Here is a 285,821-nt window from a genome sequence, read left to right as displayed (position 1 = left end):
AGAAATTTATGGCTGAAAGAGTGCTGAGCTGCTGTTTCACGGCTACTCTGTAATATGATCGTGAACCCACCATATGGATCAAAACAGGAAAAAGAAAGAGATTGGGAAACTCTGACTAAGGTAAGGTAAGGTAAGGTAATTTATTTTACGTCAAGAACACGGGGAGTGGTTGCCCAAGTCTCCCGAGCCAGAGGCTCATGATAAAAGTGTTTGACATACCATGTTAAAAAAAAGATTTAAAAACTATATATTAAAAAATACAAAATTATCGTACTATTAATATCTTAAAAAATATGCGTTAAAAATACAATATTAAAAAACAATAAAGAGACAACATGTCTATAAAGGAATCATTTAAGACAAGAACTGCATTGGCAGCCACCAAAGTTTGTTGTATTAAGATGATTAATAAAAGCTGGAACGTTTGCTGCATTTTTTGCTGCCGGCGGTAACTGATTCCAAATTCTAGAGATGATATAAGAATACGAGCCGTGGAAGAATCTACTATTGTAAGGGCGTTGTTCTACGTTTAGCCCGCTGCTTCTAAGATTGTATGGCGTGACCCGGGGCTTGAATAAGTTGGTGATATAACGTGGGCCATTTTCTTTAAAACACTTAAAAAATATTATCAGAGATTGTTCAAAACGTCTATGTTCTAGCGTTCTCATGCCCAGCAGTTTGAGTAATGACTCATAATTAGAAGTTTTCCCCGTGTTCATTACTGTTCGTAGACCGTAGTAGTTAGCGTCTTCCACTTTTTTGTTGAGCGTTTTACCTATACCAATCAGTAAAGAATTACAATACTCAAAATGCGGTATTATAAAGCTCCTGTATAAAAGTAATAAAGTATCTATGGGTACTAAGCGCTTGAGGCGACGAAGTGCGGCAATCTTAGCGTATACTCTTTTCAGCATTACATTTGTGTGTTCTTTGAAAGATAACTTTTTGTCCAGACATACTCCAAGGATCTTTAAATGTTCTTTGATATCGATTAAGGTGCCATCAAACTCCAAATCGTAATTGTATGTTGAATTCCCAAGAATCATTGATTGTGTCTTGTCCCCGTTGGCTTGAAGATAGTTGTAGTTAAGCCAGGTAGATAGTTTTTCCATGTCTTGATTTAAGACGTGTTGAAGCACAAGAGGACTTTCGTCCGCCGTATATTCGGTTGTATCATCCGCGTAGAGGTGGAGGGAAGAGACGGAAACAGATTCGTTCATGTCGTTCATAAAGATGTTAAACAGTAAGGGGCTAAGGAGACTTCCCTGCAGGACGCCGCACTGTAAAAGTGACCAGCTAGAGCACGTATTATTGCATATTACCCTTTGTTTACGGTCATGCAAAAATGATCTTAAAAGTTGTAGGGCTGGTTCTTGCAAGCCATACGCTTTTAACTTTGCTAGCAGCAGATTGTGGCAAATGCAGTCGAAGGCCTTGGAGAGATCGATAGCAACTACACCCACTTCTTTTTTTTCATCAAGTGCGCGTCTCCAATCATCTGTTAATTTGATCAACGCTGTAGCACAGGAGTGTCCCTTAAGAAAACCCGACATGTTGGGCGAGAAAATTGGTGCAAAGGAGGCGTACATCTGGTCGAACAGCACTTTCTCAAATAGTTTGGAGATTGCAGAGATAACGCTGACTGGTCGGTAATTGTTTTTATCGGTCACATCGCCCTTCTTATGGATGGGGGTGACATTACTCATTTTCCATTCTTTGGGCAGAGTACTCGTGCGAATACAGTAATTAAACAAAGACGTTAACGGAGTAGCCACGGCTATAGCGGAAAGTTTAACAATCTTTGGAGAGAAACCGTCGGGGCCAGTGGATTTCTTGGCATTCATTTTTAATACGTAGTTGGTTACGGTTTCCTTGTTGATTTCCTTAAAAGCAAAGTCAAGGTTGTATGATTTGCTTTTAATTGCTGCTATGCTAGGATGGTCGCCGAAATTCTCTTCCGTTAAGCTCAAGGCTGACTCCTGTATTCTTGGATTTACAAAGAAGTCGTTAAATACGTTGCTGGGATTAGATACGAGTTTCCCATCATCCAGAAGATGGATGTTAGCTGTGCCATCAGTGTTAGATTTGTTGTTCGGAAGAAGAGGTTTCATCTTTTTCCAGAATAAACCCACAGATGATGTTCCTGAGGCTGCATCGGCGCAGAAATTTTTGACTGCTCTTCTCTTTAGATCTGTAACTCTGTTCCGTTGTTCTTTGTACTTACACCAGTTTGAGTCTGTTGGCGCGCGACGGAATTTCTTGTAGAGTCGGTTTCGTATGCGAATCTGCTTTTGAATGTCTGGGCTGATCCACGGCAATTGGTTATTACGAAGCTGTATTCGTTTTACAAGTGCTTGCTCGTCTAGGACTTGTTTATATAGGCCAGACCAATGTGCCCATATATCATCGATGTTGTCATAAATATAAGCGCTGTCCCAGGGGACGTTTCTGAGATCAGAAAGAAATGTGTTCGAGTCCAAATACTTCAGGGATCTGAATTCTATTGTTCTTGCCTTAGGTCTCGGTAGCTTTTGTTTCCTCACAACAAAGATCAGGTCGTGATCGCTAATCCCGACTAAAATTCATCATTTTTAAAACACCCCCTCCCCCTTCATTCTCCCCTTTCAAAAACTTCAAGCAAACTGCAATTTTTCATTGTTGTTGAAAAATTGTACTGGGCCAGGGGTTGGGTTGGTGTCCTAATTCAGATGGGCCTGAGGATCAGTGGAAGAGATTGTTCTCTGATAATGTGAGAAATACACTTACATGTACCCCTGATTGGTTTTACATTCTAGACAACACCCTGCCATTTAGATCATTAGAATCAAAAATAGATTGGCACAGGAGCAATTAGGGGGAGGGGAAAAGCATACTACAACATGGCAATCCTGCCAGTGCATAGATAATGTACACCTGGGGGTATGTACATTGTATGCTTTCTTGCTTTCAGAAAAAACTACAAAACTTCAATTTCTTATAGTTGAAGGGTTGCAGATAAACTTTAAGGCAGGTTGTCAAGAACGAATTCCATGGATGGGTCAATAAATCTTTGACCCAGAGATGGTGAAACTACTTTTTGGGGGGTAGGGTGGGGTGGAGGGTATAATTCTGCTTTTATCTCTGATAGGGGTACTGAACAACAAGTACAGTGTAAAAGTAAATGGGCAGGTTGGACTCTAAAGAGGGAAGGGGCCCACTGAGGAAATACAGTAATTTTTCAGGAGAGTGAGAACAATTTTGAATGTAGATGACTTGTTCTACATGTGCATGTACATTTCAAAATATTTCTGCAGTCCAATTGCAAAGAAAATTTTTTCAAAAAATTTCCTTTCTAGCTAGTGAAGGGATTTTTTTCAACTTAAGAAGTGTCGCTCCAAAAAGCTTACTTTTTGGTCTTCGCCTGTAGCAAGCAAACATTAGGTTTTTCCTTTCACCGAAGTTTCAACGTTTGAAGTGCCTCCTATCCTGAAGAAATTTATCTCGAAAGAAGCGACTTCATAGGCCGCTATTTCAAAACTGTACTTGGCAGCCAGGCCGTGTTTATGTGATGTCATTCCATTTGACTTGAAATTGGTGGAAAGGAGAAACACCTGCAACTATCCACTTCACTATCTTCAATGCTATCATTTCTGAGTCTGGAGCATGTTTGGCTCAAAATAATATGGCTCAAGAGCAGCCATAACCTAGAGTGGTAGTTAAAAGGCTTGTTGGAAGCCATTTGGACAAAATCTCTTGAACAGAATGATGCAATGGAAATGCAGCCTGGCTGCTGAGAACTGTTCAAAATGGGGGCAACAATGTCAAATTTTGGGCTTCCTTGGAGAGGAATTTCATAAGGAAAACCTGCACTTTAGAAGCTGAAACTTCGGTGAGTGGCTAGACTTAGTGCAAGGTTTTTATTAGCGTTGACCAAAAATATACGTTTATTTACATTTCTTGGAGTGACTGTCTCCTTTAACCATTTCAAAACAAACAACAAGATATTTCATTTTGTACAATGAGTATATATTGACATGCTGAACAAAAACTCTCCGGTTGCAGGCATAGTGTCTTGATAAATTAATTGCTAGGAAAGTGAATTTAATTTGGCAAATTGATAATTGAGTAACTGCTAAATTGAAGACTCCTTATCAAAACATTTTAAGGACTGATTGATTTTGGGTGATGTAGCAGCCCTCATAAGGTCTCACATGAATGGCTTGCTACTCTTTGAGAGAACAATAGAACAAACAACAGAAACAATGCCCCTAGCCCTAAAACAATAACAGCTGCTAACAATGAACAGAATTACAAGCTCATGAGAGCTGCTACACTTCTGTTGATTTTAGCAGTGGTTGTAACAGTTGACAACTAGAATAAAATTATTGAGCAACTAATATTATTACTCTCTGAAAAGCTGTTTTACAAACTCTATGGCTTGTCTGTAATTTTTTTGAAGAATTCTTTGTTTATGTTTATTCACATTCTTCTCTGAGGTGTTATCCACTTTCAGCAAGTTTATTTAGAATGCATGATATTGTTTGCAATGTCTGTTAGATTTCAGTTGACCTCTGTTTGGCTATGCATGTCTGTGGTATTTGTAGTTACTGTACAGTGGCCCATAGGTACAAGTATGACTTCACCATTAAGTTTATATATTAACACTTATCCCTTCAGCATGAGTTTCAAGACAATACATTTTGCAAGTTACCCAAATCTGCAAAATACTTGGAAAATATGGCGACTGGCAATGAAAAAGTTTGAAATATTTTGCTTTGTTCAATCTGTTAATCACCAGTAAAGTGCAATGTGCAAATGTTAAAATGAATTGTTGATGAAGTAAAAAAAAATAATAATGGTAACTGCACTTTGGTGTTCAAAAGTCCTACAGGGCAGGGGTACGAGTGTTTTCAAGTTGCAAAATGTCAGTTGTGTATCACCTCAATCAAAGAGATTTAGTTTCGATTTCTACTGAATTCCAATTACTTTCACAGTAAGGCTTAATCAAAACGAATTATTGATCAGTAGAAAATGAAAACGGTGATTCCACTTTGCTATTCAGTGGTTTTATCGTTGGTTTTTTGTGGAGTTCAAAAACAACTTGCAAGTGTTCAAAAAGATTTAATTTTCATTTCTGCCAAACTCTCATTACTTTGACTATGCAGATTTATTACAATGCATTATTGATGAATTTAGAAATCAAAATTGGGATTTCTCTGTGTGATTCAGATATTTTATTTCCTTTTTAAAACTGAACTCACATAACTTTGTTTGAACTTTTGCTGAAGTGATAAGCACAAAATAAATGTCGAAAATCTGTTCTATTTATGAATCCCTTTGAAATTAGGCTGTGAATTCTTGGTTGTTTTATGGTCCACAACTCAGAAAATCCACGAAAATAATTACACTCCATTTGGGTTGTGTTTTAAGTGAAGTCTCTTGACAAAACAACATGGGTCATTGTAAAGTTAGTGATATGAGGGTACAAGGAAATCGCTGCTGAAACGCAATGTATGTTATAAAGCTCTCAGAACCACAAAGACGCACAACTTGGGGATATAGCTGTCCCTACATTTCGATACAATATAATCTCGAAATCATATTTACAGATTCTCTTGAAATATGGCAAAATTCTTTGTTATGAATTTACACTTAAAGAGAAAAAAATTAAAAAGGCACTTAATTTTCTTGAGGATTTAGCCGTCCCAAAACTTGGATACAATTTAATGTGTATTTCATGTTTAAAGATTTTCTTGAAATACTTGAAACTTCTTAAAGTTATTTGAAAATTTACAATTACAAAGGAAGTTAAAAACATGCATTTAATTTCCTTGAGGATGTAGCCGTCTCCAAAGTTGGATACTATTTTAATCTTTAATTCATATTTTACAAAATTAATTGTCTTGAAGTATTGCAAAATTCTTAAAATTATTTGGAAATTTCCTATCACAATTTAAAGTTGCATTAAATTATCGTTGTTTTTGTAATCCCGTTTATAGTGCGTCTTTGTGTTTAATACCTCATTTCATTGCTGTATTTGTGAGACACCAAATGTGCTTAGTTGCTCAGTTTGGAAAATGGCTTTTCCGGATTATTATTTTTTTCGGGACCAACGCTTTTGACGTCAACATCGGGCAAAAAAATCAGTTGTCGCGTTTCGCCCGTTTTTAAAAAATTAGCATTTTCTTTGACATGCTGAAATTTTATCGCCGATTTTCAAGGAGCTACAGTGAGTTACAAGTTCATATCTTGCAAATTCGAGGGGATTTTCAATCGTCCGTACTTCTATTAAATTAGGAAAGCCTAATTGGAGTTTACGATGTTACGCATTTTTACGCCTGTGAATTGTCTAGATTTCTGTAACCAAATTATCGCGTGACATGCAAAGACTTATGTCACGCTTACGTTAAGACGTTCTTTGACAGTTACGCAAAGTGTGAATAGGGAAGGGCCAACTTATTTTAAGGTCGACTTCTTGAGCAACTGAGTACAGTTTGCAACTCGCAAATACTACAGCGAAAACGCGATAGAAGTGCAATGAGAGTTTTATGGCAGACATTTTTTTAGGTAGTGGTTTTCTTAAAGGGAGAACTTGGTTTGTGGTCCTCTTATTCAGTGTAATCTCTTACGCAACTTATCTCTTGATGTTTTCTATGGCGGCGTGACAAGTGCGTTGTATGAAACATTGGGTCGTTATCATACCGTGTAACGGACTGAATTTATGCGAAACAGTTTCTACAGCGGTTGGAGAAAGTTGGAACTTAGTTCTACTTTCTGTAACTGTTGAAGCGACTTGTTTTGCAAACGTTGTGTCCGTTGCGCGTTGTGTTACACGGCTCGATGTTTCATTAACTTGTCACGCCGTTTTCGAGAAGATTGCGGGACAAGTTGCGTGACAGATTACACTGGAAATCGGGACTTAGTCATGGACACAAGTGTTTACCCGGTTAGTTATGATGGACTGCTGGTAAAAACGACAACACACAAAACTGTCTCTTTGTCTCTATTTACGTTTTTATTGTGTAAAAACAAAAATTAAAAAAATCTAGCCGATCTTGTCCCTGCTTGTCGGGTTGTTTCCACTCTTCTCTGAAGTGTTTCTTCTGTTCCTCATTAATATTCCAACTTTAAAATCCTGGTTTGTTTATCCGCTCCGCCATCTTTGATGACGACACTTGACCACTTTAATGATATGGCCGCTTGCTCTCAAGTGGAGATGGCATAGTGAGGGGGGTGAGAGTTTATTCCCCATGCCTCCTCGGTTTCACTCAACTACGTCATAATACCACACCATTTGAATTGGAATTTTTATTAGCTTTGAGAGCCGTGAGCAATGCGCGAAAGGAGCAATGCCAAAATAGTAAAATTTAAGATGCGTGTTCCAAGCATTGTATCTAGAAATTTCTGTTGGAGGAACAAGGAAAACAGGAGCGCTAAAGCACAAGTCATGTTTAGTAATTTCCATGGATGCCAAGAAAAGAATCGAACGCAAAAAATCATTGATCTGACTTGCCGACCAAACCTCCTGCCGACTGTCCTCTTACAAACTTCACCAAAAGAACACAAGTCACTTGAAACTCTACGTCCAAGCTGATACAAGTTTAGGAATTTTCAAAGTTAAAGCGATGAAAGATTAGTAATTCGTTTTCATGTTTAAGCGTATTTTGCTAAAGTAAATAAATACTAATGCGAAAGCAAACGGGCGATTTTCGTCCGTTCACATCACCTAGAATTGCATTAACTTTGTTTCGATATTTAATTTCAGTTGTTTAAAATCGATCGAGTCTAAGTTGTACAAACAAAAAATCCAAATATTTTTCGAAAGAATCGTAGTTTAAATATTCATAGTAAATCTTATTAAATATTCACAGTTAAAAAAAGGCAAACACGGTGGAATTTTGAAATTTATTTCTGCTTTTGTTATTGTTAATCTTGGCTTTGAATAACATTAAACAACGAAGGATCCTCGGAAACTTAGGGCATTTAGTCGGAAGAGTCGACGTAAACCGAGCGGCAAAATCGACTCGACGAAAGACTTTACCGCTCGGTTTACTTCGTCTCGTCACGACTAACTGCCACTGCATCCCCGAGGATGACAACGAAGTTGAGCAAGTATTAGACAAAAAAACGATGAGAAACGTTTCCTAGGTTTAGTTTGTTTAAGACGTAAAGATGAACAATTGGCCTACGAAATTAAAAAAACAAACCTCTATGCTTGGTTTTAGAAGATGAATTTATAGTACTGTTTTGGAATGCAATATTGATAATTAGCTTACAGTTATGTACTTAGAGTTTTCGCGGTAAGTCTCAGGTTTTGGAAATCAAAATGAGCAATTAGCCTAAGTTTAGTGAAAAAAAAATTAAATTAAATACTAACTTAAGATTAAGTAAGTTAAAGAAGACAAGATAAACAATAGGCGTACAAAATTCATATCGAACTACTGTATGGATATGTTTGGTTACAAAGAACGTTTACGAGGTTAGTTAAATGTTTTGGAAGTCAAAATGAACAATTGACCTACGCTTTGAACTTTGATCACGGAAAACGTAACTATATGTTTAGTAGCTAAGATAAAAGGTTTCCAAAAAGAAGCCTCCTTCATAGGCGTTACATGTATTCGTATCTTCACGCAACACTACGGGAAGAAGTGTTGCGTGACAACTCAAGTAACGCCGGCGCAGGAGTTCTTTTGGGTTAACTAATTCGTGGAGTTAATCAGAAAAAAAAGCCAAAGTTGTAATTCCAGATAATTTTAATTTATATTTTAAGCCGTTAATGTTCTTAATTTTTCTTTGAACCGTGGACTGATAGTGTTTATAAATTCTGTTCTTAAGATAATTGTGACTAATTTATTTCTATTTGATACCTAATTTGTTTTTATCTTCAGAATTTAAACGAAAAGAAAATTATTATTTTTAATTATGAAAAGCCCCAAACGAGAATCAGCTCTTTCAGAAGAATCCCAGATAACTATCAGCTCAATCTAGTGTCGCTTGTGAAATTCCAGTCAAGCCAGATCAGTGACCTTTATTGTTCAAAACTAACCCCAACATCCTGGAAATGTCTAACCGTGACCTGCACTAAAGCACTACTCTTTTACGTCCTCAACAACAACAAAATTTCTAGAAACACTGATTGAAGACAAACATCTTTCAAGCCAATTGGAATAAAGGTGTGGTTTTCTGACATAGTCAAGTAAAGCCAAAAAGACATGAAAAGCAAACCCTCACCTTCCCCCATGATGCCTTCTCCACTTGAGAGCAAATGACCACACCATCAAAGTGTCCAAGTGTCTCCATCAAAAATGAGTGGAACAGATAAACTCACCAGGATTTCTCAGTTGGAATATTGCAGAGGAACATCAGAAACACCGTCCTCAGAGCAAGAGTTTCCACAACCCTGCAGGGACATCGATCAGCTAGATTTAAACCTGACCATTTGTGTTGTGTGCGGGTGTATGGGCCATCTCAGCTCCTGAAAATAATCTAAAATATACTAAGTTCAGTGGAAAATATCAAATCCACAAAGAAAAAAACTAACAAGCTCATTAGCACAGTAAAAAAAAAACTATTCGCTTGAGTTAAAAGAAAAAATTATACCCTAACTAACTAGTTCGGCTATTGAATAGATTCTTAAGTGGTAATAATACTTAGACATACTCAATCTGCCTTTTCTTTGGAGAAAAGTAGGATTAAAAAGCCTGATTCCCTTAGTGGTTTTGAACTACTGAAAACTACTGCATTGAAACCCTAACGAAAATAACTATAAGGGTTAATTTTCTCTCTATTATACATGTACTATGATGCCAATATTATGGCTGACTAGATCTGAAGGGATTGTTCTACACCTCTGTTCTTCTGACTATCCCATGTTTGGCCTATCTTTAACATGTTAGTGTCAATGCTAATGTGAAGACCTTATGACACCAAAATTTGTAGTGTTTTCTTAGCTGAGTTAATTAGTAATTGTTTACTTCTGTGCTTATGAGCTTGCTGTAGCACCTTTAAACAAAGGAAGCAAAGAAATTATTTTAGAAAAAAATCGTTTTTTAAAAACTGATCGAGTAAGAAATAACAATTTTATATGACAATAAATGCATGTTAGTTATATAAATTTGTGAAATCCTACAGATTGGTATTGCATTGATTTCATAATTTCTTAATCCTACAATTGAATATACTTTAAATGCATTATTTTGGAAAAGCATAGCTCAGAATTTTTTGTAGTAATGATCGAGTAGTAAATAACAATTTTGTATAACACTTAGTAAATCGAATAAATTTGTGAAAAGCAGCAGATTGGTATTGCATTCAATTAATAATTTCTTGATCAGCCAATCAAATTCACTTGCATTACCACAAAAGGGTAGTTTTAGGAAGCTTCCTTTGTTCAAAGGTGATAAAAAAAAACAATACTATAGTTTCAAGCACCATCATGCTATTGATTTGAACAAAAAAACTCAGTGACAAAAATGGAAATGTTGCTCACCCAAAGAAAATAATTGTGATCAGTGAGAACCGCATTAGCCAATGATTTTAGAGCATGATGCACGTCGAAACTACAAAAAAAAAAAAAAAAACAAGTAAAATATTTTCTTGAATACAAGTTTCCTATTGAGCAGCCACTTTCCAAAAACAAGCTTATTTGGATTACAAAAATGTATTTTATTTTTGAAAGTAAATACAGGAAAAAATTTTCTCAAGAAAAGCAAATAGCTTAGCATTCTGGCAACGGTATTTTAAGTACAACATACCTGTATATTTTTTTCAAAATCAGACATAAAAATGAAGAGAACCTTAAAAGGTTTCTTATGTTGATGTTGGCAAAAGATATTGTTTTTCAACTCCAAACTCAATTTAAGATTTCTGAGGAAAACCAGTGGAAGTGAACAGATTTCACCATAAAGCTGCTCAATAGGAATCTTGTGAGAAAGAGAAACTAGGTTTTCATGAGCAAATAAGTGGCTTCTGTAAAATCAAATTTACTGTAATGATTATATCCTGCTGTCTGATTTCTTTAGTGGTACACCAAAATGCCTGTACTTATATCAAAAAAGTGTAACTTCAATTTTGTTTTAGGTACTGAAATAAATTGTCGTTAGAACTCAATAGGAATATTTTTAGCTTTGCATTTAAGAGCATCCTAGAATTTAAAAATGAGCATTTTTAATGAGCACTCAAAATGTCTGTACACTTGTGAAAAAGAAATGAAATGGTAAATAAGCTTTGACTGTATTTTCTAGTTACAGAGGCTTTGGACAAACAATTAAGAATAACAATCAGCGATAATAATTTTGAATGACGTTTTTGATGATTCATTGATCATTTTCAAATTCGTAAAACTAAAAGTCAGATTGAGTGTTCAGTTTAGGTTTCTTTTCTCGGATAAAGAGCATTTGATAAATTATTTCTAATTGAGATATATTTTAGTTTATTTCTGCATGGGTTTTTGAAATTTCATGGTCTGTTTCTGAATTTGACAATAATAATTGCAAAAGTTTGCTTTTTAAGGCAATTTTGAACAAAATGTGGGCTCTTTTTTGTTTTATGTCTGTTCACATGAAAATACAACAAGAATTACCAAACTTTTAATTCACTGAAACAAATTTTACCATAATTGAGTTAGTGATGATCACTATTGTCATAATTCCCGGCTCTGATATAATGAATTGTGTGGAGAATGTGACAAGCAAGCCACTTATTTACAAATGAATGACACCCACACAACACACTGGTCAGTTCAATACTCTGTTTACATGGGTACTAGTTACATGTGCATCAAAGTGGTATTGGAATACAATGTTAAAGATCTTCAAATTGCAAAGTCTAGATACATTCTAAGACTGGTAAATTGCTATTTTAGTTAGCTGCATATCCTGGGCTTTTTATCTTAACTATTAATTGAGTTATTGAGTGATTTTTTGACTGATTGATTGATTGATTGATTGATTGATTGACTGATTGGTTGATTGATTGGTTGGTTGATTGATTAATTGATTGATTGATTCAGTGATTGATTGTTTGATTGATTGATTGATTGACTGATTGATTGACTGACTGACTGAATCGGGAATTTCCCTTTACCTATGATTAAAAAAGAGATCTTTGAAAAAGACAGAAATTAAATAAAGCTTCTTCCCAATTTGCTCATTAACTAAAATAACAGCTGCAAAGGAGACTGTGAAACCACATGTGCACATATAACTAGGAAATAAACAGAGAGCAATAAATTGGTATTACAAATGTTTACCTTGAGTAATCAAAGAATTTTTCATCCCAGTTGGCCCACAGCAATGTGTCACCAATTTTGTTAAATTGGAATTTGGTAATGTTGGTTTTTCAGGAGTGAGGGAAACCGGAGTACCCAGAGAAAAACCCTCAGGGCAAGGTGCACTGTGCCATCCCTGCTGCCAGTAATATCTCATACACCTTAATATATCTATAATTCAACTTACGAAAGTTTATCATTCAAGGCTTGCTTTAATCTACTGTCCTTGATCCCCAGTTGTCCGTCCTCAGTCCTATCCTAGCTCCTTGATCCTCTGTTCTGAGTCCTCAGTCCTCTGTCCTGGGTCCTCTGTCCTGGGTCCTCTGTCCTAGGTCCTCTGTCCTGGGTCCTCTGTCCTGGGTCCTCTGTCCTGGGTCCTCTGTCCTGGGTCCTCTGTCCTGGGTCCTCTGTCCTGGGTCCTCTGTCCTGGGTCCTCTGTCCTGGGTCCTCTGTCCTGGGTCCTCTGTCCTGGGTCCTCTGTCCTGGGTCCTTTGTCCTGATTTTCTCTGTCCTGGGTCCTCTGTCCTGGGTCCTCTGTCCTGGGTCCTGGGTCCTGGGTCCTGGGTCCACGTTACCTGATCTTGTGCTGTATGCCTCTAACAATTTGCCTGCAAATCCAATATGTAACTAGTAAGTATTTTGTACATGAAGTTTGCTAAACTTGCATAAAAACAAGGTGCAAATAATTCTTTTCTCCTAAAATTTTGCTTCAGAGTCTTAAGAATTTCACAACCTCCTAAAGGATTTCCCAAACATTTGTACCCCACCAAAACAAACTAATTCCTTGTGCAATCAATCAGTGTTTTTGCAGAAGAATGTTAGCCATGAGCCTGGCAGTGATGTTCATTGTTGGGATGAATGATTCTGAACCAGACATTAACTCTGAAGTCAGAGGCAAGAAATTCTGAATCATTCTAAGGAATAATATCGACCCAGGAATAAATAAGCTTGAATGAGAAACTTAAAATTCTCTGAACTGGAGGACATCTCAATGAAAGAAGACTCTTCTCTGCTCATTACTCTCCTTATTATCACAACATAAAATTTAAATAGTTTGCATATACATTACAATCTGAAATTTTTAAGTACCTGAAATTTTTATCACCTGAAAGGAAAATTTTTGTTTCTTTTACGAGAACATACATGTAATGCAGATCAATTCCATAAATTTTCCAGTCTGATTCAAGTTTTGTAGGTGAAAATTTAACTATGCTATGTTCTAGCAAAGCGTCCCAAAATTAAACGTCCAACATTTTTTAAAGTAATGTACCTTTGGCAATTATTAAAACAAAATTAATGCTTATCAAAAACATATCACTGTCAAGCCTGCAAATAACAGTCAGTCATCGGACAATTGTCCAGTAAATTTGAGGTTTTGACAGGTAAAAGCTTAGCCTGGTCAGACACTGACCGGGCATTTCTGCTACAGTGAAAGCTAGTAGTAATCGTAGATTAAAGAGTGCCTTCAAGTTTTGGTAGGTTTGGTACGTTAAAAAAGCAAAAATCCTAGGAACAGCATTTTGTGCCTGAGCTGTTAGGTAGACATGAAATTGGCCTCCATTCAGCAGGGGGGAAAACAAATGGATTGATCGAGAAGCACATACACACGAGACGTTTTGTTCTCATTTATACGTGTATTATGACCAGTCAGTAAAAAAACACTGACTGCAGTCGGTAGGTCGCATTTAGTCCACAGTCTGCATTTTATACCCAATCCCTAATGCTTAGTCTGCATTTTGTACCAAATTCTGTAGTCCACAAGACTTTCCACAGTCTGCAGTCTGCAGTCCATATTTCTACTGACCGTGTAATGGTACATTTCACTGACCCCTAGTCCATGGACTACTTGGACTACCCAATTGGACCACCCTAAATGGACCACGCTGAAATTTGTGGCAAACATAAATTTAACGATGCTAGAACCCGAACAAAAGATGCAATCGATCGAAAAACACAATTATGGAACACTTGCGATGTAACAGATTTAACGATCATGGCCGTGAAGTTTGGAAGGTGGTTAATTCTAACCCGGGATTAAAATTTAACCAAAGTATAATTTTTCTTGTGTACAAATGTTTTTGACTGCTTATGTTCTGTGTATTTTGAGATTATTCAAACTCAAAACAGAAGGCCAAACAATAAAAACATAAAATTTCACCGCAAAGTTACAGAACTCAAATCAAAATTCTCACCAATCCTAGGTTAGCTCAATCGGGCTTTGAACAACCCAACCCTGAGCTTCCCTTTTAGCCTTGGCTAAATCTAGATATTATTATTTTCTACATAGTTATCTACATCTTTCACAGGTCTCTCATGCCTGATTAGGATAGAAGTTCTAATGGCTCTTTAGTTTTAGATTTTAGAACTTGATGATCTATACTTTGTATTATTCTGCCAAATCTGTGGGCAGCTGGTCCACAGTCTGTTTCATGTGTTCTAATATGCAGGACTGTCAATAAGGGCCGTAACCTGTAACACCTGTTACAGCTGAGTATGTTTGATGGACCCTTGATGTTATGGGTGAACTGGCCTGTAGCTGATACAGTCGAAGCTCTCTTAACAGACACTCTCGTAAGCGGACAGCTCTACTTACAGCCGCCTTGTTTGAAACCCTGTTTTAACTCCCATACAAACTCTGTATTTTTACATTTTCGTAAGCGGACATTTCCGTAAGCGGCCACGGACACTTTCAGAGATTACGACTTAGACTTTTTAACACCAATTAGTGTGTAAAACACTAGAACAACTGACACTTAAATAAAGTTTACTACTACTACTACTACTTTGTTTTTAAGTTCCCGTAAGCAGAAACCCCAAAGAAAATCCTATTAACAACCTCTGTATCTTGTTTGCATCAATCAACTTCACATTGTCGTTTGTCACAATGATTTTACAGTAATTACAGTACCATATTTCAGTGTTTGTTTTGGCGTTATCCACCCCCGGTTACATTTCAAAACACCACTTACCTGCATAGGCTCCCGTAAGCGGCCATCTATCCCCTACATCTCTAGTGGCCACTTAAGAGAACCATTCTCATAGCGGCCAGCATCCCGAGGGTGTCCGCTTATGAGAGCTTTGACTGTACAATTCATCTATACAGTAACAAGTTTGCTATGGGTGTCAAGATCAAGGCTACAGGTGATTTAAAACTTAATGACAGCCCTGAATATGAGGCCCACATAAAGGCTAGCTCGTTCAACATAATATTAATTGTCTTGCTTGTTTGGCAAGATTTTACTCAAAAAGAAAAGTTTTGTCTACAGTTTCTCTTGATGTCCATAGTGGGGGTCTGAGAAGCTAGGGTCTGTCTTTGGGTTACCCATTTGAGATGCAAAATATGCAGTCTAAGTGCTATGTTTTGGACGTAATTGAAGTAAAATGCTTAACTTGTGTCTGACTTGTATTATTTTGATGTTTCTGTGTTCCTGGAAATTGTCCCTGGGTTTTATTTCCACTGAAGAGTATTTTTAGTGGGAGAAAAACCCAAGAAAACATAACTGACTTTAAAGCACACAAACATCAAAATAGCACGACAGGCAAAAGGTAAGTCAATTGTAATCAAATTCTTTACGAAATATAGCATTTAAAGGGTAAGCTTAATTCGTGCATTTTATATGACACGTAAGCTTACTTCAAAGAGATTGGCCTTTGCATACAGAGCCTGAGCCACCTGCGCAGAAAACACCTTTTCTCATCCAGCAATAAGAATTAGATATAAATTCCTCGTACTGACCTTGTTTTAAAGCTTGAAGAACTCTCCTAAGCCAACAAAATTTGCTTTAAACACTGCCACAAACACCTACTTTCCAGCATCTTACGCGCTATCGCGCGCCATTATTTTGAAGATTACTTAGTAACCTGGCCTCTTTGGGCTGCGAGCACCTCCTCGATCCCATCAAGAAGAACAATTTTACTTGAGTCCGAAGATCTGGCAAAAACAAACCAACAAACCAAGGAAAGAAAATCCAAGTGGTTGCAAATAACGTGTCTTTATTCGCACAACTGTATGTCGCAATGCAGAGTAGAGAACGTGATCTGGATGGGTTTTTCTCTCACGAAGTTCAGGCCTTTCCACCCTCCCTTTCTGATCTTGGAACTCATTATACCTTCCTGGTACGAAGTGAGAGCTACTTAAGAGGCTGTCAGCGTAAGAACGGATAAGGTAAGTAATATGTTTACTCTGCGCTCTACAACCTATAGTTTACGCGGTAATTATATTCTATCTCTTCCTGATCCAAAAACAACAACTTACGGCCTGCATTCCTTTTCATTTTTAGGTACTAAATTGTGGAACTTTCTTTCGTACTCACTTGGAACCGCTACTTTTGCAGACTTTAAGCGAAAAATACTACAATATGACTCTTTTCAGTAGCATTACAACTTGTCTCTAGTTTTATTATTATTATTATTATTATTATTATTATTATTATTATTATTATTATTATTATGTACATAGTTTAGCTCTTTCATTATTTCAGCATATTTATTGTATAAGTATTGGATTTTGTTTTATTTATGTTCTCGAAGATGTTAGCTAATTTTAGCTACCTAAAATTCGACAGTAAATAAAGTATCTGTATTTATTTTTTTCTCAAGCATCTGAACGGGCCGGAATCCTAAATCCTCGAATTTGACTGGCTAATCATAACCACGTGACCGGTCCAGCTTTTTACGATACAGCCCACGGGCCGGATTTTTTTCCCGCTGCCTAAATTTCGCTCCTAAAAGTCAGCGGTAATCGTCAATCTTTTGCCTTTTTTACACATCCATCGACGATTAGTCAACGCAAGTTTATCTCTGTTCACTTTAAAATGGCAAGGAAAGTCACTGTAACTAAATTCAATTGAATGTTTTGAAGTTGTGAGAGTTTGCTTGGTTGTTTGTAGCTTGGCGCTGTAACGGCGCGTAATCCTGTGTTTCTTTCGCCGTAAAATTTGCGTCAATTTCAGTCAAGTTTACCTCTCTGATCGTTGCTGTATTTAGGAGAATTTCTGTGGAATACACTTAACAAATTTCCTCGCTTTCTGCTATTCAATTTACGGTAGAAAAGTCTGATTTCAAGTGATTTTAATAGCAACGACTGACAGTAGTTGTTTTGGTGGTAAAACATGACGAGACGCACGGGGCTTCTACTGTAAGTACCGCACAGAAATGGTAGGAAATTTTGCTAGCATTCCTTACATACTCTCACTAGGGGTCTTCGTCTTGCGGCCAGGGAAGGCGTCATAATCTGTGACATGCCGATGATATTAAACAAAAAATAAACCAGAAAGGGGCGATGGAATATGAGACAAGCTTAAAAATGAAGTCACGATATTAATAGTGCTTTAAAAGTAAATAGTGCGTTCGAGTCATTCCCGATGCGTTCAAATGATGGCGGACTCCACCGACGCCAATAATCTGGAACAAAACAAAGTCATTATATATTGGATCACGTCTACACACACGTGAAGAAAGACTTGGGCAGGAAAAAAAAACGTGAACGGACAAACCGGGAAATGCCGATAAATCAAGTAATCCCGCAATGATGAACGAATTACACAACATGAACCTCCCTCTGCTTCTCCAATCCCCCTGAACCAAGTTCAGATCTACGAACTGAACTTAAAGATACCAAAGTGCCTACGAATGGATGTTGAGCGCGGCGAGCAGACGTAAATTAATGTCTTCTTTACCCAATGAAAGCCATCACAATAAACTCTGAGCTTGCATCGAGATGTCTGTCCGGGCGTAAAGAAGCGTTTGATTAATCAATCTAAAACAGATCCTAAGCCCAAAGTTAAGGAATGAAAACCAAGATGATCTGGAATACATCACGGCCAACCCATGTGCCAGCAACATAAATTAAAAACACCGGGAGGAGATACTTACAGTAGAAGTCATTTGCCTCCCCTCATGGGGTAAGAGATTCTCGCCCGTATCAACTTTCTTCTCTCTCGTAAGTTCTCGCGCGTTTACAGATGCGCCACACTCGCGTTTTAGGCGCGGGAATCCCAACCAATGCTTACCTAACTTTAAAGATGCTACTTTTAGCCCTCCCCCAAATCTACACACGTGTATCTCACTTGTAAAACACTATCGATTTGCACAGTGTTTGGATTGAACATTCTCGCCCATACCAACTTTCTTTTCTCTCGTAAGTTCTCGCGCGTTTAGAGAGGCGCCACACTCGCGTTTCAGGTGCAGGGTTCTCAACCAATGCTTACATAACTTTTTAAAGATGCTACTTTTAGCCCTCCCCCAAATCTAAACACGTGTATTTTACTTGTGGAAGTCTATCGATTTAGACAGTGCTTGGGTGAGAGATTCTCGCCCCTATCAACTCTCTTTTTTCTCGTAAGTTCTCGCGCGTTTAGAGATGCTCCACACCCGCGTTTTAGGTGCCGGTATCCCAACCAATGGTTACCTAACTTTTTAAAGATGCTACTTTTAACTTTCTTCCAAATCTGCAACGTTTAATTCACTTGTGGAAGTCTATCGATTTGAACAGTGCTTGGGTGAGAAATTCTCGCCCCTATCAACCTTCTTTTTTCTTGTAAGTTCTCGAGCGTTTAGAGATGCGCCACACCCGCGTTTTAGGTGCCGGTATCCCAACCAATGGTTACCTAACTTTTTAAAGATGCTACTTTTAACTTTCTTCCAAATCTGCAACGTTTAATTCACTTGTGGAAGTCTATCGATTTGAACAGTGCTTGGGTGAGAAATTCTCGCCCCTATCAACCTTCTTTTTTCTTGTAAGTTCTCGAGCGTTTAGAGATGCGCCACACTCGCGTTTTAGGTGCCGGGATCCCAACCAATGCTTACCTAACTTTTTAAACATGCTTTTTTTAGCCCTCCCCCAAATCTACACACGTGTATTTCACTTGTAAAACACTATCGATTTGCACAGTGTTTGGTTTGGACATTCTCGCCCACACCAACTTTCTTTTCTCTCGTAAGTTCTCACGCGTTTAGAGAGGCGCCACACTCGCGGTTGAGGTGCAGGGATCCTAACCAATGCTTACATAACTTTTTAAAGATGCTACTTTTAACCCTCTTTCAAATCTACACACGTGTATTTCACTTGTGGAAGTCTATCGATTTGGACAGTGCTTGGGTGAGAGATTCTCCACCATATCAACTTTCTTTTCCCTCGTAAGTACTATCGCGTATAGAGATGCGCCACACTCGCGTTTTAGGTGCCGGGATCCCAACCAATGATTACCTAACTTTTCAAAGATGCTATTTTGAACTTTCTTCCAAATCTGCAACGTTTAATTCACTTGTGGAAGTCTATCGATTTGAACAGTGCTTGGGTGAGAGATTCTCGCCCCTATCAACTTTCTTTTCTCTTGAAAGTTCTAGTGCGTTTCGAGATGCGCCACACTCGCGTTTTAGGTGCAGGGCTCCCAACCAATGCTTACACGGGTACTTCATTTGTAAAACGCTATCGATTTGCACAGTGATTGGATTGGACATTCTCGTCCATACCAACTTTCTTTTCTCTCGTAAGATCTCGCGCGTTTCGAGAAGCGCCATACTCGCGTTTTAGGTGCTGGGATCCCAACCAATGCTTACCTAACTTTTCAAAGATGCTACCTTTAGGCCTCCGCCAAATCTACACACGTGTATTTCACTTGTGGAAGTCTATCGATTTGGACAGTGCTTGGGTGAGAGATTCTCGGCCCTATCAACTTTCTTTTCTTTCGTAAGTTTTCGCGCGTTTAGAGAAGCGCCACACTCGCGTCTTAGGTGCAGGGATCCTAAACTTTGCTTAACTCTCTTTTTAAAGATGCTAGTTTTAGCCCTCTTCCAAATTTCCAACGCGTATTTCACTTGTGGAAGTCTATCGATTTAAACAGTGCTTGGGTGGATATTTTTAACCATGCAATTTACTTTTCCCTTGTCTTTTCTCGCGCGTTTAGCTCTGCGGCACACTCGAATTTTTTCTGTCGGGATCTTAAACTATGCTCACTGGGCTTTCTAAAGATGCTAGTTTTTGCCCTCTCTTAAATTTACACCTGTGTATTTTTTACTTGTGGGAGTCTTTCGATTTGGACAGAGTCTGGGTAAGAGATTCTCGCCCATATCAAATTTCTTTTCTCTCGTATGTTCTCGGGCGTGTAGAGATGCGCCACACTCCCGTTTTTGGTGTGGGGATCCCAAAGTATGCTTACGGGGCTCTTTAAATATGCTAGATTTGGCCCTCCCCAAATCTACACACGTGTATTTCACTTGTGGAAGTCTGTCGCTTTGGAAAATGCTTGGGATGTATTTTTTTCTGTCGCGTGTTTTCGCGCGTTTAGAGATGCGCCACACTCGCGATGTTGGTGTCGTGATCTCAAACTATGCTTACTGGACTTTTTAAAGGGTCGATTTCCAGGAACTTGGGCGATTTTTCCGAGTCCCAGGAACTCTAAACTAATTCGAGAAGACTTTAGTTTTCAGTTAAATGGACAGAGGAAAAATTTTTGAACGCTTGGTAATAAGCAGTCTGACCGAAATATAGGCTCTTAGTGACTAGAACGTCGCCCAGACCGGGCTACGCGCAGCGTGATTTTGACCAACTTTGGGTCGATTTCCAGGAAGTTGGGCAACATTGCCGAGTCCCAAGGACTCTAAACTAATTGGAGAAGACTTTGGTTTTCAGTGAAAGGGACAGAGGAAAAATTTTTGAACGCTTGGTTATGAGCAGTCTTGCCGAAATATAGCCACTTAGTGACTGGAAAGTCGCTGAGAGCGGGCTACGCGCAGCGTAATTTTGATCAACTTTGGGTGGATTTCCAGGAGCTTGGGCAATATTTCCGTGTCCCAGGGACTCTAAACTAAATCGAGAAGACTTTGGTTTTCAGTGAAAGGGACAGAGGAAAAATTTTTGAACGCTTGGTTATGTCCAGTCTGGCCGAAATATAGCTCCTCTTTAACTCACTTAGTCACTAAAAAATCTTCTCGAATCGCCCAAGTTCCTGGAAATGGACCCAAAATTGGTAAAACTCACTCACGCGTAGCCCAGTCGCGGCGACTTTCTAATCACTAAGTGGCTATATTTGGGCAAGACTGCTCATAACCAAGCGTTCCAAAATTTTCCCTCTGTCCAATTCACTGAAAACCAAAGTCTTCTCGAATTAGTTTAGAGTCTCTGGGCAAAAGTTCCTGGAAATCGACTTAAAGTTGGTCAAAATCACGCTGCGCGTAACCCGCTCTCGGCGACTTTCTAGTCAGTAAGTGGCTATATTTCGGCCAGACTGCTAATAACCAAGCGTTCAAAAATTTTTCCTCTGTCCATTTCACTGAAAACCAAAGTCTTCTCGAATTAGTTTAGAGTCCCTGGGACTCGGAAATATCGCCCAAGTTCCTGGAAATCGACCCAAAGTTGGTCAAAATAACGCGGCGCTGCTGCATCCATCCCAGATTTAATACTCATATTCTCAAGGAAACTGTTTGGAGACTTTGGCGCTTTTGTCCACTTTGTCACGATCCAACTCAAAGAAGCCACTAGACTACAAGCTCAACGACGAGGGAGAAGAAAAAGAGAGAGAAAGACTGGTACCGAGGTTGCAGGCGACAGCGTGAGGTGTGAGGCGTGACGTCATATAGTCCAAAATAACTTGGAAACCCAACGTTCGCACGCAGGGAGACTTCTCAGATGCAATGGTGTTGCGAAGAATGTCGCATTATATCGACCACAAAAAAAGTTTATTTACCCCCTGAAGGTGTAAAATATGGAAACACTGTTGTCTTGACAGCCAGGATTGACGTGTAATACACCGACTTGAAAGGTTTCCTTCAAATTGTTTGGGTTAGTGTGATGTCAAAGACAGTCCATACATGATACATCGTACGATTGTTTAACCAGGCATCCCTACTCAATTAAGTGCTCATCCTTTCGTTTTCCGTTTAATACCAGTTTTTTTGTTATGGTTTTAGGTCTCGTTTTTCGTCCCCTTTAAAACTCAGTTTTTTCGCATCAGAACGTACGTGGTAACCTATGAGGGAATGCACGAGGAAATGCAAAGCCGGGGGAACCCCCCGGAACTGAACCAATTGGGACGCACCCAACAACCAACAAGAATCGTAAAGGTATGCCTCGGGAACCGTTTGGGAAACGTGCGAGGAAATGCATTAGGGAACGCAAGGTAGAACAGACAAGCAAAAGCATGGAGGAACCTAAAGCGAATCTAATGGATAACGTAGAAGGGAACCCACCTGGAACCTAGGCGGAACATACAAGATTGAGTTGACCGGAACGAACGGGGATATTGGAATGTAAGGTAAACGCATGGAAACGAACGGGAAATGTGGCAGACGGGATCCACAATGGTGCATAGGGCAAGTAACAGTACGCCGCCAACCGATAGACGATCGTAACCTAGTGGGGCAATGCACGAGCATGTGTACAGCGGAGCGTACTGTGGGAACGTACTAGAAAGTATATAAGGTGCGTACAGAACAAAAACATAAAGAGGAATGTACACATTTTATTTTCTAATCACTTCCAACAGAAGCATAAAACCATACCCTTCTGCCTTCATATATTTTTACATTTTTTTTTCATATGGATGTGTAAATAACCCGCTTTTAAGTACGACTTAATTTAACTATTAATTTTAGGTAAACCAAGTTGAATTCAAGATTGCTAGTTAAATACATTCGACGACCTACCTACAGTATTATCTCGGATATCCGAACTCCTGAAACACCAGACTCAATGTTTTATTAACCTAAATAAACCATTGCCTTAGTAACTAATTTCATGTTCCAAGGGTCCTGAATTACGTTAAACTAAACTTTATAGGAAAAAAAAACATTTGAAGTAAGACATCATCAGACTTACGTCACACATCCTTCCACTAAGCTATTCGTCAGTCAAACCAAGAGAGATTTTCTCCGCCAATATTGTTGTTAACCCAAACTCAAAGACCAGATATTTCAGTACACCAGATAAACCTTTTTATTCTACTGCTACTTGCGGCAAGGAAAACCGCTCCACACCTTCAAGTTTCTCTGAAAACAACAGCAATGCACCTATCTAGACTATGGACAAGAAATTATAATCTTTTAACTACTCAACGACCATGACACTACAAAGCAGAAATTCATGGTACAATATCTTTTCCGGTTTAGTCATTAACTTGATATAATCGTTGACAACAGTCATGAGATATTTGTCATTTCCATTCATTCGTAACATACCTAGGTATTCTCCAGCAGAAAGACTATTGGCAGATACAACGTGAGAACATTTTACTACTGTATTTAGATCATTTACGCGAGTTTCAATGGAACACGTTTGACACGATCAAGTGAATCAATAGTGAAGTGGAACAACACATGAAGTGTCTACTTGAGATAACAATGTCTTTGTAAATCACCACCAAACTAAACGGGCAATTAAATATCACTTGAGATTAAAAAAATTGAATTGTCTTTAAATCTCGCTAAAATATTTACATAACCGTTGACAAAAAAAGTAAACATTCTTTCATTTTTTTCATTTTTCTCATTTCTATTAAATCTTTTCAATGTAATTACTGGGAAACAGTCCTTCGCGGCCACGTAGCTTCCCCGTCCACCATCCTGAAGGATCTGGGAACGAAAGAAATAGAGATCATACCAAAGTCAGAATGGGCAAATACCCTCACAGGACTTACAATAAAATCTACCTTTATGATAGTGAGAACCTGTAAATTGCCATTGAAATTTAAACTGAAATGATATGAAATGTCTGGGTAGGTTATACAACCGCTTCAGTCCTAGGGTACCAATCCTTTCCAAGATAATTTTTGAAATGCTATGCAACCAATTAAGATTGAGTACAACTAAAAGCAATCGTGATTACCGTAAGCGCGTTCTTCCACGCTTGGTGTCGGTTGCATATTTACAATCTGAAGTCTGATTTGCTCACTGCATTATTGCGTTTGTTATGCTTTGTCAGCTGCTATCAATTCGGTTCAACCATCAAAACACTATTCTACCTCTTAAAAGCTGACACAAACAACGAACACAATGATATCTCTGGAACAATGTCTTAAGGATGCCCTACAGGAGGGCCCACTGTTCTGAGGTTTTCTTACCTTCTTTAATGATTTCAATAATTTCATCCGGTTGGAAACTCAGCTCATCCACATCAGTTGCGTCATAAGGGTAAATCGTCTTGCACCTGGGTAGGGACGGGGTGGGTTTTGGTTTTAACCTGGGTTTGCCCGGAGCTGGAGGACGTCTAGACATGGACTTTTTCTTGGAGTTTATCCTTTCAATGCTAAGTAAAAAGCAGAAAATTTTCAGTTGTTCAATACTTCTGCTTTAGAAATTACTCCAGGGTGCAATTGTAGTGTTCGAGAAATCGTTGTGTAAACACCAGAAGAGTTACCGACTCAACTGTGGAACGGACACTCACGATTACTCACGAGGGACCTTAAGATTGGACTACGGGTACAAGATTAGGTATGAGTACGATTTTCGCGTTCTTCACGAAGCTTATAGGATGAGATGGGTATGTGACGTGATAATGTGGAGCCTGTAAACTAGAATTGAAAAGTCGTTCTTGTACTCGATCTCGTACTTGTCCTCAAATCTTAAGTCCCCTATTGAGCCTGCAGTTTCCATCACTTGAGCACTTAAAGCTTAGTCAATTTTTCGTCCGAGAATGACTTGCGTAAACAAGTGCACAATACGCCTTACTCCAATTGAAATGAAAATGCGCAAATGAATAGTAGTTTTATCACTTCGTTTTCTTTTAACTGCTTTGAAATAATCATCAGAAAAACTTTAGATTTTAAGGTACCAGCTTGCACAAACAAGGACTGTTTTGCAGTCTAGTGATTGAATACTCTCAAGGAGGGTTGAAGAATGTTTATGGCTAGCCTCAGGATTAACGCGATCGACAGTAAGAGAATGGGACTGAGATTAGTTAAGACCTTTCTAAAAATGTTGTTCCTCAGGATCAGTAAGTCAGTGATAACTATTGTCGTCTGTCCTGTTATGACAATGAATTTCGTCATAACATTGTCAAAGTGGCCGTGGATCCACAAGGCGAGTGGATCCGCAAACTACTTTCACAATGGTATGACCAAATTCGTTGCAGGGCTCGAAATTGCGACTCACTGGTCGCCAATGCGACCAAAAATTGAGTGCTGGCGACTAAGTTTTCAGAACTGGTCGCCAGCTGGCGACTCGCGTTTTGTCCGATAACTAAAGAAAATCACGGCACAACTTTTGTTTTTAAATCTTTATATTAGGAAATCAATCGGATATGGTAGCTAGTATACAACTCACCTTTCCGTCCCCAGTAAGATAATGTCTGAATATTACAAGGAAATCGAAAAAATTGAATGTATTTCGACACGTCGATACTGCGTTCACGGCATGCCATATTGTTTTAGCGGCTTCTTCCGTAACTGGGATCGCAGGCGCACTTCACCATGTGCTTTTCATTTGCCGCGAAAATGGCGGCAGATACCAATCAGTTGAAGGAACTACGTCAGTTTTTACGTGCGGGGAATGAAGATTCAAGCATGGCGTTGTTTGTCGGCAGCGAAAGGCATCGAGGGAAGCAAGTCGAAAATAAAGAACGGCATTTCGAAGAAGTAGCAAAGGGAAAATACGCAAGGACTCCTGTTTGTCTCACAATGAAAACCACGGACTTGAAACGTTTTATGTTTCGCCTCATTTAAAATGACTATGGAGACAACCGTCTCCTTCGGACCAGAGACATATCACCTGAGAACAACAGTAGCTCTATAACTTAGTGTTACTCGTGTTGTTTTTAATTGTTTTCGCTCTTCAATTGTGACTTTTCTTGCATGCGAAGTGACGTATAAAATCGTGTTCTTGTGTAAGTTATATATAAAATAAGTTGGCGACCAAAATTTACGATCTGGCGACCAAAATTTTTCCGTTAGTCGCCAGCTGGCTCCCGAACGAAAAAGTTAATTTCGAGCCCTGTGTTGTCGATACCACGACAGACGCATGAAAAACTGACCTCACCTTTTTTTTACAATGACAAATTGTTAAATTGATCGCTCTCGCTCGTTGCGTCAAAATCGCATAAATTGTAAATTCATGTGTCTGTCCGCTCATTGACAATGAAAACTAACCAATGAGCGCGCGAGAATTTCTGCAGGTACCGTAAAATATATTACCGTGTGAAGGAGACTTCACTATGAAGCTTTTTATGTTTCATGTAACTGCTAAAAATCTGCTACATCGACACAGGTTAACTCACTTGGACAGTAAAGCAAACGTAGACGACACAAATACACAAACACGGTGGTCCACAAGGTTACAAATTGAAAACAAAAAAGAAAAAACTCTCTGCCGAGTCCGGCGCCAAGCAATGGTTTAAACGTATCTTTCTCCAAGTCAGAATGATATTATGTTTAGACATTCCGTTAAAAAAAAAAAAAACACTTTGTATATGACAACAAATCCAGGATTATGTTAATTGTTTTAAACCATGGAAGAAAAAAGGAAAGGTTTGATTCATTGTTTAGGCCATTTTATATGTGTAGGATTTTTGAGGGCATTGTAAGTTTTATATCAGGCAAGGTATGTAGGTAGCTTATGACTAAAGAGGAATGGGAATAAATGTTTTTACGCTTGAAGCTTTCAACTCAAAACTCAAGATGGCAAAAAATAGATGTAATCAATTCCTATACGCCACGACATGGGGTGTGAAGCTAACGACTGGAAAAATCGTCGCGCGAACAGGGGGAGCAAGATGCACATCTCGCCTCCAGTTTTCGCGCACCATTTTTTCCTCGTGATTGCCTTTTCGACGAACTAGGGAGATTGGAGAGAGAAGTCGTATTCAACTTACAAAGAAAAATCAGCTGCAACAATCACAGACCATTAGAATGGGAAACCATTAGAACATTATGGTGGTTATTGGGTTGGTTTACTCACAACGAAGTAAATGAATTTAAGATCTTAATTTACATGTCATCACTTGCTGAAGGTATTTTGTAATTACGATTTAAGTTATATATTTATTTTTTTAAATGACTTATCTGCAACCAAATTCGACGACTCATTTACAAACCACAGTTTATAAAGTGTTCTTCATTTCAGCGATTAGTCAGTGCAAAAACATTACTTTAACACTATGTGTGAATCATCTATTTTATGAGTGCTCTTTCACAAACCTAATATGCAATGAGTTTGCATCCTTTTGGTCTCCGGTTTCTGGCAAAAGAGTCGACCGCACGCTACAAGATGTGTTATTACGTAAATTAGACGCAGAAATAGAAATACTGAAATACTTTATTACACTTGTTAAACTACATATTTGGATAACTTTAAGATTACGGAATTAGACAAAGTAAATATTAGAAAGTTCTGAGAAATGTATAGCTATGAAAAACAACACAGAACTTAGATGTCCTCCAAACTCTGTAGTTACTTCCCAGAACCTCGTACTGAGGTCTATTGTTTTAGGCTGAATTTGAATATATCGAAATTGATGTTAATAATGTCACGTGTGATTAAGAATATGTATTTTTTTGTTTTTGACCCCCAAAAGGTGATAATAAAAGTGGAAAAGTGAAAAAAAAACTTATCTTAACGTTAGGTATAAACATGTTAGCAAAAGACACATGACGACACGGATGTACAAAAGCTCTGCAGCACACCACACAACACTACATACAAAATAAAGTAAACATGGAACCGCTTACAAAACAGTTAATGTTGAATATAATTATTATTTCCGTAGAATCACCTATCCTGGTCGTTACTATCTACTTAACAAATAGATTCCATGTTGCTGTGCGTCTGTTCAGTAATAGATCACAGATGATGTGATCTATTTCTCACCGAAATGTGGTAAGAACAAAAAAGTAGCACACAAGGCAATAGCCGAGTGTGTCACTGATGATCTTACCACATTTTGACATCGTGATCTATTACTGAACAGACACACGGTGACATGGAATCTATTTGTTTTATATAATGAAGAAACCAAACAATCGTTTCCGACATCATCTTTGTGTCTGTCCTCCAATGGATCATAATAACAACCAATCAAAATGCGAGAATAATTCGACATATAATATATAAATCCCAGAATAAATTCGTTTTGCAAGAATACCGGGTATTAAGTTTCTGCCAACCAACTGTGGCAATGTTCAATTTATCGACTCTAGAGCACTTTTTGATTGACAGGTGTTGGTTTTACAACTACGTTCTAAAACTTGATAAACCGGTTCCGAAACTCGATCAACGTCCTCTAACCACAACGAAAACTTATTGTTATGTATGGTGTTATGCAATCTGTCATTGGCCATATTGTGATTTGTCATATAAACAGTCCGCAGTTATCTATACAGAAATGTGTAAAACGTTCTCTCGCTCGGCGTGGCTCAGGATGGAGGGGGACCCTCCGTCTAAAGACAACTTTTTTCTCCATGAAAAGCAAACCCTCGTTTGTTATTGTCACAGATTACCAAGCATTATAAATGTCATTAGCATTTCATCAAGCTAAAAGGAGATAATCCTGTTCACCGTGGATTGATTTGCGTTCGAAAGAAAATAGTGAAGACGCATCAAACACTCGAAACAGTGTTTACCACATTTCCAAACACCTCGAATGTCACCAAAAATACTAGGCAACGCGTCGTATTTTCAAATTTCTTCTCGGCATTTGGAATGTGATGAAACACTGCATCAAGTGTTTGATATACGACATCTTGGGTAAAAGACAACATATTTTCCAACTCTCTGGTTAACTGCATGTCAACATTAGTTTTCGTTTACAAATTCACAGTTTCAAGTTGAAAATCAAAATTTATTTTTTGTTTTATTTGAGACAACAGGCCATATTAGTATTCTCGGTATTGGACTGGAACTAGCTTGAAATGGAGGTTCAGGCGGGAGAATATCATTAAAAAGCGATTAGAGTCATTTGCATTTGAAAAGGCTCCCCGCATTAGCCTCCATTGCACGCTAGTTCCAGTCCAATACCGAGAATACGAATATGGCCTATTTGGGAATTAATTTTACTTTTCAATCTGTTTTTGAAACGTTTAGTTTTTTACCTTTAGGGATTTTGAGCAGAGAGGTTCATAAATTTAAAGCTTATTTGCTCCGAGCAGTAAGTGGTAATTAGAAGTTTAGCGTTTCGTTTTACTTGCAAATTTCTCCGTTACTTCAAGATTTCAGAAATGTTAAAGGAAAGGTTAGCTCACCTATCGTCTTGGTTAGTTGAATTGTTAGATCCGTTTTCAGCATCATGCCACTGCCTCAAGTTGACGTAATCATACTGATCATCACCATCATCGAACTCGCTATCAGAGCTGCTGTCATAGCCATCATACCCGTTCTGCTGCGGAGCCCCATGGTTACCGTCATAGCCATCATACCCATTCTGGTGAGGAGTCGAACTGTAGCTCTGGGGGCTGCCTCCTTGCTCATGCTCTCCTTGGTGATGTGTAGCACTGTATGAAACATTTGGTTGGATTGCTGCAACACTATACGACGTACCATTCTGTTGCGATGGTGCTGTGCTATATGACATGCAGTGCTGCGGAATTGCTCCCGCAATAGTACTGTACGGTGTTCCATTCCATTGACTTGCGGCCGTACTGTGTGGCATACGATTCTGTCGAGTACTGTAGGGTGTTCTATTCTGCTTAGTCGTTGCAGTGCTGTATGGCGTTCCATTCTGTTGCGTACCTGCAGCATCGTATTGTGTTCCATTCCATTGACTTGCGGCAGTGCTGTAGGGAATTCCATTCTGCTGACTCGTGGCAGTGCCGTACGGTATTACATTCCGTTGCGATCCTGCAGCATTGTGTGTAGTTCCATTCTGTTGCGTTTTAGTAGCACTGTACAGCATTCCATCCGGCGAACTTGCAGCAGGACCGTATGGTGTTCCAGTATGCTGACTTGGGACAGCACCGTATGGGGCCCCATTCTGTTGCGTTGTGGAAACTCTGTATGGAGTTCCATTCTGTTGAGCTCCCGCTGCGCTGTATGGTATGCCATTCTGTTGATTTCCCGCCGCGCTGTATGGTATGCCATTCTGTTGGTTTCCCGCTGCGCTGTATGGTATGCCATTCTGTTGATTTCCCGCTGCACTGTATGGTATTCCATTCTGTTGAGTTGTCGCAGCACTGTATGAAACTCCATTTTGTTGGAATCCCGCAGCACTGTGTGGAACTGGAGGGTTGAGGTACAAGGGAGCCATTTGCTCGTATCCCTGCTGAGCTGTGGTACGCTGATCATTACCTGCACTGTATGTTGTTCTCTGCTGTACAACACCCTGAGCATTGTACTTTACTGCTCCAGGAGCATGCGGATTTGACATTGTTACATACTCTGGACTCTGCGGGGCTGGAGCGTATGCATTTTGTCTGTTTGAGCCACTGGTTTTACTGTAATCCACTGGGTTCATCTGCTCATATCCATTCTGTAAAGCTCTAGCCTGCCGACGGTTTGTAGTGCTGTACCCGGCACCGTGCAAAGCATTCCTGGCTCGGTAATCTCCTGAATATGCTGTGTCATGAGCTGTGGTATTCCCTGAGTGGGGAGGTTTGTCTGATCTGTACGAACTCTGTTGAGGGGCTTGGTTCAGATGATATCCCGCCCTACTGTACCCACTTTGATCGGGCGGTCTTGCTGAATACTGACTTCTTTTAGCTGTTTCTGTCCACTGCATTCTCTGCTGCTCGGTTGTAGAACTGTAAACACTTTCGCTCTGTGATGCCATAGTCACAGAGCGAGGGCGTTGCACTGTTCGGTGTCCACTCCGTCCTGCAGTTCCCCTGGCATAAGGATCTTGCTGTGATTCACCTCCTTGATGCAATCTTTCATCGTGTTTCTCACTGAATGGAAAGACATGAATTACCTCTCGTTGAGAGGTAATGTTGGCAGAACGCGGGCGCTGCCTGGCTTGTCTGGCGGCATTCACGTGGTCGTCTTCAAAACTTACCCTCCTCTTACCATCCTCAGACGTTCGTCTCAAAGTCGTTGCGTTGTACGGCGCATTCTGCCCACCGTAAGTTTTCCTATACTGTCCATAGACTGCAGTATCCCACTGCTCAGGATTTTTCCCATATTGACGGGAGCCGTCGCCAAACTGCAGGGAGGATGCCGCATGGTGGATATGTGGTGGAGAGTCCACATGGCGTCCACTGGGAGTGGGATAAGTCGCTCGAGTTCCTCCTCGTAAAGTAGTGACGGGTGGGTTCATGCGGTTAAATCTGTTTATGGTTTAAAGGTCGTGAATTCAATAAAGGCGTTGAGAAGATCACAATTACCTAACTGCTTCTATTTCAGCGCAGCGTAAGTTGTTAACTTGGCTTTAACTGTGATGCATTTGGATAAATTTTAAAATTGAGGTAGTTTATTTTCCTGTAAATTTTAAAAGCAACTTTTGAGTCAGGTTGGGTAATAGACGGCACTTGACAGTTAAACCTGAAAATTATCGGTTTGGTATCTAAACGTGTTATTTCGTTGGTCAATCTCTTACAGTATAATTATGTGTTACACCGGTTATTGTTTTATATTGCAGAATCCGACGGGAGGAAATTTAATTCTGACAAGGAATTTATCACTCAATTTATCAACAACACACCCAAAACATCACAGACAAAAAGCACCAAAAGCACAGCACACTACCTACAGTGTAACACCACACAACACAACACGGCAATAAAATCGCCTATTCCCCTTTGAGTTTTATAATTACTTTGCCTGTCTGGTATCTTTCTATGATTACAGAATAATAGTTCGTGTACACTAATGTGATCTTACATGCAATATTGTTCTGCCTATGTTGTAGCACGCGGTACTGAAAGGTCTTTGGAGGGCTTTTTTCAAGAACACTCAGCTATCGACTTTTCTCGCAGTTTCTTCCAGAAATCGTATATGTACCGGCAATAACAAAAACCGCGCAACTAGGATATAAGAGCTCCATATTAGTGACATGGTACCCCATCAATGTCACACTGAGTTACTTTGTAACAAGTTGGATGAACGTGTATCATTTTGGCGAAATCGTCATCTAAGACAACACTGAACACTCGAACAGTTTCCAACTCTTTTTGTCCAATGAACAACTAAGACGAGTTCCCACGGGTACACTGAAAACAGTCATGGAATAGCGTAATTTAAACTTCACGATGCTAAACAATTCTCGAGACGAAAACCGCGGGCTAACAATTGCATGTAACATCACCCTAACTTGCTGCTAAAAAACAAAACGTAACACAAACTCACCCACACACTCCTGACTCTGGAGTTCGCATGAATTCCTGTTGTCTGACATCAATGTTAGCAGGACCTCGGGCCAGGTGTTGTGCTCCAGATCTCGGCAATGAAGGTTGTTTGTGCGTTTGGGCATACCTATTGAGACTCGACCCTTTTCGGCCACGCACTTGGCCGGGAGCTTGTTGCTGCGAGGGGTACCCAGGGCCTGCACGACGGGGTTTACTTGGGCCAGAACTGGCTGCGACTTGACGACCAGGTCCTGACGAAACAAGGGAAATATGGCATAGTATCAGTACTTATGGAAATGCGGTTTTCCTTGGGCTTCAATACTCGTATCTCTTAAAGCTGGGTTCTGGTAACATTTTAACTTGTTATATTGTGGACATTAAATGGCTTCCTCGCGGTGCTGGAAGAAACATAGTATGTATAAACGCGATCTGTCTCGCAGACTTACTTGTGTCCTTGGGAAGTCCTCGTGCAATGGAGACATTGAGTGTTTTGCCAGCAGGCTTGAGTGCAGGGAAGTCGGAATCACCAGGAGAGAAGGTCAGAGTACGTGTCCCTCCTCCACCCCACCCTTCCTTCTTCACCGCCACTGTGATACTGAAAGGTTCAACAGAAACGACAGGCTGTCAAGGAAATGCGCTTTTTGCCAGCAATGGTTAGAGCGCTTAGTAGACATAAACCTTGTTCTCCAACATACACAGTAAAAAGAAAACAATACATATTTGCAGACTATTTCTTTTTACAGTTCTCCACACGTCCGATAGCTCGGGCTTGTACATTTAAACCTTTTAAAGCCATAACACAGTGAACGTTTAGAAACGATTTGGTGGGGTATGAAGTGATTGCTACTAGAGATCTTGGGTGCCATGCACCGAAGAGACAGAGAAGGACCAGGAAATAACACAGGTTGTAACGGGCCTAATCACGGTTTTCGACGCCATCGTGACAGGTAGACAAAGCGGTCAGAAATTAGAGTTTGTATGGGAATCCAATGGCAAAAAACTTTTTCAAAAATTGAATTTTACACAATATGAGAATAACATACTAGGTGGAAGATTGTATTCAGCTTGGCTAAAAGACGCTCAACTAATTTTTCTAACTTTCGCTTTCCTAACATTTGATTGTAAATTTGGCTGGGTAGACACGGTTCGCGGGAAACAGCTGTGGCCTGTTTCAAAAAGTATTACGTGCAACAGTTGGCGGTTGACTGGATAGAGGAATATTACTTGCATTTTGGGTTATAATACCGTTAAAGGGACATCTTGCGCATAAACCTTTGAATTTATCATACCTGCTGACGATATCCACTTTCAGCTGACGACTCAGAGAGTCGTGATATTTTGATGACAGAAGAGTAAGAAACTCTGTCTTGAATACGGTTTCTAGAACACTGTCATACTCGCCAGGAATATGAAGCACTATAAAGTCATCTTGAAGAGGGCTGGAAAAATAAATTACATTATAAACATTCATGTTAACACAAAAATATCTTGCTCTTTCCTGAGATGTATTTTAAGAACTACATATACACAGGCAGGGAAGCGCGGTGACCTCATAATTAGTGCGCTCGTCTCCGGGTCAAGCGGTCCGGGTTCAAGCCCTGGCCGGGGACATTGTGTTGTGTTCTTGGGCAAGTGCCAGTGCCTCTCACCACTCAGGTCTATAAATGGGTCTGGACGAATTCAATGCTGGGGGTAACCCTACGATGGACTAGCATCCCAACCAGGGGAGGGCGGGGGAAAATAGGAATACTCCTAGTCAATTCATGCTACGGAAACCGGGATAAGCTCTGGCCTGATGGGCCACTTGGCTCGTATCCAGACTTAATCTACCTTTACAGGTGGCAGGTAAACGCGGGGTGTTAATACAATGCCAAGTATTGTACTTACTCTTAGTTTTTTTGTCCCAATGCGAAACTTACAGTTATTAGAGAACCTCAACAATGTTGGCAATGTTAAAGGTAAAAAGGTAGAAAACGTTTTTAGGCGACATAGCTATATTTCAATTGCTGTGATTTACAAGCAGCTTGAAGTAGCTGAAAACTTTAACTGGTCGCCAGCTCTAACTCGAAACCTTGAAAACTGTCAAAAAGGTCACATTCCTGCTTCCCATTAAAGTTGGTCAACGTTATTTTCCAGACAACAACATTGAACTCACTAACTGATGTAGACATGTCAACTTGTACGTCAAACCTGTGCTGATGTTGCAGTCCAACACAAGGCGGGGGGAGGGAGAGGTATCACTGCGAAAAATCTCTTAAATCACACTAACCTGAGTGATACCGATCCTATACTCTTCATTTCTAGTTTACGCTTCACCACTTCGTACACTTTACCCTTCTCTGGTCCTTTCTTCACCTAAAAGTGAGAAATTACAACACAGATTATTTATCACAACATTACTGTAAACTTCAGTCTCTACTTTCAGCGCTGAAAAAAAGAAACGAATTTTGAAGAGTTTTGACCAAAGTGGAATTTACTGGTGAAATTTAAACAAGGATTCCAAGTATAGGGGCCATCTGATTACATTAATCAAGTTTTGCTTTTAATTTTTTGGGATTTAGCGCGGAAGATCATGAGAATTTTAAGCCTAATGCTTAGTTGTAAGAATAACATTTCTTGCCAGAGAGAGCATTGTACCTCAGGATTCCCAGGATACCAATAACTAACGTACGCGTAAGATAAAGATAGATGAGCAACTGACGTTTAACAATGCTGAAAATATTATAAGTTGTTTCTTTTTTTGACCACACTTGCCTTTTCTCTTCCAATGAGGTAAATGTGTTTGCTTGATAACAGAAGGTCCCGCTTCATTGCCTGTAAAAAGGGTCAATTCTGATTCATTACACACAGAATGCATGCACACGTTTGTACACTACGTGTGTCAATATGATGGAAGAGTTAAGTCAAGAATAAAGTCCAAACTACCAAGAATCTCATCAAAACAACATCCCACCTTGAATCTTCTGTCATATTTGTTCACTGTGACAGCAAATTCGATCCTTTCTCGCTTTTCTAAAAGAAGATTAAAAGGGTGAAGCATAAATAAAATAAATATTAATGTTGCACTAAAATAAATGAGTCCATACCGACTAAACTTCTCAATGCTGGGTTCCCATCATAACCAATGTAGTCACCAACAAAGTTACGGTTAATGCTGCCTCTTCGTCTCTCTTTCTTGTTGAAAAGGATGTCTGATGCTGAAAGAAGCACACACATAGAACAATTAAAACAATTTAGTGCCTTTTGCACTTCAGTAAAACCTCATTTGAACAGTATAATTAAATCAAAATTACTCAGAAGCTAATTTCCAATTTATATTTTGATTAGTTGCTTTGATGCCACAGTATACTAGGAGGCTTAGCCTGCGTGTAGGTCCTGTAAATGGCAAGTGATTCTAAATCACAAACTAAGGTACTCAGAACACTTGCCAAATACTGATGAGTGTTTGCCTCATAGTGAGACAGGTTTTCCCTCATAACGGAAAACGAAAAAGTAAAAGCTCCTCAACAACCAATTCTGTCACACAGACTCGATCGAAACGCTACCACTGGAATTTTTAGCTACCAAACTACTTATCTTTTGCAACTTAAAGGAAGCCACACTCCCTACAGGTACTCACCACTCACTGTCAATGTACATTCAAATTATGGCTTGTGTACATGTAGTATCCTGAGAAGTGGACATCAGCCAGCACCTCTATGCTTGACTTACCTTGTTGTTTGAGTTCAGCAAAGTACTGTCTTGATTTGTACATTCTGTAGGCTTTCTGGATTTTTCTGGCATAGCCATCAAACTTTCTTTCCCTTAGTTCCTCAAGCAAGAAGAGCTGAAATTCAAGAAAGTAATCAAATTAAGAATCAAGATGCAGCCATGGTAAATAGTAGTTCCTTAAGGTGGAAAGTGTAATTGGCAAAAGGAACGCCACAACACTTTATCTTGATGCAAGTTGCTTATCTTCTCTTCTGCCAATTTACGTTTTGTGTTACAACGCTTTTTCCTCGACCTTGAACAAAGTGCTTGGCTGGCATTTTCCTTCTGCCTTTTCTTCTTGGCTTTGGTCATCAAACCCAAAAGACTGAATTAGAAACTTACTTTAGGTATAAACTGTAGGTTTTACTGTAGGTTAAACAAGTTCAGGCTGTGTTTTTAGAATGTCCCCTAAAGAGTAAGAATGTCCCTAATGTCCTCTACAGTCTCTTACTGATTCTGGCGCTTTGATGAACACTTTGCTCTTTCCCATCTGCCACTGATCTGATTCCATATTGACAGCTTTCATCAGGTGTTCCACTCCTCTTCGCACATCTCCGCTCCATCTTGGCCAAGTCTCCTTGGTGAGGATAGCATATCTAAAGAGCAGATCAATTCTCGTGGTTGAACTGTGTTACCAAATGAACCTTACATATGTCAGTTACACAGTGACAGAGTCAGTCAATGCACTTAACAGGTATTTATTTATATATAGATCCTGTTGAAAACTACGACATTGAAAGGGGAATGAGGGAGGATTGGAATACCACATAAAATCGATAATAATGATGAACTCCAAATTTGATATACGATATGTTGAAATTTCCTTGACTACCTCTGTCACCGAATGTTTATCAACTTCAAGTTCATAAATAGGTAACCATATACATTGATGTTACTTGTCACATGTCATCATTGCAGCTTTTCACAAGGATTCCAGAGTTTCAGTGCTTTGTCTTGGGTCTATGCTTATTTGCAACCAATTTTTCAGGTATTTGTAACTGCACACTTACCTATCAAGAAATTTCTGAAAGGGTCTTCTGTAGGCAAAACCTGCTCTTCTAACACGGATGTTTTCCTTGAGACCAAGATATTCCACTTGATGCCGTACTCTGTCTGCCTCCCAATCATGAGCCTTCTTGCTCTCATTTGGTTTGATACAACGGATGTAATGTGGAGTACACTTCATCAGTTTATCCACCAGTAGGTTGGCTTGAGTCTAAAATAATACAAAAGAAACATGTATTATTGACAGCCATTGTGATGGGGGTGTGGCAAGACTCATGCTGCAACATGTAATAACTAGCAAGCACTGTGAGTTACTTGTTAGCATAATACATGTATGTCACGTGGTATTCATTTAAGGGTCAAAAGTAATCTAAAAATTTGCTCTACTACAGTCTGTAATTTGCTTAACAAGCTTCTGTGACCAACACAACAAACCAGATGTGAAACTGACACATGCATTTTCTTCAGCTCGGTTCTGGTTACTTGTATTCACCTTGTATTGAGCAGTCACTGATTCATCATGTTGGTTACATTTGTTGTGATTGGTCGTTGTGATTACTTTGGTTTCCCCTTAAGTGTAATCAACTGAAAACTGCTCAGAGCTCCTCCTGAAGTAAAAAGGTAAGGCCTGTCTCAGGCTTAGCTGGGAGTATGCAGGGACACTTTCCCTCCAGGGCTGCTAATCCATGGCAGCTCCTAAGCATAGCTCTAGAGTCTATGAACAAACTAGCACTTGCAAGTCCTATCTCTTTTTTGATATTTTCCACTGAGGGATGATTCACAGGTAATACATGTATGAACATGATAACATCTTTACCTTGATTTTATTGCTAGCTGTCGTGGGTCTTCCTCTCTTGTCTGTACTTACATCTTCAGGGAAAAGATTCCTTATGAAAGGACTAGAAAGAAAACCCTATTGTTAGAAAGTTCAGATCAAGATCAGTTTAACACCAGCCTTCAAAGCTAATGGCCATTTATCAGCCTTAAAACAAAAGCAGTAGCCCTTTTCTCACAGACAGATTTGCATATCAGGAGATCAAAGGGAACAAAAGCCCGTTCAAATCACAAATCACATTTGATCAGAGTAAGTGAGAGTTTAAAGTGATGTTCCCTTTTCAATTCCCTTAGTTAGGAGTTCAGCTAAAATTTTAGAGTAGAGATTAAATGCATAAGATTATCAGTTGCCAGTTGTAAGGACTCATCAGAGTCTTCACTGACTTCAGAGACATACAACACAAGGTATAAATTATTTTATTTATCTGACTGGGTGATATGTACATAGAATTGAAAAAACCTGATACACTAAATTTTGAACTCACTTTTCACTTGTTTGCATAAGCTCAATAAGATCCTTAAAAAGAACATCACGATTTCTTTCACAGAATCCAACAACATCATAAGTTACCTGAAACAAATCCAGAAAAGCTCTGTTTGAATCATGTATGTTGCCACAAATTGTAATAAATGACAAAAACAATTACCTTTCCTGCATAGTGGTGAATGATGAACCCACCACTGACTCCCTGAAAGTGTTGATGTGTCCCCACGGCATTGTTCAGTTTCTACAAAGTCCAAAAAATGTATACATGTTGAACATACTGCCAAATAATACATCCTAAGAAAGTGTGTGATGCTTGCTATATACGTCAGTTATGATAATATTCTGCATTACAGCTCAGTATAATCTATAATGTTGCATGTCCAAAGCTTATTAGATAATGAGTAATGAATTGATTTATAACTGGTCTAAGTGTCTGAATTGTATACATGAAATTGCACAATCCTGTTTAAATAAATACTACACCTCAAGAAGAGTAGCATCAGCACCCTCACTAACAGCATGCATTGTGGCACATACATCATCAAGGACACACATGATACCTGGAGGTTTCTGTCAATACAAACAACCCATTGCACAATATTAGCCTTAATCCACTCACAGCAATGTCGCAGAACAAGTTGTCTAGCATTAAATAAATTCAGTGTCTGCAGCATCATCAGTACCAACACTTTGATAATTGTATCATGGGGTAGTGATTCCTCCTTTGCTGACCATGCCCAGAATTTTTTTATAAAATTTAAGTGCAGGCTGGAGTCATTGTGTCATGTTCTTAGACAGCTCCAACTCTGTGCTACCTTGGCCTGAAAGCTCATTTACACTTTTGTCTTAAGTACATCACACAAACCATTTATGCTGTGTCTAGATCTCTACATCCAGGTCCAGCATCGTTTGATGAGAAAGTGCTTGTGATCTTACCTTGCTTTCAATAACATCACAAACGATTTTGTTGTTGAAATAATCAATTGGGCTCCAATTAATTCCTTCTTCCACATACTCCTCCTAAAAGGAATAAAATGAAATGGTTCAAATAACTTGTTAACGTACATAGCTGAAAAACTGAAAGTCAGACAGCAAATAGTGAAGCTAATGAGATGAAGTAATATCAGTTTTAAAACAATAACAATAGTAATAATAATAATGATAATGATGATAACGATAATGATAATAATAATAATAATAATTAATTACTTTTATTATATGGCGTGCTCCGCAAACAGGCAAGATGAATCAAATCCTGCGCTGTGATTGGCTACCCAAGCAGGCAAGATGGAGCTATCTTGCCCGCTCAGGATCTACCTGCTGTGTCCCGCAAGAAAAATTTCCCCCAAAAGCCATATAATAAATCCTTTATTGACCAAGTTTGTTTGGTCAAGATGGCTGGATATTGGCCTAGTTCTTTTTTTGCGAGTTTATGGACCTTGACTCCGTCTCAGTCCATAAACTTGCAAAAAAAAGAACTTGGCCAATATCCAGCCATCTTCACCTCACACTTGGTCAATAACCCATATATATTGCGCCTTTTAACATGCAATGATCAAAAGGCACATTACTGTACATCATAAATTCAGAAAAAATTATATTAAATTTTAAAAGCCACTAGCATTATAAAATGAACTAAGAAAATATAAACCCAGCTCTGATTGGCTTAACAAATAGTTAGGACATTACATCATGCAAGATTTGCCAGCAACAGGTTAAAAAGAGTGCACAATACAACCTGTTGATCTTACCTGCTCTGCTTTCAACGTCAGCTCAATGAAGATTTGCTGGAGTTTTTCATTCACAAAGTTGATACAGAATTGTTCAAATCCATTTTTCTGAAAGGTTGGGAACATTTGCATGCAGCTTCAACAAAAGAACTTACAAAAGAAACAGAGGCAATGCATATGCATTTTAGTTTACAATTTCTGGATACCACCGATGAATGGACATCTCTCATTATGGTACATAAAATACTTTGTATCGGGGGACTCAAGCCATCATGGAACTCCTGTATAAACTGACAGTTGTTCATAATAATAGGATGTTGCTATAGGGAAGACCCACTACAAAATTCTCAAAAGGAATCACTTCCTTATATGGACACAACTCATATTTAATACAAGGGACCCCTCCCATGAGGTGAAATCTTCCAAAAAGGAGAGGAAGGCCTGCTCTAATGACACATAAAAGGACACTCCTTGAAGGGGAACTCTCTCAAAAGGTAGAAACTGTGGTTACAACCAACTGATGTACAAGAATCCTATTACAGCTGCATAAAATGGGAAACATATCTGTAATTACAAGGATTATTAGAAATTTACCTGGAAGATTTCAAAGCCATAAATATCAAGGACACCAATTGTGAGTTCATCAACATCCTTCTGCATGGCTTTGTTTACAGACTGCAGAGAGAATGATCATGTTTTGAAATTAAACAAGAACAGAAGGAAAGTTTCAACTGGTATACATGTATCTGGTCAAATATTACATATTAATTTATTGTATTCTTAAGAATGTAAAATTTGAAGAGAATGCAAGCAAACAAACAACTGCTGTAGGCTTTTCAAAACTAAACATTGCAAGCAATCCTTCAAATATTTCATACTAACACTGGAATAAAATTGAACATGGAACATAAAAAAAATTGTATTAGTTACCTGAACTAGATAATCAAACAATCTTGAGTATAGAGCTTTGGCTAAGGCATCCCTAGTGTAACATGCCTGAAAGATAAAGAACCAGAATTGGACTCACTTTAATTTTAATTCACACAGGAAGTAATGTATGTATCCCAGTGTATATAAAAAAAACATTTTAGCCATCATGATAAACAACTGTGTAGTTTCTTGTGTTACTATTTAACAAGCAAAAAAAGTTGTTAATGTTGAGAATGTTGAGGAGTCTGCTTCTTTTTTTTTATAGAAAACTGATGATCAGTACAGAGTACAAAATATGACTCAGGCTAAAAACAAAACTTCCACTAAAAGCAAACCAAAGTCACCTGAAGAAAACCAATTGCTGTTATTTTGAAAATCAAACCTGCCTACTCTGTCAGTTTTAAAAAGATAACTTGAAAGTATGGTAAATACATTATATTTAGGAATGTAAAAGAATGACCATGCTCAAAGAGTTGGGAAAGCAACCAAGGGTTTTTCACATGTATAATCACGAGACTTTGGTGAGTCCAGTAGTTTGTAATTTGCCTGGTCCTTTGTGTGGTAACAAAACATCTTAAGATTTTCACATACCTGTTCCACATTGAGTTGCATGTTGATGGTTTCTGTCTTGCCACCCCACTTGCTGTCCATAACTCGGCTAAACCAATAATAGTGAAAACTTAGTGAGACAGACAGGGTAAATTGCTTAAATACTGACCCCAGTTCTCACAAAACCTACAAAACTACTACAAACTACATGTTCTATTGTCTTATAATGTACACGAAATGATCTATCTACACATTTTACTATATCGTTTAGACAGCAGGGAGGGCCAATTACTGACCAAAATCAGCCACTTGGAAAGCTTAATTGCCAGTCCAATGTTTTCTAAGTATTAGACTGGGTTATGTTTTTGTAGTTCTTACATGTATTCAATCATAGTGTCATGACTAACCAATTTGTAAACTGGCAACCCGGCATTTTTAACCTAGTGGTTATTTCCGGTTGCCAGAACCCTAATTTTAAGCAATATTTTATATATTTCTGTATTCATTAATGAAAAAAGGGTAATAAAGAGGATGTTGTTGTTGTTGTTGTTGTTGCATGTACACATGTAATAACTTTACCCTGCAGGAGGGGAGAACAACGGTAATTGGTCTTGTCTTTACAGACCTGACTGTACCCCATCCGTTCTGTCAAGTCCCTGGGTAAGACTTAGATAGTGTTCTATTGGGATAAACCGTTTCTGGTTGACTGGGTTGGTTGAAATTGTTCTACTGGGGAAAAACCGTTTTCAGTTGGTCTTGTTGATCAACTTTTTCTTGAAACTGGCCTCAAACTAGGTTGAAACGTTTGAAAGAGCATTTGCTTGATTATGTGGCATGATTGAAGCTCACATAAGGACTCTTCCCAGGAGTTACCGCATTTCAACCAAAAATGGTTGGGAAGGTGTTCTATTGAGAAATGTCAACCATATCAACCTAAACCGGTTACAGTTGAAACGGTTGATCCCAATAGAGCACATCCTTAGTATTCTCCAAATACAGACTCTGCACTTTGTTAAATGAGATATACACTTATTTCTAAGTAGTTACAGACTGTAATTTTGTGAATGGGCCTCTCCAAAACAGATGGTTGCCATTAATTCCTGAAGAACAAATTCTAAGTCTATGCTTATCATTATAGCCATAATTTGTGTGGAGATGCAGTTCTCAACACATTTATGCTGCGGTGCTTTGCTTCGCAGTGTTATTTAAAAATGATGTCATACATGTCAGATTGTACATCAAATTAACAGCTTCACATTACTCTTCAACACATCAGTTTAACTTACGTGGCTGTATATTATGAATGGCATTATTTCATACCTGATCAGTTTCTCTTTTAATAGCATATCATTCACGCCCATCAAGTATGCTGGATATGCCAAAACTGTTGAAAACAACGGGAAAAAACATGCTCAAATACTTTCATAAACACAGTAAGGCATTAATACCGTTATCTACATGCATATAAGATAAATAGATAGACTTTATTTGACCAGGGTAATAAATAACTAATCTATAACTAAAATAATGTAAAATAGCTGCTTTCAATTAATGCTGTGCCTTGCACCTCAGATAAGTCATATTAAAACAATGCCAGTACTCATTAAGTACTATATAATGGACTGTTGCATGCATACATTCATCATCACTTGGTACTGCATAGTTTCCCTGCTCATCAAAGGAAATATTGCCCAAATGAAGGACCCCAGCAACAATCTGCACCACGCTGCCTTGGTCTTCATCAGATATTCCTATTACATCCATTGCTTTCTGAAAACAACAGAGGAAGAGATTTTCCTAACAGGTCTATAACAATCTTGACTTAAATACATTGTACAGTAATGTGCTCAATACACATTGTACAGTAATGTACTTAATATATACTGTGCAGTAATATACTTTAATTTACATTGTACAGTAATTTACATTAGAAAACAGTCCTAAGAAAATATGTGCGCTGACTAGTTAAAATTTGTGTTTCTATAACTCGATAGAAACACAAAACTAGCACAAGCTGTTGACGTAATGATGGCGCCAGCAAAGAGAATTTACACTTTGATAATCAAAGTTAACAAGTTGTTTCATTTTTTTTCGTTGCAATGTTTTCTAAAAGAAACAGAAAACATGTTCTCTGCGTTTCTATCAAGTTATAGAAACACTCGTGGAAGTTTGGAACTCGAACATCATTTCTCGTTCTCCCAAACTTCCACTCGTGTTTCTATAACTCAATAGAAACATGGTACATCTTTTCTATTTCTTAATTGTACAGTTTATTACTTTTCTGCTCTATTTGCCTAATCTGTGTAGAACAGAGCGGGATTCATTTGAAGGCTTCCTGTTAAAATACATTTCACGCCAGGACAGAACAGATTTTCTCTTCTGCTGAATCCTTATTGGTCAATTCAAATTTCAGGCACACTGGTATACAAGGAAAGGCACAATTATTGTACTTTTTGGCTAAATATTTGAAGGGGTGAGTGCAAAACCATGCTAAGTGACGATTTGGGTGAAAAAAAATTTTTGCAAAAGGGCTTGAATTTTTGCACGTGGTCTTCAATGTAATAGAAAAACGTGGCCCTGTATTTTTGTCGCTGGTTTTTGCTTCGTTTTCGAGTTATAACGTATGCAAAAATACTTGGCTTTTCCTAGCCATGTCTTTAGGAGTTTATTTGTTGAACAGCAAACAGGCAGACTGTTTATAGTGTATGAAGTCAAAATCAAATCTCACAGCATATATAGAGCAGAAATCTGGGAACAGATTGTTTACATCGGTTGTGACGTGAGCACAACACATGAATCGATCGAATGTCAAACGAAATTCATCAAACAAAAAAGAGATGTGCCGCATTAGAGCTCTGTCAACTAATATCTTAAGCACTGTTTTAAAGTACCTTGTATGCCTGCCTGGTGGTTGAGAGGCATCATAAAGTCTCGATAAACCCGTAAGCCATCAGCACGTTTTAAAGAATCAAAATGTGTTCTGAAACTTCAAAGGCAGCTGATATACTGTAATCGTGTTATCGGCGTTTGAAGTCAGATCGAGCCAGGCAGCAAAGTCCAAGAGCAGTTCTTGCCCAAGAAAAATACCCTCGGGTGAGTCGTGGCCCATTTGCCAAGCATTGCTAGCGTCAAAGTTTGGAAAGCGAGAACTGGTTTTAGACTTATAAAATTTGTCTTGTATCGACCGCCATGTTTTCCCACGCACGAGGTGTAAAGACCCTTCCCGGCATGCATTGCGATCACGTTCTGCGGACGTTTCTCGAACTGGTAACTAGATTGTTTAAACATAAGAATGGCCAACAACTAGCGATCAATTGTAACATAGATCTGTGATCCAGGTTGCGTTGATTTTATTTCAAATCGGCATGATTTGTAGTGTTTTGAGCTTCTGGGATCAGTGGACATGCAGATGTATGGAGACCCGTACGTTGTGGAGAAGGGCTAATCTGTTAATCTGTCAGCCCTATTTATAGCGCGTTTTCACGTGAAATCAACATCATTGAGCTTATAAGTTGTGTGAAATTACCATTTTGCTGTTTTCTATGTGAAACTAGCATCCTTGCCATCAAGCGTTAACGTGAAATCAACATTTTAACCTATTTAGACCTGAAATCAACATCATTGAGCTTATGCGCTGCGTGAAATTGACATTTCGCTGGTTTCTAAGTGAAACCAACATCCTTGCCATCATGCGTTAACGTGAAATCAACATTTTAACCTATTTAGACCTGAAATCAACATCACTGAGCGTATGCACTGCGTGACATTGACATTTTGCTGGTTTCTAAGTGAAACCAACATCCTTGCCATCACGCATTAACGTGAAATCAACATTTTAACCTGTTTAGACCTGAAATCAACATCATTGAGCTTATGCGCTGCGTGAAATTGACATTTTGTTGGTTTCTAAGTGAAATCGACCTCCTTGCCGTCACGCGTTAACGTCAAATCAACCTTTTAACCCATTTAGACCTGAAATCAACATCATTGAGCTTATGCATTACGTGAAATTGACATTTTGCTCGTTTCTAAGAGAAATCAACCTCCTTGCTGTCACGCGTTAACGTGAAATCAACATTTAAACCTTTTTTGACCTAAAATCAACATTTTTGAGCTTATACGTTGCGTGAAATTGACATTTTGCTGCTTTCTAAGTGAAATCAAAGTCCTTGCGGACGCGGCGGGCCGATCCTTTGTTACGATAAACCGAGGTGAGACTTCGACTTATAACAAAGGCTTGGCTTGGCTATTATAACAAAGGATCGGCTCTGTTTATCATAACAAAGGCCCGGCTTCGTTTATTTGAAGACCTCGGCGGGAAAAGGGCGCTAGGTGTTTTAATCAAAAGTGAACTTTGTCGAAAACGCTCCAAATTTCGCATGCAGTTTTGTTTAGGTATGTTTAACAATGTCCCATAGTTTTTCCGCTAAGCTTCGCTTCGTTTTCGAGATATTGCGTATGCAGAAAAACCACTCGATTTTCCTAGCAGCGTCTTTATAAACGAAGCAAAAACCAGCGACAAAAATACAGGACCACGTTTTTCTATTACATTGAAGACCACATGCAAAAATTCAAGCCCTTTCACAAATATTTTTTTTTTCACCCAAATCGTCACTTAGCATGGTTTTGCACTCACCCCTTCATTTAATAATATTTTATCAGGAAAAAGTACCAACATTGGCTAAACTACTGAGTACTCACCCTTGTTTCCTCATACTCCTTTACATCATTAGTGCCGTCCACTGAGTATGTACCACTTTGATTCAGATAGTAGTAATAGCTGGGTTCTGTTAGACCTAGCTGACCTATTGATCCCAAAAAATACATTTTATTAGCGTATTCATACATGAAACTGCAGTATCTCATTTTGAAAATAAGCAAAACAGGCTCATGAAGTTGTCTGAAGCAAGACATTGTTAAGCTGCAGTTAATTTCAACTCAGAACCCAGTTTCTTGTTGCACTGTGTTTAAGAAATTGTTTCATTGAAATAATGGGTAATGCTCAATTGTTTCTACCAAAACAGGTGTATCTAGTCAAGAATTTAGTGGTAATTATTACTTTCACCTTTTTGCAAATGGCAAGAGAAATGATTTTGAATTTCCGAAGAGCGCCCTGAGATAATTATGTATCTACCAGTCAATTAATCTGTTCTAGGACAAGTATGTGCACATGAAAGTAAACTGTGTTCCAAGCCTCCAGGCAGGTGAAGTCTGCATCAAGTGATAGTGTTTCTGCATCATGCTCCTGGAGCAATTCTGGGTTTCTATAGCAAGAGGTGACTAAATGTATTGCTGCTGCCCCCCTGGATGGGATGCTGGTCTATTCAAAATGACTCTGGTAGGGCTCAAACTATTGACAGAACTAGTCCAGAGTCCAACAAACTAACCATGTTGGCCACTGAGCCTTCCTAACTCAGTAAGTACCAAAGGATAACTCTGGGCTTCCTGTGTCATTTGGAACTAGAAGAAACTAACTTCTCCTCATGGATGGGTTATTAGTCCATTGTAGTCCATTACATTTTTGTCAGGTTGCTCTCAACTATTGAGCAACACCCATTTACACATCAACTTTTAATTAGTAGAGAAAGACACTGCTAGAATAGGATAATGTGGTTCCCCTAAGAACAAACCTTATAAATACTATACATCATTTATCTCATTAGAGGGAGTTGTAGAGTTTAAAAAAAAAATTGAATTTGAGAGTTGACAAGAGTTGAGGCACAAGTTAGAGTTTTCTTAATGATCAATTGAAAGGCCGCATGCAAGAACGTCCCCTAGATTTTTTGGCCATTTTGAAAGTGTTCAAAAATAGCTGAATTTTGGCATGTAGGCTTCGTTGTACCTCAGAAACATTGCTCTGGATTTTTTTTGGCTGGGGCGCTCTTCGTTCTCGAGAAACAACGTATGCAAAAAGCTCAGTTTTCCAAACGGCATCGTTTGGAGATCTTTTGTTGAACAAAAAACAAAAGAAACCTTATTATTTTGTTGAACAGCAAACAGGCAGACTGTTTATAGTGTATTCCACTGAATCTTAGCTGTCTTAAAGTCAAAGGAAAATAGTATATAGAGCGGAAATCTGGGAACAGATTGTTTACATCGGTTATTGTGACGTAAACACAACACGTGAATCGATCGAGCGGCAAACGAAATACCATCGAACGAAAAAGAGATGTGCCGCATTAGAACTCTGTCAACTAGTATCTTAAGCATAGTGTTAAAGTACCTTGTGTGCCTGCCTGGTGGTTGAGAGGCATCATAAAGCCTCGATAAACCCGTAAGTCATCAGCACGTTTTAAAGAATCAAAATGTGTTGTGAAACTTCGAAGGTAGCTGATATACCATAATCGTGTTATCGGCGTTCGAAGTCAGATCGAGCCAGGCAGCAAAGTCCAAGAGCAGTTCTTGCCCAAGAAAAATACCCTCTCGTGAGTTGTGGCCCATTTGCCAAGTGTTGCTAGTGTCAAAGTTTGGAAAGCGAGAACTGGTTTTTGACTTATAAAATTTCTCTTGTAGCAACCGCCATGTTTTCCCACGCGCAAGGTGTAAAGAGCCTTCCCGGCATGCATTGCGATCACGTTCTGCTCGCGTTTCTCGAACTGGTAACTAGATTGTTTCGGCTTTTTTCATTTAAAGGTAATAATGGCCAACAAGTAGCGATTGATTGTAACATAGATCTGTGATCCAGGTTGCGTTGATTTTATTTCATATCGGCATGATTTGTAGTGTTTTGAACTTCTGGGATCAGCGGACATGCAGATGTATGGAGACCCGTACGTTGCGCAGACGGGTTAATTTGTTAATCTGTTAGGCGGTGCGTGACATAAAGTTACGATCAATGTATTTATCTCGCGATTTTTAGCCATTTAAGACGTTGCTGTATTTGGAAAAGTGCTTACTTGATGTTTATTTGTTCAGTGCAGATAATCATTGTCCCAGATGTTAACACTATTTTCCGGCCGCCATATTTTACCTATTTAAACCTGAAATCAACATTTTTGAACTTATACGTTACGTGAAATTAACATTTGCTGTTTTCCAAGTGAAATCAACATCCTTTCCCTCACGCGTTACGTGAAATCAACATTTTTACCTGTTTAGACCTGAAATTAACAATTTTTAGCTTATAAGTTGCGTGAAATTAACATTTTGCTGTTTTCTAAGTGAAATCAACATCCTTGCCGTCACGCGTTAACGTGAAATCAGCATTTTTACCTATTTAGACCTGAGATCGACAATTTTTAGCTTGCAAGTTGCGTGAAATTAACATTTTGCTGTTTTCTAAGTGAAATCAACATCCTTGCCGTCACGCGTTAATGTGAAATCAGCATTTTTACCTATTTAAACCTGAAATCAACATTTTTGAGCTTATACGCTGCGTGAAATTAACATTTTGCTGTTTTCTAAGTGAAATCAACATCCTTTCCGTCACGCGTTAACGTAAAATCAGCATTTTTACCTATTTAGACCTGAGATCAACATTTTTGAGCTTATACGCTCCGTGAAATTAACATTTTGCTGTTTTCTAAGTGAAATCAACATCCTTGCCGTCACGCGTTAACGTGAAATCAGCATTTTTACCTATTTAGACCTGAAATCAACATTTTTGAGCTTATACGCTGCGTGAAATTAACATTTTGCTGTTTTCTAAGTGAAATCAACATCCTTGCTGTCACGTGTTAACGTGAAATCAGCATTTTTAAGTAAAATCAAAGTCCTTGCCGTCGCGGCGGGCCGATCCTTTGTTATAATAAACCGAGGCGAGACTTCGACTTATAACAAAGGCTTGGCTTGGCTATTATAACAAAGGATCGGCTCTGTTTATCATAACAAAGGCCTGGCTTCGTTTATTTGAAGGACTTGGCGGGAAAGGGGCGTCAGGTATTTTAATGAAAGGTGAACTTTGTCGAAAACGCTCCAAATTTCGCATGTTAAGCAATGTCCCGTAGTTTTCGCGCTAAAGTTCACTTCGTTCTCGAGATATTGCGTATGCAATAAACCACTCGGTTTTTCCAACCTGTGTGCCTTTTTTGCATACATTATTTCTCGAGAACGAAAAGCAACCCAGCGAAAAAAACTTCAGAGCAATGTTTCTCAGGTGAAACGAAGCCCACATGCCAAAATTCAGCTAGTTTTAAGCACTTTCAAAAATGGCCGAAAAATCTAGGGGACGTTCTTGCACGCGGCCTTTCAATTGATTAACATCACTATGCAGTGAAACAGGCCAAGTGGACGAGACTGTTGACGTCATCTCCCTTGTTCTGATGTCTAAATGTATGATCAAAATGTTCTCTGCATGTTCAAATTGAGGGGTATCGACTGAGCTTTGCGAGCATTTGACCAGAGCGTTTATTTTTGCATGCATGAGCAATGATCAAATTTGTCTTGCGAGCAGTGAGCACCTTAGAAAATACAGATGGCGAGCAGCAACACTTTGTGAATTTTCTACTTGCCGGAATCTCCATTTTATTGAAAGAAAACATTGTTTTGCACTAGGAGGTTCAACCAATCCCAGCAGCTTACAGCCAATAAGGCCTTGTTTGATGCCAAATTATGGACATAGCTTCACATGTGTCAGTGGGTGGACACTCAAGGAGATCTAAAGCTTTCTAACTTGATGTTGTGGACACACAACAAGAAGAAGCAAAAAGCTTCCAGACTCCAAAATCCGAGCATGCGAGCAGTTGCAAAAATTTTGCAAGCACAAGCAAGCAAGGACTCATTTAATTTTTGCAAGCAATTCGAGCAAATGCCAAATTTTGTGAGCAATTTTAAATTGAATAGGACCATTCAATACCCCTAAATTGTTTGCCAGTGATCATCATTCAACAAGAGCAATACATGTAGCTGGGAACATTAATCTCAACTCTTCCTGACTCTCATTCTTTGTTCTTTGAACAAACCTTTGTCTTCTTGTGATGCACCAGTGAGAAGTTGGTAGAAAATATGAAAGTTCCTTTCTGATGGATTTTGACTCACAACTCTGGACTAATAGAACAAGAAATCAATTCATTAAATTATTCAATATTAATATTCTTTTTGCATGTGAAGTTTGAAGTTGCGTGATCTCAAGCATCCAATGTAGTAGATGAAAAAGAGCTCATCAAAACAAACAACAGGCAGCCTGTAACAAGAATAATAACAAAAAACCCAAAACCCACTATTACCTTTTCTAACAAAAAGTTTGAAATCTTGCCACCATCAGGCTGTCCACCCTTGGTAAACTGAATCTCGACATACTTGCCCTAAAAAAGCAAGGCAAAAGCAAGATTGGAATGAATAACACGCATAAAAAAAATGACAGACCTGGGAGAGAAGGGCATAGGGGTTTTTGAAAATGTTAGTCTTGAAGGATCAGAGTGCCAAAAAGGTCTAGTCCACCCATTTTTGGTGACAAAAGGGCCTTCCTTCCACCCCTTGTGCAAGATAAGACCAGTCTTCATTTCCCCTTCTCCCTGTTCAGCACAACTGGATCCACCACAATAATACGAGATGTAGTTTTTCATCATGATCTGTCCTACATCTAGTATTTTTACAGCATAATGGCTTACTAGAAATAGGACTTGGAGATAAGTCTCATCTCTAAGACCTACATGTATACTGCTTTACAACAATGAAACCATTTTCTTTAAAACAGTGATTGTTCTATAACTGGCTACTGTCCGTAATGGTTATCAGGGTCATGTTTGACAAGCTAGACTTACAAATCGACTGGAGTTGTTGTTTCTGACAGTCTTGGCATTGCCAAAAGCTTCTAAAAGAGGATTGGATTCTAGAATGACATCTTTGATTTTCTATGGAAAATAAAAGAGAAAGGAAACAAAATTACATTCTTCTAATTGCTGTTCAAAAGAATCAATATTGAATGCCATGTATTTCAATTCTCAAGACCTGACTACTTCAATCTGTTACATTTAAAGGTAATGAGAAATCACTGTTTAATCACAATATCTGGAATATATATGTATAATTGCAAACCTGTACACTTGGGCCTCCTCCAGATACTTTAGCTAAGTAGTTCATAATGAACTTGGCACAAACAGTCTTCCCAGCTCCACTCTCTCCACTACAAAAACAAACAAATTGCTTATTTCAATTCAGGAGAAAAGAAAATACTAAGCCAGAGTATATGTAAGCTCATGCTGTATTTGGAATCAGTCTTTTAAAATGGACATGGATAGATCTAGATAGAACATTGGATGGACAGTAAGTGGCTAACCAAACAAAATGATTGCATTTGCAAGCAAAGAGTTAGTCAAAGTATTTATTACATAACTGCAGTAAATGTGATCATGAAGTACATACTAGTTATTTTTAAAGAGTTGACTTGAATGAATATTAGAACCTTGGAGTTATCTCTTTACAGGAACATAAAAAACAAAGGAAAAGACCAGCTCTACAGGTGATTACAGTCACTTATGAGAGCTTTTAAACAGGATCTCAGTGATAGGTTAAACAGGCTTTTACAATGGTGGTCATAGCAAAAACTGGTCACTTGCAAGACCAGTCACAAAGAGAGCTTTGACTGTATTTCATTTACAATACAGTTGTCACAACTTTGTACCTGATAATAACACATTGATTTTCCTGATCAATCAACATGTTTCTGTACATGTTGTCTGTAAGGGCATAAATGTGTGGAGGATTCTCATAGGATGCCTGAAAAGCAGAGTGACATTTTAACAAAATTTAGTGAACACAGTTTCTAGCACAGTGATTGGCTCAGGTTTCTACAGGACGCAGCAACTATCTTCTGTTTGAGAACTTCTAGTTTAAGCCTGGTTTCTAACATGACATAAGCACAAGCACATGCACAAGCACAAGGTTGTGAGGACACACAAAACCTAAGCATAAGCACAGGCACAAGCAGAAATTGCTCTCCTTGTGCTTGCACTTATGCCAAATGAGAATGTGCTACTGTAAGCATAAACATAAGCACAAGCATAAGTCCGCCATCCTTTTTAAAATGCTGTTTCGAGGAGGTATACACGGAACCAAAAATAAGCCACTATCCATTCTCCCCATGCATCTAGTGGACATACTCACTACCATTATGCTTATACTTGTGCTTATATCATGGTGAAAACCAGGCTTTAATTAGTGTCTTCAGGACAAGATGTTTTTACTCACAGCTCCCTGATACTGGTCAATCTCTTTGTCTGTAAAGTATGGCATTTGTTTGAATGGGTTGACAGAGATCAACACTGGACCAATGTAGGTCTGATCAAATGGTTAAGGGTATAAAACAATCAAATATAAACTCTTTCTAAAGTTAACCATAAACTACAGGTAACATATGCAAGTGGAAGGAGTAGACTCTGAACTGTATTTGGTTACATAATGAAATATATGCTTCAGGGAAGGGGGGACAGGGGGTGCAAGGGCCAGTTTTGGCAAGTTATCTGGAGTTTGTTAAAGTACATGTACATGTACTTGAGAATATTATGAAGAGTTTATGATTCTTATTCTCCAACCATGAAATAGCAGGGTTCAACATATTACAAAAGTCATCATGCCAGGATAGCGCAATAAGGCTACCGACAAAAAATATTACCCCATTGGCCAATACCTAGAAACAGTAAGTCACTAAGTAAAGTGGCACTTGTTACCTCAACTGAATAATACAATCAGAAATTGTTCTAAGTGCACTCTTTTACCACTAATATTAATGCCACATGCATGTATAATAATGTCATATTTCATTCCAGTGGTAAGTCACAGAAATAGTCCCAAAGGAATTTGTCAATCAAAGTGGCATGTTCAAATCAGAATGCACCCTGAGCTGTAGGCAAGCCTAGCCAACCTTGATACAGTTGACTGCTCAACCAAACCATATAACACTATAACTGAACACTAAAATTATTGTGGGAAGTTAAAAATAAACCTGATAGACCTTTAACAAAATTTGTCACAACCAAAATGAATGAATATCAGTTGTACTTGTATATTCATGTAAATTCCTTGCAAAGGAATTTTGCTTCAAATGTTATTCAAGGTAAACAATCATCAATTTAACAACAAACAGTATATTTTTTATTATTTCATACTTGTGACTTTTGCATCAGTGTGGATGCATCTAAGCCCCCTTTTAAGACTGTACAATTTAAGCTCATATATATGTTTATCGAGCTTCTACTTAAACCCGTTATGTATAAATCCTTCGGCAGAATCAGATATTTTCGCCAGTTCAATAAATTCTAGAAACTTGTTCAATGCACAAAGGTGGCTACGATTGAACGAGTAAGCTAATGGATTGTACATCGTGTGTCTTCAGGAAGATTCCCAAATCTTGAAAACGACGCCCCACTGAGTGAGGCAAAAATTGTGACCAAACTTTAATGGACGGAAATAATTTTACGGAGGATTAAGCTGATGTTTAATACAAAATAAATAAATAAATTCAATTGGAAATATGAGAAATGGCTCGTTTTGGGCGTTAGAGGAAACTAAAATTATGCAGCTGATATGTGGTTTTCGTTTGCTTTGGTTGACGAGACAGGCAAGCTGCAGCCTCACAAGCGCTTGACAACGAAAACCACCATATTTACTCTCATTTTCTGTAATTCACTCACGGTAAAATTTATGTAGGAGGTTCTAAGTTCCCATCAGCAAAAGATAAAGAGTAACCTTCCACTTATATTAGACTTATAAATATCTAACTTGTCTGCTTAGTGTACAGTGGAATTAAGAACTTAGTAAGGTAACTAAGCTTACATCAAAGGGTGAAGTAGTTGTGCATAACGCATTCTTCACTCAAGATGATGTGTAGTGAAAGGATACGAAAATAAGGTCGTCCATATAACGTTTCTTTAGGTTCTCCACGATCGCCGCTTCTTGGATCTTCGGCAGAAGAACCATATCTTCCACCCCACTCGCTTTAACATTGCCCTTACTCTGCCAATGGTAGTTCGAAGGCTGGAAAATACAAAATTCCGTGGTGTCGCTGTTACAAAACTTAATCCACACATGGTCAAACATTCTAGAACAACAAAACTCACCATTTTTTCGGCTTATTTTCAAGGAAGTTTTTCACTTAAGATCAAGACAACAAGGAAGCAAGATACATTCTCAGCAAAGAGGAGAAGTATTTACGAAAGAACCGGAACCTCCTCTAGTTCGGAAGTGATGTTTTCATTTGGCACGCATGATCATAATTATTCACCATATACGGACGGAGCAGGTTTCGAATACTAACACCCCTTGTGATTGGACGATCTTAACTGGGTAGCCAATCAGAGCAGTGTTTCTTCTGACGAGCTAAAAATAGCATTGACTAGGACATCTCCATAGTCTATGGTGTCTTCTTTTTTGCGGTGAATTTAATGTACAGAATTTCTTATAAACTTTAAGCGTTGGATATAAATCTTATTTAATTGCGACCACATCGAAAACTTAAAAAATGAAATCGTTTTGTCATTTTTACGAGTTTGGAAAATCGCCAGGAAAAACACGATTGTGGCTATATTTTCATTTTAGAATTTCGGACTAAAATATTTATAGAAGGCGAAAACACATGAGGGTTTGAATAGTTTACATTGACAACTCACAATCAATGGAAAATTACAATATTTTAAAATTCATAGATACTTGGGGCATGATATCATTTAATAACAGCTGCGGAATAATATCAACTATTCTAACGTGATGAGCGTGGGTTTTTAGTTTTTGAACACGTACACTTTTTTAATGCTTCAAATTAATGCATCAATAATTTCATTGAAAATATTACACACTTGTAAACTAGTTTCCACCAAAAATGTTAAATTTTCCTCTTTGGAGAGATCAGATTTCGGACAACTGCTGTCAGAAGCTATCTACGTATTATTTGAAAAGTTTTATTGTTCTCATGTTACAACTATACCCATCAAAACAGCTGAATTTTTTTTTTATTGAACACTTATAAGCTGTGGTCCTAAAATAGTCTCCAGGAATTAATTTTGTAGAATTGAGTCTGAAAAGGGTGATTTATTTTAAAAGAAATATATTTTATTTCTGACATCTTTTAATAAGAACAGACTGTGAACTCCAAGATAGGTAAGGGGACACCCTTTTTTTCATTGGTTTTATAACATACATCTCAATAAATCCAACCCAGTCTTGTCCACAATTCTTTTTAATCTTCTATTTCACAAACCTCCCTCATCCAGCTGAGATCACTGGGTAAAACTGTTTGAAACTGTCTCCCAGGAAACTTGTTTTATTAAAAAGCATTTCAGTTTTCTGTTGCCTCTGGACAGAATGTCTTGAATATAAATAACACTCATCAAAAGAGCCTTGGGGTAAACCAATGCCAGCTCTATTATGTTGATTTATGGTCACATTAGCAAGTTAAAAACATAGGCACGCATGGCGTGCAAATTAAAACAGGAAATAAAACTCAAAATTTACCAGTCCAGCTAGTTTAACAATATTACTGAAATTTCTGTTCCAGAAATTAATCTGTGCCTACAATTAGAGTATTTACAGCCTCACTAGTTTTGTTCTTTTTCAGCTCAATAAACATATGATAAGAAATGTTCAACAGGAGAACTGGAAGTGAGTACAGGAAGGTGATGGCCAGGGGAAGTTAGTCCAAGGGAATGGTGGGGAAGAACCAAAATTCTACACTTCCTTCAATCAAGGTTTTTTGGGATGATTCCTGCCTGGTGACAATTTTTCAGTTTCCCATCAAATGCCTTTATATTAATATCCAGTCAGTCAATAGGAAAATTTACAGACATGTGTCAAGAGAACTAATTAAAGTAAATATGCATATCTTCTGCAACTGCCCCACAAAGAAAGATGATTAAAAAATTAAGACAATGCTTTTCTGGCCAAAGCAAAAATGACACCACCAAATTTAAAGCTCTATGCAGCCAAACCTCTCGACAATGGCCACCTTGAGGACAGAGGAAAGTGGACATTGTAGAGAGATGGTCATCATGGGAAGGTAGGATTTTACATGACACCTGTGTTTTTGAGGGTGGAACATTGCTTCTCTTAAAAAATGCTTATTTTAGCATACAAACTGTATGTTACACAAATATCAAAATAAATCAGTAAATCAGAAACTAAACAAAGACCAACAAAGTGTGGTACAGATAAAGTTTGGTGAACTTTTACAATAAAAAATGAGGTTTTGTATACACCATTCATCAGTTATTGATTTACTGGCCATTGTCATGAGGTTATCTTTCCAGTCAGTACACATTTTAGTGGCCTTTCCCATTGTGGAGAGGTTAAAATAAGGGAGAATGTATGGACTGTCCACTGGGACCCCAAAAAGTGGCTGTTGTAGAGAGGTGGCCGTTAGTGGAGGTCTGACTCTATTCTTAAATACAAAGGTTGGCTGATGGTTCAACTTATGCATAGGCAACTATTCAAAAACATTTTATTGCACAGTTATTACCTAAGTATACAGGGTCATTGTTCAATTATAGACCTAAAAAATACATTTTATTTGACCTTCTGAAAGTTAAATATATTTCTCTTAAAGCATCCAGTAATTGGTAGCAAGCCCTGATGAAATGTTCGCTGTACAAAGCTATAATATACAAGTGCTACATTACTTAAATCAAATGCCAACATATATTGTTGAATTGATTACCATTCTATGAGAAATCCTATCGTTCTGTCTGTTTGTACAAACACATTGTATACAGAAAAACTATAGTCAGTCAGTTTTCTCTTGTTTCCTTATGTCACCCAGAAAGCTAATACATGAAAACCAAAAAAGACAAGCCAAGAAGTTGCCTAGAGTAATACTCATTCCTAACCTGATAAATGATTGCTGAAATAATAAAATAATTTGGACCATCTGAAGAGGAGTAAGGAATTGGTGCAAGTCAAAAAGTTGCAGGATGGAGACAGAGGGAGATAAAAGCACAGTCTGTGAGAACACCTCTCAAGTTTCCTAGCCTTTAGCCCCTCCCCCTCCCCTGCAATTCCTGGTCTGACTACTAGTCTCATTCCTCTTCACATGATCCAATCACAGAAATGAAGAAAGGAAACAACTACATTGACAACTTGCTGAGGCAGAGAGGGAGACAACAGTGATTTTTCACTCTGTGCAGACAAAGATGATTTTCATTTATCACTGCTGTTCATCTGATGACTCCTCATATTCACTACTGTCTTCCTCCTCAATAGTACTGCATTCTTGAATTTCAGCTGCTCCACTGGCCAAGGGCAGACTATTTGTAGAGACAGGTGGAATATCAGTGGGATCTGGTCCTTGAGACTTCCCTGACAAGAGTTGTTCTACAGAGATAATATTGAACAAATGGACTGTGTTCAGTAGGTGAAATGTCTGTTATTTAGATTTGATAAAACAAGAACCGAAAGCTGTTATTTAGAATGGTAATTTCTACATATTTATAAGTTAACTGTGGCAACTTGCAATTGAACAGGAGCTAATAAACAAATACAAACAACCTGTGTTGGCATTAATGGGGGAACACTGCCCTATGTTTGGTTAGCCCATGCGACTTCTGGTGATAGCGTGACAAACAACCTCACTTATCTCCCCAGCACTACGAGCTGAATGACAAACAGCACGTGCTGGATCAGACAAGAGTATCAGTTAGTGAGCAATATTTAAAGGCGATTAAAAAAAAACAACAATCTTGAGGGAAGTCGCTGTGTAGACTTAACCGCACCACACAGGAGTGACCCTTTGTTACTTATGCTGGAGTACATGACCAACTTCATCTCCAAAGGGAGGGAGGGAGGGAGGGAAACTTTAACGATAGATTTACCAGTGTTTCAGCCAGAAAATTTTACTTGAGGGCCAAAGTGGCCACTGAAGATCTTTTTTAGGGGCCATTTTTTTAGGAAAGGGGCCAGTAAATTGAAAGCTACAGAACAAAAAAATGCATCAGGGTACCAAAGAAAATAAAGCAATTTATTAGGATCTACGATAAAATTTAATAGTAAGTGCTTTTTGAAGTGTTTGTACTCAATAAAGTTTCTTTTGAATCAGATACTAGTATGAAGGATCCGTGCATTACAAGAGAAGAATCCTAACGCATACATTACGTAGTCAATGATCAAGGGTTTGCAATGCATCATAGGGCGATTTCAAACACGGTCAAGCATTTGGAAGTTTAAAGGACGGATCGACTTCTTCTCTTATGCTGAATGTTTTAGAAGCAAAGATCTTTCAATATGATATTCTAGAAGGGCATAATGTGTGACAAAATAACCGTTATTGATCGTCAACACAGAGAAATGTAGTCGCCATTATGCCGTATTATGGCAACTAAACCAGAAATTTTGGTTGCCAAGGATGAAATGCTTGTTGCATTGGCGACCATATTGATCACAATTTCAAGCCCTGGGATGGCTTTTAAAATATTATGCCTGTGTTAAGCCTGCGGTCTTGTAAAAGGAAAGGGCCAAATTGGCCCTTTTATCGTTTTTCTGGGGTCCATCTCTGATTGTAACGCGGGATTCCCGCAATGGCGTGTTCTGGCGGAAACACTGGATTTACATTAAGTAATCACTGCACTGGTTAGTCAAACACAAAATGGACTCTGAACAGTTGTTTGAGCTGTTACATATAGACATTCTTTACCAACAGAAAAAGTTGTACCACTGGATAGCATACCCTAGCACATGTAACATCTTAAACAGGAATAGTACTTTAATGCTTTGCACCAATGCTATGGATCGTTATATCACTCGGAAGGTAACAAAGATATGTTTTAGGTTTAGCTACAATGAAGCTTACACTTTGCTGACCTTTGGAATACAACATACTGCTCAGTAGCTCTATAGAAAGCGATGCCGCCATGAGCAGCTCATTGAGAAGGTAAGTCACGCTCCTTTGACTATATTTCACTGGCGTGAAACTAATATCTTATTTGAAAGCACTGCAGTTTATTATTAACGCCAGACTATAAAATGCTACAAGCAACACAAATTTACCTTTTCCAATTAGATGGACATCACCATAATATTCCTGACACTGCATAGTTTCTTCATAAAAATCAGAAGAACCTCCATACAATATGAACTGGTCTCCTACCAGTGTTGCTGTGTGTACCCCCCTGGCAGATGGTTTGTCCCCAGATGATAATGGCTGGAGCCACTCATTTGTGTCTACAAATTCACAGTGATAGAAACAGTTATTGCTAAAGGGCAGAATACACCAAAGGACTTGCTAAAGGGCGGAATACACCAAAGGACTTTGATAATAATAAATTACTGTATAATGTCTCTAATAAAAAAATTGTAAAAGAAAACAGTAAATGAATAAATATAATTTATTTACAAACTCTAACAATGGTAATGACATTTAGGAGAGGTATCTTGTTATGCATTATTTGTTTTTAATAGAAAAGTTGACTAAAAGTACATGGTGCAGACATTTAACTGGAAAGAGTAATTTCCCACATTTGTCAATGGAACCAAAACTACATGTACTTTCACAAACAGTTGTTGGTCTCTCCACCGTCATATTTTGGTTGGTTTCAATTATTTAAGTCAGAAGAAAGACTCATTTGTGTTACATTGTGTTGCATGCTTGTTTTAAAATAAAGATATTTGCAAAGAATACTAGTCGGCCTTCTCCTAGAAATGTTCCCCAAATTGTGTGCACTGTGGGGAGCAAGACAACTAATACCCAGAAGAAACAAATCTGCTAATTTGGCTTTATATTTTCATAGGTCTATAAACAACAGTCGCTGCTTAATCACCTGTGTCGAATATATGAAGATCATCAAAATGTGCATTGTCCAGGCTTCTCCCTCCAAACACTACCACTCTGTTGCCCACAGCAGTGCAAGTGTGAAATGAACGAGGCTCTGGTTGTCGTCCTGTGGCTTGGGTTGAAATCCACTCCATAGTTTCTGAGAATGAGTAGTAAATTGTTATTCTGCTTCAAGGTTGCCAAAAGTAAATGGTTACTGGCAAAAAACACCATCTACTTCATCACTGTAGCCAGCTACTTTACTGGGCTATTGGTCTAATTCATTAATAAAATGGCAAACTACTCTGATTTCTCAATCTGTAATTCTGTATAATTCAGAACTTTGTGACAAACCTGTGTTTAGAAACTCTAATACTTTAAATAAATAAATTACAATATTTATGGAAGAATCCACATCAGCCTTAGCTGGTTTTTATGCGGGTCCTCTATCCTGTTTTTTCGTAGAGAGGAAAACCAGAGAACCCAGAGAAAAACCCTCGAAACAAGGTGAGAACCAACAGCAAACTTGACCCACATAATTATGGCACCAGGCTGGAATTGCACCCAGGCCACATTGGTGGGAACCGAGGGTTCTCACCACTACACCATGCCTGCTACCCACATACTATCCATGTCTATTGGTTCTACTGGGCATTAAAATGTAAATGGCTTCACTTACAGTGATATTAATCAACACAAAATAAACAAAAACTCACCCATATCCAAAATGTATAGGTCATTTTTCCTGCCAACACTGTCTCTGCCTCCAAAGATAACAAGTTTTGATCCAACAACAGACATTCCATGAGCTGCTCTAGGTGTTGGACATCCAGTAAATGAAGGAGTCAGTTTTTCCCACGTGCAGTTCTCTGGAAAGGTATTTACAACAACACACAGTCAAGCCAGACTTAATAGTTACATTTATGCCAGTTTTGTGAGTGACAGGTGAATGAGTTCTTTTAACCCCTTTTAGTTTAAAATATCCACCCCTTAGAATTAAGATCTACCAATAGCTGGGGTTTCATTGAGGACTGTAAACTAACTCAGTCCCCTTTGTGCCATGTGGCATATAGGACCACACAAAGGATTACAGAAATCACTACATTAAGAACTCCACACCAAGCAATTTGACCAGCTATGAGAACCATTTTGTCCACCTGGTTTGACAATCTTGAGAAAATTGTTTGAAAGGTTTGCCTTACTGCAGAAAATAGTCAATGAAACCCCTGCAACATTGATTGAAACTACAGTGCTGCTCAAAAGTAAGTTACCACCTCTCGTCTTGTTTCCCCGAGATGAGACTCTCATCTCGCACTCTTGTCTCGTGGGCCGAGAATCTTGTCTGGCGAGACGAGAGTGTGAAAGGGTGGTAACTTACTTTTGAGAGGGTGGTAACTTACTTTTGAGCAGTACAGTAATACATCCATGTAGTTACACTTGATATGAAACTTTCTAATTGCTGGTGTCCCTGATAAGGGTCCTTCTGTTGTGCTCTTAGGCAAAGGCTTTTTATTCTGACCTTTTCACACAATGGGAATTGCTGGGAAAAACTGACAAACTGCTGAAACTTAACAGTGGGACTAGCATCCCATTAGGGGGAGCACAAATAATTAACCTTAGTCATTTTGTTACAAAGAACCGAGTTAATTGATGAGCCATCTTGTTTCTCCAATCCTCAAGATTGGGAACCTTTTGGTTTGAAGGTGACCCTTGGCACATTTTAAAGCTTATGTAATGAGTTAATGTAATGACTGTCTTCTCTGCACTGGAGGGTAAGTGCTGATGTGTAATGTACCTGTGTCAAAACTGAAGAGATCATTAAACCATCCAAACTGTGCTTGATCTGGCTCAGAAGTGTCTGTCTCAGTATCTTCCACAGGACCAAAGCCACCAAAGAAGAGAATCTTGGTTCCCATAGCAACACATGTAAGCTTGTCACGTGGAGATGGAGGAGTACCTTCATATGCAACATTTTGCCATTGCTTTGTTTCTGATGCAGTGAAAGAATATTACCCAAGTTATTTAAACAGGGGTGGAATTTATTTGTTTCAGTGTTTCTTTTTCACAGACAAAACCTTAAAAAGCAATGGTGCTCATTTGAGGACTATTGAAATTTTCAATGTCATACCAGTGTCAAAGGCATAAAGATCATTAAGCCATCCATAGTCTCTGCTTAGTCCTCCAAAAACATACAGTTTACTTCCAACTCCAGCCATAGTAGCAGAAGATCTTGATGATGGTACTTGACCTCCAGTTACAATCTTGTTCAATGTGTGAGAATCTAGACAAAATAAACAGAAATGTCATGAAATGTTTGTTCACTTCATTCATGCAACGATGCGGGGTCAATATGGGGAAGGCCTACAAGACAAGTTGGAAGGGGCCTTGATGTGTCTATTGAGTTTCCTTCTGCTCCTGTCTAAAAGAACTAAATGTAAGAAGAAAAATGTACATACATACAGAGATCAGAATACACCCTCTAATGTAGCTCACGTACAGTACAAGTAGGAAAGGCATTTGTATTCAGGGCTTAAAAGGTGTCTTAACTTTCCTACCTAAGCTTAACTCCTCACCCACACCACATGCATTGAATGCTTGACACATTACCACAACTAAGCCGCTTGGCTGCCGAGTAGAAAGAAAATAATGCAGCAAGAAGCACATACCAGCCCACTGCACAAGTATCCATAAAGCAACAAAACTATCAGAAAATGCACTTTCATGAATTCACACTTAGAGTGTAACTTGTTTACCATTGAACCTGACTTTATCAATCTGTATGCTGTCATAACATTCATGGTTCAAGTTGTCATTATGCACAACAAAAAGATTCTCACTCACATAAAGGTCCTAAACGTTCTGAATTTTGCAGAGGGCCCAAAAGAGGGCCAATGATAGTTCATTGTGTTTTGTCTGTTTGCCTCAAAACAAGGCACCAAGGGAGTGCAATGCATTCTGGTTGCTACACTGTGTATTCTGGTCGCCACCCAATACAATCTGGTTGTCGTGAAATGCATTCTGACAAATCTCGATTTTGCATAGGTTTCTTATATATTCTGATTATAACTGCTGCTCGCTCACTGTGCTTGAGCAATAAAAATCAGATATAGCAATTAAGAGGGGTCATTAAGCGATCTTCCATTGTGACTATCGATTTTCATTGATTAATAGAACCAATCAATAAAATCTTTTGATTTTTATCGGGTTTTTTTCAATTATGTCGATTGGCAATCCATGATCGAATTTCATCGATTGGGCATGCCGGGATCAGTGATCCAAGATCACTCGGATCATGGTGCATCAAAGGAATCGACGAATCCACTCTGGTCACGGAGTCATCGGTTCCTTCGATGCACCATAATCTGAATGATCTTGGATCACTGATCCGATCCAGATCATCCCAAAGGAACGCACCCAACATTTTCAATCCTCAACAGAGCTTTGATATGACAACATTTCGTGGCGCTTCCAGAAAAAAATAAACTTATGATAACCCTTATTATCATTGCATAGGCTTATTCTTATTTCTGCTTATTTGCAATTGATCTTGTCGATGTCTGCTCAGTCGATAAATAATCGGTCATATAATTACAGTAAGCTGAAATCGCGATCGCAAATCATTTATAACATGATTACGAACTTCGATGTCGTAAATGCTTACCAGCATCGAAAACAAGAATCTCGTTGGATTCTGCTGCTTCGCCGATATCAGAAAGCCAACGAACTCCGCCAAACACGTATAGTTTGTTCGCCATGGCGGCGGCACAATGTCCATCTCGAGATGGCAATTTGGCGTCCATTTCTAGCTTTTTCCACGCGATATTTATATCATTTAGTAGCTTTGTTCCATAGTGAATCGGTACCGAGGATTCGTTTCCCATTTTCGGCTTAATGGAAGCAAAAAATGAAGGAAAATTGTCTCCTGATGTTCAAAACCGTTGACTGTCCTGGAGCGGCGCGCGAACTTAGATTTTGGCGCGAAGCGTTCAATCGATATTTACATCTACTTGAATGACCAATCAGAACGTGCAAAGGCAAGTCGATAATTTCCATCATGGCTGACACTGCGGGGAAATTTGCTGAGGAAAAAATGCCTTTCAATTTCTTCAAAAAAGTTCCGAAAATTGTAAGAATTTTAAGCAACCTTTTCCAGTGGTATTGTTTAACATTTCGAAAAGAGCGAAAAAAAGATTTTTCGCGGAGATGACCACATATTTCTCTTTACGGTCTTTACGTTAAAATGACTTGTCAACTTTCAGGAACTTCATGCTCATATAAACGGATCTATAAGCGCCGAGACGATCGAGAAGCTCATCAAGAGAAAGTCTGACAAAGTAAAAGAAAACTGCTTAGTGTCTAAATGGCAAACAACAATTCAGAAAGGAGACAAGAGAGATTTAGACGAGTAAGTGTCTTTTGAAAATAAATGGACGGTGCTTACAACACAAAGGTGTTGCATACAAAGTTATTTTCGCCAGATTATAACCATGTGGAAAAAGTAAATATTAGCAGCGGCTATTGGGATCCACAAAGAAAGCTGGGAGTAGCCATGCATTTTTCCGAGATAGTTAGCTTTGAATCTCGTTCCAAAATGCTGAGGTCAGCTTTTTTTCTGAAAAAGAAGAAAAATGTATTTCTTCACAGATTTCCCTAGAATTCGCTTTTATTAAGATCTCTAAACTACATGGTAAATGGTAACATAAAAACTGCATCTCTGGCTGCTCTCCCCTGGTTTTGCCAAAATACAATCTAATAGCTTTTCCTGACAACCAGAAACTAATCACATGTTGAATAAATAGGCTTGCCACTTCCATGGCAGAACATCAAATCAGGGTTCCAGATAAGTTTTCAAGATGTGGTGCCAATGAGGAATGCCAACGGTCATTTTCCAATGCTCCCACCAAATCATCAGAAATTTTCTATTAATTTGTCAGGTCATGTTGCTGAACTTGTCGGGTTTTTGACCAGAGACCCCTTACTTATCTGGAACTCTGCCAATAAGGGGTAACCACATGCCTTCAAGGGTGAAGTGAATTGCTTTCATCTTTTATGGTGCCTGTTACATTTTTTCCAGTCACCTACCCAGTAAGTCAAACATTTGCATCTCTCACACTTGTATTGCAGTTAGATTTCAGTATAATTACCAGTTTTTCAGCTAGAAGCGTTTTAGGGTTATTGGTTAGCAATATGCCATTATTCTGATGTTCCTGGTTTCGCAAGTAAATTAAGCTTGATTTGGCCATGGTAAGAAAATGATTCTTTCATTTTAGTTGCACACTTGGTAGCATAGTTGACTGCATTGATTTCAACCACGGCGTGTAAACTATGCTTTGCATGATGCACAGAAAGCGTGCACAACAACAAAAGTAGGCACCCTCCCTAAAAACTTCTTGCAGATGTTGTTTAAATCTCTCAGTTCATTCATTCCTTCCATCCATGTACATGTATCCTTCCTTCCATCCATCCATATTCCAGTCAATCAATCAATCAATCCATCCATCAATCGGTCAGTCAGTCAGTTGGTCAGTCAATTAATCAATAAGTCAATCAATCAATCAATCAATCAATCAATCAATCAATCAACCAATCAAACAATCAATCAATCAGTCATTAAATCAAGGACTATCCCTTCAATAATAACAGTCATCCATAAAGTATAGTGTGAAAAATGTACACACACCACATACACTTTGTACAACATACAAGCTGTGTAATCTGTGACACTTTCTCTTTCTTGTGTACAGGTGTTTGACCATGTTTGGTATTATTTACCAGCTTGTAGATGACACTGATGCAGTGTTCTTGGTAAGGTTATAACCGTTATTCAGTTAACACTCTATATACTCTTTATAATAAAAGCAATATATCATCCATCTCCTGTCAGTGGAGTGCAAACAATATGCAAATTAATTCTTTCTAACACATGAAAACAGTTCAAAGTCAGGATTCTAGAGAAAGGAATCATTGGACCCTAAATCTCTTATGTGACATATTTGTGTAATTTTCGTGTTACGGGACACTTATCAAATGTATTTGACAACTGTATTGATTATATCTTCAAGGTTACAAAAAGTGTCATTGAAGACTTTGAACAAGATAATGTAAAATATTTAGAGCTCAGAAGTACTCCAAGGGCTAATCCAGAAACAGGTATAGGAATAAAATTGAATATAAGATCTCAATATTATAAGCTAGCCTTGTCTGAGTGTGTGGGAGGACCAGATGAGAAAGTATTTGGGTCAAGGTCATAGCCTATGACACCAAGTGCAGCAAGGACCATGCAAAATTGATGCCTGGGCAACATATATGACTGGGTTAAATATTTTCCCACCTGGCCCAACCCAACAAAGGTGATGAGTATTTTATCATACCACCTTTATTGAGCTTGGGATTTTGTTAGAAATAAAGTTATGAAAATGTCACATCAACCAGATGGCTTAAACTGCAGACCGGCTCATGTCAACTCATCCAACCATACACAGTGTTGTTCTTGAGAGGTTTCCCTTGGCAGGGCTCAGTATATGGCAGTATGATAGTAAAGTCGCCTTTATTTAAACTGGGTTGCCCTTTCAGCACTAGGCTGCTATCAGCATGGGCCCTGACTACTATAATTAAAGTGTCTATCATAATTATATAACAAAGTAAGAAAGTCTAATAAGGTAAATGTAACATACAGTAAGTGTTAGTAAAATACATCTCAGGATTATCAATGATATAATATAGGTTATTTATGAAATTAGTATAAATCTATGTCTAGCATTTGAAGTGTCACTGAAAAAGATTTAGATAAAGTTTTTTAACTCCCTGTAGATTTATACTAAAACAAGTACATTACATGTGTATCTACTCTCCATTTTCTTTGCATAACAGCTGACTTGGGCTCCACCCTCATCGACTATTCTGTGACAGAAATCTTTTGCTCATAATCTAATTGGTAAATAGAAAATACCCATGCATGAGCAAGTTTGAGAGAACTAAAAAGTTGGCAAAATGTGCAGATCACTAATAAAATTATTATGAATTCTCGCCAGTGTTCTCAACAGCTTCATTTGCCTCCTTGCATTCTGGTTATGTTGACAAATTTCCATTTGTTTGAAAAATTCTCAATTTGGATGCAATTGACATCTGCTAGAATAAACTGTTATCCAGTGTGCAGTTTTTTTTGCCCTGGAAGTCCAGGAAAATAATAATTCTTTAAATAGAGCTTATTGATATAATTATTGATTAGTTACGTTTACTGCTTGAGTGGGTACATAAACAGATTAATCTATAGTTACTTAGAATTTGAGGTTGGCTTGGAAAGTAGTAAATTCACCACTTGGTTTCATTTTTACTGGTAGCTCCCAGAACAATTAAAATTTACTATCTAAATTGTTTTTAAAAAATTGCATCCAACTGATGTGGATAACTTAGTAAGTTGTACAATCTTTTTCTCCTACAGGGATGACAAAGCAGTTGTATGTAGATGCAGTGTTAGCAGCTATTGAGGAGGCTAAAAAGACAGCCCCTAATATAATTGTGAGGTAGCAGCAACTAACATGGATCTATGCATTTTATAGCAAAAATTTGCAAGGTGCCAAAATCACTATCTTTTCTGAGAGGCTGATCTTCTCTTAACTTATAAGAGAAATCAAAACTCTAAGGTGTTTTAAGAAAATTGAGACTGAGAGAGTTACAAAATTTGGTTCACATTCTGCAAGATCCATGATTTTTGAAGGATCATAGGAACCCCTAGCCCAGGGGGGGACTCCCATATAAAAAGGACAGGGGTGCTTGTCCGAAATTTTGAAAAAAAAAAAACCTAAGCCAGTTACAGAGATTCTGTTTTGTGGGCATGGCTTGAAATGTTTTTCTCTCCTAAGAGGTACCAATTCTAAAACAACACATTATCTTGTGTCTTATTTTTTGAGCTCAATACCCTAAAAGGTAACGCAAAAGTTGCCGCTGTGGACCTTTTGACGCTGAACACCCTAAGAGGTACCAAAAGCGTGTTTTTTAACCCCTAAAAGGTACAACAATCACCCCTGTCCATTTTATATGTCCCCCTCCTGGACCCCTAGGTGTCTGGTTTCTTAGCTGACACACCACACTCTAGATTACAATGGGCTGTTGATGGTCATGATTCCAGACAAATTTGTGGAAATTAACAGAGTATTCTTACTTATTCAACTAAAACATTTACTTGGCCTTGCTTAAAGGGTACCCAAGAACAACAACAATCAACCTTTAGCACCTTTAATGTAATGACTTGCAAGCTTAACTAAACCAGAAGGTGACTTTCAATCCCTTCCTTCTTTATCATTTGCTCTTCTACTTACTGATTCTCCCACCTTGCTCAATCAGTCTCGATTCCCTGACTTTAGGGTTTGCCCCTAAAGAAATTTGTAAGATGTCACTGACTGTATTGTATCTGTCAGGTGCCCATATTTTTGATAGAATGTCTTGATCAATTTTGCTGTTACTGTTTATCTGCTTCCCTGGAAGGTTTATACTTGCTATAAATCGCAAGCTTGGCCCAGATGATGCCCTGGATACTGTGCACCTGGCGATTCAATACAAAGAAAAGGCCAAAGGGATTGTAGTGGGTCTTGACTTGAGTGGTGATCCTTCAGTAAGTGACCAATCACTGTCAACAGCACAGTGTTCCAGCTGATAATGATCTACCATGTTCTAATAAGTACATGTACATAATAGCCATGCATTTGAGCATGCATGAAACCTGCTTCATTATCTCACAGAAGAGAGATAAAACTCTAAAAGTAGTGGACACAGAGAAAGATCCAAAGTTTCACCAGAATGGTAATTTTGATTTCCTGAAATCCTGTCACAAAATTAAATTCAATGAAATGTAATCCTGTACTCCTTCCTCTGAATACTTGAGACTGTTCTATTGAGCTCTGTTGAATCTTGTTATCCAATTTGAAAGGGAAAGGGAACTTTCAATATTCAGCCTGGACAGTGGTCTTTGTACAATGCAATACAAATGTAAAAAGAATTCCATGAAGGTTAAGAAATATCGATATGTTTGACAGGGTCTGGGAATTCAAACACATTCAGCTTCTATCTTTCAATTAAAGTTGAAGTGTCCGCTACTGGATTCTTTAAACTAATAAATTTCTCAAATGTGATATGTTTGTCTTGTTACTTACTGTATTGTTTTGCTAGTAGTTAGTTGAAAACACTTGTGACAAGGGTTGTAGAGATCTGGGTATTAATAGTGTTTAATTGGTAACCTGTTGCTTTAATTTAACCAGACATCTCTTGTAAGAGGTGGAAAATGCCAAGCACACAAGAAAACACATCCCTGATTTCCTGAGCCAGGCAAAAATATTAATCTGGTTACTTACCTTTTCAATCATTGCTTGCCCTATAGAATTGAGTTCAACAATTCATGGCCAAGATTTAGAGCACTGATTCTTGATGATACCCACAATGTTTCAATTTTCAGACACAAGATTCCAACAATTTTGTAGCAGCACTTAAGCTTGCACGAGAAAATGGCCTTAAGCTTGCTTTACACATTGCAGAGGCAAGTACAGTATGAGTCAACCATGCATGAGATGAGCAATAAGTAATATATCAAACACAAGAAAGAGTGTTACATCGGGATATTCAAACATCAAGAAGAGAGCTGAAAATACAATGTGCAGCAGAGTATTTTTGACAAAATTCGAGGTGTTTGGATAGCTGATGAAACACTGTCTTGATTGTTTGATATATCTTTTCAAAAACTAAGGAGTAAACAGAGAAGTAAAATCATCAAAGTCTATACTTAATTAGACAGGGTATCCAAGCCTCCTTCAAGTTTGTGATTTTCTTTGTTTTAACGTGATGAATTATTAACGAGTTTGAGAACTACATATATTGTATGAAATCATAGTTTTTGCATCAACAATTTCAAAAAATTACAGTAATTGAGGAATTCAACTGTCTTGTAAATACACCAGTTGCCTCATGTGGAAACACTGCCCCAGCAGCCTGAGGTTTCATCTGTCCCATTGCGTCATGCTAGAAAAAGCTGTGTGTCAGCTATGGAGGGTTAGTTTCCAAACCCACCTGAAACTGACAGACATGTTCTCCTGACCTGACCAAAATCCAGTCAGTCTTAAGGTCATTCCCCAGTATTGCATTGCGCATCCCTACTGCACATAATTTCACGCGAGATTAGCACGTGCGCATTAAAAAATGGCAGCTTTTTCTTTGCAGCTGGACCTCGCCATAGAGGTAAATCATCATTTTCTCAAAAACGAGTACGGTGACCTATCGTTTTTTTCTGTGGTGTTGAATTGAGTAATAAATTTTTTAATGTAAAATAAATATGGGCCAATTCTCAGTGTTGAGCAAGAAACAATCGTCGGAAACGTGAATTCAGCAAGCAATCGTGACTATAATCATGGTGCTATTGTAAGGATTTATATGGTATAAACAAGGTGCTGTTGCTCCCAGACGAACATGGGGACCCCTCATTTTTATTTCCAAATTTAAGTTCCTACAATATAAATGGTCAATAGGCAAAGTTTGACAAAAATCTCAGTGCAGGCTCTATTTCAGTGGAATGACCTTAAATGATTACCTTGAGCAATCAAGAAATCAAAAAAATTTTGGTGAATCCTTACAGATATCACGGATACAACTTATTTTACACTTATATTGTTGTGATATTTGCAAAATATAGCATGAAAACTGTAACCTTTTTAACAGCTTCCTCATAATTACCTGAAAGGTTCCTGACTTGAAGGAAGCAAGAGTCTTGCTGAACTTAATCCCAGATAGAATTGGTCATGGAACGTGCATCCATCCTGAGAATGGTGGTGCAGAAGATCTTGTGAATATAGTGGAGGAACACTCTATTCCTATAGGTGAGTTTGAAATACAAAGCATTAAAAATTAAATGAATATATTTGATGATTATTACCTTGCATTGTAGGCATGCAATGTGTGCAGAGGACATAATAACAGTCACCCTTTGCATGTATTGCAGGCTATAACTACATTATGCTCTGTTTGTATATAAGGAAGCAATATTTTTATGTACCCAATATTTGTACCTGATTGTACCTTTTTGGCGTGCTTTGGTACCATGTCTGGCAAGTTTGGTCAAGCTATGGTTCATATTTCGGCAAAATGTAGTTGAACCAAAATGCCTAATGGCGAGGCCATACAAGCCTGTTTATGTCACCAAAGTGTACCAAAAAAGTTATGATTACCTTGCCAAGTAACCTGACATCTCAGGATATAAGGACAGTGGACAGGACTTCTGATTGGCTAATTGTGAATTTGGGTGTGCCAAAAATATGTACATAATGCCAGTTGGACAAAGGTTAACAATGCTGCCACAAAATATCCAAATCTTGTTCTTTTCAATAACATGGCAAAGGCTTTCTCCCTACAAGGCATGTAATACGTGTGTAAATATTATTGTAGGCATTTTTTTCCATCATTGTAACTTTGCAGTTGATTCACTCACACTCTGATGTTTGATTTACAGAACTGTGTCTAACATCCAATGTTAAGACCAAGACTGTTCCATCATACGCTGATCATCATATGAGTTACTGGTACAATAAACAGCACCCTTGTATTGTGTGTGTAAGTACCACTATACATCTAAAATTGCCACTAGTCTATAATAGAGCAATTCTACACAGTCATATTTTGTACATAAAACTGTTGAGATAAATTATATACAATCATGTGCACACTTTAGAAAGTTGAAACAACAGAATAAGTTGGAGTGTGCATTGTTCTTTGCATGAGCTAGTAAAGATTCTCATTTTTAACCTCTAGGAATTAAGATTTGTGAAATCATTCTATTATGCACCTTAAAAGGCCATAGATTAGTAACTTCTTGATCTAACACAAGAAAATATCACATGGAAGTGATATTGGTGAAATGATTCATTTTAACTTTTACATTGACATCTAATACCAGCAACCTTTCAAACTAAACTTTGTGTTATCAGTGAAGTTAATGTGCAACACTTTACATTATTTTTTTCAATATTAAACTTGCAGTAGTATGTGATGCATCATAACTTTAGCTTGGCAGAAATACCTTACTTTGATTTAAATATCCTTTCAACAGACTGATGATAAAGGTGTTTTTTCTACAACACTGTCAGAGGAGTACTCTGTGATGGCCAGAACATTTAACCTGACTGAAGAACAAGTCTGGAACTTGTCATTTATGAGCATTGATCATATATTTGAGGGAGAAGCCTTAAAAAATTATCTAAAAGAACTGTGGAAAAAAGAGAAAGGAAAAGTTATGTTTTTAGATAATTGAACAAATATACAAAATGTGGAATGTTCATTTGATCCTTACTATTAAATTTTGAATCTCTTTCTTGAGGTCCACTCTTCAATCTGAAGCTACATTTCCAAGACATTTCAGTCTGACTTCTGAAATGGCTGATAGTAACTGCAGTTGTAGACTGTTAACTCTGAGAGCAGAAAGAAATAAAATTATCACCCTGGGTTTCAGCCTGATGCTATGTATAGAACAAAATATTTATCACATGCAGCCAAAGTTCGCAACAGTATCTTGGGCCTGTGGGTTCGGGGAGGGGGGGAGCAAGGGAATGGTGACTCCCATATAAATGCTTGTCGGAAAAATTATTTGAATTATTTGAATTAAACCCTCAAAGGACCAGTCTGAGTGTGGATCATTAGCTTTATTTGACCCCTAAAAGATACCACCTAAAATGGTACAGGCTCAGTTAACAGCTGCTGTTCAGGAAGGGAGCCCGGGCTAGTAGACTGGACTCAAGAGACTGGCAGGAATTGAGCCTTGATAGTGGAAATAAAATGATATATATGATATATAGTTAGAGAAGTCCTTAGTCTGCAGTCTGCATTTTACCCCCGGTCTGCAGTCCGCAGTCCACAATCTTCATTTTACACTGACCGAATTTGCAAGGCAGACCAGTAGATGTACACAAGGCAAGAGTTAGTGGTGCATGGTACAAGTTCTTTAAAGTGCCACTGAAACGAAATTTTTGTATGTGAGATTTTTGCTTAGTAATAAAGTTTCAACCTTACTTGGAAACACTGCAAACTTTTTTTTCGCATGCGGTAAGCGAAAACTGCTTTTTCAGCCGTTCGAAGTTGGCTGGTTAAGCCCAAAATTGGCGGCCATTTTGGCGCGGCCAAAACAGCCTAGTGACGTCACTGGTTGTATTACTCTCATGCTGCGCTGAAAATTTAGAGTGATTATGGGAGAAGAGATTACTGTTCGAAGCCCCCCCAAAAACATCTTAAGGACACCTCAGAGCTGTAAAGCAGATAATCACAGTAGCCTTAGACATGAAGAGGTCGAGAGTCGATCCTGGGGCTTTCCAGTCTATTTAATTGGATATTTGCAGGATATTTTATGTAAGCAAGCAAACGAGTGGGAGTTCTTAGATCGCACAATGATCGGGACTCTTGGTGAAATGCCAGCACTCAATTAAACAATATCTACACTCATAAAGTAAAAAAGACATGAAAACAAGAGAAAGCGGCTTTTGAAAATATTATCCGGACTGCTGCGGCACGAATCGCAGCAACAACGCTTCGAGTTTTCGAGTTGCTTCGCTTCGTGGAAACCGGACGCTTTGTGAGTTTCACGGCGGACGAGATTGTGCCACAGTGACCTTTAGTCCAGTTGTATCTGCTACATCCTACAAGTTATCACAACAGCAACGATTTAAGAAACCCTCTCCTTTTATATGAGGGAGCGAATTTAAGCTATAAAGGTAAACTAAGCTGCCATGACCCTACAGGTATGTTTTCAGGAAACGAGAGAAAGCGTGACAATGTCGGCGGCGAAAGGTCATATATGCAAATTAGTTCAAATTCTGTTTAATGAACCTTCGAAAGGAGTGTAAACTAGTGACGTTTTAACGAATTGTTTTGAACTTGGATATTATTAAATGAAGATCATAGACATAAGTATGTGCTAAAGAACTCAAAGTAATCCATCGGCCGTGAAATATTGCAATTGGGAGATACGTGTAAAAGAGAAGCGAAATTCCCGCTTTGTTTACACTGATACGTATGCGGCGATAAAGCAAACCCTGCTGCGGATCACAATTTTCAAAGATACATTTTGTCTACCACAAGAACTCTCACTTATTAGTATCATAAAAAGGTGCCCTCAGTGTGCAAAGAAGTACTCGACTCAAAGATGGTGGACCGTTAATAATTTCGTGATTGTGCGGATGGCTGATGCGCTTACGGCTTTTAATGCAGTAAAGTTGCCGAGATATATTCGAACCTTGTTAATAGACCTTAGATAAACGTGAGAATCCAAATTTCAGAACCAGGCTGAAAACGGACGACGAAATATCGTGTTTAGGCTTCAGGACGTGATATAAAAGTTGCCACACTCGTCTTCGAAATCTCCAATCGAGTACTCAAGATGTTCGAAAAGTATACTGAGCTGTTATAATCTGTAGCATTTATTCTGGTGAATCTACACTCTCTAGCGCCCTCCAACGTTTATGATGTGTATTTCCTGTCGAGGCTGGACAGAAATTACAAGGTAGAAAACTAGTAGGTATCGACAATATGAAGAATAAACTTGAATAACTCAAATGAAAACAAGAGAGAATCTATAGCGCTTCTTGCGTGAATACAACCAGTGACGTCACAAGGTCCTTAAACTCGGTTCCAGAGCCCGTACACAGTTTTGTTCCAAAAAGTCGATTTCAACATCTAAAAAAAGCACTTTTCGTTAGGATATGGCAGAAATAAAGTTCACCATTACTTTAAGCACGTTTGAAACTATAGATTGGGATAAAAAAAGAGACTACGAAAATTTCGTTTCAGTGGCACTTTAAAACCGGAAAAAGGCAGTACTTAATGCTGAAATGTTGGTTACTTGGTCTGACATATTAGACATATTACAGCCCCCAAATTTAGTTTATCTTTCTAGTTCAAGGCACTATGCAGTATTCATTTTGATTTTCATAAATTTAAGCTTAATTTTGTCTGCGTCTGTACCATGTGTCCGCATGTGTTGAAAGCAGTCACGCAAACTGTTTCAAAAGGCTGAGAGAAACGTTACACGAGAGCATTATTATTATTTTAAAAAATAGTCTGCAAGCACGAAATGAACTTCTTGTGGTATATATCAAAACTAGCCCTTTTGTTGGAACTACTTAGATGGAGATAACATTCGAAAAACCACAAACATGTCAAAGAAAGGAAGATTGCGACTCCTGTGAAAAATATTTACATCCAACATTGGTATTTTTAAGCTAAAGTCACAACAGGCGTGTTTGAATATCACAGTTTACCTGGTCGTAATTGTAATACAGTTTAATACATCGCTAGTCAAAATGCATTCCACCCATTTTCAACGAGGATTCCCGAGACTGGACAAGACTGTACTTCTAAGTTTATAGTCAGCTGTGGCGTCTCGATGCAACCTGATGCGTGACTAGCCAAAATTTACTCTCCATGTAAGCGGCATGATGTGTCTAACAATCGCGCTGACCATCATGGATTGCTTGCGCGCGTGCCCTTGTTGCTACTCAAAATGGCGTACGCAGAAACGTCGCGACTGAAACAAAACAAAAAGTCTAAATCCGCTTCTCCAAGCGATCCTCTCGAGAAGACGCTCAGCAATCTTACCCTTGAGACGAGAGGCTCCTCTGAGGAAAGTAAATCGTTAATTCAGAGGGAGCGCAGTCCGGTAGCTGGTAATCGATATTCAAGATACTCGGGTATACCGGGTATCAAGCCAAGAACCAGCGCAGTTCAGAAATCACCGAAGTTGAATCCAAGACGTGGGCGACCATCGCAGCAGCAGGCTGCAGAGCAGCAGAAGCCACAAAGAGCTGTAGTTCCGAAATCGAAGGGTATGTTGGCACCTAAAGGTTATACCATGCGTCCAATCATCCCCGCTTCTAAACCAGAGTTACTGCCAGTAGCTAGAGCTATGAACGGCGATGATTTTGCACCGAGAGTCAAGAAGCTGTTTGATCCCGAACGCGAGGCGGCGATAGATGCCATTCAGAGTGGAGTGTATATAGGTTGGAGGTGTTCCGAGTTTCAACATGATTGTATTCGTGTCTGTAAAAGTTCGAAGTGTTTCTGTGGTCATGTATTGAGTGATCATGCGAGTTACACTGGAAAAAGCGTGATGGTCCCTTGTGGTGTGACACGCTGCGAGTGTAAAGCTTTCGCCTTCATCCCGTCCCGTCCCGAAGAAGCAGGTGAATTTTGGTTCCAACGCCGCCCGGGATATGATCCGAGCATCTGGCGAGCCAAGTGTAAGTGTAAACATACCCATGAAGAGCATCAACCTACCGGACTCCGGACATGCCGGGTCCGAGGCTGCGGATGCTCCAAATTTTTCTCGAATTTTCTGTGTTGTGCATGCGACAGACACTGGGAAGAACATGAAACCTCATTTGAAACGACCACCATGAGGAAGGACGCAGGTTTACCCTATGGTGAAGCCTACCTCCCGTTTCACGAGTTTCCGGAACTGCGTGACGTGGTCTTGACCGGAAGGGAGGATGACGATAGCCAGTACCAAGCCCTTACTTCCGGTCCTTATGCAATACCAGATAGTTCACCAACAGACTTGGCATTGAGACTAAGAGGAACCAATCCACAAGACACACCATTCAGGTGGTAACGCACACCAGCTTAACGGAAATGAACAACATTCGAGTGGTAACGCACCGGGGGGGGGGGGGGTGAATTCCCATATATTGGCTAGATAGGTATGTGCCGCGTGATAGGGTATGGTTTTTGAGGTTCCCGATCTTTAATAGGATATCATTTTTTCCCCTGTTGGCATTGTGCTCCTAGTGTGATCCATAGATAGGATACCTGAATGTACCAGCAGAAATTCCAGTGCATAAATGCCCAGCTAAACGAAAAATAAATTATACGTTTGATGCTTAACTTCAATGTTACAGAAACGAAATAAGGTTGAATCGCTCAAGCCATTCTTACTTTTTTCTCCTTGGACAGGGTGTCATTTTTCGGGTTTGTGCCTTACATAGGCTCTAAATTTGCGTTTCCTTTGATTAGGACAACGAAACAAAGATTGCGTGACAAAGGCGGGAGCGGATGGGGAAGGAGCTATGCCTTTTATAGGGCTGTCCCTTGTTAAAAACCATTCGCGGCACACATCTACCCGAAATTTACGGGAGTATCTACTGGTAACGCACATCATGCAATTGGAAACACACAAAGAGGGCCTTTTCTCAACTGTGAAGTTTGAAGTAATACTTAGAAATTGGAAGTTCTGGATCAACACAGCACTTAGTCTGAGCGTTCAAACCAGCCATGTACCACAACTTCTCATCAAAATTTTCAATAATTAATATCCAGATAGTCCATCAAAACACAACAGCCAATCAACAGTAACACCAAATTTGCTCGCGAAATTATGTTACGTTTGGGGTCACGTGGTACGGACCAGTCCTGGTAAGTCGAGAGATGAAGATCTGAAGCAACGCCTTCGCACCTTCTCTTCCGTGCTGGATAGAGAGGAAAATGAAGCAGAAAAAAAGCAAGGAACCTGAAGAGAACTGTCTAAATTAACTTTTTATTTTCTCTAATCATTTTACGAAATCTTGTTTTCTTCTTTTTCCCTTATTTACAAAAAACGCAAAATACCTCACTTCTACATTTTAGCTTACTTTTTCTTGAAACGTGTTCACAAGGTTAGATTCTGAGAACTCTCTTAGATAATGACCGGGTGACAAAGTTGTTTCAATGGATTGGAAAAGTGTTCTTAAATAGTGTCAATTCAATAATTCAATAGAGGAAGACATTTAATTTATACAGAAACACCCAAAGCACAAAGACTATGAACACTTTCTTTGGCTGCAGAGAAAGCACGCAGACAATAAATGTTCTCCTGTGTGAAATATCTCCTTTTTACGGTATACTTAGATGACCTACCATGGCTTAAGTTTAACGAAGTTGTGTAAATCTTTCTGTAAATAAGGACATTTTAAACTCCTGACCGTGACAAGTAATCTTTCACCTAAAGCAACTACCGTGTTGCGAAGAAATGCTCACGGTAGGCGTCGAATGACGACCCAACTTAACGGCTGCGAGGTAGACTGGGTATAAGGAAAACACTCAATATAAATAGCGAGGGTGTGAAATTACAGATGACCTTTCCACCTCATTGGGTAATGAAAAAACTGCTTTAGGAAATTTTACGCCTGTTTTGCACCTTTACTAATTTCTAGTTGTCTGCCTTCAGCGCCTTCCCCGTTTTCACAACAAGTCACGCGGTTGAAAGAAGACTCTTTCTCACTCACCCCTATGACCCTTTGTCGGGGTTACCACACTAAAAAATATTTTCTCAAGGAAATCGAATTGAAGGGAACTTCTTTGGGGTCACGTGCAAAAATCAAAACTTCGTTTTAAGCTTAAGAGCTTCATTATTTGAACTGACATTAAAGCATGTGCACTAGTTTGCATATGACTTCTTCCTCCTTTTCTCTCTAAGCACTTCATAATTTCTTCCTACAGGGGAACCGATCTTGCTTTGAATTAGAATTCGCTCGTCTAGATTAACCCTATACTAGCCATTTTTCCGGTCTTTGGATTAATTCAAAGTTCTAGACAAACAGTACTTTCAACTTTCTCCCACAGTCTGTTCAAATGTAGTTTCTTCCATTGTAGTAATCGATTGTTCTTCGCCATCAGCGATGATAGTCGTCGTTTGGGACGTGACGATCTGTGTGACGACATTTGATTGTTCTACGCCTTCCAGAGGAACTTCAACTGTCCCGGCATCTTGTTCGGCTGGAGCTGATTCGGGGTTTAATTCAATCGATTTCTCTTCGGGGCTTGTTTCGACTGGACTTCCTTCTGAAACCGATTCGACAACTTCAGCAGGTTTCTCGTCAGGGATAATCTCGACAACTTCAGAATGCTTCTCGTTGGTCGGAATAGTGGGTTCGTCAGCGGTTCCTGGCTGAGATGCCGGTTTCTCGTCCTCCTTCGTCTCCTTTTCTTTCGTTGGTTGTTCCGCCTTTTTCTTGGGAGCAGCTTTCGCAGACGGTTTCCCGGTTGGAGTCCCAGCGTTCGGTTTCCCGCTAGGCTTTGCCGATTTTGGGCCAGTCACCGTGGATTTGGCACCGGTAGCATTCTTAGCAGCCGAAGATGGCCTCGTGGTTTCTTTCTTAGTGGTGGTCGTAGTAGTTTTCTTATCACCGCTCTTCACTTGAGTCACCGTTCTGGTGGTAGCAGTCTTCACAGGAGCGACACCACTCTTAGTTGAAGAGGTCGTCTTTTTCACGGTCGTTGTTGTAGTGGTTGGTTTTGGTTTCGCACTTTGCGGTCGTGAAGTAGGTTGCTTAGCGGCACCGTCTGTTTTGTCGCCAGGCTTTGCACTCTGAGGTCGGCTTGGTTTTGCAGCAGCGGGTTTCGTTGCAGGTGCGCTTGTTTTCAAAGGCGTTGGTTTGGCAGAAGTTGGTCTGGAAGTTGTCGTCTTTGGCGCACTTTTCGGTGGACCAGCATCCTTCACGTCTTTACCTGGGACCTTAGCGCTACCTGGTTTCGAGGTAGAAGCAGGAGGTTTCTTTGTAACCGCACTAGCAGGTCGAGCCGTGCCCGTAGTACTGGTAGCCGCTGATTTCATCGGGGGGCGAGCTGTCGCAGCACTCTTGGGCCTCTCTGGTTTCTTTTCCTGGTCTGCCTTCGCCGCTGTGGTTTTAGCTGCGGGCTTCTTAACACCAGGAACCGTTGAAGTTGTCGTCTTCGTGGCTGGGGCTTTAGCAGCAAAAGAAGCCTTGGTAGCTGGAGGTTTGATGTCTCTTTTCGTCGCTAAAGTGGAGGGCGCCTTCGTAGATGATGACGTGCTTGCAGGTCCTGTTGGTTTCTTCGTTGCAGTTGGTTTTGCCGCCGGGGCTGCTTTAGGGGGAGACTTCGTCGTTGCGGTAGCTGAATGAGGTTTTGTTTTTGTACCTTTTTGAGCGTGTTTCTCCGTTTTAAGAGCCTCGCCTTTCGAAGGCTTTACTGTTTCTGCAGGCTTGGCTTCTGTCTCCGCAGGCTTAACTTCTGTCTCTACTGACTTAACTTCTTCCTCCACAAACTTCACCTCTGTCTCTTCAGGCTTGGCCTGTTCTTCAACAAGCTTAGGTTCAACCTCCGCAGGCTTGGCTTCTTCCTCAACAAGCTTGGCTTCATGCTCTACAGGCTTGGCCTCTTCCTCAACAAGTTTGGCTTCATCCTCTACAGGCTTGGCCTCGTCTTCAACTGGTTTGGCTTCATCCTCTACAGGCTTAGCCTCTTCTTCAACAAGTTTGGCTTCATCTTCTACAGGCTTGGCCTCTTTCTCAACAGGTTTGGCTTCATCCTCTACAGGCTTGGCTTCTTCCTCTCTAGTCTTGGCTTCTTCCTCTAAGGGCTCGGCTTCATCCTCTACAGGCTTGCCCTCTTCTTCAACAAGTTTGGCTTCATCTTCTACAGGCTTGGCCTCTTCCTCAACAGGTTTGGCTTCATCCTCTACGGGCTTGGCGTCTTCCTCTTTAGTCTTAGCTTCTTCCCGTAAGGGCTCGGCTTCATCCTGTACAGGCTTGAACTCTTCTTCCACGGACTTAGCTTCCTCCTTCCCCTCGTCCACCTCCACTGAAACGCTCTCGACTATTGTAACAATTTCTTCCGAGCTTTGTTCCTGCGTGGTTGTCTCGTCACACACACGAGAAGCTTCATTACTTTCTCCTTCCAAGTCGACCAGAGGTTCCTCACTGGGAATGGGCTCTTCGACTTTGGCAGCTTCTTGCCCAAGTTTTGGAGAATCCAACTCAGATTCCAAAGCAGGATCTACCGCAATGGACGGGACTTCTTGTAAGTTGTCATTCAGGACAGTTTCGTCGCGTTTTACTTCTTCTGCCGTGTGGATTTCTTCAAAGGAGTTCGTAACATCTCCTTCTGCAACTTCAGGCAACTGTGCTTCAGGCATTGTGTGTTCTTCAGCCGTCGTGTGCGGAGACTCGATCAAACTGTCTTCCATCCGAGCTTCTGTAGACTCACCCAATTCTTTGTCCGGTATCAAGTCCTCCAGAATAACCGGAGGTGAAGACTCGACCGTAATTTCTTCTGTCTTTGTTTCCGCCGATTGTGAGTCCGCTAGTAAGTCTCCCAGGTCAATCCGAGGTGTAGATGCAACCTCAGTTTCGTCTGGCTCAGATGAAATTTGTTCAAACCCGTCGGTGGTCTTCGGCTGCTCCTCGACTTTTTCCGGTGTACTAGTATCGATCGAAATCAGTTCGTCCTGGTCTGGTGCTGTAGCAAAAGGATCAAACGACGAGATATCTATAAGATTCTCCCCATGAGGCGCAGCTTGGTAATTTTCGGTCCCATTCATCGGACCACTTTGCGAATCCTCAGTCCAATTAGAACCATTTACGTGATGCATAGAGGGAAAATCGTCGCTGGGCCCGGATCCGTCAACATCGTCCGAAACGATAGGTTGTGAAAGGTCTTTTTGCAAAGTTACGTTCCCTAGCAAGTCTTCGCTTGGGGCCGCGGACTTTCCCACTAACAATTCTTCAGTTTCTCTGGACTGGGTTTGCTTCAAGTCCGAATCATTGTTATTAGCATTGGAAGCTTCCTGTTGATCTTCGTTCACTCCTCCGTCAAATGCAAGAGATGAAGCGATGTCCGCCATGGTACAAGTGTCGCTCAAACGCCTTGAAATTTTCTTGCCTTTCACCGAAATATCTGGAGATGAGGTTCTCCTACTCGAGCCAAATATTCCCTTGTCAAAGCGACTTTTAAGCTGGTGGAAAGTCTTGCTAGTGAAGCTGGCGGGTCTTGTAGCTAAATTCTGTGACACGGAAGACTCGATTTTACGAATCGCGTCTGTGATGTCCTTCTCGTCGCTCTCAACCAGGGACAGCTTTTTCTTTGGCGTGGATTGAGCTGCCGATAGCTGGCTCAAGCTTCCTTGTGAGGAATAAACTGGCGAGTCTAGAGACGGAAAAAATTAAATATTAATACACCCTGACAAAAAAGCGATTGCCATCAAATATGTACCTTTCTCAAAGGCCGCGTCGCACAATAGTAATAGTGAAAAGCTGACAAGGGAAATTCTTGCGGCTCGCGCGATGGGTGCATTACGGGAATTATTTACCTCTGATAATTCCAATTTGCTCTTTCTTTTTGACCTTTTCGAACAGACTGTTTCTGTTGCCGCTGCCTGCCGATATAGAGTTTCGTGGACTGGCAAGAGCTTGAGAACTTGGCACACTTGGATTGTCAAGACCTGCAAAAAACAAACCGAATCTTAATAATCGCTGTTGTCGGTCAACATAGTGCTAACGATCTGATGGCAACAATTACAGAGCTGTTTTGTGAAACAAGTGAAACTACCGCAAAGTAACACACAACTCCCGGATTTTATTAAAAACCGCATGCTATCACTTTTACCTCGCCGTTCTATTCTCTGACACACAAAGGAACAAATGCGACCGTAAACAAAATATCACGCGGAGTTTTAACTGAACCACGCAATGATGTTTAAATTTAGAGCAATTAAAGTCTTCTTGCGTCTAATTTCCTTGGGAGATCAAATCGTGAAAATACCAAAACAAACTGGTCAGCTGTAAGGACTATAGAGGAAAACACATACAATGCCAAAACAAAACGAAAACGAGAAAAGTTATAAAATTCAATTATTATAATAAGCGCAGGCAAACCTCCAATTCAGGGCGTTTCTTGATTTCAAATTAGGTATACTATACTAACGATATTGGCCTAGACATAACATATAGTCACTGGTGGTAATTAACAACTTTTGTACTAGGGAACCGGCTGAAACTACGTTTTACAACTAGAACACATCAAAAAAAACCTTATATTATACTGGATTCAGCTGACAAATGTTGGCATTTAACCAAGAAAATAGTGTCCTTCACTCAGTGGCAAAAGAGTAGTTTGATAACTTGCAATTACTCAAATTACCACCTCTCATTAAAATTGTAAATAGGGCATCTGAAATAACTTTGAATTAAAACGTTTTTTCTAAACAACACCAAGAATAATTATTCCTGAACTAAGTCACCAGCCCACACAGTACAGTGAAGGTGTAAGGAAAATCTCTGTCAGTTACCACAAATACAGCAAAGACAATGAGAATAATAATAATGAGCCTTAGGCTACTGTTTTAATGATGGCTTTTGGCTAAAATTGAACTCAGTGTAAATAGGTCTTAAGCAAGATCACATCCCAAGCTGAAAAATTCACCCCTAAGTCTTAATTGCACAAACTTTTCTCACAGCTCTTGCACCCTCATGAGGCCCTATTTTTGGGATGGGATATTCAGGTAAAAAAATGTACCTGGATACATCACATTTCAGGGGCACCCAACGGATCGTTTCGGTAAATTTTCTGTTCAGAAGGCGTTTAATCCCCTCTGATTTTCTGAAGAGAATTGTCACCTCGAACTTTCGTGATATGAGAAATTTAATGTCTGTTGTTTTCAAATTATAAAAAATGTTGCTTTGGGTACCGAAAAAAGGTCAGCTATCATTTTCGGAAAGGCGATAAGACCTAAGGTTTTCGGGGAATGGACAAAAAAGCCCTAATAAATTCAAGAATACTCAAGTTCCCCTAGAATAACCGAACAGATAAAAAAATTTTTTAGCGCAACCTAAAATTAACACACAGAGCTTTAAAAGTATTCCAGATAGCCTAAAACAGCGTTTAAAAGCATTTGAGAGAAAACGGTCGTTGGGTGCCCCTTATATTTGGGAGAAAGATTAATGAGACGTGGGATACTTGGAGCAGATAACCCAGGATATCTAGTAAAAATCTTTTTAGCTTTTGAAAGATTAAATTATCCCGATACAGGATACTAAGGCCAAAAATTTACAGGATCTGAAATACTCAGGCCCCCCTACCAATGAGGCCTCCTCTGTGTGATTTCATGTGTGTGTGTATATATATATATATATATATATATATTTTTTTTTTTTTTTTTTTTTTTTTTTTTTTTTCATGTTAGCAGGTTTGGGAATTTGTTAATGAGACAATTTATAATTTGCATTTTCAAAGCAAGACTTGGTGGTGAAATTAGCTAGTCTGAACATGGCATGTATAAGGCCTATTATTTTTTATATCTTCACCCTTAAAGAAAAAAAGAATGAAACTTAGTTGAGTCTAAACACTTTACAAAACAAGATAGAAAATTCCATTTATATCATATCTAGTATGGCCATCCAACATGATGGTAACAGTGGCCTTACTACAGCATCAGTTTTGCCAAGAGCTTGCCAACTCCGTTCTTTAAGAAAACCCAGCACTTCTACACATGAATATCCAGTGTTCAACCTCATTTAAGGCCTGATATTATCAATGCTGTAACATGCATTTGCTAAGCTTACTTTTAACTTCTGTCTTTGCCCCTGTAATAGAAATTAACTATGCTATAACTGCATATAACTTCAGGACAAAAAAAGTGATTGGTTGTTGGGAAAAACATTTTCCAAACGTTTTTCAAACCTCCACAGCACCTGTGAGACTAATTTACGATTGGGTCACTTGTGGTTTTTTTAAAATAACTTGGATGAATTTTCAGTATTATTTTGAATGCTGTTTTTGTTTCAATTGTAATAATTATTTGGAGCTGGGATTGACAACAAATTGTTTCCACACTCCCCTTGAGAATATCTATGGGAAAATTAAACTTAGAGACATTTCAATTATTAGCTGAAAACTATGTCCCATCTGGGTGTGGTTATTTGCCCAGTCTCAATAAACATTGACTGCAGCCTCTTATAGACTTATTCAACAGCCTTAAGATTACCCTTAAATATATTCTGCATGTGTAAAATCAGACACTATTTTTCTCTGGCTGAAAATACTTAATAAACTGCAATATAAAATTAATTATATACCAAAAACCTTTCAGACTTAAAATGACATTATGATGAAAACATTTTCATTTGAGGTCAATTTGGTGCCAAGTTAATGTTAAACAATCTTACAGAAATCAGTCGAGAAATCTGAAAAATATATCACGCAAAGTTAATAACACATTTCAAATTATGGTTGACAGGCTTGATATTGTAATTACAAATTACATTGCAAAACAAATACGACAGGGTATATTGTTTACCACAGAAGAGGGCAATAGTTATAGTACGCATTCCAATGCAAGTTACAGTATTTCAAACTGAAAATGTATTAGGAGCATAAATAACTTAGCAGTTATTTTTTAATGAGGTTCTTTCTCCATCGCGTGTTGAGGTGTGATTATGCGATGTACTTTAGTATCTACATGCACATGGGTTTGTTTTATTCTCGGCTGGTGGTGCGACATATTACAAAACTACGCTCAAAGAATTCAGAAGAGCACAATTATGAGATCGTACTTCCTTCATACAGTAAAACAGCATTCACTACAGCTAACAGAACGTCTGAAAGGAAGTCTGCGTGAAAATTTGCACGCGCTGATGAATAGAAAATTACGGCATTGGCGATTTCACGCCTTCCACTTTCACTTTATTATTTTGTCTCGTGCGTCGAAGCGCGATTCGAACTTCTTCCACGCGCTAAGAATGGAAGCGTAAGAGAAGCATCTACAATCATCGTGACCAGATTCAGAGCCAGTTGATTTCAGACTGAGATTATGCTTTTAAAACGGACAAGTCATTCGTGTCCGTGAACGTTACATGACTCGAGCGATATTGCGATCACAGCAGGATGACTCTTACAAATGGCGATTGGCATGTTTTTAGATTAGCATTCAAGGATAACAAGCAAAACCTCAAGTTTATGTAGTTCGAAAGAATTATAAAATCAATCAACGTTCCTCTATACGAGGTCCAACCCAACCACAGAGAAACTTAACTATCTGACTTAATCTTTCACAACATTTCAGCTTCGTTTACCTCAGCGAAAATCCCTGACATGAAAAACATCTGAGACGGAGAGCGCCGATTAATAAAGCGTAAAGAAAACAAAAAAAAATCTTGACTAATAATGTTTTACCTTCAAGGATGATGTACTGAGAAAGACTGGTCAGGAACCATGCGGCAGAAAGATGAAGAAACCGAGAGTCAGACGACTCCAACCGATATACAACCTCGCAAATAAAACAGAACTTCTCTTATTACGATCGATCTACTCGAAACAATCTTGGGCGAGTCAAAGAAGAAATATTGATAGCCCAAGGGCGTGTTGTGGATTTCGACCAATCAAAACATCAGAATGACAAAAGCTGTCAAAATAATGTCCAGATCAGCTGTATGCAAATTACAATATTTTCATCGGAAGCTTGCCAGCCAAGTTTTAGAGCTTAAAAAAACATATTTAACTTCCAACTTTTTCTCCTTCGCTAGCAGACATCGTGGAAGTTCTACTGTTGCATTTTTCTTCCAAACGCGTCGCTGTGGGTCTGGAAAGATATATTCCCACGCTGTTTCGATCTTTGATGGAAAGAACTAAAAGAAGGTAAGTTAGGCTACATAACTTCGTCACCTGTCATTCTGTTTATAAAAGTTGCTGAGGTAAAGAGAACTGCAAATTCTAATTTTTTTCTTCTGTGACGCTGTGCATTATATTTTAATCCATGTTCAATATCGATAAAAAATGAGTCAGCCAAATCATGCAAGTACAATGTACTGTGCCTGGCACTATACAAATTGTATTGATTTTCTGAACGATCGGATTGATCACACAAAAGTCGAGATATTGTCGCACCCGTTTCTGTTCACTTCAAGCGAGCAAAAAAGAAAAAAAAAACGTTAAAATCCATTTGGAAATTCACTGTGATGAGCAGCATCGGAACAATTTTCTGCTTCATAATATAAGCTTTAGATGAAGAGCAGGTTATTGATTGCACTTGTGTTAAGTAATGATTCCTAACTAATTAGAGATGTTCGTATAGTAAGCGTTAAAGTATAAAATTAAAACGAAAAAATGTGGCTCCCACAACGTATTTATTTCATGGCGATTCTCGCCCACCCCCTTCATTCACAGCCTGTGAGCAGAGTTCCGAGGTGGAAACTCTGTTTATGGGGTAATCCAACCATATATACGTGCAATTTTTTTGTGAGAAAAATGATTTTTTTTTTGTTCAGTCGAGTTCAAGACCTATATTGAATTTTCAACGGAGAGTCACTTGCTCTCAAGGAAAGATTGACCTAATTATAATCAGTGGCAATATTTGCGAAAAATAAATTCAAGATTAATAAATATTATGATTTTATTTGGCTCAGGTACCTTGTTTAGAGGGTACATGGGTCATGAGGTAATGCTCCAATGTGTCCCATCCTCCACCAATACGTACCAACATGTGATCATTCAGCATCTACAGTGGATATACAGATATTAAAAAGTAACAATATCTATAGATCAAAGCATGATAAAAAAAACTGTGTGCCCTGTGTTCTGCAGACCATATGGCGCAAATGGGAGCTGGGAAACTAGAGAGAAAATAAGTACATAGTATGCATCAAAATTTCTTTCCCATCTCCACTCCACCTGCTATTCCTCCTTATCTGATGAACCTTAAATAGCAGCCCATTTATAAAAAAAAAAACTAAAACTGGTAAAATAGGGTACACTACACACATGTTAAATAATGTAATATCCAAGAGACTGATTAAAGTGCTTTAAGACCCTTAAACGTTTTTTTTCTAGAATTTAACAGTTCCAGTCTCCATAATGATCATCTTGGTGCACAGGCAGGGATGAATACCTCTTACTCTGGTAAATATACCAGTCCATATTTACCACATAGATGGGTAATGAAAATAAGACTAAGATGTTGTATTGAACAGTAGCTATATTTTTATTCTAATTTCTATGCCTTCTAAAGGTAAGCAGAGAGATGGGAACTCATTTTATAAAGACCAAAGTTCTACTCTCAAAATGAGTAAAACAGCAAAATATAGAGAACCTTTTGTTAAAAAAAACCATTAGTAAAACTGCTATAAACTCCCCCCCCCCCCCCTGCCGCTACCAAAAAAGCCCCCTGTTCCCTCTGATATCAAGCTGTCTTAGCACATTATGGTCAGAGAATTTTAAAATTTTCATTTTGATGACTTATTCTGTCTTTCTCCTCAGACTGAAATTGTATATGGCACTACTCAATATCTCCCCAACCCTTCACCTTTCAAACTGCCCCCAGGGTTCATCACAGGACATTTATAGCTGGTATCAATGCTTACCCTAACAAACATGACTCGACCAAGAATTATGTATTTCCCTTCTTTTAGACGATGAACAATCTTTATGTTGTAGTCTTGAGCAATCTTGCACACCTACATCAATAATTGAGACAAAAAAGGAGTTTAGGAGAAAGCATGGATAACCTAAAGGACAAACAAAATTTTTTGAGTGGTGGAGAAAGACTCAGTGGAACTTAATAAGGAAATAACCAAAAGCCCCCCAAGGAGGGTAACATAGTAACCAATAGATCTTTTGTAAAAACACAAGCTATGGATTCTGTTAATTATTCCCCCTCCCTCAAGTTACCTCCATATCTCACCCCACCCCTATAAGTGGAGATCATCTCTATATATTGAAATAATCTGCCAATAATTTAGGCAACTCTCCTGGTAATTTTAAATGCCCTATTTAATTTCAAAACGTTTTTGGATCTCGATTTAACACTTGGGTGGTACAAATAATATTGACGTTTTGGTTATTATGTTCAAACATAGATGCTCTCGACAATATATTGGATTCAACTGTTATCATGCAAATAAAATTATTTTCTTAATTAGAAAGCTATCATTTGACAGTCGCATTTTTAAGAAATACAAGAAATTGTTTCAGGGACATGTTATAATGTACATAAAGGTTAAAATCATTTTTATGGGGATCAATAAAAGGTTTCGCCTTTGCGAGATCCATTTCTCAAAATCAGCGTTGATTTTTTTTTCTTTTGGTATTGAATTGATTTTCTCTAGAAGGGAAATAAAGTGCATTGCAGAAATGGTTAAGTTAATTTCAGAGCCATTAACTTTGCCAAAAGAACTTTTAACCTTGATATGACGCTACTATTCGTTTACCGTTTTGTAAAAAGCCTCCCGGCTGTTTACAGGCGACAGATGTTCCTAATTGGCCAAAAAGTGCACGATGCTAAAATTAGTTTTATTTTAGTATCAATATAAAACCTATTACTGGCATAAAGCTGAACAATTTTTACAGCTTACAACTAATTATTTCCGTAATCCAATTTATTCCGAGAAATGTGGAGTTTTCGCCTGCCAAAATGCCACATTTAAGACGAGACGTGAGGCGAAAGGTGATATGTTGTTGTTACCCGTTATCAATCCATCGGCATAAGTTGAGTAATATTTGCATAATTCGTGGACAGATGAATGAATATGTAGTATTGATAAAACTGTGCTCCTAAATTTTTATTTAAGTTCTTGCCTCAAAAAATATTTTTCTTCAATATTGTGACACCAATTGGTAGTATGTATATATGAAATTTAACCCTCCTAACTAAATAAACTGTGCTGAATATTCTGCAAACACTTTCTTGAAGTTTCATCCATGGCATCGTTAATTAGAAGTACTTCAAATTTTGTTAACATGAAATTTAACGAAAAATAGGCGTAACAACTTACCTGTTTATCTAATTCGGATTTTGGTTCCGTGCTCTCCAGTAGAGAAGGCAGTTCTTTTGTCTTTGGCCGAGTCTTTGGAGAACTTTTTTGATCTTTTGGTTTCGGTGGAGTTTGTTTTCTTGTCACGGCTGTGGTTTTCTTTATTTCCTCGGGTTCTTCCACAGAAAATTCCGTAAGGCGGGAAGCCGAATTTTCCCCTTCTTCTTGATCAAACACGGAGTCAACTCCAGAATCTGAGTCCAGTGAGCTAGGGCTTTGAATTTCTGGCTGATCTGTTTGCTGAACTTCAAGGTTGTCAATTTCAGTCATGTTGTTTATTTTCTCCACGTCCAACACTTGCCCTTGTCCGTTAGTTAATTCCATATCACTGTGTGCCTCGTCCTCTTCGATTTCTTTCTCCATTTGAATTAACTGCGGCAGCTCATCAAGATCAAACTTTGATGTCTTTCTAACAATCTCCATTAGGCAAATGATTACACCTCTGCAGCCCTCTCTGTAATCATCAACCTCCACCACATCGTTCGATTCGAACAGTATGGCTTCGGGAATACCGTGACTTCGACACCATGTGAGAAACTGTTGCACATTTTCCCGGGAGCGAAATAGTTTGATCTCTCTACCACACTTACTCATGGTGTGATAGCGAAATTTCCTCCCAGGCACGGGAACGTTTTGCTCCCGAGAGTACAACTCCGCTTTCTCTTGTATGTAGTTCGCAAGTCGACAGAGTAACGATCCATCTTCTAAAGCGTAGAAGAAAAACTCCGGAGAGATAACCACGTCGGGAAATAACTTGGCTAACCACTCGCTTTCGTCCTCCATCATGGCGTAAAGGAGCTCGTTCTCTTTTTCCCATCGCTTTACACTTTGTATGCTGTTAGTTTTGAGCCTTCGAAAGTTGGCCCTGTTTCGAGGAGTTACAGTGACCGCGACTTCTTGCGTCGCTGAAATCATCGTTGGTAATGTCTGATTTCCGGTAACCCTCTTGAAAATTTGTTCAAATCACCATAATACCTTGTTCTTTAGATCTACGGCGATCCTTGCTCTGTTGCGTCGTTACTCCATCATCGTAGTTTTAAACCTGTTCGATGGAACTGATCTTTCAAGACGACCACTCAGCGATGTTCATTTCGATTGTTGCATGTGAAATAGCAATTCCGATTTGCCTGTTAAATAATTCCCACAGACGAGAATATTAAATATTGTTTATGACAGCTAGGGTGACACGATGTTTTCTTTTCTGCTCAATTTCATGCACCGCAAACCCTGTTAATTCTCTCGAGAAAATTGCCAACAGGAAATATCAGGACAAAAATTCCAGCTAATAAACACTCCAAAAGCACAACCAATCTATTTATAGTCGTGCGATAGCTTGGCGTATATTGACTCAACACAATTAGCTACAATTTATTCAGTTGTTTTGTGGGGATAAAAGGTTTGGAATAATATCCTAATTTGAATAGCGTTAAAGTCGTTCGTTCCAAAGAATAGCCGACGACAAAAACATCAATCGATTCTATTGTTTCGTCGAAAACAAAAGTCGATCTCAGACGAAATTAGAACTTATCTGTTTCCAGAGGAAAGCCAGTCCAGTTTCTACTTCTGTTCGTCAGCGCTAAGAGACCACTACCGTTTATAAAAATGTCAGGTATTCACGTCAAAACAAGACTTATTAAAGATGCATAGATGAGTGCTGATTTTGTTGTCTGAGAGATCGTTTGGCCTTGGACGTCTTACAACAGGAACCGTTCTATCTTGTAGCATTCAAAAAAGACACGATCATTCGCGACCCAGCAACCGGAAACAGCGGGTATTCCTTTTCGTAGACCGGAAATGGAACAAGCGGAAATGACGGTTGTATTGCAGAATCGTGTGATTTGGTCACACAGTGTACAGTTCTTTAACCCAGTGTACAGTTCTTTATTTTCCTTGACATGTGAAATGACGGGTTAATTGTATTACGGCGTTACTTCTTTTATTTTTCAAGAGGGTAAATAAGACTTTTCAGTGTGTTAACTGATAAATGGGATTAATCTGTCATCAGAAGTGATCGATTCTTCGACTTATGCCTTCCTTTTCAGTTTGGGGATTTTCGCTCTGGAGCTGTCTGGAGCCATCTTATAGAGTTCTTATGGCGCCATCGTCTGCCACTGGTGCCTCGTGACTATCAGATTGAAATCACGCCAAGAGTTACACTGTCATGTTAGGGCCAGGCGAATCTCATCTTCTTTCCCATTTGTTGACAATTACATCATTACAAGTTTCTTTTTTTGTTATGATGATATCTAAGTATATGACATCACTCTGATCATACGAAATGAGATTCAAATGCTATATTCTAAAAAACGAAAACAGCGGACAAAAGTGAAAATTTCTACGGCTCGAAACCTCACGGATTTCGATCTTCATTTTCAACCAAGAGAAAATGAGGCCAAATTAAAAAAAATCGCTTTCAAAAGGCAATGATGGTAGGAAATTTTGATAAATGTGTGGGCATGAGTAAAGGTGTGGAAAGGAAAAAAGGTAAAACGATACCGACTTGGATTAGACAAAGAGGCAGCCTTGCGGTTGGAATATTCAGGCAAAGGAAATATGAAGCCAGGAAATACAAGGAAGAGACTTCATGACGTCACTAGTCGGACTGGAGATCGAGAGTGCGCGCCCGTGTGGTTGATATTGTACTACAGTTTTCGAAGCTTTTTTCCTTGTACGTCACTGTCGGCTTGAGGGACAACATCACGGTAGCTGAAACTGTCACGATTTGACTAGCCAACGACAATGCTATTTGGACTAAGTTTTGTATTTTGGCCCTCTAAACCCGAATCTTTTTGACTAACAAGGGATGCGTGACAAATAGAACCCACTAGGCTGTGTCCTGTGAGGTCTCATTTAGCATTAACAAAACACCAGATATTGTTCCAGTCACACTACTGAATTAATATCAGTGACGCCTTTGCTGTCGTTAATAAGTACTTGAAACAACCGACAAGAATACTCTGGCGTTTTATTAAATGTGGCAGGGTAGGTGTTTAAAACATGTTGAAACGTACTTAAGTACACAATTTATAATTAGGCAATTATTCCAAAGCTAAGCCCCCCTTCCCCCCACCCTAACTCTGGCTTGAATAAGGTTACCTCAGAGTCGTACAAATTGACCAAAGTTAATATCGTGTATTACATAGGTGTACCCGTATCCACACATCCCCTCCCCTCCCCCCCTTCCCCCCTTGCTCCCAAGGATAAACACCGTTCTCTCCGTTTCGGTTACATTCGGGCTGAATTTAACGGAGGCTTAAGAACCAAAATCATGACACACCAAAAAAGTGAACTTCAAAAGGAGCACGGCGCAATAACCCGCACATAATGTTTACCAAAGCACCTCGCTGTGTACACACATGCTAGGTCGGCTAATTAGCGGTCAAACAAAGACTTTGTCACCCCATGTAGGGTGTTGTCCATAAACACTTACTCTGTTCCCATGAGAAAAATTAGAGAGACAGAACGAAAAATTCAATGAAAAGTTAGAAAACTTAAACTGTCTGGGTTTTGAACATGGTCCAGGTTTATAACCACAATTGAAAGTATCAAGGAAACCTGATGATTCGAGTTTGGGACTGAAGTGGTCAGTGAAAAAATCCTATGGTGTTGTACTCCGGATCAAGTGGTTCAAAATCAAGCCCGGGCTCGGGTCATTGTGTTGTGTTCTTAGGCAAGACACTTTACCCTCACAGCGCCTCTCTCCACCAAGGGGTACAAAGAGCTGGCGGCAATTTGCTGAAGAAACTTGACGAAATGTTGTGGGGTATTAAACGTACGATAGACGGCTTGCATCCATCTAGGGGATTAGGGATAGTGCTAGTCGCTTAACGATAAGTTCCGGCAGCGTGGGCCTGGAGCCTAGGTGCGACTTATGTTTAGCTAACTAAGATATCTGAAAGAAATAAGTTCCGATCGTCTTCTTTCTGAAAGATCCAGAAACCAACAAGGAAATGAAAGGAAAAATATACTTCAAGAAATTAATTGTACAAAAATATGATTTATTCACTCTTTCACGCGCGGATAAAGTATACGAAATCTACAAAGATTTGAAAAGAGCATGAAAAAGATGATGCGCTATTTTGCTAAATATCTTTGCACACTTTCTATCTACTGTTTAATTCAAACAAGTTTCCCTATGGTGTTCTACGATTGCTCTATAGCGAGTAACGGTTAATCAGCTATTGTCGTCAAACTGTCGGTGTTTTAGTTATATTAAAAATGATGATCTACTATGTTGTCATAATTGTCATGCTACCCAAGTCACTATAGAAAAGAATTTCATTTTAAGTACATTATTTTGTCTCCGATCGCACGCTTCTATTTACATCTGTCTAGGTTACTGAATGCGAATATCTTCATAACGGGAAAAAGAACGTCTTAGTCTTAGCCATATCTGCAAATAAAACAGGGAATTTATTAGAACAGAAGAACTAAGTGCTGTGTACTGTAAATGAGAATAACCATGAAAAAGGCTTTCTCTCCAAAATTTGTGACTATTATTTTAGGAAGGAACGCTACTTTGCATAAACGACTACAGTTGTGGTTAGAATGTATCCACCGCACTCCCAACCTTTGAATATCACCACACCTGTTTATCAATGCTTCGAAATACTTTTGTGTCTTTTTTCCCTACGAAACACAGGTAAATGAACAATGCCACGTTACCAACTGGCTGTTGACCTCTTTCCGATGGCTTATAGCTCAGCTGTGTTGGAGATGACCATGCAATTCCCCGGTGTATGGCGATTGACAAGACTGAAGGGAATAACCTAACACTGTTTCTGATAAAAAAAAATCATGCCATATTCCAAGCTGGTTCTACCTTACCTATCAGAAATAAATAACTTCTTGCGCTGTGCCCGGACTCTTGTCTTTTTGTTCTCGTTCCTTGTCCTCCTCGTCTTTAGGAAGCAGGCGCGCATGGCGTTGAGTACGGGGTGATGACAAATGAGGCAAGTTGTGTTTGAGCCTGCTGTGCTGATGGTCAGCTTTAATCTGCTGAGGCGGTGACGTGTCGCCTCGTACGGGCCTAAATCGACCACTTTTGACAGCACTGAAGAGTTTGTAAACAACATTTATATTACAACAAGTGTCGTTTGCTATATCACATTCCCACAAAAGAAAAGAGAGCTAGGCTACAGGTTTAGAGTCTTCATTGGCGTTAAACGAAACAAGGCCAAGAAACATATCATCCTGGTTACATCAACCTTGATCATGATTATATTTTAATAGCTTACCTATCGCTGTCCGTTCCGGGTTCAGCCTGTTGAAAAATATATCCGCGAACGTGAACAAGATGTGGTCAAATCAAGGGACATTTAAAGTGACCCTACCAGAAGATATGCGACAAGCTAAACTTGAGAGCCCAGTCCTGTTAAAATTACTGTCGTTCGTTTCCTAGCAACATCAGAACTAAGAAAACACTAGTTTATCAGAGGAATTACTGGAATTTGGATATGGACCAAACACGTAAGCGTATTCAGTGAAGTGCATCTGTATATTAGAAAGCATAAACCTTTGCAATACCCACTGTGTGGAACAAACACCAAGGCGATTATGGCTGGACCCCTACACGAAAGGATTAATCTGCAAAAATTCCGAGCTCTATTTTACATACGGTCTACTTCATTTGCACTTCCTTTGTTCCTAGGGTCAGGGGCATTTTGGACATTTCCGTTTCACAGTGATCTATTCTTTTTCTGGATCAATCCCAAGGAACGCTGCAACCATGGCAGACCGCCTCACACTTACAAGGAGCAGCCAGTGATATATCTTGTTTTAAATGACTTTGTAAGTCGCTGGTAGCTTAGTTAGCTCTTAGTTAACCAGTTTGAATCTCTTACATTGATTCAACAACAGGACTTGGATCATTAGAATAATTTCAACAACAGGACATAAATCTCACCTCTTGTCCAGGCAGAGGTGAGGGTGTAGGAGTTTGTGTAGGCGAAGAGGATGCCGAGTCTGAAGCCAGATCACCTGAAGGAATATTGACATCATAATTACAACTACTGGAGATAAGACACAGTGCTACCCCTGCCATGGCGTAATGATGACTAGCGATTATTGATCAGCAGCCAGACTGACCCTCTTTTCTTACATCTTAACCTGCTTAATCTGAGTCAAGCAAGAATTTTCTTCTTTTCCTTTTTCCTGGTCATGGCTGGTTTGTTGGCTGCGATTCAATCACTGTGCTTTTACCCAGAGCCACATAACTCAAACTTAATATCAGTTTCCTAAACAATTACGTATAATGACAATCAGCAAAGATTCGTAGACCCACCCCCCCCCCCCCACCCCCACCCACAAATTCTTATACCTGTAGATCCAGTCTGTTCCATATGCTCCTTACTGCTGCTTTTGGGCAGAAACGACCAGCCTCCTCCCCCACTGGAACGTCGCTTGTGTTTAGTCTTTGGACTCGCTCCAACCACGGGACTAACCGCACCCGGAAGCTGTCTTGACGGAAATACCATCCCAGGTCTCTCAGTTCTCATGGAGCTCGCTCGGTTTATGTTGTCGGGTTTTAGTTTGGTGTCAAAACCGCTGAAAGTCTCGGCCCTCTTGGGTCCTCCCCCGGGCAAAGCCAGGGACGAGGAACTTCCTTGAGTATCACTCTGGGCCTCTTCTGACGAGGGCTCCTCGCTGGACAGTGTGGATTGCACCTGCTGTATAGCGGCTACTAAGGACTCCCTGAAGTGAAACAACGACAAGGAAGTCGCAAATGAGTATTTTTCTGCGAACTCTAGACAATTGTGACTTAACAACTCAGCTTTTCTCTTTCTTGTTACTTAAGATGAGTACCGGCAGGATGAAACGACTCAATCTCGTTCCCAGAGCCCACGTGTCTTTTGGTCAGCGCCAAGACATGGAGCTCTGGAAAAATCAATTTCCAGACTCCAAGATTTTAGGAGTTCCGGTTTCACGGCGCATGCGTGCCTTGGTTTAAAACATGGCAATCTCGTTCCCAGAGCCCACGTGTCTTTTGGTCAGGCGCTGACCAAAAGACACATGGGCTCTGGGAACGAGATTCGAAACGACTTGGTTGGTGTGGCAGTATTGCAGTGACATAATACTTTGACTAAAACTATAGTCTAGATGCTTGAGACCACAGAGAGAGCTGATCAAATGATCGCTTGTAGGTAGAAAAAGTATTTTTTTTTTAAATGTGTTACTTAAAATATGTTAGCTGATCAACATACTTAGCCTTTGCCAGTTCTTTGCTGTGTTCAACATCCAGTTTGGACTGAAATGAAACACGAACAAAACTGGTAAGTACACAAATAACTGACTAAAAAACGCAATGATGAAAAAAAGAACAGTCCACTTAAACGTGACGTTACTTTAAAAACTAACCTTTTCCAGGACTTCAATTTGACAGACGAGTTCCTTTAAAGAAGAAAAACAAAATTGAACATTAGTAACCGCGTTGAATAAACCATGGAACTAGATTCGAGACCCAAGTGCGTACAAGGAGCACGCATCTGCGTGATAACGCGTGAGTGAATGCGTGTGCGTGCGTGTCTTCAAGTGTGGAGTGCTCATACCTGCATCTCAGCCAAGTGCTTTCCTCTATCCGCGCATTCAACCTCTTTGTTTTGAATTTGCTCTGTAACAAAAGATAAAATTTCTTGTCATGGCTAAGGCCTCAAAATTAGACCTCAGTAGAGATCGTAAAAGAATAAAGTTAAAGTTCCGCATCCCCAAATAACTGACCAAAAAACTGACCGATCAATATATTGATGTCAAGATGGATGGATATTGGTCGAAGTCCTTCTTTCCGTGTTATGCCCTGAGACGCAGTCGAGTTCAATTATTACCGCACACAAATAACAACACCAACCTCCCGTTTGGTCAATAAGGGATTTGTTATCTGGCAGAGAGTACAATATTTCTCTGTCGTCCTGCCGGCCTAGGTTCCCACTCATAACGTAGGATCTGGTTCATCTTGCTCGCTGATAAAAGGCAAACTGCAGACGTTAAGTTTTGGTCGCCTGCCTCCAGGCGTTTGTAAACTTAAGTAAGAATATCTGTATTGCCGTGAATTGGAGATTTTTCCTGTTTTTTGATTAATCGATTTAAGGATTACAGGAAATGAAAAAAATAGACGTTTTTTTTTTTTTTGTGGCCGGCCGCAAAGGCAAATGCTTACCAGTAAGGACGTTGGCTCTACGGATAATAATCTTCCTTCTCTCCCCCGCAGCTGTGGTGAAAAGACTATCATCCAGGTCTACGGAAAAAAAAAACACTTGGAGTGAATATGACATTTCCTACTCATTTTACATAAATACTTTAATGAACCTGAAAACGATTTTGCACGCAAGGGCTAACTGCATGTGGCCAACAACACAATACTGACTCAAACAATGAAGAAGGACTGCATGAAAAGACAGAAGATAATTTTAATGGAGGCTGAATATCAAACGCACTGAATCAATGTCGTAACAGCCCTTCTTGCAAACATCATTTATTATATATTACAAGCAGTATCGTTGCACTGCGACTGACAGAAGTATTGTCAACCAACAAACCAAGACTACACGAGAAAGAGAGCGGGGTGGCCATGTTTTTTCCTCGCGTTCTTAGCTTGTCGCTGTACATTTCCAAAGAAGACAACTTACTTTCCTCCGCAGGGGCGTTGGCCACAGCTTGATGGATAATCGCCATCCAACTAAAGGCAAACCACACAAGTAATGTTAACCACAGTATTGTTTGTTTGAAGGCTGAAGCAAACAGATGTCACGGATGCCTCTCAGTCCTAACGAGTTCAGTTCTTTCTCCGCTTCAGCAGCCATTCAAATTTATCGTAACAAACGAAAGTGTTTGAAAATAAGAAAAGAGTTCAACTGCAACAGGATTGGTTTGGAACATGGCTGCCGTTACGTCATGTGAAAACACTCTATACTGATAACAGCTCTGTAGAGATTCGTGCGCCTTGTTTAGAGAAAGACTGTTTACTCAGTAGGTTTGTTCATTTTATTAAACTTTGTATGTTGGTTGATTGATTGATTGATTATTTATCTGATTGTTGGAATAGCGGATGCATTAGCCTATGAACAGTTCCAACTGGAAGGGCCAAGAAACAACTGGCTGAGAGTGAAGTGGCCGAGGGGGGAATAGGGTAGGGTTGGAGCGTCTCCCCTCCTCTCTCTCCCCTCCTCTCTCTCCCCTCCTCTCTCCCCTCCTCACTCTCCCTTCCTCTCTCCCCTCCTCTCTCTCCCCTCCTCTCTCTCCCCTCCTCTCTCTCCCCTCCTCTCTCTCCCCTCCTCTCTCTCCCCTCCTCTCTCTCCCCTCCTCTCTCCCCTCCTCACTCTCCCTTCCTCTCTCCCCTCCTCTCTCTCCCCTCCTCTCTCTCCCCTCCTCTCTCTCCCCTCCTCTCTCTCCCCTCCTCTCTCCCCTCCTCACTCTCCCTTCCTCTCTCCCCTCCTCTCTCTCCCCTCCTCTCTCTCCCCTCCTCTCTCTCCCCTCCTCTCTCCCCTCCTCACTCTCCCTTCCTCTCTCCCCTTCTCTCTCTCCCCTCCTCTCTCTCTCCTCCCCTCTCTCCTCCTCTCTCCTCCCGTCTCTTCTATCCTATTTCTTCCCGCTTTGTCTTCGCCCCATCCTCGACTAGACAGCCTGTTCACAGGCTACACATGTATTACAACCCCGTACCATAAAACAAAGAAACAGAGTCGTCGAACCTATCATTGGCGAGGTTTCTCTGTATCACAGAGGTTTCATGTCTACAAGGAAATCCACTCACCGTTTCATTTCGTCGGGTGAATCAAAGACGATCTCGTAGATGTCTGGTCCTTGACTACTAGTGCTGACAAGAAAGATGGCCTTCGGGTCGGTAGCAACAGCTCGCACAATCACCTTTTTAAGCCTGAGTATAGGAGCCTATAGATGAAGAGTATATGTCAAGCTTAGATCAATTAACAGTCCCCTGAAAAAAGACCCGATTGACGCATAAGGAAAATTCTCTAACCTTCTGATCTAATGAAAGCAAACTGTACTTCTGGTCTTTTTCCTGAAGGAAAACCAGCATGTCTTCCATAATCAACACTCGGGTCTCTGCAATTTGAAATTGATCAACATAAGTCAAAACTATGGGCACTCTCCATTCGAGCCAAAATTTCGGTTTGCATTTCGGAAATTTCTAGTGGCGGCGAATGCAACATTTCCGGAAAAGAGAACAACCTCGCGGGCTAAACACATATTTCCGAAAATGTCTTACCGGTTATTTCTGTTCCATTTGATTTTCGTCCCAGAATTTCCGGAATTTTTGGTTGAATGGCTCACTTTTCGGAAATTTAACAATTTTCGGATTTTCCGGAAATTTGTCGAGGAAATTTCCGTACCACTTGTGCTCGAAAGTACCGGGTTTTGTTTGAATAGAAAAGACCCCAGGTCAGTTCCACCTCATGAAAAAGAAACAATCCATAGCCAGACCATTCCACCAGGTGACTAATCATCTACCGATCTCAGTAACAAGACTCCGATTCTTCTCGTACCTCCTTTGACAATAAGCCCGTTCGATCAAAATAGATTTTTAATCTATCCCTTGGTGTTGAACAAGTATGTTAGATAAGTTACATTACCAACTAGCTTTCCCTTGTTGGTTTTCCACAGTAAAACACCATCGTGGAGCAGTTTACTCGTGGTCGATGCGAAGTCGATGTTCTACGAAAACAAAAACGATGTTCTTAAAATGGAGCTTATAGTTCCCTTTGTACCAGAAGTCTCCCTTTACGATCATGATTTTCTGTTTTTGCGTATTTTTCAACACAATAGACCAATTTCGAGATATTAAATTTCAGCCTAAAACAATAGACCCCAGTACGAGGCTCTGGGGAATAACTACAGAATTTGTGGGGTTTATTCCCCTAGAGCCTCGTGCTGCGGTCAATTGTTTCAGGCTGAATTTTAATATATCGAAATTGGTCTATTGTGTTGGAAATTGCGCAAAACATGAAATCACGATCGTAATTCCTACAGAAAAAGTTTTAGCAACCCCCTGTCCCCCTTTCCAATGTTGGAAAATGGTAAAATACAAACTTGTGTTAGATGAAAGTGATTTGTCGACATTGCACAGGGGTGGGGAGGGCAAAATGTGTACAGAATGAAGTTTTCCAACCCTTGTGACCAACATTCAAGTTCCAATCCGATCCTCAGACTACAAATATGACCTAATGATTGGCTTATCTTTGTTTACCTTCACTTTTCCGTTCTTGTATGTCACAGTTCCTTTCAAATCCAACTTCATTTTCATATCTTGTAGTTGCTGTAAAAGAAGATGTGTTGTGTCAGACTTTTGTCGATTTTCAGTCATGTTCAACATGGAGCTACATCTTCATTTTATAATGCTTCTATTGCAGGTCAGCCCGGGAAGTGAGCTATGACACGCTGAAAAATCCACAGAACGCTCAAAGAACTCTCCTGAACTGACATTAAACATTCAGGCCTTGCTCTATTTGAAGGACAACGCCCTCCAGCTTTTACCGCAAAAGACAAATATAGGCTGCGGATTCACACTATTATCCAACCAGTTTGAGTTGATTACTCATAAAATAACTATTATTAAACAGCTTTTTAGGGAAAAAAAATTAACTCTATCAGTCCTTTCGATATCAATTCTCTTTAATTATTAAATATGTTTGTTTAACGTTAGTTCCAAGAAACTGTTGGTTTGTCAAGACAAATATTTCTCCTCGATTGTCTAATTGACAATTAATTTGATATTATACGGACAAACAAACTGCTTTTTACGTACCTTCTGTTTTTCGTTATCTTTTATCGTCTGATCGACACTTTGTAATATTTCCTGTCAACAACAAAACGAAACCGATCAACTTCCAGCACTTGTTCCCAGTTGGCTGGTAAATCACAAAACCTTCCTTACCTTGACAAGGGTCATGGACTTCTTCAGTGAGCTGAAATCCGGTTTGGACTCTGAAAAGTTCAAACCATTTAATACCAAGTTGGAAAGAAAATTTATTCTGAGTGGGTGGGAAGCCCCAAAACACATGTATAACATGTAGTATTATAATAGCAAGCCGGTCTTGAAGTAAATCCGAGCGTTCTGATTGGTTCTTTCTTGGTCGGGCTTTGACATACGGACCGTTCCATCATAAGCCGTAATTTTGTTTCTTTTCGAATGTCATGTAATAAACTACTTACTAACCTATCTTGTTCCAGCCGTACTTAGGAATATTGGCCCACGGTCGTCTTTAAGCGGACCTCGCTGCGCTCGGTCTGTACTGCCACGTCTTTGGGTCAATATTCTCCAGTACGGCCCTCGCGCTCGGTTAGTAAGAGATTAGTTTTGGATCACCACGATTACAGTCCAGTTTATCACAGTGGTAACAAGAAAAGGCATTCGGTGCAATGCGATAAAACAGATTTGTCTATTACAAACAAATCGTGTGGCACCCGAGATTTCCCCTCATAAAGAATAACCAAAAAAGTCACTTCTCCAGTGATAACATTGCACTGATACATTTACTCTATCCAGGCCTGTTTAGAACACGAAATTGCGAAATGTAACCACAGTGAGCTTAAATGTCATTACGGTTAGCCTAAATAGCGCTCAAGTTAGCCTAAATATCACTGACTTGAAGGTGGTTAGCTCTCAATTGTTGTATGGGTTATGACTCATCCTTATCCCACATTGTTAAGTGCCATTTCGTCATTTCGTGTTTTAAACACCTCTACTCTATCCCGGATGTTATGACGTACCTCTGGTAGTTTTGACGATAGCTTCAATCAGTATTGGATACTTGGTGAGCCTCTGGGTGACAAGCGTAATGCACTCTGGGATGGACAGTCGTCGACAGAACTTGTTCATGTTACATTTCTAGGTGAAACAATAGTGGAAGAAATTGTAAAAACAGTGTGTTTTGTCAGCCTGAAAACGAGACGTTTTATGTCGTCCAGGAAAAGGTGGCTACCACTTTAAGTGTTCCTCAAGTACATATATGCCTAACACAAAACCAACAGTATCTCCTTAACGAATACAATTGAATATGTGAAAAATCGTATATCATGTCTTAATATCTCCTTAGATACTAAATATTAATTCCCTTTACTGATTAGCACTAGTCGAGAGAATTTCATTCTACATCAAAAAATGTCCTCCCTTCGTTTTCGTCACCTTTCTGTCTGGTATCGCAAAATGAAACAAAGCAAGTGGGTCTTAATGACGCAAAATGTTTTCTATCACGACTCTGCCTCTTCTCCCACTATAAAAATTGATGCCTTGGCACCATGGCACATGATTAACCACGCTCTCAAATTCAAAATATAAAACTGAGAATACACCTACACTATTTCCTTGAACTACTTCGTATACATACCTTAATAAAGTCCGCAAACTTCTTATCCGTTCTGAGTAATTTCTACACGGCAGAAAAAAATGACACTAGACATAAATTATGCAAATCAACATAAGAAATTCAGAAGAAATTTCACTTGAAATTTATTATTTTTTTTATTTCCTTTTCTCATAAAGTTACAAGATTTGCTTGCCCCTGCAACTAGTTCCAGAACTAATCGAGGAAGGGGCAAGAGTTTATATCAAGTGACTACTGAAGCCATTTTATACGCCGTGGTGATTGAAAGAAATTAAAAGAACTGTGTATCTAACAAATTTGTAAAGAAATTGGGTTATATTGCTACGTAAGATTGCAACTTTGCCTAAACAGTCAAGGCACCGGACCCTTTCCACACCTCAAAGCAGAAAAAACAACGGACATGACCTGTGATGGAAGCTTAGAGCGGACAAGACAAACATATCAAGCAAACAGAGCATCCTGAAAGCAACGAGCTACTGTAACTTGTTACCTTGTAAAGTTCCACACCGTCCATGTGATTGCTACAAAACTCGCCATACGCACTCTTCATCTTGTCACTGTTTTCTCCACTGAACTGAAATGTGAATTGGAAAAAACGCAATTAACAAACTAACGTTGCTTATTTTTTCACTTGTTGTTATCTACAGATTAAATTCGATCTCAGTTTTAGCATTCCTAACCTGTTGTTCCAGTACATCTCCAACACTGTTCACTACAGTGTCCTCCCCTTCGCTTGCTTTCAGACGGTCTAAGAAATCCCCTGAGAAATGAAACACAACACAAATTTAACAGGGTTCTTTACGTATCATCAAGCCACAGGGAAGACAAGCAAAGACAATTACGATATAACATCACAATAGCTCTTAACCGAGTGATATGAAGCACTGTGTTAGTCGAAATATCATCATCAAAAATCCTTGCCCTTTCCATGTTTTTTACCGGATTTTCCTTGACAGAATTATCAGGTTGTGGATCCATCAAGAGTGAATCTAGTCAGTGTCGAAATTTCTTCAGCTCAATCAAGAAAACTTCCTTCCTCAACGAGAAAGACTCCATGAATCTGAGGCCCAAGATTAATTGCAGTCTCTTATTAAAAATGAAATCGACGAAAAATGTTGTTTTCTCACCATTAATTTGAAGCAGATCATTAAGTCTCGGTAATATCTGATCTACAGTTTCCTGCGCTAAGTAATTCAACATCCCCTTGTAAAATATCTGCAAATGGACAGGATCTTAGTGAGGAAGAGATCTGAATGTTCTAATTCTCAATACTACTAATAATAAAATGATATAATATAATAATAATAACTTTATTAATACTATGACTAATATGACTGAACTAAAGCTCAAACAAGAAAGAGAATCGGCGTTATATAATTGCCTCCTAAGCAAGAGTGATTATTTTGACTAATAAACCTCCTTAAGTCAAACATTAACACAAACAAAGATAATGTTTGGGCTGTCACGCAACACTTTTTCCTACTAAGTGCTGCGTGACTTTCCAATAACGGTTACGAAGACGACTTTACATGACTTGACTTGACTTGATTGTTTTAAAAGATAAACCTCCTCAAGTCAAACATTAAACACGAACGACGATAATATTTGGTTTGTCAGGTAACGTTTATTCTTACTAAGTGTTGCCTGCCTTTCCAATAACGGCTACGATGAAGACTTTGTCATGACCTTCTCACTGTTTGCCATGACAGTGTTCACTAAACATAATGAAAGGGTTAATGACATGATGGCAATGAACAAACGCCTTCCAACCTTTTGCATGATTTTTAGAGTCCTCACGTGATGGACTTCAGTCTGAATCAGTTCTGATAGGAAACGAAAAAACAAAACGAAATTGTAAAGCATCTCCTACACGATAGCAACACTAGAACTCACCAGCGATGGAGCAATGATTTCTCAAAGTGTAAGTACAATATGTTTTAAGTCTCACCGTGAATGACATCTTGTCTCTTGATGTCCTTTGCTGTCATCTTTTTGAGAATCTACAATGAAAGATTGGTGGGGAAAGTAAGACTAAGTGTTGCTTGGGCTCCTATTCCTATCAAAATAATGTTCAAACGTTGTTGTTCATATAAGTGGTCAATGCGCTAAGAAACACCAAGGTAGTTCACAGGCATGCCACTTAAACTGAAAGAAACAAATATATCAACTAAACATAATAGGCTTAAAAATCCCAACTGGCAGAAGGCAGACCAGTTGGCTATTTACAAGTATGACTGAGGAGTTGAACTAGGGTCTACCGAGAAACAACTCCACCTAAGCGCTCAGAGCGAGACTTGAACCCGCAACCTCCGCATTTCAAGTCCGACGCCCTAACCACTCGGCCACGCTACCTCCTAAAAGTTCTCGTAGATTAAATTTCGTTTCTCTTTGAGTTTACTGGTAGAAGCTTAAAAGAGTGCAGGGGACAGTAAGAGAAGAGCAACAACAACTAAAACTACAACTAATCACATGAACGAAAGTTGTTCATGTGCACCTTCTTTTCGACTGTAACGCTCCACGCTTCTGGTTCATCTTTGATATCAAGGTCAGGATCACCTTGAAACTGGATAAAGACATAAAGCAAGTGAGACGATAGACTAAGAAATAACTGAGAAATACTATGACTACAAAGGTACGGAACTAAATCAGTAAACTGCAATGGTTGAATGGCTCGACTTGTGTGTGTTCACTGATGTGTAATGAGACGTAAAGTGATGAAAATTTAACGGTTATTCTGATCTTAAAGTGATAATCGATTATGCTCACCTCATCGTTCATTTCTGGAAAGAAAGGAAAACAGCAGAGAATCATTAAAGCGGCAATGTATCAGTGTAACGCTTATAAGCATCACGTTTGGCTTAATTCAGTTTCCCAGTAAATTCAAATTAAATGAAAATGGAATTACAATTTTTGTACACAACTGTCAAAATGACCAAAGCCTTGTTTCTGAATATAGATGAAAAATATATGTAGAGGGTTTTTTCGTGCTAGAGCAGAGTTATAGAAAAACGAATAGAGGTCTAGATGAACAGGAAAAATGGCTGTCGCTCGTGCTTCTGCGGTTTCCCTGGATTTCTTTCGCCCGTCTGATGCCGGCCGCTCCCTTTCCTCAGACGAGCAGTTTCACACGATATCAAGGGCCTGTCCATACTACGCCGGAGAAATTTGAAAACGCAGTTTAAATCTACGGTTAGGCCTACCGTCCACACTAATCCGAACCGAAAACGGAGCTTTTTGAAAACGCTGTTCAAACCGGAGGAATTTGAAAACGCCAGCTTTGCGGAAACATTTTAAAAACGGCGCTTTTCGAAAAGATAACCTCACGATGAGAATGTGATTTCCCTGACCGACTTTTCGTCAAACAAAAGTCCGAAATGAACGCTGATTGTTGCGCTCTTAAATTTATCCGGCGTAGTGTGGACGGAAAACATTTGCTACGTTTTCAGAGTGAAAACGCCGTTTTCAAATTTCGCCGGCGTAGTGTGGACAGAAAAAGCTGGAAAATTTTTGATGCGTTTTCAGAGTGAAAACTGCGCAGTTTTCAAATTTCGTCGGCGTAGTGTGGACGAGTCCTGAAACAAAGAGATTCTTGTGCTGAAAAAAGTATACATAACCATCGATGCTGTTTGATTAACGGGACACCCACCTCCTTCATCCTCATCTTCATCATCTCCAGACACATCTGGCGACACAGCAGTACTGGGAAAAAAGGCAGACATGGTTGGTTAGCTATTACTGGCCACACTCCACTTGTTTGTCTCAATTAGACTGACTTTAACGCGGACACCTATCTAAGGTGGCCAGCTAGAGCTGGTGTCCACCTTCCAAAGAGCTCACTGTACGACCATAAGAATAACATTGGAAATAGCATCAAAGGAGTTCTGTAACAGATAATGTGGATGGCACCTGTTTTAAAAAGAATAGCCTACATTTTTCAAGTATTTCAATTACAGACTAAGATATTGTTAGTCATCCTTGCTTATTTAATTGTTTTTTTTCACTTTGGGTAGCTATAGGTTTTCTTGGGTAATTGATCATAAATAAGCAAATAAAAAAAAAAATGCAATATTTAGAGGAGAAGCCACATAAGCCCTAGCTGGTTTTCGTGCGGTTCTTCTAACATCGTCGAATTGGACTTTGGAGTGTTTTTGTGCAGGGAGGAAAACTGCAGTACCCAGAGAAAAACCTCGGAGAATGGCGAAAACCAACAAAAAACTCAACCCACATATGGCACCGAACCGGAATCGAATCCAGGCCAAATTGCTGGCAGGCGAACGCTCTCGTCACTACGCCATTCCTGCTCGCCTCTCCCCTCTAATCATGAAGTAAGATTACCTAGGTTTGTCCTTCCCCTTGTCCTTATCTTTGTTCTCTTCGTCCATTGTGAAGCTCCTGCTTTAGAAATAACACAACAGTTGCCATTAATTATCAATGGAAGATTACGACTTACCAACATTAAATTCGAAAGTACACAAACGTACTTAATTCAGGGTTTACCTTCTAAAAGGCAGGGGAGAGGCTGGCTTGGTATGAAGGCTAGATCTTGAAGAAACAGTGCCGCCTCGACCACTCCGTGTTAACAAGCCAGGGTTGGGAAGCATCGGCACCTGAAACGAAATGAAATTTATTCTACCCAGAAAATGTTTCAGTGTCAACTAAAATCTTGGGTAGTAACAAAATCTTCATTGTAAGCAGGTATATACGTTCTTTTGTGTATAATAATATTAAACATTTACATCCCTCTGAAGTGACCAAGATCTAATTCAGCTCTCCTGGGGCCCGTTTCTCGAAGGTCCCCGAAATTTTTCGCACCCTGAAAACCATAGCAAAATCTCAAACCTTATGATTACAGATTTGTTTTATTCACGTATTCTGAATGTGAACAGAGGTTCCGTTCATGCAATAAGTTTCAGACGTATACACTTCTCCGTTTTCAGAAACAGATGAGCTAAAAATGGCTTTGCTAGCCCGAAATGTGTCCGGGGCTGGCCGGATAGATAGGTCTAGATACACTGCTGACAAACAGGTGTCGAGAATGTGTATTTAGCTCGTGAAACACGAAATCAAGTTTCTTGATGTCGTGAAGAGACCCTCCCCCTTCCTTTGCCCCTCCTTAATTCTGCTAATAACTATTAAACGTATATGCAGTTTCTTACCTGCTCTCCAGGTTTAGACATTTTAGCGGTCACACCTGAAGCTCTCCTTCCTAGCGCAGTCTTATGCTGTTCTTTGCCATCATTTGTCTCCTTTTTACTGTCTTCATTATCCTTGTTACGTGCTGCTGTATTGAACAAATTACAGATGTTTATAACCGTGTAAAATTATAAATTGGCTTGTTTATTGGAGAAAATTTCCCAACAGCGCGCAATATCATTGGCTACTTCGAGGCCACATGACATCTAACAATGAATCTGTTTCCAAAATCGATGACGACCGCCATTACACATGCACATACCAATGTCTTTGAAGCCTTACTTTACAGCAATTAATATTCCCAATGGTTTTACGAAATTGCCAGACCTTTTTTTTTTTCTAACAAACACAGTGGCCCTGCACAGGTCATAAGCTACTGCATTAGTCAACAACTTCCATTAGGATCAGTAACAGTAACAGTAACTTTATTAATGCACAATTGAATTACAAGCCTTGGTAGCAAAGCTATTCTGGGCAAACTATTTACATTAGTTACTTTTAGTTACTTTTAGAATTTACAGTATTATGTAGTTTAAAAGAGAGAATAAGAGAAGAAAAGAAATTAAAGAAATTTGAGTCACAGAGTCTGGAGTAAACTTACCGAAGCTCTTGTCTTTTCGTAAACTACTTCTATTACTTCCCTTCTGCAGCTTTGGAAGTTCTCGCTTTAATTGCTGAGAAAAATACAAGGGATATTTAGCATCGCTTGATTGTATAACGAAGAACATAACATCACCAAAGTAAATAATGATATGTTAAGAGCCCTTGCTGCTCATAAACCAACCACGTGACTATTTACATTACCCAGTGACTGTTTACATTAATAACGCGGCAGAATTTAAATGAGCAGGTTGGGAGCGCCAAAGGGGTGTGGTTCTTGGCTATGTATGAGTGATGTGCACTAATTTAAGAGATATCAAATAACGTATTATTTTTGGGTCACGCCTGAAATAGAGGAGTGTGCTTGTGTCAGGCCTGATATAGAGTATCAAAAATGACATATTTTGGTCTGAAAAAGGGTAAGGGTTTTGTTTCAAGAAACACACGCACACCCCCACCAAAACTGATTACGGAGGATATTTCCTTCCGGGAGGGGAAGGGGGGACACATTTCTTCACCACAAAACAAACAAATCTTGTACCTTGGATGATGACTTGTTTCCAAACAGCATGCTAAAGCGGCGAATGCCTTTTCCAGATTCAGGTTGTGGCTGCGGAAATTCAAGTCAAGATAGGATTAGAAAACGGTATTTATTGATAATGTCACAGGAAAAGCAAAGCTACACACTGTAAAGAAATGGAGAAAGTTATTTCTTAACCATTATAATCGTAAAAGCCCTCCAGTACAAAATGGAAGAAAACTGTTCAAATTTCCAATTGCAAACGTCAAAACCGGGCAAAATACCAAATGAACGTACAGTTTAAAAGATTACACTGATTTGTTTTCACACCAGGTTTTCGTTCACAATCCTCAATGTTACGACTCAATCAATTCACTCGAGGCAGTTTAGCAAACGCAACGCAACGCAACATGATCGTCAAAAATATGTTGGCTAAAACAATTTTTAATTATATAAAATACCTATACCTGGCAGTAAAAAAATTCAAATTTAAAATTCGGTTGCGAAAATGAAGCCATTTCATGATGTAGTATTGGATGCAATGAACGATCAAACACTGGAAATAGTTATCACCCTCTTCTCAACTAGAAGATTCATAAATGCAGAATTTTTTCTTAAAACAAACTGGACCAACGTTTACCGTTTGCTTACATTAACAGGTGCCCATTTTTTTTGTCTCTTAGCAGAAATTTTGGTGAACATCTCCAAGAACACCGACGGTTCAACCAGCTTGTGATATTGCAAGTGCATTAATTAACTACCGTATCGGTATGAACTAAATCTCGATATTTCCTACCTTTTCGGCTTCTTCTGAATCTTCAGCACTCAAGTCGGGACCACTGCAATACAAGCAACATGACATTACAAACATTTCTACAAAAGATGGAAAAGTAAACTGTTCATTTCCCTGAAATCAGTGCGAGAGACAAAAAATATGCTGTGAAAGTGGAATTTCGAAAGAAGCGAGGTTGTTACTTTCGAGTTTTGGAGACCCCTGGGATCGCACCTTCAGAGTGGATGTGAGTGGATGAATATATTAAAGTTGTAAATACTTTAATGTAGATTTCATCCTATGTTAATATTCATAGCGGTGTCATTATGGTATATTATTATTATTATTATTATTATTATTCATCCGGGTGGTTAGAGACTTTACAAGCAATTGATTGTAGGGCAGTCTGGAACTTCCAGAGAAGATCGTTACGTTCAGGTTAATCAAAACCCGACTTTTGTTTGGTCAATCCTTGAGTTACTCTCGGAATAGCGCGGTCTTAAGCTTCGTTGAAAAAGATAAAAACATAGGCCCTTGGTTAATTTAAGGTCGGCACACACTTAAAGACATGTTAAGGGAACGTGAAGCGGGGACAAGCATCGTTGTGTGTACGCGTACAATAAACAGGGACAGTAGGCAAGTACAGTACGCCAGCTGGTGCACACCAAGTGGTTATTGGTTCATTTCTATGTAAATGTAGATGTCGATGTAAAGCAATGCGACATTGAAAATGGAGGTAACTTTGTCCCTGCTTCATGACGCACGAATTGAAACCAGCTGAATTTCATTTTTCGCAAAGAAAACAAGCATGCCACACGAGGAAAACTGTCGCTGTACCATATCCCCGCTTTATGTCCCTTAAATGTGTATCTTTAAACAGCTTGGTTTACCATGCATGTACTCCGTTTACACTCAGGTTTAAACATGTTTAGCTAACAGGGTCATCTAACAGTACTGTAACAGTACAAGAGAGACTGATTCAGTTAAACCGTGTCGAAAACTCAGGGTGCAAATTTGTTATCATTGGCTGTTTTTCAAGTTTAAACCAGGTTAACCTAAAGAGGTTGAGTTGAGTAGTGTGACCAGGATATGAGATTTCAAGGAAACACACTTAATCAATGAGAAGTTCTCTTTTGTGAAAATCAAAACTTCAGCGCACTTACTTTTCGCCCAGGAACTCTTCCAGTGACAACCTGTTTTGAGCTTTATCTTGTGATTCCCTGATAAAAAGAGAACTGCTGTCTTAACAACAAACCCCCTTTTTTCTCGTTTTTTCATGAAAATGTTTTGTTCCAGCATTAAAGTTTGTTGCAACGGCAACGCGAGATATAGGTAAGCCTTAACAGTAAGTTAATACACGTCATTTCATCCGAGCCAACGTAGCTAGAACAAGTGTTTTTGGTAATTTAGAATAGATAACAGTTAGTCTTCACTGATGAAGAGGCTCTCAAGTAGAAAATAACTATAATCTAAATTAAGATTTTACCTTCATTTATAAAAAAACGTTTACCAACATTATTCCGGGCTTTTATGGGAAAAGAAACCGTTCTCTTAGGGCTTGTGGCATTTTCTCTCTATTTGATCTGATTTTATGATCTGAATGCATCGCAAAGCCAAAGGCAATTAATCAGACACTGATGAAATATTATTTCCTGTGTTACTTGCTTTCTCCTGCTAAAAAAAACACTCTTAGCTGTAAGGGTAAAATTTGACACGTATTCAAATCATTTAAAAGTGTTATCCTTATTACAATTCAGCAATTAGGGCAGTTTTCAATCGAGTGTTTTAAACCGAAACCAAAGTAATCACCAATATGAATAACCAATCACAAAGGACACAGACAACACAATGAACCAATCAAAACTCGAATCGCAAATACGTGTAGCTGACGCGAAGAAGAGCGGGAAAACGTGTGCGAGCGGGTCACGATTGGTTTAGTTTTGGTTTTACTTCTGATTGGATGAAAAAGTGGCACGAGTTTTTTTAAGCCAATCATGTGGCGTAGTAATGTAAAATGAACCAATCACCATCAGTGAGTTCGATCAACCTTCGTTCCCAGGGCCTCTCATCTTCCCACCCTTCCACTCTTTATCTCGCGTATGAGTATGCGGAGTGTTGTTTGAAAAGTTAATTGATTTTAATCCTTTAATTCTGATTTCAAGACAAAGGTTAAATAAAGTAAAATTTAATTTAAATGTTTAAACTTCATTGATGGCTTTCAATTTACCAAGAGCAGTTTCCAAATGATTGACAAAAAATGTTCACTCCAAATTTTCCCACAAAGCCAGTCACTGCAGCTACACATAGTGAACTGGTGTCGAGGGTGAATTTTTTCGAATGTGAATTTATAATATTTGCCTCATTAGCACAATAGCAGGGCGTTTAGGTCACGATTAATTTGCTCTTCAAATTTGAGCCTTATGTATAAAATAAATATTTTGTGACATGGGCTCAAAAACTTGAAATTATACAAAGCATGTATGGGCTCGATAGCATTTTTGTTTGTTTCAGTTTTTAAAGCACAAGTCTTCTTCCACATAGCAAACAAGGAGTTAAAAATCTTGCCGATTAGTTAGCTTCACATTGCCTAGTACCTGTACGGTTTTTCCCAGACCTTCACGGTCAATTGATTTCGGTGACGTATCCGAGACGAAGAGCCGGGAGCACACCTTTTGCCTCGGACCACGTGACCTGAAAACGATTGACCAAGGCAAAACATATAGGCCTAGAAACTAGGTAAGGCTTGACATACTATTCACAGGTTTGGCGGCAGTTCGCATATAGATAATACGGTGTCCTCTCTGACCAAAGTCTTATGCTAATGTGGCAAAATGTAAACTCTGACATCACCAAAGATTGGCCTATATCTTAGCTTAGCACTGATGGTAATATTCAGCGCAAAACACCATCTGAAAACTGCTCTGTGACATATTGTTATACGTTACCTTATAGTAGCTAAAGCATGCAGGGAATGCCACTTCTTTGCTGCTTTAGCATTTAATTGAAGTTGACGCCTTTTTGGACTGAACAAGAGAAGAGTGGTAAAGCAAGACAGCATGCAGGTTATTTTATCAAAGATTCTGGAATGCCTTAATTATTTTCATTTATTGTAAATTATAGTTTATGATTATTCCTGAAATTTGTGAATAAAATTCTTAGGAGAAGGTGCTCGCTTAATTTGAAGAATTTTCAGGACGCCAGTTGACATTAAACGTCTTATTCAACATAACCTTTACACAATCTCTTGATGATTTAAATACGCCATTTAACTGAAGAATTAAATCTCAAACAAATGTTAAATGTATTTTCTAGGTTATCATATGTGAGAGTATGGGTGGTAGTCACAGTATGATTAATTTAACTCTTTCAAGTGCAAAATAATTTTGTAGTTCAATATATTATTGATGTAAACATTACCTAGAATATCTTTATACAAATTACATTTATTTTGCTTTGAAATGCAAAGATTGTTGATCTACTGATAAGAATGGTTTAAAATTAATACATGTTGAGGACCTATGTTCCATTAGGAACGAAGAGGAATAAGTAAGTAAGTAAATGAATGGAGCAAATGCAAAAATTGTCTTTGATTTCTATCTTTCAGCTAACATAAATAACTAAATAGCAACTTGTCAGATTGAAAATTTGAAACATAAATAACTTACTCATCATTGAGAAAATCCAGCAAAGACATCTGTGTCTCTGCTTTTGACAAGTTCCTTTTCTGAATTTCCGGGCTAAATTGAGATCTAAAAACGAAACAATACAATACACAGTAAGTGAAAAAAGCTGTACTGAAGGATCAGATCAAATCTGCTTAGAAACATAACCTTGTTCATGCTACATAAAATTTTAGAGGGGAAGAGGGTAAATACAAATAAAATTAATGCTTCTGGTTGAAGGATCAAAAATCACTAAGATCAATATGTGCAGAGGCCAGTATGGAGGTAGCCCTTTATACACATCAAAGGCCTATGGTGCTGCTATTTCAGAAATGGACTACATTCTCTGTGTTTCAAAAAACGTTTTAGTAGTCATTCAGCTGTGTTTTAATGGAAATCTGTGAATCTGATTGGTTCTCTAATTGTTTACTATTTAAAAATTAGATTATGAGCTCAAGATTTCTATCGCATGATACAATCATGATAGTTGATGAGGGCACTGCCGAAGTCAACTATCACGCATAGAAATCGAGAGAGAATAATCCAATTGTTTTAGTATAAATCTACTAGTCGTTAAAAACTTTATCTAATTCACAGACACTTCGAAAACGCCAACAAGCAGCCATCATTTTGTTAACAAATGCACACTGCTATGCTACTCACTATCTATAACAGAATAGGTAGCGAGTAGCACAGCCAATCAGAGAATGGCATTTGTGATAGAATGCTAGTACATTTATCCTAACAACGTTTAGTAGCCACTCAGCCGTGTTATATTGGAAATCTGTGAATCTGATTGGTTCTCGTTGTTTTCTTATTCACTGATAATGGAATGTTGACTGCTCTTTTAATATTATTTCAGAAAATTATATATGAGATATACAACTTATAAAAAACTTTGTAAGTAACATACCCTTGTTTCTTATTATCAACAGGATTCCCTGAGGAAAAGAATTTTATGTAAATAATAACCTCACAAGCGTCAAAATACATGTAAACATTACAAGTTATTTTCTTACTGACTGACCGAGCAACTGACTGACCAACTGACCACCTGTAAACTTCTCAATACAAATTTATTGTAAGACAGTGATACTTAAATCAACTATTCTGTAGACTTATTTCCAGTTTTGCTTTTACTTAGAGACAGGCATTTCAAGATTACCTTGCCTAAGAACAGCACAGCATTAGCATGCCAGCCAGGACTGAACCCCAGGCCCTAGCTGCTCAAAGGCTGGATAATGCTATCCACAGGATAAATCACCATCCGGTGGATATTACCTGCCGGATAGTGATTTATTTGGCGGATAGCGTTAACCACCTTTCAAACAACCCAGGCCAGAACTGTTAATCATTCAGAGTCCAGCCATGTGCTTGTGATGTGGTGTTTGGGATCAAGACTGAATTTAGACTGCTGGCAGCCAGTTTTTTTTTCTAAGGGTCACCTAGACGAGTGTTTAGACATCACAAATGCAATAGGGCAACATGGCCAAAAAACGTTTCGCCTCATAACCCCTGCTGAATTTCGAGAGAAAAACAGTCTGACAGCAGTCTAGACTGAATTAGAATTTGGAGTGCTGGTTCTTGTGGAAGAAAGAAACCCAGCAAAAAATCATCCTCAGAGCAAGGAGGACAACCAACAACAACAACAAACTCCACCCACTTATGATGCAAGGTACAAAAATTGAATTTGAGCCACAGTGGTAAGATGTCAGCATTCTAACCAAAGCGACCCCTCCCACTGCTCCCCAAGTCACCAACATGCTTCCCCCCCATTAGAATTATAAATTAAGGACTTACCATCTTCGCCTAGTTTGAGATCAGCAAGACAGCTGTATGAATATGACTTCGTCTGGAGATTACTTTTGTTGGGATTTAAAAGCCCACCTTCTTTATGGTTCACATTTAAATCGACATCATTCAATGATGTTATTGACGTATTGCTCGATGACTTGGCCATGTTTTGTTTTCCATCGCTGGCTTTCTTTATAGAATCTAAAATATCTGCAAGTTTATTTCCCTCCTCTTTGGGAGTGTCGAGATTTAACGAAACAGGTCTTTTGCTTTTGAGAGCTTGTATCCTGCTAAGTGGTTTGCTGTTTTTAACTTTTTCTTCATTGTCAATGCCCTTTGTTAAGTCATCAAGGCTTGAACTTCTCTTGGTCAATTCTGGCTTTTCCTCCTGTTTTCCCCAGCTGTGTGTCCGCCGCACATCACTTTTATTGTCAACAGAAAGGAGCTTATTTTTTGTATTATCGGATGAATCTTCTTGACTCTGAGTTATATCCTTCGCTTTCTCTGCAATAGTCTCCTTTGTTTGGGAAGTTCTTAATTTATCAGTCAGTAGACCACCAGGTTTTTTATCTTTTTGCTCTAAAGTGCCATTCATGACCGGTTTCTCATCTTTTGCTTTTATTCCTAGGACCATTAAAAATGTGCCATCATCAGAACTTATATCCAGAAATGCAAAAAGACATCATGTTACACACAAAAAAAACGTTTTATCATGGTTATCATTAGTAGAAAAAATAGTAAAGATGAAAAACCTTCTGCCAAAACCTGTACTCTTCACAGAACCTCAAAAAAAAACCTCTACTCATGTTACAAAATTTAAATTCTAATTACCTGCGATAACATGAGCTTGTTGAAGGTCCTGTGCACTTAATGATGGACAGGACAAGCGACGCAAATGCTTTCCTTGCAATCCACCTCTACCAGCCTACAAAATAGCAGTGTGATGGTGTCAACAAATAAATAAAAGCTACACATTGTTCTTGATTAATCCCAAGGAGATGAGTTAGTTTTGCTTTCTAAATTTCCTTGTGCAAAGGAAAACAAATCATTCTATATAATTCATCACAGAACAATCATTTAGACTCTTTTTATATACTGATAAATATAGTAATAAACGAAAAGGCTATTTTAATGATTACAGCAAATCATATATATGTAGTAGTAAACTGTAAACCACATTATGTGATTTTTTCTTAATACAAGCTTAATATAATCTTGTGCAATTGCATAATACCAGGGCTCAAAATTAACAAAAATCCTTAAGTCACCATTTGGTGACTAAGTGGTAAAAAATAGTCGCCAAATACAAATTTTTAGTCGCCAGATAGTAAAATCAAATAGAAAAGACACTGCAATCTGTAGGCACACATGACCCACTCAATGCTCAAGGGTTTGCAATGCATTATAAGGTGATTTCGAACAGGGGTAGGGGACTGGAAAAGAGTGAGTTCCCATGGGAACAGAATTTTTTTATAACCATGGGTGTGTTTCCTGTAGAACTATTAGCCTACTAAGTTTCAATGGTCTGCACTGCAAATTGGCCTAGGAAGCTCTATTTATATACTTGATATAATATTGGGTTGACTGTATGACATCATCAGTCATCTCATTTGCATATTTTACACATTTTTGCTGGAACTAATGCAGATATTTGCAAACAGTAAACAGCATTTTTATACTTTCACAGAATTCTATGTGATACACCTAAAACGTCAAGGGGTAAAAATTTGATCATGGTACCACTTTGAGGTATGAGATGAATTTCTTTTTGTACATATTTTTTTTTTTTTTTTGCTTATTTCACTGCCTAAATCAATGTGTTAACCAATTCAATATCAATGTACTTATTTATTAACACTATGAAAAAATAAGTGTATGTAAACAAACAATTCCATCTGTGTTTCCTTGTATTTTGAAACTTTTAATATTCACCTTCATTGACATGAAAATTTATCTCCATAAATACTCACCAATGTTTACTTTGCCACCAGATAATAAATATTAAATATTCTGTCCTAACAATGCTTAACATGACACAACACAACATGAAGTCACATGATGTTTACATTATGTTAAACCATGCTACCCAAGCACTATATTAAGGTACAAAACATAATGGAACATAATAGAACACAACATCACACAGTACCTCTCTGGGACCTCTTTGTGAATTAACCATTCGAAGTTTTTGTATTTCCTCATTGATATCTCTCAATCTCTTGAGGTTTGCCTCTGTAAGTAAAATACAATTGACTTAAGCTTTAAAGAACAATTAAAAAAACTATCATGTGCTGATGGACTAATAAAATGTGTTCTGAAAATGTATAGATCCGTATAACAGCACATGGAGGGACAAATTTTCTGGCACGAACGGTGTGAAGTAAATCCAGAGTCTCTGGGATTACTCATACAAATGCATGCCTGCATTTATTTAGTTAACTTTCCTTAAAAAATAGCCCAGATAAGTGCCCAATCTGACTGGCTAAGAACCAGGTTGCTGTAAAATTATCTCTTAGACACACAGAAAACTTTCACCAGCTATTAATTTAAAAATGTATAAATTTAAAATAATTTTAGTTCTAGTGTCTTTCATTGTAAGCAAGTTGTATTTTTAGCTTTTAGCCTTTTATATTAGCATAGAAGAGCCAATTTTTATTTGGATTTGCTAATAAACCATTATCATTATTAATAATTTTTTAAAAGTGAAAAACTTCCCCTGTCTCCATTGCTTGTGTTCCAACTGCACTTATTTGCAATTGCACTCGTTGCAAATATTGTTCTCCCAAACATCCACTGGTGTTTTTAAATAACTCTACGGTTCTAACCATGGAAAATGTTGGCTTTTTTGCCAAGTACTAAGAATGTTAATGTACCTAACAAATGTCGGTTTCCACCCCCAGTATTTCTTCCAGAAGTCATACTATTCAGCTGGCTTGTGAACTTCTTTGATGAAAGCTCCCTATTGATTTGCTTTAATTCTTCATCACTGCTAGATGCGTCTTCTGTGAGAAAAAAATCACATAAGTTGGAAACCTTTTTTAATGGTAAAGCTGTGGTGCAAGAAATGTGTTGATCCAGAAAATATCCAAACCCCTCCCATGGAAGGCTTTTCAGTTTGGAAATTCCAGTTTAATTTCATAATTTCTTTAAAAATTTAAAACAACATACAACAGTATGGGTAAGCATTTAAACTGGATCAATTTTCAAATTCGGTAAGTCTTCATTTCCCTTTATTCAGAAAGAGTGTCTGATGTACATGGAGCAGATTTCCTATGGAAAAGGCAATTTGTTTGCTGTTTTTGTCCCATTGAAGGAATGAGGTTAAATATGTTCCAGTCTGAGTACAAACTAACCCTTCAAGTAACCAAATCTATATATATAACCCTATCTATATAGTATATCAGAACTGGTTTACTCCCCAAGTTTCTGCAGCTGGGCATGACCAAGAGTATATCTTCATGTACCAAATACTCCCTCTGGATCACGTGCTAGTCCTTGACAGGTTTCCTGTCAACCCCTACCAACCTAGTTCCTACTACTTTAGCAATAACAACGGCGACACCTAGGACAATGACTTGTAAAAAATGTATTTAAGTTTCATCTTTGAATGTTGCAACTGTGTAAATCTGTTCAACACACCTATCAATCTAAAAACTTGCTCAGGCTAAACATGCAATGACAGCATTCAATTCCAAAGGAAGTAGATACAAAAAATTTGCCATTGTGGTTCATGTTCTCCAAAATAGGTAGAACTTGGTCATTTCACATTTTTGTTTAGAAGAAAATGGTTGAGAAATGTACCAATGATTCCAAACACACGTGCAGAACTATTGTTAAGTCCATAAAACCTTTGGTCTGGATTTGTTCTTGTCGGCGTCACCATCATGGTTTGCTAGAGCTCCCTATTATGCCAGGTGTTTAGGACTCTGTTGTAATCTGGACATTAAGGGGCACTGTAACTAGTGCTGTCAATAAGGGTCATAACCCATAGCACTGGTTACAGCTGAGCATGCTTGATGGGCCCTTGTTGCTGTGGGTGAACTTGGCTGTAATTGAAACAATCCACCCATTAAGTAACAAATTTGTTTTACGTGTGAAGATCAAGGCTACAGGTGAATTAAAACTTAGTGACAGCCCTGGTAACAGTAACATTCCTTACTCAAACACACACACAGAGCTTCATTAAAGAGCATGAAGTGAAGTTATACTATCAGACCTGCTGTATCCTTAGTTTTTCTTCTGACCGGCCATGAGTGACGAAACCTAGGCATTCTCTTCCTCATCTGATAGGAAGACAAAACCACAGTCATTAATCAAGTATTATTAAGGGTCAGTGCATATCAGTACCAATATTTCAGTATCAAAAGGACATTAATTTTGAGCAAATATCTGGCACACTTACTTCTTCTTCAACAAGCGAGTTTATATCTTGCAGCATTTCGATGTCCTTCTCTGTAAAGAAAATTGGTTCAAAATTATATAATCTAGTAGCCATACTGCTTCCCTTTAGAGATAAATACTAATACCTGCCTACATTTCAAAACTTTCTCAATTTCTTTACAAGTAAAAACAACCCTAAGATTACATGAAGTTGCTTTACAGCTGAACCTACAATCAGTGACACAAATTGCTAGAACACGTAGACCCCCATGTTACCTTTGCCCCCCTTAAATGTTGGAGTGAAGCTTAATATGTACATGCCCGTTTTTTTTTAACATCATCAAGATGGGAATTAATCTGGTCAGCATTCAAATAGATCGTCAGTGGCTGAAGTTTTAATTGCTTACCAAGTGAGTTCTGTTCTTGAGATGTGTAACTTGATATCGTAGTGGTACCCAACTCACTTTTCTTTACTTGCGGTTTTGTTGTGTCTTTGGGTGTTCTCTTTTCACAATCACCAGGACCCCTAAGAAAAGTAACAACTGGTGGTTAGTACACATCAAATCCTAACAACTGCAGTGTCATTCACTTATTATCAGACTCTTCATTTTGATAAAAGGCAAAGTTAAGAACAAGAAGGCCACTGATACCTTGAAAACATGTCTGCAAGCAGCTTCATTCCCCTTTCCTGTGCAATATCCTCAGGTACTTTTCCTGACTTGTCCTGCGTGTGAAGAGCCTCAAGTGATCCTGGCTGATCCAGAAGGTAAGTTGCTAGTTGAGTAAATCCCAATCTGGCCGAAAGATGAAGTAAAGTTTCCTGGCCTAATAGAAAGAGTGGATGCAGGTGTTGAGAATAAATCAACTTGAGACTTGTCAGAGGTGATTTGCGTATAACTACTTCAAATAAGTTTATTTGTTATGAGGAACCTGGTAGATTTTCAAGGACAACACTGCCTAAGAGGATGATTCATTGTTAAACTTAAGTTCTGCCATAAATAAGAAGCATCTGCACAGATAATTAATATGCACATTTAATTTATCATCCAGGCTGCTTATCATCTTGACCTTCAAACAGGCTTTTAGCTAGGATTTGAAAAGTGGGCATCTAAAATGTGCTATAGGGCCTGCTCAAATGAACAATTTATAAGGCAATGTATGGAAAATAAAACACTTTTCTGTAAAAAGTGGCCGTACAGACACCCATCTGGCTAAAGCCTGCCTTGAAATCTCTAAAGTGCTCAAATCACAAACCACAAAGTAATGAAGCCTCTCAAGACTGATGGATTTAATAACCTTTAAACTAACAATATTTAGATAAATCATTCTCAACGCAAACTGAATTCAATAGTTTTTTTCTGAAAAAACCATTAACTATTAACTGAATTTAACCTGGCACACTGGACACTGATACAGGAAAATAGGCATTTATCAGAAAGGGGTGATTTATTAGAATAATTGCAAGTATTGGAATGGGGCAGCATGCTTGACCCTTTGCTGTAGTGGCCCGTCAGGCTGGTTTCCATAGCATGAAGCAATTAAGAAAATTTTTTAACCCACCAACCCCCCCTCCATGCCCCTGCCCCCAAATGAGATGCTTGTCCATTGTAGGTTTATCCCCAGCATTTTATTTGCAAGTACCATTACCATTTATGTCTTGATGCCCTGTGAGAGTGAATTTTCTTGTCTATAAAGAATACAGCATAATGACCATGGCAAGGACTGCTCGATCTGGGGTCCAGCATATGACAAGGGTTTCATTCACATTTTCAGCAGGAGGACAACTGGTTTTCACAGGTGGGCAAAACTAATAGAACTGAACTCCTTGGTAAGAAAAACTTTCCTCTAGATGGTCAAAAACCAACCTGGCAAAATTGTCCTCACAGCCGGGCAATTTGCCCAGTGCCCGGCCCTTAATGAACCCCTGACATTATACTACCGCCTGGTCAGCTCACAATTAGAATCTGAATGTAGAATGTACACTGCATTACCAGAGAACTGGCTTAATTTCTATTTTTCCTATTACTTCTGATATCCATAGAGCAGTTTATCCATGATACATTGCCAAAATGTACAGCAGAAAAAGAGCTACAACTATATCATACTCACCATTTACATTCTGATAATTCTCCATCCCTTTTTCACCAAATAATGACCAAGTAGGAGACAAATCCAGAAACTCAAATCCATTTGTTATTCTGGAATCTAATGTGTCTTTAAGTTCCTTGGATAAACTATTTGATATTTCTGACAAAGATGTGAGACATTCAAAAAGTTTGCTATCTGATGCACTGTCTGCCAAAAGTTGTGCAATGATTTGTTCTGTCTCCAGCAAGTACAAAAATTTATGTGACGAGAGAGAGCCCACTTTGTTTTCTTGGGCGCAGTATACAGTAAGTGAGACTCTTTCTGCCTGGTCATGATCTGAAACAGGACAAAAACATGCCAAATGAGAGTGCTATTTTCAACAACCAGAAGGGTAAATTTTAATTTATTTTATTTTGCATCTGACTATGGCAATAAATACAGTTAAATTAATACACTGTTTCCAGCAGACAGTAGCCAAGTTCCAAAAATGTATTTGCCTTAGGTACTGTAAATTATACCCTAATAAGCGGATGCAGATATCTAACAACTAACTGTAAGAGTGGTCAATGGGTCTATAATAACCATTTTACTAATATGTGGTATCTCCACGAGAGTTTAACTAATGTCTGGAAATCTTCAACCAAAAGCAAACTTTAACACGTCCTAATAAAACATGTTTTTAGTCAGTTACAGTATGCACAGTATAGATCTAAGTAAATACAGTTGAACCTCCCATAAGCGAAAACCCAAAATGTCAAGCCGAGGTGGTCGCTTACAAGAGCTTAGACCATAGTGGATCAAAAATTTGGCGCAGATAGCATAATTATTGTAACTACAGACTTACCCCATGTTTTAAACATTTTATTCACGAAAAAAGTCAATTTTGAGGGAAAAAATCCAGTTTCCCAATGATTGAAATATTTTTGTCTTTTGTACTACCTGGGAATACGATAATGTTACAACACCTTATTATCCAATTTCCTCTCTATTATCTGTCAAGTGGTCGCTTATGGGAGGTTAAAAACAAAAAAAAGTTCAAACTTTCAGCTCTAAAAGTGGTCACAGTCGCTTACAAGAGGTTCCAAGTATAGTGATTTGGCTTGGAAACTTTTGGTATTTTGGAAAACTGGTTGTTAAGGAGAGGTGGTCGCTTACTGTATAGGTGGTTGCAACCGGAGGTTCGACTGTATTATTGCCATTACATCCATATGTAGTAATACATGCATAGAGGGATTATTTTGTACCTGGCACAACTGCACGTAGAGTATATGCATTTATTTGTTGTGCTGTAGTTACATGCCGCTGACTTTTTCCTTCAAATACCAGGTAAAATTCTCCATTGTCTGGTAGTGGAAAATCATCTGAGTATGTAATAAATATCACCTCCCCACCCTGGAAAAGAAATGGAAAAAATGAAAAACTTAAATAACAACCAAAACTAGGGACACTCTTAGAGAGTCACACATATGTGGCACTTATAGTGTTGGCCACCATATTTTCTATGGCATGGTATAAAATAGTTCTAACGGCTTGTGTGTATACCAAGAAAATACAAGGGACTTGTGAGATATTTTATGGAACACAACTCGAAAGCGTAACATAACTTATGTATTAATCAAGAAAAGCAGTAGCTGTATAAGCTAGAGATGATGTCATTTTAGCAATATTGTCAGACAATAGTCTGTTGCTTATATTCCCAGTTGGAATATCTGAATTCCAAAAAAAAAAATTTGCCTTAAAATCTTAAAATTGAAAATTTTGAGCTAGTCATCGAATTGTTGATTAGGTGCAGACAATACAAACAAGAGAAATTGATACAGAAGTCAAAATAATCTGGGAATGCCAAGAAACTTTGGTAGTGTTTGCATTCCAATGACTGACCAAAACCACAAGAATAAGTAGCAATATGTAACTGTTGAATTGCAAATGTTTTGCATGTGATGCAGTATCGTATGTATAAGTCGTCAAACGAAAAGCAACTAAACAGAGACGATGACAGGTCATACTATAACAAAATGATCCGATGGATAAAAACAAATTTCAAAATTAGGGTTCTATTTCAAAGTGTGCTGATATAACAGCCAAACAACAACAAAGAGAAAGAGGAACGTTTGTAGAGATAAGATCCGAGTTTACCAAAACAACAGGAGGTTCATGATCAGCTATATCGACACGCCAACGAACTTTATTTACAAATCCTAAGTCGTTAATCAGACCAGAGGTGTACAAATATGCAGCGGACAGCTGGATTCCAGCTCATAAAGGTTTTCATTTTATCTGGACTGGGTTCCTTGACGGAAGATTAGAAAGTTCTCTTTGGACAGATTCGATCGCGTGACATAATGGTGCGAGTGTCTTCCACACTTTGAAAATCGACAAAGTCAACTAAACATTCGAGCGATCGAATCTTGCACCTTGTGTAAACAAATATTCCGAACTTGATGTGAGATTCGAAATTAACTTACGATACATTCACTAAAATCGCGTTTTATTTAGCGATCTTTCAATCAACGGAGTAATCTGACAATACCAAGGTCAAAACCAAAACTTGGACCATTCACGTAATTAAAACGATGACCTAACATCAAGCATTGTGAGCGCAGACCTAATAAATTCCATTGAATCCAAATAGAAGATGTTGGAAGGTGCACTAACCCCGTCTAATGCCAGCAACATGTGAAAGTAATATAGCTTCTTTCGAAGCTTTGAAGTGGTAAAACAGATAACACAAGAGATTGCACTTACACGGGTTGGCGAGCTCTGTGGAGTGAAGGCCATGCAACATGCCTCTGTTGAAAGAAAAGAATATCATAGAATGAGAAATCGGGGTTCCAAAATGTAACTTAAATGATCGAGTTGGGACCTGGAACTTTGTATACCCTGAAACCTTTCAAATGCAAATTTCGACCTTAGCCCACGAATAACATGACTAAAGCGTAACAATCTCATATGAAGAAATAATTATTGAAAAACAAAACAAAGAGATTACGTGAATGTAATCGAAACTTATGAGAGAGCAATTCAGTTATTATAAACTAGGTAAAACTAAAACCTTGAGATTTTACGTTACGGAAACCTTTCTTACGTTTGATGACTTTGTTTATTTGCTATGTGACTCGTCGACAGATTTCATCCTAATCTATTTTGGGACTTTAATCAGGCAGCTAATTTGTAGCCTTAAAGGAAGGAATTGCTTCCCCGAATCCACGTAAAATATTCTAGAAGGCGAAATAATAAAGACGACCGAGACTGGCTCGAACGCTATGAATCGTCCCTCCTGTAAAGCATTCAATTAGCAAAAATTGTCCACCGATTTCCTTAGTCATATGTTGTGACCCACATGATCGTTTCATGTTCAACAGCAATTATTTTGTTCCAGTAATCACAACTTTGAATGTAACGTAAACGTTTAACGTAAAACAACAAATATTGCAATCAAGTTTGAGCTCACAAATAACAGGACAACATGAGCGAAGCGCGTGTAAAAATGTCGTTGGATTGATCTTAACCTCCAGACTTGACCTTGCTTTCAAAATACTTTTTTCGACACCCGGAAAGATTCCAGAAAAATTATTAACCAGTTGGCGTATTAAATTGTCCGTTTATGGGTATTTTCGAAATACTAATTTGGTACAAACGTTATGTACGTTCGAGATGATCGTATTTAGTTCGCTAAGTGCTTTCAATTCAACACTTGTGGCCGGCTAGTCTGTACGTATTGTGGTCTTACTACGAGGAATAATTAAGTCGCGATAATTTCATTTTCTGAAAATCAAAGGTGAGGAAGAAGAAGCATTATGTAGTTCTGCACTGAAGCCACTTGAACTAAAAGTTCAGCCCTGCGTAACACCTCATCAGTTGGTTAATTATGTCCAACAAGTAAACTCTATGGCATACAAGCTTGCTTGGGTTTCCAAAAACATATTATAGATTTGAGTGTCAAGGAATCAGTTGTACTGCTATGTCGAAACACTATCGGGCTAGACGAAGCTCAAGAGTAAATCATAAAGCTATTATATCTTACCTGAAGCCTTATCCGAGTCCTTAGCCTTTGTAGAGTTCATTTTAAATCGATGATGACACGACTTGCCTCAAGGACCCGTTGAATTGAAATTTAAACCTTCAGCCGACTTAGCCTCTAGCATCAAAACCACGAAAGTCTTGATACAGTAGCAGTCATGATATACGTTAGACAGCTAAAGGCATACACCGAACAACAACATAACGCTTGCTTGTCAGAAAATCAAGGCCAACGATGAACACATCGTTGCCTAGTACCACTAGTACTTCATTTTGTACCCGCCGCCATTTTCATCACGGCGGTCGCCATCCGGTAATTTCCTCATTTACAAACTGTTCGTAGCATTCCACCAGAATTTCAACGTTGAAGATGTGTAGCCTTGTCTCTTTTACGGTAAAATGATTTCACGTGGATAAAAAGTCACCAGTCTTCCAGTTGAAAACAAGCCGATCCAACTAAACAATTCACATAAGAATCCCAAACCCTCGAGCCTCCAAAACCGCTCTGGTGACGTCACGTCCTCGTTTCTCTCCCCCCATCCCAGGGGAAAGCTGTGTCAACTCAGCGCAAGCTTACCAAAAATAGTTAGCAATTTCCTGTGTGGTAACCGTTGAGTTCAGGCACCATATCATTACTTTTATTTTTTTTTATTCCAAACTTACTACCAAACTGATGTCTCTACCACGCCAAATGAAATATCTTGAACAAAACCGAAGGTAAGAGGCCTTAACCACTCTTAATAATTAATCTATTGAACGGAATAGTTTATGATACTGTTATCTTCTTTAAACGCCCACTTGTTCTTACCTCACCCCTCAGTGTATATATCTAATGCTTGCTAGCAGACTAAAGTAAGCTGTACACAGGAAAAAGAAAACAAAATCATTTTGGCAATCTTGACTTAAAGTGGCGGGAATAAAGAAATAAACTTTTACGTTCTATAGCGTAAAATGTTTTGAAATGCCCGAGATGGGAAACTTAAATAATCACATTTTTTGCCAAAGTTGTTTAGTTCCATATAATTCCTCAGTTGCATTTTGTGATGCCCAAGGTTAATTCGTATTTAAGTGAAATTGACAATGTTTGATATTTCTGTGATGTTATTTGTTGATGAGCCACCTAGCGGATGGGGTTTAATCGGTATTTCCGCCCCGCAGAAAGCCCAGTCTTTTCCCGTCTAGACCATTGACAAACCTAAGGTTTTGCCCTCTTTCATTTCAGTTATAATATGCTACAATACCTGTCTAGAGAGCAAAGATTAATACGCCCAATTATTCTCACTATGTTAATCCTGTCGGCATCGAATGTACTAGAGCTATTGCTAATTTCTCGTTATTTTGAAGTACTTTGCTAAAACTGAATAAAGCGAATTGTGCTAATTTAGAAGCGTAGTGATTGATTAACCATAAGAGGGCTTTAATTAGCTTTTGGCTATAAAAACATTTTTTGTTTATTTTGGTGTCTGAAATATATGATACTAGTTTTTGAGCACGCCCTCATTAACCTTTAACAGAAAAAGCTAGAGAAACTCCTTCGGCTCATTTGTCTTACAACTTTCCTCATTCATAGGCGCGGAGAAGGGTTACAGGGGGGCTGTAACCCCCCCCCCCAAAAAAAGAAAATTTGGGGACTCAGACCCCCCCCTTCAGTGCTGAAAATATTGCTAGCGCCGCATAAAATTGGTTTGACAAAATATTCCGTTTCGTGATCTTTTCACAAATCTTTTCATCATGCTCGCGCTTGGCGAAATAACGTTTCGTAAGACTTTTTGAACAGCATCGGTGACTTCCGAACGCACATTTTCTGCTTAACGAAGACTAAAAGCCTGCCTTAGAAGCACTATGAAGGAGCTACGATCGTCTAAACAAATGCCTTCTCCTGCATTGTCATAAGTCTATTACGGACACATTGAACACCGTAGACATCGCAAAGAAGCTTTTTGTGCAAACGAACAACGCAAAAAAATATTTTGGAAAATACGAGCAGATGTATCCGCTTGGCTTAACGATGAGGCCCCCATGTTTCAAAACGGTACGCTGCCTCTTTCATTCCTGAACTTAAAATTCATCTTGATGATTTATATAATACTGTGAACAGTCGCTCTTGTCGGATTTGTGTAATAGAAATAATAAAGGCATTACGGTCAAGGTTACCCGTTTACAAAAGATCAGTTAAACTAAAATTTAAGGCTTGTTATTAATATGTCTGGCTTACAGACACGAGTTTAAAGAAGTAGTGGAGAGAGGGATGGGACGAAGCGGTAGCATGCGTAGCCGGGGCATTTTGTTTTTGGTGGCAGAGCAACCATGTTGTTCTCTCGCGGGAAAAAAAAGTCGCGAGGAAATTCTCCTCTCGCGTTCACAGTCGCCACCTAAACAAAAGCACTGGCGCGCGAAATCCCGCCAAATACATAGGCGCAGAGGAGGAGGCAGGGCGGCCTCGTGGTCAGTGCGCTCGCCTCCGGATAGACCGGACCGGTCAAGTGCGCGTGTTGAACATGCTCTAATCAAGAGTTAGCGTGCGCGATGCGTAAACATTTCATGTGCGTGACTGGTACTTTAATACGCCAATTTTGAGTGGGGTACCATCTCACCGCCATCAAGTCGAGGATGCGAAAGTGAAGAGGCCTCCCACCTAACGGGTAAGTCGGGCTTGATCCTGTCCGCTTCTATTTTCGCCTGGTCCTGGACTTGTCCTAGGCCAGGGCGATTCCCCATAACTTATTACCATGTCATAAATAACAATACCCAAGGTAGAATATTACACTATTTTTACATAGATATGTACATAACAGTTCTAATTTAGCTTTTTTAAAAAATAACTTCATAACGTTTTAGGACGGTATTTACTGACCTCTATTGTAAATTTTGGCATCATCATTTCTAGGTTAGTTTATCTTAATCTACACTTTGTCATTGTTATTTATTGTTATCTTATGTATAACCATGACTTATATTTGTGGTGGCTCGAGCAGTAAAGGTCTTGGACCCTTTTTCGGGCTTCCAATGGCTACTTTTATTTACATTTTATACTTTTTCATATCTATTTTTTTCTGTTTGTATATTTGAACGTTTCACCTTTCGTTTTTTGTCAGCCTGTTCCAGGCCCTCGGTGGTTGGGGACGAGCGAAAAAGAGGCGAGCGAGAGAAAAAACGAGGGAAGACTGCATACTTTTTAACCTTCCATGAATTGTAGTAAATAATAGTGATTAACAAAATTGTCGTGTAGTAGGAGACCAACTTGTTTGACCGCGAGTATGATCACCGACAAAATATGTCAGATCGAAGCCTGTTAACGAGTTTTTATCTCATGGCAAAGTTTGCTGAGAAAATAATCCATTTCTGAAAAGTAACAGAAAAATAAAAAATTGAGGAGTATTCAATCACATGAAGAAACCAAGTAAAACGCGCGCTCAGCACGCGCATTTTGTCATTCGAGCCCTTGTTTTTGGAATCGGACACTGTTTATTGGACACCTTTAAATGGAAGCTTGAGCTACAATTTAAGTTGGTGAAAAACAGGATGTGCCAAGAACCAATCAGATTCAAGAATTTTGTTAATAGTTATGAATGACCGAAATTCCAATCCTTTGTTTTCCAAAGTGAACATAAGTTTGTCTTACAATCAAATACGGCGTTATTTTCTTCATGAAATGTGTAATAAATCAGTCAAACCATTGTTTAATTATGGACTATAAAGTGACAGAAACCTGCAAGAGAGTCTCTCACCGATAATAAATACATGTTGAGTGAGTGAGGGTTCAGTGAGTCCAAATTGGGGGTGGGGAAAAGGGGATGACCGAACAAGTGAGTAACTCAATAAGTGAGTGAATATGCGGCGAGTGGTTGAGTGGGAGGAGAAGGTGCAGACTCTATCCGTAAGGCCAGGGAAGCTTTTTTAATTCAAAAAGGCAGAACAATTGATCCTAATGGTCTGAACATCCGCGAAGAAACATATTAATTCTTTCCATTTGTTTTCTTTTATTATGTTCTTTTATCATGTTATTTTATTTTACCGTATGCTTATCTTCAATTTACACTATCAATTACTTTTGCGTATTTCCGGTATTACGTAAATATCGGCTACATAAAAACACGCACCAATGTAAAATCTTCCATTGTACCTGAAGAAGGTTGGTCTGGCCAGCCGAAATATAGTACACCTTCAAAAAATCATTCTACGTTGTGTCGGTTTTTGCTTTTGTATTCTGCAGACGAAGACCGGAAGTTGGTGCCTTGTCTTTAACGCGCTTCTGCTTCCACCATGAACTGTGAAGCTCTTTTGGCAGAACTTACAAATTGAGGTTTACGACGAATAGTTAATCATACGTGTATACACACGCCAAAGAAAAGATCTGTGTACCTCTCGCTGTAATGCGAGACTAAAATATACTAGCCCCTTGAAGAGGACAAAAACACCCTCTGTGCTTGGTGTCACCATTATAACAGAGACTGCACACTTAAGCTATAACTGAATAGAAAAGATTGTCGCATATGGTACGTAAAATTACAGTGTGCTTTGTCAGACAACAAAGTACATGTACTGTGCTGAAGCTACTCCGTTTTGAGAGTGAAATTTGGAATGGGATAGTAAGGGGGGAAAGGTGAAAAATGAGCATAGAATGAATTAGAAAGGAAGGAAGGAAACCAGGAAGACCATAATTAAAGGCTGACCGTACGACCAAATAAATCACTGACTGAATAAACATCTGATGAAGGAAGGAAAACAAACAATGATTGATTGATAAAAATGCTTGGATGGAAGGAAGGAAGGAGGGAAGGAAGGAAGGAAGGAAGGAAGGGAGGGAGGGAGGGAGGGAGGAAGGAAGGAAGGAAGGAAGGAAGGAAGGAAGGAAGGAAGGACGGACGGACGGACGGACGGAAGGAATGAATGGGTAACGAATGGATTTAGCTGAATGAATGAATGAATGACTGAATGAATGAATGAATGAATGAATGAATGAATGAATGAATGAATGAATGAATGAATGAATGAATGAATGAATGAATGAATGAAAGACTATTTAAGTGTCAATGGTATTTAGCTTAAAAAAAACTAATTGGGGAAACTATTTACTTATTAAAATATACCTTAGCTCGATTTTCCTTTGATCTTCCTAGAAAAATTTGAAATCGAGGGAGACTCTGTTCACAGGGTAGAAAGAATGAAAAGGTCGACAGGAATTAGTGGAGAAATTAAAAGATGGTAATTAACAACGTCCAGAACAAGTATTAGAGATATAACTGAGCTTACATACTATAAATATCCAAAGGACCCAAAGATGTTTCCAATCTGCTGATGGTAAGTTAGTTTACACAATGTTAAAACAAAAATAGACCTCATTGACAAGGATACTGATAACAATGTGGTACAGACTGACAACCAATCGAAATGGTAACAGATAGCTTTGTTACATAATATGAAGCCAGTTCTAAATTAATAATAGTAACTAGATTCCTCTTCCCGCCCAAAAGATTATGAACATGTATACACGTTTCTGTAACATAGCTCTAGGTCTCTAAAGACGACTTGATGATCAACCAAGAACGCAGAATGCACTCAACAGGGAAAGCACGTGAAAAAGACGTAGTTGTCATCATTACAAAAATGCGATAATTTGGGAAATAAACAAGTAAAAGTTACAAAGCAAATATTTATGTAAAAGTAAAAACATTTGTTGTGTAATTTATTCTGGCATTTCATCAGATATGGACAGATATTACCATGATACCTCAAAGAAGCTGTTATTTGTATTAAGATAATGAATTTTGGATGGCACATATTGTAGGTGGAAAATTGTGATTGTTTCAAGTCTCGGTGTCCATATTTGGATAAACTTAGGACAGTACTGACGCATATAAAGATTGAGGACACGTGTGCTATTTTCATATTCGAATGTCATATTAATTCGCTTTTAGACTGTGAAGAATTTCCTGTTTTAGCTATCAAAAACAAATCACAACGGCATTAGAATTTTCATCTCCGAAAACCTCCATTTATTGCATTGCATAGTTTCACCGAACTATTTCTTATCGTACCGGCGTTGAAGATAAGGTTGTTAGTGAATTTGCGCTCTCCGTTTGGTTCAAAGTTTTAAGACCCTTTTAGGGGGAAAAATGAAAAAGCCTCCTGTTACATTGTTCTATTGTATCTGTGTAATTGATACGAAGAATTACAAAATTAGGCTTGACCTCAAGTCAAATCCTAGAATAAAACAAGTAGGTCGACCACTGCGTTGAAAAAAGCTTGATGGTTTTAGCATAATAACGATTTAAATTTTTTTTTCCCCGAGACGTACTTGCCGCATTCTCTTCCCGTCATCAAAAGTTATTATCAGATTTAATTCACTCTAACTATGGACGGGACATAGCACAAATAAGCAAGTTAAGGGTTGAGCATTAAGATATGAATTTGGTATCTATTCCCACAGATCTAGACAGGTCGATAAGCCATAAAATCTCTCGTTATGATCGACATCTACCAATCACAGTGCATGCATGCTGGGTGAATAACAAGCGAGGGAAATTCAAGAATTCAGTCTGCTGGAAGAACGTGCACGAGCAACATTACTTCGCTTAGATCAACACTGATAGGTCTTCATAAAGCGAGATATCACCTCATCAGCTTGGAAGGTAAATTTACTTATGCATTTTACTGAGTTCAGTCGTCTCGTCTCACAAGTAATGCGTTTGTTGAAGATTGGCTGTAACAGAACGAGATTCCTTATTTACAACGGAAACTTTGTTACGAGCGACACGAAATTTGAAATTTTTGGCGGGCTAATTCTACCTGCGCCACAAAACGGCGCATACTGGCGATGGAGTTCAATCAGTTCAGTTCATATCCACATTGGCTAACGTAAATCCCTTTCGACAACGCCTTGGAATCTACGTGGAAAACGAATTATATTTGCCTTGATAGTTGTAATTAAAGAAAACAACCCAGCTTGTTATTAGGTGGATTTCACGGTCAATAATTTTAGGTTGTCAGTCTGTATCGAAGGTCTTGATATTCTTAACCGGTAGGCAAAGTCTATCCTCGAATCTCGCCGATCTATCTGCAGGGACAAGTCTTAGCATCTTATGTTGAATATTCAGAAGTATTTCTACCAAAGGCATTACATAAATGCAAAACACTTGAAAGTAATGTGGTACTGCTATTTTTGTATTATTCGGCAATCTTTTTATTTGGGGGCCATTATAAAGCCAATCTTAATTATCATCGAACCGTTGAAACAAAAGACATGTTGTATTAAAACTACTATAATTCGGACAATAAAACGCGACCGCAATAAACACAATCTTTATTTCGATCAGAAGTCGTTTATCGGTGGAAAAACATCAATTATGATGTTTCGTAACGACAACATTGCGTTTGCAAAATTTAGATAACAAGCTTACCTTTTAATAACTTCCGCTGAAAATCAATTCAAGTGTTGCGAATTTGTGAAGTATCTCTTAAAAAGAGACAGAAACACCGTTTATTGGCGGCTTGAATTCCTTGCAAATTGAAATTTCAACTTAATGATTTTGCCCACCCACAGAAAAAATTAAGAAAACCGAATACCCCCAGTCTGTTGTGCAAGAGCGTGTTGTGAAGGGTTAGCAACGTTTTCGTGATTTGAGGTAACTACACACTTTTAATTGGATATGTCCAAATATTATAATAACATGTTGTTTTAGAGGAAGTTGGAACGTGACTTATAACCTGTTAAACCGATCCTGGCGAATGGTTCGACCGGGCTTTCAGACCAGGCCAGTTCTGCTCTCTTTTTGAAGCCACCCCAATCTGATATTAACATTTGTTTTGACTTTGTGTACTACTACTAATTCCTAGCTCTCCTCTGGGAGAATAGGGCCAATACTTTGTGTATTGATACGTAAATGATGATCACGAAAGAAAAAGCTAGATATTATCCTTCCGGACCCAGTCCACCACCTGTACGAAAATGGCGCGAAAACAGAACTAACTTCGTCGCCCGGTTCCAGGCCTGGCTGCATAGGATCATAAGGATGCTGCTTAGAAACTGCTTAGATACCTGACGATAAAACTGAAAACGGAAACTTCCGGTTCCGTCACTTCCGGTTGTATTGCCTGCCGCATTGTAACAATCTTAATTACAAAGTGTGAATGATAATAGCAAGAGGTCTGCAAATAAAGTAAAAAAGACCGAAAGAAAGTTGTAAGCTGAAAACCAAATACGAGACGAAACTAATGAATAACAAAAGTTTTGTTCTCATTGCGACATATTTTGTGCACAACAATCAACCTTTACTTTTGTTACCTTAACGTTTTTGCTGCTTATTGTCAATAGAAAAAGTAACGTTGGTTTTGACTGTTGTGGGCATTCTTCTTGTTTTGAGTTCAAGGTGACTTTGACCCGGAGGTGTATTTCAGTTTGGAAAACTAAGGATCTTCTGCTGGACATTTTAGAGCGAATCGCTATTTTTCTTTGCAGTAACGATGTCTCGCAGAGCGTCCCAGGTTCTTTTACTTGTGTTGCTGTGTGCCTTGGTTAGAGATGAAGTGCATGGTATTTATTCGTTCAAACGTGCGCCCAATCAGTTCAGAAAGAGAGTAGCTCAAATGATCTACGCATGGGTAAGTGTGATATCGGTTGTTGTGGAAAAGATATATGATTACAACAAGCGCAACAAAAATCGGAGAACGAAGTCAAAATAGGTGATGCCTGTTCGGACTATGTATTGCTAGTTTTAATCAAAAATAAAAATCGTCACCATACGATAAAAAGTCAAGCCGGTCTGGGATATGACAGATGATTGATCATTGCGGTTTTTCATTCGTGGGTTATTCGGAGATGTGTTTCACCCAGATTTATAAAGCTTTGTATGGAGACGCCATGTTGTGAAACGTGAATACACTAGAGCTCCGACACATTGAAATCAATACCACTTCTAGTACAAGAACTGTTCAGTTCGCAAACAATTAAGTGAGAACTCGATCATCTTTTGACCTACGCGACCGTTTTCTCGCGCGGCCGTTTTAATATCACGCAACGCAAAAGTTTGGGAATTCAAACGTGCTCTACTGCAAAACGAAGAACCCTGTCGAGTTAAAACGTTGTAAAACGTCAAAATCACACAACTTTTTTGGAGCGTGAAGATGAAAGAGCCATCAACGAACATGCGCGCGAAGGAGGGCTAACCGAGAAAGAATGCATAGAGGCACTAAAAGATATGGGAACAGAAAAGATCCCTCGGACTGACGGTTTGCCAGCTGAATTTTACAAAGTGTTTTGGAATGATAAATCCACCATCCTAGGTACTTATTAGAGCACTGAACTACACTTATGAAACTGGAAAACTCTCAATAACCCAGAGAAGAGGATCAAACTCATTCATCCTTTATCAAAACTGGAGACCCCTAACCCTCCTGTATTTCGACTGCAAATTAGTGGCAAAGTCAATTGCTTATCGCGTGGCATCTTCTCTCCCTAATCCTATCAATTACGACCAGACTGGTTTTATGAAAGGTAGATTTTTTGGAGAAAACATTGGCGTTATCGATAGTGTCATTTGTGATACTGAAGAGAAAAATATTCCAGGATTACTTCGAAAAAGCGTTTGACACGATAGAATGGTCTTTCATTTTTTTGGTTTTGATAGCAGCATCTTGAAGCGGTCGAATCTTTTTTGTTGCCACCCAGAGAGCTGTGTTTTGAACAAAGGTTGGGCGAGCAATTTCTTTGAAATTCAAAGACGTGTAAGACAAGGCTGTCCTCTCTCACCTTACTTGTTTGTTTTGTCAGTTGAAGAGTTAGCCAAGGCAATTCGGGAAAATAAAAGTATTTTAATACGTTTATGTTACCTTCAAAAAGGTATCTTCGTGAACAGTAAAGAAATATGTAGAGGATACAACACTCATACTAGAAGAATCCCTAATGGCCTGTCTGCTTTAAAACTAAAAGGAGCTCAGTCACGGTTTGCACACTTTGAGAAGTTTAGCCTAAATTATTTAAATTCGTCGTTTGCAATCCGTGTCAATCTTCGCCATCCTTGACCATCCTTGTTCCTTTATGGTTTATTATTATCTCTTTGATATTTTTCTATCTTGGTAAACTATTATTTTCAGGTTTCCTTCCATTTAAAGGAGACTTTGTACGTGGCCAGAAAAAAAGACAAAACACCGTGACTGAGCTCCTTTAACGATAAAAAACAGAAGGCCTTTGGATTGGAGTAAATTGTGGAAACGATGGAAAATCAATTTCTGGAAGAAATTTCATATATGGTCTAAATCAAAGTTAAAACGTTGGGCTTTTGGTTCTCAATTGATCCGGAAGTAGCAGCATGCAACCTTAAATTATAGCGAGAACAAATAAATAAGGTTGGAAACCTTTTAAGTTGCTGGAAATAGCGCAGACTTGATATATAGGCAGTTCCTAATTATGGAATATTACAAACGTTACATGTGTCGTTGTCATGTTTATAGGAACACCTACCCTACTTTTTGTTTAGTTTCATTTGACCAGAAATTGTATTAGACTAATGATTTCGTTAGATTACTATTTCAACAAGGCTTTAAATTTAATAATACTTGTTACAGTATAGTAACCTTATCACAACTACTAGCAATTTCATTGGCAGTGATTTTAAGACAGTAGTGATTTGATTGGCCTAGTAATTTATTAGGCTAGTATAACTTTTTACAATAGTCTAGTAACGTTTTAAATACATTTTTTCATTTGATTTTATTATTATTTTCCACAGTGTGACGCTATTTGTGATAACGCAATTTGTCGAGTGGTGGAGAGTTCCGGCAAATATGATCATGTCTATAGTGATTGTGAATGCGGCTTGGACTGTTATTGCCTGTACAGTGAAACACGTTATAACAGCTACATCTACAGATGCATGCCAGCATGAGCAGTTTGAACTTGTGTTTGGAACTGACTGTCAAATGTATTTCTAATTTGTGTTTGGTTTGGCCATTTTGCATCTGAGTTTTATAATGTTGGTTAAAAACCACATGCTACTCGCCTCTACCAATGAGAGCAAATTTACCACGAGGGGCACACGTGATATGTTCAATATCGAGTTCTGATTGGTTCATTTGGGTATAATGTGTGCATGGTGTGGTGATTGGCATTACATTGGTTTTGTTTTCAGCTTTAGTACAGTCATTTAAGAAAATTGTCCTAATAAGCCATTTCCGAGTTGCTTTTTGCCTCTATTTCAAAACGAGGGCGGTGCACAACCTTTCATAGGGAAATGAATTTGATTTGCAAGACAAAGAACGTGCAAGAGAAACTCATTTCAAAATGAAAGGTTGTGCAACAAGACTCGTTTTGAAACCGAGGTAAAAAGCAACTCGAAAATGGCTCATTAAATCGGATGTTTCTTCTTGAACACCATTAGAACATTTTCATTTTTAATGACATTGTTGAATGATACTATAGTAGAGTTACCTTTACGTTAGTTCCCCGAAAAGAAATAAATTAGCTGCTGTGTTTCTCTGACATAACTGAGCTTCGCAGAGAAACGGTATTTAACAGTTCATAAAGCTGTACATACTGTGAATATTTTGGCTCTATTTTAGCGCTGGGAAGGGGTTTATTTAGCAACACAATTTATCGACGAAACACTGTTATACTAGCATACGTGCTGGAATTTTATGTGTTATGTAGTTAGAAATAAAAACACTGAATGGCGAGATGTGTGGTTATATTGCTAACTCAGTTGGTAGACTGGATATACAGTATGTTGGAGGAAGAGGGCGAGGGGGGGAGGGGGAATTACAGATACCGAATATCCCTTTCGTTTATCCCTGAACTTTCCACTTTCGGTAGTACTACTGCTTCCCCTCACAAGAACAAGAGACCCACCCCCCCCCCCCCCAAAAAGGAAAAAACGGCTGCCCTTGAAGGCTACATTTGTAGCATTACAGTTAAAAAATGTGGCGACATATAACTTGATATGACATACTGTGTAATAACTAGAATGTTGATTGATAATATTTTCCCTTCAACTCAGGCCTCATGGGATTAGTGTTATGGCCGTAAGTGCAGAGAAGAAGTTAAAGTTAGAAGAACCTGTGCAGCTGGGAAGGGTAAAGAATCCAAACCAAATATCGTGACCAGTTTGAGTCAAGAACTTGTCGTCTGGCAAAGAAGAGGGGATGGGGTGGGTTGAACTGGAGAAGGTACACGAGCTCCCCACTCCGGCTCTGCTAATAGGCTGATTTAGCAACAGGACGGGAACGTCAGACGACGACTGTAGGGCGCACGGAATAACCTGGATTCTGTTCTAACTTGACCATATTTGGGTATTTGTACTGCGCGCACCGTCGTCAAGGGACGTTCCCGTTCTCTTGCTAAATCAGCCTACTTACACTTAGTTGAGCCCTTAAAGAAAAAAAAAACCCTGATCGGCCACAAATCACTTAGCATCGAACGTTTATAGGTGAACTCAGTGAGGCAAACCTCACTTTGGGTGAGGCACTCCATGTCACACAAAATAGGGATACAATGAAGAGGGATTGTTGATGCCTTGTGTCCCACAGGGGACGAAGAGTATTAAGTAAGTAAGTTAAAGGTAAAACCAAACAAAGGGGTCTGTCAGCTAGCAAATACAAGTCCCTGAGGGAAGCCTGATTCTTGACAAGTGTAAACATTTCACAAGATAACAAAAAGAGTTACATCGTGTCTAATTAACTTAAAAAAAACTTGTTAAACGTACACAAGGTTAAAATCTGGGAGATTTTACACCCAAAATAGTTTTTTTTCGAGGTCACGTTGAAAGGTTTAGAGACAAACTCTGTTCTATAGAAAAAGAACGAAAACCTTTTTGGCGAATTGATCGTTAGTGACGTCACGCTTTTTGGAGGTAAGTTGAGATTCATTCTTTTAAAATACATTTTGTTTCCTGGGTTACTATCATCCGCTGGGGGATTATCTCGAAAACAAGAATAATTGTTATTTCTTCCGGTAGTATTTTGTTTGCATGTAACAGTAATAATTCAGCCTGGATTTGCTGGTAATGATTGTCGATCAGTTTAAGCGGCCAATTTGTTAACTTCAGATTTGGTTTATTTTTAAGCTTGATTCGAGTATTTTTGTTCTCTTAAAATATAGTATCACTAAGCCACTAAAACCAGAAGTAATCTTTGAGAAACATAACATCGACTAATACGTTGGATTTTCTACTCATCACCCAGAGTATAGGCGCCCAGGAAAAGTCAAAACACCTTACTGGTTTGTATTAGTTCATTCTTGCGCTTTGTGGTGATAATTAAGCCGTATTCAAACTTTACAATGCCGATATTTCAATTCTTTATTGAACAGAAACAATATTATCCGAACAAGTCTTCGCTAACCATGGATCACACATGGCAATGGTTGCTGGTTTTGCTTCTCGTCCTGTCATTACAGTTGCCCCCATGTTTTTCTTGGAGACGACGAAGAACTAAGCCTCCTCCGGTAAGCCATGAAAATAGCGCCGACTGGTATACTTCCCAACTGAGATTATCCCAGTCACTCAAATGCCGCCAGTAGCGAAGATTTTCCTCTTACACTGAAGACACTTAATGAAGACTTTTATTAACTCCAACCACAATTCCTTGAAGCATTTCAATCTACTCAACTATAGCCTTGACAGACCTTTCTTTTGAAAATATCCATAATTACCTGATACGGTGCCTGTGATCCGTGCCAGAGTTCGACTAGCGAATGGTGCCGTGTCCGTGCTATTTACATTTTCTACTGCTAGGGTTTATTTATTTGTTTTGACGATTTCTTTGCCAATGTTTCACAGTGAATCCAGTTTACTCCGATTTCTCGCAACTGATTTTTGTTCATACCAGTGGCGATACGACCGCCTAGCAGAAAAGTACCATTGGTAAATTACATAACTTTACAAGATAAACAGAGAATTGAAAGGAGAAATATTGCAATTTCCGTGTGAGAAAACAACTAAAATATTCAGCTACTTCTAAAACTAAGACCAGCAAAGTTGAAGAAATAAAAGAAGAGACGATAGCAATAAATTTTAATTGGCTATTTTCCTTAAACTTTTAATCGACTTTTGCCCGCGGTCAATTTAGATTCACGCTTGATTACACTATTATGCCAAACAAGAAACAAAGTACGTTACTACTAATCATATTACGAACAAACTTTAACGAAAATAATAAAAGTGTGAAGGTTGAGTCAGCAGCGAACTTTCAAGAGCTTTTAAACTTGTTTTTGCTAAGAATGAAATGAAGATACAGTGGTTTCTGCGCTTGACCATGCAGATTCATGATCTGATAATCAATCTTGTGTTACGTGGCAATTTGATAGACTAGTCTAAAGTGGTTTTCAATTGAGTGTCAGGAAACCAAAACTCAGATAATCAGTCTGGCCAATTACAGGGGACACAGGTAATCCAATGAACCAACCAAAAATCGAAGTAAGTAAATGTAGCTGAAGCGAAGCGTGGGGAAACGCGCGGGACAGAGTTGTGATTGGTTTTAGGGGAGCAGGGATGGTGTAGTGGTGAGAGCGTTCGCCTTCTTACTAGTGTTCCGGGTTCGAATCCTGGACCCGGCGTTATAAGTGGGTTGAGTTTGTTGTTGGTTTTCGCCTTGCTCCCAGGGTGTTTCTTAGGGTCCCCCCTCCACAAAAAAACAACACATTGCTAAATTCCAATTCGATCCGGAAACAGTGGACGAAGAGCCAATCAGTGGGATTTGCCACTACAAATTCCTAGTCATTTATTTCATTTATTCTAGGTCTTACTTCTGACTGGATCAAAAAGTGGTAGATTTAAATTGAGTGTCAAAAGATAGCTGGTTTTGCATATAACTACGCTACACGACTGGGTTAAAAACAAACTCGCGCAACTTTTTCATCCAATCAGAAAGAGTATACTCAAAACCAGTTGTGGCTCGTTAGCATGATCATAAACAGGATTATTTTCAAAAATACTTCTCAAATTTGTTAATAATTCATCACGTTGACTGTGACGGTGTTTGGATATCTGATCTTAATTAGCATAGATTTTTTACGATTTTAATTCTCCATTTTCTCCTTAATTTATGTTTTGACTGAGAAGATATATCAACCACTCAAGACGGTGTTTGACCAAATTTCCAAACACCTCGAAGTTTGTCAAAAATACTCTGCTGCACGTCGTATTTTCAACTCTCTTCTCGGTTTTCGGAAATGTGGTCAAACACGGTCTTTCGTGTTTGATACATTACATCAAAAACCCCTTTCCTTACCATTCTTATCAAATGAGGTTTGACACTTTATAAACAATTATTGGATGAGATTTTTGTGATATCCAGAATAATCAAGGTCGAGGTAGGGGTTATCAGCCGAAGCCGAAGGCTGAGGCTGATAACCCTTACCGAGACCTTGATTATTCTGGATATCACAAAAACCGAATCTAATAATTGTTTTATTATATAGTGAAGGAAAAAAATGGAAGTCATGTTTTTGCTTCTTCACTGACGGCAAGCAACACAAAGCGCGCGAACTTGACATGATTACCCGTGACCTAGAGCGTCCTTGACATGATTATTGTATAATCTGCAGAGATGACGTCACAGGCGCTGATTTCGAAAATTCACTGTATGCTTTCGGCCAATCAGAAAAGAGATAGTGAGTTCAATGTATAATAATCATTATTGTTGTGTTTCAGTGTAAGTGTGATTACGTTTCACCAACATGCAAAATGGTGATGAGAGACGACTTTGGTAACAGCTATACCATGCAACAAGAATCCTGTTCATCTGCTTGTGGATCGCATTGCCCAACATTCCATTGCAGATATTTCCAAAAAAAGGATTACATACTATATTATAAGTGCAGAAAGTGATAAAACGGTAAATCACCTAAAATTTAAACGTAAAATTGATTATCAAGCAATGCAGTACGTACTACAAAATAAAATTAGGATAATAAGGGTAAATGTCAGATAAACACGAGCAAGTTAACAAGTAAGGCCATATTTTTGGGCCAGAAAGTGTGTAGCCTGCGAACGCAGACGTATTTCCGGCTGTCGCTTGTCTCCGCCGAAAAATAACGTCTGCGAACCCGAGCCAGGAAACGACTTCTGTGACGTAGGAATTTTAAGCCAATCACAGTTTAGCTCAAGTAGCCCCAGAACTACTGCGCGAGGTATTCGCTGAGAAGAGCACTCGAGTTTCATTCTATCATGGAATCTGATTGGCCAAGGAGAAACAAAAGTCATTACGTCACAGAAATCGTTTCCTGGCTCGGGTCTGCAGACGTTATTTTTCGGCGGAGACAAGCGACAGCCGGAAATACGTCTGCGTTCGCAGGCTAGAAAGTGTGCAGAGCATTTCTATAAACAAACAGACTACTCTGTTTTTCGAAAACCTCAGATCAAACGTTTCCTCCTCCCAAAACGCCCTAATAATGACGTAGAATTGCTCAAACAAACAACTTGTACGTCTTCATATAAATGATTACCAAACTTCTATAGTAAAGAGCTTTAATAAAGGCCAGATACATACTGCCGAGTCCATGCCAGATTTCTATCATTACCATGAAAACGACAAAAATAGATGGGTTGGGGATTACTCTAAAAACATGACATATTCTGTTATTGTTCAACAAATTGTCACGATGCCCATATCTTTCATATTCTTCTTTACTCTTCAGTTAGTTCCTTGGGGAACATAAGTCCGACGCTATGGCTTTCCATCTAATCCTGTTTTGAGCTGCTTTCTTGGCAGCAGCACATGTTACATCCGTTTCTTTCAAATCTACCATACGAGAGCCCCCGGAGGGGTACTCCCAGAAAATTAGGGTAGGGGTGTGCGGCCCGCTTCCCAAATCCCTTATCTATTTATGACCAAAATCCATGATTTCCGGTACCCTATTTATGACCTGACCAAAAGCTTCGATACCCTATTTATGACCGTTGCTGCTGGCACAGTTGCCCTAGACCGACACAATTTGTGAAGGGCTTTTGTTGATGGTCTTATCGATAATGATGAAAAAGTAGCTTCTTCTGGAAAACATGTCCCCCAACCCCCAAAATTGATACCCTATTTGTGACCAGAACGGCTGAAAAACAATACCTTCTAGGGTCGCAGATATGTGATTGGTCTAAACGCATCACGTGACTGAATGTGCCCCAGCTAAAATTGGGGAATATCCGAGTGATATTCCCCAATTTTCAAAACTGCGCGTGTCGCGAAAATATTTGAAGGACAATTTTCTTCCTTGTATTAAGTGTAGTGCTCGCGCAAGTGTTATTCCATGTCTCGCGCTTCTTAAAATTGTGCGTCAATTTTTTCGAAATTTTGAATTGTATCACGTTTTAACTTATACGCCATTGCTTGTATTAATTCAACCGAACTTGTAAACGAATTCGCAACTGAAGATGATCGTTGAACGATCGAAGCATGTCTTGTTTTAAACTTAAAGTTGTTGTTCATTTCTTAAAAATCGTTACTTGCCTGCTATTATCCAGACCATTTGAAGGATAATAAACACAATATTCCCCATCTGGCGCGAAAATATGCTCGTTTATTTGTCCTTGGACATATTGCTGTTCCTCAAAGTTCGCCTCTCGGAACAGATAATGTCCGCGGACAAATATCCCAGCGTATTTTCTCGCCAAATGGGGGCTATTGTTTATATACCCTGGGCGATTTTGCAATACAATCATTAATTTTAGGTGGAAACTGCGAACGAGATTGGAGATAAATTGACGACCGAATCAGCTGTCAGTCATACATGTCAAGTCAAAAGAGGACTGGTTTTGATTGACCGAAAGCCGATTAGTTTTCCTGTTTTGTCTGATTTACTATTTCAAATACGTAAACTCAAAAAAATCAACTGATTCAATGTTATACTGGAAACGAGAAATATTCATTTGCGCTACCGCTTTTCAAGATGAATTTTCTGTCTCTAGAAACTTAATAAACGAACTCGAGAATAATACGAGAACAATGCTAATTGTGTCTAATACAACTATTCCAGCCAAAAAACATTTGCTAAATTAAAATCAAAATCAAATAGATTAAATGACGGTTGCCGTAGTCGCAAACAATGATTTTAACATTTAATGATATCAATGACGATTTCCGTCCTTACATTTGCAATAATTTTTTGGGAAGCAGAAGTTTTTCATTTCAGTTTGCGGAAAATGATTCTAACCGATTGAATTTTCAGTCCGTCTCAAGGAACCCAATAATTATTTTATTTCCTATATTCACTTCCATTGTAGTTACATTTGTCCAAAAAGATTTGCTGGTGAGCTTCTTTGCAACATTTCCTCTGTGTTCTCGTCTTCTTCCAAATCACTTTCTTCGGCCAAAGTTTGAAGCTTAGCTAATAGCTTGTCCGTAGTAACGGAGATCGTAGGTGGGTCGTCGTGAACTACATTGTTTTTCTTGTCCGGCTTGTCCTTATTTACAGTTAGCCCGGCAACTTTTGTAATCTTCGTCATGACGTTCATTGAGCCCCTTCGGATTCTCGGTGACGCTGGCATTGATTGGGAAAGTCTTCGGCCAGTAGCCGCGCCAAGCGATTGAGATCCTCGTCTTTGTAACGGTTTACTTGTGGTGGCCATCGATACGGTTGCTACGGAGGCGCGTCTAAAAACTGTGTTGGTAGCGACAGCCAACTTACTCGCCCTGCTGATGCTAAAGCGGCGGGAAATCTGCCCAGGTATTGGCGACACCGCCAACGAAGGAAGCTCACACACACCATCAAGTTCATTGTCTTGAGACATACTCTCGGTGAGACTGGAAATTGATTCCGTGATCACAATTGGTCTGGGTTTGACGCCGCGGCGAAACGCGCCCGAGACGTGTCCTTCGTAGACGCGAAAAAGATCTCTAAGATTTTCCCGGTGACTTTTCTCGTTGTCTTGACTTAAAAGGTTCCCCGGAGCGGTGTTCGGCCTATCATTGCTCTTTTTTGATGGTGAATGATTATTTAGTGATCCTCGGCTTGTAGAATCTATCCATGAACGAGGGGGAAGCTGCATGACTCGGAAAAGCGGCGACTTCGATGCCGATCGGATACTTTCTTTAGTCCTTCCCCACTCGTCAGCTGTTTTGAATTCAACATAGTCCCGAGCTCCTTTTGAAGCTTTTCCTTCTGATATGAGAATTCGCGCGCAAAAGAAATTTCCCGACTTCGACGCCACGATCAAAGGAGTTTCTCCCTTTTCGTTCAGCGTGTCTACACTCAATTTAAATCGTTTTAACTTGCTGAGGAGAAGATTTAAGACCACGAAGTTACCGGACATTGCGGCGTAATGCAGTGCTGTATTTCCTTGCTTATCTTGTGAATTGAGATCAAAATCGCTCGCTTCCTCCAACATAATCGAAACTAATTGTTCCTGTCCTCGCTTACAAGCGTGCGAAAGAGCAGTCAGTCCATTTTTGTCTTTTAAACCAACCTTCGCTCCACGCTGAAGGAGTATTTTGGCGTACTTCGCCGCTTTAGCTTCGTCCTCTAGAAAGCAAAGTTGCATTAGCGCCGTCCTCATGTCGGAATCCTTCCTGTTAATATCAACCCCGATATCAAGAAGCAACTTCACTTGAGTAAACCTCTTCTCTCTGATAGCTGAGCTAAGCGCCGCCATTTTAGCACAAGCGCGACAAAATTATGACTATCGTTTTGAGCTTGGCAAACAAGATGATCAGTTCGTTATATTTCAATTTCTTGGTAAAGCGCACATACAGCAGGTGTATTTTTCTTGAACTTATTTTGCATTTTCTTCTTCCGCTCAGTTATTGTGTTGCCATTGTTTTCTCTGCCATTAGAGACAACGTTTCCATGCCAACACCTATATCTACCAAATGACCTAATCTATAAAGGTGTTTTTGACCTATTTGTTCCATTTAAACTTATTTCGCAAGCGTCACGCACTACACATTAAATGAATTAATTATTGTTAAGCCAACCTCACAACAGATTGAATCGGAAAAAAACCCAAATTACAATCGTGTCTATATCGACGCGCTTCTGGCAAACTAACATAAGACCACGTAACGACGTTTTATCCATCATCATACGCCTACGAGTGCGCCACACTGGCAATTTGAAATGGTAATATCATTTTCGTCAACAAAATCTTATTGTTTTATCTTGACCTAATCTGTGGGTAAAAACATTCTTTACGTAAAACCGTAACACAGTATTTGCGACAGGTATTCAATCCGAGTGTTGTCAGCATTCATCACAAAATGCAAATTTGCTAACTACACGTGAAGTCGAAAATATACAGAGCCACAGTTATCTGAGTTCATTTTTTTTCGATGGCTTTTATATGCGTATAGTTGTTTGAAAGGTGATTATTTGGGACAAGTGAAAATAGAAAATGGTGTTTATCTAACTTTTTTCTGTTTTGATAAAAATTCCCAGCCGTAGAAATAGGGGCCGACCACAGACGCTGAACCGAGCACTGACGCAGTTAAATTCACATTATTGTTTGAAACTAATTGAGATTGATTTGGTTCTGTTAATAAAAACACAGAAAGTAAAGACAAACAATCTGTGTTTCCCAGCACGAGCATATGTTTGTTTTGTCAGCGAGTCATTCAGGGAGTGCTGTTTACTGCTTCACTCAGGACTGAAACGTCTTAAGTAATCTTCCGATGCAAAACGGTACTAGATGAAATGTTTATACTTCTGTATTTTTCAGTTATTCTTTCGTTAAAGCGCTGTTTCTTTTGTCCACTGAAGACAATTTTATTTGCTTCAAGCAAACGGAACTGCATGCCTTTTTTTTATTATTTCTGAGCTCTGTCAAACCTCTCAGTGTCATCTAGCCAATCAACTGGTGACTATGTTCAGCCAATCAGGACTGTTAAAGCCAAGTACCAAATGTTTGTTCTCCCGCGCTGGGCAACGTTGCGACCCTTTGAGTGATTTTCCAAGCATCGACATCAGTCCGTGAATCAAATCAAATCTGATTTTGTTTTTTATTGGCTAAAGAAACAGCATATTTGCTTTGCTCGTTTAGAGCATCATTAGGACAAAATTTCTTTAGCCTAAAACGCATCTGTAGACAAACAGAAAAACTTAACCAAACTCGTCCATAATTTTGTAAATGACTTCAAGTCATTCACAAAAGTATAGTCTTGCGTTAACGTCATGCGACCATCTAGAAGAAAATCAGTGTGAAACAGCTAGACAGCTGTGTTTAAGACACACGAGGTCCCGCGTTCGGTCTGAGCATGCTCATGCAAGTTATCCTGGACTCTTTCTCAGGTCCCGCCTGGGTTGAATCCCTGTATAACAGGAGATGAGGGCGGAGTTCAGCGAGTGGGTTAATGGATCGCGAGCTTGGTCAGCTAAAATCCGCATTCTTGGTGCTAAACAAAATAAGCAGGCTCTGGGGTCCAGAATGTTTCACTTCAAATCTTTTGAATGGAACGAGCAAAAATATAGCCTTCGTTCACACCTGGTGCCCGAGCACCGGCACAAAATGGTGTTGCGTTCAAACACTGGTTCTCCAAGTAAGCTCAAGTACCCAAGTAACATCTAGTGCCCGAGTACAAGCTGGACACCTTGCATCCAAGCACGGGCACTGTGCTTAAATTCTGGTGTGAGTGCTTGGAAAAAGATGTGTTCCCATTATTGCCCAGCGAGAATCGTACTCCAGCACAGTGCTCGGGCATCAAGTGTGAACATAGCCTATAACACAGTGTCACCCAAACCACAAAATGAAAGCTATACCCACAAGCAAACGCGAGTGGAACTAACCGCAAGAAAACCGGAGACGAGTCTTAAGCTAACCCGGTTTCGGTTATTGTTACTTTATATAAAGCGTCATGAAATGTCTATGTTGGTTCAGGTCCTTGTTATGTAAAGTTTCCCTTGAAGGAAAATTTCAATAAACAATTGCTGTAATGCTAAGTCGTACGTGAATCCTAACCAAACCAGCCCATGTGAAATGTTTATGTTTAGCAGTATTCCTAGACATCAATTTTTGTAACCCTATTTACAGGAGCCCAGTTACGGTATTTTGTGTCAGTTTGGCCACGCACAAAATTACCTTTAAATTGAAGAAAACCTGAAAATAGTAGTTTACTAAAATAGAAAAACACCACAGAGATAATAATGAACCATAGAAGAATAAGGATGGTTAAGGATGGAGAAGATTAACACGGATTACAAACGACGAACTTGAAAAATTAAAGCTAAACTTTTCAAGATGCACAAACGGTGACACAGCTCTTTTAAACTAAAGCCTCTCAGGGGTAACCTTGACTCACAGCTGAAAAAGAAAAAAATGTGATTAAAACCTATTTGTAATAAAGTTGTTTTTGCGTTACCAAAGAGAACCAATTAAGATGTCCATTTTTTATAACCTTTGACGTAGTGATGGTTACAATTTTGACAGGTGAAACAGGTAGGCTTTAATTATCCTACCACAAAAGAAGCCTTGTGTTGTCTTTGCTGTCAGGGCTGTGTTGTAAACCATGTTCAGCCGGGAAAAATAGTTTTTTTCTTTTTGCATTATTTATGGCAGGTACTGCGCACACGGAGATATTTATCCTTTATCACCACACCGGAACATGCAGTTTTAACACTTTCCTTGCTCTGTCAGTTCGTTCTGTTCGAGAATAAAAGCACTGAGTAAAACGAAGGCGCGAGCCAGAGGCGAAGAAAACTACGTACCTTCATATCGTCAAGAATGACTCAACTGGTTATTCGATGTCAGATAAAATATACAATCGTCAATATTGTGACGTGAATGGTGACAGTCAGGTGTGAGTTATGGAAGAACTGTCATTTAACGGCACCCTTTGGCGTATGAAAGGGCTTTTAACCTTCAAACGCGATCTATGTTATTTTAACTTCGTATAACCTCGAGACCATATCATAAATATCAACAAGAGAGGATGATCTTCTTTTGATACCAAAAAATACCTACACTAGATAATTTTTATCTTCTGTTCTCTTAGACCAGTGATACTTAAACATGGACCGGTAGCCGGCTTTTCCACCGAATTTACAGAAGAATAAAGCCCACTTAAGGTGACGAAGAGGGGTATAAACAACATTTTTTGAAATGTACAATGCCTTAAAAGTGAAATAATATCGCAAATGTTCCGCAAGTCGGCAGGTTTCATAACTTTTTCATAAGCGGGATGAGCCAGTCACTCTCATTAACCAATCACATGCGAACAATTCATGATATTAGCTTAATTGGCGCAATATAGTGACATTAGCAGCCACATCAGTGACAGCTTCAAAGCTTCAGACTTTAACGCCGATAACTGTTTACTATTCTTGTGAATGGTGACCGGATGAGAGAAGTTCAACAAAAAATACAAGGTATGTACGAAAACGGCTTAAGATTTAAAGAAATGTTTTGCGATTCCGAGATGAGTTCCAAATAATTTGAACGGCAAATAATTTCCAAAGACTAAACAACTTGTACATTAGACACACGACGCGTTTTTAGAGATGAACGTTACAGAGCTTAAATGAATATTTTTCTTGAAAATAAATATTAAAGTAAAATGCGGAAATCGAGGACGCTCAAGAAACTAGCTAATATACGAGACTCTAAACCGAACACTACTAAAGCAAACCCTGCGAGGTACTGTAAATCTTTATGCTCGTCTTACATGCAATTCCTACAATACTGCCAATGATAAACTACTTGCAAATGTCTTAGATTATCACTGATACACAATGCCACAATTCGAATCGACAGCGTCAATTCTCTTTATACACAAGTTGTTATTTCTATTTCTTAAAACACCCTCTATCTTCGACAAAAATAAAGGATTACATGTGATAATGAATTATATTTAAACGACTCGCGTCCAGCTTTTCTGTCCACGGCTCGTGTTGCAGGTTCCCCGACCTTGCCGCCAGTTTAATATTCGGTTTCTTCAGTTTGATTCAGAACATACAATGCGTAGCAGAAAAAAAAACATTTTTTTTTTCGAGAAAGCTTATTTGAAGCTAGATTTGTAAATCCTAAAGATATCTCTGTGAAGAATATGCAACAGTTTTGGTAACCTTAATATTGCCTCCTTCATTTTGAGACAGGTGCGCGCGAAATGAAACTGAAAATATACCCTATAAATCTTAAAGAATCTTCAGTACATCAGCGAATTCATGTGATCAATTGAGAGCAGACTAGCCGGTGGACAATATGGTGGCGAAGTCATTAAATTGGGGTTCGAATTAGTTTAGCTTGAGCTACTCGAATTGAATGGTCTGCAGGCAGTAAGGTATTGCGGATCAAGACAGCTGGCATAGTGAATTGACTTGGCAATGAATTGACTTGACTTGAGGAGGAGAGAGGGGCTACAATACAATAGTTATTGTGGTCCTGTGGCTGTCATCGTTTGAGTTACTGAGTCGAAGTTTTGCATGAAAGGCATTATAAAAAGCTTTTATCACTAACCCCCAGTGACAGATCGTACGTAGCTCTATGTGTATTACTGAAGTGCTAAAAAATAAAAGTGCAGAACTGAACAAAAGTTTAAATTAAAGAACAAGATCCTACTTCCTCTAAAAACACGAGAGGAAATTTTCGTTTTCATCTCAGCAAAGCACCACAGCTTTGTTGTTTATATGCTAATTGACATCACGTCCACTTTCTATTTTCTGCCTTTGATCTGAACATGCTGCAAGGAACATCTTAACATTCGCCGCTGTTATGTAACAAAAGAAGTCTCATGGATCCAACAGTTAAAATGATGACACAGCCTTTTCGCTGATGCATCAATAGATGTCAAAGATTTGAACGAGAAATTTGAATGCTTTTGTCAACAAGGACAGGTGTCCTTGTGTCGCAACGTTTTTTAAAACTCATTAAAAGGTTTCAAATTAGTGCTTATTTACTTTAACATGGCCACTCAGGCAGTTAGCATTGAGGAGATCTTTCGCTGAGTGTTAAAACATGTTACAATGATCGAAACGTTTTATCGACTGACTCGGCTTTTAGGCATAGGATTTCCATAATGATTGCAGGAGTCACTAAGAACTCTTGATGGCAAATTCATCCCAGTAGTTGGTCGTGTAAATAACCGGCATTATTGTTAGCCTTAGTGTAGCCGTACTCACCCCCCGTAGGTACGGCTAAACACGTAGGCTATCAATTCCGGATATATTCACTGACCTATTCAAGTGAATAGAATTTAATTCAGGTTTTATATCACAACTCTTCACGGAGCAGATCACCTCAGGCAAAAAAGCGCATTTAATCAGTTTAAAAGCCAAATGGTCGGTGTCGATCGCTAGTACTTTGGTGGTTTTTTCTTTTTCGTGCGAGCCTCTTAACAGACAAGTCTCTATATTTTTTTGGATACGCCGCACCAGTCCGCCACAAGGCACATTCATTCAGTTCACGGCAAAATGGAAATTCATTAGGAATCTTTGTTTTACATACGTTTGCATTTCAAATATCAAATTAGAAGTGTCCACAGGGGCGTGGAGGTTCTTCCTGATTCATCAATGCGTTTCTAAGTTTTCCTAATTAAGCTGTTTCTAGCGACTACCCATTTAAAACAGGTTTTTTTTTTCGGTGAGAATATCTACTTTGTCATTAGCTGACCGAGGAAAAGCTCTTATCACCATGTAGCAAATTGCACAGAAGCTGTTAGAGCAACGACGATGGCTCGCCCATTTCCACTGACCGGATGTTAAAAGTGACTAAGCTTGAATCGAAATTCAAAACGGTAAATAATGGTCTAAGACGTCACTAAAAAATATTTTGTAGTAGATGAAATGATGGCCAAAAAATTTGCCCGTTGACTGGAAGGTGCCACCAAGGTAAAAATTTCCGCCTTCCCTTTTATATTGTCACGACTTTTGATATCGAAGCGCACTTACAAATGCTTAGGGCGTCGTTACTGAGTTGTAGCAGTCAACGCTATCTAGGAAAGACGGTATATAGGTTTCGTGAAAATAATGTAGACAGCTTAGAGTTGTTTTAAATACAAATTAGTAGATTTTATTGTTGTAAGTTTTCAGATTTGAATTAACATTTAGTCCTGCTAGCATGGTTATTGCTGCTTTGTGAGCATTTTATTGAGGTATAAAGCGTTTAAAGCATTAGTTATGTACAGAAGAGAAAAAAAAGTCAGTGAATTAACGAAACAGCCGGCATCACCAGCATTGCAAACATGAGCGCGCACTGGCCATGACGCCACGGAGTGCTCCGGTTGGACAATGAGTGCACCTCGAGCCAGAATAGCTTAAACAGCCATGCATTCTTTCTTTTTTTATAAGAATATAATGTATTACAATATCGAGACTAAAAACTGCGAAATTTTAACAACATTTTAAAAATAAACCCGAGGCTGAGATTTGGAAAGGAATATAATTTTGTGTGTCGAAAATTTGTAAATACAATACAGTTAATGATATGTTTTTAACTAAACCGTATAACGGCAAAACTAGCCAAAAAGCAACAAAACCAGCACTAGCCGTATGTTCGATACTAATAACATTTCTGCAAGAAGTTATGTGCGTCAAATTAGGCTTTAATGCCTGCAGGCTGGCTCCAAACTTACGTTAACACCATTCATACACCAAATACATTCGAAAACAAAAATGTCATAAACTATAATCTAAGAATATCCACAAGAACATTTTTAGCCTAAAATCGGTAGAAAAATATGAAGATTTAGCCTTGGCCGGGAAAACAATATTCTTATTAATAAAAAAAGAGAGTTAAGTCAGTTTGAACAAGAATTCCAGGTCGATCGAAGGAGGCGTGGGAGAAGGTCCCCCAAGGCACGAAAAAAGATCAGAGCACCTTCTCAGGTGATTAAAGCGGCTTTCCTGACACCTCGCAATCAGTGGTCCAAATGGAATGGCGTTTTAATAAAACAAAACTGTACTCCTTTATTAAATCTGTACAACGGGACTGCTAATTTACATTTTCTTCGACCATTTCTCCAACGCTCAAAAACTCATTTTCTTCTAAGATGCGAAGAAGAGGGTGAATCGATCGCGTCTTGAAAACGACCGACCATATCCAGCCAAAACTAGAAATCGGCCTCAAATTCTGGATCAACCGGAAATGAACTGTTCTATAATCAGTATTAAAATCACCGGCTGGTTGATCCAAGGTTTCGGCAAACAATGGGGTCAATTTGCATTGTACAAAGTTGAATCTTCTTCGCTTTTTAGTACCAAAAAAAAAATATTCCAGTCCTATATTTTTGTCCCCGTTATTGTGTAAACTGAAATTTAATGCATGGACAACGAAACGTCTTTGTTATTTGTTGTTGCCCCCAAGCAATTTATTTTGAGTTCAATATTTGACCTAGCAACCTTTGTTTTTTTATTAATTTAGCTTGCTTTTAAGTTTGGTTTTAGTTTGACACAAATTGAACTGTTTTCAGGCTGCTAAAATTTACCCAAGCAAACTCCTGTAGCTTGCTTGGGTAGCCTCTATCCTACCATTTAGCATGGAGTGCATGTACCAACCGCCGCAAAAAGCTTTGCTGTATATTTACGAGAAGGATGCCCGTATGATTTTGTTTTCCATTGATTTTAATTCGATTCCTATTAAGAGATGATCAGGGGTGACAAAAACGGACAGAAAATAGGACTGACATAACGCAACAACCATACGCACGATCAAAGACAATTTGTTCGCTCTTAACGAAATAGCTTTTTTTGCTGCAATTCTGCACGTTCTATTTTTTTGAAGAGTTCAAGTCGGGATCCGTTTCTTTGGTCCATGCGTTTCCCTGTTTATTTTGAGACAAAACGGACTTTTCAATCAAGTTGATTTGTATTTGTTCAAAAAGCCAAAACACTGAAAAGCCATTCACTTTGCGCCATTTAGTCACGTCCCCTTGCCCCTGTGTTTACTTAAGGACAACCACCTGTCGTAAGATAAAATCGTGTTGTATAATGTTTTACCGTCATTTCTAAGTTGGACCACTGTACCATTCCAGTCTCCCTGTGTATTAAAAGTAGTCTTACCTAGAGGACAAGTTTGTAACTCATAACCTAGGCGCTCCTCCATAGGCACGTAACGCATTATAAGAATACTTGCTTCCAGTGAAGACACTTGTCTAATTTCTTTTTATCACCTCTCTTCCGTCACAGCGCTGGAAACTGACAGTATCATCAATTTTCAAGACTGAATGGCGATGTCTTCCTGTCTAAAGTTTTCCTTTCTCGCCGTTTTATTGTTGTGTAATGGAAGTCTTCGTGTCAACTGCTTACCCCAGCAAAGATCTGCTTATAAAGATGGCCATATAGTGTTGGGAGGCCTATTTGATCTCCATCAGAGCGCAGGCAACAACAACTATTGCGGCGATATACTCGGTACTAATCTGGGTTACGCAGAGGCAATGGTTTTTGCCATAGAAAGCATCAACGAGAACAATACCCTTTTGCCGAATGTCACCCTCGGGTTTGATTTACGAGATTATTGTCTGCGTCCTGCTATGGCTGTGGAAACCGCTTACGAACTGGTCGTGAAAAGCGATCATCGTTTCTCGCTCCAGAATTGCACGAACTCTACGGAATTCAACGGGTCTAAGTACGGCGGACTTAAAGAAATAACAGGGGTTGTTGGGCCAATGGATTCCGCAAGTGCCATAATGGTTTCAAGTTTGTTCGAGATAGCACACATCCCATCCATTAGCCCGCTGGCAACAAGTGTGGAGTTGAGTACTACTCTATACAGCCACTTTTATCGAACGGTTGCTCCAGACAATTGGCGTGCTAGTCTTTTAGCTGACACGGCGCAGTTCTTCAACTGGACATACGTCGGTGCAGTAGCCCTGGACGACTCGTTTGGACGTTACGGAATCTGGGGAATAGAAAAAGAAGCTGACACAAGAGAGAACCTTTGTATTGCCTTCAAAAGGTTTGTTCCTCGCGCCAATCATTTGGACAGTATTCGAAAAATTGTATTCGATCTCAAGCGCAGTGAGAAAGTTACAGTTGTTTTTATCTGGCTTTACGGTGAGTATGCACGGTATTTTATGGACGAGGTCGTTAATCAAGATCTTACTGGCCGAACATGGATCTTTACCGATGGAACCACACCAGGAGATCCATTCTTCACCAATGTCAGCTTTGCGGGAATTTTGAATGGATCATTTGGGATTTTGCCTAAGGCTCGGCCCAGTGAGCAATTCCAAAAATACTTGGCCAATCTGGCAAAGAGGAATTTTACGGGCAGCACCCACGCATGGTGGAAGGAGTACTGGATTTACATGGCAAAGAACAACAAATTGCTGGATACGTCATATCCATTTTCAGTTCCAATTGGTAGTCCCTTGACAAGCAGTCCTTACATTTCGTACACTATTGACGCCGTGTACGCATTTGCCCATGCTTTGCACAACATGTACACATGCAAAGAACCACACAGCTTGCTTACGGGCGGTAAATGCCCAACAGTACAGCAGTCGAAGATAAAAGGAGACGAATTACACTTCTACTTGCGGAATGTAAGCTTTCAAGGACTGACAGGAACAATAGAATTCGACAAAAATGGGGATCCGCTTGACGCGAGCTACGACATCGTGAACTTCAAAAGTACTGGCAAGGACTTTTTGGAAGTTCGCGTTGGCTGGTGGGCGAGGAAAACCAGCCTTAGACTTCACCTTAATCTTTCAAACATAACTTGGAACAGTCCGAGTGGATTCAAAGGTGTTCCGTTGTCAGTATGCTCATTTGATTGCAAGCCAGGTGAGCGAAGAGTGGCAAAGTCTCCTTGCTGTTGGGAATGCGTCAATTGCCCCCGTGGTACAATAAACTCCAATGGCATTTCTTCAAACTGTTCTGAATGTCCAGAGAGACAAAAACCCAATGATGAGAGGACAAAATGCGTCGACCTTCCTCAAAATAACTTGAGCTGGAATACTTCTGCCATAGCAGTGACCTGCACGGCGGTTACAGGCCTGCTTTTGACTATTCTATGCATTGTAGTTTTTGTTAAGTATCGAAACTCGCCAATTGTAAAGGCCTCAAACCAGGAGCTCAGCTTTCTTTTATTGATAGTGGTGGCTTTATTATTCGTGTTGGCCTTTCTATATCTATTGACTCCCACAGACCTTTTGTGCAGCGTTATAAATATCTGGCGATACATCGTTCATACTCTATGCGTGTCCATACTCCTACTGAAGTCAAGGAAAATAGTGAAGGCTTTTCGACTCGAGGGTCGGTTACCCAACGGTCTGACATCCGGGCCAAAAAAAAGAAAGAAGAGCTTCCTTTTCAAAGGACAAAGACTTCATTTACTTGGCTTGTTATCTGTACAGGTCATACTGATCGTGGCATGGACTATTTCCGATCCACCATCTAAAGAAACGATCGTTCGCCCACTTCAGTACGTGTTCATTGTTTGCAAACCTTTCAGATCAATAGCTGGCGAAGTCCTCTTAGCCATGACTATAACCACTGTCCTTCTCCTTGCGCTTGCGTGCATCTATTACGCTTTTAAGGGAAGGAAAATTCCCGAGAATTTCAACGAAGCGAGATACATCGGCTTTTCCATGTACATTGTTCTGCTATCCTCGGCGGCGTATTATCCCGTGGAATTTGGCCTTGAGAGCTGGTACGTAGGCATTATTGGCGGTGTAACCACTCTCGTGAGCTCCTTCGCTCTTCTAGGTTGCATGTTCGGACCGAAGGTTTATGTCATTTTTTTCAGTCCTGAACAAAACACGCGCGAGGCAATTAGCACAGAAATTGCCAAGTATTCACTTTCCACCTCTGCAGCCACTGCGATAACAAGCAAAGCATCGCGCGTAACCCCTCAGGTTAGTCCCGAGTCATCAATATGAAGTAATCAAAGAAGTAATCATCTTGGTAGGAGCCTTCCACGGCCTTTGCTTTTGCCATGATCACTTCATATGGTGCCTAGTAACGACCTCTGACAAAAACCAAGGGTCAAGCCAAATGATTTTAGGACTGGATTCCGAGCGACAGAGATACTTCAGCGTTGTCCGGAAAGGAAACCCGTGAGAGATGTCGCGTTTAAGCTCAGTGACCTTTATTTACATTTTTGTCAGTTCTACTTGTTCGTATTTGATAAATCGTCAGATAAAGGGGTATTCTCGAGAGGTTTTGAACAGTAACAGTTGAGATTGTGTCTTGACGAGTTTATGTCTCGATGGAGGAGGGAAAAAGTGATTAAAACTTACACAAAGTTAAGTTACCGGCGTAAGTGAAGTGAGTGAAATTCAGTGTAATAAAGTGGAAGCCCCCTGGTTAGGTATACAAACGAGTTTACAAAATGTTAGTTATAAGCTAATTAAGAAAGTAACCAATATTTGACATCTTTTTCGTAATTTTAACAAGCCACAAATAAATGATCAAGCTGGTTATGCTTCTTGTTGCCATGCATTGGATAACAAACATCTGCGCAGATTTTTGTGTGTACATATAAAATGTTTGGATTAATTAAGAGCATGGATTCTCCAACTCTTTTTCATTTGTGTGGTGCATTGGAGATGCAACAGACGTTTTCTTCTTGCAGGAGAACCTCGTCAAGTCAAAAATCAACTTGACAAACTCCACTAAAGTTAACAGCGACATCCCAGTGAAAAGACCCAGTGAACCTCCAACGCTGCTAATAAGGTCTTTGAACTAATAGCGAAAAAGAAAAGTTCATAGATAAGTAAACGAAGAAGCGAAGTATAATACTTTCAATCAAATTAATGAAGTGACGTCTGCAGTCAAGTTTCCCCTCCCCAGTTCTCTAATGCTTATTTTGCCAAATTCATATAGGTCGTGCGCTGGAAGTAAATGGGTTATAAGGTCTTTGGATAAAATCTAATCGAGTGACCAGCTTAAGCAAGCCACGACGACGACGACAACGGGAACGTCACCAAACATAAGGTTTAATGAGCAAAACAACAGCTGTGCACGCGCGTTGTAAATCTTAGTACATTTCTTTGCCATCCTCTGCAAAACAACAACGTGAAATGACCAGGTTCTGCGACGACGACGAATAATATTTCGTATTTCCATTTGAAATTGAACGCTGTCGTAACTAGCTAAACTGCCTGGCGGAGGCTAACTACTGAACAGTGTTTTTTCAATGTGGTACTGTTTGTTTCCGATATTTTTGAAAAACAAATGTTGCACCCCCGGAAAGCAAAAACGGGTGTCATATTTCACCCTTACCTTCGCATAACGGGGACCTCTCTACACCGGCCACTTTTCTCCGTCTCCATTGTGGAGAGGTTCGACTGCATGTGTATAAAAGTTATTTCGCCAAACATCACAGCGAAGCCCCGGATATTGGCTTACCTGATACCTTGGGTGCTGCGCGATGACCTCCACTGTCATGCTTTTGTAGTAGATATTAACTCGCGCCAAATTTCGTCTGTAAAATAAACTGAACTTACGGACTACGAACCAGTTTGAGACAAGAAGTAAAAGCTTTTCCCTGAAGGCTCCAGGAATGCGGAAAAGGAAGAGGAATTGCAATGGAAATACCAATAAATTCGGCTTACATGGGTAGTAGGGGTAGAGTCTAAGTAAAGAACTGTGCTTCTAAAAGAGCTCGTACCCGGAAGAAAGTTGTTACTTATGAAAGCGGAATACGAGCGAAAAGTGATCTAACCTGGCTTCGGAGAGATTACTTGTCACGTTTGAAGCTTTATTTCCCAGCATGCTTCGTAGACGAGCCTGTTGTTGCGCGAAAAGGAAAGAAATTCACATGTCTTGCCTCTTGGTGAAGAAAAGTACAGATGAATAACATTAGGCAACAAATTCGAGCTCGTTTTTGTTGGAAGAACAACTCACCAGAAGCCCGTCTGTTGGCCACGTAGCAGACGATGTGGAAACTTGAAACTCAAACAGCCTAAGAAATCACGAACAGCAACAATAAACAAAACAAACAAAAAGAAAACAACTTTCTAATCAACAATATTTGTAAAACATCGTTGTCGTTAGTCAATTTAGTGTTTGTCTCGACTCGCCCTACTCATCAACAAACACTAAACCTGATTAGAACAGTCTTTTGTATGCAACTTGTATTAAGAGGAAAAATTCCGTCTAGACGGCTCGTTTAGGAAAGCAGTTAGGAAATTCGGCAGCGCGAAAAGTAAAGGTAAAGCGAGCAACATTGTTTATAGGTCAGTAACTTTCTGTTTAGACTTCTAAAAGTCCTTTCCAATAGTACTTCCCTGGCCTGTTGGTTTGCTTCGCTCGAGAGAGATGGATAAGCGAAGGATTAAGCTAGGGTCGACTTGTGGTAAGTCTACTTTTTGTTCAAAGCTTGCATGCAGTTTGTGGGCAAGCCAATCTGCACACCTTATTCGATGATTTGCAACCGTGAACACTTGACATTTTTCTTACGTAGTTTGCTGATTATCGAACGAGGGCTCTTCATGTTAACAGGAGCATTTAGCGTTTGTGTACCTTAAAAACGCTAATCTTGAGCTTTTATTCTTTAGTCACAAAAAAAAAAACAATGAACAAAAAATGCCAAGTGTTCACGTTTCGATTGTCCTTACTGTAATGCATGACAATTATAAGCAAAGCCAGGAATTACATTCAATCTGGCTTAGGGGCCGAGTAATCCCTTCCCAGAAGATCAGCAATGTTTTCCTTGTATTGTGATCGCTTATTTGAGTTTGTCTCTTTATAACTACTATGCAACAGCCTTGTTCCCAGGGTCTCCTTTCTCTCCCTCCGGTAGGGCGGATTAGAGCCCCGGGGAACGAGGCTGATCTTGCTAATTTTCTTAGCCGTTTCTTCGGAGATTTTAGCGTTTTCAGCACCCCTTCTTTTTCCCGAACTTCGAGACTTTCATTCGGTAAATAAATATGGTTTGCTCTCGCTCCTTAGGCCTAGTGTTAAGTTAAATGTTTGGACATTTTCTATTATGATAGTTCATGCACAGCAGGACCCATTTTGTCATTGAGTGTATTGAGATTCACTAATTTTTTCGTCCTCAGCACGCACACATCAATTTGTATTGTCTCTAACCCCGGGGCAACTGAGGGCCAATCCAGCTAGCGACAAGATAGAGGGATTGAGTGAGTCCTAACCAACCTTTCAGTCTGCCTCCGAGTGTGATTCAATGGGAGTGAGGGGAACTCAGAGCTTTTTCACAATTTGAAAGGGTTCCTAACTGAGTTTGCCTCAACATGGAACACTCGATGATAAACAACGACCAGTAAAGCATGCACTTCATTAGTTACAGATGAACTAGTTGATAGTTACTTGCAGTCTTCGTTGCACGGACATGTGATATTTGACAGTCTGATCTTGTCGTTAACGTCCCTGACGCATTGACCTGTACATAGATAGGGAAAATGCATTACAAATCACAGCTTGTTTTTAAGGAGCCCTAAAGAGTGACATGAACACACGTTACTAAATTTCTAGAAAGATACTTAAAAGTTCTCAGAGTCCATTTTTTAGGGCGTGGCTCAAGTAATGCTCAACCCCTAAGGAAAGATTTCCACTGAAGTGGTATTTTTTTACGCTCAGTCTAAATTTAAATAGAAGAACAGCTTTAGTTTTCACCCAATCTTGGCGCAAGTTTTCTATTTTCTCACGTTTCTAAAATCGCCTCACCTTGCGTTGAATTAAACGGATTGCAATGTGGGGTAATTGAGTATTGAATATCAGCACATCCACATTCTTTCTTTTGACTCTCAGCAACGCAGTACTTTAGACATGCCTGAAAATACAAGTTACTCAAGCTTTAGAATTAGATCATGTTCGTCCGGGATTCAAAAAATTATCAATGGTTACTATTAGGTGATTTGATGGAAAAATGTGAATCATTGTTAAAGTGTTTATGTGTTCAGAGTAATGCCAATTCGTCTAACTAACAAATCACAACTAGCAGAAAAAATAATTACTTGGACGTGTAAGTGACGTAAGCAACGATTCGATTTCTTTGGCGCTGCAGCTGATTGGAGAATAAGACAATGTCGGATATCGGACGAGGTACATGGCACTTATCCCATTTAAGGGATGGTTTTACTGTTCGGCGCATGTGTAAGCTATGACGTAAGCAAAATCGATTCTATAGTTTAGGGAGGACTAATGGATCGAAGCGAGTATGAATATAATGCTATCATTACACGGTGAATTTAGCTGAAATTAAAGTTAAATAACCCTTGTCTGCGCCCTGTACACTTGACTTACCATCTGCGAGTACTTGTAAGGAAGCTGGCTGTCATCACCAAGGTATCCACAGTATGTGCCCTCAAAAGGGAAGTTAAGCCTTTTTAACATTCGCTGTAAAGTAAATGCGTTTCAACGGCGAAAATACTTCCTTGTCATATTTGATATAAGTTTCTCAAACTCATTAATAATTCATCAAGTTTAAACGAAGGAAATCATGAACGCAACGTTGTTTGGATATCTGATCTTAATTAGTATAGATTTTTACGATTTTATGATTTTATTTCTCCGTTTTCTCCTTAGTTTTAGTTTCGTTTGAGAAGATATATCAAACACTCAAGAAAGTGTTTGACCACATTTTCAAACACTTCTAAGCTCGTCACAAATACTCCGCTGCGCCGCTCGTATTTTTAATTCTCTTCTCGGTGCGTTTAGAAATCTGGTCAAACACTCTTTTTCGTGTTTGATATATCACTTTCCTGTTGCGTCAATAATTCCAAATGTTGTCATACTTTTCATAAGACGTAACTCTTACAAAGGAATTTAAAGCCTTCGTAAAGCTCAACGAACGACTTAAAGAGCAGAATTCGATGGTGGGTGGGACAAAAGTTGTAAACTTCTACTACAGCTATGGATTTTTCATTTTTTCGCAAAAGCATAGTTAATGGAGGAGAATGGTTATGAAACGCGCAAATTTCTTTGTAAAAGGTTTTTGTTCGCTGTTTTGGCCTTGACGGTGCACAAAACACAATACTTATTTACTGAGAAACTGAGCAATAGAAACGTTGTGGTTACGTAATCATGCATAGTGTATGAGCGCAAAACAAAAGATTGTGCACGGTCGTAGACCTTCCAACATAGATCTTGGCATCTTTATTTGTTGCTTTGATGTTTGCCGGGCTTCACAACCATTTCCCGTTATAAACCATGGCAAAAGTGGGCCTGAAAACAGTAGAGAAAGTGATGTATCAAAAGAAAAAGAGGTTTTAAACTCACTGCGGTGAAACCAATGTTAGTGACTTGCCCTGGTGCCACAAGGTATCCATTCTCCTCAGGAAAAAACTTTTCTTCTCCGTTCGTCACCTCAACAACAGCGCCATACGATTCTGAGAAATCTCCCAAGTATTCATCAGCTTCAATGTTCAAGAGCAGTGACAAACCTGTAACACGGAGGAGAAGCCGTTGTAAAACTTGAAATTATACTGAATTTATGTTTCCAAAACTAGAATGTTGTGCTTGAAAGATGTTAGAATATCACCGCACGGTCAGTCAGCAAATGCTGAGGGAATCCAAGCTCTCTAACTAATGGACTTCGTAAAAAAATTATAGTCGTTAAATGAACAACAATGAAACTGAATCAATACAAAACATTCTTTATTCTACCTGCAGCCCATAGACTGATGTTTACTGGCTTAGTTATGGACTTAGGTTGGGGTTATGAGCTTGAGTTATGGTAACTGCTTGCTAAGCATAGCATAACTGGCTTTAGAGATTCCTGCTCCAGCGATCACGCGGTCCAGCTGACCTTAACACCTTTTCATTGGTGCAGATGTTAGCGCTATCGCGCGCATTTTCCAGGCTGTTCACAAAGTGGCTTCCATTTTCTACAGACATTGTCGAGGACGCGAGTAAAATACGAGCCACGCAGACTGAACGAGCGCGCCGGAATGCAGAGGGGTGGAGGTTGGGACTTTGTGCCTTCTCAGTTGTCTGTTTTACGCGACCTTCCATTCGTTCCCTCACTTATAAAGTGTATAAGGAAAACAGGAACGACCGCGGACAGCCTAGCGTCTTCATTCGGGTCGCTGGCTCACGCGAGCTGGCCATTTTCTGTTTTTAGTAGACTTTCTCTATGTTAGAATTTTTTTGTTCATTAGTGTAACTCGATAGTCAAAACTAACAAAGAGAACAAATTTGGTCAGCTACTTTTGCCCAATAACAGCTATTTCAGACAACTGTTTGTACATAATTGAATAGTTCACCATTCTGATTTCCCGGTGCACTGATGTTCTGAGTCATATTTTCGGCCCCAAACACGTAACAGTTTCCATATTCATAGTTGGGGAACCACGTGAAGTTTCTAGAAAGAATGGAGAAAGGAAGAAAGGATACAGTTGAACGAGTGCTGACTGAGAAGAGCTGCTGAGCCCATCGGGCTTGGTGCAGTAACATGGAATGACTGAAACTGCTGAAGAGCAGTAACAGCGATAAGAATATTCTCGCGTCCCCCTGGATGAGATCCTAGTCCCTCCGGGTTGGTTCTCTCTTACATCGGCTATATAAGTATGTTCGGCCCCAAAGAGTAGGGTTTTTTTAGATGTTTTGGTCAGAAATAGGGTACCAATTTTGGACATTTTGTTCTCAAATAGGGTATGCTCTTTGCACTCTAACCTTGAACTGGGAATGTTTTTAAGAAGAAGCTACTTTTTCTTCATAAGACCATCAACAAAAGCCCTTCACAAAGCCTTTAAAATCGGTCTGAACTGGGGAACTAATTATAAGACAGGTCTGAAAAAGGGTATTGATTTAAGGGTCAGGTCTTAAATAGGGTAGGAAATATCACAGATTTTGGTCTTTAATGGGGTTAGGGTTTTGGGAAGCGGGCCGCACACCACCACCCTATATTTCTTGGAGTACCCCACGGGAAGGGACTAGTCCAGCGCAGGTTTGTCTTGCGACCCAAGCATTAAATTCACCAGAACCCATTTATACAGATTAAGGGAAAGCCACTCTGGGAGTGAAGTGTCTTTCCCAACACGCAAACTCAAGAGACGAGACGACAAGAGTCGAAAAGAGTAGAGAGTTGGCGTTAGCGTTCATACTCTTGGGACAGATTGAACTCTCGTCAATGTTCGTCAAAACCCATTCTTTTTGGATGCCGGATTAATGAAGAGAACATTAAGAAAGTTAGTCAGCCAGTTTATCAGCCAGCAAGCTAGCTAGCCAGTTGATTTATAGGTCGGTCGGTCGGTCGGTCGGTGGATCGGTTAGTCAGTCGATTGGTCCTTTGTAACAGCAGCTTACTCTGGGCCGCAAACTTCGCCTTTCCAGTTGCATTCCAGTATAAAATCCTCAGCTTGATGTCCAATTGACCGTTTGACGTCGTTATCAAGTGATGCCAACAAGGCTTTTTTGTAGGACTTCATTTGCTGCCGAGATCCTGCAACGTAAAAGACAAGAAAGATTCGCCAGTCGGCAGTAAATTTTATTGACCGGGATTTCCATACAGCTCCAGCAGCACGTAGCATACTTCTTATTTCTTTGCACGACAAATGTTAATAACGAAAAAGATTAAAGTAACTGTGCATTTTATAATTCTTACCACTTTGGCTGACCTGTTCCCAAATTGGGTTCTGCGGAGTCATTACAAAAAAAAGAGTCATACTAATGGCAAAACTGCTTCATTTAAAATAACTTTAAAAGTCTACTAATTAATTTAAGGAAGTTAAATTAAATTAAGACTGAAGAAATCAATTTTCATTTTCGTAATTAGAATAACGTCGTAGATGGCAAACTGCTCTTATCAATCATAGAAAAACACGCTTCATCCGCATTAGCTTTATTGATTATATCTTCTCCCCCCGCGCTCTCTCTCCCCCTCCCCCCCCCAACCTCCGATAAAATAACACACAAAACTGAATCAAAATCAAGTTGTTAACACGTATTTAACAATTAGGTTACGAGCTCGATATTTCTATTTAAACAGTAGAGCGTTTCTGTCGAGGAACTATCGGCAGATACTTGCCCCGCGGAAGTTTGATGTTCTTAAAACAAATATTTGCCAGAGAAGCGAAGCTTCGAGGGCAAATATGCTAGTTTCAAGAACATCAAATTTCCAAGGGGCAACTATCGGACCGATAGTTCCGAGACATAAACACTCTATTGTCTTTACTGTTCACCACTAAATTTTCTTCCGTGCGCCAGTTCAAAAATCATATTGAATTATTTTTAACTTTTGTAGATGAAAGCCGTAAAAGCCAAATGTAAAATTTGAAAAAGAAAACAAACAAAAACCCTCTTAATACAACTTCAACTAGTTATTTTCTATAAGCCCGCTTGTTTACAGAAATATTTTCACGGACGAGTACTATCCATCCGGGTATTTTCCTCGGGCGGGCACTATGGGCTGATAGTGTCTCTCCGCGGATGAACACTATCGCGTCACGTAATTAGTTTAAACCGATAAGAATCGGAGAAAATTTAGTGGCCAACTATAACGCGTGATAGTTGATGAGCGAGCAGCCCGAGTCAACTGTCACGCATGGAAATCGAGAGCAAAGTTTAGATATAGATTATGAGCTCGAGATTCCTATCACGCATAGACATCTAGAGAGAATAGCCTTTAAGTTATTGATTTAGTATACAATTTAGTAGTCTCTCAAAACTTGATCTAAATCCTCTTCACAGACACTTCGAAAACGCAAAGAAGCGGCCGCCATTTGGTTAACAACCGCACACTGCTAGGATACTCACTATCCACAACAGAATAGATAGTGAGTAGCGTAGACAAAAAGAGAACGGTATTCGTCATACAACGCTGTTAATAATTAAGTGGCAAAACACTGAAATGACAGTGGAGTTAGTTTGTGACGGCCGAGGCTGTTATTAAAATAAACGCTCACCGTTATTTGCCCCATCTTTACGACCTCGTTTAAGGCCTGTCTTCTCAACGCATTCATGTTGCAAACCACAATGGCGGGAAACTCAAGATCTTCGGCATGTTTCATCTCAACTTTGACATCGACTGGGTACGAAAAGTACTCCGAAACGAGACTAAATCCCTGGACGAGCGTATATGTCAGGGCAGCTAGTAAACATAACAACCAAATAAGTCTTTCTATTGCTGAAGTAGCAGATGCCAGTCTACCAAACCCATGAGCGGTAGTTTCGGAGCAGAACTCTCGAAGTTTCCCAATTGCCCCACTGCTACACTTTTTCTGCAAGCGGGTTTCAGCCATCTCTTCAAACCTGAAGTTCCAAAGAGAAAAACCTTTACGATGGCAGAAAAACACATTAACTGTCAATTAAATCTTCGCAACTTAAACTGGAATGTAAAAGAACTACGAAGAAAGGGTGAAAAATTTACCTCACAGAAAAATCACCATCACTGTTGAATAAAGGAAGTGCTCTTCATTTACACTCCTTGATCAACCGCGAATAATGAAGGTTTCTGTATCTGCATAACTTTTTATTTCAAACACAGTTTTAACCACAGGGGTTGCTGATGTTTTCTTTCACTCTTTTGGTCTGTTTGGGGTCGTGCGCCAAGGTAAACATCACCTTTGTCCTTTTCCTTTCATGACTTTCCTTGGATGTGAATGCCTTTTCTGCATTGTTTTTAAGATCCCTTAAACATTATTCCTATCGTTCGTGGTATAACTAATTAATATTTTTATAGCATCACAGCGGTTACACCCTTATTTTTAAATAGGAAAATTGTTTTTCTGTCTATCTCAGGCTAATAATTCTTATTTTTCCACCGATTTTGGGCTGAAAATATTTTTGTGAATAGCTTAAGACATTTCGGTTCGACTTTGGTGCCGATGAAGTAATTTGGGAGCCAGAATATAAGAAATAAAGCCTGATGTGACATAAATGACTTCTTGCGGAAATGTTACCAGCATCAAACAAAGGGTTAATGCTGTTTCTGATGTTATAATTTTAATATCTTTACAAATTTTCAACACAAAAAATTATATTCTTTTCAAATTCTAAGCCTCGGTTTTATTCTTAAAATATTCTTAAAATTTCGCAAATTTCGGCTTCGATATTCTTATAACTCCAGTGTATTATATAAAAAAGAGAGTACAGCAAATTTCAATTAAGCAACTTGAAGGCTCGACTGGGATTCAGAAGTCTGCCCTCCGAGTTTAGTCTCTCGAGCAAAAAAAAAGAACGTAAATCTTATTTGCAATGGTCATACACTTCGGATGAGGATGACATGGACTTCTTCCCCACTTGGATCCTTGCAAGTCTTTTATGACTTATTTTCTACTTGCATGGGGACCCTTGAGAAACTAACAGATGGGATTGCCATTTTTATTAAAAAAAATCCCGCTAACTGGGAGGTTAAAATTACTTTTAATTCTTTCTTAGTTATTATCTCAAAACACTTTTTGCGACTCATCGTGGTCAGTCATGGGGGGCTAGTGGTATACCAATCATGACCTAAAAAGAAAAACCCATTATACCCAAAATTTCCCCTCAAATCCATGCGAAATATCAAAATTGGGAAAAACAAGGTATACTCTATACCCATAAAATGCCCAATTTTGGAGTCAAAATACCGTATACTTTATTTAAAATCCCCCTGTATACCGCATACAAAAACAAAACACTCTGAAAATATGAACTTGCTTAACCCAGCGGCGATAACCTTATAACTCTGTGCAATATCGACGGATTCAATGGTCAGTTTGTATAAACTGTCATAAACTGCCGATAAGATTTGAAACTCGAGATAAAAAGTATTTTGTTTACCTAGACGGTAATGAACTCGCTGCATGTAATCTCTCGCGGGATTTATTCTAAAGGAAAATATAGATTCAAAGAGGGTGAAAGAAAACCGCTTGTAACTAAATAAAGTTTATTGCACATGAATAAATTTAGGCCTCGAAAACTTTTAACCACTTTTAAGTGACAAATTTGGATCATTAGTAGCAGCTGCGCAAACCACCCTATGAAATTAAATTTGACTAAACCTGAAAATGTAATTTCCGTAATGAAAAAATACTATAATATAACTCAAGATAATAAATTAAAAATTAACGGATCACAAATTTTAGAGAGCTTGCTTCCCTGGTCACAGTAAGCTGGTGAATTTCAAGCTTTTACAAAAAGATGGTAATGGAAACCATTATCAGTGTGTGCTTGTCTGCTTCAAGTTAACTTCTACCTGCCCGTAAGTCATCAAGAAAAGTCGAATTACACAACAAACTCACATGTGGAAGATACAATCATCGTTTTTAGAAGGAGCCCCCTGTTTTCAGACTTTTCAGGCGTTCTCTCTCTGATTTTCCCTGATGATTTTTCTCTTTTCTCAACATCTATTCTTCCAGTACAACGTAGTATAAACCGCAAATTGTGTACATTCCGTTCTACTTTCATATCACTTCTATTCTGACTTTCCGTTAGTCGCTTGTGTTTTTAGAATTATTTAGGCGGGCCTAAATAAAAAAAACAAAACAAAACAAAACAAAACAAAACAAAACAAAACAAAACAAAACAAAACAAAACAAAACAAAACAAAACAAAACAAAACAAAACAAATATAACTGTATGCAACGACCACAACAAATAGACTTCTGTTGTTCGTAATGGATTGAAATTTGGCCCTCTGCCCCACTGGGGGATGATGATGTTGACGATGAATATTGTACCCGAAAATGAAAAAAGATGGAATATCGAAAATTTGATTTCAGGCGCAGTTTAAAACTTTTTCCGGTGTACAAACGGAACCATAGTGACTGCTAGTATCTTGTAAAGATTAACTGATAAATAAATGAAGCGATTTTGTTTTATTAACAGGATCGGGTGTCATGAACGATACTTGACATTCAAATCAAGAGATGTTTCAAAGCTTTTCAAATTAGTCTCTATGAATAGTTCCTGTTAGTTAAAGTGAAGTTGATCCGGGGAAATTTGTACGCAGTCACATAAACTTGAGTCTTACTCTTTTCTCAGTTGATAGAACGGGCGTATTGCCTTGTTTGTTTGGTTTAAAATTTGTTTTAGGGAATGAATAATTTTTATATAATTTTATTTGTCGTCTTAACTTTTCAGAGTGGGTTGGAGAGGGTGTACTGTACTTATAAATCATACCCAGGACAAATCATGGCCTCACGGCAGCAAAAGGAGTAGGGGTTCAAAACGTTTGCTAAGACGCTAATTGGCGGAAAGTGAAAAAGTACAAAACGAGTCGTGGTTTAGTAAGTAAGTAAGTAAGTAAGTAAGTAAGTAAGTAAGTAAGTAAGTAAGTAAGTAAGTAAGTAAGTAAGTAAGTAAGTAAGTAAGTAAGTAAGTAAGGGACCGTTCATTTTTTATGAGGGAGGGGGGGGGGCTGGTGGGATTTGGGAAGCACCATTTAAAAATCGCATGACCCCCCCTCAGCTTACCAATTTTTTCACATGGCCCCCCCCTTATAGCGGTCATTTTTTGGGATGACTCCCCCCCCAAAAAAAATTGAACAAACAATATGCAGATTTCAACTTTTTTAATATTTCTCTATTATCCCCCTACTTCACGTTATTGTGCTCACTATGAAGACAATATTTACAATCTCTATACGACAGAGAGCTGTTGTTTAAAAAACAAATCAAAAGAAAGAGAAGTCAATTTCGGATCTCCTAGTTGTGGCTCGCCCTGAGCGTGTGGCATTTGGCCTCTCATTGGCATCTTCCTCATCTGAATTGATGAATGCAAGAATGACGTCACTTGAGTCATCTTCTCCCCCAGAGTCAATGGCATCACTGTCATACTCATCATTGTCACTTTCATCCCTTTCACTGCTGTCAGCACTTGCCCTGTTGTCATTTTGTGTCAATGTCCTGGCATTTCTCAGTGTTGGTTGGCCAGCTTTGAGAGGCCTCTTCTGCTGCAAGCATGAATGTCTTACAATTGCCTTTACTTTCTCACTCTTGCTGCTTTTTAAATGCGCAAAATTCCAAAATGCGCAATAATGGCGAAAGCGACGAGTCGTTTAAGAAAAGGTTTACAGCTGAACGATCCAGGCAGTTTGACATCTTACAAGCAAAAGAAGCAATCTTTCTAAGTGCGGATGGCTGTTCAGAAAGGGTGAGTGAGTTTTCCATGCAAGGGTACCAGTTGAAGTCCAGTGATGGAAGAAAACTGAACTTCTCCATCAAAGAGCACAGAGCAATGGTGGAAAAGTTGAATGTCATATTGAAAGATGTAAAGGAACACGATTCCACACTCTTTCAGTCCAATGGGCTTGCTTTAAAGCAGGGCGAAGAATTTGCCCACAGTTTTAATGTAAAACAGATCAAATGTACAGAAGCTAAGTTGACGAAGGTCACGCAGGACATGGAAGCACTAGAAAACAAGAAGAGTAATTATAACAGCATATTCAAAGGCATACTCAAACAGCACATCAACAAAAGGAGAAGGAAAAAAGAAAACCGCAGAAAGTCAAATGAAAGAAAGAGGAAGCGGACTGAAAACAACGTCCAACGAGTTTATGGAATCTGTGTTGGAAACCCATTAGGAAATGATCTTCCACAAGGTCTTGTGTACCCTCCTGGAACGGCCGTCCCGGAAGAGTGTCTTAAAGTTGAGGATGTTGCGACGTCGATATTTAGAAGAGATGGACCATACATCGCACAGCTCTTGGAAGGGAATTATTTCACCAATGCTGCAAGAAGCAGAATCACCACCAACCTTGAGCGGGAAGTCAGAGATTATGTTTACACCTTCATGTACCCTGAAGAGTACACTCTGACGGAAAGCATTGCTGCTTCTTGCAGCATTGGTGAAAGAGACTCCCATAGCAGCACAAGCGGCGACGAAGAACTCGACGACAGCGGAGATGAAGATGAGTGCCATTGAAAGTTGCATTCAAAAATAACAGTGTTAAATACTTCTTTTCAGTAGCTACAAATGCTTTTTGTCGCCAAACATTTTTTTAAAGCAGAAGGAAAGTTTGTAATAAATTTGTATCGTGCCTTCTATGTTTATTCTATAGCAATTTTTTTGATATTCAAACATTACGCCATTTTAAAGTTTTACTAAAATATTTCACGTGACCCCCCCTTTTCCCCTTATTTTTTTGGGATGGCCCCCCCTCGAAAGCCATTTTTTTTCGCATGGCCCCCCCCCAAATCCCACCAACCCCCCCTACCTCATAAAAAATGAACGGTCCCTAAGTAAGTAAGTAAGTAAGTAAGTAAGTTTTTTAAAAAAAAACACTTTTGTTTTCAAATAATTAACAATTATTTGACGAGGTTGAGCAAAATATCGTGATTTGTCAGTGGCGAGCAATATGCGATAACCAAGTTCAATAATTCCTTTGTTAGTCGATCACCAAGTTTGTTTTCATATTCAAGCACTCTCTGACAGCTCAGGGAAGCGATCTGACATTTTTCACTCAAAAGCGTGGTTACAATTACGCACGATATTATTTGTGGGAAAACACATTTCGACAGTATTACGGATGAGCAGAGCATTATTTGAGGGTACTTATTTACAGGTCACATGGTGGGCTGTCGGCCAATGAAAAGGAAGAAAAATATGCATCGAATGATAACACTATTTATTACACTATTACTGTGACTTTTGAGGCTGTCATGTGAAATTCTTCTGACTTGGTTCATAACAAAATGAAACCAAAAATAGCTGTAGGTGGTCGCTTATTAGGGAAACTGTATTCATTTCCTCGATAAGAAAATTTTACCCATGACAATTTATGAATTGTCTTAGAGACCCTCTCTTCAAGTATGCTATGCTAGCCCTAGAAACCCAACAAAGAAAAGGCCGGAGGGTTGAGGCGGGGGGGAAGCATCGCTTTTGTCTAGGGTTTTATATACTAGTGCCCCCCTTCGGGCCTTTTTTCGTTCACACGGAGAAGGTGGGGAGGAATTTGGCGGAGTGGCTTTTTCTAAAGCTTTACGGCATCTAATACGTCTAACTAGTACCACCGGTACTGGTAAATCAAGATGGTGAATGTTTTGCAAATGAAATTTAAAAGCATCCAAATGTTTCTCACGTGAAGTTGTTAGTATTCACGAGGTCGAGGCCCATTGTTAGTCTCACAGCCTGAAGGCATCATTTACATCGCCGGGTTATAAACTTTAGTTTCATCTACCAAAAAGAAAAAAAAAAGAAAGAAGAAAAAGTTATTGTATACCTTTCTTTTGTTATCCTATTGTGTTTCTTCTATTCAAGTGTTCCTTTGTTCCACCCCAGAACAACACCTGCAGTCTGCACCATAGCAACTGTAATGAATATTGACATTCTGTCTTCACCCGTCCGCCATCTTGAAACATTTTGGGGCGTCCCTTTGTTCCCGTCGCATTTTCAAGCAGAAACAACATTTTGACGCTCTTGGTTGGCTAAGAAACCACAAACCGAAGAAAGGTGAGCTTTGAATACGAAGCCAAAGCTTTGTGACCTTCCTCTGATGAATTTTACATGAAGGTTTTTATGCTAATTGAGCAAATCCAGCGGTGTCAATCATTCGCGTTCTTCTCACGCACCAAAAGATATTGACACGTCTGTGCTTCAATTCAACAGATCGTTGAGTGGCAGATTGGAAACACGACCGCCAACCGAGCGTAACACTCTGTGAAATATAACAGCCATCACAGTGTTGTTGCTTTGAAACTCCAAGAAACTGACATCATCTTGAGCTGCAGTTCGACCGGCAGTGTAGTGTGGTGGGCATTCCAACCTCGAACGCGCGGACATCTTGGATTCAAGGTTTATTTGCCAACAGCCAAATCTTTGCCGCGCTATGGAAGGAAATGTGATGAATTCGGTGCAAGTTCCCATGTTATCGGGTCAGCAAGCTGCACTGGAGCAAATGAAACCTCCAGAAGAAGGACCGGACGGTCGTAAGCAGGACATCGGTGACATTTTACAGCAAATTATGAATATCACTGATCAGTCCCTGGACGAAGCTCAAGCGAGGTGAGTGAAATCGAATACTACGTTGTCGATTTCGCGTTCTCTCCTCTCACTGTGTTTGAGTCTGTAGTGACATGAGCTTGTTCAGTTCACTCTTATGTATACTATTAACTGTCGATCTTTTGACTGCACGCCTTATGGCTTATCATATGATAATGCATTGTTTTCCCATCACATATCCATTTAGGAAACATGCTCTGAACTGCCATCGCATGAAGCCCGCCCTTTTCAACGTCCTCTGCGAGATCAAGGAAAAAACAGGCGAGTAATGACAGCTTTGTAAGGCACGTGTTTATTTTCCCCTGATGGTCGATGCACAATATTTAAGTCTTACTACAATCACTTTCCACACTTTCTTCCAGTGGTATTCAATAAACTTCTCGATTTTGTTTGTACCTTGCATTGTTCGATGGAACGATTCATCACGAAAGGCACGAGGTGTATTTTCTTTAGTGTCGAATCGCTCGATCGAAGGCCTTTTGATTTTTTCCTGTTGGTATATAAGCTTAATCAAAACCTTACAGTTTCATATCATTAAACACATTTTTTCCATCAAAATAATACGCTGTGGTGTCATTTAGTACTTTATTAAACTCAACTTCATGTGAACATGTGTTTTCTAACAGGATCTCAACATTGTTATTATCAGTAGAAATTGATAACGCCTTTCCAGTCGTTTAAACATGCTTTTTCTCGAAGAGTAGGGGCTGTCAATGTATTGATTTACGTTGATCGTACTGATAAATTTTCTCGGTACTCGGCAGGCAGTTTTGGTTCATATTGTTCTCTTGATTGCTCGCATGTAGCGATTAAGAAGTGAAAGGTGGTAATTATGGAGAGTGTTGGGTGTTATTTTGGTATCGGCATAATAGGTCATTGGTGAATGTTTATTGTTTGTCTTCAGCCTTCCTTTGGGCAAACAATAGACTCCCCAGCTATCCAGAGATAATACCTTTGTCCTGGTTCTTTACATCCAATAAATATCTTCTAGAACAATGTTGATCTCTTAAATAAAGACTAAGGATCCTCTTTTTATAGGATATTTAGTATACAACAAGGCTGCTCAAAGATACCTTGCAATTTTCTGATTTTGAGGTCAAAGTTAGATTTGGTTTTATACACATCAAGCCATGCGTAAAGGCACTTTTCAGTAGAAAGATAAAGTTGGAGACTGTAAGGTATACAACATTTCACGTGCGCAACTGTTTTGCTTTTAGTTGAGATTGATGGCACAGTTTGACGAAAAGTTTTTTAGCATCCCGTGGGTGAGAGCTGTAGGAAACTCGTAGAGCAGTGCTATACACTGACAGCACTGACAAAGTTTGTTCTGAAATTAGATATAATCATCCAGGAAACTCCTGATACAACTGTCAGCAATCAGGACAAAATACCAGATGATGGCTAAAATCCTGAACAAGACTTGGCCTTAATTCCTGTAATTTTGCCCCTTGGTAACTCAAGAAGTATGGATTTAGACTATTAACTGACAGTCAGTCAAAGGGCAAATTTCTATGGAGCCAAGGAGAGCATAATTTTGTTGTCTAATTAATATTATTACCTGTGTCGGGTGGAAGTTACTGATTCCGATACTGCAATACTGACACTTTTCCTTTGGGCCCATGAAATAATAATGTGTTTCCCAATGTCATGCAAACACTCTGGAAACCTGTGCTGAAAGCTTTCTTAGTTCCTGCTTGACATGGGTCTACATGTATGATCATTGGTATTCTGAAATAACTGATCAAAATTACGTTGATCACTTGTCTGTTTCCAGAGTTTCCAACCAGAAATAAAATTTTAAACGCATATTGTACATTCATCCACCATACTGTGGTCCCATTTTGGAAAAATCATTGATGAAAATATTTCAAGAGTAATGAAAATATTGATTTGTTTTGTGACACTTTCAGCCAACTCAAGTTTTAATATCACCTGTGTTCGGTAACACAGGAAGTTGGAAAAACCAGAATTTTTTGATGTCTTTTCTGTAACTAGGGTACATTGAGAGCCACACACTGAATGAAAATCTGCATTTTAACTAACTGGAAAAACTTGATTGTTTAAATCCATAATTTATTTCTTAAAATTACCAAAATGGGGCAAGCTAAGTACTGTACAGTACAAAAGAAAACAACTTTTAGTAAACAAACCTGTGAAATGACAGGGCACCTATTCATAATCCTTTATCTTAATGGCGACTGCTTCTGATAAAAATGAAACACTGGATCTTCCAGGTGGAGTATAAATTAAATGTCTTGGCATTTATTTTGAGAACCAGCATTTATTTGAACCCAGCCTTCATTTGTAATTGGCTTTCCATGTTAAATTAGTTCATTTATGTTGCTCATTTAAACTAAATATGATCCATATAATTATTGTTCCAAATTCTGCCATCTTGTGTTCAAAGTCAAGTGACTTGATGAAGAAAACGTTGGTGACTTTTTATCCATGCTATGTTGATGTTATTTTTTAAAAATGTTTGTTTAATTCAGTGAACTTAAACTATCAATGACCAAAGCAAAAACACATTAGGTTGTAAAAACAATTCCCTGAAGAAGTTTCCTAGTAAAATGAACACAAGATCTATGTGCTTGAGCTTTAAATAAGCACTTCTGGCTTTAAGCTGATGAAGGACTCTCTTGCGTAATTAACACCGTGCTTGAATAAACTGCAGGGGCCAAACAAATACTGGGTCTACCAGGGGTGTTTAATATGGCATACAGAATTGATAGAAATCTCTCTACTGTTAGTAATATATGCATTTAGTATAATTTCCAGAGGTGAATATAAGAATTGGACATTCTGATTGGTCGAAAAGCTCATCATATGACACTATATTCACCCTGCTAGAGCTTGGTTACTAAGCTTGACATCTTTGCCATCTCGGCAAGTAAACATGGCAGACGGTTGCTGAATGAAGTTTTTATTTATTCGAAAGACATCACTCCAAGTCCAGGATATTTGAAAGGATGGAGAATTTTCAAAATGACTGCTGTCACCCGTGGACCAAAAATCTTTTCAAGAACTTGTATTCAATGCTTTTGAGAATCGTAAACACAGTTGTTGCGTCGATCGCCAGCAGGTCTGATTGATTGACCGAAATTTATTTTTCTTCAAACTAAAGCTACTCATGTTTAGGCGATGATGACAACTGTGAATGAAGGCAACAATGATAAAACAGAGGTACCTGATGAATTTATTTTTCGTAGTGTTTAGCTCGTTTGTTTCACTGCTGAACTCGATGAGTAAATTGATTGACAATTGATATACGTATTATTGAAACTACGGCTGCATACGTGTTTGCACACGAACAATTGCATCTGTGTTTTTATGTTTCAGTCCGTTATTTTGTAGTCCTTGATATTCACCTCTGAAAATTATACTAAAACAATTATTCGCCTCAGGCTCTGTGAACATTGGTGAATATATATTCATCTCGACTTCGTCTCGGTGAATATTCACCAATGTTCACTTTGCCTTTGGCAAATAATTTTTAAGTATTTGTTTTTTTTTCATTTTGAGCTATTTGCCAGCCCTGTCAGTAAGTTATTTGTAGCCTGGTTCACCCTGGAATTTATTAATACTGACTCAGGGTTTTCAATAAGTTTTGAAATAGCCGTCTCAGCTAACTAAAGTAGGCGGCAAACTGATGAATTATTTTAATAATTTGAGTGAAAATACAGACAAAGTAGGCGGTGGTAAGAGGTAAATTCTGACAAAGTAGGTGGCGATTTTCAGTGGTTGCCAGCTTCTAATGAAACCCCTGCTGACTAGTAACAAATCCTGTGCTGCCGACTTCATGCACTGTTATCCTGCTACTAAAATTGTTCTGACCAGGCTGTATTTGTACATAGTAATTAACAATAGACTGTTTTTGATATATTAAAATTCAGCTTGGCAGTGAGGCTTAGAGGACACAAACAAAGGGAACTGAATGACATGTTTATTCATTTCTATTGTTTGTGTCCTCTAGGCCTCACTATCAAGCTGAATTTTAATATGTCGAAAGTGACGTATTATTGGATGAGGTACAGTGAAATATCATGATTCCTCAGTGGTGAGCAGATCTATAAATTATTTGCTGAAGCTGAATGCTGAGGCAAATCACTGATCTGCAAGACACTGACAAATCACAACATTTTACGATAACTGAGTTCAGTAAATGTTTTATCATTTGATCACCAAGTTTGTTTTCATATTTAAATCACTCTTTGACATCTGCCGTTTCTCACACTTGAAAGAGCATGGGTACAATTATGCAAGAGCAGAATGTTATTTGTGGCAAGACACATTTAGATGGTATTGCAGTTCAAGAGCAGCCCATGTATTATTTTGAAGGCAGTTACATGTATTTGCAGGTCACATGGTGGGCTTAAGGCCAGTGAAAAGGAAGGGAAAAAAATGCATCAAGTGATAATATTGGTTATCATAAGTCAGGCATCATTCCTGATGGGGGTACCCTCATTAAATGTTATAATATATAGGACAGTTTAGGTACAAGGTTCAGAAGCAATAGCAGTATTTTTTCCTTGGAACAGTTCTCAGTATCCGTGGATCTCAAGAAGATGAACCACCTGATCCTCAGCTGATGAGGCTAGATAACATGCTCCTTGCAGAAGGTGTGGCAGGTCCTGAGAAAGGAGGAGGGTCTGCAGCGGCAGCAGCAGCTGCAGCTGGGGTTCACGAGAATCAGGCAGAACATACGGAATACAGGGCCAAGTTGAACCAAATAAGACAGATATATCACACAGAACTTGAAAAATATGAACAGGTATTTCATTGCATACTGTCTATCATTAGGCATGAGATAACTTGTAAATGTAGCATGTACACTTTGTAACCAATGTGACTTTGTTATTGTCCTCTTAATTATTTCTCTTTCAGGCTTGTAACGAATTTACGACCCATGTTATGAATTTGCTGAGAGAACAGTCAAGAACACGCCCAATCTCTCCCAAGGAAATTGAAAGAATGGTCAATATCATTCACCGCAAATTCAGCGCAATTCAGATGCAGCTGAAGCAGAGTACTTGTGAAGCTGTTATGATTTTGAGGTCAAGGTTCCTGGATGCAAGGTAATAATTTATGTCAGTTTCTCCATGAGAAGAACAAAAGTACTGTGAAACCCCATTAAATGGTCACCAATGGGGTATGAAAATTTGGCTCTATTAATGGGGTGGTCATATTAACAGGGTAGGGCCAAATTTCTTGATTGGCCTAAATTGAGTGATGTCTTAACAGATATTTCTAAATTGCTCTCCTAAACAACTGTTCTTTAATAAGCATCCAGAATGCAGCTATAATTAAAAGAAATTGAAACTTCAGTCAGTACATACAATAATGAGCATAACTGGTTTGAGAGGCCATATAAATGGGGTAAAATTTTATAGGATTATGCAGGTTGGGATTTCAGAATGTGGGTTTTCTTATAGGAAAATGAATAGGTACTGTGCCAGGACCATAAAAGTGGCCGTAATGACAAGGTGACTGTATTAACAAGGTAACTGTAAGGTGGGATTCCACTGTAATCAGCTACAGGAAATTGTGATCTACCTCCAAATTCTCAGAAAGAAATCTGTAGAAACCAAATTTTTTTGTGTTCTAAACTGAGATCAAACTTGATTTGTTTCTAGGAGAAAACGAAGAAACTTCAGCAAACAGGCCACAGAAATCTTGAATGAGTACTTCTACTCACACCTGAGTAACCCTTACCCCAGTGAGGAGGCCAAGGAAGAATTGGCAAGAAAGTGTGGCATCAGTGTTGCACAGGTACCGGGTAATGAGTCAGCTGGCTGGTTAAAATACCGTGCAATATACTGTAGCTCAGAACTGTTGGTAATCAAAGTGCAACTTTGTATTTTGGGAGGTCAGGGGAACAACGATCATGAACAAAGAAGGTTCTGCCACACCTTCCATGGCAGGATGGTTTAGATGAAATCAGAAATTGACTGATATAGTGACAGCTTGAGGAACCTTTATGAGCTGATATCCAATCTTATTCTCAACGTGGATTGAAGAGTGCTACACAAGCAAAGATGCCCTAAATCCATGCTAATGTATCTACAAGTCATTCATAGGTGGTTTTTCCAAAAGTTATACTTCCCGCTTCTTTGAGTTTTGCTTTTGTGATATCACAACATAAAGTTACATGTGAAAATCTTGAGGTTATCTCTTTCAAGATGACCTGGTTAACTTCATTGTGTTGAGCTTGGGAATAAGATGGTGACATGTGATGATAAGGGTGACAATAAGGGGAAGGGCATTTGTGATGTGATAGAAAATTATAAGTGTATTTGGACAGTGTGCCCTGCACTGTGAAAATTAAGATTGTCTGACTGGCCATAAGGATACATTCTTTATAGGAAACTTGTAGCTCTGTACTGTATCATATCCAAACTTTCTTTTGTATTAGTTGAAAGTTAAATGTGGCTGACAATATTTTATTGTACATATATTATCTCTTTCTTATCTGGTATAGATATCAAACTGGTTTGGCAATAAGAGAATCAGATACAAGAAAAACATTGGAAAAGCTCAGGAAGAGGCAAACATGTATGCTGCTAAAGCTGCCTCAGGAGGTGGGCCAGCTGGGCAAGTTCAAGGACAGCAAGGAGTACCATCCTCTGGTCAAGGTGTGTATGGCTTTTTCAAGACATCACTAAGGCTGTTTGTTGGATGTTCTTTATATACATGTTCATGTATGGTGCACACAAACAAGTGCCTAGGTAGGGCAACCAGCATTTGCTTGCTCTCATCTGACTGTGTTGGTTGCTAGAGGTACATGCAATGTACGTTGTACACTCTGTATGGTCGGTTTCCGGTGAAGTGATTTGAGTTGCGAATATTGCTTCTCTCCTTGGATGGGATCCTAGTCTACATTAAGTCTATCTCAGTTTAACCCCAAACCCAATTTTCAGGTACAGTATGTTTGTTACACTGTACCTGCACAGTTCACCACTGCCTATAAATTTAGCTGGTTGGTTGGAGAGAGGCACAGTGAGAGTGGAATACTAATAATTAGAATGACAGTGAGTGTAAAGGAAGTTTGCTAATACAGGGAACATTTTTTTATGAATTCTCCTATACTCTTTATTTTTAGGACAATACCCAGCTGGTGCAGTGGCAGGAAGTCCAACAGGGGTGGCCCCATCATCACAACACCAGATGCCAATCACAAGTCAGCCACAGGCCGACATGTATGGTGTGCAAATGAATGGGAGTGGTATGGGTGCAGAGTACCAAACAGGAACTAATGTGGGTGCTAATGTCCAGTCACAGGTAAAAGAAATTGCCTCTGAGTCAGCTATACTGTAAGTCTAACCCTTCGGCAGTAAATTATATTTTGATGTTTCGATTTCCCCCAAAACGTAAGTACAGATGTACTGGCTATCAGAATTCCATACTTATGGCCTACTGCAAGCTTGTATATTGGTTGAGCACAACCTAGCTGTCCTTTGTCATTCTTATGTGCTACTCAAGGTAGATGGCAATAACTAGAAGTGAAGTTCATTCCTTTCCCATAATTTATACAAGCTCATTGAGCTGAAAAAAATGTACTGTCTTTCATTTTTTATTACTACATATGATGCTTTTGACATCGCTGATCCTAGCAGTATGAAGCACCCCGTGTCAACAAAAACCTAGTAAATGGCCCAGCTAATCATTGGCATGGATCTCACAGAAGCTCAGTGGTAAGGGCACCCAGTGCAAATCCTGTTGGGGACTTGTGACGTGATTGTCATTTACTCACTGAGCCCAGAAGTTACCGTATTTCGTTATTTATCATGTATATTATTCACTAAGTAAAATAAGCTTCTTCAACCAGTTGTCATTATACCACTTCAGGTACCAGGTTTGCGTCATGTTATTTCCCAGGCTGCTACAGGTTATATTGATCCAGCAACTGGACATATGCAACCTCATGGACAGGGACAGGTGTATCATGAGCCACATCACCTTCACCACCAAGTAAGTAAACAACTATGATGGCAACAACAACAGCAACAGCAACAACAACAATTTCTATTTTTTGATAATTTTTTTTTCTGATTTGTGGAGGACATCATGACCTGGCCTGGGTTGTTTGAATTGTGGATAGCACTATTCACCATTAAATCACAATCCAGCAGATAGCGTGGTTTGTTTTGTTAATACTTATCCACTGGATAGTGAGTTATCTGGTCGATAGCGTTATCCAGCCTTTGAACAACTAGGGTGTGATGGTTAGTACACTGGACTGATAGTGCTATAGATTGTCTTCTCTGGGTTTGAATGCTGGCCTGAGTATTTGGATTTGCCAGTTTTAGTTTGTGCATTTTCTTTTTTAAGATCTGGGAATTTTAGCAGCCAATTTTCAGTGGGGTATATATCGTAGTTAAATTTGATTTCATTTATTTGTGGCTCATTTTCTCCTAGTTAGTTAACTGTTTTTTGTTTTTATCCCAAGCCAATAGTTTATTATTCTTGATGAAGTATAAATTGAAAAAAAAATTAACTAACTAGAAGAGAACAAACCAGATCTGGTTTAAATAAAAAATTAACAGAGATAAAAAATTAGCTACAACATCCTCTATTTATTATTAGAAATCTTTGTTGTCTCTATTTTGAAGGCAAGAGGATTTAATGAACTCTTTGACTCCATAAATGTCTGGGCTGGAAAATCTGGATCTGGGAAGGTATGATGCATGTACATTAGCTGTTACTCTCTCACAATGTATACATGTACATCTACAATTTTCCGTGAAAACGTTGTGTTTTGTTATTGTTTTGGCTAGCAGTAATAAAATGTCAAATGTTGTCATTTTCTCAGGTTTGTTCAGATCTATAAAATAATAAATTTATTATAAGCTGATTGCCAGGTTTTGCTACAGACTGTTTCCTGTTTAATTTCACTGCAGCTTAAGTTGTGTGTATAACTGTAAGGATCAATAATGTCTTCATATCTTTCTCTGCAGTTTAAACTAATTGATCTTTCATATATTTACTTGTAGACTGTTTTCTATAAAAGCACTTGTGTAATGTCCAAATTTAGAACCCAAAATAACTAAAGTCAACTTTGGCCTGCCTTCTAAACTTCTATTGCTATATCAATTCTGGCAATTTCTGTTTGCATTTAAATAAATTTCTCATTTGTTCAAAACATTTTTCAGAGTGGAGAACAAAGAAAGAGAGGTCAAAATGGCAAATCAGGTGGGGAAAATCTTTGAGAGGGGGTATAAATATACATGTGTATCTCTTAGTATTTTGTTATTTAAAAGGGTTTGTTTTAATTTTCTTGCAAGTTGCAAGCCTTTCAAAATTGTGGAAACATGAAGAGGATTGTGTATTCAAATAATGACTGGCCTGTTAAAACTCAAAAAAATTACCTAGCACAAATTAAAGTGGTGGGTGTGGCTGTTTATAAAAGGAGGTCCCATCTTCTCGTCCATTTGGTCCTCAAGGTAGAGGAGCCCCAAAAGTCACCTCTCATGAGTCCTGAAATATGCCTTAGCCGACTCTCACATAAAACAATTTCAACATTGTTTGTAAAACTGGTTGTAAAATTGCAGGAAGTCGCAGTAATACCCCCTCAGACACCTTACCAGGCTCCCAAGAGGACAAAGATGAACAGGGAGGCCCAGAGTTCTCCAGTCTCCAAGGGCTGAGTGACATGGCCAATGCTGACTTTGACTCACGAGGGAATGACAGGTCTAGGGATGAGCCGCCATCAAAACGAACAAAGATGTGAAAAGTGGCAAGGAGAAGAAGGGAATTAGGAGGACGGGCTGAGGGTTTTCCTCAATTGAACTGAAGAGAGGAAACTAGTGAATATTATGGAGATTTCAGGTTGTTTTAAAAATGTGTGATTTAGGAAAGTGTTGTGATAGCTGAAATGAACTGAAAGAGGTGAATGTGTCTCACATCAGATATGCCACTGAATTTGTGGTTCAAAACTCTCAATTCAATGTGAGTCAAAGGAAAGTTTTGCTAATTAATTTTACAACGTTTGCCATAATTACTTTAGCTAAGCTACCACATTCCCTTGCTTTACTGGTCTGTGGCAAAAAAATTGGGGTCGACAAATGATTGGTAATATTCTAGCAAGCTGTAGTCTGTTGTACCAGTGAGAGTGAGGGCCCACTGGTTAATGTCCTCTGTTCTAAATAACTCATGATCAGATGCTTAGTTTCTACTTTTAGATTATAAGCAGCTGATTGATCTATTGCTGTATGGAAGGCCAAAATGTGTTGAGGAATATTATTGACGGTGATGTATTTATACCATGCCACAGAAGATAGAGCCAATCACAATACAGGAAACCCATTGTATACTTGTAGCCTTCCCGTCATACACTGAAGTGATGGTGTTGGCCACTGGACTATCTATGGCATGGTATAACATAGTTATGCTGTGCTTTTGAGTGATACACCATGGAATACCCCACTTGCCACTTGCATTGTCTTGGTATACACACTCGCCTAAAGGCTTGTGTGTATACCGAGGAAAATTGCACGTGACTTGTGGAGTATTCCATGGTATTCCACTTGGAAGTGTTGCTTAACTAGTATTAGGTAGTTACTGCTGGCATGTTAAACTTACAAATATAGAGGGCTGATGGTTTATCATGTCAGTCCCTGGCTAGAAATGGTAAGGGCCTTCAATCAATTGATATTAGGTGCCTGCTTAGTTATTGACATTGCAAGTGTATCTTTAGCTCAAGAATACCTAGTAAGGGGGGCTGGGGTAAAAATGTCTTCTAGTTACCCTCCCTTTGGCCTCTTGCATGGAAGAGGCTCGTCAGACAATCTTTCCTCTCCAACAAAAGGGAAAGAGTACGTGACAAACCATTGGAACGTCTGCATAGGAGGCTACCCTTCGTTTTCTTTGGCTGAATACTCGACTCGGCAGTGCCTCGTTGACTATTCACTCATGGAAAACGTGGGCTCTTATAGATGATTGTAGATTAAATTACTTGACAGTAAGGTGTTTTCTGTACACTTACTGACATTTATTGCAAAGAATTATATCTTTAGTGATGTTTTTTCATCAAGACGACCCGGGAAAATAGTTTGTAAATGGTCACTGTGACAAGGATATGCAAACAGGCGGTACATCTCACATATTAAGAGAAACTGATTATTGAATTTCGTTCATAAGAAGGCTGCATAAGTATGTACAAAATCTCCTTAATTCCAATGACTAGACAAATGTAATCGGAACCTCTGCCGAGGATCTAAAACTGGCAAAATTCCTTTTCCAGGTGCCTTTTTGTAATTTAGTATTCTTTAAACTTTTTTTTTCTATTTTTTTTGCCTTTTGTAACTAAGCAGCACCCGAGTTCTTTCAAGAACTAGGAACACAGATCCGTTCAAGAACGAAGTTCTTAACAGGCGCATTCCAGTGGACGGTGGTTCAAATAGTTTTGTTTTTGTTTTAGAACGTTTTGAAACTCAGTTCTCTGGCTGTTTTTTTTTTTTTTTTTTAAGTCTAACGTAGAAGCCAGTTGTATCATTTCACAGGGGCTAATTCAAGAATACGGTTACTTTGTATATGTGGAATTTAACCCTTCTACCCCAGCAGGAAAAGATTTGAAGCACCTGATGATACTGTTCAATGGAATTCATATGAATGGTCGCACCTTACGGTTTCTTGCAAAAACGTGAAAGTACTCCACGGTTTCTTACCACAGACTTGAAAGGGGTTAAAAGTGATGGGGTCAAATCCATGGTACTTTTGGGTGACGAGGATCCATTGTTTGTAGAGAGCACGATAAGAAAAATTTAACTAGGGCTAAATTGTAGTCGACAGACGACTTTGGTTGGGTACGAGTGCTTGGTGAACGACTTTCATTTTTTCCCGTGTACACCCCTGTTGTTTTAATTCACATAGCCCGCCTAACATTCACAAAATAGGTATACAATAATTATAGAAATACATATTTTATTAAGGACAAAGTAACAAGTTTTTGGCTTCAAGACGTAAGAAACATTGAAGTGTAATTTTACATTATTTTGTTAGTATGTCCATACAAGCTGACCAATAGAAATTTTTAGGTAAATATATTATAATTTTATGATGTCATTTAGAGGTTGTGTTTGGTAACCCGCCAAGTTGAAGATTAGTTGGTGATTAAACTTCACTTGTGAAGTCTGAAAAACAGTGGTGTTGTTGAGTACTAATATCTTGTGTGAATGGTCGTGAAAGCCTGTTCCGCAAGTCGCAAAGACTAACCTTGGAAAATGATGGCCATGCTTCAATTGGCTGGAAAAGGTATCATTTAATTCTTGTCACTCGCTTCTTCAGAAGCGTTGAATTAAGGGAGCTCAGTCATAGTTTTTTTTGAGTTTTTTTGGCCAAGTACAAAATAACCTTTAAACTAAGGGAAATTTAAAAATAACAGTTTACTAAGATAGAAAAACACCAAAGAGATAATAATAAACCGTAAAGGAACAAGGATGGCCAAGTCTGAGAAGATTCACACGGATTACAAACCAACAACTTGGAAAATCTAGGCTAAACTTTTCAAGATGCGCAACCCGTGACGTAGCTCCTAAGCGAGTTTTATTGTTTCCGTTAGTTTGTCTTACTGTTACAGAGCCTTGCGAGGGATGTGTGTTACGCCTCGCAGTGAACCTGTCTGTTTAATGGCAATGCCACAATCATTTGAGCTGGAGTGATTAAGAGAAATTCTAGGCTAAGCTGGGTTTTCTGGTTGGCTCCTCTAATTTCAGTGTTTTCTCACTGCCATAGCAGTAATTTGCACTGCCAATTTCAGTTTGATTGTTCTTATTTATCAGCCAATCCGAGACCAACCCACGAAGACAATTCGGAAAGTAAGATGGTTGTTCTTTGATCAACGAGGTAATGTTGAAATCTAGATAAAGAGGGCAAAGTGTGATCCCTTATCGCTCGCTCGTCCTAGAAAACTGCTCTACCTCGCAAAGTTCTAAGGTTTGTTCTTACTAGTGCGGACGCCTCCGGCATGCGTAACGTGAAGTGATGTTAGTCCAGCTATAGATACCTCGCAGCTTTTTGTTATTTTGTTGAAATCACGCGAACTTGAACCGATTTGAAAGCCTACTGGTTAATCGGTGTTCATACAAATACAATAAACCTTTTCCCGGGGAACATTCAACACTCCCAGGTAAAACATGAGATCCCCGGGATATCCATACAAGATAACTGGGAGAACATCCCAGACTTCCGAGAAGAATATGCCTGTGACGAAACTAGAATTATAAAACACACACGAAACCCACATGCAAAACACACCAGACATCCTCATTTCAATCTACACCATTGTAAAATTAATTAGGACGGAATCGTCCCACTAGGCCTGGTTTGCAAAACACAGAACTGAATCAAAATCAGACCCCAGTTGTTCGAAAGGTGGTCAACGCTATCCACCGGATAAATCGCTATCCAGTCGATAAGTGTTAACATAACAAACCACTCTATCCACTGGATAGCGATTTATCCACTGGATAGCGATTTATCCAGTGGATAGCGTTATCCACCTTAAAGCAACCGGGACCTGGCTTCTACGAAAACTATGAATTAAGGATGTCAAATCTGATCGCTAAAATCATCAAAGGAAACATTGCATTTGAAGCCTGGTTTGCAGAAACACAGCTGCTTCGAAATTGTATCTTACAACAGTGACAAAAACTGAAAATTAAGGATATCAAAACTAATCGCTAAAATCATCAAAGGAAAAAAATATGCATTTAATTCATATAGTGATTTCAAAAAAGAAAATATATTTTGTCCAATCCTTACACATTAGCGCCACTAAACCCAGGAGTTAAACTCCTAATAACACAGTCAAAAACTAAACCATTATAAAAAATCTACATCTTTAGATAAAACTGTAGACAGTACTGTTTCGGCCTTCTGGGCCTCGTCAGTGCAGTGCCGAAACTAAGGTGGAGGTTTGGCTAGACAGCCAGTCACCTCTGATGATCCCACACTTGTGGTATCATCAATACCATGCCAAGAGTGCTCAAACTAGCGAATTAGTCAGCTTATTGTACAAAGGCCAGCGGCAATGGTACACCCTAGTTAGAGTGCTCAACAAGATCAAGCCAAACCTCCAACCTAGTCTCAGCACTGCACTGATAAGCCCCAGGAAGCCGCGACAGTACTGTTGTATTTTTTGTTACATTGTGAAAATCATGGCATTTAAAGCAAGACAATTTTCTCTCAATGGCTCCTTAGAAAAGAAACAGCAGCCCAACGTTTCCAGATGTAATTAACTTGTAATAAGCAAATTGTTTCAAATTAGATGTGCACACTTTTCCTTTCATCCTGAAAAAATACCTAGGCTGATTTAACTGTTATTCCCTCAACAGCGAATACAGCAAAGAATTATTACTGTACATTTTCGTTTAAATCAAACAAATGTGACTTACATTAGCCACCCCAAAGTCTAGGAGACCATTTGTTTAGTGGTGGTCATTCAGACCATAATTTCAAAGATAATTATAAGCTTTTTCTTCCAGTCAGCTAAATTAGATTTCCATGCAAATCGGATTAAGTTTCTTTTCACAGTCAGTGTATACTTTCCAAGTAAACCGCAAAGTAGCTTGATCCCTGTATACCCACCCTCTCCCACCCCTTAAGTAGCCCAATTGCTACATTTTGTCCTTTGACATCCCTTGACTTTTTGATGTTGTTAGACAAAATTATTTAAGTTTTCACAGGCTGACAAGATGAGGGTAGTTCGTTCCAGTATCTGATGGAAGGAGGAACAAGGTGATTTTCCCTCATCCCCTGGAACTAAGTCCTCCCTCATCAGTTCTTTCTCGCGTTTGTTTCTGAATCTTTCTCGTTCAGTAACGTCTCGAGTTCACCACCAAGACATTGATAATGTAGTCTCCTGTGGCGTACGAGCAAGATGAATGATTTGTTATTGTTTAGAGGTCCTTGACTCTTTTACAAATCATTCTTCCGAACACTATATGTATATCGCTTCTTAATCTAGATGTACTTATGTTTTCTTTGGTCGTTTCTTGACCAAGTATTCTATTATCTAGAGGTTTCCTTCAATTCGAAGATCGTAAAAGCTCCTTAATTGCAAATAAAAAGTGATCGAAATATTTCAGACGAAATTAACCATCAAGACGCACGCCTCGAATTTGGTCAAACATTTGAATTGCGACGAACCCTTCGCTAACGACTGAACTTGTCAGCGTTCAGTTGGAGCCAGACCTTAATGTTTTGATGAACGCAATGGCTGCACAAAATTGCATCCAATAATAAGCTTCCTCGCCACTGAGCCTCTTGTCATAGAAGTTAGTGACATATTGCATGGTGGATAGCAGGCCTGGAGGATTGGCGTGAATCACCACGTACACCAAAACAGGCACGAATTCATCGGCCCCAGGTGCACTCGTCTCGCTTGCCAAACACAGCAAGTTCATAATGGTACCGCAACACCGCCTCACACACTTTAGTTTGTCCGTGGGCGTCTAAAGAAGTGAAAGAGGTTAGCTAAGGTCTTTGAAACATCAACTTGTACCAGACACTGATAATCCTATCTCTATTTTGTAACAGATCGCTTAACTCCAAAATCTAACCTGTTGCATAAAATCACTTTTCCACTGACTCAGTTAAATGGTTGTTCACTCAATGAATTTACGTAATGGCTATCAGCAAAAGAAAATTTATAACGACATTGACAACTCATATAGCAAGTGCTATTTTTTAACCTCCCGCCACTCTTGCTACTAAATACACGTCCTTCATTCATATTTGTGTTGATACATATTTTTTCCTGAAATTTTTCCGGGTTAAGCGTTTATTATTTCACATAACACTTCGATTTTAACCTCCTTCCTTATAGGATATCTGCTCATTGTAATGTATAGATCATATACTGAAACACGTGATTACCTTGTAAGCATTGATTGCTAGCAGTTCCTTCTGAGCTGATTCCCAGGGTGCTTCTTTGCGATATTTCTAACAAAGATGAAAAATTTGTCATCACGTTACTATAGCAAATACAACAGAAGGTTTGCACAGTTGGAGGAAAAGACACTGGATATAAGCTATACATGGCTTGCATTAGACCTAACAAAAAAATAAACACCAGCTTTGTTGCACCCTATTGTGAGTTTAGAATGACCTACCTTGGGCACTCGCACAGCCTTGTGGTTAGGGTGAATAACCCTCTGTAGATTGTTCACGTGCTCATGAAATGTTCTAGAATTTCGAGAAAAAAAAACCAAACATGATATTCAATCACGTTTTTAACGACAATGGGGTTCCGAGAATTCATATCTTGTATCAAATATTATCAGAACTTAAAAACTCTTTGAAGGGCGACTGCCATCTAAGGAAATTTTATTTGTAGGATCTTTGTTTCTTTTTTTTCGGGTATACATTTTTTTTTTCCAAGTAAACAAAACTAAGGTTTTGAAATGTAAACCGGGCACCTAATGTTAAGGGCACTCGCCTCTGGATCGATCAGTTTGGGGTAAAACCCTGGCTGGGATTATCATGTCTTGCTCTTGGGCAAGAAATGTCGGCTCCTTCTTGGTGTAGAAGACACAGGACACGCCACAAAAGAACACTGCATCACAAACCTATTGTTTTCATTGTTTTCCTCGTCCTTATGTTCTCTATTGCTTTACGTCAGCTGTGTCTTCTATACCAGGTAAGTGCCAAAACGTCACTCTCAGGGTGCCACTCTCCATTTCAGTGTACACGTGGGTACCAGGAAATTTAATGGGATGGACTGACTTTCAATCCACGAAGAAGTAGAAATACTGCAAGTTGCTTTAAGGTTAATGCACGGGGGTCAGCCTGGTAAGCTTATCAACCAACAGTGTTAATCATTAGGCTGGTCCTTACACAGCTACTCTTGATCATAGCTCACCTATCTCTTTCCATGTCAACCTCGCCATTGGGGTAAAAGGCACATTTGTAGATACTGCTCATGATGGCTCGTTCAGTTGCTTCTAAAGTGTCCTGGAATTGCTCCTCACTGACACCTGTCAATCAACATTAAATTCCAAGTAAAATAAAAGGGCTGAAACAAATAATGTGAACAGAAAGTAAACATTATTCTTATGCACATAGTAGGTAATAAATTTGTTCCAATTCTCTGTGATCTGCAATGTAACAACGTTTTGTCTCACATTTTTATCTACCATTAATAGACCAATTATTCAGCCTAAAACAATAGACCTCAGTACGAGGCTCTAGGGAATAACTACAGAGTTTGTAGTTTGTGGGGTTTATTCCCCAGAGCCTCGTGCTGAGGTCTATTGTGTTAGGCTGAATTATAATAATATCAAAATTGGTCTGTTAATCAACTGAAATAACTGCATTGTAAGTTATCAGAGGAAAATACCTGTACCTGACCAGATTGGATGTCTTTCCATCTCTTCAGCTAATGTTTTCAAAAAATCCTCAAGTAACGCACACTGTGAATCGGTAATGAAGACAAACAGTGAATGTCCAATCACAGAAAAGACTTAAGAATCAGAATTGTCAACTGTTGCACAGAGAATTTCAGTTATGTTTTAGTACATTTATTGCACTATTACATTGAAAGAATTCCAATAACATTACAGTAAGATTAACCAATAAACGTATTTACATACAATATTCCATATCTATTTGCGGCACATAACATGAATAAACAATAGCCTCCATTTGGCGCGAAAATATGCTCGGATATTTGTCCGTGGACATATTATCTGTTCCGAGAAACGAACGGTTTTCCGAGAGCGTAGCTCAAGGAAAACTGTGAGCTTTGAAGAACATATAATGTCTAAGGACAAATGTCCGAGCATATTTTCGCGCCAAATGGAGGCTATTGTGTTTATTATCCTTCAAATATTTTTCGCAACATGCGCAGGTTTGAAAATTGGAGAACATTCTCGGATATTCCCCAGTTTTAGCTGGGGAATATTCGGTCATGTGATGCATTTAGACCAATCGCACACGAGCGAAAATATTTGCTGGATTATAATGGATGGCTGTATGATATTTAATCATAATCATAGTAATAACATGTCATATCAAACCTTGTCATCTGGTGTAGGTGAGGCTTGAAATTCAGAGCTAAATTTATTGATCTCTTCTTTCTCCTTTGGCTCCAGAAACAGCTTTACACAGTTCATGATTAAGTAGTTTTGGCAGATAATTTTGTCCCTGTGATAATAAATTATTGTCAAGTATAGGCAGTATTAGAGTATAAGCCTTCTAGTTCCCTGGAGAAATCAACATCTATTGCATTTCTCCTTCATAGTAACGCAATGCTGAGAAGTTAGATATAGTTAAATGAAATTTAACATAGTTAACGACTAGGAGCTAGTCTGGTCAGTAGCGTTTTTACAGGCGGTTGTTAGTGTCTTGGCCGTTTGTGAGCGTTTGGTTAGCGTTTGGTGCGTTCTGTAGCGTTTGATATAGTTCAATGAAATTTTACATAGTTTACGACCAGGAGCGAGTCTGGTCAGTAGCGTTTTTGTAGGCGTTTGTTAGTGCCTTGGCCATCTGTTAGCGTTTGTTTAGCGTTTGGTGCATTCTGTAGCGTTTGCAACAGTCATATGGTCGTGAGAGCCGTGGGGCTGACATTGTCCAGCGGTATTTTTGCTTAGTACATGTGTTGTCGTCCCATGTGCTCGCAGTGTGTTCATCGCTCTGTTAGTGTGGCGTTGTGGATTGAATTATAGTTTAGCGGTTCTCGGCGTCCCCTCCCTATCCCCCCTTTTTTTCAGCATTTTTTTTCCACCAATGCCATCTGGCTTGAGTGTGACAGGTGCCTGTAGGGGGCTTGGCACGGGGGGCTCGTGGCTTGGTTGCGGGTTGGGCAGGCCAGTCGGGTGTTCTAGCGCCTTGGGGATGTGACTGCAGTTGCAGCCCCCGGGCTTCGTAGGCACCTTCCCTCCACTAGCGACTTGGGCGTTAACTATCAGTAACAAGACGTTCTTAGTATTGTTAAAGGTGATGTGGTTCATGTTAGATGTACCTTTCTATCCTTTCGACTAATCTCTCCAAGTGAGCATGCGTTGCCAGTAGGCCTTGATGTGCATTGACCAGGTAGGCGAGGTATGGAGTGCGTGCCTTGTACTCCTCCTCTAAGGATTCTAACAGTTTAGCAAAGCTGTGGTGGGAGAACAAAACATCAGCATGCCTTCGCAAAACACTTTTAAAAATCATTTTCTACAGCATTCAAAAGCATTTAAAGATCTCATTGTAAGTGACCTTGTGTCCAACCATTGTTAGATTGATCAGATTTTAAAGCTGGTTTTCTCGTGTGCATAAGAACAAGCATAAGCCATCATATGCAGTCACAGCAAGACGTTGACAATTAGCACCTTTAGTTAGGAAGTTTTCCTTCCAAAGGTGCTACTTAGCAGCACTCCACTGTATCTAAGTATGTTTCTTATGCTTGTGCTTATTTGCTAGTGAAAACTAGCCATCAGGAACCAATTTCCCTTGAATAAATTTAAAAAAATTACCAACGGTTTAGCAAGAAGAGGGAAAGGCAATGGAAGAAGAGGAAAGAGAGAGAAGAAATTACATGCAATAAGACTGACAATGACAACAACAACAACAACAACAAAAGCAATAAAGTTGCCCTGATTTTTAAATGAACTCATGAAAGCTGGAGGGCATAACAGGTGCTTTGTTTTGTGCTACATGTGCTGGGGGAGTACAAGCATTGTATTTCTGGATTTTTGGAGAATAAGAAACGATGACGTGTTTTGTAAGTTCACAACTAGTATATCCAAAGTTGACATAACAACGAAATCCAAACAAACACACGTCTCAAAGCTAGGCTGATCACTAAGAACTTCTTATTCACTGATTAGAAAAGATACATCATTGTTGATATTGAAGTGTAGGCCAAAAGCAGAAATGTTCGATTATTAATTTATCAGAATCTGTACCTTCCAGGTTGGAGGTCTTTGACACTTCTTATTGTCTCGTGTAACTGAGCAGACAGGGATCTGTCCTGAAGATTAATTGCCTCAGCAAGTTGCACATGGAGGAATGTAAGCAGCTCCCCACCAGGTTTTTTGGCATATGCCCTTAAAAAATGACGTATAACAATTTATCATTATTTGTGTATCTGAAGATGGCAGCCTGTAATGCTGAATTAAGGATGGTGCCTACTTTTGTTAGTGCGCATATTTTCTGCGTATCACGCAAGGCATGGTTTAAGTGCCATGCGCGCGCGCTGGGGTTGACATTGACGCAATCAACTACACTACCAAGTACACGACTCAAAGAAAGCAAAATTTTCCTACTGTGACCAAATCAAGTTTAATGAACCTGTACTCAAACCAGGAACACCAAAATAGCAGCATATCACCAACCACTAACTGTTAATGTCTTCCAGCTGAAAAACTAGCTGTTATCTGGCGAAAATTATACTGAAATCCAACTGCAAACAAGTACCTGCAGATGGCGTAGTGCGTGCGCAAAACAAGTGTGAAAGACGCAAATGTTTTACTTACTGGGGAAGCGACAGGAAAAAATGTAATGTGCACTATAAAAGTTTTCACAAAAAGATCAATAACTTTAAAAAACGCGTGGTTACCCCCACATTTTATGTTATGAAATGGAAGTGGAAAGCCTATTCAACACGTAATCAGTTTCTGGTTGTGACCAAAAGGTATTTAGACTGTATTTTGGCTGAACCAGAGGAAGGCTGTCAGAGACGCTAAAAGCACTGTTGCAACGATTTTGTTATTAAAAACATACCAAATATGGTTTTCATGTTACCATTTACCATGTAGTTTTAAGACCTTTATAAATGTGTTTGCTTTTCTGTTTGTAAAGGTGATTTTGAAGGAAATTTGTGAAGAAATATCCTTTCCTTCTTTTTTCAGAAAATGCTGATGTCAGCATTTTTGTTAAGATTCAAGGCTGATTATCTGGAAAAAATGCGTGGCTTCCCCAATTTTTCTTTGTGGATTCCAATGGCCCTTGCAAAGATTTACTTTTTCGGTGTTGTCCTAACCCAGCACAAAAACCTTTGTATTTAGTAGGCACCATCCTTAAGACAATAAAAAGTTATGTTTTTTTCTCCTTTTCAATGACTGAGGCCACAGATTACTGTTGCTGCCTACACAGGTTTGGTTCCAGGAAATATCTGTTGCAGTTTAAAATTGACTTGTAGGTCAAAATAACCTCAATCATGTTTGACAAGTGCATTTTACCTTGTTCAGATTTCTTACCATAATCCTAAGAAAAACAAAATACAGATCAAACTACAATTTCTGTGAAATTAAACTGGAATCAAACATAAAAACTCACTAGGTATAGATACATGTATCTTTTTGGGAACAGCACAACATATCTTAAGCCTAAGAACCAATAGTTATATTTTATAGAGATAAACAAAGAAAAAAAAAGGTGGTTTCACATAATCGTAGGAGTGCTCGATACAGATACATGTAGAGGGAAGTATGAATTAAGAGAGAAATTTCAGTTACTCAAGTTTCATGGTTGAAGCATGTCTGATAATTGCTTCAAGAGTGAAACACAAGTAACTGTAATTTCCATCTTAATTTGTATTTTATGGAGAAATAAATTTCTGTTTTTAGTGTGGTATCTACCTTTTTTCTGGCAATCTATTGTCAGGATGAAGCAGTGGAAGATTCTGGAAGTCAGCTTGACAGAGCACCAGTCTAAGTTTCCTCTTAGAGTTTACAAACTTCTCATCTTCATCAACAACATCGTCATCTTCCTCACTTTGGTCATTATCGTTTTCATCTTGAACTTCATCCAATTTACTTTCTCCACCTTGAGCATGTGCCTTGTTCTTGTATTTTTCTAATATTTTATCAAGGTCTGATACAATGTCTGTTAAGAGAGAAACAAAGGTGGAAAAAAGTTACAAGATGGGCAGGGTTATAGTAGGTCTACTACCTTAAGAGGGCAATGCTAACAAGAACATTTTCTTTTTTTATGTCATTGTGAAAGTGATTATCGTACAAGTGGATGTTAAGCTCCACTCTGTCCCCCTAAAAAAACAGGATTCAAACTAGTCATCATTGTGAATGCCTTAGCTCTCGCATAACTGTCTAAGTATAGTAAGTAATATGTACTTTATCAACTTCGAAAAGTAGGTACTACAATTGTGGACAAAAGTCCTTGGGACACTTAAGTAATGTAACCAATTATCTGTGTTTTAGAACTACAGTTTGAAAAAAATGCTTCTATATCCTTTTACAATGTGTTGCTGTTCCCCCTCCCCACCCAACACAATGTTGAAAATCAGAAGAAATTGCAGGTACTAGTTTTCAACATTGTATGGGGGGTGGGGGGTGAGGTTAGGCAGGTGAAGAAGTTGTATTCACGTCTGGCATGTGCGCAAGTGCCAAAAGTGTAAATTTGTCCCAAGACTTTTGTCCATGATTGTAGATACAATAGACCAATGGGAGAGGGTCAGAAGTGAGTTCAATGTTGCCATCGATCAGTTAGAAGAAACAAATCACATGCAAGGAAGGCATAGCGGTCAGGCTACTTGCCTCTCATTGATGTACATAATTTATAGAACTGATTCAAATCCTGATTCTCCTATGTGTCATGAGAGGCTTGAGTTTGTTGTTGGTTGTCATTCTTGCCCCAGAGGATTTTCTCTGGGTTCTATGGTTTTCTCTTATCAATAAACACCAACCAATCTAACTGTCTTGAATGGCCCTCCAACTCTAGATCAATTAGAAGTATTCTTATTGATCCACAATTGAAGGGCCACACATTTGTCAAAACAACAACACATAAGACATTTACATTATAAGCAATACCACCATGAAACAACATTAATTTATTCTATTCTTATTGTGAGACTAAAATAATAGTACCTTTGGGTGTTTTTTCCTCCACCTCAGGGTGTGCCATCCTGTCAGTGATATCAAAAGCATCAAGTGTTTTCTCTGCCAATTCCTTGTACACTTTTGATCCACTTGCCTTCATCTTGTCTTTAGAGAGTCCTGTCCTGATCATTCCAAAGAATCCTTTCTCTTTCTTCCCACTTTGCTCGTCATTCAGATTATCCTCACCATCAAAAGAACCCTTTCCTTTGGTCTTTTTCCTCCCTCTGAAATGCCGTCTTAATGAAGATCCACGAGAGGGCTTCTTCTCTCTAGGTGGCCACTCATGTTCATCATCAGCTGTACTAGAAGATCCACTTCGAGGTGGAAACTCTGCATCGAAACTCAAGAAGCTTGCTTGGCTGTCACGGTTGGAACCCTCTCCTTGAAAGCCAGTGATTGTTCCACTACTTGTGCTTCCACGACTGCTAAGCTTACTTTGTCTTTTTTCCTGGTCATTTATAACACTTGTGCGCTTTCTAAAATTATCATCAGGTGCAGCTAAGTGTTCAAGGCCAGAGAGATCCGATTCAGAACCCTCTTCTGCAATATCACCATGGCCACTGTCAACTACGATGCAATCTTTAGTGAATTCAATTCCACTGCTCCGAGTGCTTGTACTACTGATGCAGCTTGTACGTGTGCTGCCACCACTACTAATGGCACTGTCTCGGTTTCCAGCCACCTGGTGATCAAAGGCAATGGGTGACTGTCTCTTCACAGCTTGGTTATCAATTGCATCTCCAGGAACTGAAGGGAGAGGAGGTGGACTGTCACTTCCAAAATCAATTAGATCAACATTGTCAGGGTGTCCAATTTCTGCATTTCCTTTTGCTTCAACATCTTGTGTTGCATGCGTACATGTATTTGTCTCTGAATTGCTGTGTAGGAAATCAATGCAATCTGTTCCAGGTGTAACCTCTTTAGCAAGTCCTAGTGAATCAGCAATGTGATCACCATGACTTGAATCAATGACACATGTAGCTGGCTGAAGAGTACCAGGATCAGTTGTTGGATCATTACCTACAAAACACAAACCACATCTTGTTTGGCCAAAGAAGTCAATAAACCTGTTTACTAGCGTGAAGTGCTGTTATTTCCTTAATACATCAGAACAATTCTTTTGTCACTAAGTTTGGAAGATCTTTGACTTTCAACAATGAACAGCAATCTTTATTGATATAGAAGTCAATAACCCCAACAAAAACTTTGGAAAGTCTAATGTTCAATTTGCTTTCCTGTTGACATTCATGTGTTTTGAAAAGTCAGTTCCATCCTTTAACAAAAAACCATGTAAACCCACAAATGATACATGGGGTGTTTGTGTGATTAGAACCCACTGAAAAACCCATACAAGTGCTCGAAATGACAGTTTTTCATTGGATATTGACCAAACAAATTTGTGAAACTGGGCGTCTTATTTTACATTATGATCAGACATCATGGTCGAGTACTAAAATGACTTAAAGCCCACTTATTACTTCATGACTTGTACAGCTAGGGATTGAGCAATCAGATTATTTGCATTTAAAAAATTAGAGACTTGAAAAGACAGACATCCTACTACGTAATAACAGTTATTGTTTCCAGCATTGTGTACTAACATAAGTAGGGTCCTTCCCAGTTTATACTTTTACTAGTTAGAGGAGAACTTTCCATAGAAGTTAAGAGACTGGATCCAAAGAGTAACACATCATGAATGTCAAGATCACACTGACCATTTTGTGTGTCTTCATCACTGCTTTTATCATTAGAATGATCTTCCTTTGTCACTGGCTTTTCAGGAAAAAGGTGCTTATAGAACGTGGAAGAGCTACTTCTTGGTCTGAAACTTTTGCTAGAATCTGCCTCATTCTTTGGCTTTTTGATGCCAAGTACCTACAGATCAACAAAAATGACTTTCATTATTCAATTTATCATAATCATACATTAACGAGAATGGTCTGCTCTTTGATCTGCAGAAATAACTCAGACTGTCACTGAGTAGGCTGTCTAAGTATTTGGTATTCTTAACTTATGGCAAAACAAAAAGGAAGGAAATAGAAGATTTTCTTGTAGCTTGACTACTCCAACAGAGTTGTCTGAGCCTAGACATCAACATTTCCATATTGGTCGAATTCTGTGTAGTATGGTTGGTTTTAAGAACCAGACAGCCTGGGACAAGCTTGGATCATAATTTGCTCAAGATTTATCAAACTTGTGATTTACCATGTGCATCTACACAGCCAGCCAAACTGTGGACTGAGCTGGGACTGTGGCCATCAAGGTATTCAAGAAAGTGATTAGCACCATTCTAACAATGGGACGGAGCAACGTTATCACTGGTTATCAAAACAAAATTATGCAGGATACTGCTTGAGCAGATCAAGATAGGTGTAGACAAAAAGCTTCTAAAGGAGCAGACTGGATTTGGACCAAAGAGAAGTATGACAGGGTAAATCTTTATACTGAGAAACATCTTATAACAGGTGACTGAATGCAGGGCAGGCCTGTACACGTACTTTTAAAAGGCCTTTGATTCGGTCCTCAGAGTAATATTCAAAAATAGAAAACATGTTTGTTTTAAGCAACTGTTTGACAGTACTGGGGTGGATCCCAGAAGGTTGCAGGGCAAGACACAACATCACTTGAAAAAGGACTGTTGAGAAAGAAAAGATTACAAGGCATGGTAGATGACTTGAAAAATGGGAAAAGTGGTGGCACAGAACCTAGAGTGTTGGGTTGACAACATGTCAGTCTTGTGCACCTACTGGCATAAAGAGATGCGATGATGATCTCATTGCTAGACCAGATGATGCTTCTTGTTAAATTTTATTTCCATGAGAGTCGAAGTCATCATTAAAGCCGTTGAGTAATGCTTAAAATACATGTCTGTTTTAAGTGTGAACCAGTTTGGTATGCTCCAAATGCTGAGTGAATGAAGATGACTATAGGTAATGTAGAAGCTAACCACAGATGCAGTCTCCCTTTTCTTTAGAAACAAGTTGAAGGGTTCTGCATGCAAGGCCATGATCACCATCAATAAATGCACATCAAATAAATTTAATTACTGTACCTTTTCCTCAGACTCCATGCCAGGACATTCAATTGCAGAATAACCCAGAGAAATCACTAAAACATCTTCATCCTCCTGCAACATCAGTGGTATTCTTCTGAGAAACTCCATTTTGAACTCCTCTGATTTGCTGACAACCGCTAAAGGATTAAACTGCTTGATCACCTTAGCTGGTTCAATTTCTGTGGATTGAGCCTCACCCAGACTTTGCTTGCGAGGTTCCTTTTCTTTCTTGCCTTTAAAGGGGCGTCGTTTTTTGGGTGTTTTTGGACTACCTGTTTGAGAATCAAGGTTGGAAGGTGCAGGACAAACATCTTTTGACACCTCCGGGGTTGAGGGTTCTGGGGGGTCAGGTTGGGGTGGCAGGTTATCCAGTAACTCTTTTAATTCTTTATTGTTGACAATGTCTCTGTGATCTTCACTGTGATCAACCATCCTTAGAAAGCTTGTCTATTGAAAGGAAACAAAAGAATGCACTGGTTTGAAAAGAATAATGACAAACAAAGGTATATGTATATTGGGTGTATAATTAAGTATACGATTTTCCAGTAGGGACTAGTCTAGGAGAAGACTACTCTAGGTAACTTAGAAAAAAGGCCCATGTTTAAGTCAAATGTGTGAATGATAATGCTGTATAACTAATTTATAAAACGATCTGATGGCAGAGCTCCAGACTCATTCTTGCAGCAATGTTAAATAACAAGAGCTCACTTCAGGGCTATTAGCAACTGTCATTTCAAAACCTCGAGCTGCGCAGTGTTGCTTTAAACTTCAGATTTAAGAAACCTACTATTCCTGTTAACAAAGCCTATGTTACTAGCAATGCTACTGAATGATAAGGCTAACTCTTATCTGCACAACGACACCTAACAAACAAAATGATACATGTACTCCTGAGTGTGTCTACAAGACACCAAAAGTTATACACGTCAAGTTTTTAAGGAGTGGGAGTAGAACTTACAATAATGTGATACAGTTAAGGGAAATGATAGATCTCACTCTTAAACTCCTCAAGAAATCCACATGCCTGCTGAGGTAAACTTCGGATAGAAGGATTGTTAGCAGCCAGTGGCATGAAGTTGAACCATTTGCCACCAGCATGACAAACTTTGAACTCAGTCAGTAAAAGGACAACAAAACAAAAACAGATAATCCTAATCCTGATACTAGAGATTTAACGTAAATGACCACAGGTCAAGAGATTTTGTCTGTGAATACTTACCAAGGAGTGCAGCTCATTTTCAGTTATAAGAACTGAGTTACGGCAAAGGCCAGGAAGTGACTGCTGGATTGGAACATCTGAAATTTCTTCCTGGCTTTGTAATATGGCATCTAAAAACGATGCCACACAATGCTGAAAAGAAAAAGTAAAAATAGTTGAAACTTGGAAATATCCAACTTTGAATTATATTGCTATATTTCAAATACAAGTTTTCAAGCTACTGTTTTCTACTTAGGAAGAAAGGAACAATTTTTGAACAGTTAGATAGGTATTTGAATCTGTATTGAATTGAAGTACATATGGAATATAAATCAACTGTCCACCTCTCCTGTCCTCTGCAATTTCATGGGTCTTTGATCATGACTCCCCCTCCCTGTCACAACACACTCTCCCCTCTGGGGTGGGGTATGGATATTTTCCAAAACCACACAGATATATAATACTAAGCCATCCACAAGACCCTGAAAGTTATGACATTGCTCAGAGGTGGTGATGGGGGGGGAGGTGGGGGGCAGGGAGATACACTGCTTCATGTATTTGATGTTTTCCAAATGAAGGAGCTACAAACCTTCAGCATCAGCAAGAAAGTAGAACAGAGGTTCAATGTCACACCACTCCCCTATTAAACGTGCCATGTCCCACCAATTTCCTCACCTGGCGTGCTATTTATTTTCATATTTACTCGGAGTACTTACTGTATCAATTCTCGAAAACATGTGCGATGATCTTGGGTTTTTATCACCTTCAGAGAAACAACAATTGAGCAAACAAGAAGCTATCTGCTGTAAGTTCTGGGAGGCTATTTCACTGATTTGTACATCAGAGGTGATGCCAAACTGTTCGGGCCTTATTATGGCCGGACACACAAGGAAATCAAACAATAATTTCAACACCATCGAGCGCACGTCCTTGTCGTTGACATTACCAGTTGAAGAAAGAAGTTTCGAAAATTGACACACTAACCAGCGTAAACTTTGAGGGAAGCAGTAGAGTTTCGCTTTCAGGCTTTCAACAAATTTAGTACACTTTAGAGGCAGTCTCTTTTTAAGCAGTGAATCCTCCGAAAGAACTTGCATTATAGGAGCGTGCAATGCCGCTGTCAAATACAACTTCGCAGAGAACAAGCTCTCCACTAAAATCTCGAACAACGACGTAAACGAATTCCTTTTATGCTTAAAGAATTCTCCAGGCTGCTCGTCTCCTGTGATTTTCAGCTCAATGAGGTGCTTCATTAGCAGCAAAACGTAACTCTCGTCTTGCGGAAGCAAACAGTTTCCATACAGAGAATTCAACAACAGACGAATCAGCTGAGAGGTGTCCAAATTGACTTTGTCTGCATATGTCAAAGTCGACGCCACTAGGGCAGGATTCTCCCTTAGTCCTTTCAGAAATTCCCAGTACTTTGACTCTAAGTAGCCAAGGTGTCTAGAAGCGTCAACAAAGCGGGCAGAATCCAACCTGTTCACCGCCTGGCTGCAATCTTCAGGTGAAGCCCGTACTCTTTGTACAATTTTCCACTGTTGCCGGGTAATCCATGACAAGTGATAAAGTCTTTCGCAGCTCGACTGTATCTCTATGTTTAGATTAGATATTTCAGTTTTTTCTTTGTTGACAAACAGCCGTTCTTGCTTTAAACGTTCCTGAAGATACCATAGGCGACTCCAACATGAAGTTTGATCGTCCGCCATGTCTGCTTCATTTCTGCATCTTTAGACAGTGCCTATAGGTAGCCAATCACAAAGCGTTTCATATGTATTGGATCGAGCGTTTTCATTGGTTGACAGTTACTATGAAATTTCCGCCTTTTCTAATCACCTTAATCACTGCCACTTGATCCATTTAATTAATTTGATATAGCCGTAACCTTAAGAAGAAGGGTGTAACATTTGCGATGAAATAACTTATTTTATAGGAGCTTAAAAGTTTTTGTGCCAATGTCAACAGATAAATATGACACTTAAGACTTCATCTATCGATAGTCGAGTCCCATCTCTTTCCAGGGTGGAAAAAAGTCTGATGTAAAACATCGGCCGATTCCCCCTCTAGAAGTATATTGCAATTCGCCTCCTTATTGTAAAGTCACTGCCAACTTGTCACGAAGTCTAATCGAATAACTTGTTATCTAGTACTTTGGTAGTTTTTGACTGAATATCAAGACAGACTACTGTCGCCATAAACTTAGTCTCTCGGTATTAGAATCTCATCTCTTTAAAGGGTCGAAAGGAGTATAATGTCAAACTGTGGCCATGTGTTAGTTATATTTCGCTATCTTGAAACGGAGTTCAACCTTTGAGGTCTAATAACGTTCAATGTAGAATCTTGCTAGTTTCTGGCTGAATATCAAGACAGACTACTATCGCCATAAACTTAATCTCTCGCTTTTAGAATCCTATCTCTTTGACGGGTCAAAAGGAGTATGAGGTCAAACTTCTGCCATGTATAACTCATATTCCGCCATCTTGAGAGGAAGTTCAATCTTTGGGGTCTAATAACGTTCAATGCCAGGGACTGTGCTAGTTTTCGTCTGAATATCAGGACATTCTACTGTTGCCAGGAACCTCATCTTTGTACATAAGCATCCAATCTCTTTGCATTGACGGGTGGAAAAGACGATGATGTCAAACATTGGCCATTAAATCTAATATGGTCGCCATATTTAGAGAAACAGAGTAACCTTTGGGATGTAATAAATTTTTTAGGACCTCGGTAGTTTTTGTGTGAATGTCAAGATATGTAACTGACACCTAAAACTTCATCTCTCTCAATAAGAATCCAGTATCTTTGACGGGTCAAAAGGAGTATGATGTCAAACTGTGGCAATGTGTTACTTATATTCCGCCATCTTGAAACGGAGTTAAACCTTTGGGGTCTAATAACGTTGAATGTAGAACCTTGCTAGTGTTTGGCTAAATATCAAGACAGACTACTGTCGCCATAAACTTAATCCCTCGCAGTTAGAATCCTAGTCTCCTCCGCAGCCGTTTTTTGGGATGTCACGCAACGTTGCGTGACATCCTAAAAAACGGCTGCGGAGGAGACTATTAGAATCCCATCTCTTTGACGAGTCAAAAGGAGTATGGTGTCAAACTTCGGCCATGTAATATTTATTGTCCGCCATCTTCAAAGGAAGTTCAACCTTTGGAATCTTATAACGTTGAATGTACTTTGACGGGTCAAATTCCTTTTGGGTGGAAGGGATTTGGGTCTGCGAATTTGGGTCTGCGAGGATTTACTCTCAGACCGGTTTGAGCTCAAGTTCTTCCGCCCCAGGAAATTCCTGCTTTTTACTTTTGCTTGTTTGAGTTTTTTTAAAATCTTTTCCCCCCTTGTTCGTCCTGTTTTGGCTTCTTCGTTTTGTCTTCTTTATATCGTAGAATTCCGAAAGTAACGGCTCCCGTTACTTCGGATTTAGCAGCAAAAGGAGCCTCTACTTTCGGGTAGCCGTTGCTTACGGGTAGCTGTTACTTTCGAATGGTTAAAAAACGTTTGTACGGTAACAGTCGTTTCAGGCAAGGCGGACGCGTATCATGAAATAAAAAGTTCCGTTTATGTATGTTACTAACGAACCACGTAAACAAAGCAGACCGTATAAACAAAAAATGCTCCAAATGTTGGTGCTGCGAGGCGACAGTAAAACGGTCGCATTATAACACAATGCAACCAGTTACACTATTATTTGACTCTGTTGCCAGACAAATACAGCTCATAAATCATAGTTTCAAGAAACATTCAGTTAAGTTCGAAATGAAATCACAAACAACTCTTCAAGTTGTTCAGTCCTACAGTCAGGCTGTTCCATCCACATTGCGCTTGAGATCAGAGAGTTTTGCTTTTTAGTGACTTCTTCAAAGGGCCGCTACTTTTGGGCGGGTCGTTACTTTCGGGGAGACCATTACTTTCGAGTTTCAATTAGCCTGCGTAGCGAGCGTTCCCGTACGAAGAGCTTTTCCGCATTCTGGCCGTGCGTAAACTGGAGCGACAGCAAAAGCTCGACGAAGCTGGGGGTGGTGCTCTCGCACCAATTTACGCGCGGCCAGAATGTGGAAAAGCTTCGTACGGGAACGCTTGCTACGCAGGCTAATTGAGACTCGAAAGTAATGGTCCCCCCGGAAGTCCGTTCGGAAGTCTCAATAGGAAGGTAAAAAAATAGCGTTACTTTCGAGGAGCCGTTATTTTCGGGGGGGGGCTGTTACTTTCGGAATTCTACGGTAGTTTTAATTTCTGCCTTTTTCGATTTCAGAACCTTTCATCCCCAAACCTCTTGTCCGAAATTATGGTTTTCATTGGCAAAAATTACAGAAATTGCGCAAAAGAGAGGCATGCAGAGAAAAAAAGGAAATTCCTTTACGATATCTAGACTTACGTTTTATCGGAGGAAAGCTACATTTTATATTCTTGAGCCAACTAAGTTTTTCGTATCATTTTAGTCTTTATTAAAAACTGGATCATTGGATAATGCTTTTCAAGAGTTTTCATTGGTTTAGGGGATATGAGCCATTATACTTTGCTCTACAAATATGGTAACCGTACGCGTGACTTTTTGAGGCGTTTTATTTTGATTTTAGTTTAGTTTTCTATATCTTGGCATGGGGCGATTTTTACCTTCGAGAGAACGCAGTTCTAATCGGGTAATGCAGAAAAATGCGAGTTTTGTAATTTCCCCCCCCCCCCCAAAAAAAAAAAAATTTAAATACTCTTCAGGGGCGAATGAGTTCATCTAGATCTCCATGTTCGTCCATGTGCTTTCTTTCGAGTGTTATGGCATATTGCGGACTTTCGAGTGTCGAGGCAGCTTATTGTGGACTGTAGCGGATAAGTTAATTGTTTAAAGTTCGAAGTCTGTGTTAATAGCATTTAAAATCCTTGCAGACATGTCTTCACGAAATGTGTGCGACTTTTCGCGCGTACGGACAGTGTAGTTTGACTGCGTGTTGTGTACCCTCTTCTCTTTTTAACCCGACAGTAGTATAGGACGCTCATATGAGCGGTAACCAATCAGGAGCCGAGAAAGACAATAGGCTATTGTTTGGAGAACAATGGACGCTATTGTTTTCCAAATCCAAGATGGCCGCCACAAATTTCAGCCAATCAGGAGCCGAATTAAGAACAATGGACGCTATTGTAATAGTAGTAGTAATAGTAATAGTAATAGTAATAGCTAGTAGTAATAGACGCTCATATGAGCGGTAACCAATCAGGAGTCGAATCAAGAACAAAGGATGCTATTGTTTTCCAAATCCAAGATGGCCGCCACAAATGTCAGCCAATCAGGAGCCGAATTAAGAATTCAAGATGGCGGCGCCCACGAAAGTCGGCCATGTTGGAAAACAGCCCACCAGCCTCGACGGAGGACTGGGATCGGTCTCACGGATTTCCATGGCGACACAAATCACGCCATGGTCACGCAAAAAATGTCATGCAACTTCAAAATCGATACTTACAGTGTCCTGTGGTCCTAAACGACAGAGGTCCATCCAACAAGCGGCCATGATGGAGACTGAGAGACTTGTGTCCGAGGCACTTATATACCTTTCTATTCGTTCCAAAGCATCCTGGGACGCTGACCTCATCGGGAACCAATCCTAGACTTGCCCCACTCCCTTCACAGTCGAAGGGGTAAAAATAGGGGTAAGGGGGTACTCCCCGTTCCAAAGCATCCTGGGCTGATGACCTCATCGGGAACCAATCTTAGACTTGCCCCACTCCCTTCGCAGTCGAAGGGGTAAAAATTGGGGTGAGGGGGTACTCCCCATTCCAAATCCTAGATTTGTCCCACTCCCTTCTCGCCCAAAGGGGTAAAATAGGGATAAGGGGGTACTCCCTCTTAGTCTGCTATTTAAAACCTTCACACGTTTTGAAAAGGACCAAAACAAAGTTTCTTGACTCACGAAATGGAAGTTAGAAGAAGTCGAAGACTACTAGGATTGACCCCGAAGTAGATGAGTTCAAGGACAAATGTTTCATCTGTCAAGGCGACCTTGTCATTGACTCCTTGACTCGATGTAGTGCGAAAACTTATTGCTGTGGAAAATTTTTGCACAAGAGATGTTTGCAACAGGAGTTACAATACTCAGATAAGTGCGGACATTGCAAAACCTCAAATCCTCGGGGGAATGAAGATGAGGCACAACTTTCACCTTGGGAGGAGGTGGTACGAGAGAGGATTACCAACGCAACGAATGCCATCAATAGGTATCGGCGAGGGGGACGGCCTTATCATATTCACACTCGTAATATTGTTTCGTGGAGGACCTTGCCGTACCATGCGAATCTTTCCATCTGGTTTGAATTTTATACAAGACTCACCATCTTCGTGCAGCAAAGGGGAAACGCTACCCTGTACATCCATGCCTATGTCAACTTGCCGTGGATGACCATTACTCAATCAATAAGACAGACGGTGTATGAAATGTTCAGTAGAAACATCCCAACAGAAGTAATGCTCTGCGTACGCGAAGTAAAGTTTAGGTTATTGTTCCTGTCGTGGCTGCACTACGACGTTGAGGATGAAGTGATTATCAACAGGACCGTGTTGTCAGTCATCTTTTTCACCCCCCATTTACCCTGAAGATACAGCTTGGGTGTAACGTGTAACTTTTATTGTAACTCGAAAAAATCGTAAAACAAAACAAAAACAAAAACAAAGAGTCTGAGTCTTTATGACGTTTATTGAATAATGATAATAAAAATAATAACATGAGCCCCGAAAGAGAATTGGTTACAATTTTTAACTCTTTAACTCTTGACCGTCGGTATTCCACAAAGTGTTGGGAACTAAACTCGTTTCCAGTTTCACAGACTCTTGGTCCCTGGCCCCAAAACGCACGATATTCTGCCCTAGTTTTCCTAGCTTTTGGTCATGAAGTCTTTGCCTGATCCGTTCCTTATTCTTGGCATAGTAACTTCTCCAATACTCGTTGATCCGTTCCCTGTTGTTTTTACAGTATTGTCTTCGATAATTTCTGATGTGCTCCTTGTTCTGTTGACAATAGGCTCTCTGGCTGCTGGCGAGTCGTTCCTTGTTGTTTTCATACCATCTTTTACGACACCACATCCACCGCCACCACCACATTCACCACCACCACCGCCACATCCACCGCCACCGTCACCACCGCCACTACCACCACATCCACCACATTCACCATCACCACCACCACCGCCACCACCACCACATCCACCACATTCACCACCACCACCACCGCCACATCCACCACCACCACCACCACCTCATCCACCACCACCACCACATCCATCACCTACACCACCACCACCACCACCACATTTACCACCGCCACCACCACATCCACCACCACCACCTTATTCACCATCACCACCACACCACCACCACCACTGCCACCACCACCACTGCCACCACCACCACTGCCACCACCACCACCGTCACCACCACCGTCACCACCACCACCACCACTGCATCCACCACCACCCCACCACCTACACCACCACTGCATTTACCACCACCACCTCATCCATCACCACCACATTTACCACCACCACCACATTCACCATCACCACCACTACCACCGCCACCGCCACCACCACCGCCACCGCCACCACCACCACCACCGCCACCACCACCACCACCACCACCACCACTGCATCCACCACCACCACCACCTACACCACCACCACATTTACCACCACCACCATATTTACCACCGCCACCACCACCACCACCACCACCACATTCACCATCACCACCACCACCACCACCACCACCGCCACCACCACCACCACCACCACCGCCACCACCACCACCACCACCACCACTGCATCCACCACCACCACCACCACCTACACCACCACCTACACCACCACCACATTTACCACCACCACCACATTTACCACCACCACCACCACATCCACCACCACCACCACATTCACCATCACCACCACCACCACCACCGCCACCACCACCACCACCATTACCACTGCATCCACCACCACCGCCACCACCTACACCACCACCACATTTACCACCGCCACCACCACCACCACCACCACCACCACCGCCACCACCACCACCATCGCCGCGACCACCTCCACCACACTCGTCAACTCCATCATTAATCATGTATAAAACTAAGGCATTAACTGTCTCAATTCGTTTTGAGTCAAACTAGCAAGGAGTCATGTCCCTTTATTGTCGATATTGTCATAGACAATTCTCTCGTGCAGACAGTAGAATTCGTCACGAAAAACATAGTTGTCAAAGCAGGGGATCAGAAAAGACACGAGATGTCCCAAATATCACATTTCCTACCGAAAAGCACCATGGGATCCCTAGTAGAATAGAAATGGGAGAAGCGTTTCGGTTCAAGACACCCTCCAGTATTTTGATCGTGGGCCCTTCTGGTTGTGGCAAGACTTGTTTTACCGAGTCGTTACTCTTGGATCACTTGGAAGAATTGTTTGTAAACCCCCCCACCACGATTCATTATTGCTACGGGGCGTGACAAGACGGATTTAGAGACATGGAAGACGCTGGTGTGCAATTTCACGAAGGGATTCCAGAGTCAGACCATCTCAAGTCATGGTTTCCGAAGGGTGGATTACTCGTACTGGACGATCTGATGGCAGAGGGAGGTGAGGACAAAGCGTTGCTAGACTTATTCACCAAACACTCTCATCATCAAAATATCACCGTGTTGTACTTGTGCCAAGACATGTTTCCGCCAGGGAAATACGCCAAGAGTATTTCCAGGAACGCCCACCACATCGTAGCCTTCAAAAATCCAAGAGATCAATTAGGGATGAAGAATTTACTGCTTCAAGCTTTTCCCTCTTGCTGGCAAGACATGATGGACGCGTATCAAAAAGTGACCGAACGACCGTTTGGGTACACGGTCCTGGATTTACATCCCGCCAGTAATGACAGGAAACGCGTGTTTAGTCACCTCCTGACGCACGAAGGATACCCGCGCTGGCATCGAAGAAGGATGTCTGATCATTGCCCAAAATGGTATATTAAACATGAGTTTAATCGACTCGGCTCACTTGAAGCACGTTGTCTTGGGTTAAGGTCGACGAGAATCATGGAAGATCCTTCAACAGATATTTTTGGTCCCGTAGAAGATAACAATGATGAAAACGTAGAAGAGGAAGAGGAGGTGGACGAAGTGGAGCCTGAAGAGGAACAGGAAGAAGAGGAGGATAGTAGCAGCTCCGAAGAGGAAGAGGAAGCGGACGACGATGAACCGGATCCGTGGAGTCCGTTACGTCAAAATGTCGGGGAAGATCTCAAAGAAATCTACCTGAAAGAAGTCCAGCAGTTCCTGGATAAGGGAAAATCCCAAAACTATGCCGAAAATGCTGCTTTTAATGCCCTATTACCTGTTAGTAGAAGAAGGCTACGAAGGACTTACTTAGAGCGTCTAAAATGGACTCACCGTATCAAACTCGACGCAATACACCGTAAAGTCATGAAGACTCTTCGACGCTTTATTGAGGAAGACGACATGGATTTTGACGAAGCGGCCGAGTCGGCAGTGGCGAAACGAAAATTCCTGCTGAACAGACTAATGCGGAAGAAGTTACTCCCCGACGATGATGACGTAGAGGAAATAGAAGAACAGACCTGAATTAGCCATGTGTCTCTTATAAGAGTGTGTTACTCCAGGGTTTTAGTCATTATTTGTAAGACGCTACACATGCAAGATGACTTGCTCCAATCAATTGTCAGGGAATGACCAGAAGGTCGTCTGTAAAAAGGCCTACCACAAAAAATATTATTCAAGGAACAGAGAGCGAATCCTGGCCCAACAAAAAAAAAAATATCGTGCAGAGAACGTCGGAATTCTCAAAACCCGTCGTAAAAGATGGTATGAAAACAACAAAGAACGACTCGCCCGCAGCCAGAGAGCCTATTGTCAACAGAACAAGGAGCACATTAGAAATTACCGAAGACAATACTGCGAAAACAACAGGGAACGGATCAACGAATATTGGAGACGTTGTTATGCCAAGAATAAGGAACGGATCAGGCAAAGACCAAAAGCAAAGAAAACTAGGGCGTGCGTTTTGGGGCCAGGGACCAAGACTCTGTGAAACTGGAAACGAGTTTAGTTCCCAACACTTTGTAACCGGTCAAGACTTTAAGAGTTAAAATTATAATCAATTCTTTCTTTTGAGTTATTATTCAATAAACGTTGTAAAGACTTAGACTCTGTTTTGCTTATAACAATTTAATGACATTACTGTGCGGTATAACCCCTTATTCCCCCCGTCTTCTCATTGATTCTTGACCACGTGATATCGCGTACCCCCTATCCCCCATCCTCTCATTGGTTGTTAACCACGCGACATTGTTTATTGTTTTGCGAATACCCGTTTATAAGTCAATCGGTCTTGATAGAATTCATTTTACTTGTGACAACGTTCAGCACACGTCTTCTTTTCTAAGCGTAACATTCTTCCCTGTCTTCGTGGCTAAGGAGTTGAGCGATTGCTAGTTGTGTGACGCTTTGAAGGAAAGGACTATATTTGATGTAAGTGATTTATTTTGGCGCTATTGGAAACCCGCTTAGACAACTATAATTGTTGAATTAGGAGCGATTTGCAGTGTTTGTAAATGAAGTTAAATCTTTACTTCAAGCGCGAAACGTTTGTTTGAAATTCCTTTGATTTTATTCTCAAGGGTTAAGATACATGATTTCAGCCTCTAAACATGTGCTTTTCGGTTTTAATTTATTCGATGTTTCATCTCTGACTAATTATGTTAATTCTTCAATGGTCGCCCAAAATGCCTTTTGTTTGTTCAAGATTCCTTTGAATGATGCTTTTCTCAAGGGAACAGTCGAGATCAAGGAGTTTAGATTTTATTGCAAACTGCCATTAGCAATTCATTTTCACTTAAAGCATTTCAATGGTATTTTTTTCTTCTCACCTTTTAGCCTATAAATTTTAGTCTTCGCTTATTATTCGTTACTCGTCAAAGATTGGATTTACGCTAGATCAAATTATTTCTGTTCCATTTTTGATAGTGTTATCTTATTTGAGACACAATGACCAGCTTTCTGTAATTTTAGCGCAAACGTTTCGGACATTAAAGTTCGTTTGAAACAATGTGTGATGACGATAGAAACTGGTCTTTTTACTCGATCAACATGGCAATGACGTCATATCTTTTAATGTTAGCGCAAAAGATTTGCTATTAAAGTTCGTGACATTTGACAATGTGTGATGTTTGGTTTAGTGCTCTCCTTAAGAGAGGGGGACTGGGGAAGCCCGGTTGTGAGTATTCTGATTGGATACCGGTGATGTCATTGTCCCATGATGCTTTGCCGCACCCTATATAGGCTAGGCTCGGACCCAAGTCTCTCAGTCTAGCCGCTTGCCGGACAGACCTCTGTCGTTTAGGACCACAGGACACTGTAAGTATCGATTTTGAAGTTGCATGACAATTTTTGCGTGACCCTGGCATGATTTGTGTCGTCATGGAAATCCGTGAGACCGATCCCAGTCCTCCGTCGAGGCTGGTGGGCTGTTTTCCAACATGGCCGACTTTCGTGGGCGCCGCCATCTTGAATTCTTAATTCGGCTCCTGATTGGCTGACATTTGTGGCGGCCATCTTGGATTTGGAAAACAATAGCATCCTTTGTTCTTGATTCGACTCCTGATTGGTTACCGCTCATATGAGCGTCTATTACTACTAGCTATTACTATTACTATTACTATTACTACTACTATTACAATAGCGTCCATTGTTCTTAATTCGGCTCCTGATTGGCTGAAATTTGTGGCGGCCATCTTGGATTTGGAAAACAATAGCGTCCATTGTTCTCCAAACAATAGCCTATTGTCTTTCTCGGCTCCTGATTGGTTACCGCTCATATGAGCGTCCTATACTACTCCCGACCAAAACCAAAGCTGCTTTCTGCTGAATAAATCAAAGGAGGAAATGTGTAGTTTCACTTCGCTGGCCTAGATTTCTGTGCGCAAAATATGTAACATAAAGCCAACGAAAGTGTTTACATAGGAAAAGAGTTCAACTCCCACAGGATTGCTTTGGTACAAAAACATGTCCTCTGTTTCATTGTTTCGGAACGCATTCAAATCGCAGTAAAAACAAAAACGTTCTCAATTCTCATGTCTAACGAAACTATTATCATTCCAAAATTACAGTGGAGACCCGATTTTTTGAACCCCAAGGGAAACGAAAATTCGTTCGAAAAATCGGATATTTCGAGAAATCGGGGTAAAATTACAGTGTTCAATTGAGGAGAGGGAAACGACTTTTGTTTCGAGTTATTGGGAGGTTCGAAAAAATGAGGATTCGAGAAATCGGGATTGCACTGTAGTTATTTTAAAACCTCGGATACTCCATAACCTAGATCATCGACAGCCTAGTAAAATCAGAAACTTATAACAGAAACAGTAAATTCTTCCTCGTACGAGAAGTTCAAGAAAATTGTCTAAAGTCTAGGTCTTAGTTTGCTTTGATTCTGACATTGTTTTATTGATGGAAGTAATATCCATCTCGTCGATTTCCAAGATACACATTTAAACGATATATGACTTTTTTCAAAACAGATTTCCTGGATCATTAGAGCATTTGACCTTAACTCCGTTTTGACTAGGCAAACGTCAGAGAAAGTAGCCTACAAGCCTGGCGTTGACTACCTTTTAGAATGTTTTCTCCCGAGTACTTTTGCCCGAATCATCAGCGTTTTGCCCGAAAAATTTCAAAAATTTCTGTAACTGGGGGAGGGGGGGGGGGGGGGGGAGGGGCTGCACCCCCGGCTCCGCGGCCCGCACGCCTATGTTCGGAAGTGAAAATGCCCTGTAGCTGTTTCCCAAAGCCAAGGCGATTCAAAGTCGTGTTCGTAAACAGAATAATTGTCCTAGTTTTGGTAAGAAAAGCAGGTCGTCTCGCATACCGACGGAACAGGCATCGTTTGTGTCCATTTACACAGTCAGTGTAAAATATAGACTGCGGACTGCGGACTGCAGACTGCAGACTGTGGATTGCAGACTGCGGACGGCGGACTGCGGACTGCGGACTGCGGACTGCGGACTGCGGACTGCGGACTGCGGACTGCGGACTGCGGACTGCGGACTGCGGACTGCGGACTGCGGACTGCGGACTGCGGACTGCGGACTGCGGACTGCGGACTGCGGACTGCGGACTGCGGACTGCGGACTGCGGACTGCGGACTGCGGACTGCGGACTGCGGACTGCGGACTGCGGACTGCGGACTGCGGACTGCGGACTGCGGACTGCGGACTGCGGACTGCGGACTGCGGACTGCGGACTGCGGACTGCGGACTGCGGACTGCGGACTACGGACTGGGTATAAAACACGGACTTTGGCATAAAACGCGGACTTAGCATTACGCACTGGGTATAAAACACGGACTCAGGTATAAAACGCGGGCTGCGCGGACTAACTGCGGCCTACCAACTGCAGTCCGTGTTTTCACTGACCGGTCGTAACTAATATTACGAGAACAAACCCTCTCGTCGGCACGTACTTTGCGATCGATTCATTTGTTTTCGCTCCTGCTAGAGGGAGGCCAGTTTCACGTCTACCTAACAGGCAGGCACAAAACTCGGCTGTTCAAAGAATTTTTGCTTTTTTAACATGCCAAACCGACCAAAACTCGAACGCATTCTTTAATCTACGATTACTAATTGTAATAAAACAATTATTCCACTCGCGCTTGCTGGATGTGAGATGATCCAGCCAACTCGGCGCTACGTGCTTCGTTGGCTATCTACCGTCTCATATCACGCTCGTGGAGAACTCGTGGAATATTTGTTTCCTCAGACATGCGCCCACGTGGACATGCCTCAGGTTCAGCGGATTTACCCTATTACCAAAACCGTGGTAATTTCTTCAGTGATTTTGATCCGAAGTCTTATATTTTTGGCGGAATTCATTTGTGATTTTCCGATAAGCAGAAGAAATAATCCTTTTCCGCTTCATGTAATCAGTTCAATACTTTATTGCGCCATTTTGTTTTGGCCTCATTCTACCAGAGGACTGCAGGAACGCCATACAGTTGACAAGTGTTGGAGAAAGGCGGCTCGTATATTCTGCAACAGATGTCGCTCGACTGGGCAATGATGTAATGCAATGGAGTCAAAAGTCATCAACGCTACTCGTTCAAACACTCAAAATGGCAGTGCTCTTTCACTCAGCTTAAGAAATGTCGTCTGTAAAGGTTTGCGTACGAGTGAGGCCGTTTGCGACGCGAGAAAACAACCGAAGATGCAGATGTATAATTGGGATGCACGGAGCGACAACAAGTGAGTCAAAAGTGGCAATACTAATTTAAATCTTATCTATTCAATCTCAGGATTAGTGGGTGAACAGGTGCAGGGAATAGGTTTATTTTGTATCCTCTGTTTTTTCCTGTTTCTTTTGAATTGGTATGAATGCCTTAGTTTCCGATCCAAAAGTTACGTGAACATTATCGTTTAGAGCTGAGATACTAATGAACAGCTCACTTGCTAGAATTTTTGGGTTTTCTCCACACTTCAACGTCAGAAAGTCTCGCTAAGCTTATATTTCTCCTGGTCAATTTGCATATGCGCGGTTTTAAACATTTTTTGGGAATATTTTTGTTGTTTTGAGTTGAACATTTTGTACTAGAAATAATGACGTTTATATTTTTGTTTAAAAAACTTCATTCTATTTTCATCCCGTTTAACAAATCATATGCTTGCTGAAATTCTTAAAATTTACATGTGTTCACAGTGAGAAATTATCGGAACTAGAGGAAAATAAAATAACTTAGTTACATATATGTAAGCATTTGTGACTCAATTTTTATTATTTGGCTCAAAAAAATTAATTTGAGATTGTGGTAAATATGATCTTGCTGTAAGGTAATATTGGTATGATCTGTTTTGATTTGCATATGTGTATAGCTATACTTAATATCAAATACAGGTGTGCATACAAAAATTATTGTGTTTTCTTCAAGGAAATTCTGACTTGATACCTCTCAATTCTAAAGTGACAAAATGATATTTTGTGACATTTGTAGCAAGTATTAAAATGTCAGTGTGGTGATTCTGCTTACTACAAAATGTTTAATGGATGTCCTGGAGTGTGTCACAGGTTTTTGCTTTGACAATGTTTTGATATATGGCCGGAATGTACTGAGGGAGGGGTGTGGTGGGTGGTGTGCTTGTGTTCTTTTTAAGAACTCCCAAAAAATGAAGAAAAAATATATATATAATAAAGTGGTTTGGAAAGTTTAACCTACAACCTTGGTCACAAGGGTTGGAAAAAAATCATTCTATTCACATTTTGCCCCTCCCCACCCCTGTGCAATGTTGACAAAACACTTTCATCTGACACAAGTTTGTATTTTACCATTTTCCAACATTGGAAGGGGGAATGGGGGTGTTGACACTTATTCTGTAGGGATTACGATTACGATTTCATGTTTTTGGCATTTTCCAACACAATTTGTCCATGATTGTAGGTTAAAACAATTTAATCTAGGTTGAAGTCATTCTGACCTAAAGAACAAATTGACCTGTGCTAGTAATACACAAGTACTAGTAATGATGTCAGAGGGAATTACCTCAGTGTATGTGATAGGTGAGCATCCCACATAAAAATTATGTAAAATGTAAAACAGTTATTTTGTTTATGGAGTCACAATAAAGAGGGTGGTTAAGGGGGTAAAGGTAAAGTCTGCATGCGAGCCAAGTGGCCCATCAGGCCGGAGCTTATCCCGGTTTCTGTAGCATGAAGCGACTAGGAGTATTTCTACTCCCCCCTGGATGGGATGCTAGTCCATCGCAGGGTTACCCCCAGCATTAAGTTCGCCGGTACCCATTTATACACCTGGGTGGAGAGAGGCACTGTGAGAGTAAAGTGTCTTGCCCAAGAACACAACACAATGTCCCCGGCCAGGGCTCGAACCCGGACCGCTCGATCCAGAGGCGCGGTGGCCTCATGGTTAGTGCGCTCGTCTCCGGTTAAGGGGGAGGGGGGGTCAAAATCACGTTTCACAGAAAATAAATTGGTCCTTTCACAATTCATGGGAAATAAAATCGGCATTTCATGTTTCATGACACAAACTTACGTAACTTGTGATATTTCTAAAGTTACGCCCAAAGCACAGCCTTGTTAGATGTCTTTATCATCTGTTTGCTTCATGTTCTGCACGCAGCAAAAAGAAAACCGCACCTGCACCTTACCTTCCTTTATCTCTTGAAAACTCATTTTGATATTCATTTTCTGGTGCAAACTCTAACCGTTCTCCCTGGTGGAGAGCAGTCTGATACAGTGTACACATGTTGAGAGGAAGAGTTCAAGCCTTGTTCTTAGTTGTTGGACATCTTATCGAACGGTGTGTTGTCCAACGCATTTACCATATGGGCATTTGCTCAGTTCCTCATCAGTTGGTCATTTGAACTCAAGGAAGGTTGCCTTTGTTTTTATCTTTGGAAAATTCTCAAGGTGGATTTGTGTTGAGGGTACCGGATAATACAATGATGAGTGTATAAAATAAAAAGTGGACCACTGTGTTATTCTTTTCACTGATTCCAGGGCTGTCCCCAAAATCTCTGGTGTAATGTACTGAGTTGCATCCAAGTGGGATACTTAAAAATGAGAAACTGCATGGAGGCTCCCAGATAAAAATATCCAAATCCCCATATGCGCTGCACTAGAGAATGGAAAACGTGATTTCTCTCTTCTGTTAAAAAAGAAACTGATCAAAACAGTTACATTTGGTAAAGAATGCAGATCGTGTTGACCTTAGTCTGTTTGCACCATTTATGAAATAGCGGCAGATTGAAATAACGCAGGATGTAAATAATGGGTAAAATAACAAATCTGAACAAAGGTCACCAAAGACAGGGAACATGGAGGCCAAGCAATAAAGGGAGGATAGTCCTGTCATGGTCATGCAACACTGTTAATTACTGTCGAAAATAATAAAACGCACAACCAAATCACAGTTTATGATGAATTAAATTCTTATTTCTCATTTCACGAAGAACTTTTTTAGAAAATCATGATTCATGACTACCAATGAAATCACGATTCATGAGAAAAAACCAAGCTATTTCACATTACACGGAAAAAAATTAGTCCATTCACGAATCACGAAAACACTCTTTACCAGCAATAAATATTGTTATGTGTACAGTGTACAGTTGTAAGGTACTTCCCTCATTATTCCTTTTTCTTTGCAGCCATCATGAACCCCAGAAACCTGAGTGAAAAACCCAAGAGCTTTACTTTTGATTATTCTTACTGGTCTCATAATGAGGTAAAGATTTCTAATATGCAAAAAAGGCTAAAATAGCAACTCCACTATCTTGGACAGGGTTGAAAATAATGGTCACATGGTTGCTGGTCAAGATGACTAGCCAGTTAAAGTTTAATGCACTTGTACACTGCACCTCATTTCTGGCCTGTCAATTATAACAACACAATACAATAATTATGGGGCTTCTGATATTCTGCAAACATTTTTAAGAAATTACATGTACATGTATGCAGAATTTTCAAGGCACATTATGTGGCAAGAAAGGTCTATTTTGCAGCAAATTATGCAATTTCTTTTTAGCAGTTTAACCTTGTTTTATTAGGTCTCAGAGGAGCACAACCCATTTTTTGCTATCCAAGACCCTATTAGACATTTTCCTCTCTTTTCCTCAAATAATTTGTGCTATTTTGTAAGAATTTTGGGATTTTTTGTGAATTATGTGATTTGTTACAATTTTAGGTCAATTGTGCAAAATCGCACCATTGCAGAATATCAGAAGCCCTGAATAGTACCATAATCTTTATTGGCTCACAAACAAAATTACACGGCAGATACGTTAAAAGTTGATTATACCTGTTAATAAAGATAAAAGGAAAGTAGTTATTATAAAACAAGAGCCTGGAGGCTAAAAGACCGATTATGATTACGTTTTCGAGTTAGTCCCTATTGGCTAGTTAGAATTATTTTTATTGAAACAAAAGAGAGGAACAAGGGAAGAAAATCAGATGCAGTAAATAATGCTTAATAGTTTTCCTCTAATACAGATTCCAGTACTGGCACATTCTCATGAGCCATCAGACTAAGTGAGGAGTTTGACTTAATTTGTCTTCTATACCTCTCTAAATTTTTCTAGGATGATCCCCATTTTGCATCACAGAAGAAAGTTTATGCAGATATTGGTAAAGAAATGTTGGCACATGCATTTGAAGGGTATGTATCACATGTATGTTTTTGCAGTGTCATTTTCATTATCCTGTTTTACCATTATTTTATCATACAGTATATGCTTTGCACTTAACTTGTTGAGGTTTTTGGTCCAATATCTGGTACTTAAAAGAGCTATGTCATGGTTTGCAGTTTACCCTAAATTTTCAATTTCTGTGTTTGTCATCCATGTTAATCCACTACTTCCTTAACCATCCTCGATCCCTCTAGGTTTATTATCTCTTTGGTGTTTTTCTATCTAGTAAACCAATATTTTCAGGTTTCTTTCAACTTAAAGGTAATTTTGTATGTGGCCAAAAGGCCATATAAGAAACATACATGTAAGTTCTGTCTCATCAGCATGAATCTGTATTCTGCCTTCAGGTACAACATCTGTATATTTGCATATGGCCAGACAGGCTCAGGAAAGTCTTATACAATGATGGGTAAACAGGAGGCTGACCAGAAAGGAATTATACCACAGGTGAGAGATTTGTCATGTAGTTCAAAGATTAACAATGCATTGAATCTCCAAATGATGGACACACAACCTGTTCCTGCACTTATGTAGTCTAATTATCCTATTATTATCTGGTACCCTATTCCTGATAATTAACAAACAAAGCATGGCTAGAAACAAGCTTTAGGACTTCTGCCTTTGTTCTACATGTAAAGTAGGTGTCTTACATTTTATATCCCAAAATTTTAACTAAACTGGCTATGATTTTAAATAACAGAAAGAAAAACTTAATCCCAACAAGTAAAGTAAATATTTTACCATTAATTTGTCTTTGATTATCATTTTCCATTAAATTTTATGTAGCTTTGTGAAGAGCTGTTTCAAAAGATTGATAGCGAGGACAGTGATGAGATGACATTATCTGCTGAGGTATTAAAAACACTTTAAACTACTGGGTCTACCTGGTAAAATGTTTATTATTTATTACAAATAATTCATCAAAAACTAGGTATTCAAGAGCAAATTTTCTAACATCTGAATCAGTTAAATACTGCTTGCATCAGCTTTAATTTCTCAAAGAATTATACATGTACATAAATTATCTGTTTGGCATCAGGTGAGCTATCTTGAGATCTACTGTGAAAGAGTACGAGATTTACTAAGTCCAAGTGCCAAGAACAACTTGAGGGTGAGGTAAGCTACATGTACCCACAGCATCAGAAGTGTTAATGTTGAGTTATTTTGTGGACTAATACTTTAAAGAAGTATTCCTCCTTCTCTCCCATCAATTTCACAGTCATTTGTAGCTCACATACATGTACATCTGTAGTTTGTCACAGAGATCTTTGAAGATCCTTGAAATATTTCTACCAGTGATGTCTCATAAAGAAACTTCCCCATCTCCTTAGAGTAGTAGGTACTCTCTTGTACACGGGAGTTTTTCACAGTCTGTTTCAGGTAAATGTTTTTGTTTTCAATTGTTGCTTCAAAGGGAACACCCAATGCTAGGACCATATGTAGAGGACCTGACCAAACTTGCTGTCACCTCATTTGAGGACATAAATGACCTCATTGATGAAGGCAACAAAGCCAGGTAAGTTAATTAATAATTAATATTATTGGTGTAGAGAGGTAGTGGTAGTCGTCATGCAAGAGTGAGAAATAAAAGAAATGAAGCTTTTTTTTTGACATCTTTCATTGGTTCATTAAACTATAACAACATAGCTAGAAAAGCTCTGCTATCATATTTTAAAAAAACATAAGTGTGCATCACAATACAACGATGCATGTGTATGGTGTGAGCAGGTTCAACTTTGCTTTGCCATTTCCACTGTTAAAAAAACAACAATTGATTCATGCTTTTAGCTGTGCATTATCAATTGTTAAGTTATGATGTACTTGAGAAGTTAATTTAGAGAGCACTCATAGCTAGAGTTGCCCCAAGCTGCACCTTTAGCAACTCTTACACTTCTTTTGTGCTCTCTAAACTTCACACATGCATGTGACGCTGATGCATGCTAAAGCACGAACCAGTTGTTAATTGTACACAGTCCTGTAAACTTAGCCTTAAAGGAATGCAGTGCCTACTGAGGTTGCAGTGCATGCAGAGAGGGGTGTGACTATAACCCTTCCCATGTGCTGTGGATTTATAATACAAGTGATGTTTGCAAATTCTTTCAAAATTACATCAGCCTTTAGGCGAGCGCAATTTGAAAGAATTTTCAAATATGGCTTGAAGTGTAAGTCCTTAATTGCTTGAGCTTTCATACAATAATTTATTAATATATGACTGAGGAAATTTTGAATACATGTACACATGCGTCAGTTCTCACTGTAGTGCAAATTTAAAATTAACAATTTTTTAAATTTTATTGGCCTGCTCTCAGTCAGTCACAAAGAAGAAGAAATTTTCTCCGTCATAAGATAGAGAGTTAAAGACCTTGAAATTAATTGAATGTCAGCTTACTTGGTGATATACAAGATCATTTCTTACAGAATATATAGCAGTTAATATACAAGATAACATAGCATACAGAATTTGTAAAGATTGAGTTGAAATTATTTATCACAACAATAATGATTAAATTTTTATTTTCTTGAAATTCCTTTTAGTGTTCTGTATTGATGGCTTATTATTTTGCTTTTTTTTCTAATTCACAGGACAGTGGCTGCCACTAACATGAATGAAACCAGCAGTAGATCCCATGCAATTTTCAGTATTGTGTTTACACAGCGAAGGTAAGAATATTGTTGTGATAAGTGAATGAAGATGGTGAATTTTTTTGTTTCTTTTCGTGGCACTATGAATCAAATTAGGGCACATGTAAAAAAAAATATACTATAAAATAGACGAATACATGTACATCAATAAATAAATAAATAAATAAATAGATAGATAGATAGATAGATAGATAGATAGATAGATAGATAGATAGATAGATAGATAGATAGATAGATAGATAGATAATATAGATAGATAGATAATATAGATAGATAGATAGATAGATAGATAGATAGATAGATAGATAGATAGATAGATAGATAGATAGATAGATAGATAATATAGATAGATAATATAAAATTTCAACTGCAGGCACCTTCACACCCATATATGCTCACACCTTTCAAGGCATGATTTTATGGTTTTGCAGAAGTCTAATTTAAATTGAAATTAGTTTTTGTAGTCCATGTGTTATTTTAATTATGATAAAGTCTGATATGCTTCTGTATTTTAATAGGCATGACTCTTTATCAGACCTTTCATCGGCCAAGGTACACAAGCTTGAAGTTGTCACAATTCGCACTTGCACTAGCCAGTCAGAATGTGCAGCTTGTATTCAGTCTTTGTCATGTAAAGTTTTTATGTATCTTTCATGTAGGTCAGTAAGCTGAGTTTGGTGGATCTTGCTGGTAGTGAGAGGGCAGATGCGACAGGTGCTAAAGGGGAGAGACTCAAGGTGTGTGTGGCATGACGTTTCATATTATAATCCATCAGGAAGATTAAAGCAGGGCAGTTCATTTGAGGTTATTCTGGTTGTATAGAAAACTAAATTGTTTCATCCAAGTCTATCAGACACCAATTTCTTTTCTCCCAAGTACAGTATATAGACCACTTTGTGGATTGCACTTAATTGAGACTAACAAGGTTTGTGTGAGTGTTTCAGGAAGGTGCAAACATCAACAAATCATTGACGACCCTTGGGAAGGTGATCTCTGCTCTAGCTGAACAGGTAATTAATTTAATTTAGACATTGATTTATAATAAGATTATGCTTAGCGGACATAGATGTAGCTTGACTTCCATTATGAATTCCATATGAAGTGAATTAAACCAGTCACCGAACATGCTTGTAGTTTACATACTATTATAATAATTTCTATATTAAAGTATCATGTTTATTTTTATGAGACTTAATTCAAGTATTGTTTGTGGATCCCTGCCTTTGCTGTTTGTAAATAATTCAAGCAGTCATGAAATAGAAAGAGAGGAACATCACATGTACATCAACATGCTTTTTTATCCCTGACCTTTGTTGGTGTAAAAAAGTCATATGCACTTGATGCTTCAATCTACAAGACGACAATATCAAGTCATTGTTTGTTAAAATGTTAACCTAGATATAACAAAGGTTTTGCTCACGTACATGTACCAAATTTTCTTATCTTCCAGTCTTCTCAAAGGAAGAGGAGGAGATCAGATTTCATACCATACAGAGACTCCGTCCTGACATGGCTTCTGAAGGAAAATCTAGGTACAGTTCCTGAGGTTTTTCCTTTTCTCTTGTTTCAAAGCTATATCAAGAACTAATCAAAACCTACTTTTCTGTTACATGTAGTAACCAGATTTGAGACACATGTATTTTTTTCATCTCAAAATAGGTGGAAATTCAAGGACAGCCATGATTGCTGCCATTAGTCCAGCAGACATTAATTTTGAGGAAACATTGAGCACATTGAGGTACAACCATTTTGATTTCCTTTGTTCTATTATTTAATAAAAACATTCCTCAAACCATTCTTTTTCATTTGTTTCCTAAAGTCTCATCTCTCATTTCATCTCCTCCAGTGTTAGGTTGGGTATAATTCATCAAGTATAAACAAAGGAAGTCATTACTGTGACAGTGTTTGGATATCTGATTTTAATAAGTATAGATTTTTACGATTTTGTGATTTTATTTCTCCGTTTTCTCCTTAGTTTTAGTTTTGTTCGAGAAGATATATCGAACACTCAAGACAGTGTTTGACCACATTTCCAAACACCTCGGGGTTCATTCAAAACACTCCACTGCAGGTCGTATTTTCCTCAACTCTGTTCTCAGTGTTTGGAAAGGTGGTCAAACAATGTCTTTTGTGTTTCATATATTACTTACCACACGCCACAGTTGGATTTCTGCCCTGTTAATCATTTCTTCTTCCCTGTAGGAGGGTGAGTAGGGGAGAAGAATCTTGAATCCATGCATTCAACAAGGACACAATGTAGAATGCCATGTTTCTAAGGGGTTCCTTTATTGACACAAATTTATCTTAGTTAATTAACTCTCTTGCTATTTAAATGTTCTAACAGATATGCTGACCGTGCCAAGCAGATTGTCTGTAAAGCTATTGTCAATGAAGATCCTAATGCAAAGGTATTGTCAAACAACCTCCAGATAACAAAGTACATGTGTACCTCCTGGACTTCACCAAAATTCCACATGCCACTCTTAGGATCAATAAGCCTCATCCCTGATTGAATTAAGTCTATTTATAATAATGTATTAAACCAAGAATCAGAACACAGGCCACAGGCCTACCAAATTTTTTTGGTGTGGATGGTTTTCATGATAGAACAAGACAACAAGGCTTGTTCTCAAGTTCTTAAGTTGACAAATCAATCCAGACCAAGAGAGAACAACTTCCTGTTAATGCTTATATTCATTTTACATGAATCAGTTTTAAAAGCCCCTCCCCCCATATTACCTGGTTTAGAAAGGTTAGGTTAGCTGACACAGTCAATGAAAAGCACAGTTTAGCTCACAAACAGAAGATGGTAAGCCTGTGAACAGAAATTTGAACTGACTCTTTCATATGTCTAATCTCCAACATGTGGGGAACTGTGAACTTATGGAACCCTATTCAATTTTTTTAAAATCAATAGTTTCATTCTGAAAATGTTTTCAATAACCTTATGTCAAAGTTGCAAAGAATCATCCAAAGGAAACATCTTTTCCAATCTAGATTATTAGAGAATTAAAAGAAGAAGTGTCAAAGCTAAAGGAGCTTCTTGTCAACGAAGGCTACAATCCTGATGATCTGCAATGTAAGTTGAAAATCACTCAGCATGTCTTTGCTCCTCCTTTTATTTATTCGTTTCATTTACATATGTAGTGCCCATTTATACTTATTTTTGTTTCTTTAAAAACATTTTTCTTGTAACTTTATCTTCTTTCCTTGAAGACTCTTTTCCATCAGGTTTTTTGACTAGTGCATACTTCGTTTCTTGGGGAGGCAGTGTGGCCAAGTGGTTAGGACACCAGACTTGAAATCCGCAGGTCATGGGTGCAAGTCCCTCTCTACCCACTTAGCTAGAGTTCTCGGTAGACTGTAGTTGAACTCTTTGGTCATGCAAATAGCCAACTGGTCTGCCTCTTGCCAGTTGGGAGTTTTAAGCGTATTTTGTTTAGTTGATATTAATATTTGTTTTGCTCAGTTTAAGTGGCGTGTCTGTGAACTACAGTAGCTAGGTGTAGCTAAGCGCATTGACAACAGTATAAACATTCAACAACATTTTCATTTTCAGCTGTGTTAAAGCAGGGTTCCACTCACTTGCCAAGAAGGTATAGCCAGGAATTCCAGGATGGAACCCTAGAGAGGCTTAAGGTTGGATTCTCTCTGAACTCTTTAATCCTCATAAAAACTCAGGTCAAGAGAACAACAGATCTGATAAAAAACTCAATTACCTGAGGAGAGTTACAGATACTGTACAGCTGTACTAGAAGATTAAGGCCAGTTCAGATGGGTACGAGAGTTGATGTGTGCTCACTGGATAAGAGTTGGACAAAAGTTTACTTCAACTCTCTCTGGAGGCACTTCAGGTTTTCGTGATGTGAAATGACCTGAGAAGCATTTAGTTCATTGTTCTTCACTGGGTGCAGTGTTATCTACCAATAGAAATTGGGCCAAAAAAGCACCTTGGTACAATACCTTGACCTTAAGGTGCACTTGCTGACAAGGAACCTGTGTTGAAAGAGGTACCAGCCATATTGTTGGAGCCCAACATGTCCCCATGCTTCAGTCAATGGCCTCACAGAGCTTGTCACGTCATTGATGTAGCATTTAGAATAAATGCCTGGCCTGTAGTACATCTGTATAATCAGATTATCAACCTTTAGTTGATAGTAACACATAACTACTCCTGTAACAGCTACTGGACTTATTCTGTAGTTTGTGGATGCAGTTAATAGGTCCACCTAAATTTGCTACTTCCGTTTCTATACAGACGTGTGGTATTATATTGAATTATAGGTATCAGAGAAACTTATAGCTGAGCTCAATGAAACCTGGGAAGAGAAGCTAAGGAAAACAGAAGCCATCAAGCAGGAGAGGTTAGAATAGATAAAACAATTTATGATTCTTTAAAGTGTTTGAATTAGCTACTGTTCAGGTTTGTTACAGTAAACTAGCTAAGAGGTAGTACTGTTGAAATAGATGAAAATTGTGGCATCATCCCATTCTTTTCCACCTTATTGGTTTCAGGTCATCTAATCTCAGACATCTTTCTCCTTCTCATGAACGTCTTTAGTGATCATCAAAAGGTTCTAAACATTTCTTGGAACCTTTCACCACAAACTTAAGGGGCTGTTTTTAGGTTACATTATAAACCTCAAAGAGATAATTACAGATGGTGACAAAACGCGTGAAAAGATTTCATTTTATTAATTTTGCAGAGAGGCAATGCTAGCTGAAATGGGTGTTGCTATTGGTGTTGATGGTCATACAGTTGGACTTTTTCAGCCAAGAAGGGTAGGTTATGAACACAGTTCCTGCAATATGATTCAAGTGTTTACATAAACGCAGTTCAAAGTCATGGCTTATTAAATCTTTTAAGTACTAGACATTTAAGTGTTAAGTATTGCTCTACATTTCTGTGATGTGCTGCTGAATGACTTACTCTGCTGGCTTGTTAAAATACTGTAAGACTTATCATTATATATACTGATACTGTGTGCCAAAACGTCTAATGACTATTCTTCATGACTTGATACGTTATTGTCACTACAAAGGACAGCACAACACCAAAATTGAGCAACACGGAAGCTGTTTGTATTGCTTGAATTTCTTTCAGAGTCCTCATTTAGTGAATTTGAATGAAGATCCCTTGATGTCTGAATGCCTTCTTTACTACGTGAAGGATGGAGTGACAAGGTACATAAACTGTTTGTAACTCAAATTATAACTCTGAACTACCAACTTACTTCTTGTTAGCTAGTTGTTTTTTGATGGACATTCTTTGAATGTCAAATCTGACGTTCATAACTTTCGGAAGTCGTGAGTTTGTAAAATATCATTATAGAGATGTTCTAATCGCCCAAATAGGTCTTATTATTGCGAGGTTATCCCTCTCAATATATAAATAGACATGGTACTTGTTTTTTGGAGGATAATGTTACTACGCGCGTGGCGTGGATGTTTTCGTGGAGGGAGAAGATACGTGTAAGGGCTGTCCACGATGGCAAACTCCGCGTCACGGGACTGGCTGTTTCTAGACCATCCTGGGATTTCTGAAACCGCTGTAAATAAAGCTTTGTGGGGATTACGTTGGGAATAAGACCTTTTTTGGGAAAACTCTCTTTACACTCTCTTAGTTTTAACTTAAAACTAAGAGAGTTTTAGCTTTTTGTACTGCAAAGCAGTACAAGGGCTGGCCAAAGCTCCCAAATTCCATTAAAATGTCAAGCAATGGATTGAACTGAACTTAAGTTGATTTATAGCGACGCAATTGCTTCGGTACGTTATTTTCGTGACTGTTATGTTTATGCTGTAGGGTCGGCCAAGCCAGAGCAAAAAGTCATCAAGATATCCAGCTGAGTGGCGAGAATATCCTTGATGAGCACTGTCTCTTAGAACATAATCAAGGCAAGTGAACCCTTCATGTTGTTGAGCTCATATTCACGTCGCATTTGTCGGGGAATTTACACAGTATCTTTAGCTCTAATATTGGCGGCCTGCTTCGTTCTTCAAGGCAGATTCTACTTTCCAAAAGTTGTGGAACGCCTTCCCGATACCCACAAATCATTGAATTCAAAGTTAATGTAGTACGTGTGCATGTACAGTACTTTGTTGTTGGTGATGCTATTGTTATTGAAGATGTTAATCTTAGCTTTGTGTTGTTATCTGTAGGTGTAGTAAAAATAATTCCGTGCGAGAACAGCCGTACATTTGTCAACGGAAAGTTGGTCACAGAATCCACAGTGTTGAGATCAGGTGAGTGTTGGAATGAAGACACACTAGATTGTTCATGAATTTCTAGTTGTCAGAAAGGGATGGCTGGAACTTAATTTCATTCAATGTTCCATTTTTCAGGGGCTCGCATTATTCTTGGAAACAATCACGTATTCAGATTTAATTATCCTGATCAAGGTATGCTGTTTGATTGTTTCACGTGATTTTTGTTTCGTTGACGAGAAACTTGGCAAGAAAGCTTGATGTTTTATTTGCTTTATCACCAGCCCGCGAGGAGCGGATTCGTCAGTCCCGAGGAAATCTTCTGGAAGACATCAATGGTACGTTAATGTCTGTTCCCTCTTTTAGGTCCCGTCCGCAAAACGCATCAAATGTTTTCCTTCCACACTACGCCTGAGAAATTTGAAAACGCAATAATCACCCGTCAGTTTAGATTTGTGTAGGAAACCTCGGGCAGGGAAATCACAGGATTATCATAACTTCATTGTCACTGTTTTCGAAAAACTCCGTTTTCAAATTCCTCTAATTTGAAGAGCGTTTTCGAAAAGCTCTGTTTTGGTGAGGGATTAGTGTGGACGGTAAGCCTAATCGTGGGAAAGAAAGTTGCTTTTTCAAATTTCTCCGGCATAGTGTGGACAGGCTCTTAGTATCAGTTGCCAGCCATGTTTACTTAAATGTGAGATGGACGTGGATTTTTCGTGATATTGCACTTATGACCAATATCAAGTTATTCGTCAATCATCTATAAAAAAAAAAACAAAGTTTTGAAAAGCTGCATTAAGTCCCACATTCTTATAATAACCCCTCCCTCCCTAAGAATAACACTACTTAAAAGAAAAGCCTTTAAAGGTGAGGGGTTTGATACAACTTTGATAGTACATGTACAAGATAATACTGCCAGCTAGCACTAATATACTACTATCTCTGAAGAGAAGTTAACCAAAGAAAATTATACTAACAATATTAAGTGAGTCAGTTCCAAGGAAATATACAGAAGGACTGGCATTAAATAAAAGTTTATTGCGGTTGTTTCTGTAGGAAAAAATGAGGCGAAAGGTGAAGAGCCTGTAGACTGGTCATTTGCCGTGTTGGAACTCCTAAGAGAGCAAGGATGGGATGTTAAAGAAATGAATGAAAGGTGGAGTGTTTTGTAATCGTTATGGGAAATTAATAGTTTAAGTCTGCATAGGAGCCAAGAGGCTCATCAGGCCGGAGCTTAACCCGGTTTCAGTAGCATGAAGCGACTAGGGGTTTTTCTACTCCCCCCTGGATGGGATGCTAGTCCATCGCAAGGTTAGCCCCCAGCATTTAGTTCGCCGGTACCCATTTATACACCTGGGTGGAGAGAGGCACTGTGTCTTACCCAAGAACACAACACAACGCCTCCGGTCAGGGCTCGAACCCGGACGACTCGCTCGGGAGTCGAGCGCACTGACCATGAGGCCACCGTGCCTCCTCTACTTAAGTAAAACTGTATCACTGCTGGTGATTGTTTTTTCATGTATATTTGTGGGGACTTTTCATTTTAAACGGACACTGTAATGCTTTTCTTCAGGGTTCTCGAACTTGAGGAGCAAATTAAGAAAGAAAAAGATCAAGCTGACTTGCTTCTAGAACAACAGAGAGTGGTAATGTTACTCTTGTGTGTGTTTTTAGCGCACTGATTGTCTTACTAACTGATTGCTTGTTGTGCTTAAACTTTATCTGTGAACTTTGTTGAATTCTTTATTCAGAGCTATGAAACTCGACTACAGGAACTGCAGCGGAAGGTAATCAAATAAGTGCACCTTTTTATTTGTTACAAGATAAACTTTCATACTAGGCCAGACTCATAGCCCAGGACCTTCTGATAGTTTAAGTAAATAGAGAATGAAAGATAATCCGAATATGTTCATTGTCTTTTGCAATGTTCAGCACATAAATAAATTCAAATTACGCCATAAAATCAGAAACTTCTCCTTAACATTTCTGAGAACGAAAGACCTCCTTAAATTTTATTCAAATACTTAAAACGTTTTATGTGCAATTGTACAAAGTGTCGATAAACGATTCTGAGGTAAAAATTAACATGTTTCATCATTAACCAGGGTGATCCCTGAAAATAATGATTTTGATTGCATTTTTTTTTACAAATCTTAATTTGAATCATTAAAAACTCCTTTAGTTTGTCATTAAATGAAAAATGCAATTAAACCCTTGGCTGGGATATAGTAACACATGTTTTTGCACACCCTGGAAAATGAAAGCCTGGACCCAACCCACCACTCTGCACTTTTTGTTCTCTTTTTGATCTTTTAGTATGTTTCTCTGCACGGTTCTTCACGTAAAAAGAAAAAACTCATGTTGATCTTTCCACAATCGAAAACAGCACAAATTCACTTTTCTTCCAAGAATTCCTGCCGTGTACATCACCGGCGGGCATCAACAACTGAAGGCAATTCTAAGGTACTTAGCCTTTCGATTTAAGAACTCTGCTAACACGTTGTAATAAGCAATGGGTAGGCAGTTGTCTTAACACATTTTTAAGGTTTTTCAAGATCTTCGATTGGACGACTACCACACGAGACTTTCATTGTTTTTTTTTTTTTTGACGTGACGTACATCATGTAAAACAGGGGTCGGTTATCTCCACTAATTTTGTTTTCTGTTCACGTTTTACTTTCTTAATTCATTTGCACAAATGCACACTTTACATGTAAGTCCCGAGCTATATTCATTAAATTCTTCCTGACTGCTTAAAATAACATCAAAATGGGTTCACAGTGTGAACTCATTTTGATGTTAGCTCTGAAAATACTGTGTCAATAATTAATACATAACGGTGCGATATTGAGCGGTTTTCATTTGATTGTCGAAGTTAATTCGGGATGGTTTGCTTTGCTTCGGGTTCACGTCAATTGGTAATTCGAATTCTTATTTTGTCTAATCTTTTCTTGCAAATAGATGTTGTAATAGGCTTTGTGTTTGATTTTACGGCATGAAAACTGCTCTGTTGACTATTTTGTAAGAAGAAGACGTGAGATACTGATCTGTTTTGGGACTTGCAAGTGATACGCAGTTAATCAGCTGCACACCATGCAGCTTCCGTCTTAACCCTCATTTTCCACTTTCTCGCAACATTTTTTGTTTTGTTTAATTTTTTTCGTAATGAACTAGTGATAAGTGACAGTTAACGATCAATTGTACGTAAATTTATCTGTGTGATTACTTAGTTGGTTCAAACTTTTTACCTGTTAAAATAGCTCAGAAAGCCGTATTTAACAGGCGCAAAACTAACAAAGTAATTGATGCAAAGTAAGTCATTAAATCACTAATTAGTGGTGACGCGAGGTTAACGTGAACTTTCGAATGTGTTGTGAACTTATAAAATTATGAGAAACAGAGTATACCACACGAATTGTGATGGGATAGATAACTAGATGCAAGAAGTATGTAAACTCAGGTGTGAAGTCACGTTAAATTCCTCACTTAGTTTGAATTAAAGAAATATAAAACTGTCGTTTATGTGATTATAAACTTCACGAAGTAATGAAACAGAGTCTGGGTTGGCTAAAACCTCCTATAGATCAGTATGTATTATGATCTGCACACATTCTACCGATGTTCTTACACACACTCTTATTCTCTTACGTGTATGTTAACATGAAGCGGCAGTTTTATATTTGTCAATTATAATGATTCCGCCTGTGGTGGTTTTATCGATGTTTTCTTAGTAATTCACCGTTTACTTTAGTAAGCACAACCTTACATAGCATGAGTCGTGTGTGATGTTTTGTTATGTAGATGGAGCTTACTTCAGTGCCGTCCAGTGAATCAGTGGACAGTGACATCGATGTGGAAAGCTTTGACAGTAAGCAGCATTTCTTTCACATCTTTTCAATCTGGTCTATCACTCTAAAACTCAGCATCCACAGCGCACAAAAGCAATCACTCGTCCAACATCAGTCTTATCGTAAATGATGGGTCTGCTGAATGCTAATATTCGTACTAATGTGGAGACAAGGAATGTAGCTTTACGTTTGCCTGCAGAGTGAAATCTCCGGGAAAGGGGCACTCGACAAAGTTTTGTACGTTTATACGGGGAGGCTCCGCCCCGCGGTCCGACCCCTTACCCTTTTATAGATCAGGTGTCCCTTTCATATAGCTTTTGTTGAAAAAAGGTACCCCTTTCACTAAAGGACGCTGCATCCCTCTTCTGAACCCTTGGAATGAGGTCAAGAAACAATACCGCGGACCGATTTCCCTACCCTTTCATGTACCTCAACTTGTGAAATCCTTACCCTTCATATACCTGAAGGCTGAAAGAGGTACCTCTTTCGGGTTTAGCCTCCCCGTGTAGGCCGTGAAAGGAGTGAAATACATGGCAGGAGCCCAATTTTCTGTTGCCAACTTCGCGCTTAGAGAGGAACAAATCTTAAAACTCTCTGAAACGACGTTTTTAAATGTGCTTTTATTTTGGTTTCAATACGTCTATTTGTTTTAATTCTGCATACGTAAGTTTTGTATTTCTTTATAAAAAGGTTCGACATTTTAGTTGTAAATGGAGTGGTATATAACATGTATTCTACTATCTTAAGGCGAGAGCCCGCTGACCGAGCGTGAGCTCAACCTGGCGGAGGTGGTGGTGGACAAGTGGAAGTGTTACCTGTGCACGTCATTTAGGGTTTGTGTCAAGCCGTTCATTCCGTTGCAGCTCTTTGTTTCTTTACTGATGCTAAACTAAAAGACATCGCTCAGTTGACAACAGTTATAACACTCAGCCATTCACAGCAGGCCGTTTCCGATTTGCCTTTTGCCACTGTGTCAAAGCGAGTCTTTGAGCAAATCCATTCACATGAAAATGCGTTTCTCCTACAGGTTGATTTTCATGCAAATCAAACTCATTTTCATATGAAAGGATTTGCACGAGTACTTGTTTGGGAGCAGAGGCACAAGGTAACTCCGAAATGGCGTACGAGGACTTAGAGACTAGAGACGGTTTAAGGGTGTTCATAGGGTTCCTGTGTTAACTTTTAAAGGTAGGGATTTTAGCAAATGTTCCGGACGTGTACGCCATAATTATCCCAGACCAGTTACACGATCACACTCCCTGGAGTTTCCTTTAAATCAGTGCCCTCATCTACGAGTTTTGTCTGGTGTCGGGCTTGAGCCTTTGTAAACAAGTTGCGTGGTCAATTTGTCAGCAACTGAATACATACCCACTGACTGTTAACATTTTAGGACGACTTGTTGAGTCATGCAGTGCTGTTGAAAGAAGCAAATGCCATCAGTGTGGAGTTGAGGAAAAAGGTAGAATAGTGACCCTTGATATCGTTGTTGAACATTCATCAGTTAGCTTCCTCCGGCCATGATCATTGTTTCTTTCATTCGCTGTCTTATTCAGTCGAACGTGGCAGCTCTGTGGAGCGTTTTCGCTGGTTTGATTATGTTCTTAACAAATTTTAACATGGTTGCTTTTTGAGATATTGGTTAAATTGTCTCTAGCATATTGAAACTAAAAAATCATGAAACCCTTCCTAGATTTGATTTTCAAACGCTGATCTCCCAACGCGCCTAAGCCCTGTAAAAGAAGCCAAGCAGAGACTGCTGGAGAGGTCAACAGTTTGCCTCACTGTTTTGCAGGTGGAGTTCCAATTCACGTTGTTAACAGACACACTCTACACTCCCCTCCCATCCTTTCTTCTGAGTGACGTCAGGCACAAGGACAACCCCGCGGTACTCGCCGTTGAAGTCAAAGACATGAAAAATGGCGCCTCACATTACTGGTCCCTTGGCAAACTACGGTAAGAATGCAGTCAAAAGTACATGATCTCGAAGATCAGCATCAACGTCCTCCTCACTCATTTTGACTTGTTTTCCATTATTTCCATTATTCTCCATTATCATCCTTTATACTCCTTGCATTGCTTTTAAAAGTTTAACGCTGTCTAGCAGTGGATGAAAGACCACTTTTGCTACACATCAAAGATTGTAACAAAGGCTGTCTTTAAAATTACTTATTGCAAGAAGATCACTTCAGTTTTGATTCGTCTCTAATCAGTTATATCACTTTGATTGCTCAAGGGTTTTCAGTGCTTTTAGAATCCGTTGCAGACCTATTGTTCAACGTTTTTGTCAAAGCTCTACGAAAGACTCGTTCTCTTCTTATTTGACCTTGTGTAAAGCCTGGATTGTACATGTATTTATGCCCTTGTCTTTGATTAAGATCCAAATGTACAGTAAAGCGATATTTGGCGCGGCGCGAAGCTCATGTTGTTCCAGTGGTACAGTGTGTGAATAGTTGAGGACTCGCAGCTGAGGTAGTCATGTTTTAATGTTTAGGGATCGACTGGAGGACATGCGCTTCATGTATGACACTGCTGCAGAATCTAACACCAAAATCTCCTTCGACACTGTTGATCCTTTTTACGACGCTCTGCCGTGGTTCAGGCTCATTGGGAGGTATGTCAGTTTCCTTACACTAGGTGCCGACCAAGCCAACTCACTATTGCCCTAGTCAGGGCTAACGATTTGTAAATTGTATTGTATTTTACTTCATTTTCCATTATAAATAGACTTTTAGATAGATTTTTAAATATAAAGCAGAAAAATAATTAAACAGATGGCCAGGAAACCTAATAAAAACCAGTTGGGCTTGTAGGCTTAGGTTCCAGCAAGGCAAGATATAGCAGGTAACATGTTGACAAGGACATCTGCAATTTATGGTTTTCATAGAATCAATAATTGTTGAAAATGAATTTCTTAAGTTTTATTCTGAATGATGCAAAAGGTGAAGAGATAGTAATACGAGGAGAAAGAAAATTTGAGCTTGTATTAAAGTGACGATTATCGACGTTATTTTAAAGTTTTCAGTCTTCAAATACTATCAAGCAACTACATTTGTTAAACCTTTGACATAATTTTCTTCGCCAGATCGTTTATATACCTAAGTAACTTGGTGTATGGTGTTCTCCTGGAGCAATCCGTGCCTATTGTCAGTGAATCCGGAGATATACAAGGAAACCTTTCCATCAGCATTCAACAGTGCACTGGTATTGAATCTGTTGCGATCACTTTACTGCTTTAGTCTGTTAATTTCTTTAAATCTGATCAAACCTCAGTCGGTGCTGAATAGTTGCTGAATTGGATTCGCAGATAATCAGACTTGGCATGTGGATGACATGGGACGGTCATCCGTGCTGTGGTTGGATTTTCGATCTGACGATAGTGAACAGAAGAGTGAAGTGGAGGAAGAGGTAAACTAAGGCGTCGGTAATGTAAATAGAGAAGTTTATCTCAAGGTGATCTCCTCAGTAACCTACAGTCTCGTGCAGCAAAAACTTCATTATTTAAGATAGCTCTTCGTTTACAATATTTAAATGCTAGCTGGGATCAGTTTGTTGCATTAATATTAATTAATTAATTGTTTTTTCGTAGTTAACTTTCAAATTATGTTTTTATTTATTTATTATAAAATATAATTCTTTTTAGGTCTGTTATCTCCCTCCCCTCTTTTTACTTTCAATGTCTTGTAGTGATAGGCGTCTCCCTTTGCAGGACCCCACTATGTAGATTTAGACGTAGATGTAGATGGAGATGTAGATGTAGAGAATTTTCTCAACACGTTCTCGTTATGTAGACTTGAATTCTCTGGATTAAAGTTCACACTTCCTTTACATGTATGTAGAAGAGACGTGACAAAGAGGAATAATTAAGAGAGTGAAAGATGAGTTCAGTTGTGTCTGTAGCAAAGTATCGTAGAGTTTCTGATGACGCGGATTTCTTACAGTTTCTCCAATTTTTTCTGATTCTCTGTCTTTGATCGAAACCCAGCAAAAACATTCTCGAGTACTTTCCGAGCACTCCCGACTGTTACGTCATCATGGTACTTGAAGAATACCTTAAGTTGCTTAGCAACTGCAATAAGAAAATCTCGTGCTCAGTTACTCTACTCGTAAAAAAATTTCGGACGATTTTAATTTCGGACAAAAACGTGTCCGAAATTAATCCGAAATTTTTAAGCGTCCGAAATTTTAAGCGTTCGAAATATTAACATAGCTCCAAAACCGCTAGTTTCCTTTATGGAGCGAACTCTAGTTGAGACAAGGCTTGAGACACGTAACGGCTTGATAGAATTTTTCTTATTTTGCCGTCGATTTTTCACAGATGTTGGTTCAGTCTAAAACGTGTTTTGTAGGCATAAATTTACGTTAGTTATGTTTCAGCAAAGTACGAAGTGCGATAAAAAGTGTCGGAAAATAAAACGTCCGAAATTTTTTGCAAATAATGTACTAATCATCATGCTGAACTTTTGACGGGTCTAAATTAATTCAAACAGGAGGCGGAAGAAGCGGCTGAAGCAGATGAAGTAACCGAGCCTCCATTCTCAAAGGGGACACTTCATGTTGGCAAACCTTACGTGATCAGCATCACTGTACTGCAGGGTCAAGGGATTCCAGCGCAGTACACAGACATATTCTGTCAGATAAGGTAAACTTTAAAGTTCGACTTTATAGAGTACTTGTGCCTGGTCGCTCATCTTTTTTATCTCATGAATTAAATTACAGCTACCTGAAGGATTATTTGTTTGCAAAGGCTACGAGATGACAGTTGAACCTAAAACTTCTCCAAAAACGCAAGAAGTTCATGTAGTTATGTTTTTGTGGTAAATTTACGGGCTTGTCGTGTCTGGCTACTTCAGAAAATGGAAAGCAAGTTTATTTGGAAATTACAAGAGACAAAATTTTTAGGGCGTGGAGTCAGAAGATTTCTTGTCAGGGGTTTCTGCTGACAATATCTTGTTTTTTTTTTTTTGTAGGTTTCTCTGTAGTGAAGAGGATGAAGGATTTTGTACTGAGCCCGTCGCTAATAACCAAAATAGCGGCCCTTTAGGCTTCTACTTTACGCAAAAGGTACTGCTTTCGCTTGTAGAATTGAAGCAGTTAGTTTGGTATTATTGTTGTATGCTCGGTTGTGTTCACATTTACCCATAGAACAATCATGTCATGATTTGAGGAATAAACCCCAATTCACGGCTTTGCGATATAATCTTTTCAGATTGCTATGCTCTTCAGTCGTTATATTGTTCGTGTTGTTGATATGATCTTAGAACAAGGCTGTTTATCGTATCTAGTCAGTCAGAGGCTAGGTACAACTGTCACGTCTGTATATCAGCCTCAACTGTTGCGTTACCAAAGTAAACACACCGGTGTAGATAGTGTGACATACCGTTTCTTGACTTTCTGCTGGTAATTTGTTTCTCACAGTTTTTGCGAGAAACGTTTCTGTCAAGACCAAAGTTCTTCTACTGAGCTGTTACGCCAAGCCGTGACTGGTTTTGGTTGTATACTGAACATTTTTACCGTGACTGGTTTGAACATGCTGCCTCTAACTACTTCCTTAAGTCTTTCTAAACGCTTTCTATTCATGATTCCTAATTGAAGGTTGGAGTCGTGGTAACAAGGGATTTCATAGATTACATCAGCACCAGACCTCTTCAGGTGGAAGTGTTTGGTCACTATCAACATCATCCACAGCAGCATCAGTCTAGTGTACAGCTTCCAAGGTACAGTGTCATTCAACATACAGTCCCCTTACTAGTCTTTGCACACTTCTTAGGCCTTGTCCACACTACGCCGGAGAAATTTGAAAACGCAACAATCACCGGTCATTTTAGATTTGTGTTTGCAGAAAACTTGGACATGATCAAAGTGATGTCATCATGTTTTCGAAAAGCTCCGTTTTCAAAATGTTTTCCTACTACGCTTAAAGAAGAAGCCGGCGTTTTCAAATCCCTCCGGTATGAAGAGCGTTTTCGAACAGCTCCGTTTTCGTGACGGATTAGTGGGGACGGTAGGCCTAACCGAAGAAAGAAAGCTGCGTTTTCAAATTTCTCTGACGTAGTGAGAACGGAACATTACACTACAATGTGGGAGAACGCGATCATACACTAATTAGAGTACCTCTCAGGAGTGTAAAGGGCTGCTACCATGTTGTTGGTGCAACGCGTGAAGATGGATTGGGGTGTGGTGGTTAAGTCGGCGGCGGGGGGGTGGGGGGGTGTGGGTGAACGTCTTCATCCATGAACAAGTGATTCCAACCAGGCAGTGTAACAACTCTCCTCATTATCATCTGTCCTTTTCGTGCCATGTGATGCGTAAGACCCCAGCAATTCTCTTAGTCACTTTTTAATGCTACAGAAACCAAATTAAGGTGGCCGAACACAGTTTTCGCGCGCGCTTTTGCTGATGCAATTGAGCGCGCGTACAAGGATTGTAAAAACAAACATTCCGTCAATAGAGCGATCATTTTGTTTACTCAACACCCGCACTATCTGTGCTATTTTTCTCTATTATTGAACGCAGTGTATTGATGGCTTTAGTCTTTTATTACAAAGATATGTTAGAAAAGGTAACGACGCAAAGAACCCAGCAATTCTCAGCTTTTTCTTTGTTACCGAAAGAACCCAGTTAAATGCAGCGCATGCGCAGTTGCTCGAAAAATTAAGACCGATTGCTTTTGCAGAAAATTGCTGATTTCTGACCATACAGTCGTTAGAATTTCAAGAAATTTGGCAAAAAAATAGTTCAGAAACCGCGTGAATGATCTATCGCAAAAAATCTGAATTTTGACATAGGGAATTTTTAATAATACAGAACATGCGGTGAAAACGATTTACGGCGAATTACGAAAATCGCCTATGTCAAAATTTTATTAGAACAGTGTCGACAGAAGGGATTTAATGTCAATTCGTAATGGGCAAAAGATGAAAAAAATCTAATGACTGGATTTTTTTTAAATAAACAAAAACCATTTTTTAAGCCTTGTTTTTAACCAACCCCGTTGCCATGGCAACAGTATACACCTTAGCCAAAATGCGAGAATAAACTTTTCTGTAGTTAACCTCGACTCTTGCAAAAAACGGGCGCCAAAGCATAAATAGCTTAAAAGTAATGTTGAATTAGGTATAGGCTCTTGAAAACTGTGTTCGGCCACCTTAAGCATCGTCAGTTCGAGCCAGTGAATGCAAACTTTTCTCCATTACTTGCCTTACTCAAAACAATTGGTGTTGACGGTTAGTTTAATAGGGATAAGGGTGTTTCTACTCAGCTGTAATGATTAACTATTTATTAGAATTGATACCTCGTTCTCCTCTGGTACTTTTGCTCATTCGTTGTTATGTACTTTTGCATTAGGGCCATTGTAAAGGAAGGCAAAACAGATTCTAAGTCTTCAAATGGTAACGGGTAACATCGTGTCTGTTTTAAGTCTTGAGTCTTTTTGTTCGTAGACTTGCTTAGAGTCATTGTCCATGAGTTGACAAACTAGTACAATGACGGTCGCATTCAGTGATGTTCTTCTTTACTTTTTTCTTTCTTGTTGTGATTTTAGACTCTCCACCTGCCGTCTCTGTGCCATATCAACTCTGGTAAGAAAATAGAAGTAGCATTATCTGAAGGCTTTTTGAGCTGTTACAGTGTCACATTAAAACACTAACTGACTTATTTTTCTAAGGTGTATTTTTTTATTATTTGATGATAAAAATAATACATTGTTGTAGCTTTCTGTTATCATGAATTATCTTCACATTCACAATTAACTAAAATTCTTCTGTTTTACAGTGACGACGAAGGCACTCTAAAATTTGATTTGCTCGTCTGGGTTGAGGTCTATGAAATGTCACTGTCTGGAGAGTAAGTTGCACAACTTCGACAAACGCCTTCTGAAGAGTGCGATCTGTCAAAACACTAAGGAACAAAATAATTCTTTCCTGCGAAGAGAACTTTGCTTTTCTCCATTTTCGGCTTCATCTTCCTGTCACATTTTCCTGCCAATCGTATTGGGTTCATCGTAATTGAAAACTTTTGTTTGCTTCGTTGAAAGCTGTACGTTCTTTCCTCTTACATTGCTTGCACTTCAGGATATACGTTGATCAGTCTACTACAGACATAACTTTTATGTGCGTTCTACATCAGTTTTTGTTTGTTTTTCCTTTTGTTTTACCATGATTGGTAAGCTTTGGAAGCATGCTACAAACATTTTTATATAGATTTTAAATACGTTATTACTATGTTATTTATGCTAAAGCTAAGGTACGGTTTGACAAGTTTAATGATCGTTATTTAATTTGTTGGATTTCAGTTATTTCCCGTGCGTTGTTAGACGTAAACCGGACATTCCTTGTGGTGGAGTCTTTCTTCTTCATCAGGTATATATTTTCCATATTGCATAGACGTTCAAGTCGTCTGTTCAAGAGTAACTGTAAAGCAATATTTGTAATGACTGTCGTCTGTCAATGAATCAAAGCAAAACATGCAACTTGTGTCAGGTGCTGTGAAACCCATTTGTGTCCAGTCCAGTTTTACTCTTGCATGAGAACAGTTTGCTTGCTCTGACTACTTTTAGCACGTTGCACGAGTTATTTCAACCAATCAGAAAGCTCGTAAAACACGTAACCCGTTTAAGTAGCCACATGGTTACTCAAGACAACTCCAACAGCAACATTGCTCTATCCCAGACTCTACTAGTGTGATAACCTGTTTTTTTTTCACCTCAAATAAGTCGGAATTGGAATACTAATTTTTGCTCTTGATGACGGGAATTTGGCAATGAAACAAGTTGGAGTTTTGATCGCACGGGTTTTAGGGGTTAATTTGAACAGGTATAATAACACTTTTTAGGATATGTCATCGGCACATCAGCACGAATTGTGATCGTTGAATGGATGGAAATAAGGACTTCAACATGAACGAAATTGTTAGTAAATCACTTATAGGCTTGGTAATAACCAAGAAACCACACAGCAATTTTTCTTCAGCATGATTTAGGAATGATTAACTGTTGTATTTTATATTCCTTTTTGGTCAGGGAATCCAAAGGCGCCTGGTTGTCACTATCATACACGAGAACTCCATGGATATCAGAATAAGACGAGTTATGGACCTGGTTGTTGGTAAGTTATGGCACGATGAGCCATAACCAGTGTTAAGAGTGGGCGAGCAAATAGGCTTTCCTTAACCCAATCAATGACTATTCCTCTGTGAATCTCTGTGCTTTGTCTCTCAAGTTTCTGCTTGTCAGGATGTCTTCTCAAGTTTTGGGAGGCTCCTTTTGGGTTCCTGCTCTGTTATCGGGACTTTTGAACTGTCCGATAATGGTGACGACGACACGACAATGCATTTTGCCACTACTTAATTTACGATCTGGCTGCCTCTGCACGTGGCAATTTTATGAATTAACAAATTGACGTCAGTTTTTTATGCGTCTGTCCTCTTATTAATGATAAACTGCGTCATAACATTGTCAAAGTGGCTGTGAAACCACGAGCCGGAGGCGAGTGGTTCCGCAGTAAACTTTGGCAATGTTATGCCGAAATTTATCATCAATAAGAGGACAGACGCGTAAAAAACTGATGTCAATTTGTTTTTTACCATAAGAAGACCCCAAAATGGTCAAATGCCGGGAATAAATGAGGGGAAAAGACGCCGTAAACTTGCTGTAAACAAAGATAAGTGAATTTCATTCAAAATGACGCGAACATTGTCAATAGCTTTTCTCGCTTTTCGATTGGCTACTTAAAAAATCCATAAAATATCATTGTTTAAGAAGTTGACAGTTTGAGAGCTGGAAGTTGAACTTGAAAGTTTGCATAAATTAAAATTGTATTCGTCTGTACTCTTATTGATGATAGAAATGAGCCAATCAGCGCGCGAGAAATTAGACAGATATTGTAAAAAATATGATCGACCTAACGTGCAAAAATGTAAATAATGAAACTCAGTGTTAATCTATTACACAAGCTAGCAATGTGTCCCTCAAAACTGCAGTTACTCGTTATTGTCTCTAGAACTTTGCCAGTTATTGAGAGGCGTCTTGTTCTGGAGGTTTCTGTCCGTAGTTAACTGTTAGCGTAAATGCAGACGAGAGATCGTCGTATCGCCGTAGTCATTGTCGAATTGTATGGTCACAAACAGCGCACAGTCCAAGGATTCCCTCTCCAACATCGTGCTAGTCAAAAAATAAAGAAATCAATGGCGGTATAGTCTCTTGTAAGGTTACCTTTAACTCAAGCTAGGTTTCTCATAAGTGTTGTTGTGAATTGAGCACTCATAAGATGGTAATCTATTTCCTTGTAGGTCGTGTCCGCACAACGCTTGTCCCTCCCCCTGCCGGGGAGAGTTCGCCCCACACCGTCTCTTTAAACGTGCTCTCACCTCAGGTCCAGTCCCACCCGGATGAGAACAAATGCGTGTTTAGGTTCGAAGCGGCTTGGGACTCGTCGCTTCATAACTCCATCTTACTTAACAGGTGGGCTAGACAAGTGTTGTATTATTATTGATTGAGATCAGGCATAGTCTAACCTTCGTGTTGTGTGACACTTTGCAGAGTAACACCGCCAGGGGAACTCGTGTTTGTCACCATGTCAGCATATCTTGAGGTTGGTTTTATCTGTTTTTCTGAAGGTTCATTGTTCTCATGACGTTTACTTGAAACACCGTACCACTTAGTGTGTCAAACCGCACCCAAAGTCGCAATTAGCCAATCAGAAGTCGTCTTACTGTCCTGTGACTGTCCTGATATCCTGCGATATCAAGTCTTTGACCTGATATGGCTACGATATGGTGTCACTAAGACGAATTTTGGTAGGGTAAATACCTAATCGCACGTCTTTTGGTAAGCTTCGGTAGAATATCAGGCCCGTTTGGTCTCGCCATGAGTAACTTCGCTCAACTACGTGTCGCCAAAATGCGAACCATGGCTGGACCAAACACGTCTGATATAATATATATGATATGCCGCCAAAGCATAGCAAAAAGGCACGAGACTTGCATGTAAATAAGTATCACTTAATTAGTAGAGTGTCGTTACCACTGACTTTCTCAGTGTGGTATTCTGAAAGTAACGTAAGTCGTTGCCCTCGAGTTTAACAGCCCTGGGGCAAACGTCTCGTTGATTGTTTTAAGATAAGATCTTAACAGACGAAATCCTTTTTTGGCAGCTGGAAAACTGTTGCCAAACTTCCTGTGTCTCAAAGGATATTTCTCTTTGTGTGTTTGGAAGGGATTCAAAAACTTCCTCCAGGTGAGCGCGCAGAACAGTTGGGACATGGTTTTTCTGAATTTCTTTATCACCAAGCATTACGTGATGATAAAAGGGACAGTCTGTAAACTTCTATATTGTTACCTTTGCAGATCTGTTTGGAGTTTCTTCGGCTCTTCAAAGCGTCCTGAAAAGTACGTTTACATATTTTCGTAGCTTAAGCTTTTTTGAGCTTTTTTTTGTTTTTTTTTTTGTTTTTATCTTTATATTATGTTATTTAGACAGGACCCCTTTGATAACAGTACTCTTGCACCGAAGGGCTATCCTGTATAAATATTCGTTATTATTATTATTATTATTATTATTATTATTATTATTATTATTATTTATACTTCGGAAGTTTCATATTGTTAACATTTAGTGTTGTTTTCCTTGTTTTCTAGTGACAAGCTCAGTGATATATTTGAACTTGTTTATCATCCTGCTGATGAGCACGGACAGTGTAAGTAAAGTTTCCATGGTTCGTAATACAGTTCGATATAAAAATTGTACTCGCGGCAAGTTGTTTCTTGATCATGTTATGAACGTAACTCAAATATGAAAACTACATCAGAAATTTGATGTTGAATTTTCCTTGTCTCGAAGAAAAAATAAATGTTAATGATGTCCTATTTGTACCGAAAAAAGATTAATAAAACGTCCCTAGCGTGACGGCAGCGTTTTGTTCTTGGTTTTATTGAGAAACAGTTTCCCGCCTTTTCGCCAGAAGTTCAGATAGCTAGGAAAATGGGTTAGTTCTTGACGTAGAAAGTTCATTTTAAGGTAATTGTGCTTTTCTTGGGTGCTTTCTGTGATCGGACTGAAAAAGACCAAATTCACTTTATCACGTCTTATGTAATCCTGTGCAAATTTTCCAAGTACAGCAACCTTTTAACATTTGCAATCTTTTCTGTTCTATGTGCGTTTTTTTTTTTTCATTAGTGATGAAAACAAAGAGAAGAGTGGTGATGGACACCTCTAGCATTTATGTGAGAGGAGAGGAAAACTTAGGAGAGTGGAAACCCAGGGGGATATCACTCATTGATGAACATCAGGCACATTTAGACAAACTGGAGCGAATCCAGGAGGTAAAAGACTACTGTATACAGGCATGGAATGCGTACATCACGTTCACTAATTTCGTCCCTGGTAAACGGTGGAACCTCTCTTTCTGTTTCCCCAAAGAGTCAAACGAGGGTACCGAGGTTTAATTGCTGTTCACAAGACGAAGCAAGGGGAACTGATAAAATCCAACAACGTCTGGTATCTTGCTGGGGATCCAGCTTTTGGTTGATTAGGTCTTTACGGAATTCATAACTGCCTTTTAAGGCATTTGCTATTTCGTCAGTCCAACTGAACCTTTGATAGTACCGCTAGTATGTGACGCGCTTTTTGATCTGCAATCTCTTCTGTTTACAGGTGGGTAAAGCTCGTCATATCCTGTGTCTCGGCGAGAAGCTCATGTCCTCTGACCGTCCTGACACGGTGCTTGTAGATCCGGGCATTTTCTCCGCCGGCAGTGAATGTTCCAGCCGGAGTAGCCTCGGCTCTATTTCGTTGTCCTCGTCGTTTCTATCAATAGCTTCTATTCCTGCCGGGAAACCGCTGCGTTTTACGAGGGACGTGGACCCAGTGAAAGTGAAAGAAACTTTGTTAAAGAAGGTAAATCTATCATAAAACCGTATGCGAATGTTTTGAATATGCATGGTCTTCTCAGAAAACTTGAAAGATTTATTGCGGATCCCTTTTTTCAAGTAACGAGTCGAGTCACTTTTTAGGGTTACGTTTTAGGGTGGAACTCATCAGTCTTCAAGAACTGACTGGACTTGTAATGTCCAGACGAAGCCCATTCAGCCAAGCATTTCCTTGTTTTAAAACAAACTAAGAGCTAAATGGGTGTTTTCACTCTTTTTTTTTCTGTTACCTTTCAGTGTCTTGGTCTCTTAACTTGGAAAAAAGACTTGAGCGAGGTTAAAACTTTGGTGAGTGAATTCCACTTAACAAGTGCGTGCCTTTTGATTCATGCAGTTGACAAATGTTAGGTTCTAGAGCTTTGCTTTTCAATGAACTTTGTTTCATGGCGAACTGTAAAGTTATGGAGAGTTTCAAAGTTGCGAGCTAGGTCATTAAGACTCTGTTTTGTATCTTCACTTTTGTTCAGAAGGAGTGTTCATAACTTTGTTTTAAGTATGTTATTTTAAGTTGTGCTAGCGTCCTGCCCTCTCGTGTTGCTTTAAAAGCCGGCTTGTAGGAACTTAGTGGTTTAGGAACCTGCTAGCAGAAATTTGCCATTTTAATACCAAAAATATAAGAGCCTGTTTAGCCAAGCAAGATAGAGGAGGTTCTAATATGCGAGTTACAGCTGAGTTATGATAAACATTTCAACCAATGAGTGTGACTTTGAGATTGCAAATTTGTATTACGAGAAGAAAACATTATACAGTAGTGAAAAAATCAACAATTATATCTCCTTCATTCAAAATACGAATTAATTAAGAACCTACTTAGCCTAAAATTGCCAGGTACTACCACAAAATACAAGAACCTATTTTGCCAGCTTCTTACACGCAGGTTTTTACTGTAACCGGTATGTTACATAGACTACTTAGCTGGCCGAAATGTTCCTGTAATAAGGTTGTTTTGTTTGTAAAATGCAACGTTCTTCAGAGTCCAGCTTCATCATTACAGGGAGGTGCGACTGCGTTGGGAACCCAGCGGAATGAGGATGAAGGAGAATCTAGAGTGGAGTATTACGTACCAGAGGTGGAGCTTGTCAGAAAGAAGTAAGACTAACAACTTGTAATTTTCCCGAATGCATTCTCCTTCGGGTCCCTACTTATTTCGCATCCTGAAAATAGTTGGGAGAATTTGTTCACGTATCAAAACGATCATCGTTTTGACCAATCTCGTTCCCAGAGTCTTCGTTCCCCTTGACCAGCGGTCGGAAAACGAGAGCTCTGGGAGCAACAATTTCAGGCATGCGCCATAGATGCAGACTGGATGGGCAGAATCACCAGAATTCGGTTATTTCAAAATGGTTGCTCCCAGAGCTCTCGTTTTCCGACCGCTGGTCAAGGGGAACGAAGACTCTGGGAACAAGATTGCGTTTTGACCCAACATTTCGAATAGTCCTTTTCTGAGTTGCGTTTTGCTTCTGTGTCCGAAACCATTCTTATGAAAATGTGTTTCCCTTGCAGGTTCATTTTCATGCAAATGAAACTCATTTCCCTATGAAAGGTTTTGCACTAGGACTCGTTTTGAAACAGAGGCATAAGGTAACTCGGAAATGGTCTATTATCCAGCCCCAGGTTACGCTCGACATGATAGTCAGGCTGGTAAAACATGGCGCTGTCCACAGCAGAAAAGCCATGTCTATTGAGATGAAGGGGATTCTAGGTGAAAGACGCTACCTTGTAGGTTACCACATCGGTTTGATAGGATTAATGTAACGGTATTTTTAATCGTTGTCTCCATATATTTCAAATCTATTAACTTCTCATCGAAAATTCTTGAAATGTTTCTAGCACCTTCCTCTAGAAACAAAGGGTGGTCATAACTTTAGGATGTCACAAACCTGATAACTGCAGCATTCTTGTGTTATCTACCGACCTAACATGATTTTATCCTAAAATCTGTGCCCCACAGCCCGGTAATAAGTAAACGAGGGTATCTTCATATCATGGACGACTGCAGCTGTAGGTGGAGCAAATGTTATGTGGTGAGTGTAAAACCTCCTTCTTCGCCCCTCGATACACTTTCCTGTGTGTTTTTAATTGCATTTTATGTTCTCCTAGATTGTTAGAAAGCCTTACGTCCTTCTTTATCGCCAGGAAGGTGATCCGGTAAGCTTAGATTCAACAAAACGTGTCTTTCCTTAAAGGTTGTTCAAGTGAGATTTCTTGAATTTTTTTAACTTTCGTTCTTTTCGGTTTTAGGTTGAACAATTTTTAATCAATCTGAAGCATTCCAAAGTGGAGTGTCCTGAGTATTTTGTGGTGAGATATTTTATAGTGCTTAGGCTATTCTAGGGTATTACGACAAAGTGACTCAGTTTTAAGTTCTTTGATTTTGTTATCGTTTGCCAAAGTAACCATAGTCTAAGAAATAAGTGTTCACGGTGGTCGCAGAAAGTAACAATTAGGTTAGAACTGTGACTGTTTATATCAATCATTTTCATTTTACAGAATTCATTTTACAGGATTGTTGTTCATTCTCGGTGTAACCTTCGATTTGTACTCTAAAGTGTTTAACGGTTTTGCATCCATTGCAGACGTTTAGTGTTTTCTCAATCCGCACAAGACATTGTAGATTTCTAGTACGAACAACAACAGAGAAAGAGGAAGATACATATGACTGGCTGTACGCACTTGACCCTCTGTTAGTTGGCAGCATAAGGTATGATATGTTTTATTACAGGGTGAGAGATTTGTGAAATGCGATTCGTTCAGGACGGAGTTATTCTGACAAAATAGTAGTTTAACAGATGGACGCTTTCTGTGGATTCATTTTCTGTTGTAAATGAGGTTCTATCTTACTACTAGGGATCATTCTCGGTGATCTTTGTACGCATGTTATTAACCCTGAGTAGTCCAATCAATACACCAAACTTGTGGTAGATTTTTGTCCACCTCCATGTTGGTCTTGTGCTAAACGTTGTGGTTCGCCTTTCTTCTCAGGTCAAGAAGAGGAAGCTTAAAACAGGGACACAATTAAAGGGTGCGGATCCGTAAAGAGCAAAGGAACAAGGTGTTTCCTTCGGATTTGCTTGAAAATCTAATAAACTTCCTCACAGACATAAGGATGTTAAAATCAAAGGCATCTGTACTACGAGAATGCATAATTTGTATAATTTAACATAATTTATGTAATAATTAATGTATATAGTATAAGGAATACAAAGGTTGGATTAGATTAATTTTAAATTTTAAATGGTATAGTTAGTAATCACTATTAATATATTAAGTTAAAATGTAGAGTATTTTTCAGTGCTCTTAATGTAAAATTTCTAAATATTTGTGGCGTTTCAAGATAATGAGCAAGCAAATGTCCACACTGGTACGATTTTAGATCTTTTGGTAACTATCTTCCCTTTGATTTGCTATTTCTTACAAACTGTATCAGTTAGCTATAGTGTATTTGTTCCATAATAGCACGTGATTGTGAGCGAGGAATCAAACAAGTTCTTGATGTTGCTCTAGCGAGTTTTAGAATATTCCGTCAATGGTATCACCTCAGAGAGGTCCTCAGAGGCCTTCAACGGTGAGAAGTATTTATTTTCAGTGAATATTTACAACAAATAGCCATTTACTTATTTTTCGACGATGGGGTAACGTGGGATATGGGATCTATGTGTTTTTAGAAGGGGCTCTTTAAAATCAATTAGTATTTTTAATGATGAATGACAATATTTTGGGTCGATTGTAGCGTTTCATGGCTTACTATCGAAACTTTAGCTGGTTTACCTTAAGAACTGCCATTTGCGGTATGAAGCATGTCTCTGTATTTCAAGACAGTTGAAATACGTTAGTAGTAGTTGTAGAGACACAAGTGTTGTCTGTGTAATTCGCGAGGTGTCCTTATGAATTGGTGTCTGTCTATCCACAAAGGCCGGTACGACGTTATCGTAAATTGAAAGTGTCACCTTAACTAAATTGAAACTTTTCAACGATACCAAGAACGCGACATTGGCGGTGTACAACTTTAACTTTCCTCAAAACTGGGAAGGCGGAGGTTTCACATCTTGATGTTCGGAGGATCTCTTTGAAATCGTTAAAATGTCAGCGTTTAGTAACGTTTTTAAGTTTGCATGGATGGACAAGTTCTTCAATTAGATCCAATTTTCAAGGAGAAACTGAGTGTTTTCTTAATGTGTAAAAATACTTTTATTTACTTACGTTCTTCATTTTTAAGTTTTTTTCATATGTAAGTGTAAAAAAAAGCCTCGTTACTGTATTTCTTTGTTTACTTTTGCTATTTTTAAAGTGTAATTTCTTTCAGAGAAATAAAGTGGGTTCTGTTTAAGGCCTTGTTTGGTAGGAGGCTACGAATTTTGTGAAAACGGTTTAAAACACCACCACAATCGCAAATAGGAAGGAGGAAAACCTTCCCAAGGCAGATATAAAGAAAGCTTGATAACATACGCTCAATAAATTTTTACCTGATAAGATACCTTGCTTAAATGAGCTATAGTGAGCTTGAAAATATCATGTCTGATCGATCTTGTCTGTCAGTGGCCGCGTTATTTTTAGAATTCATCTGCATTCTGTCCTGAGCGCCCAAACGAGAGTAAAATCCCAAATTGAGTTCTGGTGACGAGGCAAATGACTATTAGTTGTCTGTAAACTATAAGGTTTAATGTAAAATGGATCACTTGAACAAAACATGAAAGCTCGGTAGAAAATATAAAGGTTTCCCACATAAGGTTTCCATTCTCCGTATTTTGCTGTTGAATTTTTCTGTTAATTGCTCACCTCGCATAAAGCAAAAAACGAAATCGTGTCTTGCACTTGATTGTGGTACTTGCAGTTCCCGTTAAAATTAGGCCATGGGATGCTATGTGGGCTTTTGGTGGAAATGTTTCAGGCATAATGAGAAAACTCTTTGAGACGCACAACAAAACTCGTATGCAGTTGTATTAAAACCTTCAGTTTTATTTTAAATCAATAAAAGTATACAATAAGTTATGGCAATCACACGATGCCAGTGCCGCGTGTATAACTCTGTTAGGTATTCACATTAGTGTTATGAATATCGTGCTCCGGAAATGACTTAAGGGAAACAGCTCAGAATAGCGAAAACCCACCAGACAGCAACTAAGAGTTATTCAATTCAAAATCCCGAGAGAATTTCGGGCTTTGAGTTAACAATGCTTTATAACTCGAGAGCCAGAAAACATTGCCAAGAATGTCTTCGATGAATAGAAGGCGAGTGGTTTTGGAATAAAATAGCGAAAATAATCGTGTCTGCTTGGTTTGTACTTGCTGAACTCGAGCTGGATATAAATTGGCTGAAGAAACTCTTACAATCTACTTTAACCAATCACAGCTAACAAAACCAATCGCGATTACTATTTATAACAACTTGCTCTCAGTCACGTGTTTTCCTGCCCTCGCTTGTCGCTGGTCACATGTTTTCCCGCGCTTCTTCGTGCTTGTGATTGGTTAATTTTATTACTTGTGTAGTTCTTTTCTGATTAGTGAATAATTTTACAAAAGCCATAAGAACACTGGCCAATCTATCTGATATACTGACACTGGTCATTCTAACACTGTCTCGATAACACAAACGGCATCACTTAAAGTTATTCACGAATGTCCTAGTTTTCGTCAACGCAGGTCATCGAAATCCTTACACTGATCCGCATCCCCATACCTGGGAATTTTGAGATTACATGCGTAACCCTGGGGTAACACACATCCCCAAGATAGATTGGATGTGGGATGACAAACACATCCCTGGGATAACGAGCATTCCTGGGATGACATGTACCTCTCTCGGATAATCATCACACCTTTTATTTACACATGCCATTAACTCTGGGATGAATGTCAAGTGTTGCCTATTCAGAAATCCGCGATCAACAGAGTTAAGATTTCAGGAGGTATTAACTAGTAAGTATTTCTTTTGGGATTAACGATTCAACACAGACAGTTGGTGTGACTCGTGACTATACACAGTGCATTCGTATCACGCCAAACAGGTCACGCAAACCTCTTCAACGGAGGCAAACGTGGTGAAAAACTACATATAAAAATAGGAATTTTATAAAACAGTGAGATGTGGTTTGCTAACTCAAAACAAAAACTACGAGCGTAAGTTCTATAGTAAGGGGGAAAAGTTACTTTGGCTAGAGCGTGAAACTTAAGCATCTGCCATGTTCGTCTCAGTTCATGATATATATTAAATACACGTAAAAAGAGTAGTTCGTCATTCCGTTGTTGTCTTTTCTTCTTCTCCTTCGTCATCGTCGTCGTCTTCTCCTTCCTCACCCTCATCATCCTCGCCTTCTTCTCCCTCCTCGTCATCGTCTTGTTCAACTCCCTCGTCTTCGTCGTCGTCGTCGTCGTCGTCTTCCTCGCCCTCTGGGTCTAGAAGAACCTGATCATCCTTAAGAAGAAGACAAGACCAATACGTTCCACATTAAATGTCTTTTCCTCCTCTAATAATCCATTATAAATCATCCTCGACAGCGGGCTGATGATTTTCAAAGGGAACTGTTAATTATGACTCTCGGGCGACGAGGGCCAAGAAATGCTGTCGTTTCGCCCGAAAGTCAGTTTCGTGCAGACGGATAGTCGGTTCGTAACGACTGTCAGCTCCGTGGTCAATGGGTCAAAGAACGAGAAATGGGCATGTTGTAAGTACTTTTGTTTCATTATACCCATAATGCTGTCTTTTTCGTTCGTTTAGCTTGAAGAAAGAAAAATTAACACATCCTTCTTTGACCTCTCAGTTCGGGCGCGGGGACTTTTAGTCCGGGCGAACTGACATCGGGCGCATTGACCCGTTACTATGGCCAAGCCCCACTTAACAGTTAGTTATATTCATCGTAATTTTAATAATGGCTGATCGCAAAAAGAAAAAAAAGAAAAGGGCGGGAAGGGAAAGAAAAAGCGTCGTTCAAGACAGTTCAAGGGCGAGCAATACGGTCGACTCTGTCAACATGTGAGTCTTCAATGTAAGTCTTCAAGTCTTCACGGTTTCCTTCTCTTCCTAGCCTGCGTTGCAAGCGGACTATTTTAATAATCCAATAGCTTTTTCTACGCTTACCGCTTGCTCAGCGTCTTCATCAACATCTTCCTCCTCTTCTTCTAGCTCGTACACTACTGGTGTTTCACCTTCCTCTCCTTCCGCCAGATCTTCTTCTTCTCCCTCCTCAACAACCACTTCCTCCTCCTCTTCCTCTTCATCATCATCCTCTTCCTCCTCATCTTCTCCTTCTTCCTCGTCTCCTTCGTCGTCGTCTTCCCCGTCATCCACCACAACTACATCATCCTGTTGACAGACATGGGCCAAAGGCTTCAGATGCAATAGGACAGTAAAGGTTACTAATGCAAGTCTATCTTAAATCCTAAGTGGCTTATGAGTTATCAGGCTGGGGCATATACCTGTTTGATTAGCATTAAGCAACTACAGCTAGGATTATTCTTACTCCCCACCCCCCCTCTAGATGAGATGCCTATTTGTCACTGGATTACGCCTGCCTCAGCATTGAATTTGAAAGAGCCCATGCATACAGCTGTACACGGCAGGGTGAAGACAGGAACTGCTTGAGTAAAGTGCCCCTCTCCGAAGAGCAATGACACTGGCCAGGACTTGAACCCAGTCTGCTTAATCCTGTGTCCAGAATAATGATTTCTACACAGACTTTCAAAGGATCGTTGCCTGTTATGCCACATGCACAAGGATGATCTTGTAGTAAAAACCTATGTAACTGGGAAAATACTAAAAGTGCTAGGTATTCAATCAATCAGTCAAACAATCAATTGATCAGTCAATAGACCTCTTTAGCTTGGCCAGTTTGTTGCCCCATTTCATACTATGTGATGGCGCTCTTGAGAATTCTTGCTTTCAAATTTTCAAACAGTTATGTGTATATGAATGAGTAATAATTTTAGATGGATAAAAGAACAATTTTCTAGAAATTAAAAGATCACATGCCACACAACCCCCAGCAGACCCCACACCACTGCGCATGTCCAAAACAGGGGAAGGCTGCTGACCAGCATTGTTTCGCGTTTAACTTAGCTTAAATTACATTTAACCACAATGGGAAAACAAATCACCCAAGTTGGAAAGGTCTATCGAGTAATACTGTGCACTGTAGCATAAAAACATTGAATAATTTAGCTAATAATTTATTATTAATTGATCTACTTACTACTCAGATGAGTAGTGAGTAGATTCTGTAATAATTCAAGAACCTGCATTGCAGAGTGTATCATTCTGCTTATTTTAGGAGGTGAGGAGGACCATACAGGTATACAAATATTTGTGCACAGAACACTTTCAGTGGTGAACTGGTTTTTGTAAGTGACAAAATTTAATGTTGAGGGTCGAAGCAAGGAAATTCCAGAAATTCTCTTGCCCTGTTTATAAGAAATAAAGGGAGACTAGCATCTTACACTAAGCAGGCTGTGGTTGTAAGTTCAAGGCACTTTGCACTCAGAATGTGCTGACACACACTGGAAATGATAAATGGAGGAGACCGAGACTTAGCAGAATTTTTTTTCAATATTAAATGCATATTAAGCTATTCTCAACAGCATATACATTAACTACCTGATCCTCTGACTCATCCTCGTCAATATCCTCTTCATCTTCCTCATTCTCTTCCTGAAGTCCACTATTTGAAGTTCCCTAGAATATGTCGGCAACCATTCTTAATCATTTTACCCTAAGACACTTCATACTGACACAGGAAGCAAACTATTACTATCATTAATTCTTTTTTTACTGTAGTCTAGTACAAAGTAATATGAGGCATAGTTTACTGAAAGCAGTGTTCGATGCATTGTGTCAGGTTTTGAGAAAATACTTCTGACAACAGGTTATGAAACAATTTGAAATTTACCTTCAAGTGCGACAAGACGTTTTAAAATCTACCTCAGGACATCACTTAAATATATCATTTTGTTGCAAGAGATAAATTTTAAACTTGGCTTGTCACTTCTTTGATGAAGAACAAGCACGACAGTCTACTTTGTTAATTTATCTTACATGAACTACTGGTCACACTACACAACATACCAAGAAATACTGAAGAGGGTTTGGCCATATTTCATCTTTAATCGTTTCTCCTAACTCATCTCCAGAATCCTGGTCTGTGAACCAGCTGAAGAAACTTTGGGGTTCTTCATGGCCCCTCTTCCGTCCTTTTAACATGTTCTGTTGATTGTACCGCTGAGTCAGGTCCTGTCGTGGCATACATGTAAAACATTCAAAAAAGTGTTAGGAATGAGGCTGTACAGAAACAAATTAACAACTACACAGTCAATTACTGACTGACTGACTGACGGATGGACGGACGGACGGACGGACGGACAGACTGACTGACTGACTGACTGACTGGATGGATGGCTGGATGGATGGATGGATCAATTAATCAATCATATACTGTATCATATAGCATATAGTACAAATAATAGCCAAATCAAAATTATGAAAACTGTGCAAACTTAGTACATGGGAGAAAATGAACATCTGTATGTTAATTGGGTATAATTCCCTTGGACAATTCACAGCTGAAATTACTTAGCTTTTGTCAGTGGACTGCATTTTAATGTAGTTACGTATATTTAAACATAATTACAGGTTAGAATACTTCTTACCATTCCTGCTTTCCACTTGATGGGAGTAGCCCTGGTTGACTGGTCACAATGCTCATTAAGAATGACCTCTTTATAAAGGACTTCATTGGTAAAATATGGATTTTCTGCAAAACCCTTCAAAGATGATAGAAGAATATCACTTAGGCTTTAGTTTTAGATATTTTACAAAGGCAGCACATTATACAATGGAGCAAAAGGTGACACAGTAATAAAAACAAACAAAGGAATAGTGTGATAGTGGCATTGCAGGCTTAATATGGCACATTATTTCATGGCTTTGGGTTGTGCACACTACATGTAGAGTGTAAAGCCTCACTTATCTTCCCACAAACCTTGAGAAGAGAATCAGAGTATATGTATTGACAAAGCCTTTCTTACCTCTCAAACACCTCAAAGGTGTAATTGGGCAACATTAACATTTAAGGTAAAGGAGGAGGGCATTGGGGTCTATAGAAACTGCAAATCCATAAAAAAATCGTCCAAAACCGCAACAAAATTTGATCAAAACCAATAAATTTTCACATCCCAATTATCAAAACCCTAATCAATCTGATACAATGGTGACAAGAGGAGCATATGCATTCGTCCCAATAACTTTTGTGTTTCATGGCTTTTCAAGATCAGTGGTGGTGCTAAGATCGAAGATAAACCAGAACCCAAATAGGAAAAACCAAAAACCACATCAGATACAAATTCCAAAAACCCGCCAGTATTTTTTATGAAAATCGAAAACCAAATAATCGGAAAATCTGCAAACCACAATGAACACTAAAACCAAAAAACTGAAGCTTTTTGGTACAAAAACTGAAAAACCGATGTAAAAATAGCCAAAACTGCAAAACTGCAAATCAAAACGCCCCCCTCATTAAGATGTATGACTGTGAAGTGCAAAATACTGGCCAGTAGCTTGGGGAAAGTCCCTATGCAAAAGTTACCAAACTACAAGGTGTGATCTCCCTCCAAAGATATAATATAATATATATATCATACATATGTCGTATATTATGAAATTCTGGTAAGTCTTATAAATTGATGCCTCAGTAAATACATGTAAGCATCTCCTCTTTATATAGTTACGTTCACAAAACTGGGTTCAAGAGTATTATATTGATAGTTAAGTTTGCCGAAAGAAACACATTCAGTTAGAAAAAAAAGACATCCACATAATCAGTTAAAGAAATTTAGAAATACAACATAGCAAAGACTGTAAACAGTCCAACAAAGGAGAAAGAGTGTGCAACGAGCATTAAGAGCACCTAGGTAGGAGGCTACTCTAATTGGGAACACTTACAAACTTTATTCTGTACCCGGACTTGATGTCTTCAAACTCTTCAACTTCTAGAAATGTCATGTACTGTAGAGCTTCCTCATCCTCTTCATCAATCCACATTTGCATCTGGGGATGATTTATAAACTGTGCACCAATATGTCAAGGAAATTGTTCTTCCAGTTTTTTCTGACTATCATAATGCAGTAAACATCCACGTATAACAACCTATGATTTCAGGGTTCAGGCTGATCAAGTTCTTATTTACTGGGTGCTTAGTGAGGAATCAGCCTGAAAGTGTTCTTAAAATGTCCTTAAAATTTGTTTCAGAAATACTATACATTATACATTACTAGAGGTTTAATTAACATACGATGTTTTAATACCTATATGTACACTAAAAAAAAGTTAAAATAATAATCAAAACAACTAAATACTATCAGTAGAATTCTACTTGTATACTAATGCAAATGCTGCAATCTGATTGGCTGAGCCATTCAACACTATCAGCCATTAGTGTGCAGTGGCTAGAGTTCGTCTAGGAAATGGCAAAGTTTTTTTCATTTTTCCAAAGTTTTTGATGTAAATGAATAATTTAATTAGAAGTCTAAACGAAGGACATTTATGGTTTCTTGACATTCAAAAAAGTTGGAATTATTGAAAAAACTAATGCGCGTGCACATACAACTTCAATTTTAAATAGCAATTCAATCTGAACTATCTTTTCCAGGCGCAAAGTTTAATTATATGTCAATAAATAATTGGAAGCTGTCATTTCAAGTATATTTTAGTAAGAATTCTACTAAAACAATTAGTTTATTTGCTCTTGATTGCTATGAGGTGATAGTTGATTCGGCCTTTGGCCTCATCAACTGTGACCTCATAGAAATCTCGAGCTCATAATCTAATTGTTAATTAGTAATTTAATACCATGGTACTTTAATATGAGTGCTTCCTTATTCTGGCATCCTCTTCCTTTTTATATAAAAAACATGCTTTTTTATCAGGCTGAATATGTTACTTTATATTGGCCAACTTTCAGCTTGATGTTCTTGATCCACTTGTTCTTATATGTCTACTGCTGGCTACTGCTGTTTACTGTATTATTCTGTGTAATTTCAAGGGAAATTTGGATATCAAGTCAGAACATGAAAAAAGGAGTATGATAAATTGCATTGATTGCAAAAAATAATTGCAGCAAACTGAAACCGGCATGCATTTGTCCTTTAATGACCGAGAATGGTTATGATGGGGACTGGGCACTAGGATTGCGTTGTTCTGGTTCACCTCCATTTTGTTTCGTTAGTCAAAGTTGACTCTGCCAAAGATCACTGAAATTTCGCCTTGCATCTCCCCTGACTAATCAAAGACTTCACATTTGGCAAGGTTAGCCCGGTTGGACAAGTTCAAATACAGATTTAAAAACAAAAAGTCTACATGACTATTTTCTTCAAAAATTTAATCCCCCGTAGTTAGTTAATGGGGTACGTTAGAGTCACCTCGAAATAAAAATAGCCAAAATTAACATTGTGGTCAGAGATTACTACCCAGAAACAAGACGGGAACGCATTATCAATTCATTTTAGAAAAAAATCAACTTTAACAGATGTCTTAAACACGTTATAAGTAGGTGATCGAAATCTGTGGATAATCTTACGGGATATGATAATCTCATTGCGTTACTCGAACAGTACAAATATAAACTAGACGGGCCGTGCATTAATAATATTGTTCATTCAGTAAACTAACTTTACAAACAATCTTCTCGTGTAGAACATCTACAACGTAATAAAATTGAAATAATTAACTTAAATTCTGCTTAGTGACAGAAGATTACGAAACAATTCAATCCAAGGTAATAAATAAAGATCATCATTCAAGGCCATTAGAATGCTAAAAAGTTCCAGGCAACATGTCACAGGTCTTCAGCTGCGGATAATACAAACCTCTTTAATTTTGCTGGCATTTGTAAATATCAAAAGGATACGACCGTCATCCAGAAATTTGGTATCCTCCTTGTGAGGTCTGTTCTCTGTTCAAAGTGTGGTTTTCTTAGTCGGTTGTACTTCTGTTCAACCTTTAAAATCTCCTCGGACGCTTGCTCATTTAGCGCGTCTATTTGATTCTGCACAGCATTGATTTCTTCGATGATTTCTTGCTGATCGGAGTGCGAATTTTGTGCTCCGTCCACAGGGTCAACCTTCCTGATCTTATTTGGAGTTACACTTGGATTAGACATGATAAAATACACGACTATTTCTCCAAGCCCTCTCCAAGTTTTCGAACTTTCTTGAGTTCGGGGATGCCCGCGTTCTTCTTGTCTGATTGGGGGTGTCCGCTGACACATAGAACTGTAAAAACTGTTTTGGCGCTCTTTTAAACAAGGACAATATTTTGGAGGTCCTGATTGGGTGGCGCAGCGTTGTCAAATTTCGATAAAACAATTCAAAAATTTGAAAACTAAAAGTAATCTGTAGAAAGGTTTAGGCGATCGCCGACTTGCTTTCTGTGATGCCAAAAAGTCATGCAAATTTATCCTCTTCTTGTTTTGGTTCACTCAAGCGTTTCATCAGAACATTTCAGCCTGTTCAGCGGGTATAATCTTTCTCAGGTCTCTCGATATGATGGAATGATAATAGTAGTAGTAGTAGTAGTAGTAGTAGTAGTAGTAGTAGTAGTAGTAGTAATAATAATGATGATGATGATAATGATAGTAATAATGTCGATAATAATAATATAATAACAATGATGATTTAAAAATAAAAATAAACTTCATTAATGCCACGCCAGACATGCTGCTCAGATCGAGATCATCAGGCATGGCGAAGCGTATTTTGAATTGGGGGCGGAGATTTAAAGGCGCTCGGGTATGGGCATATTTGTAAAATTATAATTTTATGTACTTTTTGTTTGAAATTTTAGCCCCCCAGCCACCCAGGCTCCGCCGTCCCTGACCATCATCGTCATCATCATCTGCATGCTCCGTTTTAATTCGGGTGATTTAAAAGGTTACCATATTTTTCAGTCTTAAAGCTTCTGAATGATTTTGAACGTGTAGAGCGTGTTTCCAGAGTTCAGAAATTTTGCACCAAAAAATAAAAGTTTCACTGATCTGATTTCTTAAGTGAGATAATTGTTTTGAGACTCAAATCGGTACAGATGGGCATGTGATGGAAAACTGTCAAAGTCCTCCAGGGACAGGTTTCAGAGCTAAATAAATCAGCTCAGGAAACTTCACAGGCGCGGATCAACACCGGTTTCCCGTTTTGCGCAAATCGGTCACATTTTTCAGAAAGGCTCAGAAACCCAGGAAAAGGGACTTTTGGGAGTTAAAATCAAAAACAACTCCTGAGGAAACATGGCCCCGGACCCTTCTAGAAGCTTGCGCCTACGCCTTCATAGCCTGCGGGGAAGGGGAGGGAAAAGGGAAAAAACGTGCGCGCGAAGCGCGTGATGGTAGGGGACCTCCATCGAAGCGTGCTCGATCCTCTCGCGCTCATTTTGACCCTTTCCCTCCCTTCTACGGCCTGCCACGCAGGCTAGCGCCTTCGGAGCTCGTTGAGTTCGGAAATTGGTTACCATTTTCCTCGCTCCGCGCCTGTTTCACACCCATGAAATTTGATCAACAAAATAAATTTTTTTATTGCTTTGAAACGCTTTGGAGCGATTGCTGTCTCGAAAAGCAAAAAATAAATGTGGCTGGACGTGCTTTTCGAGACAACAACCGTTACACTTTGTCTCCTTGCGCCCCGAAACACGTGATGTGGTAACGCGTGTTTCGGGGCGCGTGACTCAAAGTACGGAACTTGATATAGTGAACGGGTCATTTTGCAATTTATGTGCGTTGGTTCTTGGGCTGGCGTTACATATCTTCGCTGCACAGTGCTGACGAGTTCCAAGAAGGACGAGACAGCTGTCCACTGTTGCGATCTTCTTGTCATATTGGTGTCTCGAAACGTCTTGCAGTCTATTGTTTGTCTTTATATATTTTTTGGCTGATCAGATCTCTTGTAGATCCTACGTTGGTAGCGTTTATCGTATGCGGTCCCTTGCAGTTTCTGGTTTCTCATTTAAAGAATAGAGCTGTTTCTATAAATTTGGGGACAGTTATAAAATTTTTCACTGAAACCGGAAGCGACCGGGGCATGACGAAGGCAAAAAGTACCCAGTAGAAATAGCGGCCTCTATAGGAGCGGTTACTTGGCGGCTTAAAAATACGCACGTGAAGTGATGCAATTTTAAACTTTGCAAGGAGTAAAGCGAAAGTTTTTCTTATTTTATAGGTTATTTCCTATCCCAGTGATGCTGAGATCTGCCATAGTAGCCGTTAGAAGTGCTGTTTTACAGCCAGAGAATTTCAGACCACTGAATTATGCCCAAATCTCCCGATTATTTGGGACTCGATTGAGGCTGTGCTCTGCTCAGTCAAGTCCTGACACAAAATCGAATTCATCTAAAGACGACAGAAATTCATCACAAGACGACGCGACTGTAGATCAGGAAACGTCTGAGGCTGAAAAGAAAGCAGCAGAATCTGGAGAGCAAGAAAAGGGAAGTGAACACGATCGTCTATTGAAAGAAAAGGAAAGTTTAATAAAAGATCTTCAGGTATGTCAGAACTTGTGAGATCATTGAGTTACGTATTATCCACTGATAATAATAAACTTGACATGATCTTGCGATATATTAATTTTCAAACTAAAAGCATGTGTGCTAGAAAATACAGTAATTTTAATTACCCACTCACTCATCCCCATGCGGGTGCAAAAGGGTGGCAAAGGGCGGTGCAAAGGGCGGTGCAAAGGGCGGCATTTCAATTGAATACACATGTAGCAGATCTAGAACTTTGAATGTCAATATCTGTTCAAAGTTAATTATCTGGTAACATGTAATTTGGTCATATCACGATGACTTTGCGTACTATATGCCAAAAAATGTTAACTTACATCATCTTAGGCACTGATCGAATTTGATACTGTACCTTTCAAGAACACCCAAATGCTGAAGATCAACATCCATCTTATGACTGCATTTTGCACTGTCTTCCCTTAAAAAAGAAATGGAAACAACTCCAGAATTACCCATCATAATTCTCAAAGTACATTAATCTAAAGTTTCTGTTCCATAGTTAATAATAGGGGACTACATGAAGCAAACATGATAAAGAACTGAATTGTAACCACAGGCTGTCTCTACAGTGGTCTGCATTCCTTTAGTCAGTGATTTTGAATCAGAGTGAGCATTGAACTGTTCTGCTACTGTAGGTCGCAGTTCCATAGGCAGTGAATATAAAATCGCAATCGCAAGGTTTTAACCTGAAATCCTTTGTCGTCCATTTAACAATTAGATTGTGAGCTCGAGATTTCTATCGCATGATAGTTGATGAGGGAAACAGCCTGAGTCAACTATCACGGATAGAAATCTCGAGCTTGTAATCTAATTGTTTTAGTATAAGTCTATTAGTCATTAAAAACTTTTTCTAAATCCTTGTCACAGTCACTTCAAAGGTGTAAAAAAGCCGCCATCATTTTGTTAACAAGTGCTCACTGCTATGCTAATCACTATCTACAACAGAAGAGTAGCATAGCCAATCAGAGAACAGTATCCATGATAGAACACTAGTAGATTTACACTAAAATTTAATAGTCTGTGAATATGAAATTTAAGTTAGCAAAATTTTGAATTGAATTGACTTTTTGCAAACTACCCAGTTTTGTAGTAGGGGAACGTGTTTTCTCATCATATTTGGCTGAATTCATTTGGAGGTACCGGTACATGCATAGATATAGACAGGAGGACTTGTGTGAAGTTTTCTTGAATTATATAAAAAGGTTTATTATTATGTCACAAGAATGATAGAGTCTCAATAATAATATTAAAAAATAAAACATGCTTTGAATTAACATAAAAAGTATGGTTAAAAAGGTGCAAAAAGAGACTACTGGTTTTTTAAGGGTGTAGAGCTGATCAAATATTGGAAATCAGAGTAAGAAAAAGATTTATGATTCATTTTTCTCTCGGACAACTATCAGAAAGAAGTAATGATTGGCTGTTTGATACCAAAAACGTTTGCAAAAATTACATAGAAAGGAATCGAGGACAAGTGAAGTTTGGCATTCTTTAGTCAAGTCAATTCTTTTTCAGATGTTAATGTACATACAGACTTTGCATGTTTTTTAAAGGGGCAGTAAAAAATGATAGGAATCTACCTCATTATTTTAGGACGGTAGACCTCCTGTCTAAAAGAGGTACCCTCCAAATTTGTACTGCTGAATCAGCAAATATGAATACTTGTATTAACATAAGTAACATTACTGATGCAACAAAAATCAGATGATGCAATATCAATAACACTACTGATGGAACAAAAATTCTTGCTGACAGTTGTTTTCTTTTTCAGGACAAGTATAAACGCTCCTTGGCTGATAATGAGAATATTCTCTCCCGCAGCAGGAAACAAGTAGAAGAAGCTAGGTTGTTTGGAATTCAGACCTTCTCAAAAGACCTGCTTGAAGTTGCAGACATTTTAGGAAAAGCAACGGAAAGTGTTCCAAAGGAAGAGATTGAAAAGAATGATTCATTGAAGAACTTGTATGATGGGCTTTTAATGACTGAAGCTCAATTACAAAAAGTTTTCCAAAAAAATGGTCTTGAAAAAATCATCCCATTGGATGAAAAATTTGATCCCTACAGTCATGAAGCATTGTTCCAGATTCCACTTCCCGATAAAGAGAAAGGCACTGTTGCTATTGTAGAAAAGGTTGGATATAAACTGCATGGAAGGACACTGAGACCGGCACTTGTGGGTGTTGTGAAAGAATAGAGCATTAGATGTTATTTGCTAGTTACAAATGACCTTCTGGAATTTGATCTTGCTTATACTGCTACAGAGAAAAATAAAATATTGCTGGCATCCCTATAGGAACTCTTGCATGTCCAGTCAAAAAATGGATTATTATTGTTATATCAGGCTCATATACTATTGTAACAGTCATCCCCATTTCTTTTTATTTCCTTTTGTCACAAGTTTCTGCGCAGGAAAATGTTACAGCTGCACAAATTTGGAGAGGTTCTGCAACCAGCCATGTAACATTGGCTTTGCAGTTTAGAATTCTATTTGGTGGCAGAGACCTCTTGTTAAGATTGAGGATGCCTCCAGGAAGAGGGCCGCAAAAACGTTTTTGGGCTGTCTTGTTGACGTGTTTGTTAGCCATTCTATTGCTAACCTGTAATACAGGAAAGAATACATGGAGTTTGACAGTTTCTCTGCACTGACTGCAAAGAAAATCCATGTGGTTTTAATTAAGTGTGTACAACCCTTTGCACTTGTAAATATACTCCAAATGAAAGAGGGCACATGTTGGTCATGGAAGTCCTCAACCATAGAAAAGCCTGCAGCACTTCAGTCTCTGAACTGTTTTCCCATAATTTGCTTTTCTTAACTCCTTCTTAAAATTTGAGGTTTGGTTTACAGGCTAATTAAGAATACATGTATGTATGGGGGACCGTTTGCTTAAACAATGTAAACAAGGATAATTTATTTTAATTTGCATGTGTTTTATAACAATAAGCATATAACAATGAATGTTCAAATATGTATTAACTGATATTTGCATAATTGTTCCAATATCAGCATATTGTACAGAGGTACCTATTATGTATAATAATTTACACATATATATTATGTATAAATGTTTTTATGGTGATAACTTCATTGTCTATGGAATTATATTCATGTGAGAGGGCCATTGTAATGTCACATTCTCGTTTTCTTGATTGAGGATCACAATATTGTCACTGTTTTTTTAACGGACGTTTTGCTGTAAAATGAAATACCTGTGTTTCAGTTTGTATCTTATGCAATTCAAATCCATCTTTGAGAGGTGTATTTGTTACATATATATACTTTTTTAATGAAAAGAATACCTCTCAAACAACAATTATTATTTTAGATTTATAGAATCCAGACAGCCTTAATCAAATTAACATTTAATTTAATTTGATTAATTAATTTAACATTGCATTTCAGTGTACCAAGATGGCACATGACCAACAAGTCTACTTTAATATACATGTCACAGCACTTATAAATAATGCATACCTGTAACACCAGTGACGCCCCCTGCTGATGTAACACATTTGTACACATATCACACACACACACATACTTTATTTCAATTCAATTTAAGAATTAACACAAATGTAAAACTGATCCGCTGGTAGCATTGGGCTAATATAGGCGGATTAAATATTATCAGATTACTTAAATAACACAATACATGACAAACAGCTAGGACCAACTAGGGAGACAAAGAAAATAGGAAAATGATAATTCATGGGTTGAACTGAGAACTTAGAATCTTTGCAAAGTTGACATTACTTTCCTACATACAGTTTTCCCAGCTGCGTCTTTGCACATCAGATCAGTTAAAGCCTGGTTCTCATATCCCGCCGACCTATCTGCGACGTAGTCGACGGTTGCAACTGACAACGTTCGGCGATCTGTCCCAGTAGGTCCCCAGCGCATCTGTGATGGATCGCCGACGTACTCAAATTTGCGCGAAATGCAAATCGAATTGCGCAATTTTCAACCATTTTACCTGTAAATATGGATCGAATCGTCTTACTGGAGTACGTTGCGTCCGCAGGTGATGTTCACATAAAAAATTTTCATCGCCGACAACCGCCGACAACCGCCGGCTTGCCTGCAAAGTTGAACTCAGCTCAACTTCGCAGACAAGCCGGCGGTCAATGCCTGGGATAGATTATGATTTGGCGATAAATGTTCTCATATGTCCCAGGTATGTCGGCGGCATAAAAGAACCAGGCTTAAAAGTAGTAGTGACGTCTTCCCAGAATTTTACAGTTGTGAGAGTTAAATGCTTACCACAATAGTGGCAAGGCAAGAACTCTCAAAATTCAAGGTGAATGACGTGCACTGACCATTTAGTTTCCTCACCTCAGTTCCCTGATTGATGTATTTGGTGCACGTGTATGAGAAATTGAAATCTTGATATTAAGTTTTCTGGTGGATGGTTTATGGGTGTACTAGAGCAATCTTCTCTTCAAATATCTTTGTGTTATGCACTAATCGACCGCATGTGTTTTGACATGCCAAGTAACTGCAGGTTGGGGTAGGGTAGTGGAGGTTAGTAGAATGTCTGCAGTGAACTGTTCTTTGGTAGTTCGATGTTATTGGCCAGCGTTGATTGGCTCGAAAACGTTCAAAATCAGACTTGAAAAATCAAGGAGGTCTTGCATATTACGGGAAAAAAAACCCTTTAAACAAACAGCGTAATCATGTTGATCTTAGTATTTCTTTCGTTTAGATTTTTATTGCTACATGAAGCTTAACATTCTTAGGTCTTACTTGGTCTTTGTTTTCAGCACGGTTGGTTTTTACTCGTTTTCGTGAATTGTTATCAGTTCATATCACACCGATTAGCGCTAACTGGCAATGGATGCATTTCCCATCCCAAACAAATATTTGTGTTTGTTTTGTTTAGAAAGTAACACTTCATAACGTGCTTGACGCCAATTACTGAGCGAGCGCCGCAGGAGAGAAACTCCTCGATCATTAACTTCATTTCAGTGTCCTGGCAACTGGCTGGCCGTAATTCTCCTGATAACGGAGGACAGTGAGGAGACTTACCTGGGGCGGATACAGGCTTTTAGAGAAGGGGTTTCGAGATGGGGACCGTCTAAGGCTGTCCCCTGTAGGGGAGTCCAGGGGCACCCTCCCCGGGAAAATTTTAATATATGGGATTTCCGCTTATTTCCGGCATATTGAGGCCAAGTCAACGTGTTGTAATGTCTCATTTGCTCTAATTTAGGGGGTTCCACCGAACACCCCCGAATCCCCCTAGATCCGCCCCAGCTTACACCTGAAATTGTACTTTCTACAACCGGTAAGGATAGAGAAGATCGCAAATTTACAATTCAATATGAAATGTAACAAATGGTGAGGTTAAAAAGGAAGAAAAAATGAGTAACAATTGCTAGCCGGCCAATACAAGCGCTATGAACGTCCATTTTGGAGTCATGTAACACTGTAAGAGCGTGCGAAATTCGCGATATAATAGATTAGCCAGATTTCTTAACTTTATTGATAAGTTGCTTTTCGAGAATTCTTAACAGTGTCATCAGGAATAAAGATTGTTAGCTGTATCTACTGCGGTAACAACGTTTTGTTTTGTCGAGTTTTGTCGGGTTGCTAATGATTACTTGACGCAATGGAATAAGCACCATTGTTTTGGCCCTTAGAAATAACAACGCTATTGCCTTAACCAAATGGATGATTTGTTTCTGTTTTTCTTGTTATGAAAAAGGTGTTGATTCGAACGACAATATTTAATTAAGTGCCATGACTTCTTTCCTTCTTGTTTACTATAAACAAAGAAACTTTCCTTCGCTAAGAGACGCCCCTGTCAAACGTTAAGTCTACATCAGATTGAAACTTCCTTGGCAAACTAGATAAAGTGGCATGTACTTTTTGTTTTGTTTGACTCGGCCAGTTACACTTGGAGCGAAGAATAGAACTGTACTGTTCATTTTCGGATAAATTACCTGAAGTAAATTTTACTATGGATAATACAAGTCAGATCCTTGCTGGAGACTTCTGTTTCCCGGCCATGGAGGATCAGACCAACGAAACGTCACACTCCGTCGTGCTAATGGCAAGAGTCGTCGTTTCTGCCTGCAATATCATTTTTTCGATCACTGCTGCTTTAGGCAATATTCTCATTTTTATTGCTTTCCACAAGGAATCTTCCCTCCATCCGCCCTCGAAGCTCTTGTTTCGATGTCTCGCTGCCACAGATCTCTGCGTCGGCGTCATTGCACAGCCGACGTTTGTCCTTTACCAACTATCGTTAGTCGCCAGGCGTTTGGACGTTTGTTATATCGCCGCATCTCTATCGTATATTGCAACCACGATCCTCTGTGGAGTGTCATTGGCTACAATGACCGCAATAAGCGTGGACCGACTTTTCGCCTTGCTGTTGAAGATGAGGTACAGACAAGTTGTAACTCTCAAGCGTGTTGGTCTGGTCGTCGTCTTCTTTTGGTTCCAGAGCATTGCAGTCAGCATGTTGGTATTTGGAGACAGGCTTGTCTACCTCAGTTTAAGTTGTGCGTTAACATTACTGAGCGTGGTGACTCCAACATTTTGTTACCTGAAAATTTTTTTCACACTTCGTCAGCAGAGGACACCGGTTTATGTACAAGCCGTCTCCCTGTCCGATCAAGGGCAGCCGAAGAATCAAAATAATTCCCAAACCGGTACCACATACAAGAGGACTGTATCCAGTGCCTTGGTGTTCCATCTTGTTCTTATTTCATGTTATCTTCCTTACGCTGTAGTAAGAGTTACGGTGGCCATAGTGGGAAGGAGGTTGTTAGTCTCAGAAGCCGTTGTGGCGTCCGTGGTGTATCTTAATTCGTCTTTAAATCCGATTTTTTACTGCTGGAAAATAAAAGAAATCAGACACGAAGTAAAGAAGGTCGTCCGACAAGCTTTTTGCCCACAACAATGATACAACTGGCATGAACTTAGGCTTTGTCTTCTCTGGGTTCCCAGAGATAGGCATCTCTGGTCAGGCATGCAAAAGCCGAAAGCGGAGAATAAAACTACATTTCAAACACAGTTTCTTTGTATGTTATTGGATTATAAATTCAATTATCTAAGAACTGAAAATTAATTTTGGCTGGAGCTTATTCCTGTGCATAATGCGAGCGTCATGTCAATTTATTTCGATCATTTACTGATCGACTGACGAGGAAACATTGCTAGGAACATTAGCTGACTGTTTCAAGATGTCTCAGGTTGGCAGGTCGTACGTACACTAGTTAAGAATAATGTTTTTGGCGTTAAACGCCAGCCTTACTGAGTAAAGGATATACCTTGAGTAATCTTTGAAAATTACGAAAACAATATTACTTGTGGAAAGCTACATGTAGACAGATAAAAACATCTGCGAGCAAATTATTCAGTTCCGTTACGAATAGTTAAAGTTCTAACACCGAATATTTGGACCAAAAATAGAAAGAAATACTATTAAGAAACCAAATGATTTAGATCGCAAAACAAAGAACGAGAACCATGAGTGCACTTGCGATTTCCAGGGATAATAGATATGTACCTGGGCAAAATATCCAACCATACAGATATCGCGCGTTATTTGTAATCAACTGAGTAGAATTTTTTTAATGTGGGGAACAATAAGTCAGCAGCGGCTAACCTAAGAGATTCAGGACAGCGCCTCTTCAAGATCAACCTGATTCCCAGGTCTGAAGTCAGATTAGTAAATAGTGCAATGCTCGACCGGGGGAATGGCAGGGGATTCCTTGATTCCAACTCTAAAGCGTGTAGTGTAAGCACCTGATAACTGACACCTGATGGGGAGCAGGGATGGCGCAGTGGTGAGAGCGCTCGCCTCCACACCAATGTACGGGCTCGGGTTTAATTCCGACCAGGTGCCATATGTAGGTTGAGTTTGTTGTTGGTTCTCGCCTTGCCCCGAGGGATTTTCTCCATGTTCTCCGGTTTTCCTCCTTCCACGACAACCACTTTTTCCAAATTCTAACTCGACCAGGATAGAAGACCCGCATGAAAACCAGCTAAAGCTCATATGGCTTCCTCTCTAAATATTGAAATTTATTTAGCCCAAGAAGGTTCGACATTTACTTATGCACCTGCATTCCTGTGTGCTGCAATAACAAATGGTTGAAAGAAAGAGAGACAACTACTATTTTCACTACCAGCCAGGCTGGATAATCACAATTTATACCGTTCAGCCGTAATAACTGTTATCGCGTTTAGTGGTAAATTATAGTAACTTGTAGCAATTTGTAACAATCCGAGCCGCTCGTGTGTGTCACAGGTATTATTTGTACGTCAAGGTTATTCTCGATGGGGACAGTTTGACAACTTGAGAAAGTAAGTATTTGTTCAGTGTTCCATAGCTGATTTCAGCAAACAAGTCCTTTTCTATACGCTACTATTTTTAGCCCTTAAGATGACAATACTAATATTTAAGCTTTTCTAAAACGCCAAGTTTTTTAATCTTGGACAGGCGTTGTTATCGTTGCTATCACTTGTGTTTTCAGGATTGAGAAACGAGAGATACAGAGTTATATCTCCTTAAATCAGTGTCACGCGCCCACCTAAGCTGATACTTTTTTGACATTTTCCACTCACAACTGCAAGTAGTTGCTGATGATAAAACGAATGTGAACGTCGGGCGCTTTCCATTCTACCAAAAATTCCGCAAAATTTCGAAACGGGGACCTGAAATGGTACGAAAAGTTGCTGCGAAAGTTTCTAGAAAATCCGAAAATTGTCGAAATAAACCGAAAATTCCGCCAGGAAAATCAAACGCAACGGAAATTCCTGGTAAGAAATCTCGGTATTCCTCGCGCAAGGTTGTCCTCTTCTCTGGAAAATTCCGGAGAATGCTGTTCTATTGGTCACGGGAAATTTTCGGCAATATTTCAATATTCGGAATATTTTATCGAATGGAGGGCGCCCGTTATTTATGTACTCACCAAACACAGAAGAGTTCACGAACTCGTGCATTGAGGTGAAATTTGAATTTTAAGTGCTGTGGAGTGAGGAAAACTGGAGAACACGGAGAAAGACCCTCGAAGCAAGGAAGAGCCAAGAACAAAGTCAATCTACTTGTGGCGTTGGATCGAGAATTTGAACCCAGCCCACAATGGTGGGAGGAGACCGCTCTCTCTATTGCACTATCCTTGCTCCACTATGTAATTTTGACTGAAATCGTTGATCAACTAGTGAGCAAACTAGATACCTGTGCAAAATCTAGTTAACTTACCATCTGCTTAAAACTTAACTTACCATTTACTTAAAAACTGAGTTCGTCTTGCAGTACAGGAAGGACTGATGTGTGACAAAGTCAGTGCAAACTTTCTTGAGAATGTTGGCATCTTGCTGGCATCTTGTCAGTGACTTCCCTGATGATTTGTTTTTGGATAACCCATCACGCTATGTTGATTAACATACCTTACTTAAATAAGTGAAAAGATGGTATCCAAAATTAACCGTGGAAAAGACTCTCATCTCAACCATTTACGAACGTTTGGAGTTAAACCAGTGATACAAGCAATCAAAAGAGTTAATCTGTTGGAGAAACATTTGGCGGTGTTCACCTTAACTCCGAAATTATTTGATGGATGCGAGGGGGTGGTTTCGTTTTGAAGTCAGGTTAAATGACAGCTCCTATTGCTTTACGTATTATTAAATTCCGTCTTCAATTCTATTTCACTGATATTGGCTCGGTATCTTCTGCAAGTTTCCTTGTTGGCTAAAATCCTTAAAATAAATGTGCTGGCATTTGGAATATACTGTGAGAATTAACAATCGCTGTTACGAGAAGGCTAAGGTATATCGTCTTGCAAACTATTGTAAAAGATCTTTGACGCGAACCGCATGTTGACTCAGTGAATTTTGCGTTGTTTGGGTTTGTAGATAAACCCTTTATTAAGTTCACGGGAATATTGATTAACTAGTAAGGCTGGGTGAAGTGTGGGCAGACTTTCATCAACCTACCACCTGCTCTGAGGGGAAAGAGGAGGATTTTCAACAAAGAAATGACTTTTCCGTTAGCAAAGCTTCAGCGTCCTATAAAGCAAAAAAAAAAAAAAAAAATGAATTTCTCGGAGGAAAGTTCTGTCCTTCACGATTTCATTCAACAAACCATATGCGATCGCAGACAAAGCAGCCAAACACAGAAAAACGCAGCCTTAGCAATCTCTTCACTTTACATTCCTCTCTCGATTGCCATCTTGTTGGGAAATTCAGTTATCTTAATTGCTCTCAAAAAGGAACGCACTCTTCATCCGCCTTCAAAACTTCTGCTGTTCAACCTGGTGTCCACAGACCTTGGTATTGGTATCATCGTACAACCTCTCTGCATTCTCTATTTCATGTCCATAGCTTACAAACGCTGGGAGATTTGTCGATTGACCGAGATGTTTAGCTATATGGCTAAATTCATTTTGTGTGGTGTATCTCTTTTGACAGTCACTGCCACAAGTGTGGACAGACTACTTGCCCTGTTGAAAAGGATGCGATACAGACAAATTGTTACTGTGAAGCGCGTCCATCATATTTTGCTGCTGTTCTGGACTGAGAGCGTTTGCACCAGCTTCACGTTTGTGTGGAACATCGACATTTTCTATGTAGTTAGCGCCATTTCAATATTTTTATGTTTGGCGGTATCCACGTTCTGCTACGGGAAAATCTTGCTCTCTCTCGCTAGTCATCAAGCAAACATGCGAGGTTATGCTTATCAAGCAAATAATACCAAAAGCGCTTCGCTAAACATAATGCGATACAAAAAGACACTTTCCACGGCGCTTTGGATTCACTTTACTTTGATCGTCTGTTTTCTTCTTCTAGTCATAATTCTTAGTTGTAACAATTTCCTCTCAGTTGAAAGGACACCTCTTTTATTGATTTTGGACATGGCTAAAGCGACGCTGTGTTACCTCAACTCTTTACTGAATCCGATTCTCTATTGCTGGAAAATTAGAGAAATCAGACAGGCGGTGAAAAAGATATTGCAGAAAACCTCTTGCTAATTTTTTTTTAAAGGAAACAAACTGACTGAAGAGGCTGAAGGCAGCTTTTTAGCCTCAAAAATAAAGGTTCACCCCACCTCCCTCAAAAAAAATTAGAAAGAAAAATGAAACCTGATTTTGTAATTGACTTCAACCTTCTGTAAATTTCATTAACAGATGAAAGTGTTGTGTAGTGTATGTAAGTAATGTGATGTTCTTCGTACGAGACCTTATAAACAAGTAAAAATAACACTTTCCTATCGTAGGGATGATGTAATTAGTTTTTGAAAATTAGATGTTCGAGGCTATATCATTATAAAAGGGTATTTTAAAACGACCGCTGATGTCTTGTGACCCCAGTTCCGGTTATATTTTATGAAATGTCGTTATGTAAGTGTTAATGAAGGAATAAAAAAGCAACCAAACGTCTTTTTTGATATTTTAGAGGACAAGAGGTGTTCAAATATAAACCATTAGCAAATTATTCCCAACACTTGATGACCTATCGGGAATAATCCTGTATCATCTACCACTGATGCATTTTCCGATCACTACCATAAAGGGAGAAAGGGAAATCAAAAGTAATAAAAGGAAAGGCGTGGAGGATTCTAGATTATTCAAGGTGTCAGGCTATCTAGTTGCACGGTACGCTTGAGAAAAATATATTGAAGTAAATTAAAAATGAGGTCAGATCACACCCATAGAAGCGACAGACGCACACGAGGTAGAATACTTTATTTATTTTTCGATTATGTTCAGAGCCTGGAAATTTAAGATTCAGGTAGATGGGCTCTGGTTGATGTCATGAAAATCGTTCAGACACTCAATGAGCCGCAGGTTATAAAAAATAAAGACAAGGATTAGAAATGACAAGACGTCTTTTACCATAATTGAAGTTTTTTTTTTCAGTCGAACGCCTATTTGATAGATATAATATTTTAAAGGGTTAGATGACTGCATCCGAATCCTCAAGGCTCGACGTTCAGCAAATTAAAATGCTTCATCCTTTGGTAATAAATCAATCCTAAGGGCAACTTTTATAAATGACTCGTTTCATTTCTATGACGACCATAAAAAGCACTCTGAGAAATATTGGTCTTCGAGTATGATAGTATGAAGAAGTCAGACCAATATACACCCAACTATATAGTTAGAATACAATGAAAATTCAGTTTATTACGCAAGATCTCTGACCTGAAGGAGCAGACTGAAGAGCAAGACCGTCGATAGTCACATCGAACTCAAGAATGAACTTCACTCTAAAATCTGGTGTTCGTCTAGATTTTATTCAGGAATCCACGTGTCCTCGTGTTCAAAAGGTTATCCAGAGTGCAGAATTCGCTGCCCGTTCAGGTTTAGCGATTTCGTTAATGAATATTCCTCTTGCCGTGGCTGCATTTCTGGCAAACATTGCTATTTTCATCGCCCTCCGAAAGGCAACCTCCATTCAACCTCCAACAAAACTTCTGTTTGGTAACTTGGCGTGTACCGATTTGTGTGTTGGTCTTATTTCCCAGCCCCTGTTCATCTTTCACTTGATGTCTATATCTCAAAGGCGCTTGGATCTTTGTCGATACACCGAAAAGTTTGGCTACATTTCTACCGTCTCTCTTTGTGGTGTGACCCTTTTGACGGTCACTGCTATAAGTGTGGACAGACTCCTCGTGCTTTTCAAGGGGATGGGATACAGGCAAGTTGCCACATTGGCAAGGGCTCGTGTTTTAATCGTCACCATTTGGATTTCGAGTGTTTGCACTGGCGTGTCTTTCGTTTGGAACATTCGACTTTTCTTCGGAATCAGCTGCATATCGATAGCTTCCTGTTTAGCAACATCAACGTTTTGCTACACGAAGATATTCCTCACCCTCCGTCGACAACAGGAAAGAGTGCACCATAATGATGGTCACCAACCTAATAAGAGTTCGTCGCCAGTAAACGTGACACGATACAGGAAGTCAGTTTTCACGGCGCTATTGATTCACTTTACTTTGATCGCATGCTATCTACCGTACACTGCTGTTAAAACTGTCACTACATTTGCTGTGGTTACGCCCGCTCTGCTGACGGTTGAAGCATTTCTGGCGACGCTGATTTACCTCAATTCCACGCTGAACCCTGCGCTTTATTGCTGGAGAATAAAGGAAGTGAGATACAAGATTAAGGAGACACTAGAAAATCTGTGTTAGGAGGCTAAGTAAATGAATAATAGATTGTTTCAGTGGAATTCGTTTCAAAAGTCGACAATGAAGGCCTTACGCATATGGGTATTCAGTTATATAAAAAAAATGGAACATATTTCAGAAAATTTTGTCTGGTTATCTCCTTGAACAAGATTTGTTATTCGTGAAATAACGTGCAATGATGTTTGCCTGTCATGAGATATCGTGGATGTTTCCCAAGTTATCAACCTGGGTAATCAGCAAAAAGATGGCAGCTAGATGACAATGAATATTATGAAATAAATGAAGATAGCAGAAATCATATGTGAGACCGGCTGCTGAGCACGTGAGGTTTAAGATTTAGTGGACATAGCAATGGAGCACCCTTATTAATGTTCTCAAAATTTAACTTTCTTGCGTTACACACATCAAGTTATGTTTTCCAAGACACTTCTCAGCTGAGGTACCACTTTCGTGAGCAGTTAACTTTATTTTCCGATTTTGACGTTTAATTCAGACACGATATTTGTTAACGTTAGTTATACGAGCTTTCACCTGCATAATATCAGCAAATATCGTATTACTACGGAAATATCGAACCAAAATTATACAAACAAGTCTCCGCGGGAAAACAACTTATAGCTGTTAATTGCGCTCGGTGTCAAACGATATAATTCACGGTGTCTCAGAACTTGACTTTATACGATCGTTAACAGTTGCCTGCAGGGTTATACAGGCTCTTATTTCATTAGATTACTATCCTCAATATCAAGTTTATTTCAAGCTCGCTTATCCGGTCACGCGATCTTTTGACTAACCGAAAGAGCGTCTGCATTAACTAAGGCTCTTATATACACGCGAGATACACCGTACTCTAATTAGATATCTCAGAATCATTTCAGTTATATTGATATTAAAAGACTTACAAGAGGCTTGTATAAATAAGCGTGTTCTATTTTCTAACACAGAAACTCTTAAGGTCTATGAATTTATTTTAATCAAAATTTTATTGTCAACAACTGTATGTTAAGTTTAACTTTCAGGTAAAATGAAACTCGCTAAGAATAGAATATAAAAGGAGGCAGAACCTTAATGAGAAAAGATTAAACACGTACAATCAGTACTCAGCAAAAACTAATTCCTAGTCTAAGAACACGGCTAGAATCGGGCATAGCAATTCATTCGCATGGTGTATTCACCCGGCCAATGCCAGATTTCCGTCATAAAATGTTATCAGTGTATTTGGGATTGTAAAAAAGAAAATTTTGACATAAGCGTGAGAAGAACGCTATTGTAGAAAGGGAGCATTACTGGACTACCACACGAAAGCACTTTATAGATACCACTCCATCTATTAATCATAAACTTAATATTTAAAATCTAACTAATTTTAGCTACTTGTTTTAAATCCTCTAAATTCTCCTTCCCCTTTCCTTACACTCCGTCGTTGGTTGAAAGTCGCCATTTCCGATTTTTTGGAGGGTGGGGGAGATGGGAGAGGATTCGATACGAAGGAAAACACATGGATAATAATCTCGTCCCCAGGGTCTTCGACACAGTTAAACACGCGTCTTTGAGCGTTCATAAGGATTAGGTTGCATTGATAGCGACTGGGTACGAGCCTGCCATTTCCTTTCCTCATTGACCTCATTGATACGTTAAAATTCGTTGCAAAAATCGAAGTCACTACACAGGTATAGTAGCGTTGTTCGTTTGCATGAAACCTTTAACGAAATATTAATGGAGAATAGTGCTAAAACGTATAACTCTATGCGTGTTAAAATATAATCCTCCTTAAGGAGAAGTTATTGAATCAATAATTGATGAAGAGTATGACATCCAAAGGGAGGTATCACTTCAGAGGCAAACTGACTGACAAACACCAATAATATCCTGTGTCGGAGAATCATAACATCTTTGAAACCGACCGAATTTCATGGAAACGTTTACGCAGATGTCCCCTTGTTCAGGTTTAATTAATTAACCTCATTTTCAGTCCAGTGAAAGTCATCTTCATATGATAGGTATTGCGCCTGGCCTCGTTATTAAACCGAGGTAAACAATTCTGAAATGGATTTTCAGGAAGTTTGTTGAGAAAAGTTAGAAAGAGATGAACAGACAGGTACGGTAGACTGTGATAGAAGAAAGGCGTAGACAAGACGATAAGAAAAGCTGTTTTGCATGAAGTAAAAATCGTGCCGAACGCCTCGGCGTTGACGCCAGCCGGATAGTTGACGGAACTCTTCATTTCTTGTAAAAACTGAGCTATTAATTTTCTACGCAAATACTTCAGTTTTTTTCGCTGTCTAATATAAAAAATTGCTAAATTTGCATGTGCCCGGCTTTATTATAACAGACGCATCATTGGGGAGAAGCTATTATTGTTTGAAAACATTCATTTTGGAAAATCATGATTAGATATCACATCACGTCGACCAATATCTACAAAGAGAACGATAACAAAGTTTAATTTTAATCACATGCAGAGGACAAAACATTTAATGTCTCCTGGAAATGAGCACGAGATTGCGAATGTAAACCAATGGGACTCAGGAGTTTTGTTTTTGAAATAAAATTTCTAATTGCTCTGGCGGCGACGAGATCGATGTTGGAACTGATTATGACCCCTCAAATAAATGACTTCTTTCATGTTATCGTCAGGGAGACTTTCTAACTTATGTGAACAGCTACACTTTTATTTAGCCTGTAAGAGGGCGTTCGGTGTGATCATTATGGAATTCTCTGGCCTATAAACTGAAAAGAATTTTTGAACGGGAAAGCGACCGAAAACAACTGAACAAGGGTTAATTGTTTGCTGCTCAGGAGAAGATTGTTTATCGTCGAAAACTTAAAACTGGTAACATACAGCATACATTTTTAATAAACATCTGCTACTCAGTTTTGTTTGAAAGATAAAAACCGCGGGGAAAGATTTTTATAAGTGGCAAATCCGTATAGTCAAAGTAAGAGCAAGGGGTTCTAAGAACTACTGTTTTTCTCACGTTCAATCCTCTGCTTCAAACTGACAATCATTGATGGGAAACTTCACCAGTATGGAGAGAAACGAGCAATCACAACTCGAAAATACGAAGACCAGATGCTGAAGAGTCTACGAGATGATGACGAGCAATGCAAACTTCAAGTTGACGTTGGTCGTACTTTCGGCTGGAAATATTCCTCTCTCCATTGCTACATCTATTGGCAATATCTTGATCCTTGTGGCGCTAAGAAAGGAGTGTTCGCTTCACCCACCGTCTAGATTATTGTTTCGCTGTCTGGCGCTCAGCGATCTCTTTGTTGGCCTTGTTTCGCAGCCTGTCTTCGTAGTCTACCTCTTATCGCTGCTGAAAAGGCGGTGGAAACTCGCTTGTATTATGGAAGCTTTTGAGCATGTGGCTGGTGCAGCGTTGATTGTACTGTCTTTGTGCATATTGACGGCAATAACTATTGATAGACTCCTTGCTTTGTTGTTACGACTAAGATACAGAACTGTCGTAACCCTCTCTGCCATTACAGCAGCATCGACTTCCTTGTGGAAAGAAAAGCTGTTTTTCGCCCTAATTTTTGTTTTTGTATTTCTTTCTGGGATAATATCAACATTTTGTTACTTAAAAATGTTCGTGACGCTGAGGCGACAATGCGGAATACAAGATGAGCTTCATCAGCAAACAAACCAGGGGACGAACTCGCCTCTAAATATGCGTAGATTTAAAAAAACAGTGACGAGTGTTCTTTGGGTTCACTGTGCATTAATACTGTGTTTCTTCCCGTTTTCAGTGAACAAGGCTGTCAATTCTGTCGTTAAGAACAATTCGTATCTCTTACACGTCGAACTGTGGACTATAACTTTGGCTTATTGCAACTCATTTCTCAACCCAATTATTTACTGCTGGCGAATCCCCAAAATAAGAGAAGCTGTAACGGAGACTTTAAAGAATATTTTTAGACACCAGGTATGATGAAAGTCTTTTAATGTAATGGATACGAAAGCGCTCTCCTTAGTTAGAAAAGGCGATTAGCGGGTCATTTTCAATAATTTCGCTTAACCGAGTATTGAAAATTATATTTCCGAAATGAAGTATCGACATAAGAGTCTTTCTTTACCTAGAGAAGTGCAAACACTGCACCAAAAACACGCGTTTGAAAACCACTCATTGCAAAGCCGAAGTAAAGAGAACTGAATAAACTCAATCCAGTGTTCCCTCAGAGAGATGATTCGTACTCAAAGGGGCTCAGTCACGGTTTGCGCATATTGAAAAGTTTAGCCTCAATTTTTCAAATTCGTAGTTTGTAATCCGTGTCAATCTTCTCCATCCTTAGCCATCCTTGTTCCTTTATGGTTTATCATTATCTCTTTGGTGTTTTTCTATCTTATTAAACTGTTATTTTCAGGTTTCCTACCATTTAAAGGTAATTTTGTATGTGGCCAAAATAACTCAAAATACCGTGACTGAACCCCTTTAAATAATATTCGTTCAATTTTCTCCTATAAAAGAATACGCAGAGAAATAATTGCTTGTAATCAGTCTTCAGGGCCGTAGACAGAAAAAAACTAATAACTGAGGCAATGTTCCTGGTTAAATTCTCCTCCTAGGTATTCAGGGTGTTTATGATGACTAAAAACAACAAACACGAATACAAATGTGGACTGAGGGAATCGCATCGGCTTGCCCTGTTACTAGCTACGGCCCTAGCTGATCTAAGCATAATAGCAGTCTTGACGGTCTTTGTAGTTTCTTTAGTTTAAAACCGGGGACCCTATAAAAGCGGTTTTACTGCATATTTTTGTAAAAAAAAAACAAAAAACAGGTTTGACTAAGCTGACCGTTGTTCGTATACGAAATTTTCCCAGAACACCGGGAGATAAAGATATTAAGAGTGCCTGCCCGTAAAAATCAGACAAATTCTTAATTTCGCGGCAAGGGTCGAAAATTCGATTTCGCTCATATTCTTATGGTAGATAGGCTAGGGCATGACAAAAACTACTGGATAGTTTTTTTGGCAAAATATCCTTTTATTTCAAAGAAATATGCAAATTACCAAATACCGTTAAAATCGTCATTTGACGCACCATTTTATTAAACAAGTTTGAGAGCCTCGCATGCAAAACCACATCATTCTTCCGTCTTTAAAACACTCAAGTATTTTTGTGCAATGTTTAAATGTGTACTGGGTTGATTTTAGGGAATGTTGCGTTGTCTTTTTGGGTGCACAATAATTAAATTTCGAAGACATGTATTTCATTCACTTAAAAGTACTTCGTGAATATAATTAATTTTCGCCATGTGCGAAACTTTCAAATGGACCAAGCTTCTGGTGGTTGAATTGCAGAAGGATGGTCTACAGATTCCTGTAAATATTTCTTTGGGCAAATGATTGTGAGCGACGCGAGAGCTTTTCAAAGTCCGTCAAAAATGCAAATATTTGACCATCCGTCGTCAAATTTCAATTTACGAGTTAGACGTATATTTTAGCATGCGCCACATGACTTGACCTATGTTAAGTTGAAATAGACACAGAGCTGATAATTTCGAAATGTTCTAACCTCATTTGCTGTAAAAGGCAGGTCCAAAGCCGATTTGACGTGTTTCTATCACCATTCTTCGCACATAAAGCAGAAGTTTGGTTTTGTTTCATAACGTCCGATGTACATCGCCAACTGTCAACTTATTTAACGGTCGAATACCATGAATCTGTGACCCTCGTTCGACACATATGATCACCACTGCATCTAAGTCAAAAACGGCTAAGTCATTTGTAGATAGTTGCTTGCTTTGCACTACATATTACGTTTGATCATCATGGTTTGATGGCTTGAATCCTTGCTTGCAGCGGTTCCTTGTTCGTCACGCAATTCTGTCATCCCATTTTAGGGGGTAGGGGTGGGACAATTTCTATCCTGATACGTAAGGTTCCGTAAGGCTTGCAATCACTGGGAGCACGTAATCGGGTTGAGTAGGAAGAGATTAAATTAAGAAATGAAAAGAATGAATAATTTACCATTGCCCCTGTTGTTATCTTTTACTCGACCACCGCTACCTACATGCCCCTGCGTAATACTGTAACGCTAAACTCATACCTAGGTCTTTTCGCGCTATGCAATTATTCTTGGTTTACATGTAATACAGTGGGCTATCCCCGGGGAAATGGGTGGCGACCGCTTAATGGGGCTAGCCGCTTAAATAGAGGTTGGTGTACCTTGAATATTTAATTTTTCACTATCGGGCTATAAATTTCTTGGTGAACATGGAGTCAATTCAATACAATCATGATAGACGTGTGTTTGAATTATCACTCGTCATGCACCTTCAATTTCAGACTCTTCTCTGCCATCGCCCTTTCCAAAACAAAGTTCTTAAATTTTGGGTGGCCGCTTAATAGGGGTAAAGACAATAATGAAACCCTTATCGGAATGACCAAATGATGGCCGCGGAGGTAACCGGTCAATAGGTGTTTTATTTACAATATTTTACTGACGATAATTTTGGACTGTATTGACAACAGTCCTCTATTTTCTGTTACATACCAATGCCTCGCCACTAAGCAAACAACTGATACGCCAAACAAAATGGCATGGCCAGGGCTATTTACTCACGTAATTACTAATTAAATTTAGTCTGTTTTTCTCACGAATTAGACACGTTGTGATTTCCTATTTTTATTTCAGCTAGTTCTTGCTTCATTAATCTATAACTTTTTTATGGTGATTTTCTTAAAATTCTAGTGAATACAGGTACTAGCTTTATCAGCTGTTGTCTGAAACATCAGAACGTACAACAAACGTGATATGGACCGAGGCCACGTACACTATAGAATATGATTATATAAATATACACATATATTATTATACATATGAAAAAACAGAAGAACAATGATTAAACTGTTTCACTTATGCTGAGAGTACTCTACAAAATAGATCAAAATGTGCAGCATATGCGGTGACAGCACTGCGTGACGAACAACAACGGCTTTAAGATTGTGCTGCGCCGACACGCTTATCAGCAATGGTCAGCAATCGATCAAACGCAATATTTTGGCGCAGCGCAAAGCGAGCAACTATCTACAAATGTCTCAGCCGTTTTAGACTTTGATGCAGTGATGTTCATATGCGCAGAAAGATGGTCACAGATTCATAGTATTCGACCAATAATAGGTTGACAGTAGGCGATGTACATCGGATGTTAACCTTGTGTAAACAAAAGCGAACATATGCTTTATTTGCGACGAATGGTGAGAGATCGACAAGAAACACGTCAAATCGGCTTTGGACCTGCCTTTTACAGCAAATAAGGTAAGAACATTTCGAAATTATCAGCTCTGTGTCTATTTCAGCTTAACATAGGTCAAGTCATGTGGCGCATGCTAAAATATACGTCTAACCCGTAAATTGAAATTTGACGACGGATGGTCAAATATTTGCATTTTTGACGGACTTTGAAAAGCTCTCGCGTCGCTCACAATCATTTGCCCAAAGAAATATTTACAGGAATCTGTAGACCATCCTTCTGCAATTCAACCACCAGAAGCTTGGTCCATTTGAAAGTTTCGCACATGGTGAAAATTAATTATATTCACGAAGTACTTTTAAGTGAATGAAATACATGTCTTCGAAATTTAATTATTGTGCACCCAAAAAGACAACGCAACATTCCCTAAAATCAACCCAGTACACAGTTAAACATTGCACAAAAATACTTGAGTGTTTTAAAGACGGAAGAATGATGTGGTTTTGCATGCGAGGCTCTCAAACCTGTTTAATAAAATGGTGCGTCAAATGACGATTTTAACGGTATTTGGTAATTTGCATATTTCTTTGAAATAAAAGGATATTTTGCCAAAAAAACTATCCAGTAGTTTTTGTCATGCCCTAGCCTATCCACCATAAAAATATGAGCGAAATCGAATTTTCGATCCTTGCCGAGTTATTTTCCATTTTTATGGACAGAGACTCTTAAGTGAATTGTTGAAGGGACCTAAAGCAAGTAACGTTTACCCATTTTTCCAACACGCCACGAAATGGTGACATCACAACTTTGTGCATCTGCAACTAATTATAACAACCCTTCATATCTTCAGCAACAGCAATTATATAGTAACTTCAAACGAAACTAGACCATTATATAAGGATGACAGATAACTGGCTTTTGAGGTTTCTGATTATATTTTCCCTATAAACGACTTCTGAACTGAATCAGTAATGACGGCTTTACACCTAGCCCAGGCTGACGTCGATGTCAAAAATTCCGGGTTGTGCATGCGCAGATGAATGCTACCATGTTGACGAACTGCACTATTCAGGGTTTTCAATTAGTCTGCTAGCAGTGTGTTTCTCTCGAAATCAGGCAGGGATTGTGAAGCGGGGCATTTCAGACCAGAAAGGATTGAGACGAGAATGTGCATGGGTGCGGCACTCGCCCAACCCCGTTTTGTCCGAGCCACCCCTTTGCGTTATTGTTCACGGATAAATTGTGAAAAGTGGTAAATCAACGGCTTTTTGTCTTAGCCAAGCATGCCGCATTGCGCTTTGTGCCGGCGAAGGATAAAAAATTCGTTAGTGCGTCTTATTGTTCAATTATGGCATCAATTTACCATCATGATAAAACACTCTTTTTAATTAACCACGATGAGGCTAGTTGTCTACGTAGTGACGTCAAAGATAAAAATGCATCATTAAATAACTACCGGGGGCCTCTCAACGATAATTCTTAATGGCGGCTTCTTATGGCAACTTAAAGTTTAATTATCTCAATTGTTTTTGTATTTTAATTGTACTGATTTGGATTTGAGGTGGATTTGAATGACTTCTAAAGGGAAAAGAGGCACGCTAATAATTGAAATTTCTTTGTATCTCTTAATTATGGCAACTAAGATATAAATAAAATAAATAGATAGATAAATAATAAATACATAAATAAATAAATAAATAAATAAATAAATAAATAAATAAATAAATAAGAGTGGGCAACAATGTTCAATTGTTGCCTAGCGGACAACAATTAGATTTAGCGATTGCTATGTGACCATAAATCAACCCGCAAAAACAGAGTGCGTCAGATTCATTTAATAGGAAAACTAAACTTCAACTGCATGGATATGGGGAGATATTTGTTTGCAAATACTGATTCTCATCGCTCTTCAGCAAGTTTCATCTCTTCCTTCATTGTCGAAACTTCTGTTTCGTTGTCTATCATGCACGGATCTCATTGCTGGACTTCTCTCGCAACCCATATTTGTAACTTACCTTAGTGCGATGGTCAACAAGAGCTGGAACAATTGCGAGTTAACTTAAAGTTTAGAATTTATTTCAGGTTCAATATTGTGTGGGGAATCCATCAGTACGCTAACTGCGATAAGTGTGAACAGACTTCTCTCTTTGGTGTCAGGGTTAAGATACAGACAGACTGTTACTTTCAATCGCGTTCGTCTGTTCGTGACAATTTCGTGGATTAACAACATTGCATTTGCCATGACTTATGTATGGAGCAAGCGGTTGTTCTTTATGGGATCTTGCGTAATGCTTCTGCTATTATTAAGCATCTCATCCTGTTGCTACTTGAAAATGTACTTTTCTCTTCGCCGTCAACAAGTTCAAGTGCACGGTTCCCACATCAATCCTGGTGCGTCCTTGAACATGGCGCGATATAAAAAGACAGTTGGTAGTGCATTGTGGATATATCTCATATTATTATTGTGTTATCTGCCATATACTATTGCAACAATTGTTAGTGCATTATCTCCATGTAATGCTATTGCTTGGAATATTTCTGGAATACTGGTTTTTCTCAACTCATCTCTAAACCCAATTCTTTATTGTTGGAAGATAAGCGAAGTGAGGCAAGCAGTGAAGGAAACAATTAGACAGTGCTTCTAACTTGTCATGAGATGTAATACGTGTACTTTTCAACCTAGTAACCTATGCCTATATTCAGTTTTTCCTCGTCATAAGGCACACGAGTCAGTGACATTCTTTTTCCATCCACCTCGATTTGTTGCTAGAGCGTCTTTTTTTCAGTCTTTTTTTTTTTATGTCAGTTATGCATTTTTGGCTTTTTTATGTAACATAAAAAATAAATGTCAAGATAATATCAAGGCAAAAATTAACCTCTGGCTAGTAGGAAGAGTGCGCAGCAATTTTCAATTGTTGCTCAGCGGGGAACATTTAGATTTAGTGATTGCGATGTGAGAGACATTGTATATTTCCCATCATTGTAATCACAGCTTTTATGAAAATACTTTTTTATTGCGGAGCTCCTTCGCGTCAAAGGTACGCGAGCTGAGCATAATAGAAAATTTGTTAACCCATCGAGCTAAAAAATGTTGGTTGTCACGTGATTGTCCGTCCGTACGTACGTCACGTTCGCAAATTTATAAGCTTTTAAGGTCTTGTTTCATCATAACACAGACAAGTACCTCTTTAGGCCATAAAATAGAAAGAAGAAACGCCAAAAAATCTTTAAGAGGTATAGACGAGGAAGGTCATGGGGGTAGAGAGTCACAACATGAAAACCTTGGTTGTGAAGAATACTTGGAACGTTTCTTTCCTTCGATGGCCGCAAAAAATATGACAATCAGTAAAAACGCTTTCAGCTGTGTTTTGAATACTGACCACCGATTTGATGCAGCTTTCAGGAATTAAGAAAACAAAATTATAACATACAATACTGTTTCGAAGTTGGATTAGATTTTTTTCAAGGACTGGTAAAGCTACGGCCGATGAAATGACTGCAAAGCCATCGGAAAAAGTAATCTTCGAATAGCGCTTTAACGTGAATAATTATCAGTGGAGATGGCTATTAGATGATATTAAATTTACCACTAGCCAAAGACACTGAAAGGAGTTCATTTCAAAGCAGCAGAATATTTTTTGACCGTGTGACAATTTTCTTCGTGAATTTTTACCTTTTAGACCTTTTGTGTTTTTACTTATGCACTCTAATAACAGGACCTCCTTAGATATCAGTGTTTATTTCACCGACGGGGTTATCCTGAAAAAAAAATTGTTAGTTTTTTTATTTATTTACTTATTTGGAAGGATAAATCACCCGGAACAATTTCAGAAATTCCTTCGCAAGTTAATTTCGGCGCAAAATGTGCAACCGTGCATGAAAAGTCACATGATTCATTAGGTGACCAACAAGCACATCCAACATGTTTTCTGTGTTTAGTGAAATTACAAAACGGTAAAAGCAGCGAAAAAAGTGGTGATTCGTTGATCTATCGAAAAGATTAGTTCAGTTCAGTCTTCATAACTTTTTCTGGAAGTTTTTTTAACCGAATTGCGGTACGCGACTTTTTGTTGTAGGAACTGCCTTCGCGTTTTCTAAAACTGTTGAAGGCATTTGTCAAGCGGCTTTGGCAAGATATCTTCAAAACGAGCCGTAAGGTCTTGATGATTTGAAACCATGCTGTGAGACATTTTATCAATTTTATTGCTGGTTTTCAGTGTCACGCAATTCAAAATAGGTCAAAATGAAAATCAAAACCGTTCCATAGATAAAGTCCTGAATCTGGGAAATGAAAGAAGGTAAATATGCAAAGACCCTAACCAAAAGTCTGGTCACAGCAATTTTTCTTATGCGAGATATGCGGAGAAATTTTTTACCCAAATTTATAGAGATTTGTATGGAGACGCCATGCTGGTGCCCATCCTTATGGGCACCAACATGGCGGCCGGAAACCAACAGAAACATCTGTCACTGAGTTTTGCTGCAAAAACGTGAATTTATCACTCGAGGAACTCTAAAACATTAAAATAATACTTTTTCTAGGGCATGAACTGTTCAGATAGCCAAGTTCCCCGAAATAAGACACGTTTTTAACCATCATGACAGCTCTTTGGGCCGTCACGTAAATCCCGCGTCACGCAAAAGCTAAGAAATTCAAGCGTAGTGTATCACAAAACCAAAAACCCATTCGCAGCGAAAATTTGCATGAATATTAGTTTTCAGCTGCTGTTATACATCATTTAAGTAAAATCTCAGGAAGATCGATAGTTTTGTAGTTCGAATTTTAGTGACGTCATGTGAAAACCAGCTATTGTTTTAATTTCGCTAACCTTTAGCAATAACACTTGAGTTGCTTTATCAAAGTTATTGTAAATCTCAATCGTCGGTGGTCGGCGATAACCCCAGAGCTAAATAAGCTTATAACAAATACTGCAATAAATACTTCCTAGCCGAATTTTGTAGTTTTCTTTGTGTTGGTATTAAAGCACAGCTACTTCGATCGTAGACCGCCAAAAATATTCTTCTGTTTAAGGTCACTGTTAAACGACTGGTAAAGCTACCAGTAGGGCAAAATGACTGCAAATTAAAGCGTCGGCAAAAGTGACATTCAAATTACTCTTTAACGTGAATATTTACTAAATTAACTTAAACACCGCACATCTTTGAAATTTTCTACCTTTTTCGTCTTCTATATGCATTTCTTGGATTTGTCTGACACTTCGGCCATCGTGCGTTGACGATTTTATGCTTTAAAAGCAGACAGGAATTATGGAGATTTCCTCGGTTTGTTTGTTCAATTTATACGGTTTTTGTGACGGTTATTTCGTCCAGTAAATGATTAGTATTTTATGGAAGCTCAACTTTTAGGCGTGGCTTAACCTTTATATTATTATTGTCATCTAAAGAAACTGTTATAGGGTTAACCTAGTGTTTCCTTTTCAAGACGTATTTTATGCATGTATTCCAATTGTCTTTCCACGTCTAGAATAAATTTGTATATATGTCATGATGTGTCCGTAAAACAACCAAAAAGAGAGTGGATTTATAGGTTCAACAAATAGGGAAGATATCTGTTTATAAATACTGTTTGTGTTATTTAAATTTCCTGACGATGAAATAAAGGAACTCTTAAAGTTTTTTCTGCAGTCAGTCGCAAAATCTGCTAAGAATACCGGGACCGCTGTTACCTTCTTTAGAGCGAACGCACAATTTAGCGTTAAGAAAAATAAAAAGAAACGGATAATTGCAATGAAGCTAACTACTTTGGTTGCTGACGACTGAAGCTCATCATCAGAAATCGGGAATCGAGGTATTTACACTGTTCTTGTCAGTCAGTTATATGCATCTAAGTGCTATCCTTTAATTTTGTTGCAGAAGCTTCTCAGGTTGAAAAAAGAATCTCTCGGGGCCAAATTAAACCTATTAAGTAGGATCGATCGCCTCCTGAGAAAGTTTTAATTATCAATTTTATGACACAGAGAAACGAGGAGGCAATCCAGT

At 39.1% G+C, this 285,821-nt stretch overlaps 18 protein-coding genes, 4 long non-coding RNA genes and 2 pseudogenes across 40 annotated transcripts; 15 read left to right on the top strand and 9 right to left on the bottom strand.

Moving 5' to 3' along the window:
* Window positions 1-6,971: 6,971 nt before the first annotated feature.
* On the bottom strand, window positions 6,972-16,096 carry LOC149102318 (uncharacterized). The gene is made up of 2 exons (XR_016202438.1): window positions 15,984-16,096; window positions 6,972-12,855 (listed from the first exon to the last, which is right to left on the bottom strand). It is a non-coding gene; the product is annotated as an uncharacterized LOC149102318 (long non-coding RNA).
* Window positions 16,097-22,687: 6,591 nt separating this feature from the next.
* Window positions 22,688-54,890, bottom strand: LOC110064156 (unconventional myosin-Ie-like). 4 transcript variants are annotated; one of them, XM_089274657.1, is made up of 34 exons: window positions 54,726-54,890; window positions 54,508-54,642; window positions 52,858-52,947; window positions 52,292-52,386; window positions 51,706-51,793; window positions 51,432-51,521; window positions 50,895-50,972; window positions 50,631-50,715; window positions 46,432-46,535; window positions 43,368-43,500; window positions 43,051-43,114; window positions 41,773-41,839; window positions 41,182-41,247; window positions 40,846-40,926; window positions 40,273-40,359; window positions 39,458-39,541; window positions 39,005-39,091; window positions 38,682-38,762; window positions 38,520-38,605; window positions 38,018-38,099; window positions 37,206-37,411; window positions 36,647-36,791; window positions 36,157-36,271; window positions 35,532-35,642; window positions 35,399-35,457; window positions 35,200-35,259; window positions 34,715-34,800; window positions 33,735-33,884; window positions 32,892-33,040; window positions 32,447-32,696; window positions 29,413-31,428; window positions 27,373-27,435; window positions 24,304-24,488; window positions 22,688-23,815 (listed from the first exon to the last, which is right to left on the bottom strand). In XM_089274657.1, exons 1-34 carry the CDS (start codon window positions 54,726-54,728, stop codon window positions 23,739-23,741), a joined length of 5,358 nt encoding a protein of 1,785 aa, XP_089130783.1. In that variant the 5' UTR covers window positions 54,729-54,890; the 3' UTR covers window positions 22,688-23,738. The 4 variants fall into 4 exon arrangements, with proteins under 4 accessions (XP_089130783.1, XP_089130784.1, XP_089130785.1 ...); XM_089274658.1 differs by lacking the exon at window positions 27,373-27,435; XM_089274659.1 differs by lacking the exon at window positions 29,413-31,428 and having other exon boundaries at window positions 54,726-54,886.
* Window positions 54,891-57,080: 2,190 nt separating this feature from the next.
* Window positions 57,081-64,409, bottom strand: LOC110064289 (kelch domain-containing protein 1-like). Its single transcript, XM_020771326.2, has 7 exons — window positions 64,059-64,409; window positions 62,526-62,678; window positions 62,193-62,387; window positions 61,114-61,266; window positions 60,405-60,557; window positions 59,635-59,808; window positions 57,081-57,966 (listed from the first exon to the last, which is right to left on the bottom strand). Exons 1-7 carry the CDS (start codon window positions 64,276-64,278, stop codon window positions 57,800-57,802), a joined length of 1,215 nt encoding a protein of 404 aa, XP_020626985.2. The 5' UTR covers window positions 64,279-64,409; the 3' UTR covers window positions 57,081-57,799.
* On the top strand, window positions 58,820-60,811 carry LOC149102317 (uncharacterized). Its single transcript, XR_016202486.1, has 2 exons — window positions 58,820-59,518; window positions 60,375-60,811. It is a non-coding gene; the product is annotated as an uncharacterized LOC149102317 (long non-coding RNA).
* Window positions 64,409-72,875, top strand: LOC110064260 (N6-Methyl-AMP deaminase-like). Of its 2 annotated transcripts, XM_020771289.2 has the most exons (10): window positions 64,409-64,523; window positions 64,657-64,802; window positions 66,142-66,202; window positions 66,460-66,547; window positions 67,839-67,920; window positions 68,882-69,008; window positions 69,846-69,926; window positions 71,121-71,256; window positions 71,886-71,986; window positions 72,483-72,875. In XM_020771289.2, the coding sequence occupies exons 1-10, from the start codon at window positions 64,452-64,454 to the stop codon at window positions 72,681-72,683; spliced, it is 1,095 nt and encodes a 364-aa protein (XP_020626948.1). In that variant the 5' UTR covers window positions 64,409-64,451; the 3' UTR covers window positions 72,684-72,875. The 2 variants fall into 2 exon arrangements, with proteins under 2 accessions (XP_020626948.1, XP_020626950.1); XM_020771291.2 differs by lacking the exon at window positions 69,846-69,926.
* Window positions 72,876-75,888: 3,013 nt separating this feature from the next.
* Window positions 75,889-78,371, top strand: LOC110064284 (protein FAM221B-like). Its single transcript, XM_020771320.2, has one exon. The coding sequence runs from the start codon at window positions 75,921-75,923 to the stop codon at window positions 77,025-77,027; it is 1,107 nt and encodes a 368-aa protein (XP_020626979.1). The 5' UTR covers window positions 75,889-75,920; the 3' UTR covers window positions 77,028-78,371.
* LOC110064218 (uncharacterized) lies at window positions 77,933-91,702 on the bottom strand. The gene is made up of 5 exons (XM_020771230.2): window positions 89,953-91,702; window positions 88,543-88,635; window positions 87,593-87,680; window positions 82,500-82,631; window positions 77,933-82,336 (listed from the first exon to the last, which is right to left on the bottom strand). Exons 1-5 carry the CDS (start codon window positions 90,904-90,906, stop codon window positions 78,996-78,998), a joined length of 4,608 nt encoding a protein of 1,535 aa, XP_020626889.2. The 5' UTR covers window positions 90,907-91,702; the 3' UTR covers window positions 77,933-78,995.
* LOC149102316 (uncharacterized) lies at window positions 85,931-101,742 on the top strand. Of its 3 annotated transcripts, none has more exons than XR_016202485.1 (3): window positions 85,931-86,821; window positions 88,013-88,081; window positions 101,349-101,742. It is a non-coding gene; the product is annotated as an uncharacterized LOC149102316 (long non-coding RNA). The 3 variants fall into 3 exon arrangements; XR_016202483.1 differs by lacking the exon at window positions 101,349-101,742 and adding an exon at window positions 94,634-98,992; XR_016202484.1 differs by lacking the exon at window positions 101,349-101,742 and adding an exon at window positions 92,034-98,454.
* Window positions 93,969-126,865, bottom strand: LOC110064217 (rho guanine nucleotide exchange factor 28-like). 5 transcript variants are annotated; one of them, XM_020771225.2, is made up of 48 exons: window positions 126,356-126,865; window positions 125,077-125,120; window positions 123,576-123,723; window positions 122,353-122,667; window positions 120,894-121,068; window positions 120,651-120,769; window positions 120,266-120,315; window positions 120,080-120,146; window positions 118,737-118,865; window positions 118,013-118,095; window positions 116,695-116,788; window positions 115,870-116,487; window positions 114,983-115,010; window positions 114,073-114,156; window positions 113,353-113,430; window positions 111,571-111,627; window positions 110,432-110,474; window positions 109,657-109,725; window positions 109,117-109,189; window positions 108,479-108,603; window positions 107,820-107,929; window positions 107,658-107,717; window positions 106,969-107,021; window positions 106,089-106,102; window positions 105,817-105,885; window positions 105,271-105,322; window positions 105,093-105,145; window positions 104,450-104,537; window positions 104,003-104,082; window positions 103,813-103,896; window positions 103,326-103,367; window positions 102,709-102,826; window positions 101,873-101,922; window positions 101,744-101,794; window positions 101,186-101,254; window positions 100,572-100,653; window positions 99,959-100,044; window positions 99,734-99,870; window positions 98,613-98,662; window positions 98,144-98,221; window positions 97,539-97,600; window positions 97,348-97,380; window positions 97,194-97,237; window positions 96,311-96,684; window positions 95,897-95,970; window positions 95,229-95,254; window positions 94,819-95,044; window positions 93,969-94,384 (listed from the first exon to the last, which is right to left on the bottom strand). In XM_020771225.2, the coding sequence occupies exons 1-47, from the start codon at window positions 126,393-126,395 to the stop codon at window positions 94,822-94,824; spliced, it is 4,701 nt and encodes a 1,566-aa protein (XP_020626884.2). In that variant the 5' UTR covers window positions 126,396-126,865; the 3' UTR covers window positions 93,969-94,384; window positions 94,819-94,821. The 5 variants fall into 5 exon arrangements, with proteins under 5 accessions (XP_020626884.2, XP_020626885.2, XP_020626886.2 ...); XM_020771226.2 differs by having other exon boundaries at window positions 107,658-107,714; XM_020771227.2 differs by having other exon boundaries at window positions 108,479-108,600.
* Window positions 126,866-132,632: 5,767 nt separating this feature from the next.
* Window positions 132,633-138,021, top strand: LOC110064113 (uncharacterized). 3 transcript variants are annotated; one of them, XM_089275488.1, is made up of 4 exons: window positions 132,633-132,983; window positions 133,895-133,976; window positions 134,810-134,952; window positions 137,079-138,021. In XM_089275488.1, the coding sequence occupies exons 3-4, from the start codon at window positions 134,815-134,817 to the stop codon at window positions 137,232-137,234; spliced, it is 294 nt and encodes a 97-aa protein (XP_089131614.1). In that variant the 5' UTR covers window positions 132,633-132,983; window positions 133,895-133,976; window positions 134,810-134,814; the 3' UTR covers window positions 137,235-138,021. The 3 variants fall into 3 exon arrangements, with proteins under 3 accessions (XP_089131614.1, XP_089131613.1, XP_089131615.1); XM_089275487.1 differs by lacking the exon at window positions 133,895-133,976 and having other exon boundaries at window positions 132,637-132,983; XM_089275489.1 differs by lacking the exons at window positions 132,633-132,983; window positions 133,895-133,976 and adding an exon at window positions 134,085-134,720.
* Window positions 138,022-139,232: 1,211 nt separating this feature from the next.
* On the top strand, window positions 139,233-142,836 carry LOC110064295 (uncharacterized). The gene is made up of 4 exons (XR_002298319.2): window positions 139,233-139,343; window positions 139,442-139,561; window positions 139,652-139,786; window positions 141,993-142,836. It is a non-coding gene; the product is annotated as an uncharacterized LOC110064295 (long non-coding RNA).
* A 1,669-nt stretch (window positions 142,837-144,505) lies between these two features.
* On the bottom strand, window positions 144,506-149,542 carry LOC110064278 (uncharacterized). Its single transcript, XM_089275343.1, has one exon. It carries the CDS (start codon window positions 145,920-145,922, stop codon window positions 144,555-144,557), a length of 1,368 nt encoding a protein of 455 aa, XP_089131469.1. The 5' UTR covers window positions 145,923-149,542; the 3' UTR covers window positions 144,506-144,554.
* Window positions 149,543-149,545: 3 nt separating this feature from the next.
* On the top strand, window positions 149,546-157,615 carry LOC110064276 (metabotropic glutamate receptor 3-like). Its single transcript, XM_020771309.2, has 2 exons — window positions 149,546-149,626; window positions 154,379-157,615. Exon 2 carries the CDS (start codon window positions 154,417-154,419, stop codon window positions 157,072-157,074), a length of 2,658 nt encoding a protein of 885 aa, XP_020626968.2. The 5' UTR covers window positions 149,546-149,626; window positions 154,379-154,416; the 3' UTR covers window positions 157,075-157,615.
* Window positions 157,262-172,350, bottom strand: LOC110064135 (epithelial sodium channel subunit alpha-like). 3 transcript variants are annotated; one of them, XM_020771137.2, is made up of 13 exons: window positions 172,245-172,350; window positions 166,006-166,351; window positions 164,706-164,736; window positions 164,408-164,543; window positions 163,366-163,463; window positions 162,380-162,543; window positions 161,405-161,497; window positions 160,826-160,931; window positions 160,469-160,541; window positions 159,044-159,101; window positions 158,862-158,926; window positions 158,546-158,621; window positions 157,262-157,879 (listed from the first exon to the last, which is right to left on the bottom strand). In XM_020771137.2, exons 2-13 carry the CDS (start codon window positions 166,339-166,341, stop codon window positions 157,694-157,696), a joined length of 1,422 nt encoding a protein of 473 aa, XP_020626796.2. In that variant the 5' UTR covers window positions 166,342-166,351; window positions 172,245-172,350; the 3' UTR covers window positions 157,262-157,693. The 3 variants fall into 3 exon arrangements, with proteins under 3 accessions (XP_020626796.2, XP_020626798.2, XP_020626797.2); XM_020771139.2 differs by having other exon boundaries at window positions 161,405-161,464; XM_020771138.2 differs by lacking the exon at window positions 172,245-172,350 and adding an exon at window positions 166,470-167,436.
* Window positions 172,351-172,389: 39 nt separating this feature from the next.
* Window positions 172,390-185,159, top strand: LOC110064134 (pre-B-cell leukemia transcription factor 1-like). Of its 4 annotated transcripts, none has more exons than XM_020771133.2 (13): window positions 172,390-172,474; window positions 172,631-173,026; window positions 173,211-173,284; window positions 177,562-177,794; window positions 177,908-178,098; window positions 178,657-178,792; window positions 179,502-179,655; window positions 180,123-180,301; window positions 180,637-180,714; window positions 180,869-180,991; window positions 181,633-181,698; window positions 182,173-182,212; window positions 182,572-185,159. In XM_020771133.2, exons 2-13 carry the CDS (start codon window positions 172,851-172,853, stop codon window positions 182,748-182,750), a joined length of 1,629 nt encoding a protein of 542 aa, XP_020626792.1. In that variant the 5' UTR covers window positions 172,390-172,474; window positions 172,631-172,850; the 3' UTR covers window positions 182,751-185,159. The 4 variants fall into 4 exon arrangements, with proteins under 4 accessions (XP_020626792.1, XP_020626791.1, XP_020626794.1 ...); XM_020771132.2 differs by having other exon boundaries at window positions 180,634-180,714; XM_020771135.2 differs by lacking the exon at window positions 180,637-180,714 and having other exon boundaries at window positions 180,899-180,991.
* Window positions 185,160-186,705: 1,546 nt separating this feature from the next.
* On the bottom strand, window positions 186,706-201,859 carry LOC110064259 (GTPase-activating protein and VPS9 domain-containing protein 1-like). The gene is made up of 14 exons (XM_020771288.2): window positions 200,810-201,859; window positions 200,115-200,246; window positions 198,893-199,342; window positions 197,556-197,715; window positions 195,829-196,860; window positions 194,581-194,827; window positions 192,907-193,047; window positions 191,982-192,116; window positions 191,038-191,164; window positions 190,365-190,431; window positions 189,882-189,996; window positions 189,133-189,205; window positions 188,897-188,962; window positions 186,706-188,472 (listed from the first exon to the last, which is right to left on the bottom strand). The coding sequence occupies exons 1-14, from the start codon at window positions 201,800-201,802 to the stop codon at window positions 188,197-188,199; spliced, it is 4,014 nt and encodes a 1,337-aa protein (XP_020626947.2). The 5' UTR covers window positions 201,803-201,859; the 3' UTR covers window positions 186,706-188,196.
* A 6,405-nt stretch (window positions 201,860-208,264) lies between these two features.
* On the top strand, window positions 208,265-209,071 carry LOC149102315 (uncharacterized; annotated as a pseudogene).
* Window positions 209,072-209,920, top strand: LOC149102314 (uncharacterized). Its single transcript, XM_089275186.1, has one exon. It carries the CDS (start codon window positions 209,072-209,074, stop codon window positions 209,711-209,713), a length of 642 nt encoding a protein of 213 aa, XP_089131312.1. The 3' UTR covers window positions 209,714-209,920.
* Window positions 209,921-213,951: 4,031 nt separating this feature from the next.
* On the top strand, window positions 213,952-248,278 carry LOC110064199 (kinesin-like protein unc-104). 2 transcript variants are annotated; one of them, XM_089274590.1, is made up of 55 exons: window positions 213,952-214,384; window positions 217,298-217,374; window positions 218,228-218,304; window positions 218,683-218,782; window positions 219,122-219,187; window positions 219,375-219,451; window positions 219,750-219,851; window positions 220,919-220,996; window positions 221,497-221,530; window positions 221,638-221,715; window positions 221,923-221,988; window positions 222,429-222,510; window positions 222,638-222,716; window positions 223,323-223,386; window positions 223,976-224,057; window positions 224,538-224,617; window positions 225,263-225,342; window positions 225,685-225,760; window positions 226,083-226,162; window positions 226,782-226,873; window positions 227,138-227,221; window positions 227,321-227,377; window positions 227,467-227,520; window positions 228,239-228,338; window positions 228,756-228,828; window positions 228,934-228,969; window positions 230,984-231,050; window positions 231,778-231,863; window positions 232,421-232,489; window positions 232,823-232,983; window positions 233,522-233,641; window positions 234,113-234,231; window positions 234,335-234,435; window positions 235,518-235,669; window positions 235,998-236,091; window positions 236,623-236,744; window positions 238,375-238,418; window positions 238,571-238,607; window positions 238,801-238,872; window positions 239,321-239,387; window positions 240,047-240,131; window positions 241,315-241,486; window positions 241,565-241,616; window positions 242,178-242,260; window positions 242,371-242,412; window positions 242,662-242,720; window positions 243,200-243,345; window positions 243,677-243,919; window positions 244,189-244,239; window positions 244,946-245,040; window positions 245,903-245,975; window positions 246,052-246,099; window positions 246,193-246,252; window positions 246,528-246,652; window positions 246,934-248,278. In XM_089274590.1, exons 1-55 carry the CDS (start codon window positions 214,285-214,287, stop codon window positions 246,968-246,970), a joined length of 4,656 nt encoding a protein of 1,551 aa, XP_089130716.1. In that variant the 5' UTR covers window positions 213,952-214,284; the 3' UTR covers window positions 246,971-248,278. The 2 variants fall into 2 exon arrangements, with proteins under 2 accessions (XP_089130716.1, XP_089130715.1); XM_089274589.1 differs by having other exon boundaries at window positions 244,925-245,040.
* A 608-nt stretch (window positions 248,279-248,886) lies between these two features.
* LOC110064152 (protein SET-like) lies at window positions 248,887-257,198 on the bottom strand. The gene is made up of 7 exons (XM_020771159.2): window positions 256,842-257,198; window positions 254,879-255,001; window positions 253,588-253,701; window positions 253,007-253,171; window positions 252,539-252,616; window positions 251,027-251,251; window positions 248,887-250,363 (listed from the first exon to the last, which is right to left on the bottom strand). Exons 1-7 carry the CDS (start codon window positions 257,091-257,093, stop codon window positions 250,184-250,186), a joined length of 1,137 nt encoding a protein of 378 aa, XP_020626818.1. The 5' UTR covers window positions 257,094-257,198; the 3' UTR covers window positions 248,887-250,183.
* A 1,862-nt stretch (window positions 257,199-259,060) lies between these two features.
* Window positions 259,061-261,779, top strand: LOC110064293 (grpE protein homolog 1, mitochondrial-like). The gene is made up of 2 exons (XM_020771331.2): window positions 259,061-259,462; window positions 261,255-261,779. The coding sequence occupies exons 1-2, from the start codon at window positions 259,157-259,159 to the stop codon at window positions 261,675-261,677; spliced, it is 729 nt and encodes a 242-aa protein (XP_020626990.1). The 5' UTR covers window positions 259,061-259,156; the 3' UTR covers window positions 261,678-261,779.
* Window positions 261,780-265,437: 3,658 nt separating this feature from the next.
* LOC110064200 (adenosine receptor A3-like) lies at window positions 265,438-266,388 on the top strand. The gene has a single exon (XM_020771205.2). It carries the CDS (start codon window positions 265,438-265,440, stop codon window positions 266,386-266,388), a length of 951 nt encoding a protein of 316 aa, XP_020626864.2.
* A 5,239-nt stretch (window positions 266,389-271,627) lies between these two features.
* Window positions 271,628-273,540, top strand: LOC110064125 (beta-2 adrenergic receptor-like). Its single transcript, XM_020771125.2, has one exon. It carries the CDS (start codon window positions 271,684-271,686, stop codon window positions 272,620-272,622), a length of 939 nt encoding a protein of 312 aa, XP_020626784.1. The 5' UTR covers window positions 271,628-271,683; the 3' UTR covers window positions 272,623-273,540.
* Window positions 273,541-275,714: 2,174 nt separating this feature from the next.
* Window positions 275,715-282,561, top strand: LOC149102313 (melanocyte-stimulating hormone receptor-like; annotated as a pseudogene).
* Window positions 282,562-285,821: the final 3,260 nt, after the last annotated feature.

This window comes from Orbicella faveolata, unplaced genomic scaffold, assembly GCF_042242905.1.
Source record: "Orbicella faveolata isolate gen_17 unplaced genomic scaffold, um_ofav_v1 contig_36, whole genome shotgun sequence".
NCBI classification, from domain to species: Eukaryota; Metazoa; Cnidaria; class Anthozoa; order Scleractinia; family Merulinidae; genus Orbicella; species Orbicella faveolata.
This window is presented reverse-complemented; position numbering and strand designations above follow the sequence as displayed.

Excerpts from the sequence above, each read along its gene's own strand:
- LOC110064259 (XM_020771288.2), bottom strand. The coding sequence starts at position 201,802 with ATGGCGGACGATCAAACTTCATGTTGGAGTCGCCTATGGTATCTTCAG. Across the intron at positions 194,828-195,828 it reads GGAGGAAAAAACACCCAAAG|ACATTGTATCAGACCTTGAT; the intron begins GTACTATTATTT and ends CTCTCTTAACAG. Across the intron at positions 189,206-189,881 it reads GTTGACATGGAAAGAGATAG|AACATTTCATGAGCACGTGA; the intron begins GTGAGCTATGAT and ends TCGAAATTCTAG.
- LOC110064125 (XM_020771125.2), top strand. The coding sequence starts at position 271,684 with ATGAACTTCACTCTAAAATCTGGTGTTCGTCTAGATTTTATTCAGGAA.
- LOC110064218 (XM_020771230.2), bottom strand. The coding sequence starts at position 90,906 with ATGATTTCAGCGACGCAAGAAGTCGCGGTCACTGTAACTCCTCGAAAC. Across the intron at positions 88,636-89,952 it reads AATCCGAATTAGATAAACAG|GTGTGCAAGATTGCTCAAGA; the intron begins GTAAGTTGTTAC and ends TTATTGATGTAG. Across the intron at positions 87,681-88,542 it reads GTCGAGTCATGTTTGTTAGG|ATGCTGAATGATCACATGTT; the intron begins GTAAGCATTGAT and ends TATCCACTGTAG.
- LOC110064200 (XM_020771205.2), top strand. The coding sequence starts at position 265,438 with ATGGATAATACAAGTCAGATCCTTGCTGGAGACTTCTGTTTCCCGGCC.
- LOC110064113 (XM_089275488.1), top strand. The coding sequence starts at position 134,815 with ATGTCTCGCAGAGCGTCCCAGGTTCTTTTACTTGTGTTGCTGTGTGCC. Across the intron at positions 134,953-137,078 it reads CTCAAATGATCTACGCATGG|TGTGACGCTATTTGTGATAA; the intron begins GTAAGTGTGATA and ends TATTTTCCACAG.
- LOC110064156 (XM_089274657.1), bottom strand. Across the intron at positions 41,840-43,050 it reads TTAAAAGAGAAACTGATCAG|CCGAGTTATGGACAGCAAGT; the intron begins GTATGAAATAAT and ends TTATTGGTTTAG. Across the intron at positions 23,816-24,303 it reads TATTGAAATCATTAAAGAAG|ATCCTTCAGGATGGTGGACG; the intron begins GTAAGAAAACCT and ends TTTCGTTCCCAG.
- LOC110064276 (XM_020771309.2), top strand. The coding sequence starts at position 154,417 with ATGGCGATGTCTTCCTGTCTAAAGTTTTCCTTTCTCGCCGTTTTATTG.
- LOC110064293 (XM_020771331.2), top strand. The coding sequence starts at position 259,157 with ATGCTGAGATCTGCCATAGTAGCCGTTAGAAGTGCTGTTTTACAGCCA. Across the intron at positions 259,463-261,254 it reads GTTTAATAAAAGATCTTCAG|GACAAGTATAAACGCTCCTT; the intron begins GTATGTCAGAAC and ends TTTCTTTTTCAG.
- LOC149102314 (XM_089275186.1), top strand. The coding sequence starts at position 209,072 with ATGTCTGATCATTGCCCAAAATGGTATATTAAACATGAGTTTAATCGA.
- LOC110064152 (XM_020771159.2), bottom strand. The coding sequence starts at position 257,093 with ATGTCTAATCCAAGTGTAACTCCAAATAAGATCAGGAAGGTTGACCCT. Across the intron at positions 252,617-253,006 it reads ACCCTCTTCAGTATTTCTTG|GGAACTTCAAATAGTGGACT; the intron begins GTATGTTGTGTA and ends GACATATTCTAG. Across the intron at positions 250,364-251,026 it reads ATGAAGACGCTGAGCAAGCG|GATGATCAGGTTCTTCTAGA; the intron begins GTAAGCGTAGAA and ends CTTCTTCTTAAG.
- LOC110064135 (XM_020771137.2), bottom strand. The coding sequence starts at position 166,341 with ATGGCTGAAACCCGCTTGCAGAAAAAGTGTAGCAGTGGGGCAATTGGG. Across the intron at positions 158,622-158,861 it reads AGTAATCTCTCCGAAGCCAG|ACGAAATTTGGCGCGAGTTA; the intron begins GTTAGATCACTT and ends TTTATTTTACAG. Across the intron at positions 157,880-158,545 it reads CGCAGCACCCAAGGTATCAG|TTCAAAGACCTTATTAGCAG; the intron begins GTAAGCCAATAT and ends TTTCGCTATTAG.
- LOC110064289 (XM_020771326.2), bottom strand. The coding sequence starts at position 64,278 with ATGGGAAACGAATCCTCGGTACCGATTCACTATGGAACAAAGCTACTA. Across the intron at positions 62,388-62,525 it reads TCTTTATGCCTTTGACACTG|AAACAAAGCAATGGCAAAAT; the intron begins GTATGACATTGA and ends TCACTGCATCAG. Across the intron at positions 57,967-59,634 it reads TGTCCATCTAATTGGAAAAG|AACAACTCTTGTCAGGGAAG; the intron begins GTAAATTTGTGT and ends TTATCTCTGTAG.
- LOC110064260 (XM_020771289.2), top strand. The coding sequence starts at position 64,452 with ATGGCTGACACTGCGGGGAAATTTGCTGAGGAAAAAATGCCTTTCAAT. Across the intron at positions 66,548-67,838 it reads AAGGGCTAATCCAGAAACAG|GGATGACAAAGCAGTTGTAT; the intron begins GTATAGGAATAA and ends TTTCTCCTACAG. Across the intron at positions 71,257-71,885 it reads GGAACACTCTATTCCTATAG|AACTGTGTCTAACATCCAAT; the intron begins GTGAGTTTGAAA and ends TTTGATTTACAG.
- LOC110064134 (XM_020771132.2), top strand. The coding sequence starts at position 172,851 with ATGGAAGGAAATGTGATGAATTCGGTGCAAGTTCCCATGTTATCGGGT. Across the intron at positions 173,027-173,210 it reads CTGGACGAAGCTCAAGCGAG|GAAACATGCTCTGAACTGCC; the intron begins GTGAGTGAAATC and ends ATATCCATTTAG. Across the intron at positions 178,099-178,656 it reads TCAAGGTTCCTGGATGCAAG|GAGAAAACGAAGAAACTTCA; the intron begins GTAATAATTTAT and ends ATTTGTTTCTAG.
- LOC110064199 (XM_089274589.1), top strand. The coding sequence starts at position 214,285 with ATGTCGTCTGTAAAGGTTTGCGTACGAGTGAGGCCGTTTGCGACGCGA. Across the intron at positions 224,618-225,262 it reads GAACCCTAGAGAGGCTTAAG|GTATCAGAGAAACTTATAGC; the intron begins GTTGGATTCTCT and ends ATTGAATTATAG. Across the intron at positions 238,608-238,800 it reads TCTGTGCCATATCAACTCTG|TGACGACGAAGGCACTCTAA; the intron begins GTAAGAAAATAG and ends TCTGTTTTACAG.
- LOC110064284 (XM_020771320.2), top strand. The coding sequence starts at position 75,921 with ATGGCGTACGCAGAAACGTCGCGACTGAAACAAAACAAAAAGTCTAAA.
- LOC110064217 (XM_020771225.2), bottom strand. The coding sequence starts at position 126,395 with ATGAACTCTACAAAGGCTAAGGACTCGGATAAGGCTTCAG. Across the intron at positions 107,022-107,657 it reads AAGGGGAAGGACAAACCTAG|TACTGCTGTGTCGCCAGATG; the intron begins GTAATCTTACTT and ends CTTTTTTCCCAG. Across the intron at positions 103,368-103,812 it reads ACGGTGTGGAACTTTACAAG|AAATTACTCAGAACGGATAA; the intron begins GTAACAAGTTAC and ends TCTGCCGTGTAG.
- LOC110064278 (XM_089275343.1), bottom strand. The coding sequence starts at position 145,922 with ATGGCGGCGCTTAGCTCAGCTATCAGAGAGAAGAGGTTTACTCAAGTG.